The sequence below is a fragment of the Phalacrocorax carbo genome, chromosome 5, assembly GCF_963921805.1.
Source record: "Phalacrocorax carbo chromosome 5, bPhaCar2.1, whole genome shotgun sequence".
Lineage (NCBI taxonomy): Eukaryota > Metazoa > Chordata > Aves > Suliformes > Phalacrocoracidae > Phalacrocorax > Phalacrocorax carbo.
Window position 1 is genome coordinate 434,733 of NC_087517.1, and position 250,463 is coordinate 685,195.

General features: G+C 42.4%; 3 protein-coding genes and 2 long non-coding RNA genes across 17 annotated transcripts; 2 read left to right on the forward strand and 3 right to left on the reverse strand.

The window, feature by feature from the left end:
• Positions 1-11,572: 11,572 nt before the first annotated feature.
• Positions 11,573-21,461, reverse strand: DAPL1 (death associated protein like 1). Its single transcript, XM_064453295.1, has 4 exons — positions 21,343-21,461; positions 17,418-17,505; positions 13,440-13,503; positions 11,573-11,875 (listed from the first exon to the last, which is right to left on the reverse strand). Exons 1-4 carry the CDS (start codon positions 21,398-21,400, stop codon positions 11,756-11,758), a joined length of 330 nt encoding a protein of 109 aa, XP_064309365.1. The 5' UTR covers positions 21,401-21,461; the 3' UTR covers positions 11,573-11,755.
• A 342-nt stretch (positions 21,462-21,803) lies between these two features.
• On the forward strand, positions 21,804-46,581 carry LOC135313329 (uncharacterized). 2 transcript variants are annotated; one of them, XR_010372945.1, is made up of 5 exons: positions 21,804-21,853; positions 22,014-22,161; positions 27,012-27,091; positions 33,597-33,631; positions 46,466-46,581. It is a non-coding gene; the product is annotated as an uncharacterized LOC135313329 (long non-coding RNA). The 2 variants fall into 2 exon arrangements; XR_010372944.1 differs by lacking the exon at positions 33,597-33,631.
• Positions 37,999-134,639, reverse strand: PKP4 (plakophilin 4). Of its 7 annotated transcripts, none has more exons than XM_064450900.1 (22): positions 134,476-134,639; positions 106,565-106,698; positions 94,634-94,746; positions 81,027-81,061; positions 76,426-76,551; positions 76,078-76,268; positions 74,711-75,269; positions 70,511-70,702; positions 68,223-68,439; positions 66,133-66,265; positions 62,513-62,726; positions 51,730-51,913; positions 50,214-50,331; positions 49,534-49,725; positions 49,215-49,388; positions 48,190-48,340; positions 45,873-46,068; positions 43,797-43,881; positions 43,570-43,687; positions 40,297-40,428; positions 39,545-39,618; positions 37,999-38,967 (listed from the first exon to the last, which is right to left on the reverse strand). In XM_064450900.1, the coding sequence occupies exons 2-22, from the start codon at positions 106,691-106,693 to the stop codon at positions 38,719-38,721; spliced, it is 3,582 nt and encodes a 1,193-aa protein (XP_064306970.1). In that variant the 5' UTR covers positions 106,694-106,698; positions 134,476-134,639; the 3' UTR covers positions 37,999-38,718. The 7 variants fall into 7 exon arrangements, with proteins under 7 accessions (XP_064306970.1, XP_064306971.1, XP_064306972.1 ...); XM_064450901.1 differs by having other exon boundaries at positions 66,133-66,261; positions 68,219-68,439; XM_064450902.1 differs by having other exon boundaries at positions 74,711-75,056; positions 76,420-76,551.
• Positions 134,640-134,883: 244 nt separating this feature from the next.
• Positions 134,884-211,722, forward strand: CCDC148 (coiled-coil domain containing 148). 6 transcript variants are annotated; one of them, XM_064450905.1, is made up of 16 exons: positions 134,927-134,974; positions 138,737-138,835; positions 154,084-154,161; positions 159,114-159,235; positions 165,350-165,453; positions 166,072-166,154; positions 166,314-166,477; positions 166,740-166,835; positions 166,925-167,106; positions 173,577-173,715; positions 175,793-175,999; positions 192,310-192,450; positions 200,236-200,354; positions 206,706-206,823; positions 209,389-209,529; positions 211,468-211,722. In XM_064450905.1, exons 3-16 carry the CDS (start codon positions 154,107-154,109, stop codon positions 211,612-211,614), a joined length of 1,818 nt encoding a protein of 605 aa, XP_064306975.1. In that variant the 5' UTR covers positions 134,927-134,974; positions 138,737-138,835; positions 154,084-154,106; the 3' UTR covers positions 211,615-211,722. The 6 variants fall into 6 exon arrangements, with proteins under 6 accessions (XP_064306974.1, XP_064306977.1, XP_064306978.1 ...); XM_064450904.1 differs by lacking the exon at positions 138,737-138,835 and having other exon boundaries at positions 134,884-134,974; XM_064450906.1 differs by lacking the exon at positions 154,084-154,161 and having other exon boundaries at positions 134,928-134,974.
• A 26,947-nt stretch (positions 211,723-238,669) lies between these two features.
• Positions 238,670-240,623, reverse strand: LOC135313330 (uncharacterized). Its single transcript, XR_010372946.1, has 2 exons — positions 240,419-240,623; positions 238,670-239,438 (listed from the first exon to the last, which is right to left on the reverse strand). It is a non-coding gene; the product is annotated as an uncharacterized LOC135313330 (long non-coding RNA).
• Positions 240,624-250,463: the final 9,840 nt, after the last annotated feature.

Genomic DNA, 250,463 nt, shown 5'->3' on the forward strand with positions numbered 1-250,463 from the left:
CCTAGCAGTAAGAGTGTTAAAATATTTAGTTCCTCAAAAAGATGGCCAAAAGGGGACTTATGAGAAGGAAAATGAGGTACTGGTATCTTTACGTCAGTGTACCTCACTGAGGCCAGCGCTACCTGTGGCAACACCGATGAGCTGTACCAGAGTAACCACTACAGAGCGTTCTCCGTAGTTGGTTTGTTTGGGCTTTTTTAACATTTAGACAACATTCTCACATTAATGGCTTTCAAGTGTTGTTCGGGGTTGTTTTTTTTTAAGTATTAAGACATAGGTTTAGCAGTGATGGATTGAATGCCACATTATGAGCGCAACCATCGATAAAGTTAGCAGAAATACTCATCTGTGTGTTTTTCACACCCAGCCTCAAGCTGCTTGCCTTTTCCACCCCAAATGCCCAGTACTCCAGCTATTCCCCACATAGAGGCCAAAGCGCTTAGTTTCCCTACGTGTAATTTTTACAGTAGTTTCAGATAATTAGCGAATCCTCCTCACACCATAAAAGGAAAATGTGGGGACAATCCAGAATTTATAAATAATACTAAGATTTTGCTGGGAGAGCTATCATTTAGTTTCATATGTAATTCATCATGAAAAATCAAATTGAATTTAACTGCAAAATAATTATTACAGTGCCAGTGTTCTAGAACATTTTCTATGATATGCATGCATTTTGGAGAGCTTCCCTCAGTGTGTCTGTAAGGGGTACAAAAGCAAATCCATTATGTGTTCAGAAACAAGTTACAGGCTTACATACAAGAAGAGCATCCTCTTCAGAATATTTGATGTGATTGCCTTGTATGGTATTGGAGGAGCAGAGTAACATGGAGACAAAGTCCCTCAGGGTTCCAACAGCAGAGCAATTAGTTATCTTACACTTCTCTCATTGTGACTTCAGCAGTTTAGCAGCAGAGGACTTGTCCCAAAACAAGCGGAGGATGCTGTGTGCGACTCAGCCCGCAGCTTTTCCTTCTCCCGGTGGAAAATCCTCTTTATCACGTTCTCTTCCCTCCGTTTGGCCTATGTGATGAGGTGGAAGGCTGGTAAGAAAGGAATTTTCTCTCTCAGAGGAAATGTCTTAGTTCGGGCAGCCTTTTATGATTTTGTCTTTGTCTCTGAAACGTGAGACAAAAAACTGAGCTATGACTCCACCGTTCTGGCATCTATTCCTCATCAGGTCCAGTGTTCACTCTCTCTTCCTCTGTATATGAACCCAGACGTTTTGAAATAGTATTTACAGTCAATTGGATTTAGGTTGTGCTGCTCCACAGGAAAGCTCAAAATTAAAATATTTTTAACTAGGGCTTGATTTTAGTGCTTCCCTATTTGTCTCAGTAGAGCAGTGCTTTTGATACCACCAACATAAAGATTTCTGCGCTCATCAGAAGCTTCTTTTTGGGGAGAATTTAGCCCACAGCTGTTTTTCTACTTTAACTGTTCTGCCCTCTGCTCCTTCCACTCATTTGTTCAGATGATTTGCCAATTCCCAGCCACTGAAATTCTTCAGCTCTTTTTTTTTTTTTCTCTCACAAAGGTTATGGCTGTCCTGAGTTTCACACTTACCATGCAAGCTTCTAGTAGTTTTAAAGCCTTTTTTTTTTTTTTTCTTTTGAAAACAGGAACCTTAGACCAAGCTGAAATATAATGGCCGCAGTGTTCACTGCAGTGCTGGGCACTAGGGAAATAAGAAATCAGACTTCTTACTTTTTCTGCTCAGCTTCAGTGTTGTTTATGTTAGCTTGGGCTTCTCATCTTCATCTGCTGTTTCAATTCTTGGGTTTGGAGGGCTCCTTTAAAGAGGACTATTTTGTAAATTTTAGGAGCTTCCTTTCCATGTAGCTGCTTTTATCCTGTCAGTTTCCTTCTCATGCAAAATAATAATTTGGTAGAAAATTCTTAATTTACTGATTTTAGGAGAACAACTTGTTCTATAACTAGTAGAATCGACGCCCCCTTTTATTCAATAGCTTTGTTGGATTTGTAGATGTCTGAGAAGGTGTAAGTTCTGATTTATGTGTTTTGTCTGTAAAAGCAGCATTTGTAATGCCTGTCCAGCGTACAGTTATGTGACGCCTCGGTCTGCTTTTGTTTGTGATGGCACTGTTGCACAGTGGGAGAACAGTAGGAGGTAGTCTCACCTCGGCTACCTGTTTTCAACTAATACCAGTTGATTTTACTTGAAATGAACCAGCTGGTTCTAAAGCTAGCAGGGAAGAGGGGAAGTGGAACACGTAGGTATGCACACAGGGATTACATACAGGCCTGTTTTCCCCATGAAACCAGGCTGAGAGCTGGTCACGTGGCTTTACAGGGCAGAACAGGAGTCAAGCTTAATATCAAGTTACAAACACCACCTACGTCAAACTACTTTATGACCAGTGCATGTACCAGCTCAGGTCTTGCGGCTGCTGTCCACAGCAGATTCTGTACAGAGCCTCGGCAATTTCACTGGTAACACATCAGAACCGGCAGTATTTGTGATGTTTGATCTGTTATGAAACTTGTTTGTCAACAGCTCCCGTAAGTGTAGATGCTACTTTGTAAAAGCATTAATAGGAAAAATAGTAAAAAACCAAAAATAAAATCAGTGATATCAACTAAAATATTCCAAATGCCATTGCACTTACTGCAATTGCTTCCATTAATAATTTGGTCCTTGTGCTCTTTTCTGTCCACTGTTTTCCAGCTCAACTTCAGTTATGGTCCTTCCCTATGCTTTGCTTCCATTCTGTCTACCTATTCCCAGCTCCTTCTGTTAGGTATTGTTTTAAAAAAAAATAAAATTCTTGGAAACTGACCTCCATGTCAGGGCTGCACTTGCAGTCAGCAGCTTGGAGAGCTCTGCATTAGCACATGCTGTGTTCTTGTCTGTTCGTCAGGAGCACGCTTCTGAAAGACGTAGGGAGGGCAGGACACATAAGCCTTATCATTTATCATAGGAATTGCTGTTCGAAAGTCAAAGCGAAGGGGGCAGGGACTTATTCTGTGAATATATACTTACACCTGAATGATTTTCTGTTTCAGTGTTACCTTTTGGGCAGAATCCACATAGCTCCATTACACAAAAACTGATGCTGCTAGAAAAGAAAGGAAAAGATAAGAAGTACATCTCCTGCCTCACTACAGAAGCTGGACTGACAATGAAGACAGAAGGCTAAAGCAATTTTAAGTCAGAAGTAAATGTTGCAAGAGTAGATCTAAGTTACCCAACGAGTCTATTTCCTCTGCAGATAAGCATTTAATTCCTATTTAACTGGGTGATTTTTTGGAGGCTGTGTGGGAGATTGTGTCTTTTCTGTTGCTCCAGTGAATAACAGCAAGAGATGGGTAGTAAATTTTGTCTGGAATAAGAAATGTTGTTCTTCAGTCGTGCGGGTGTAATGATCCATGAACACGTCTATAAGCACTGCTCAGAAGACACCATCTGCATACATGCAGAATGAGGAACAAAACCTAGCATGTATCTCTTCAAACATATATTTATGCCAGTAGTCTACAGTCATATGCACTGAGAGGGAGTTGTAGGAGAAAGAGAATAGCTGAATAATGTATTGCAGGTCCCAGTAATGTCAGCAGGTAATTAATACACTACATGACACCAAAAGCAGGTCTTCTACTTTCAGGACAAAGAGAATTTAGATTCTAGCCTTGCTTCTACAGGTAATATGCAGCATGGCCACACCTCTGAACTCCTAAGGAGCCACTGATACTTGAAATATTGATAAGGGCTACTAATTAGAAAAATCGTTTTTCCTAAAACATTCTGTCTCACTTTGAGCAATAGAACACACACCAGGGAATCTTTTAAGGTAACGTAACAGACTGAGTACTTTAAAAATTACTCTTGGTTACAGGAAACAACAACAAAAAGCAATACAATTTTGTGAAAAATATAGGGCAGAAATTGTAGTGCACTGTATGTAGCCTTGTGCTTGAAATCCAGGAAACCACAGGACAAATCCCTACACATATGAGCACTCTTTTTCATTTGGAATGTCTCATGTAGGCCTCTTAACCTGGGCAGCTCTGAAGGCAGTTTTTAAATTATTTGGGTTTTTAATTGTAACTATTTAACATAGAGCATCAGTTAAGAAAGTGCACTTTAGAAAACAGAAAAAAGTTTTCAGATCATAAAGTTTATCAGAAGCTTACTGTGTATGAATTAGGTGCTCCAACCTATGGTAAAATCATAGAATAAGGGACACACATGCTTTGTATTTGAAGAACTAGTACTTGTCTGGAAATCAATCCCTATGTGGAAAACATGGCACACAGTGATAGTTTCAATGGAAAGTGATTTTGAATTGTAGGAAATAATGCCTTATAACACCTTATACTTTGGCAATCCCAGGATGTAACAAAATATTTTAAAAAATAACCAGTTAATGTCTTCAAAAGCTGGAAGCGCTAGAAACATCTATCTGATGAAAACAGTCATGAAAGTAAGGGGAGCTGTGCTTATGGCTAGTAATTTGTGCTGTTGCACTAGTGTATTTCTTTATACTTCTATGGCAATAGGTCTGACGTACAGTATCCGTTTATGTTTCTGAAGATTCTGTTGTCAAAAGAGACCTAATGGAGTTCTTTGGTGATTCCTGTCCAGCTCTGTAAGCACGCTGTTGGAAAGATGAGTGCTGCTGAGGTCCTTCTCAGGAGCAGGGGCTTTTCTGCCCCATCAAGCTGGAACCAAAGCATAGTGAGAACAGTGTTCTTTCACATTTTTGTTACAAATATTAGGGACTGTTCTTTAAAATGAGAATTTGTTCTTAATCAGTGAGCCATAAAAGCAACTCACTTTGTGCCTCACTGGCAGCGTTTGAAGGCGCAATGCGTACACCAGGCTACTGAAAGGTTGTACGTGAGCTGGGGAAAATAACAGAGGTGAGTAGTCTTTGCTGCTCCTTTCGAAAGGAAAAGTAGTGTTGATTTAAAAAAAACCCAAGTTCATTATCATTCTACCATCCCAGCTAGCATCAGACTTAAGGTTCTTCAATTTGTGAAGTGTGAGCTTATTAGTTTAGAACAGTATTTGCATTTAAACAGCAGATGCATGCAGTATATCCAATTCTGCCAGCCAAATTTCAATCTATCTTACAGCGGAGGCCTGCAGAGCTTTAGGATATTCTGCCACCCCCTCCTTCCTGCCCCCCCCCCCTCTTTTTCTTTTTATTCCTTACAATTCAAGGTAGCAAGGCCAACTTTAGGCTGCTACTAAAGGACCAGCAGCTAGAATTTTCAACATAATTGGAGGGATCTTAGTAACACAGTTTAAAGTACTGTCTTTAGAAACCTCAAAAGCCTTTTGTATAGAAGAGCTCACATGCATACACACTGCGGACAAGCAATTACATGCCTACCCAGCTTTGACTGGCATCTATGAACAGCTCCAGCAAAATCCTCTCATTCTAAATTTGGCTTTTTGACTTGTTTTACTTTTTAAGGCTGAGATCCACAGAATAAACCAAGTTAAAAGTTTTCTATTTCAGCTGGTTTTTTAATAGATAATCTTGCTTTTCATTGGTTTTGACGTTTCCTCATAGTAACATATAAAGAACAAATATTTCAGGCTTGTGTAGCTTAAAGATAGCTCAGAGTTTGCTCCAACTCTTTAACTTTGAAAAGACATACCAAATATGGAAAATTTAAACTAGAAGGAATTTAAGAAAGTTACTAACAGTGGAAGTAGAAGGATTTGAATTTTAAAGTCAATCTTCATTTTAGTGACTGTTCTGTTTCAGAGTACAGTAAGCACACATTGTGCAACTAAAATGATGCCTATTATGTAAAACATTTTTTTAATAATAGCTTCAGAAAAGTCTTAATCATTCCTTTATATAAAAGTAACTTCTGAATTAATCACCAGAAGTAAACATGAGAGAAGCGCTGTGTATAAATGAAGTCAGTTGCAGAAATTTCACCCCTTTATATGTAACTCTTGAATATGAAATGCTGTATCCAAATTCTCAATGTTGCCTGGTTCATGAAGCAATGAATTTGTCCTGAAGTGACTGCACTTAGAAATGTAATAGGAAAGCATCTACAAAACCAGCAAATCTTAATTAACTATGTAAATCTTCCTGATAGCAATACAGTATGCACTGTACCCTGTTCCTTGTTCTAGGTGTCATTTGTAATTGACTGCAACTGTGAACAGAGAACATGGGGAGGATAAGGAATCTAATACCACTTCTGGTTACCATCAAGTTACACCCTTTGCGTCTTTACAACTTCTAGGGAGTCACATCCTCTGTGAAATACCAAATGATTCTTCCATAACCTAATCTATCATTTTTTTCTTTGAAACTTTTTTAGCAGATTAAAATATACCTCCTTGTAAGAAAATTGCCGTATTTTCTGAGGCTAGCTCAGCTGGCAGAGCCTGAATAAGCTGTAGGCTTATAGCAGCCTCTTGTGGCAAAAGTAGTATACACATAATAATTAAGAACTATTGAAATTAAGAGCTATTGACTCTTGATGTGAGTCATAAACCTCTATAAAATCTTCAAGTGTTAGCAAACAACTGGAGAGTTTGGAGAGTCTCTCTTAGCTGGAGAGTCAGCAATACTGAGGCTTCAGAATTGTAAGTCTTTCTCTTCAATTGAAGAATGAACTAAATGGTGGTAGCCTGTTATAAATGAAGTGCCAGACTGATATTTCTGTTAATAAAATTATCTAGAAGTTTTTCGTTAAAATTCAGCAAGAATGGAATAATGACCAGGAGTAGAACCCGTAGCCAGGTTTCACAAGAAAAACAAACACACTGTTAGGTTTAATCATCGATCTCTGCGTGGTTTTGCTGAAAAAAGGGAAAACTATGACTGGTTTCACTAGGGAAGTCAAAGTGCCTTTGGAGTTTAACTGCTTTCGGTCTTGCTCAGCTACTGAAGAGTACATGCCTGGTTTGATAATGTATTCTGCAGAATGCTGGCACGGCAGCAGCCCTTCAGTTGCCAGTGGGGAGGACAAGAAACAGTCAATGCCATAGGCCCGAAGGCAAAACCAATTGAACCCTGGTATCTGCAGAGAATCCCATGACACCTACCCTCTTCAAAAAAGATTTAACTCACAAGTGGTCCAAATCAGTAAGTGCACATTCCTCCAGCTAAACTGATCAGCTGCAAATATCTGTCCTGCTCGCGCTAAGTAGGAGAGAATAGTCTAAAAGATGCAGGAAGGGAACGGGAGGGATGGCAGCATGTTGAAACAATGGTCCTTGAGGACAGCGAGGTTTTCAAAACCAAGAGGCAATTTACTGTGAACCTGTTATGCACAGCAGGAACAATCACAGTACAGGTGTTGCAGATGACACTGATTAGACCAAGGAATATTTTTTTTTTTTTAATATTCTAGAAATATACTCCTCTACCACTGAAACTAGAGATGAGCTCAGTAAATGCTTGGGCTTATGTGCGTACCAGTTTCCAGAACTTCTGTGTTTTGTACACCAGGGAGAGGTTACGGTGTCTGAAGTTATTTGCAAATCTGTGCAAGTGACTTGAGAAGAACTGGCTGAACAAGTACAGCTTGGAAGGGATAGAGGCTTTAAACAACAGTTAGTATGTATTTATTAAAATCAAGCCTTTTGTTATAGTTTTTTACTGTAACTTCCCAGGCTCACCATGTGTAATTTCTTCCCCATTTCATCTGCTGCAGTTTGATGCAAGAGTCAGAAAAATCACAATTCAGACCTCCGTCTGCACACTTAACAGCATATGCTGTGGTTCACTGCAGACCAGTTCAGAGTTGCACACCGATGGGTTCCCGAACAGCTCTGTTGAGCACCACTAGTCTGGGAGTGTCAGGTGCCTAAAGGTAGAGACTATTCCTTGCCCAAGAGGAAATTCACCCCTACAGGGAAGGCCAGCAAAATGTGTGTGTCTTACTCAGGCTGTCAAACAGGATATGTGACATTATCAAGTTCACCAACATGTTGAACCAATCGACACTGAAATCTGTTTTCACCGCTTTCATTGCCACTTGGCTTCAGTCATTCCCATCTCTGTAAGTTCTTTTGAGGTCTACAGATAAAAACCACCGCATATTAACCAATACTGTGTCCATCAAAATGATGAAATAAAGATCGACAGAAGAAATAATTTCCTGAAACCATGCCATTCTTGCTGAATGCCTGCATCACTTGTAATAACCCCCAAGAAGCCTGAAAACAGTCTTCCTGCAAGGTTTTTTCTAGCAAACCACCTGTGTTTCTTACGTTCTGAATTTAGCTATAGTTCTAATTTAAAAAAGGAAAGCAAAGTACTAAATTACAACTTGAACTAAATAAAGCAAACTCCCTGAAACAGAAGGCCCAACTGATTCATCATAGTATTACCAATGATCATACAAACACAAACTAAAATGACACAGAATGGAGGGCACAAACAGGATGAAAAACTAAGTTGTCTATTATTTAGAAGTTCAAAACGCAGTTTTAGCTGTCCTGTTTAGCAGAACACCTTAATAAATAGAAATAAATTAGAGAAAATAACTCACCTGACAGTGTGCCTGTCAAAATATAACAGATGAGTAGAAGACTGACTTGGTTGAAAAGGGAGTGCTCTTCATTATATAATGTTCTTAATTCTAATACATTTAAGCAGTGGAGTTTAGTTTGTTCTCTATACAAATCTCTCAGATTCCCTCCAAAGCCTAGTAAGTGCTATTGAACAAAAAGCAAGTGTGAAACACTACTTGTAACACCACCACGGGACAACATCCAACAGGGGTAGCAAATGAAGTAGAGCAGTTGCCGCATTTCTTGCTCCGCAAGGTATGTGTTATAGCAGAAGAGGAGCTTGCACCTGCTTTACCTTTAGTAAAACCATGAAATGAGTGTATCAAGATTAGGCCTCCGGACTTCTTGTTGGGTCCTCTTTGTACACCTCAACATTTCTGCACAGGTAGAACATGGCAGATACTTTACCTTAAAGGAGGCTTTCTGCTAGGCTGTTTGGAACTCCCCCACCACCACTCCAGGTATGTTCTGTATGTCTACGGATCCCAGGCACCACTGCAACACATGCAGGGATTCATTCTTCCAGGACTGATGCTTCCTAGCAGCCTCACAGAAACACATGCTGAGCCTATGCTGCATAACTCCTGCTTGCCAATACAAAAGACACTATAATTCCAGAACCTGAGCTACTGCATATACTTAATTCACCTGTACAGACTTGAGCTTGCTAAATGTGCACCCCTGAGAGCAGTACGCAGGACCTTTTAAACAGAACTATGACATCCATAAGCAATGGCCATATGACTACCTGATTTATGTCATGGAAGTAATTTCCTATAGCTCCCTCCTACATTGCAACCATCCCTACCCTGAACATACGACCTTCAACAGCTTAAATAACATTAATTTAAAAAAAAAAATCAAACCACACCCAAACTGAAAAATCAAATAAAGAACTAGCAGAAGGGCAGTCAGATCCCTTGGTTTATTCACAGCCACTTGGCAGCAATGTTAATGTTACATGACAACATGGGTGTTTACACAACTACAATGATGAAACACTGCAATAACAGGTCAAACTCCCCCCAGCCGATCTGCACATAACTAGGACAGTAGTATTTTCACCCACTCTAGGGATATACAATAGAAACAGGGATCCCAGGTATCTCAATTCCCACAGTGTTAGACTGACTCCTTGCAGCAGGGTGCAACTCACCACAGTTGCCCATTTCTGTACTGTGCCAGGATACATCCCATCCCCTTCCAGGCACCAGAAAAGGGTGTTCAAATGGTTTCTCCACTCAGGTGTATGTTAAGCTTCCAGGGGAAGGCTGGGTATAACCTGGGAAAAGACAATCCTTTTCCTGCAAGATCTCATTTTGCGTTACATCCTTGGCCAGAACAAATTCTCAGAAGCAGATTACTTCATAGAAAGTATGTTCATAAAGGTCCTCAGACTAAGACCCTTTGATTTTTCACTGGCTGTTGATTTTCTTTAGAAACAAAAAAGGATAAAGACTGTAACTCTACAGTTTTTACTAATGTTCTTTCTGTAGGGAGCATGTATTAGCCACTGACATGCTAAAGTGCATGGTGCTATTTTTGGCCTTGAGAGCATGAATAATCACTTCACACATGAAGGACAGCTTTAACTCAAATCATGGTTGATCATTTACATTCATATTGATATTCATTTATCTAGAGTCAACTGGGGGAATGGGAAGTGTGCTATATATGATACAAAAGCAGAATTAGCTCTTTTCCAAATCCTGTACCAACAACTTTAGTATCCATAAAGTATATTGCTACTGTTGTCCAGGGTAACAGTGACAATATTTTAGCTACCAGTCAATTAAAGAACATGGGAGAAAAAACCCAATCATCTTCATGAGAGCAGCACTATTAATTTTTCCTACTTATTCCAGGTGTAACTGAATTGTTTATTGCACATACAACTAATCACCTCCTGTGATCATAATTTTATCTTTGATCAACATATGAAGTCATTTACATTTTATGGATGGATAAATTAAGCAGACATTCATGTTATTTGGTAACACTAATTCTGAGTAACCCACCTGGGATCCCTCTATTTAAGAGGGAGCGTTTTATATGTTTATAATAGATTTCCACTGTAGTCATGTGGAAAGTACACTATAAAAAGAAGCCTCATTGACAATATAAACATTTCTGAGCATCACCTTTCATATTAAGTTTATCTGGACTCCTTGGCTACAATTTTAGCCGCACATTCATCTGCAATCACTACCTTAAAAAACAAACCAACAAACCCCCAACAGACCCAGCAGAATTCAATTTAGAGCAAGTCAGCTGAGCTACCCAAGCAACTAGCAGCAGGAGGAGAGCATTATCCTCTCAGCTGGGCAGGGCTAACTATTTCCATTGTCTTTTGCCAACAGCATAAGCAGACAAGGCTCAAAGATACTTCCTGTCCTTGTATTTACAATTGCTCCCCCCCTTTATTAAGCCTGACCCCTCAAGACCCTACAACTACCAGTCCATGCTCAGTCTCATCACTTTTCAGCCTCATGTCCCGTCCTACCAACCTCAGACTCCATATTCAAGTCACAGTATTCTCTGCACCGACTCCTCCCTTGTACCTGCCCTCTCATCCCAGAGGTCCAGCTCCAAGGCAGGTCCTTCCTTCACTCATCCCCCTCAAGCCCAAAGGGTTTCACACTAACAGACTATTATCACTTGGTTCTTTCTACTGCCTGGATCCCAGCAGAGGAATCTCTGCAGAGGAGCTGGATTTCCTTACAGAAAGAAATGCTGTAAGCTATTACTGCAGGAAAAGTATTTTTTTTCCACTGCATGGAAATCCTTCACAGGACTTTCTCAAGTTTGTCATGCAGTAAGCCTAAGGCACACGTTCAGCACAGAATGCTTCAGCCTAAATTAAAACAAAACACATGCCTTTCAGTTGTGACCTGCTTTCTTAGGATCATGTTCACTTCAGCTTTGCTATCATTAAGTTAAAAAAGAAAAAAAATACAGCTGACAGTTTTCCAGTATTTCAGTCAAAATTCACACAGTAAATGAAGCGTTAAGACTTCTGGCATTGAGTAATTACTGTACACTAGCAAAGCCAGGTTAGACGCCATGATATTTTAATAAATCCCAAGTACATTTAGTAACTCTTCTTATAATTTTATTGTCAATGACAGAAATACAGTAAATAAGGCATGCAGCTTTTGATCATTTTAGTACAGTGTGCTAAGTGCTATTTAGAATAGAAACTCACTTTTAAGTAAACATGAGTATTTTATGAGTATCTTAACATTTCCGTGGCTGTTGAATAGTGTAAATTCTTTTAGGCAGTATGAACTTCTCCAAGGCAGGCTGTGGCTTTTGGTGAGGCACTTGTAATGCTGCTGCATGAATTCTGTGGTTCATCTGTAACATTAAGGGGAGGGGAGAAAGTTGTGATAGGAAGAGCACAGCAAGAAAGCTGTATTCTAAATTCCATTATATGAAAGTAGTTAAAAAAGGTAGTAAAACTTAACTCCACAAAAAGTTCAAATGATCAATAAATAAAACTCATGGTGACTCTGTATATTTAATTGTAATTTCTGTTTTCAAAGTGATATTAGCCTGACTGCCTCCAGTGAACTATTTTTTTCCCCTCCCTTTTTAGTAGTTCATAGAAATGAGCTGTCAAGATAAAGAAAGCAGAGCAAATAACCAGTATGCCAGAGTTAATAGTAAGTTGCTTCAATTTCTTATTTTCCCAGGTTCAAATCATTATCATTACAGTATCTAACTATCACTTTCTAAACTACTGAGGAAGCTTCATGTATGAGATTCTGGAAACCAACAGGAAAAGGAAATGGTAGGTCAGAACAGAGGAGATGGGACAAGCAGAAGAGAAGCAGGATGAACTGCATCTGCTCTCCTTAAACAAGTCTAAGCAAAAATTAAAGATCTACATGCTAAAGCTATAATCACATTTGCTGATGAAAGGCTTATGCTGAAATGATGCAACTGTGGTTTTACCAAGCTCTAAGGATGAGGAACTCTTGTACGCTTCAGAATCTAAACACTGGTGTACGAAATATAGGTGGCAACTGTCAGATCTTCAGATTAGCATGCAAATTAAAAAGCTGCTTGTTAAATCAGCTCTTGCAAAGTGTAGGTTTAAGAGACTGCATCAACAGCCTAGCAAGAGACACTGGACAGTAGTTGCAAACATAAAGGTGAATAGAAGGGTCAACAGCTTTGCGACACAAATGTTTAAGTTATCTTGTAGTATTTCCAAGGGAGGAGCCAAGATGATGCTTGACTATCTAGTGTCAGGCCTTGGGTGAAATAGCTGCGTATGTGGGAACAGTGGAATACACTGTGCCTGTTGTTTTGGGGATCATTTACAGTCGTTGGACATTAGCTCACCATCTTGGGATCCACTGTGCCCTTGTCAGTGACACTACCCACCTCCCTCAAGAATCTATCCTTTTGCCTCTCTAAGTTGGACCCTTACAGAAGTTAAAGCTATTTCTACAGTGGGATAAAGAACTGAAGACTAGGTTTTGCTCTGGGTTGTAATCCCAGCTCTGCCACGAACGTACTATGTCACTGACAGTTCTTCCCCGCATTTCAATAAATCTATATCAACATACCTCTTCAGAAAAAGGACACACCTTAACATCTTGCTGTACTTTTCTGTAACAGGTATACAGAACTACCCTGGGGCTACTTAGTGTTAAATAGGAATGGAACCAACCATAGCAGCAAAAGGAGGGAAGGCTAGTTACTTTTCAGCCACCTAGCTAAAGAAACAGATCATCTCAAGAACAGCAGTAGATGACCAACCTACCAGTGTCAGATGACAGCACTTTTAAGGAAAATTCACATTTTGTGATAGTTTTTTGGGGGTTTTGTTTGTTTGTTTTTTGTTTTTTAATGTTCAGCTTTATGGAAAAGCCCTGACAAATGTGTATCTTGTTCTTCCAGATGTACTTACTTTGCCCAGAACTTCTGCTAGCAAGACACCCATGTTCCGAGTTTTTGAAAAAGTGGCAACAGCACTGTAAAGCAAAAGAAAACATTGTTTAGCATTTTCATCTCACAGAAACACTTGTCACTTTCATTTTCCAGACTTAATACAAAACATTTTGTAGTAACAAGTCAGGTTTTGGAGCTAAATCCTTTAATTGCATTAAAGACTATATGATATTAAAAAAAGGTATGCTGCCTCAGAATAAAACAACGCAAAATCCGTGTTGCAGGCTGTTTTATACAAAAATCTCTAAAACATCCTTAAGTACCTCAAAAGGGATTTGACAATGTAATTTTCTTTATTCCAATCTAGATCTATTAAGAAATTCACCCTCTGCTTTTGGGGAATGTTTTCTTTGACAACAGCAGTTTGTCGAGCAAGAACTTTTTGTGCAAGATTATCCCACTAACTTCTTTGTATTCCAGTGAAGAACAGCCACATTACCAATATTCCACAGATGGTTTATCTGTGGATATGAAATCCTTTAGTTCAGCAATAGGAAGAACTCTGGATTGCACATTCTTCTGATGATACCATTATTTGCAGCGACACCTCTGTTGCTTAAAATAGAGTCAAAAAAACCTTATTACCCTTACACATGGAGCCAGACACATTAAATGTGACTCTTGAAAAAGCCGATACTGCTTTAGTTAAGTTAATGATTCTGTGGATGAGGCAAGACATTTCCTACCGAAATTTCAATTCAGCAATCCATGCAGTTTACCACACTGACAAATATAAGTTATTCAAGATCTGCTTATGCCATCACATAACTATGACTATGAAAAAGACAGCAGCAAAACTACACCTGGACAAGTGGCAATCAAAGCAAATAAAAACCTTCTAACTCCAGAAAAACCGTAAACCAAAAAAAGCCCCCAAGTTATTAATAAACAACAAAAACCCAAGAACACACCAAACTTTGAATCATTTCTCTTAAATAGTGAGGTACAGCGAAATGTATTGTCAGAAAACTATCAGGCAGGCATCTAGTTATTAACACGATGCATTATGTTCTATGGCAACTTTAGAGCAAGCTTTTTTTTTTCCAACTAACTCCCAAAGCTCAGCTCCTGCCAAGACCAATCTCGGCTCTGAGTAGCCACTTTAAGCTATGACAGTGACTTTGAGCCTCTCAGATAATCTCAGCCAAATCAGAACTTAGAGGCAAGGGGTCTGTATATGTTGGCTACTGAACAACTTAACAGAGTTCTCTGTGACTTTGCAACCTGCCAATGAAATCCATCATCCCAACAAGGCATGTATACTATATTGAGTAACTATCGATGCTGGCACAGAGACCTAGAAAGAGGTAAGAAGTCAGTGTTAATGGCTCAGCTTTGTTCCAAAAATTGTATTTTAGGTTAGTGTCCTCCAAGCCAGTGAGGAGGACAAAAAAACCACACAGAAAAACCTACAGTGGCGATTTCTGTAGCTTGCCAAGAAATAGTGTCAATACGTCAGTGTTAAATATGGCTAAAACCAGTTAATTTAGAATTTATCAAGCTGATAACATTTTAGAGGAAAAAATAAAATCCTATCTTGGTCCAAAAGTTGTCAGTCATAAGCTTCCCTTTTAACTCCTGGCAAAATTATCTATTTCACAATGACATTACTAGATTACAGTACTTTGTAGTGACTGTCAGACACACTGATACTACGATTGCAATGTACACACAGAAATTCAACTAACAAGGAAGCCTTCTTGACAGCAGCTAAAGATATTCAGAAATGCCAGAGGTAACTCTGTTTATCAAAAGTAATAGAGGCAACTTAAATCTCAGTGTGGGGAAAGAAGTGGGAATCAAAACAAAGTCACCTGGACCACTTACCTAGCCTGTCTAATCCAAGCTTTTTCAATGGTCACGTGGGGACTACAGAAACTACATAGTATAGGTGGCTTCTTTCATATAGGTAAAAAGTAACCGATGTCCCTAAATCCCCAGCAGTGGAAGGAGTAATTCACAGCTTTCAGGATAGTTCCAAGATATGCTTTAATAAAGACATGATTCTAGACCTGCTCCTAGTTTGGACAGGCCTCTTCAGCAAGCCCAGAGCAAGCTATCATGAGGATAATACAAAGACAGCTTGTATGGAGTTCTGTTCTTCGGAAATACAGAATATTTAATCCTGTTTTGTTTCAGTTTACTTTTATGCATAAAACTAGTCCCAAACTGGGACTACAGGAGAGGCATCTACATCCAGACAGAAATCAGAGCCCACTTCTACAGGTAAAAATATTTGCTTACAAGTGCTTTTTCATAGCAAGATGAAAAGTCACTTTTAAAGCAACAACAGATGTGTTCCCTACCCATGCCTAATAAAGTAAATGCTCAATGATTTCCAAGGGAAGAATGAATTCCAGGCTGTCCCCTTTGTAAAGGGAATGAAACACTCATCTCCCGCTCTCAAGAGTCTACAAGATCAGACTGTGCTCTCCTCTTGGAGCTGGGCCACTGAGCAGCAAAAAATTTAGTGTTTGAGGGCTAGAAAAGAGTGTACACTAGATGCAGAAGCACTCATTAGAGCAGGATATCCAAGTTCCAGTCTCAACTGACACATTATTTTGAACACTGACAAAAGGGATATTCAACGCACACAAGTTAAAGCTGAGTGTAATTTTAGATCCACCTCCCCAAGCACAGTGCTTTAACCATTACATTTTATCTTATCCCCACAAATCTCAAGTGTTTTTCTACAAAGTCTTTTTCTGTGAGTCTCTTTTCTATGAAACTTCAACAGGAAACATCTAGCTTACTGGTGAAGGCAAGTGACATAGCAAGATATGTACCACTTTTAGCTGACAGCAAGCCAAAATTCAGGTCTTCCCCTTCCTCACAAATACCCAAGTTATCGTATGGAAGAAGATATGTACACCACTTCCTTGCACAGCAAGGTCATAGCTATCAGGACACAGCAGGTGTGTTCCAAGATCAAACCACTGGATCAGGCTCCTTTGAGCAAAACGTTAGCATCACACTGACTGGTTTCTGAACATCACAGCAATTAGCAGGTGTGCTAGGTACTCTGCAATAACTATGCAGTTCTAGATACACCCCAGAAGAACTGCAGGCTCTTAAAGAGAACTTTTTGTGCAAAAAACGAAGGTATACGGTGAGATAAGGAGCATCTAAACTGGGTGGCCACTGAGAAAGTTTAAAATTGCAATTGAAGCAAACACCTGAGTATCTAAATCCTATATGGGCACTGTGTTCCATTTAGAAGTCAGACTCTAATGCAATTTCAGAAACACCACAAGTCATTAAAATTTTACCCTCTTTATATTAGCCAACTTTTTTTTTTTTAAGTGGTATTTAAGAAAAGTGCATATATTTTAGAAGAACATTTTGTCTTCATTTGAAAAAGCTATAAAAAAATATTTGTTTTGATGACCATTTCAACCAGTCGCTGCCACCTTATTCAAAAGTAGAAGCATGCCTTTATTTTGGGCAAAATAGTTTGAGTAACCTTATGAAGTAGAAAACAGAAAAACCCCAATTAGATTTCAGATTAAAATAGGAGATATAGCCTGTACAGGAGATAAGAGACTCATTGTGGGGGGCGGGAGATGTGGGTTTAGTCTCCTTCAGAATGAGAACAGCCTAAAATTCACTCTTATTTCACTGGAAACTGTCTGACCATTACTTTATTAGGTACAGGTAGGCAACACATGGTTTTAATTTCTGTTCCATAACACATGACAACAGGGAAGAGATTCAGCCTTTGTCTTTTATTGCAAAGCATCGTCCTTTTTGGGGGGAATATTTTTTTTTTTTTAAGTCAATGATTACCTTAAAGTTGCCTTTTACCTATAATTCTTAAAATAACTTGTGCAATTTAAACTTTTCAGAAATTAAGAGCTGTCTTAGTTTTCAAACTTTAGCCCATCACCTATGAACTTTAGCTATGGGGCAGAGAAAAACAAGCCCTGTAGTGCAATACCTTGTCTTTTCTTTTCCTGGAGGTTTAGCATGTTTTTCAACAGGTCCATTGTCTTGCTTTTTAGACACTCTCATACCTCCAGCTTTGACTGCAAAAAGAAAATATGATTTATGTAAGAATATAGACAACTACATACTACACTGTTTACATTTAGAGAAGGAAAACACACTTATACACCGGATAATTGTTGACAAGAAATCACCTTTCAGTATTTAACTCTATGCTTCACTTTTAAACACACACATACAGAGAAGTAAGCCAAAGATCCAGCAAAGACTTTAAACTCCTGCATCATGGCATACTCAAACAAACATCTAACTACTATAATCAAGAAGTCGGAGGAGTTGTGGTCACCGCTGACGATATTAAATCTTAACACCTTATTATGTTAATATGCATTCTTCCCCCATAAGTCTCAGGTGTAACAGTTTCCAGTTTAAAAAAAGCAAAACAAATAGACAAACCTCTAAACACTTTTGGGTTTTCAAACAAAGTCACCAACAGCAATAAAGATTTTGTGATTTGCTCAAGGTGTTCTAGAATAAACCTAATAATGCAGGTAAGAACCAGATGCGTACTTATCTTGTACTTATGTTCTAACATGTTTAATTATATTTTGTTAAGATATCTGCCAATCACAAAACCAATTAGCACTAATTAAGTTACAGGCGACCTAACAATAACAATTTAAGTTCTGAGGCATGTCAGAAACTTCAATTCTGAACAAAGAACATGGAAAGTTATCTAAAACATCTTGTTGAAAGAAATACTTTCTCCCTGTTCATGAGGCTATTTTAAGTTTTAAAACTGTGAGAATAAGAACAAACTTAGTATATGTTTCTACTTATTTTGAAGCAGTTGCTTCACCTTACAGCAAGGTTCCTATTCTTATTATGAATAATCAAGACTAGAGTTTTCAAAAGCAAGTATTTGGGGGCAGGAGTGAACAGGGAAGAGAGAAAAGTTTCAAGAATTAATCAGCTGAATAGAATGAGAAATATATTTGGCCATTTTTGGGGGAGCAGCTGTGTCCATCTGTAACTAACACCCATTTTCTATTAAATCTGACTCCTCACCTTGTATTTCCTCATTGCAGGTTTAGTTTTAGAAACAAGAATTCTCCTTCAGTCATGTCCAAAGTAGCTTTACAGTGCTGGAGTTCTGCAATATCTAGGCTTGGATTTTCTTTTTAAAATTACATATATGCAGTTAATTATACTGCTGTATAAGCAGCAAATGAATCACCTAGCCATCTTACAGCTGCAAATATGCTAGAGATATAGCCTGAACCAAATTATTTTGGGAGTCTAACTGCAAAATGAAGAGTCTCCTCTGAAATAGGAATGTCAACCATTTCCAATTATCTACCCATAGAGAATCAAGATTCTAAATACCCTCAGCTCACAAAGCGTGAAACTTGTCTTTGTAAGCAGGAAATAACATGTGAGGCATCTTTAAACAAGAATTATGAGAATTAAAAAACAAAACTAAACACCACATATACACACAAAAGACCCTCGAATATTTCAAGGTCTTAAGACTTATTTTCCTGACAAAACGTTCCCTTTACAGTAAGTTTGTCCAGAACACCAATGCAAGTTATCCCAAGTATTCTTCCACAGCTTTGGGGTTTTTTTGGCTTTTTAGGAATGAGTCAAACCACAAATGGGAACCCAACTGAAGTTTAGGAAGTAGGTAAGAAACCATAACTGAACCTAGACCCATGACTTTTGGTTTGAGACCTTCACTAAGCACACATGTGCAGGACTGGCAATTTCTAGATAGAGCATTTTTTTAGTTTTAATTTAGCAGGGTGAAGAGATCCAGACACACCAGGAGGCAAAGACATCTTAACACTATGAAGCTTTACCAAAAGCACCAAGGGGGAGCTGGGGTGTTGGGAGGGTGAGCAGGAGGAAAGAGATACCCAAAATGACAAGATGATACTTAAATACTGAGTGGCCAGTCAGGAATTGTGTGTACTACCAACAAGCCCACAGAAGGAAGTTATTTATAAGTCCTGCGTTATTTCTAATAATTATTTTGATCTTTTCACTGACTTCAAAATAGCTGCTAGTAGCAGCTGTGAAACCTGCTCATACACATCCATGGCAATGGAAGAGTTAAATATGGATGCTTCTGGAATGCACCAGAAAGCTGCTTTGTAATTTTTTTTTTTCCAAAGCAATTAAGAGGGATGTCAAAGTTTTAATAGAGTTCAATTTTCTTATTTTTGTAAATGCCCTGTGAGCCATGTAATCCAACAGTCAAGAACTTAAGTGCCAAAATTTTTACTAATTTCCATATTTAAAACACCATATGTATTTAAAGACAGACAGAAAGGAAGGAGGAACATCCTCCTCCTCACCCACCCAAAAAAACCAACCCCAAAGCCAAAACCCCAAACTGAAAACAAAGGCACTGAGCTCTGTTGACTCCCAAGGTAACTTATGGATACCATGGTCAGAATAAAGGTGTCCACCTTCGACCTGCTTTGTCCACCAAGGGCATAGCTGAAAAAACTTATTCCTGCCACACCCCCCCCGCCAGAGACGGTCACTTCCACTGCGGTTCACTGTCACGCAGTTCACTGCCAGTACCCGCACTAGGTCCCTGACTGTAGTGGTCTGAGGGTCCTTTCAGGTGCAACTCAACTGTCCCCACCACACAGACACAAAAAAAAATATTCCAGGAGACAAGTGAAGCTGAAGAGAACCTACTTACATGACAAATCCATGTAAAAGCATGCTTTAAAAAATAAACTTTCCAGAAAACAAAGCAGACTTTACAGCCCTGATGAGCCACCCGTTACACCTTGTGCTCTGCAGGCAATGACTGCTCCCAACGGGCCAGCAGGAGCGGGGACCCTGCCCGGCTGCGGCTGCGCAGTTCTGAAGGCTGACCCTCAGGAGCCCCGCACGCGCACCCAGCACGCGCGGGCGCCCAGCGCTGCTGCTAACTGTGCCCCGCGACACCAGCTCCGCACCGCTAACCAACAGAGGAGCCGATTACCCCCGCACGCATTTACGAGTTCCCCAGCAAACCTCGGCGTGCATTCAAGTACCAGGTATTACATCTGACAAGTCACCCGTTCGGTGAGCACTGGTTAGAGGGCCGCGTCGAACGCCCGGCGGCCCGTACTCGAAGGCACCGTTCAGCCAGATAAACAAGTCCAAGGGGGAAGGGAGGAGGAAGTTTTTCACGTTAGAGGCGAGGAGTAAGACTGGAACACTGAAGAAAAACATTTCATTAGATCACCGATACCTGTTTCTCCCCCTATTACTCGATAACGCACTCCTGCTTGAGAGAGCAGCAGAAACTCATGCCGCCCTGCTCTATCGGACCCAGAGTCGAGCAGTTTAAGTTCAAGTTTAACGGAGCGGGTGCAGTATCTAGCACCGAGGCGCGGCACTCCCGGACGGAGGGGAAGGGGTGAGCACGCCAGCCACGCTTTCACGCCCGCGCCGGGGCTGGCAGGGCTGCGCGGAGGCTCCAGGAGCGCTCCCCCTGCGGGAGGTCCAGCCCCAGGCCCTGCGCGCCCGGCGGCGCCGGGAGACGGAGACAGGACGGGGCGGCCCCGGCCGCCGGCGCCCACCGGCCCCCCGCCCCCGCGGCCTCGCCGCCGCCCCACAGCCCCGCGGGCCTTGGGAGCGCGCGCCGACTGCGGCGGCCCGTCCCGGCGGCTCCGCCGATGGCCGGCACTGCCGGCAGCCGCGGTTGTCGAGGTCGGTCGATTTTGGCGGCGGCCGCGCCCCCTCAGAGACCCGCCACACTGCCCCCGGGGCCGGGGCGCGCGGCAGCCGGCTTTGCTCTGCTCGCGGAGGGGCCCGCAGCCCGGGGGACGCCGACCCGCGCTGCTCTGGGAGCCCGGCGGCCCCCGCAGCAGCGCCCCGCGCCGGGAGACCCGGGCGGCCCCAGCCCCTACCTGCGGGAGGGCGCCTGCCTGGCGGCGGAGGCGGCGAAGCGCGCTTTCTCCGCACCATGGCGGGGCGAGGGAGCCGCGGCACGCGCAGCGACCTTCTGCGGCCGGGGGCGGGGCGGGGGCGGGCGCGGGGGCGGGCGGCTGTTGCGGGGGTCGCGCCACGGTGAGGGACAGTGGGCGGGGAGGGACCGCGAGGGTGGGTGAGGGACTGTGAGGAGCGGTGAGCGGCGGTGAGGGGCGGTGAGCGACCGCGAGGGGTAGTGAGGGACATTGGGTGGTGAGGGACGGTGAGGGACCGTGAGGAGCGGTGAGCGGCGGTGAGGGACCGTGAGGAGCGGTGAGCGGCGGTGAGGGACGGTGAGCGACCGCGAGGGGTAGTGAGGGACATTGGGTGGTGAGGGACGGTGAGGGACCGTGAGGAGCGGTGAGCGGCGGTGAGGGACCGTGAGGAGCGGTGAGCGGCGGTGAGGGACCGTGAGGAGCGGTGAGGGACGGTGAGGGACCGTGAGGAGCGGTGAGCGGCGGTGAGGGACGAGGGCCGGTGAGGGGCGGCGGGTGCTCCCCGCCCGGCGGCGGGATCCGCGGGAGGAGCGGGAAGGAGCTCGCCGGAGCGCGGCGGAGCGGAGTTGCGGTGACGGGCGGAGGCGGCAGCGACGAATGGGGTGTTCCCACAGGTGAGCGCGGCGCGAACCCCCCGCAACTCCTGAGTGAGCGGGCAGCGCTGAAAAAATAGACACTGCGACGCTGCAGCGTGAGAGCATCATGTAAATCAGGCGAAAAGGGGGAAGGGAGCGACTGAAGGAAGAAAATTAACTATGAGGGGTTAGTATCAGATGGACTCATGTTCCATCTCACTCTGGTGGAAACCGCCATCGCCTTAGTCAGCCCTCATACAGGTCACCCTGCCTTTATTCCTTTTTCTTTGTTTTGTCATGGTTGTTCATCATAGACTTTTTAAATTAGTGCTATAGACTCAAAGCTCTTCGCTCTGAGGGTGACAAGGCGCTGGCACAGGCTGCCCAGAGCGGCTGTGGCTGCCCCATCCCTGGGGCGTTCAAGGCCAGGCTGGACGGGGCTTTGAGCGACCTGCTCTAGTGGAAGGTGTCCCTGCCCGTGGCAGGGGGTTGGGACTAGGTGATCTTTAAGCTCCTTCCAAACCAAACCAGTCTGTGATTCTATGAAAGTTTCATTCAGCCTATTTTACTTGCTGTGGTATTTTGCTTAGAATTGTTCTCACTTGTATGTGTCTCAAGTTTTTTATGGTTGTTTTTTTGAATTTTATAATTGCCTTTGTTGATTTGTTTTTTTGTTAAATTTTTAATCTGGATTTCCCGCAGGAACCAAAGTTCTGCATTCAGCTCATGTGTTTTGATGCGTTTCTGTGACTGAGAACTTTTGAACACCCCCGTCCCCACCCAGTGCTCTTGGCCATGTTTGACAGAGGGCTAGAGATTGCAGATATAATTCTGTGCTCTAGATTTAGTGAAAATCAATTTCTGGATAGAGAAGTACTTCATCTGCGTGTATCTCAGATGAGGGAAAGGCTCTGGTAGGAGGTCACACCTTGGCAGACAGCAGAGAATCTCAGAATCTCTCAAATACCATCACTCTGCATGTCCCCCTCTTTCCCCTCCTCCGCCAGCTCTATACCCTGAGCATGACGCCATATGGTGTGGGACATCCCTGGGGTTGCTTGGGGTCAGTTTTCCTAGCTGTGTCCCCCCCCAGCCCCTTGCTGGTGGGGTGGGGTGGGGGGCAGGAAAGGCCTTGGCTCTGTGCAAGCCCTGCTCAGCAGGAACAGAAACACCCCTGGGTTATCAACACTTCCCAGCACAAATCCAAAACACAGCCCCATACTGGCTACTGTGAAGAAAATCAACTCTACTCCAGCCAAAACCAGCACAGATAACAAAAGAATTTTGTTATCTTTTTTCAGTAGTAAGGGTTTTTCGTATTAATGTTACTCTGCCTGAGCAGAGAAGTATTGGTTTTTCAGTTTATTTATGTGAACTCAGGTGTAGTACTCTCCTCATACTGGAGCTGAATGATTTGGGAGCTTTTCCTTAAGATAATATAGCATTTGTTTTCTCTGCAGCTGCTAATAGCAATGCCAAATGAACCAAAGTCAGTACCTCTTTACACTGGTTAGGTATCAGAAGTTTATTTTTCTGTTTGCATGCTAGTCACTATTAGATATTGTCTGCAGGTTTCAGTCCTAGAAGTTGAAGCATTCAACAGCAAGGCTATTAAATCCTTATGTCATTCCTTCTCCCAGCAGCACCATAGTTCTCAGGCAGACGTTGTAAAAGAGCTATGAACTTGCGGATTTCATTATTGACATGTTTTGGAAAGTTCTGGTGGTGATTCCCACCCATAGTGCTTTCATTTCAAATTTAAGGCTCCAACAGAGCTTATTTACTCACATCAGACATAACCCTCGCCAGCAGATACTTTTTGTAAATGGCTGTTATTTTAATGTGCTACACAGCCTACTTTGCTTTTTTGGGAGTGGACCTAGAATTCACAGTGGAAAATGACATGTCTTGGAGATGCTGCTGAATCTGCTAGCAGAATAAGGAGGGAATAGATGTGAAGAAAAGTGAGAGTGGGAAAATTGAAATAAAGCACGGAGAGCAGAAGAATCTGGAAAACCCATGTGAGTCTGCTCACCTTGCTGCAGCTTGCATCTCCTGCTTGCAGGTTCAGTGTCAAACTCTCCTCCGTTACTCTGTTCCTCCCTACCCTCAATTCAAACTTGGCATCTGGAAATTGAACTGTTGGGACTCTTGATACCGTGACAACTATATATATTGGCTTCATGTTTCTGCTTAAAATACTAGCTGTGTTAATGAGGTAACCACCTTACCCATTGTCTACAAGCATATTTCAGTATCAAAACCTGATCCTTCCTGGCTTTAGTTAAAAACATTACTCCTACTAAGTCATAAAAGCCATAGCAGTTCTCATCCATGCTTATCTGCAATATTTTCCACAACCTCTATAAAACCAATTAAAAGAAGGCAATTCTGAACAGGTTTAGATTTTTATCTGTTGGTGTGAATGTTTAAGCTTGGATTTTCAGGCAGTTGGCTAAAATATAACTCCTTCAGTGCCTTTAAAATCCAGACTTTAGATCATCTAGTAAGAGTTTATGCTTTAAATGCTAAAACCATAGCAGCAAACCGAGCCACTCACCCATGGTAAATTAATCCTGTAGTATGGAAATATAAGTGCAAAAATGAAAATCACTTTGTGCAATCTGATAACGAATGTGAATCATGAATTACATGGAACATGAAAGAAACTGATTTTTACTGTACAGATTGGAGAGGTGATGGTTCATAACTTACCACAAGGCAGCTATGTAATACGGATTTGGGGTACTGCCTAAAGCATTACTAATAAAAAAGCTTAGTGCCATTTTACATCTGTTCCAGAAATTCTTGTGGCAATCAAAAAACAAGAAACAGTAAGTTGATGTTGTGGATTTCTTAGGATATTAAATATAATCCACCATTTCTTTTTTTTTGTTTTCTTCCACCCTCTTTCTCTTTACTTTGATGTCTCTGTCACTTGTTATATATTTAAACCAGATGCTGTTGTGAATGGAAATCATATCTGCGTAGTACTTATCAGAGTACCTTGTTCTTGATCGGTAACCCTTGGCACTATTAAAATACCACAACATCAGCATAGATTTGTAAATCTGATTTTATTTAATGCTTTAATTTATTTAGATTTTTTTCTGTTGGAAATGTTTAGACTGGTTTGTCTGGGTGGGAGGAATGAGTGAGAGAATCATTCTCCTATGACCTTGGGATAGTGCAGTTGAAATCTCTTCCTGCCATTCTCAGTCCTATTTCTGCTGAAGTCCTGGTCACATAACTATCAGACTTCAGAGGTGTTCATATGCTGGGGATAGATGTCTTTTAATGGTAGTAGTCTGTGAATGATTGACTTAGGAGTAGAATTTATAGTGTAATGGTTCTATGTATTTTTAGAATGTAGGGTTTTTTTCATAATGGAGGCAAATGACAGAAAGCCTGGGGGCAGGCAGAGAATTTTAACTGTGATAGAGACAATAGCCATAGGAAAAATTTTTGAGTGGTGCTCTCAGTGCTCTGGAACTCTTTCACAGAATCCCAGAATGGCAGGGGTTGGCAGGGCCCTCTGGAGACCATCCCATCCAACCCCCTGCTTGAGCAGGCACCCCCAGAGCAGGGGCACAGGGCCGCGTCCAGGCGGGGGGTGAATGTCTCCAGGGAAGGGACCCCACAGCCTCTCTGGGCAGCCTGTGCCACTGCTCTGGCACCCGCATAGGGAAGCAGGTTTTCCTCATATTCAGGTGGAACTTCCCGTGTTTCAACTTATGCCTGTTGCCCCTTGGACTGTCGTTGGGCACCACTGAAAAGAGTCTAGTCGCATCCTCTTGACACGTGCCCCTCAGATATTTCTAAGCATTGATGCGATATCCCCCCTCAGTCTTCTCTTCCCCAGGCTAAACAGACCCAGGTCCCTCAGCCTTTCCTCACAAGGGAGATGCTCCAGCCCCCTGACCACCTTTGTAGCTCTCCACTGGACTCTCTCCAGTAGTTCCTGGTCTGTCTTGAACTGGGGAGCCCAGAACTGGACCCAGCACTGCAGGTGTGGCCTCACTGGGGCAGAGCAGAGGGGGAGGATAACCTCCCTCGCCCTGCCGGCCACACGCCTTTCCATGCACCCCAGGGCACCGCTGGCCTTCTTGGCCACAAGGGCCCGGTGCTGGCTCAGGGTCACCTCGCTGCCCCCCAGCACCCCCAGGGCCTTCTCAGCAGAGCCGCTCTCCAGCAGGTCACCTCCAGCCTGTGCTGGTACGGGGGGTTCCTCCCCAGGGGCAGGACCTTTTGTGACAATTGCTCCTTTAGAATCTACATTCTACAGACAAGTTATTACCCAGTTGCAAAGTCTGAGAAGTCGCTTGGCAGAATCAAGAATCAACATGTTTCCAAGCAGACTGTCAGCTTACTTGATCTAATCTAGCTAATAGCTATTAGCATAATTATACACCAGGCATAGTCCGTCTCTAAAACAAGCACTGCAGCATACAGGCATATGGAATATCTTCCACATGTATCATGTTTTAATTCATATCTCTGTGTTGTTAAATCTGTTGCTCATGACTCTGCCGTATTTCCTATCCACCTTATCTCCGGTATTGCTAATTTTCAAATGTCAGAATTACTAATTTGTGGCCACTGATATAAACCGATACTGTTCTTATGTCTGGTAATTGAATGGTGACATACTATTGCTGTTTTCTTAAGCTCAGTTACAGATAGGCAATATTTTTTCAATTGAGTCAATATAGCTACTTTTAAATGCTGCAGGCACATGATGGAGACAACAAATATTCTGGTGCAGGTATATGACTTATTTTTTATTAAAACATGCTTTTTTTTCCTCTGTACTGGATTTTTTATTGTCTGTTTACAGTAGTTCAGCATAAAGTTAATAAATGTTGCAAGGAACATTATCATTAAGTATCTAAAGCATGAAGACCCATTAGTGAATGCAGCCATATGTTCAGTGATTTCTACATTGATATAATTGTTCACTAGTGCATATATTGTGCATCTGATAAAATCTGTAGGAAGTCTGACTTGACATCTGTAAAGCTTACCTGTTTCTTCTAGGAAACCTGAGAAGTTCAAGTCCTGGTTCTGATCTGGATGCCAGTTGTTTCACAGACTGCAAGAGCAAAAGAAGTGTCCAGGTACTGTATGATCGTGCTGGAAGGTAAAGGGTGATATTATTAAGGAGAAGATGTACCTTACTGGCCAATTTTTGATCACAGAACCAAACTTTTTTGACAGAATGATGAGAAAGATATACGTTTGTCATCACATGTTTTATCCACATAAGTGTCCTCGTTAAAAAAAAATACTACTGGGTAATGGAGTAAGTGAGTCAATTCTAAAGAATTAAATTGCAACGCACTCGGCTGTATGGAAGCTCCTACACAGGTTTCACTATTTCTGTCACATCGTAACAGCAACACTTCTTTCCTCAAACTTGAGAATTCACTGTATTTTGTTGCTGTTGATCATGGCTTTGGACCTTCACCCTCAGAAAACAGCTTAATGGTGGGAGGCAAAGGAAAGCAAAATATCTTTTGGTATCTTGTGGGTTTTACATGCCATGTGATACTGGGCTCCTTGGAGCAAGCCAACTGCAAATTACTTGCCGTCGTACCTATTTTGCTGCACAAGCATACCAAAGCAACTTTTTGTGTTAGAGTGACGAGCCACTAGAGGGCACGTGCTAGTCAGTAATCGAATGGCCATGCTTTACCATACAGAGCTACACGCTGGACCCAGTTGTAAACAAGAAATTTTACCTTTTTTCGCGGTGGGTAGAAACTGATTAAAATTCTCCAGTAACTGCCGTTGGAATAGCAGCTTTCTGAAACAGTAGTGATTATGCAATACTCCTTGGAAAGCAGAGGGGGAGAACTGAATTGCCCTGCTTTTGTTTGGCTGGTTATCATTTATAGCAGGGCTGGGATAACACTGTAGTAGTACTGAGCTAAAATATAGTGGCTGTTTTTACATAGATGAATACAAATGAAATTTAAACAAGAGGGAGATGTTATAGACATTGCAGAATTTAATAAAAATTACACAAAGATGCTAAAGTTGAATAACCAGAATTAGTTTTAGTATACCCATTTTTTTTTCTTCCATTTGTGTTGTTACAATAGCTATGGGGAGATTAATCTTGTGAGCTAGATTACAGTCCTTCCTTGTTTGAGTGTATGGGTCAAGGCTGAAGATAAGCAAACAGCCAGTCTCCTCTCTTGTTGCTACCCGATTAGCTTTTTCAAAGGTGGTGTCGTGCAGACAGAGCAGGTGAGTTCTGTCTTGTGAGGTGCCAGTCACTCAGAAGAAAATAAGGAGGAAACAGACATGAGATTACTCTCTCTCCCCCATCAGGCTACAGAATAGGATCAGCTTGTACAGGGCAGTAGTACATATTGTGCTATATAAATAACACATGCTGCAGGCTGTGGAAATAGAAATCTTGGGGGAGCATATCCTTGTGAACTTGTTTATGTGCTGCTTGGAAAGTGCAGGATGTGATTTGTCTGTACTGTGTTGACAGGGGAACAGAAGTATTTCATATTCTCATAAATGTAACTATAGATAAGCTGCCACTAGATGGTGGTCGTGAAGCAGAGTATTTTAGCATTTTTAGGACCCACAGAGCTGGCAAGCTGAAATGAGCTTTCCCAGGTCTTCGTATCTCTTAACACACAGGCTTTGTAAGTACATGACTTATACCCCTGTGCATCACTAGGACAGTTTTACGCTCTTTGAAGAGAAGTCTTCATCTTATGGTGTTTGTCCCCATAGCAGGATAGCAGCTATGGTGCTGTAGGGACAGTTTGTTTCTATAGCCCTATAATTTACAGAAGACAGTTTGCCCCCTAGAACTATGGCAGGGTAGTGCTACTTGTACAACACCTGTGCCATTGGACCAAACAGGCTTTATGGTTTTACTTGTTAACTGTCACCATATCTAGCACATTATTTTAAAACCACTTAGGTTAGGGAAGATGATCTCTGTGGCAAAGAAAACTGCATGACAGCTAGATCCGCAAAACATGCATGGAGACACCTAGTGAGCGTTTTCAGAGTGACTTGCTTTTTTGTGCGGTTTGTGAAGTCAGTAGGCCCTATTGAAGTCTATATTCTTAGGTTTCAAATATGGGTCATTCTCAACCTTATTCAAACAAATGGACATAGACGTTTACTTGTGCTACAGCTGAGAATGGTTTGGTTAGTCTTTTTTACGAGCTTCATCATCAGAATTTGTCACTGGTAAACAGTCAAACAGGATGGATATTGCAGTTACAGTCGTATGAAAGAAGTAGGGTTATAACAGAAGTTCCTTTGTAGCCCTTAGTATGTCAGGCACGAGCAGGGGTTAACATACCTATAACATTTAAAAGATTTTTTTTGTTTCTGATGTTTGAATGTTTAATAATATCAGCAAGCTAGACAAATACAAACTGAATGCCTTTTTGTCAGTTGATGAATGGCCTTAACCCTGTTTCATTGTATGGGTTTATAATTGTGTGCAATATTTGAAATTAGATAAATCCTCTTCTAAAACAACGTAGTAACACCTCTGGATGAATGACAGCTTTAAATAGGATCTGGATCAATAGGAGTGCTGGAGGATTTACAGCTGAACTGAAGGAATGCATATTTTGTTCCCTTATTAAGCACTCACATACAACGATTGATTTTTGGTCAGCGGGAAGATTGTCAACAGTAGTAATTCAGCATTTCATGTGAGATGATGATCTCAGTTTCCTGTAACTCTCTGGCCATCCTGGGGATGCACTGGCAGAGTCTGGATTTACTTAACTGTGCGCATAATTTTAGGACATAGTCAGTGCTACAATGCAGTGACTTGATTATAAGCCTTTTGTAATGAGCTGAAGGTCTTTTGTATTTAGTCCTAATGGAGATCAATCTCTTCTCATAGTGTGTGATTACTTTGTGCCAATGGACAGGTAGATAATTCATTTCACACTCTTCCTAGCCAAGAAAAATGAACCCACCTATGACTTTAAGAACTAGCTGGAAATTACCCCATTAAATATCCTGCTGCTTGTGTTAGTCTCTTGTACGTAATTAATATAAGGTAGAACAGACTAGAAGGTGATATTTCATGTAAAAAAATGGTATGTGTAAAGGTATTAACATTTAGGGTACCCTGGAGTAGTAGGGAGATACGGTGCCTGAGATTATTGGCCTGCTCTGGGACTCAGGCTGGTCATCTTCATGGCTAAGGTCAGTGAACCAGCTGACCCTGACAAGGTGATCTGCCCTGCAGATGTCTGTGGAAGTACTACTGCTGTAGTCTCCCAAAGGGAATGCCTGATTTGCTTTTTACAGCACTATCCATCTCTATTGGCATGACAAAAAAAAAAAGTTGAACTTTGTTTCTTCCCATGGCAGGATGGTGCTCTTTACACAGGCTGCCTGCAGGCAGTTGGGCCAGATGGCTGTTGTGACCTTGCTCATTATTAGCCACTGCCACACCCATTACATTCTTCTATAACCGCTTTTACTCCCCAGACTAACCACAGAAGCAAGAACTTTCTATTTTTGCAATTTAATAGCATACCTTCCCAGTGAACACCGCCTTACTGTGTACTTTTCCTGGCCCTGTGTTCAGAAGGGGTGTGACCAACACCTGAAATTTCAACTGTCCATGTTAACTAGTCTGCCCTCACCCTGTGGTAGCACTCCCCATAGCTTTAAATAATGTGTAGGAGTCAGATCAACTTTTCATGTGGTTTGAGCAGAAAGAAATGCTTTGAATGTACAAAGAGAACCAAAACCTTAATATTGTGTATGAATGCCCATGTTCAACAATGGAATGAGTGGTTACGTATGATGGCATCTCTGCAGAAGCTGTTGCGTTCTCTTTTTAAAATTCCATAAAGTATTCCTGTTCTGCTACTTTCTCTTGTCCTCACACCCTCCTCTAGAGCTTGCCAACAGATGTGATTAATTCCTCAATTTTATTTTTCAACTTCACTCTCCATCTTTTTTTTTTTTTTAAACGCACTAGGTTCCACAGACAAGGGAAACTTGTCTTAATTGCATGCAGGAGCCAACATGTCACTGAAGATTTAACATGCAGATTCATAGTATTCTAATTGGCAAAGTATTTTAGCACAGATCATCATCATTCTTTGAATTACTAAATCCTTTTGCTATGGGGAAAGAGCCTATTTTAAAATATTTACAGCAACAGACTGCACCATGGAAGAGCAAATGTTTAGTTTTCTGCTCTGTGTGTAGGTTTAACTCTCTCAAAAGATTTGTTTTTCCTTCTCTTGATGTTTTTAAGCTTTTTTGCTTTCTAGTCACTCTGCATTTCCACTTCAGCTCATTAACCTAGGCACTAATAAACTCAGTTTGTCCTCTTTATCATCTTCACTCCTGAAGGTTAATGACAGGATGCACAAAGCTTCTGAAGAGAGAAGCAGACTTGAGAGACATATTTTAATAGATTTAAAAAATCTAGTATAGTAGCACATGGGCAGATAAAACATTTAAGCTCTAACATTAAAGCAGTACTTCTCAGGACCTAGTGCAAGAGCCCAGGAAGAATACGTAATGGTTATGGTCATTTGCACTAAGCTACTTTGCACAAGCACAATTCAAGCAATTCAAAGACCAGCTGTGGTGCCTTTTTTTTTTTCCCCTCCCACTAGTGAGCCTTGGTAACACAGACGAGGTGCTGACACATAACTGTAATAGAAGAAACTGTTCAGGAGCTACACTAATGAGCTTGTTCATAGTCATAATTAATAAAGCCTAACTATGATAATGCTCACCATGCAAGCATACAGCGCAATTCAGACCATGTTCTCAACAGTGCCCTCTGCAGACAGTTACTTTAAGACCTTTCCATATCCTTGGTGGTCTTTTTTAGAACTCTGCTAAGTGGGGTTTTTTTGTTTGTTTGTTTGTTTGAATAGTTGAAGGGGTGAGTTGCATGGCTAGGTGTCTTATGTTTCCTTAGTATGGCAGTAAATGATTACACAACTACAGATGAAGGAAGGGTGTCTTGTGGATTGGTCTGAAGAATACGTAAAAAAATGCTCAGTCCCTGCTTGCTGCTCTCCTTTTGGCAGGAGCTTGAAGGAGCCTGGGGAAGAAATTTACCTTTTGTCTGGAGGAAGGTACTATGTGTCAGTGGTAGCAATAACCTCTGCAAACAAGGTGTTAAAAGTGCTTTATTCTGGCTCTGTATAAACGTATAAGTTGATTAACTATTACATCTACAGAGTCTAAATTGCTTGGTGTGGAAATAAATCTAGAATAGCCTTAGTTGAATCCATATGACAGTCAGATTTGGAGTTGGACTTTGTTGCACAAGGTGATTATCATAATTTAAAAATTACTTGATAACAAGCCCCAAAATCTAAAAATAATAGGAAAAAAGTTTATTCCAAATTACACGTCTATTCTATGACACTGGAGCAGGTTTGTATTTTTCCAGAATGTTTAAAAAGTTCTGTTGGCAATAGCCCGACGTGACTTGTATACACATGGATAAGCCCAGGTATTTTTGAGATCATGTTGGTTACAATTTAGTGTTATGAGCTCTGGCTATATAGGATTTTGTAAGAGGACATGAATTGGTGTTGCCTATGCTGCATGTTGAGCAAAACCCACGTAAATGCAGTCTAACAACCCAGACTTTTATAAGTCAAAAGTGCAGTTCAGCAGCTTATTCCCCCCAATAACTCATTAAAAATAATCTTTTATGTATTTTTGATATCCAGAAATGCTATTGTCCACCCTGAACTCAGCAACACCTTTACCCTATCAGGCAAGACCTGAGCACTTGGCTCTGCCAGTGACCTGTCAGACTCGGCTAGGGAATAGGATACGGCAGCTGTATCAAACTCTCACTACTTTCAGTGACTGTGTTAATAAAGACCAGAAGGCTTAACCTAGTAATTTTTCAGTGTACATTACATTTTAATATCCATATTATCATATTATCCTGGGGCAAAGGTTATATGTGTTAGATGTTTGGCCTATCTTTCTCCTTCTTTTTTCTTTCTTTTTTACCCTTTAGCACCTTCAGGTATCTCTCTGTCAAACTTGCTGCTTCTTCAGTATTTGAAAAAGTAATTAGGTTTTAAAATCCCTTCCCAAGTAAAGCATTTTTTTGGCAGAGTTTACTCTTTTTCTTTTCCTCATTTGTATGTAACTGCAGTCTTTTGAGGGACTGATGTTTACTTCTGTCCTATTCTGTTATCTTGCTGTTTAATCGTACTCTTTTTTTTAATAGCTTTTTGAAATGTCTCAATAGATAATATACGTTTGCTTTGAGCCTTTAATGTAGTGTCGTTAAGTACTCTTCCTTCGATTCACAAACAGCCCTTTCATACTGCTTTTTACATTTTTTTTTGGCAAACTTTCAGTTTTTATGTAATTGCCATTTTGAATTTTAACTTCATAATAGCAGCTATGCGGCTGTTCCTTAGACTTGTTAAAAAAAAATTAAAATGGGATAGTGAAATGGACAGTTTCTGAGCACTAGTTCTGATACACGGTAGGCTCTGCTTGTGCTATTTCAATGTCATCATTTTGGAGCAGGATCTGAGTGTTTAGGAGCAAGTGAAGAGTCATTTCCCTTCCAATGCAGAAGTTACAGAGAAATTTTTTTTTTTTCCCCAGGAGAGGTCTGTCCCGCCCAGGTGGCATTCTGTCTGGTACGTAAAAATTAGTCTGCGCATCGCACCATAATGTGGCATTTTCCCAGCCTACACGGAGGTAATAGAGATCTCCCATTATTACTGCATTTACTGAACTTACAGTCTTAAGGATCTGCCTCAGCCTGTTAGATTGCTCTTTGCCATTCCTGTTTGGCAGTCAGTGATACAGCTGCAACACTTATTTCCTGCTTAGGCCCAGAGATCTTGTTTAAGAGAGAAACAAGCATTCTAGTCCAGCCAAGCTTCTTAGAACTATGTAGGTCTTTACTCTTGTTTTCAATTTTTTGGTAACCCTTTAAACTGGGAATGGGTTTTTTTCCTCCTTCTTCTGACTGTTCCTCACCATTTGCTATCTGAGGTCTTGCCAACTTGTCATCTTCTCTTGAGGACACCAAACTTTTCTGCTTTGCTTCAAAGACTGCCTCATTCCAAGTTGTGTACTCTTCTGAGCCTGTGGTACGCCTGTAGACTTTGATTTATAAAAGAACAGTTTTAAAAGTAAATATGTCAAACTAGAGGCCAGTGCTGTTCTTAGAGGTCTTTAGCTCATCTTTGGAAACAAAGCTACAAGACCTAAAGAATCACCTAAAAGAATCACCTAAAATTTCTCATTTAGGTCTATGGACCTAATATGACTGCATCATAATAGGCTTACTCCAACCTGGCTGAGGTTTTGAGAAGAGAGACAAATATCAGATATAGCAGAAGAGGTGCAATACAAGGCTCAAAATTTAGTCACAGAAATTGGCGATTTAAAAATCAACTCATCATTTGTTTTTAGAGCTTATAAATGCCATTGTTGTTCTCTCACCATTATCATAAGTTACTACCTCAGTGATACTTTGTTGACTTTATATAAATATGAGCTGCCAGCAGATGTAAGTTCAGTGAAAAAACATCAGATAGTAGGAAATTAATAAAGGCCATGATTTCTTTCTGAAGAACGGTGAATTTCATACATAGCGAGGCGTGATGCTTGGGGCTATTGCATAAGATTCATGTATCAGCTGGAGACTTGGCTCTGAAAAAAGGCACAGAAAGAAATAACCCTCTTCTCATCAGCAGTTTGTGTGGATTACAAAAGGGGTAGTTCCTTCGCCTAGTTTACTGTGAGTCAGCTTAAAAATTACCTTTTATCTTTTTTTCCCCCAGGGATGATTCTGTAATAGAGATCACATTACAGGGCAAAAGTTTCTGAAAACTTATTCTGAGGATTTTTCTTCTGTGTAATGTTAGCACAGTTATTCTAACCAAATTTTAATTCCTAATCTGTTGAATTAAGTGTTTCAGGCTATGACACAGTGTGACAACTGCGTATTTTAAGTAGCTAAATAATTTTGTTGCTCTTTTCATTTTATAAGATGCATAGCAATTTCTCCCCTTACGGTGTTTTTAGACCTGTATACTTAGGCTTTTGGAAGCCTAATGCTGTTGTATTTATGCTGCTATTCAGCTTGATCATAGGCTGCAGAAAACCAAGGTTTGCTTGGCAGAGAGGAGTGCCACAGCATCTGTGGGCTAGTTATTCTGAAGTTCTGTTTTGTTGAAAAGGGGCTATTTTGTTTTTGATGGAGAGTAGTGGAGCTTTTCAAATCTACAAGACTGACCTCTCACTAGGTGCTGATCACTGTTACGATCAACACTATGAGGCAACATTATGCACAATAGCATTAGGCAGTCTTAAACTTCACTAATAATTGTCCAGTTCCAAGGACAGATGGAGTGAAGAAAGTGGTGCCACCAGAAGCGAGTTCTTGCCTCATAGCCAGAAATGAATCCTTGCACCTTTATGCCACAGCATGTGAAGATTCATCCAGTCTCTCCTCTCCAGCCTACCAGAAATGTCGTAGTTGGTCTCAAAATGACAGCTTTCCTTCCAAGCCCTTTATCTGCTGTGCCTGACAGCTGCAATAATTTACCCATGGCCACAAAGTCACCTTTTGCGTTTCTTTTTTTAAAAGCTGATTAATATTTACATTGTTACTTTTATGAGCATTTCTTACTTACAGTTACTTGAGTTACTGTCTGTCTTACAGTAACACAAACACAGAATGCACACATGACTAGTGGCCTTGGCCAAGATGTTTTCAGTTAAGCCAGTGTCCATTAGCTCCGATAGGCGAAAGATTTTGTCTTTTTCCAGTGTTCACAGTCCTCCTTCTTGTAGCCGAATCTTGTTTTTCTGCGTTAACTGGCCTCTGCTCCTGCCAGGCTCATCCACATCTCTCCGCTTTTGCTACCCTGTAAAGCTGGGTTTGGCCGCGAAGGTTTCATTTCACTTGGCAATTCACCCACATTTGTTAGGCCTGTTCTGACCATGCAGCTGTGTTGCCGTGCCACAGCTTAGTGTCCTCACTGGAGCTGTATTCCTCTGTGTATGTCTCTAGAGCTAGTATTTTAGGAAATGTCCTAGATCTTTGCTACTCTAAGGAGTCACTCCATTTCTCTCCCTTTGAGCACAAAGGAGAAATTTTATAAGGCAGTGCAAGACTGCAGCAGCTATATTTAACTTGAGTTACAGGGGACTCAGTATGAAGTAGCAATACCAAGCTTGGGCAGAGGCGATTTGCTGACTCACGTAAATCCCGCGCTGAACAAATGAAGTGCATGGTGGCTAAAAATGTGAGATACAGCATCTGAGGAATGGGGCAAGCTGACTACAGTTCAAGCATACTCTTCAAGACAACTAATAGAAGTCAAAGAATCATCTCATGAATGCTGTCCTGAAAAAAAATTTCTCCTCCGTCTTTTCATATAGACTTGTTGTATGGAATTACATAAATTCACCAAAATTTCAGGTCATGTCCAAGTCTGCTGTTGAGTCTCACTGTGCACCTGCTCCATCTGTTCTAATCCAAATCATATTTAACTCCCTGCTTTTGAATTTTAATTTCTCTTTTTCTTTCACCATATTTGCAATTATTAGAAAGGTGGAAACAAAGCAGTGAATTTCCCAGGGCACTATTTGAACTTCCAAGTTAGCATCAACTTCTCCTAAGGCCATCCATTTTTTCCAAAAGTTAACAGTTTTTATCTCAGTGGAGTATCAATCTGAATATGAAATTGTGAATACAACACATTTTAAAAGCATTCAGCTTGAATTCATGTTCCTGACATTTTGCAACAGGCCCAAAAGCCAGACTGCGCTATTCAGTCTGAAACTACACGTAAAGGGAAATTAACCAACAAATATACTGTACAGATTATTTAAATCAGTATAGCACCAGGACATAATGTGCAAAACCATATAAATAACTGAGACCAAGAAAATCAAAAGAAATTTGACATAAAGAACTATGTGCGTGTATATATATTCCACAGCATGGAAGATCCAAATTGGGAGTGCTGTCCCAAATCTTGCTGGTTTTGATCTTGATGAAACTGCTTCAGATGAGAAGCAAAAATCATCCCATCATACAGCTCTTTTGTTGAAATTACTACCTCCCTCTTTTTTGGAGAGTTATTAGCAAATTCAAAGCAGCAAATAGTAAGACCAAGACCCTTTCAGTCTATTATTTTGTTACCTGAAGCTAATTTAAATCTTCCTGGGACAATGAAATGCTAAATCAGTGTATTTGGCTCAGAGAGCTTACCACCTTCCGTAGGTTATAGGCATTCCAGGTAATCAACATCCAGCTGTGTTAGTCTGCATACCGAAGCTTGCACATGACTCTGAAGGTAGGTAGAACAATGATGAAAGATCCCCTCCACTTCGTTTCCCTGTTGCCGGCAGGGGGCTGAAGTAGCCCAACCAATGAAGGAAAAGTGAATGTGCCTTGCAAGCTAAACTTGGAGCAGGTCTGCTTACCGTTTATCGTTTCACTGATGCAGTCAGGATATGTGGAAACACTGAAAATCAGAGAAAAGTGCAATGATGAGTAACGACAATTATGATTGCAGACAGTATAAAGTTAACAGGCTCTATGGCACAAGGAAAGGATGTGATTTAGCTACTTAAAATAACCAAAGATTTTTATTGTAAATAAATCCAAGCAAAATGTAGTCAAAATGGAGACTGTAATGTCTATGCAAGTGAGATCATTTTAATTTTCTTGGGGAGAGCATGGGGAGGAGCAGAGGAGTGATGGGAAGAAAACAGGATAGAGTTCCAATATCTTGGATTGCCCATATCAAAAGTAAAAATACTAGCCTAAGGAATAATGGGAGGAAAGTCCATAATTTCACCCGTTGGTCTGCTGGCCTGACAAATTCAGAATATACGGCACTGAAGAAAGCTGGAAAATGGCTCAAATGTTTTGACATATCTAACCAGCTTAAAAACATGCAATTTGACTTACATTCATGGTATTTGTTTCCAAATATCACACACAGAAAATTAAAAAAAAAAATGAGCAGGGAACAGCTTTCCATGGATGAGACTTCCATATTTATTGTTATTCCATGTGCATAGAAAATGGCAGTGAAGTTTCTTATGAAATAGGCAGGGAATGGGAGAGGTGTGAATATACTGGACTGGACTTTGTGCTTCAAAATTACACTATTCATTTTTAATTTTTTCTTTTAAAATTTATAACATTTTCTTGGCTTTTTTTTGTGCATGATGTTTCAAATTCCTTTTAAAATGACACACCGCATTACAAATGGATGGCACTTCAAACCAATGTGGCATTTCCATATTTACACCAACGAAAGAAATTTACAAGACGTAATAGCATACAATCTTGACATTTAGTAATAGCAATAAAACAAGGGCATCCATTTTATTTTTTCTGTACAAACTATCAGAACAAGACTTTTATTCACATAAAAAATCAGCTTTAATTTGCTCTGACCTACACGCTTCCCAAATTCATTTTACTCAATTCTCAGACCTTTCATCACATCGCCCACACCCTCACCAGACTACAGGAGCTACAAATAATTATACCTAACATCTAAACAGAGCAGAAACCCATCCCCTCCAGTTTTTCTTCCTGACAATTTCTCACTCACAAAAAAAAAAAAATCTTCCTTGTTCCTTCTTTTATTTCACTTTCACACATCATAACCAAAGCAACAAATGAGGCCATTCCATTTCTTCTCAAGCAAGATGAGAAATATACTCTTGTTTTCTCTCTTTGATGCTACACCCAGGAGTCGGGTGAACCTGGGTACTGTTCTGCTCTATAAGAAGATCGTCTGGTGGAATAAAAGTCTACGTAATTTGTGGTTGATTTCAGTCCATATTGTGTTGTGTAATCTGAAGTAGCAGGAAAGTGAACTCGATCATCAAAATACGGGTCTTCGTAGCTATGTGGGGACTGCAAGTATAATCTGTATGCGTCATAGTTTTTTCTGTTGGTATCTTCTTGACTGTAGTACAATTGCTGATGCTGTTGACAAAATGATAGAAAAATAAGCTTTCGAAATATAATTAGCAGAGAAAATACTTGTTTCTCAAACTTACACACATTATACAGAACCTTCCCCTAAAAAGTTAAGTGCATCTGTACCAATGATGAGAGTAACACAGGTCCAAACCTCCATGAAATGTATTTTTAAATGAAACTAAATGGAGGGAAAACCTCTAAGCCTGCCTGTGAGTCTCCTCCTGCTTTCACTCGGAAGCCAGTAACTGTCCAAAAGTAGTACTTTTGGAGTATAAATAGAAAGTACAGAACCTGACCATACCTACCAAAAAAAAAAGTCAAATCAGAAAAGTGGTCTTGGATCCCACTGTAAGAACGTGCTAAAATATGTGACTATAAAAAGAACACACAAAGGTAATAGAAGTACATAAGCAATTGCCACTTCAAGTACACTAAAGTGACATTAACTACGCTCTAGACATGCTCCATAAAAAAAGCACTCTGATATCACAAAGTATACTCAAAACTCCCTTGAGTTCTATTAAACACTGTGTGCTGAGTCTTGTTATCAGTGTCATTTCAAACAGAATTTTGGAGTCACCTGGAGTCGTCTGTTTTGTTCTCTTGCTGGTGAGGAATAGGAACTGATGTAAATTGGTGAAGGCTTGCTGGAACCTGTGAGAAAAGTTTATGGCATAAACTTCAGTCTTTATTCTTTAGTCTCTAAGTCTACTTGCTTCTGTTTTACCTAGAAGAAATTATGTGGCACCCAAACAATTAAGTCTGCAGATTTTAGTACCTGCTAACAATATAATAACACAATACAGGTAAATTTTGTCCCTCAGCAGTAGTTAAATTGAAACCAAGAGATTTTTGTGTGTTGTTTTTAGTTTTACGGACTAATAACCTTTAAAACAAGGAATTTCCTTCTCTCTATTCACTGTCATCTCTATTGCTTTGTGTCTTGTGTCAAATAGTAGGAAGGAAAAGGGACATCAGGGAAAAGATTAAATCTTGGTATAATTTAATAACGTAATAATATTATTATATCATACAACACAATAATAATAATGTGCACAATAAAACAATTTTTCGTAATAGGATTTTAAATAAAAATTCCAAACACCTCTCACCTCCCAATACATAAACAGATCTTCTCTTATGCTGATAATGTGTGCAGTTTTAAAGAAAATAGCAGACATTAAAAACCTGCTCTTTTCCACATGCAGTGAATATAATGAATAAAAATGGAAAACAATGCTAAGTAGGAACAAGCCTGCTAACACAACTGTCCGTATTAGGATTTTACAAACTCCTCATTCCAGTTAAAAGTTCACCAAACCGGTATCTTACCGCTATATATGTCTTTATGTGCAATGACGTCGCCTTGGTTATTATAATACTGCATAGAAGGTTGCGTTCTGTCGTATTCAGAGCGGGGTTCTCTAATTCCTAATAAAGCCGGTGACGACGACGTGCTGCCAACTGATGAGGAAAGAAAGATTATCAGTATTTACAACAAAGGCTGCCCCGTAGCTAACCTTCTCTTTATTGGTTATTATAACCTCACCTCTCCCTTCCTCAAGGATTAACAAACGAGAGATGTGGGTGATGGACAAAACTATGACATGGTTTTTTTCCTGGATGAAGAACCCCAATGCCAAAAGCTATCAACAACGTACCATGAGATTAAAATTTTGTACTTTTATGGTGAGTCACTGCTCTATAATGCGTACAACTGAAATAAGAGACCTTACCCATTTCAGTTTGCATATGACATCATTTGTTTGCATTTAGAAGATAATACTCCTGCTAATGTTTTTGATTTTATGCAAATTATACAGAAACTTCAAGCACATCCTATCACTTGGGACAGGACAGAAGAATTTACAGCCTTGCCTGGCTGAAGCGATCCATGTGCACACTTAGATTACTGCTCTCTGACTAGTGTGCAACAGTGCGTTTTGGACATTCCATGCTCCAGCTGGCTGACAACCGTTGTAAGATCATACCAGAGGACTACTTACTTTATATTCTTACAGTGACCAGCTGAATCTCTACTGTAGTTGTTAAGAAGTTTGTTCTGCTACGTCTTCTCTGCTTTACAGATCACTCACGCTTTGTTGGCTTAGAAAGACTCCAGTAACACAGGAGAAAAATACTTAATTTCTAGAAGTTTCGCTTCAAAATATTAATCAATTATATCTTCTTCCATTAGCTGTGTCCATTACATCATCTCTCACAATTTTGTGTTATTATGGATAATTACTGATATTATTCTAGCACATTCATGGCTAAAGAAGTTATATTTGGGGGTGTCATTGAAATTCTGACATGGGTCAATATAATGTGTGTGTGTTGTGGTTTAACCCCAGCCGGCAACTAAGCACGACACAGCTGCTCGCTCACTCCCCCCCGAGCAGGATGGGGGAGAGAATTGGAAGGGTGAAAGTGAGAAAACTTGTGGGTTGAGATAAAAACAGTGTAATAATTGAAACAAAATTTAAAAAAAATAAATACACAGCAAGTGATGCACGATGCAGCTGCTCAGCACCTGCCAACTGATGCCCAGCCAGTCCCTGGGCAGCGGCCCCCCAGCCCGCCCCCCCCAGACTATATGCTGAGCATGGCACCCTATGGCATGGGGCATCCCTATGGTCAGTGGGGGTCAGCAGCCCCGGCCGTGCCCCCTCCCAGCTCCTTGTGCCCCCCAGCCTGCTCAGATGGCAGAGCACGAGAAGCTGAAAAGTCCTTGACTAGTGTAAGCACTGCTCAGCAACAACTAAAACTTGAGTGTGTTATCACATTATTGTCATACTAAATCCAAAACGCAGCACTGGACCAGCTGCTAGGAAGAAAATTAACTCTATCCCAGGCGGAACCAGGACAGTGTGTTCATAATTGAGTGACTGAAGCAAGAACAACTGTTACAGGCAAAGTGTAAATGTTCTACCATGCATCTGCTGCGTGTGCTGTGTCAGCGAGGCTGCTACCGCGGTACCCTCTGTGGACATGTTTTTGCCACAAACTTCCGCCTTACTAGTTTAAGCTTGTTCATGCTTTGGAACAGAAAAGCAGACACTTCCTATTAGGAGTTTTTACTAGGTGTTCTTTGGAGTACAACAGCCTCTGAATGTTATGTTAGAGCTGCCCATCCTACTTCCTACTCGTAGTTCAAAGGACTGGAGTGACACGGTCATTCTGCAAGTGTGTCTTGGGAGAGAAAGTGCCGAGATAAGAATTTGACAGTAGGTACTGGAATATGCTTTTATACTTTGGTGGGATCTGGTCAGTTCCCTAAACCTAAGCTGTGCTTGCTTCCTTGTCATTGTTAACTCTGAGAAGATATTTTTGGCTCTGGCAGTAGACACATAGCTTAAACAGTCTGTGAATTCAAGGTGGTGTTTTGATTCCAGCATGTGCAACTTGGCAGCTAGGTGTAAAAGTCAAAACTGCCTTCAGTATCATGTGGTTTGAGAGTGACAGAGGTACTTGGTCAGGACATTGATGTGGAATCCTGAAAGGCTGGGAAAAAAAATCGAACGTGGAACACAGTAAAATAGGAATAACAAAATCCTGTGGAACTGGTATCTGCAGTCTGCTGCTGTATGGTGCTAGACAAAGGAGTCGGCCCCGCACGTTGTACTGTGGTGGCTGAGAGAAACTCTGGGCATGAAAGATACGCTTTCTTTCCCTTCTTAAGACGCTATAGGTGTATGTCTCATAGGAAGATAAAACCCTGGTTGAGTCCTTGCTTTTCATGTCAACCATGTAATGAAGGAATGTGAGAGGGCTGTTACTTCTATGTGAAGAAGTAATTAAACAAGAGTATTGTAGGAACTGGTTGCTTATTTTAGCAGTCATGGTAGATAGATATTTCTTGGTATTAACAGAGATCTATTAATGTAAAAATAGAAGAGAAAATTGGATACAATGGAATGCCAAATGGAGACAATATACAAGGCTTCAAGTAGGTTTTGTATCAGTCCCCTCATGAAGATCTACATCCTAGCACTGAAGATGTTAAAGGAACAAAGGCAAGAAGTAAATGAGAAGGAGTTAGAAAAGTACGATTCCTGTGCTATCAGGTACCCATATTCTGTGAGGCCGCACCTACAATGCCAAGTCATACAGCCCAGAGGGAATGGCTTTGCAGAGGGACACAGGTGGTAAGGAAGTCCAGTTGTGCACTCTGAGGATTTTACTTAGCACCAGTCTAACCTGGTCCCATGACCTGAATGCCCGTTAGCAGCTGGAGCATATTCGTAATCTGGAAGCACACCATTTGGTTTAGTTTCATCCAAAAGGAATACAGTTCACACACTCTGAGACTGCAGTTTGATTTGCCTTAAGCAGTAAGTGCAGAGGTTTGCTTCAAAGCGCTCCTTATCCAGACTAAAACACTAATGCAGAGACATCCACAAATCCTGTGGAATTTGAAGCCTGCTAAAAGAAACAGCTACAGTAACATTCAGGGTATGTGAAGCACTTACGTTTAAATACAGAGGAAAGACAGCATGACCTCTGCGTTTTAGATATAATTAGTAGTAAACTGAGAGGCTATTTGAGTTTAAAAAAAATAATCAGATACCCCTTCAGTAAACCTCTTTACATTTCGTGACTGACCTGACTGTATGACAGGTGACATCTGTTGATTTGTTGTTGATAAAGAAGGATGTGATTTGAATCTCTCTCGCTCCAGTGTTGATACTGGTGTAATAAAATGACTTTGATTCCATCCATCCTGTGGAGTGGCAAAAAAAAAATAAAATAAAATAAAAAAAATTCACTTTTCATTAAATTAGGAGGTTTTGTAGAACTATTTTCCAATGTGGGCTAATTTTGTAATTTACCTTTTTATAAATGCTACGGAGATCTCGATATTGCCATAATGTATTCAGTACCTGGGCAGCTGCCTTGACAACTTTCAGTGACGATCTAAGGAAATACAGAACATTGCATTATTAGAAGACCACTTAATTCCACTTAAAAAGAACAATGTTCCTGAGCTACACCATGGCCTAGACCTTGATGCTGCGAAGCAAGTCAGGTCACCTCAGCAGGCCTCAGTAATGCATGCCTGCATTACCACAGTGTGAACGAGGCTGAGCCAGCAGCCTCACCAAAAGGCTGGTGCAGAACCTGATTACGCATGACAATCATCTCCTTCTCCAGCCTAGAAATTTTCTCTTCGGGTCACCCACATGAGCAATACAGATAGAAGAGTTGAAATAGCTACTGCCATTGCCTGCAAGAATTAAAAATCATGAAAAGAAATACCCTATTTTGTGCGTTTTATAAAAACAGAGACTACATACTTTAAATCATTGTACAAAATTCCTAACTGTAGAAAAAGAATAAACAAATAAAAGAGAGCTGGTATGAAAAGTCTTGACACATCCTCATAGTGAGCCTTTGTACTCAGTTCTGTCTGGCACTGCTGAAAACTTTTATTGGTTGGGAAAACACTTTTCCACTCTCAAGAGCAAGGGTAGGAAAATTGTAAATAATAAAATAAACCATAATCACATCATCATTTAATCATAAAATCGTGCATCTTTAAAAAGAGAAATGGTAGTAAACTGGCAGTGGTACTGAAGTAGTGATTTGACATTAAATGCTGCAGCATGACATCTGTGTTAACCATATGCCTTTTTCTGTCACTGCGAAGATTCATCCAAATGCAGTTTTTGAAAGAAAAGACTGAAAAAAATTGCAGTTGATAGTGTTAATCAATGAGTACACACTCTTAAGATGTTCACAAGACTTCAAATTTGTTTAGTGTACTCTGTTGCCTCATAAGTGTAAGTGCAGATGCAGCTTTACATGTTGTCTCCACCAACCAACCAAGTCACTGCATTCACTCCTGCAGCTGAAATGAGTCTGTGCCCCTTGGACATACAAAGTGTTGTAAATTGTGGATACTCAAAATTAGCCACTTCCTTCTGAGACAAAGACTTTGTTAAAAACGTGGCATGTTTAATTCACACTGACCAGCTCCTCTGAGAAGAGATCCTTTTCTCCACTTTACCATCTGATCAAACACTGGGAACAGTACACAGGGCTGACAGACAATCAGCTTTCTGTTACCCACAGAAAGGAGCTCTGCGATATTCTGGTTTACACAAGAGTCCTGCTAATATGGTTTGCATCAGTCATATTGCTAAGGGGCACAGAGCAGCGATGCTGGTCAAAGCCAGATGGGGTCCACAAGGCTGACTTAGTGCTGACCCTGCACGGCCCAGGAGCCATTACGTGTTCCTGTTCCTTAGTGCTCAGTTTTCCAGTTCTGAGAGGTTTTATTACTACTGAATAAACACAATGCCCGATCAAGCCCAGCGCTGAGCTTAGCTAACAGAACCCCTAACAGAGGGGTTGGCACAGCCGTACGCGAGTAATTCTGCAGAGAGCCGGGTCCTCTCAACTGACACTTGCTTTGCAGTCCTATTGAAGAAAATCCCACTGGCTAGGTAACTGCTCAGCAGGCCAAGTTTTCCTTACAACCTACCTAATGGCCACGCTAGATATCATTAACAGCTCTTGTGACACGTCCTGACAAAGGTGCTAACATGTTCTGACTCTGAAAAGCTCTCAATATTCTATTAATCTTGTAGATATTTAAGAGGGAACAATTTTTTTTCATTAGTACCATTTAACCTGGGCAGCCCCCACTGATGTGGGTACTGCGTGCGGCTGTAAAAGCCTCCAGAAGCTTTGGACAGCGAATACACTGCAAGAAAATGGCGGTTCCAGCTGCCTCCGCCTTCCCAGTGTGATTCAGAACTTGGTTAGCTGCTCTGATCAGGACTGCAAAAGCAGATACCTTTTTTATTTTTTTACTTAAAAAAAAACACAACACTTCCCACATTCTTAAGCACTTCAAATGGAATAGAGAAACAGTTTAGGTATGAACTTTGTTGCCTACTTGCCTGTCACCTCTTCCTTTTGTTATGTTCACCAGCTTTTCTATTCCTCCAGTATCAGCAAGGGCTTTGGCATTTTCCATGTTCTTACTAGTGACCTCATGCAAAGCACAGCAGATTGCTGCTACAGTCTCATCAGACAATATGCTTGGACCATTGCCTCCTGGAAGTCGATTAACCAGATCTCGCATAGCATATTTACCTATAAAAACCCATGAACAGAAGCAAGTTAAAAAAAATACATTTTGGTACTTAAGATTTGAAATTCTAGACTCATGACAAAACTGCATCTGAAAGCAATAAAAATAAACACAGGATCAAAACCATGGAAACCTTCCAAGAATTCACATTTTACACAGAGTCAAGAAAGACTAGAGATCTTTTCTTTTTCGTTTTAGCTTAAAAATGTGACAAGTTGCATGTTTGCATTAAAACAGGAACATTTGTAAAACAGGAACTATTCAGAGAAAGCAGAATCATTCAAGGAAAAACATTACACTATTATGATTAAAGGATTGGTGCACATTCCTAGGCTTCATTTATGGGAGAGTTAAAAAAAGTCCTTATAGTAACTTGTAATTTTTTTTTCTTTCTTTCAGACATTCTGTTCACGATATTTGTTATCCGTAAGAGATCAGATGTCAGCTCTTTCCGATTTCGTTTGCTGACTGACGCACAGGAATAATCACACTCCAGTCAAAGGAAATTAACTAAAGCTAAGGTAATTTTTTTCCTGTTTTTGCTGTGCTGTTAATGGAATGATTAATTGATTTTATTGAAGACATGCATTTGTACATAACAGTGAATAATGAATAAGCTTTACACAAAGCCATTAGCTATCTATTTGGATAACATGCCTGAGGGAAACAAATATCCAAAAAGGAATTCTGCACACAAAAGGAACAACTTATCAAACACACTGGAAAACTATCACCGACAAATGCTGTAGACAGTGGTACCCTGTCAGTGCCAATCTTTTACCGAGATCAACACACGCTTGCATATACCAGTTAATATTGTTAGTTGTTGGAGACCCCAGTCTATTACTTTCTTCAGAGTTTAGACTGTGTAAACCCATCATTATTCCTGCTCCTACCAACAGCAGTAAAGTTGCATAAAACAGATGACTGGCACGGGGTAATTTATGACTCACTTTACATCTCAAAATACCCTGTACAAAGATTAGTTTCAGAGTGTATCTGGAAAGCCAATAGTTCTTTCACAGTTAAGGCTTTGGCAGGGAGAGGGAACAGGTAGAGGTGCATTCCTGAACTGAAAAGTTCTGCCAGAAAGGGAAAAAAGAATCCTGAAAAGAGAATATCACCTGCGTATGGCATATATATGACTGGTGTTATAGAACAGAATTTTCTTTTCACTAATTTCTTACATCTGTAATACCTACATTGCAAGAAAACACATTCTGAACATCCAAGATGGAGAAGCTTCAAAAATATATAATAAAATTCTGTTCACCTGCATTTATCTTTAGAGAATAATAATACTCTTAACGGTATGAAGAGGTGTTATGTACTTATCCCACTAGGCTACAAAACAAAAAATGCTTCTGTAACAAAAATGAAACTTTGAGATCATGATGTACGTTAGCAGGGTTCATTTAGGGCACACTGATCTGAAGCTGAGTGTGAGGCATGTTCAACACTTGCCATAATAGACTGAGATTCCTGATTAAGGCAGGAAAAATGTTGTCTGAGGTTTTTTTAAAATGCTAGATGAGAAGGGCACAGGGAATGCTTAAAGTATTAAATATTAAAATTGACAAAAGCGAAACATTAAGTTTTTCTAGGAAGCACCCTTGTTGATTACTTCAGCAAAGACATACACACTGCTCTGTATCTGGGCTTTTGTGGAAATATTTTGCTAGGAGAGGATTTCTTCCCTCTCTCCCTATCCAATACTATTAAACATTTACTGATGTACAAGCAGCAGAGCTGTCCTGTCCTCTTAGAATACACAGGGGACCTTGAAACCCTCTGAGAAGGTTACCGTTTAGCTCCAAGGAAGCAGAGTTGTGTTTTCCGTCATATTCTTGTACTGACAGTTTCCTGCCTGGTTTAGTTTAGCTGAAGTGACTTCCATCCGTTGTAAAGAGATTGCCATGCAAGATCGCTAAAGGCAAACTAAAATGTCAATATTACTCTGAAAAGCTACCGCTGTCACAAAGATTAATTTCTGTGACACAACTGACACGATATAGTGAAATCAAGTATGCTATTTCTATTGGTGGGATCTCATCCTAGTGTGTTTTCAGTACTAGGTCTAACATGTTGGTAGCGTGCTTTCTTCAGTCCGGTTCTGTACTTACCAATAAGCTCCTTATTACGAACATCTAGTGCCATATTCCTCAAGGCAGTTGCCACAGATGAAACAACTCTATCGTTATCCATTCTCAGCAGCTCCACAAGGATTGGTAGTCCTTTTTCTTTTCTTACGGCAGCTCGAATGTATGCTGCGAACTATAGTAAAACTCCAGTTACTCACAAATCTACTACCACATTCGGATTGAAATAATCTTACTAGATTGCAATTCTTAAGTACGTTAGGGGACAGTTTCCAGAGAAAAGATGACATGTTAAACACGTATCTTTCTGTTATTATGAAGGGTTGGCTCTTTGTTGCTTTTGACTCATTCCTCTTACAAAGCGATGTTTAAAAAAAGGTGGTCTAAAAGACAAAATATCATAATAGGTGACAAATTATTGAAAAGGGAACAGGCTTGGGTTGCTTTTTTTTTTTTTAAAAGGCTGATTTTATAATGGTCATAAAATGAAAAAGTCTCAGCTGTTTTTCTACAAGCAAAAGAAGCAATTAACGTTTCTTTTTAATCTCTCTGTAACAAATAGATAACATTAATCAAGTGTTCTCATGTGGTGCTTTTGTAACATATAGTATGCAAGGGCCACAAGCAAGGACATAAGGAAATCAATAACACAAATAATAAAGCAAACACAAATAATTTATTTATGCTGGTCTTATTTTGAAAGTACCTTCCCACCAGAACTCACAGCTAGAAGATGCCAGAAGGTTATTTTGACCTAATATGCACTGGAAGAAAGAATCTTCTGTTTATTTAAAGGAAATGGTACCAATTTCAAGGCCAGTTTCTGTATCGCTCTTCCTGTCTACCATCTTTGTCATTGCTTTTCACTGTGGAAATAACATTACTGCAGCACATAAGGACTAATGATACACACTAGCGCGAAGGGCTCAGATGCGTACAAGAAAAAGCGTTCTTTCCAAACACATTCCAATATCTTGTTAAAAAAAAACAACAACCAAAACCAAACAGCTAAAATACAACAATAGGAGGAAGAGCAGCAGTTCACATACCTTCCAGTTGCCTGCAGAAAGATTCTGGAGAGATCCTGCAGAACCTTCTAGAGTAGCTGGGTTGGAGCTTTCTGCTAGAAGCGTTAGGTATGGCTTTACCACGGATGGGTGCCACAGCATTTCCACCCCTTTAGGAGACTTGGAAAATCCTGGTATAGGGCCAACTCCATCCCACTAAGACATGAACATGTGTTTGTAACGACATGAAACCGCTATATTTTCATTCAACATATGGCAGTTTTTCTTCAAGCTACATACTCCCCCCCATCATTAGCTAAACTGCAGTTGATAGATTTGTAATACAAGGAAAACAGCAAACCTGATCCTCCTGTGAAGTTTTTTTTTTCTTCTTCTTTTTTTTCCCCCAGCAACTTGGCTCTGAATCTTTGCTAGGCGATTCTTTTCCTAACAAGTCATCCAGTTCATTGATTCCTAGCAGACGTGCCTGAGGTACCTCCAGTTCCAAACGGTAAGAAAGGTTTCTCAAGGTACACACGCAGTTTTCCACTGTCTGAAGCCCAACCAGAGACATGTCATGTAATTAGTTACTTTCTTACAGAGCAATAAAGGAAACCAAACAAATTAAGTGGCATTTGGAGCACAAGCACTAAATTCTAATTCTGGTACTTGGGCGTTGCTTTATCTGCTTCTCTGGGAAAACTGCAGTCTCTCTCCTGATATCCTCAACTACGAAAATATTTGTAATGGTAATCTCTACTATAGCGGCTTATTTTTTAGTATTCTGAAAATGAGCACAAGAGCTTATTACTATTTTATTAAAGAATGACTACTTTAACACTGATGAAAATGAAAAGCACAGAACAGGTTATACTGTATTATGCAACAGGATTTGATTGTGCATCGGTAAACTGGGGTTGCGAGGGAAGACCAGCTGAGCTAAGCACATCACAGTGCTAAATTATACTGTATGAACCCCAAAAGATCCTATCAGACATACAGTTCAGCACTACAAATCACTTAGATGAAACGTGCACAGACCTTGCTGTCATAATCTGATGTGTTCACACACGTGTGGATCACGTATAGCAGTGAATCAACCAGCCCTTCACAAGACCTCATCTGCTTCCGGGCTTCTTCACCTGCGGAGCTGAGATTCCTAAAGGGTTGGAGTGATAAAGGAGCATGGTGTATTCACAGACAGGCGTACTACAGTCATTTTATTACATTGTTTGCAGAAGGTTTTTATACAGGTGATTGATAACTGAGAAGTTAAAAGCAAACGCACCATTTTGTGCAGCAACCCACCCCCAATTCTTACAAAATGTAAATATGATTCAAAACTACAATTTCTAGATAGCATTGACTCATTCACAAAAGCGGCCGTAATTACAGCCCCCTTGTCACAGACCTTTCTGTTCCAAGCCCACTCTGTTGCACAAGCCCAAGGCTATGGTCTGTATGGGCTCTAGAATAGATTGCTAAGCTCATCTGTGTTAGAAATACCCTTTGTTGCTTCTTTTTGAAACTGGATCCATCCCGTGATCTGCTCTGTGGTGCAGCCAAGTTTGTAACGGTGCTGCACAGACAGAAGTATAAGTGTATAAGTTAGGGTGTAGGGAAAGGAAAAGGCTGCACTGTGCTTTAGAGTAAGCAGCAAAGGATGCGGGCAAAGCTTACACTGGCACTGGATGCGCATTGAAAATGGTACTGCTGCTACAAAGATGCCACCGTGCCTGTCCAGAGGTGCTTTTTCTCTAGACATCATGTTTGCACTACTGTGCTAGCCAACCCCATGTTCAAAAGCAGTGTAAAACTCATCATCTGGAAAAACAACCCAATCAACAACAACAACAAAGTTGTTTATGAAAATGTTCTGCAGTTTAGAAGGGCTACCAGCAAATAAAAAGCAATTCCAGTCCTGTTTAGACATCAGGGTAAGGCCACTGTGTTTAATGAAACACAATTTGAAATCTAATAGATTAAAAGTATGAAGAAGCCTACAAACGGAACAGAAATAGCTCATATATTACCCCTGGCCCTTGAACTCTCCTTTGTTTTTGCTTATTATTTTGAATACTTTTTTTTCTTCTCACTGTTGTTTGAGAAATCCACAAAGGCAATACTCAAACAGTTCTTTACTGATATGTATGCATATGCAAACATAATTATTTAAATGTATACAACACAAAAAAAAAATCACCAAATGCACAATTTTTTTTCCTAAATAATATTCATCAGGCCTACACACAATACATAAATTGCAGTAATTAATAGGGGAACAGTGTGATGATGGTAAATTATAAAACAAGCAAACAAAAACCAACCAGAATTTAACCACTAGCTGTAATAGTTAGCATCTCCTAGTGACTAACTTTATGCTTTCAATATTTTTCTAATACGGAAAGAAACCCTAAATGCAAAAGCCGCCTACATGATAGAACTATACGTTATTTATAGAACAACAAATCTTTGTTGTAAAAATTACATTATAAAACAGACCTGTTGGATAACATGATTACTCTGTAAAAGGGAGTCTTCTAGAACAGAAGATTACCTTAGGCATCCTGTAGTATTGCGTAGAACTAGGGAAGTCTGAAATTTAATTTTATGATCATCATCAAAGGAAGAACTGTTCCATCCAGAGTGTGGCACTATCACAGTGTTTGTTAGTGTTGACAGAGCATCTCTAATGATTGTCATCTTTACTGCGTCGCATGAAGACAAGTTCCAGAGAACCCCTTAAGAAAAGATTTCCATTGCAGTAAAGTCGGAAAAGACTCGGCAAACAAATATAAAGCAACATTAACAACTTAAAAGACGTCACTTTGAACAGGAGAAAGACAATTTACCTATGCAAAACCGAAAGAAGTATAATTAGTCTGCAATGTAACTTTAATATGATTCCAACATCATTGGTCAATAGTGGTCAAAGCGGCCATTAAAAGATGCACTTTACAGACCGAAGGAAATATTTCTAAATTCAGGTTACAGTGGTTCAGCAGCCTGCACTCTAGCTGTCTGGCTGCGGCGTAAGCTCTTGGATGAAAGAGTGGGAGTGCGAGATGATGATCAGAATAACCCTAACAGATCGGCAGATAGGTCTCCCACAATACTGACAAGGAAAATATGCGTGTCAGTGAGTAAATACTCTTCTCTTTTCCAAAGGAAAAATCCTCAGCAGAAACACATGCAGACTGACATGAGATGTTGCCTCGTTCCTTTCTTTCCTGAGGTACAGCTCCTTCTGCTACCTGAGAGGAGGGGGGAAGTCCCCACTGCACCACAGGAGCCTAGAGGAATACTCCCTACAAGCACACAAACTCCCTTCATTTGCAAAACACCTTTCCATCTTCCTGAAACGTGTGCCTCGGAGCTCACTTATCTCCCTCGTGCTACTATCTTTCTTAGGTATCTAAAGATCGATCCTATTCTGACTACCTGTACTAGGAAGAAAAATCTGTCTTTTTTCATAGTATGCCAGGCAACAGGCCAAACCAGTGCAAGCTGGTATAAACACACCACAGCAGACACTTCTGTTCCCACAGAGGTTACTAACGGATTTGCCAGATTAATCCAGCACAAAACTTCATAGAAAACAAAAAATGGAAGTCGTAGTCATTTACTGTTAACCAGAGTTTCACTGATGTCTGTCATCTATATGCACATTGGTAGGCGTGCAGGCGCAGCCACTGCAGCTGGAATGGAGCGGGGAACCAGTGACGCTGCTTCCCGAGCGTGCCTGGCAGGAATGGCACCCAACACTACTAGCTGGTTCCTCTCCGAGAGAATTCCCATGTAGAAGGAAAGGTGCAAATATTTACATGAAAAGAAAAAATCTCTCTGAAGAAAGCAGCTGCTGGTAGCCTCCTTATAATACCTGTTCATACAGGCTATGCTTTGTACTTTGGACAACAGTACAGCCTGCAGTGGAAGGGCAGCTAAAACCAGGCAGCTATGTCTCAGAAACAAAAATGCTCCTTAGAGATCCCATTGATGCTGCATGCCCTCTGTGAGTGTGCAGCCTGATCCCTAGCGGTATTTTCATTTGTTGCCTCGTTAGTTCTAGCCAGGCAGCAGTCTGAGACAGGAAGGCATATTTATCAGAAGAGATAAGTCATTTTTCTGAACTCTTCATCCTAGTCAAATAAAGGCACGAACATCTGACCTCTAAAGGGTGAGTCTTCAACAGCCCTGTAAGAAAGGGGTTTGGGAGAGGGAAGAAACAGATCATTATCCTGATTTAGATGAAACTTGGAGATTAAAGTTATAAACTACTTCTTGAAAAGGAACATGGAAGAGATTTGTCAATATTCTTAAGAGAGAGGTTGTTTACATTGGAAAACTCTACAACTTTGCAGGCAGAAGTTAACAGCTAAAGAAAGGTCACAGGAGTACAAGAGCAAAAATGAAGGAGAACCCAAAGCTATGGACATCATGGCTGAAGGATCATCAGCACTTCGCAAACATGAGGTCTCGGGGAAAAAAATTCTGGAAAAAATGACAAAGAAGGTAGATTGGCAGATGGGTGGGAGCCATTAAAAGAGTTTTCAGTAAAGGTCCCAAGTGTGTGACATGATATGATTCTAGATCAGGCAGAACCTGGAAAGCCAGTACCCTGAAAGAAGGAATGCAAGATGAACAATGCGGGGGTGGGGATACAGTTTTGGGTGGGTTTTTTTATCCCCAATGATAAACATGGGAAGAATGGCCTGCACCGATATTACTGCCTTCTTGTTTTGGGTGCCTGGGATATTAGATACTGAAGTGCAGAGCTGAACATACAAAAGCTAACGCAAAAACACTACAAAAACGTTCTTCCTGGAAACTATAGCAAGAAGGCTAGAGTATTTTTACATTCACCTATTAGCCTAATGAAACGGCTAGCCCTCTTTTATCCTCCGGCAGAACTCTAAGAGTTCCCTACCCTGCAGAGTCTTCTTATGTGACATGCAGATACAGAAGTATGAGATGTGACAAATTATCAGCAGAGCTGTATATGGAAGTAAAATGCTAAACATGGCATTTAATAATCTTTTTCATCATGAAACACAGCTTAAAGTTCATCTAAATTCTCAGCAGGTACTCATCTTACTCTAAATATTTTCCTCACCATACAGTATTTTACTAATTGTAAAGTATAGCTGTGTACACTCAGCAAAAAATATTAAACAGCATTCATACGATAGCCCAGTAAAATTGCTACTATAAACCACACAATTTTCAGTTTGACTAGATCTGGAACGTTTAGTTGCCTCAGAAATAAATTATGGGGGGACAAGACAGTAAATGTTAAAAGAGTTAACAAAACCAAAAATTTGTGACAGCAGAAGTTTTTACTATAGCCACGCAAAAATAGGAAAGAAAAACCTTTGCATGAAACATTCTCTTTTTCTCTTCAGTAAAACAATTAAGAGGGGCTCCGCATGGGGATATATATGTGAGGAGATTTATGACTGTCTTGATTTCTAGTTATGACACAGGCAGCCAAAGTACTTAACGTGTCATACAGTGGTTCCTGGAGATTCTTAGCTCTGTGGCTTAGCTCACACACGAAGGTTGCTTGAGTATTTGGATGCAGATTATGGTTGCTAACTTGGCTGTGCTTGAATAACACCACTTTCTTCAGCAGCTCTCCTACCTCGGAGACATCGACTTCTTGGCCATTAGGCAAAGATTGTACAATGAACTCTCCTAAGAGCCAAAGCACCCTCACAAACCTTGCTAGTCATGTAAGAGTTTTCTGAATACAATTAAACTACATACAAAACATCTCCTAGCTATCCTACAGTGGTCAATAGCAACGGATCATGCACACACTGGAGGGATCGTACAGGACCATGCAGCAGTTGGATATAAGAATTCAGTAGAACAGCAGCCTGGGGAGTCTCAGCTGATGCAGCTAAAGACACCATTGCAAGGACTCTTGCAATAGAGCCTCCTGTCACCATCTGCAAGTGACAAACCATTGCGTTCAAGTAATCTGCTCTCCGGGTGTTACTGTATGCCAAGACCCACAAAAGCTAGGGTTTGGGGTTTTTGTTTTAAAAACACACTGTCTGTGAGTATCCATGCAGTAAGCAAATGGTGTACCACACCTGTGCCGTTTGCTTCTTGTTCCTCTTAGCTGTCCCACTGACACTGCATGAACAGCAGCCTGCTGTGACTCTCACTCCTTCCTCTGTCTGCTACATCTTGCCATCAACCACCTCTTCACACCTGATCCAGGGTTCTGAAAACGGACTGGATATGCAACCAAGGACAAGTAAACCAAACCCACTGTCTGTTTCAACAGAAACTTTTGAAGATTTCAAAGAATACATGCCCAGATACTTCCTTTTTAATTATTCCTCACACCACCTGTTTATTATACACATCTTGGTGTTCAGGTATCCTCTTCCCAGAGTTTCCGATCCTCACCAAATGATGACAGAAATCTGATTTTTCCCCTTCCCAACTCCAGGCTCTTAAATCTAATTTTTCCAGCCTTGCACAAGATGGTAAACCTCCAACTCATACTTGCTAGATTTGTTTCTCCTGCTCTCCTCTCCTTCTGTGCTCTCAATATCTAATGCACAGGAGCAATCCCGTATTCTCCAACGCAAGAAGCACTTGCTTTTACCAGTAAGAGTTTACCTCCTTACAGAAATGAATGGGTTTCTGGCACCTCTGAAGGAACTGCCCCATCGAGAGTCACGAGTCAGCAGGCAGGAATAGGTGCGTACGCACAGAACACCGCTGCAGCGGAACACAGCCCTTCTGGCCACACAACAGTTCTTCCAGAACCGTTACCTCACCTGTTCAATGTCCCCGGTATTTTTAGACTTCCTGTGTGACAGAACACCTGCTTAATTTTTTTGCTTACATCTGGACTTCTTACTTGTACCCACGGTCTGGTTACTTGTTAAATCACCTGCAATTTCACAGACATCTTCCCTCTGTGAAAATTTTACATTTCCTTCCAGTAGTTTGCTTTTTGCTGTTTACAAATGAATTTATTATTTTGTTCTATCTCATTCACAATCTGATAATCCTGAGGAACTAAAGAGGGAAAATCTACAGCAATGGATATTTCACATGTTAAAGTGTTCAGAGATTCCTGATACTTTTAGTACCCTCACAGACCCATTTTAGAGCCATTATTTATGACTTTTAACTCCAGCTGCTGTACAGCAAGACATCCAGTAACAAAAGTGAATTGCTTACAAACTGGGAAATAATAATTTTTTTAAAAAAAACCAAAAGTACACTTCAAAGTTGTTGTGTAAGATTTTTTTCTAAAAATTTTGAGTGATTCTCAAAATTGTTTATGGCTTCACCAAACTTTGTCTTGCATTACATTTACACACTCAAAATGAGCTGAAGTTTACTTATTCTTCAGTTTTACCAGTTTGATCATAGAAACATTAATGTTGGAGAAGAACTCCAAGATCAAGGTCGACTGTCAATCACATAAAGCAAGCTATTTCACATACATATCGATTTCATACCATAAATCTGTGACTGTATGCCCTCGCTAAAAATACTTCAGGTGTAATTAACAGTGAGAAATCAAAATGCTTCACTGGCCTATAGCTTTAAGTTTTTGAAACCATATTTTATGCCATTTGACATACCACGTGCCCAGGCATTGCTGGACAATGCAAGTTAGCGCCAGCAGCATTCGCTAGACCCAAAAGGGACCCTGCCTTGCCTTCAGAGGAACACTAACTCAGATCCTTGCTAAGAAACTGTAAGAGAACAGCCAGCAGCATCTCTTTTTCATTGTGGGCACAACAGCACAGACTGAAAAGACTAGCTAGAGGACCTCCCTAAGCTCGATCCCTCCAAGAAACCTGTTAGACTTTCACAAATACTAACTTGCCCAGGAGGATCAGCCTGGGAGTGTTTGAAGAGCAAACTGCTAGAGTTCCACTCAGCAAGTATGTCAGAACTTGCCCAGAAGCTGGACTCTCACGGAGGTAGCTTGATGAAATGATGAATGATTTATTACTCCTGCGTTCATTATGTGAAGGCAAAAGCTCTCACCACCACACTCCACTTCTGAACTGGGAGAAGTCTTCAGCTCTTTATTTCACAAAGTAGAACTGTGTATTACACAGCCTTTAGTCTTCATGTTAAAAAATTGAGAATAGCATCTGATTATTTGTAGAGTGCTTATTTCAAGATAATTACAACCAAATTTAGTGCTTAATAGAAAGAAACGCTGATGCCAAAGGTAGTAATAATTTGGGAAGTTGCCATTCAAAGATAAGGAAAACGGTGGTAGGAGCTGATACAATGCTGTACTAAAGTAAGGTCTAAGAGACTTCGGGGACTGAAGTATAATTTTCTGTGTCATTTAAATAACAGCTCCTGTTTATTCCTCGTTGTGGAGGTACACTTGAAAATAAGTATTTAACTGTTACAGAATCATCTGCCAAGGTCCAAAGAGACAGTTTGAAACCATAGGCAGAGGATGAATTTTCAAAACTTATTTTTCAACAGCTTTTAGCTGCAGCTTCCATCATTCTGGGAGACTGGTGAACACTACGTTCACAAACAACTCTGCCTAGCAAGGGGAGTGCTAAGTCCAGGTACCTACCTAAGCAGATCTCTGTGGTCCCTAGTATCTCTGGGTTTGGGAGGAGAGGAACTTCTGCTTGCTACTCAGGGTACGCTTGAGTTCGTGTGTAATTCAACTGATTGCTTCAGCTGGCCTTGGGTTTCTTGCCTAGTCTGTGAGTGTACTATAAAATACAGCAGAAAAATCACAAACCACTCTTAGTGCCTGACATTGCCTAGAGGTGAGGAAAACCTGACAAGACAAGGCTAAAGTTCAAAAGATACCAGCATTACCAAGTGTGGACAATTCGTAATGGAGGAAGGAAATCAGCAGGGACAGCACCAGGGCGGAGGGGGGCGGGAATTATCAGCAAGCTTTGCAGCAGAGTTTAAAACGTCATATAAAAATCTTCTGTAGTTCTAATAAAAATAGGGACATCTTTTTGGATCAGGGATTGCCTGCCCTATTTTTGGCTGAAATTCTGACCCTTACAGCTCTCAGAGACAACCATGCTAAAACAACATTTCTGTGAGTGTTGTCCAAAATAATTCTACTCAGGAAATTAAAGTAAGTAGCATGATAAAGCTGAGAGCCTTACCTACATGAAAATTTGCAGTTGCTATCACTGACAAAACTGCTTTGGTATTAGCAATGGTTGGACATTTCTGTCATAAAATCTGTTTTAGACAGGACAGAGAATTTACCTTGATGTTTGCATCTGAAGTGACAAGGAACACACATCTTCAACAAACACAAATCCCCATCTCCAAAGTTTTAGCCAGTCACTTAAATTGATTAAATCATAAGAATAAAAATTAGGACAACACTTAAGGAATGTGTCTGCCTCCTCAAAAACAAAGAAACTTACCACGTCATGTTTAATATTACCTAGTATAGCAAAATACCTAGATTTCTGGCTCTTGAATGAAATATTCTAGCATAAATATTAAAAAATTATAAAAACGTATCCCTGATTTAACTGTAGATAAAATGCTTTTAAATAGCTGACGTGTACGTAGAATATACAATACAAGCACTCATATCAAGCTGTGCAAGCCACTTCGATGAGCCAGAATATGTTTTCCTCTAAAGAAGCTGAATGGGAGAGAAAAAAAATAGTTCAAGATCCTGTGGGAAGATGAAAGCAGAATGAAGATGCTCAACACGTTGTTCAGAGATACAATTTAAGTTTAAAGATGTAGATCTACATCTTCTATAAGACGGGGTCCCAGCAAAGTCACTGTAAGAATCCTAATAGCTTTAATAAAAGCGTCTTGATGGAAAGTGTATAGGTGCATGCGCTAGTCTTAAAACTGGCAAACTTTAGGGACTATACATTGGAGTACTGACAGAGCCAGGCAAGCCCTTTACGTTCGCTAACAGAAGTTACTCACCAAGGGTACTTCAGAGCTCACTCTTGTGTTTCTCCTACCCTGAAACAATTTTTTAGAACTGATGCAGCATCACAAATCAGGGTGTCAGGCAAACATTTGTCACGCAGGCTGACATTTTTGGGGGTTGTTTTGGTGTGGTGTGCCCATCCGTGTCGCCCCCCCTCCAAGGATTCAAAAAGTATTTAGAGAACAATGGAGAAAAGGATTCTTCTCAAGGAAATTACTATTAAAAGGAAAAAGGACAAGACTCTGGAGTAACACAGTCCTCTTTTCAGTCTTTACTTGGAACATATCCAGAGGTTCAAAGATCTGTGATGAGGAAACGTCTGCCAGTTAGGTCCAGAGATCAAACTCCACATGCCAGCTATGCCACTCCCTGCAATACCGGCAGGCACTAACTGCTGATCTGGCTGTATACCAAGAAGACAACTTGGGTGAACTTCTGTGAGGATGACGACATAAGCTTGAACTAACTCTGACAATGTACCAAAAAATTATGTAGAAACAAAAAGAGATCTCCAGACCTAGGCAGCAAGAGAGCCCAGGCTGTGCTGACTGCAGCGCAGAAACATCACCAGACAGCATAAACCAGTGCGTGCCCCTCGTGCCCCCTGCCAGGGAACAGGGCTCTTGTACACAGTCAGGAAGGCCCCAGGGATATTTCTGCTGCCCGCTGCCGAAGCCATTCTGGAACGTGAAACACAGGAGCCTCCGGAAAGCACCGGTGCTGAAACCAGTGAAATGTGTTACAGCCCTTCTAAGGGGTCTTCGACTGCAGAGCATGGGACAGCAAGGCTGCCATGGGTCAGCAGTGATGGGAGCTGCATGAGCCGAGCAAGCTCAGTGAAATTATCCTCTTCCAATGCATTCCATTTTAAAGACTTTTTTTTTAAAAAAGTATTACTTCATTTTCATAAAATTATTACAAAAAGTGATTTAGCACAGTTTACTTTCCAAATAATCTACAGCCATTCAAAAGATGATTTGCTTCCCTCTTAAAACGCTCTTGTGGTTTCGCCATGACACTTTCTGTATTTAATGTCACTTTCTATTCAGTATCCATGTCTTTGTATCTCTGCATTTGAATCTTGGCATTTGAGTCACTGTTAATTAGTTATAGACCCCAGTACTCCTACTGTTTTCTAACTCCTCTGAAGCACGTTTGTGCAGTTAAACCCTCCCCCAGTGTGCTAGTGTTTCAGATTTAGCATAGTTAATCTTCAGGGCATGTTCCCAAACAATTTCTGAGGCTAAAAGATTGCTTTTGACTAAATAATTCCTCAGAAATTTTTATCTAAACAAATTAATGTGAAAAATATCTATATAGATTGCAAGAAGCTTGTTATTCTAATTTCACTTATGTGGGATAATAAAGTTTTCCCCTATCTAACTGCATATTAAAGTGAACTGGATGAGTTTCCCTTGCCATGACACCAGATATACCCGTTATCTTTCACAGGCAATTGATACTGCTAGTAATGAAAGTATAATTCATGTAGTAAGGAAGAAAGACCATCCTCAGGAAAAAGAAAAGTATTGTACTTCATTAAGAAATGTTACACTGGAAAATCCATTTTATGAGAAAAATCATGAATAAACTTCAGCAGTAATGAAAAGTGCCAATTTTAAACTAGAAATCAGACACACAAGTGTTTCTAGTGGTGTAGATTGATTCCAATTTCTCTGTACTTACATTATCTTAATCCGGAACATAGTAAACTGGGTGGGGTTTGTTAGTTTAGTTCTCACATAGGTGGAGGAGTTTTTTAATTATTAAACAAATAATCACTGGATCTTTTCCACTTGTTTTCTTTATATTGCTGTTTATAGAAAGCATTAGAAAATCCCTAAGCTCTGGAAATCCGCTGTGGATTCTTCTCAAGCATTCCGCGTTGGTCTAACTCTAAAAGAACTCAGTGCCTCTGACTTAACCAGAAGACAATTAAGTCACAACTTCCCGTTTTGTTGTAGCTGACTAAAAAAATGGAAAGTATGTGTGTTAAAAAGTAAGAGTCACTTTTTCTGAAGCAGTAATCTTTAATTATAATTCAAATTCAATTTGAAAAACCTTTTTACCTAGAGATGATGTGTTATATATATTTTTGAAAGGTAACAGTGTATGTTTTGGGGTTTTGTTTCGGGGTTTTTTTTGTTTTGGTTTTGTGTTGTTGTTTTTTTTTAAATAGTGACTAAATGCCTTCTATAATTAAGATTTTGACTTTGGCTTTGTCTGTGGAACCATCTCTACCATGTTAAAAGCACAAGCAATTTAGATGCATAAAACATGAATTTTGTAGAGCAGAAAAGGCAAGCTAATGTGTAATTCTAGTTTTAAGTATTCCATTCACATAACTTCTTGAGGGAAAAATTGTATCCTTCTACAGAGAACATGAAAGCTGCAGGTTATCTTAATGCTTGCTTATGTGGAAAATACTTAAGGAAAATCGCCTGCATATGATACATTCTGTAGAGAGTCCTTTCTCTACTTAATAGCTTTTCTAAGCAAGGAAATAACTTGGAGATGCTCCCAGTATGACACTTCTGATACTTCTAACTTGTGCATTGCTGTGCAGCTTTGCTTAGCAGGTAAGTAGTTAAGCTTTGTGGCTTAACAAAATCAGAAGAGGGAGCTAGTAAAACCTGAAAGAGGAACTGCTTTAAGAAAGTGAAAACTGCTTTTTACTACCCTCTCACATTTTTCAATTCCATAAAACCTTCACAGACAGATCACTCCCATATTAAGAAAAAGAGATAGCAGATGTGTGCAGTAGCCAACAAATCCACCTTGTTTTGGTAGAAATGGAGTTCCTTTGTGCTTTAGAACTGCAAATCATTTACTATTTCTGCACCAAGTGCCAAGTAGGTTCATGGGTTATAAGCTAAATCTGCTGCCGCAAGCTCAAGAGACTAGGAGTGCGTACACAGCCAGTTGCCACGACTGCCAGCAGGCTGGGCACTGAGATGCTTCTGTAGTTTGCATACCTGCAGTTTTCTGTCTGTACTTTAACACACATTTACATAGTTTGGGTCCATCTTACAAATTCTGCAAGATCTTACTTACAACTGTTGTCAGCACATGATAAAAATGCAAGTAATGCAACAAATGCTAGGAGTCAATAAAGGAATACCTACCCAAGCTGTGCATGTGGGAGAATCATAACAGGGAAAATTTACCCTAAGAGGAGCTTTAGTGCAGCTACCTCAAGATTCACATCTCCCCGTGAATTGCACTTCTGTGCTAATAGTTTAACCGTCAGTAATCAAAATCAGTGATTTTGTATTCACAAAAAATACCAACGCACAAACAAAAATCCAGTCAATATACGCAATTCTGGTCTTGTCCACTTCAGAAAAATAATATACATATCATGGTTCTCTGCTTGTTTCTATTCAAAACTTACCTGTTACAAGCTCTTTTACTTCAGCATCAACAGATTTTCTCAACAATCGTAAAAGGGCAGGTATCCCACCAACATTCTTCATGGCTATTTTGTTTTCGTCAGTAGACTTTCCGTAAACAAGGTTTCTCAGTGCGCCACAAGCGTTCTTCTGAACTTCCAGGACTCTGTGATCCAAAAGATCAACCAGGTGCTTGATTCCTCCAAGCCTACATACCTAGAAAAAGGAATGTTGGGAACATCAGCACCCATTGATTTCACCCATTTCACTCTACAGGTTTTGTTTTTACAAAAACAGTACATTCCATTCTACTTCAGGAAGAAATATTCTTGGTAAATCTTAATAACTTGGTTGTTACACCATACTGAGAATTCATGTGAACCACTCACATCCTTGCTGAAAGGCCAATGGACATTTTCAGTCATTTTCTGTGCTCAGAGAAGAATTGGTACTGCTAAAGTTTTGTTTCACAGTAATGCAGTTTTTAAAGTCATTTCCTATACGTCAGGATATTTTTAAGGGATTATTAGAAATAAGAAGTTGCACAGATTTAAATGCCAACTTTTACACTTAGCTACACACACCCAAATCAGTTCAAATTCATATATAACTACTGGCACATCTGAAGTTCTTTTTAAAAGGAAGGTCTACTCTGCAGAAGTTTCATAAAACAAAAAGGAAATTTATATTTGCTTTAAGCAGGTTAGTTGTATTTATTCTTTGTCATACATTTTTTTAAAATTAACGTTGCTTTGAGATTTCATTTCCATGTAGTACTTTTCTTTGTTCAAAATAACTTACAGAAATGATAAAATGTTAACTTTAAATTAAAAATCACCACCTTACAACAGCCAAATCGAAGAGGCTTGAGGAAAACCAACTGAAATGCAGGGTCTGTGACCAACACCAAATGTGATTTTTGCCTGTCAAATCACCCCTTAAGTAGAATAAGAGAAATAAAATGAAAGATGTTGGCTTGGAAATTTTTTTTAGATGTCCGTTTAAAATGTGTATTTTTCAAAAAGAAACCTCTATTTACACACCTAGATATGTAAATTATAAATCCAGGGGATGGAAAGTTTGGCGTTGATCAATTACACAAGTCACTGCTGTGCCAAAAGCCACCAGGAATCTGTATCTAAAGGCATTCAATGGACTTTAAGCTTAAAGCTATTCACCTGGCAAGATTTCTGTAGCTAGGAAATGAACATTACCTCACAGATTACTTATTTGATACAGTCTACATTTGAAAGCATATTCTGCAGGATGCTATTTCAAAAAAATAAAATTTAGAGAGTTGCTCTTTTTCAAGACAAGTAATTCTTATTTCTGCTCTAATTTATGTTTCTGTTCTGTTTCTAAATAATGAATCAACTATTCATAATTTTCAGTTAAATCTCCCTGTCGTGTGCCAACACAGCACATCAAACACTACTTCTACACTACACATCCACAGTACAGGTACAAGTTATGACTGACAAAATAGCTTTATCATTTTTTCAATCTGCTCTCAAAACTTGATGAGATACAGTTTTTGTGTATATAATTCAAAACAAAAATGGACTAGAAATCCATCCTTAAGATATGTATTTTGTTGAGTCATTAAGTATTTTAAAACTTAGCAGCTGTTGTCAGTTTGAACAGGCATTTAAATTTCTAAATTAAAAAAATCAGAATTCTTGTAAAATGATACATTAATGAAGTAATATATCAGCATTGTATGTATTCACAGATATTCATTACATGGAAGTGTAATTTATTCATTCTGTGTAGTTTCATAGCTCACTGAAATGGTAAAGGCTCCCCCCCAACAATAAGCAGTTTCTTACGCTTACCTTCAGGTTTTAGCGATGCAAGCATTCTAATTCATTTTGCTAGGTTTTTAATATCCTTAGTAGTCTAGTAAATTAATCTGGTCTTTACCACAGCAATAAAACAATAAATTTAAATAATGAATGAAAATACAAAAGCAGACCTCAAATAAGGCTTTACTGAATTTGGCACTAAAGTAATTACAATCCTTTCTGATTCCCAACAGGTTCTTGTGCTGGCCTCTGCTTTGAAGGGAACATGAACTGCAACTTTCCCATTGCCACAGGTACCATCATGCTTTCGGAACACGCTGATCCCAACCCACCATCCCGACTCGAGGGATAGCTTCTTTTTAAGTGACTGAAACCCTCACCGGGAACCACTGACGTAAGGCTCGCTTTCCCCAGAGCACGGGAATATTCTCTTCTCCTAGAAGCCAGATAATCACATTTGTTCTGTCGTAGTATTCTAAGAATTTCTAACAGCTGATTATTTCCATTCAAAAGAAATAACTGTCAGTACATGTATCCTCTCTGTTTGAAAAGGAGAAATTTTCTGTTCCAAAATTCCCCACGCTAAGAGGAAGGCAGGCTGCATTTATAGATGTGTCTCTGCCTACTGTAACTCATCTTCTAAATCAAAAAGATGACCTTTTTCTTTGGATAAGGTTTTATGAGCTTGATTATATGGTATAATATGTCTATAATACTTTATACCTGAACTGATTTAAAAACACATCGAATATTTCTAATGGTAAGTAGGGTAAGCAATCGAGACACCACTTCATACATGACATACAAGTTAACACCGCATTCAAATTCTGCTTAAACTTTGGTGTATTTCTTTTAGGTTTGTGTACTTTTGAAAAAATTAAAGTAGACATTCCACAATTTATAAAACAAATTCTGTAATAATGAAAATGGAGACAGTGAAGAAACACAAGATCTCCTACAGATGGAACATGTGCAGACAAATAATACCCCAAGAATGCCTAAATAAGCCATCATATCCCTTATAAAATAGCAAGACTGCCTTATAAATCTGTCTACATCTGATTATCACTGCGATCCTTACCGGAACATCAAAACCACCACCATCTTTTCATCTGCCTTCCAGCAACAGTGAATTATGTTGGGCTATATTCTTATAAATGTTGCACCAATGTTTTATTAACATAAATAAGATTTATGCTGAAAATAACAGGTAACACACACATATGATATGAAAGAAAAAGCAAAATCCTTCAGATCAATAGCTCGGAGCTGCTCTGCAAAAAGGGCAGGTCTCCAAATGCAAACAGTTTCTAGAAATTTCAATAACAACCTGAATTTTCACTCAGATGTATCCTTCCTCCACATCATATTGGCATAAATACTATCCCCTATATATTTCTAGGGTTGGATTTCTTTCCTTTGATTGACAGCTCACTCATTCCCTACGAGGCCTTAAAGCATCTTGATAAAAGCCAGCAGAAAGCCTTCCAGAATTCTTGTTTTCCTTAGTCTCCAACCATCAACAGGTTACACAAAACCAGGCTCTGGTAAACATACTTTATAGTTCCGTTAGATTACACAACTTGAACGTAAAATATTTTCATATAATTTCCAAGCAGCCTCTTATGACAGGAAAAAGCCTCTGTGTGTGTAATTACACACAGCGAGGTACCTCAGTATCGTCACACATCTGGTACAAACAGAAACACGAAAGGGTCCGAAATATTGCGTTGCGATGAGAAAACCACAAAAAGAGGCGAGAGATCTAGTTTTGTTTTATAGTTTCCCCAGGAACAGAAACGCATGCAGTACAGTACCTCTGTTTTCACTTTGTTATCCCCGAAGCACAGGTGCTGAAGGTAGGCAGCTGCATTCGCCTGAACTGATGGGAACTGGTGTTGGAGCATGTGAATGACTTCAGGCAGTTCTGGATCTCGCCAAGCAAACTCCCTTCATTAGATCAACACATTCAGGAGAAGGCATTAGTTATAAACGTATGGTTATTTACCAAGTAGAACTACTAGAGCATCTTAAGTGTTTTTCAACAATGCTGATTTTGTTCTGGAGTACAGCACTAGGAGGAAAAACGGGTGTATTACAAAAACTAGGAGTCACACCGCCTTTTAGCCTTCCCATTGGAAAAGGACGCTTTGTATCCTGTGTTCTTCAGTTAGCTTGGTTGCTGATCACAAATAAATATGTACATGAAAATTATACCTACTCAAACACTGCAACCTACATGAAATTTCCCAAAACTTAAATATAGAATGCAACAGACGCCTACTTAATGATGCTGCTCACGGGTGTCTCTTCCACAATTTTCTTCTCAGCGCTCAACATTCTGCCTAGTCTGAAGTCAATTATACTTCAACAAAAGCTGTGCAGCCTGAAGTTTCATCGTCACGATCAGATGCAAGAAGCTTGCATAATTGGAGTTATTCAGGGATTGTAAACTTAACATCATCAAAATTAAATTGCCTTCATTAAACGAATGACTTTGCACAGACAAATCCTGGAACAGTCATTAAACATATCCATGCCCAATTCACAGATTTAGAAATATGCTCATTAGTATTTGCTGGGCCACCTTCCTTCTGTAAAGGAAGATTGAGAAGAAAGGAAAAAAAAGTAGTATCTAAGTTTTCCCATGCTCAGAAATCTAAGTAAATTAAAAAAATATAGGATGTTCCAAGAGCAGTATTTGGGGAGCTAGCCAAAGGCTAACGCTAGCCTGGCCAGTTGGGCCTCCCCAGCATTCCCAGCCACCACAATGGGAAAGCTGAGTTATGTGCCCACTTGAACTGCTCAAAAACTTGAGGTTTATTTCTCCATGCTAATGATAAAATGACCTTAGGGAAAACTGTCTTTCTAATAAAGCCAGTAGTTTTCTGAATGCTCCCTCGCTCATTCTAGAGTCACGCTTTCAAACAGCCCAGTCTGAGGCTATTGCAACACACTGCCCTAAGCTCTACCGTAGCTGCCAGCCATCTTTTTTCAAGGTTTGCTTGGCGCCCTGATGTTTCCATATGAAAGGCTCCTGAGGCACCACTGGGGTGCACGTCCTCCAGTATGAGGTGCTCTGCTTTCAGTTCTTTCTAAGCCAGCAGAGCATGTGAAGTCCTTTCACGACCACAGCGTGTCTAGAAGCTGCGTCAATGAACTGGCAACCTGAGGACAGACTGGAATTTCCAGCGGTTATACATGCCCACACTGAAGACAAATAGTACCATAAGTTCCTCCAAGCTTTGCATGGACTGGGTTTTGATACTCCCATTTTAAAATACAAGGTTTTAATAAATAGTGTCTCTAATAAACTATAATGATAGTGTTACACTTGTCACATGCCCACACTGCGAACATATATTTGCAACATCAAACTAGTAACTATTTTAAAAATACGAATGTGTATTTGCTTTCAAAATGGTGCATCTACATATAATTATTAAACTTATGTTGTTTTGAAATTTAAACAGGCTGATCATGAAAAATTAATTCAAGTAAATTAGGTATGTACTTTCTAATTTTCAAACCCTGATCCCCATAAAGAGAAAATTTACTACAATATTACAGGTTGCTCTGTAGAGTTACTGAAAAATATCTGGAATAATACAGTCAATTCTCATCAGCTCTATAAGTATTTCCTGTAATAACTTCCACATGAAAATAAGCATGGAAGAAAAATGTAATCGCAACCAAATGCGTGAAAGTTGCTCTTTCTTACTGTAACGAGCAGACTGCATTTACTACCTTGGCTATAAAGGTATAGATCTTAATATCTAAATTAGTCATGATTGTTTAAACAATGTAAGACTGTAATATGCACAAAGTGCCATATATATTCAAAGACTGTATTAAAAATCTTATTACGGCAAATATGTATAGCTCACGAAAGCACAAATGGACTTGCCTGGGGTCCTTCTGAATGCTGTCTATGGATGGAGACCGTGTGGTCCCATCATCAGCGGGCGTTGCATGCTGCAGCCTGTTATAGCTGGACTCCGACAGTCGATACTGCATTGACCTGTAGGGTTCCGCATAGGTAGCCGTGGTGTTCAGAGCATAATTATTTCTTTGGTATGTGAGCGTGCTACGCTGACTGGATGATCTTTGCAGGTTTCCGACTCCTGGTATAAAATCAGTATTAAAACAAACAAGGTAACAAATGTCTATCGAAAAGAAGAGGCAACACATGGTTAAAAGCGTCAGCAAAAAAACCCCAACAAACCAACCAGACGCAGGAACGCGCAGCATGCTCCGTGTTGACAGCTATCACCAGATTTAAGGGAGCAATTACTCAATGTCCCAGGGAAGACAGAGAGGTTAGTTACAGAACTAAAGGTTTGGTGGAATCGGGCTTATGCCTCAGCTTGCCTCAACAAGTACTTACTGTAAGAAATGCATCTTGTGCCATCAAGCAGGAATCAGGACACAAAATGTTTTCAAGGTTTATAATGAAATTCAATTATTAACAGTAACATCAATTTGCCAACTGTACTAAAAAGTAAGTAAACAAAACCAAAAATTGATCTAGTTTATATGACATTTTCCTTTTCCCGACTACACGTACATTTTCCCTGACAAAAAGCTAACAAGAGGATGATTTCAAAGACTAAGCTGATCCTTTCAGAAAAAGGAACGTGTGTCTTCCTGACTTAACAGAGCTGTTGTGGTCGCTTTTTGTCTTCCGAGGTAAGTGATATTAGGTAGACAAGTACACAGAGAATTCCAATTTCTAGTTCTATTTCCTCATTGGCACATCTGACAAACTCAATATATGTTTACTCTAGGTTGTAGAATACAGAAGAATTGCAAAACCTGCTGCCTCCATGTGCTGGTTTTGGCTGAGAAGGGGTTAATTCTCCTCACTGTGGGGGTCAGCTACCTTTCCAGCTTCCCGCGCTCTGCCGCGTGGCGGGGGGGACTGGGAGGGGCGGGGCCATGGTGGGGACGGCTGACCCCGACTGGCCAATGGCAGGTTCATTCCATACCATGTGACACCATGACCAATATATTGAGGTGGGGGCAGTTGCAGCGCCAGCGCGGAGGCGGCGCGGCGTCGGGTCGGCGGGAGGTGAGCGGCTGCGGCGCGGGCAGTTTGTTCCGGCGGTTCGTTCCCCCTCTCCCCTCCCTTCCCCCCCCCGCCCCAGGGCTTTGCACCTCTCGTTGTTCTCCTTTACATTGCATTTCTACTGTTGTTTTCTTTTAATTTTAATTATTAAACTGTTCTTATCCCAACCCACGAGCGTTACCCTCCTGATTCTCTCCCCCATCTACCGGTGGGGAGTGAGCGAGCGACTGTGTGGGGCTGAGCTGCCGGCTAAACCACGACACTCCGTCAACATTCCATACTCTTAGTATTTCAGTTATATTAAAAAACAAAACAAAAAAAACCCCAACACCATTAAAAGGCAGTTTTCAAACGTGTGAAAACATGACGTATGAATCGGACACTTCTCTATAAATATTTCTAGAGAGTTAGTTAAAGGACTTTAATATTTTGAGCTTTCTGAAATTACTCCACTATATAAACTTAAAGACAAACTGCACTGCAACACGTATTACATTTCTCTTTTCAGAAAATCAGTTCTCATACTAATCTAATGCCTATGCGCTATCAATATACGAGTAGCAATTCTATAAAATACTACAGAAATATTTCAGTTTCAATAGACAATCTTCAGATATAGTATTTTAAGTTTATCCTTTGCTAATAAATTGGGTAAAACCAGTATTTTTACTGTGAAAGATGCGGTAGGTAATTTAAGTGTGCAAGCTATCATTTTACTGTACTAATGAATAAAAAAATATGAACAAACTGAATTTGTAAGGGAGTGATGCACAGAGAACACAAGAGGAAGCAATACATTTTTTGAAGTATACTTTGCTTGGATGTACCCGAGCATGTGGTATCAGACAGAAAATATTCTGACCCTAAGCTGACACTGATACAAAGGCCCAAGTATTTCTTGTGAACGTCACAAAAACTTTGTAATTCCTGCCGGTCGTTTTAAGTCCTTCAAATCTAGCTTCTATCTCCATTAATTTATAACACCTAGATTTTCCTCTTAAATTGGCATTACATATCTCTCATATGTTCTCCTATACGCCAAAGGTTCCAGAAAAACCCCAGTAAGTAAATTAGGCGTGACTTTGGGACACAAGGCAGTGGAGGAGCTTTGGAAGCCCTTTACCCACCTGACCCTGTTCGATACAGTGCTGACTGGGATCCCTGGTGGAGCTCGATCGTCCCATGGTTCGGACTACGGTACACAGGGCTGTAGTAAGTTCTGCCTTCGTAGATAGGAGTGATGTGCAAGTCAGGAGATACAGCTGATCGTAATTCTTGTCCTAATTGACTGTGTTGACTGGCATATGAACTCCTCAGGCCTAAAACCAAGAAGAGGGAAATATGTACATGGCCCATACCAATTAAAAATAATAAAGCTGTCATGCCTGAATCTTTATTCCTTCAGCCAAGAAAAGGTGTTAGTTATATTCAGTTATAGAGATCTATTCATTAAACTTCTTTCCATTATGAAATGATCCGTACAGAAAGATTAGTTGAAAAAACAGCATTTCTTTTTTTGGTAGCATTTATAGTTGCAAGTCTAAAACATACAGAGTAAAAGCTAAGCCGTTCACAGATTCCACAATGACAAGGTAAGTTGTGAACCTGACAGAAATCTAGTTGTGAAACAGGGCACAGCCTAGAGGGGGTCATGGTCCTGAAAATGAAACAATACACAGCAGTAAGGGCAAGTCTTGGCAGTGGCAGCAGAGATTTAAGCGTGTGGAGAAAAGTCTTTATAAAGGTTTAAATAGCCCATTATGTGTATATACGTATTTTTTGTTGTATGAGAATCTCTTCTTCCGCCTTGCCTTTCAGCTGGGTTCCTTTTAACTGAAATCTCTCTCACTTAACTTGAATTCCTCAGCAGTGGAGCTCCTGCCACCACTTTTGCAGTGCTAGGTCCAAGTACGTTGTTGGCGGAGGTATAGAACAGCTTTTCAATAACAGCATTTTGAACAGCTCTGCACAAGTTCAGACTTGCTTCTCCTTGTGAGGGTTCCCCCTCTATCTGCTCCATGAAAACATCATTCACACCGCCTAGAATTTCCTTCCGTGCATTCCAGTGCGTTGCTGCATTTCTGTAACCAGCACTGATATACCTTTCCCCGACTATTTTGCTAACTGAATTAGCAACCAGTCTCCTATTAAGGTCACTGCTGCCACGTGATTAGGATGTTAGTGGTACCGTCTTAATCCTGTACTCCTCCTTTTTCAGCCCTGGAACACTTTTTGACCTATAGCACCACCCCTCCCACTGACTACCAATACCCCTGGTATTGGTGGGGTACTAACTAGCTACCCTCCACCAACCTTCTCATCTATGTTTAATGCTTTCGTTTAAACAATCCTAGTTCCCCTATTTTATAAGTTATACTTCCAGAGTCTACAGAGAAGCACTTATAGACTAAACTAGGTGGGGAAAAATAGTTAGAATTTAATTAATTCTGAGAGTTCTTCACCATTTCCCACTTGAGCTTTGTCAGCTTCTAACAAGATGCATCAGCCAAAGGAAAAGCTCCTCTACACTCGTCAGTTTCTCCCCTACCCCTACTTTTAAAAAAAATTATTGGGGAAGCACTTCAGAATTGCTGGATTTCAATACTGCTCTCTCATGTTTCACTGCCTTACACACTCCTGACAGTCTCCTTGGCCGAACCTTTAGCAAGTGCTAAACAGACCTCAGATGCTCACATTTAATAAGATATAAGCCAAACCCATATTTACTTTCAAACTCAGTTTACTTATATATTATATTATTGCTACATAACACCTCGGCCACCAACACCAACTTGCTTTTTGAATATTAGACTACAAGGAAAATTCCCTTTAATCTTGAAAAACTTTTATTTATAACATCTGTATTCCAGTCTCTTGAATTTTTAATTCCTTTGAAACAATTACACAGTGCTGCTTTTGTCTCTGAGAGTTACCTTGCCATGGGGTCCTCTTCCACTCTCCGACTCTTTATTGCATCTTGCAATGGCCTAATCTCCCCTTCACCCCTTTCAAACTCACTCCAGACCCTTCTCTTGGCATTCTTTGTTTGTTCTGTGATTTCATCAGTTCTGTTCTTTTAATTAAATTCTTCAGAGTAAAGATGACCAAATGTACATCCCACTGTGCTACAGTAAACAAGCGTGGCAATCACATACATCCCACTTGGTCTCAGACCAGCATTCTTCATGTTCCCTTTCTGGACTGCTAACTTCATTTTTTCAATCTTAAAACAGAAATATTGTCATCTTTCTTGCCTAAAATTACATGCAGAGTTTATCTACAACATTTACTCACTACATCAAATCGTAAATTGTTAGCAGAGTTAGAAAAGTTAACAAATAAGTATGTGACATAGGGGTGATGGAGCCAAGACAAACACATTTTTAAATGTTTAGTTATTCAGAAATTCAAGCAGGGCACAAACACAGTATAATTTTTGCTTTTAAAAGATATTTTTAAAACTATTTTATAAAATTAATTCTGTTTTATCCACCTTGGCATTACCATTGTAGGCACTAAAGCTGTAGCAGCTGTAAAAGCAACAGAATATGCTAAGTGAACTACGCAAAGGTAATGAAACAATGGAGATTACAGAACAACTTCAAAATACAGTTAAACAGTGATGTGTAACCAAATGTATCCTATATTTTAATATCCTTCCCCCCAAAATCATAGACCTGCTCTATCACAGTGTCTGCAAGAAAACCTCTGAGGGTCTGACAGGTCATCACTAAGGAAAGACATCTATGTATGGTTGGTGAAAACAAGACCTTCGCCAAGGCAAAGCAGGCAGCTGGACCTGTACCTCGCAGGTGACGATGCCGTCTCCTGGGAAGACACTCACTGCACCACACGGATACCCTTCTTAGAGACTGTAAGCACAGAAGGAAGAGAGGACCCGATCATATATCCACGCTCCCCTTCAGCTTGCAGAGCAGGGAGGGATTCTGGGTTGTACTCAAGACCGGTACAGTACTAACCTTCCCCCACATCCAAACTTCCTCTCACAGAACTGGTCACATAAAAATTTGAGTGTAAGATTTCAAGTGTTATATTGAACTGATCCTGCTAAGGAGACACGAAAACTAATTTATACTACAGAATATAAGAGGGTGGGTTTTTTTTCTAATAGTATTGAGGGATTTTACTCACAGTTTGCAACACAGAGCACAGGAAAGCCATACCATTTCAGGTTTCCTGGAATGATTACAATGGAGATGGCTATAAATAAGATGCTCTCTAGGCTTGACTACCACAGTTGCTAATTATTTCCTTAATACTGAGAGCATTAAATCTAAAGCATCTGCTTCTGAATTACTGATTCACCATCCCAATAACCCCTTTCTTCTAAAGATTTATCAGTTCACCTGTTTAGACAAGGTGATGTTCTCAAGCAGTGGTATCTATAAAGCATCTTAGTAATATTTTAAGAGTACAAGATTGCTCTTAGATCACAAGTTATGCAGCCCACTGGACTGCTCTCATTTGAACGACTGAATAGCCTTTCATGTCAAACTGATTTTTTCCCCACCCTTTATCACACTGGTAGATTACTGCATCCTGCAAACAGAGGTGAGCAAGAGGACGCCTTATGCCTTTTGCTGAGGAATGAGAATATTTTGGGATTTCCTGCAGTATGAACAGTTTAAAAGGAAGAACAGACATTGCAGTGTGTTCAAAAGAACATATGGTCTAACTGCAAAATCACCGTGACTGTGGTCGTCCACATGAAGGTCAGAACAGAACCACTAACACACACAGAAATTAAAATGCAAAGTATCTGTATCTTAAGAACTGCCTCTCAGATTAATAGATTCTTCCTTTCAGGGCTTTATTTTAAGCTAATATTACAATGGTTACCCTATATTTAAGTTGAAGTATTTTGAGATAGCCTAGAAATAGTAGGGAAAAAAAGACTAAACTTCAGTGATATTCAGCTGCGTATTTTAAGAAAGAACTAGACCTAAAACTAGCTGCAGCCTGGTGTCTTTTACTTTGTGTATAACCTGCACATGTATTTAAATGTAGCTTTGAAAATACTGAAATACCTCTGTTTGGAAGACTCAGGATTTCACTTATCTGCTTAAAACATAGGATTTAATTTAATGCATGGCTAGCAATCTAGTAATTATAGAGAAAGACAGCGTTCACAGGGAACTTGATACGTAAGTGTTTGACATCAGTATTTACAAGCGATTTGATACATCCACCACAATTATGTTCTAGCGCTACAACGCTTCATCCATAAAACGAGTATTGCGTTAGGGGTTTTCTACAGCTGCAGGTTTGTACCAAGTTTTAAGCCGTGTCTTTACCTTTTTACTAACCTGTAAGGCTATCTGGACGCGGAGGGACCATTCTCTCATATATATCGTAGTGCTGTCCATACTGTTCGATATCATGCATCGTTCTTTGCAGTGTTGTTCCCAAATGCTGTGGAACTGCAGTCATGCCAGAACGCTTCGGGGAAGAAGATCCCAGCTGAGTTTGGGATGGAGAAGCTACTCTGGTTTGCACGTCAGCAGGGGCAAGAGGAGAGCCAACTCTGACCGATGTTTGGTACTGGGAAGCCCCGCCGTTGGGGTTTGCCGTCTGTCTGGATGTAACCGAGCCGATCCGCCGCACAGCCGTTGGGGAGGCAGGTCTCTGTGCAGCATATGGGGATGCTGCCCGCTGTACTGGCAGAGTAGTGGATGAGTACGCGTGAGAAGTAAGGGATCTTTGCTCAGTAACTGATGGAGAACCATACCCGCTACCCAGAGACGTTCGCAGCGAGCCCCTTGAAGGGGAAACACCTGTGCTGACCATGTAAGAGGGAGACTGTGCTCTGGATGGGACTGAACTGACACGTCTCATGACTCGGTTGGTAGCAACATTTACTGACGGCTGTTTAAAAATGAAAACATTTATTAGTTTTATCATTTAGGCCACATAGTGGATACTTTTTTCCCATAAGACAGAGAAGCCAACACGAAATGCACACAATTTAACAATATATAAAAGCAGCTGAAGAGTACCTTTTACCCTAAATGTAATTCCTTCAAGTTTTCCTATAAAATAACTTTCTTTCTAACCAGTATTTCTTAAGACAGAAAATGGCATTTTGACATTAAAAAACCATCCATTCCTCATCCTTATTTGGTTTTCTATGTTAATACGCACCTATGCTTTCTTCCCTCACTACTCCTCCACTTTGGAAATTCACGAACAGTAATAACAAGAGTTCTAGTATAAGTTAGTAAAGTTTTGTCAATTATTGTCTTACTATCATTCCGACTAATGAAAGAGGAGGAAAAAGCCAGAAAGAGTAGAAGGAACATCTTCCTTTAAGCTCTATGTCTACATATAGGCTAAATTCTAGGAGGTCTTCCCCAATACCACAACTGAATTTTAAGCAAGAGATACTTTTTTGATATTATATTAACACTCTGCAGTCAGGAGTCCTCAGAAGTTTTACTTAATTTCAGCTGCAGTGAATGAAGCAGAACACCTGCATGCTGATTTCAGCAAACAAGTCTACATCTGCTGCAAGCCACTTCTGCGTTTTAACCCGTGAAGGCGTTAAATGAAAGTGTAATTTAATAACATTAATTCCAGCCTATAAAAGGTAGGTCAGGTCCAGCTACACAATTATTGTCTTTACAACTATGTTACGGACAGCGTACAGAGACAAAGCAATCTATTCTGAGCGTACCTGGACTGATGTCTGCCCTTCAGCTCGCGAGCTTCTCGCCAAATTGTTATTGGCGGCTCCAACAAGGGAATGCTGCTGTCTGTTTTCTGACTTGCTCAAGTTTTGGCTGTTATGGAAACTGCTTACTTCCTGGTAACCGCTGTCAGAATAAGAATTCATTTGTGTTGAACTTCTTGAGTTACCTACAGACCCTGTAGATACGAAGCCAGGATAAGAATAGAAGCATTGAACATTGACAATAATAAAATATAACTTGTTATTTGTTACATTCATAATTTGATTTTCATTTTTATACAGTCTATACAGAAATATATTTTAATATTTAAAATGCACACAACAGACCCTCACTTTCATGGAGAGATGTCTGTTCCGGTGAGTAGAGGTTCCCTTGGTCTGGTTCTGTCCTAATGTCATAGGCATTGGTATGAATACTCTCTGGCACTTGGGGTTTGTTTACACCAGTGGTTGGAGGATCTGAAAGAAAAAATTATTCAGATAAATCCAGTGTTCATGTGTACGTTTCCTGCAAACTCAGTCATGATAATTTTCTCACATACTAATGAAGAACTTATTTCCGACATAAATAGAGTCTACTGGTAGACAGGTATCATCTACCAAACTAGATGAACAAAACATTATTACTAATGTCTGAGAATCTTGTTTCCTGTAGTTTTGATGTAGGACTTTAAGGCCAGTGATAGCTATCCTCTGTGCACTGCAATACGCTTGCACAATGTTTCTACGCTGCAAAGTGTATAGTCCTACAATCTCAAGAGCTTCCTAAGTAAAAGGCTGGGTCGAATTTCATCCCTGTTGTGTACCATCAACAGAAGTTGCTGAAAATTTTAGGTGTTTCGTACTTCATATGCTACTATCCAAATGTTTACATTTTAACAACCCTTAAGCTAACTTCAGTTCTAAGAATATTAGCTGAACTTTAAAGGCAGCAAAGTGTAATTATACATAAAGAGAAAGCAAAGGAGACGTCACAACACTATTATGAAGAAGGGAAACAGTTACAACAGTCTGGGGAAAAAAGGACAAAGATGAGGACGTGAAACAACAAGAAAAACCAAAGCAAAACTATTTTGACAGAAACAGTAAGCATTTAATAGCCATCATGTTACACTTATTGATGAAGAACAGGCATCAGAGATGCAGTATAGAATCACATGATCACAGAATTGTTTAGTTAGAAAGATCTTTAAGGTCATCGAGTCCAACCGTTAACCCAGCACTGCCAAGCCCACCACTAAACCGTGCCCCCAAGTACTACATCTACAAGGCTTTTAAATATCCCCAGGGATGGTGGCTCCCCCACTTCCCTGGGCAGCCTGTCCCAGTGCTTGACAACCCTTTTGGTGAAGAAATTGTTCCTAATATCCAACCTAAACCTCCCCTGAGAAAGGGGAGTAGGAAACATGGGTGACTTTAAAGGTAACATCAGATACGTAAATTCTTGCTGAAGAAATACATGGACGAGCCTGGAGTGGAAACCAAGAGAAACATGCTAAGACACAACAGCCTAGTAAAAACTGCGACTGCTTCATGTTGAAAGTGCAGAGCTGTGGACAGTGAAGCCTGCTAAGTGCTCTTCGAAAATGAATACAACAGTATGTTACGGAAAGAGGCAAAACTGTTAGGAGTTTGCAGAAATCTGATGCTAGGAGGAAGACAGGAGGAAGACAGGAGAACGGGCTGAAAAAATTCTATGCAATAGCTAACAAAAACTCTCTTGAACTGGCAAAGACTATCCCAATATGAAATCTAGTGACACTCATAGAAAAAAAATCCCACACAAAACCAACAAAACACAAGACAAAACCCCCTGACAGAAGAACTATTGGAAATTCTTCATAACAGTCGCCATTACAGTATACTTCAGAGGAGAAATAAAAAATGCAAGAGCATTTGTACCTTTCAATCTGTAGAGAAATACTCTGATTTTTGCCAATAGCTGTACGCAAAATGCTGGCGTCTCATGATTTGCACAATTAGCCACAAGGGAACACTCATTCTAAAAATGTTTACACACTATTCAAATACCAGATTAAAAAAAAAAAAAAAAGGAAAAAACCCAATACATCTTAGAAATCACAGGCACTCGGCACTGTTATTTATCAGTACTTCGTTCTTAGGTCAAAACCATCTAGAAAATTTGTTGCTCATTAATTTACTGTAATAGGAGTATTATGACCAAATTTAATTAAGATTTAGTAAAAAGTGTTGCTACACTCCCATTAATGTAATCATCAGTTTGCCTAGAAATGATACAGAAACCCAACACTGAAACAATTCACTTCCACAGCTCCTGTTACACTGACTCGATAACAGATCATAACACATCAGTGGGTATTGCATATCCTTTAGAATAAAATACTTGCAGGGACTGGAGATTTAAATTTTAATTATATTCAACTTCAATCTTTTTAAACAAAAAGGATTGAAAATTAATAGTACAAGGCCCTGTTATTTTACTTACTTGGTGTTACATGATACTAAATCAATGTCAAACTGACAAATAATCAATTTTGGGAGAAACACATGGGAAGAATAAAGTTCAATTGTGCAGTGCCGTACAAATGTTCCTAAGACAGGGGTCTGAACCAAAATCTCGCTTCCATCACACATTTGCCACCAAGCAAATGCTTTCAGAAAGCTAAAAAAGATTGTTTAGGCTTTCTAACAAAGGCAAGAATTCACAATAAAATGAATTGTTGTCTTTCTCTCTCTGCTACGATAAATCATGATGAGAGTGCCCCGAATCAGATAATAGCCTTTTTATAAATGGCTGCTGATCTAATATTCTAATAATAACCATCTGCAAAACAACGTTTTATATTTCTTTTTAAAATTCTGTATAATTCTACTAATACACAAAGTTACAGCTACAGTCACACCTTATCGCGTTATTTGCTGATGTTTTTTGATATAAACTACTATCTGCAGTCAGGAAAAAAGGGTGATTTAAGGGAGAGTTTTCATTCATTTTCAGTATTTTTCAGACTGCAGTTGGTAAAGCATCATCTGGTGACACTTCAAAACAAAGCTCAGGAGTGAATCTGCAAGTAAAACGTACAATCATGCTACAGTCACAACATAAATGTCTACTTTAAATGAAATGTGTATCAGAAAGTTCTAAGCAAAAAATATTTTGTCAAACATGCCCACTTCTGAGCAATTACTCCAGAAAAGCTTTACTTCAGATACACAGATGTGAGAAAAAGACATCTACGGTTTATAATAGCGCATACAGTATTTAACCAGAAATATGATTTTTGGCCTCTTAGCAGGGATGTGCACAGGAGATTTCTACAGAGAAGAAACACAAAAATGGGAGAATTGAAGGATAACAAAAATACGAGCTGGATAAATGAAAGAGAGGAACTAATAGAAAAACAAACAACAGAAAAAGAACAAGTTACAGGAAAAAATGAGGAGGAAATACAGAAGTAGAATGCAATTGGATGAAATAATTCAGTAAAACAATGACCGAGATCTGTAGGAAGGTATCTTTACCAGTTGTGAACTGTCACTGGAGCATCACAGACCCAGGGGAAATAATGTGATGAAAAAAAACCTGAAATAATTTTCACTCTGAAAGAATAAGTAAAACTCATTTCTCAATTACTTGAAAAAACAAATTTGACTCTGTTTAAAAACATTGCTAAGAGGATACCTGAAAAGCACCACCATGACTAGCAAAATATAAATGCCAGGACAAGAAGGCTTTGAGAATATTAAATCTAAAAGAAAGGAAAAAAGCTGATGTGTGCCTCACCTCAGCTGAGGTGGCACCATGATGGCTGCTGGAACCATGTAAATACAGACATACAGCCTAAGAGCTTAGTCGCTAAATAAAACAAGGAACAGGAAGGGGAAGGGAAAGTAGATAGTTTGAGATTTATTTACCTAAAATAGTCACAATTATCATAATTATGAATATGCTTGAATGAACAAGCAGATAACTACAATGCTTATTCTTTGTACAGCACAAACTGGATAGCTCTTATAACTGCATGCACCCTTACGTGAAGATATGATATTAACACTGTGCAGAACATGGCTTATAAAACTTTTAACAAGCTACCTAAAATGGCAATTGCATTTTGATTCCATCAGACCAGTTCTGCTTAATATGACGTTCTGTCAAGAGTGCATGATCGAATAAGAGAAACACGACCCAGCGCAAAAGCGATTCACAGGGAGCCAAGGCCGTTTCTGGTCCTGCTGTGCGGTTTTGACAGGCTGGCTTCTGCACATACACTTCATCCCCCTGAAGAGATGACCACTGTTCAGAAGCTTGACTCCTCAATATTAAATACTCTAACTGATGCAAAAAACCTAACTAGTCAAATGCCCTGATCTGTGACGGACGGATTGGATTATTTCAACGGAGACTTCAATGTCTCTTTTAAGGTACAGTCCCACCCATTCCACCTAACACACTCAGGAGCAGATGCAGAAATACTACAAGACAAAAGTTTCTTGTTTTGGAAAGGAAGTTCAAGCTACCCTGAGATACAAAAATAGGAAAGTGCTCTCAGCAAAACCTTCGCTTATTGGAGACTTTCTCAGTTAGGTAAGAGTATCTGAAAAAGCGAATCAATTTTCAAGGGGAAAACTCAAAAGTATTTTTGAATTAACTGCAAGGAGACCCAATACACACGGCTCTTGTTACCATCACATCTCGCACAAAAATGCAAAGGCACAGAAAGGTGCAAGAAAAGTACCTGCGACTACCTCTACACCAAAACAGCCTTTCACAGTAACACTCACGTCTCTTCACGCGTGAGAAAGAGGATGTTAATATTATACTCTAGAAAAGATACTCGAAAAACATTCATAGCATCGCTGCTAATGTTCAGTTCACTTCAAAATAAGCAATGAATGCCAAGAAAATAAAGGGTTTGGGGCTTAAAGCAAAAGGTACACATAAAAAATAATACCTGATGATCTCCAAGGAAATGACTTCTCAGTAGAGCTGCAGAAGGAAAAAATAACAATTATCAACGAATTGAACCATGTGGCTATTTTGGATTTTTTTTTTTTTTTTTTTTTTTAATCAAAGCATACAGAATTGTACAAAACCCCCAGCAGACAGAGTTTCAATAGCCCATGTAAATAACACTGACAGACAGCTAAACCATTGGTTATCGATTTTAATTTTGTATTATTCAGTGGGAATGCTCTGTAGCTCACTGTATGGCAAATTACCAAGCAGCATAACCTATCCGCAGGAGGACAGGTAAGAACATGATTTATGACATGCACTTGCTGTTTAAGCTGTAACAACATAAATAAAACAGTATAGAGCGAGCATTCAGTCATATGTGTACCATTAGCAGTAAACACTTCAAAGACAGGAGCATCCGCAGCTCATGGTAGGGCCGAGAAAAGGAGGTTGGGAATCTCCGTCTAGAGCATTTTCCTTCTACATGTAAAGCAGTTTGAAAAAAATTAACAGGAACAAACCTACAGTTTTTACAGTTATTTCATTTTCCAGTTTTCCAGAGAGAATTCCTGTCCTTTGCATATGATGAGAAGTCAAACCATTGGACATACCAAAACATGTACGCCTCCAAGTGTAAACGGGGAACAGATTTTACACTGTCAAGGTTAAAGAGAGGCCTTAAGAAGGTGTTTAATACCAGTGTAAAGCCCTACTTCTCTTGCATTTTTCCAGTAACTATTTTATATCAAACTATCTCAACCATTTTGTTTTTCTGCAAAGCGATGTTCTATCATGTGCATTGATGCACAACTACCTTTGCAGACAAATGCAAAATTCACCCATGTATTATTAAAATTAGATATATTTTTCCCATAAAAATATGTAGAGTATTTCCTCTCTACATTCTACTATGAATTTTAAATCATTTTTGCAATTATTATAAGCTGCTGTTTTCCAAACAAAAAGATATTTAAAGGACAAATAGGCAAGTCCATCAGATTTTACGATGTCTAAATATCAGCATGAAACTGTGAATTTGGGCAAGATTGATCTATTTCTAAATTAGTATTATTTGTTTAACTTCTTTCTACCACAGCTACCAATCACAAAAAGCTTCAGCACAGCAACATGAACAATACTAGATACTTATTTTCTAAATGAAAAACAATCATTTAGGAGCCTTTTTGGGAAATAAAGTATTTGTGTATAAGAGAGCGCTAAACTTGCATGCAGGCATAAACTAAACTACAATTACAATGCAATTTAAAGAAAAAGGAGAAGTCGAGTACAGGCTCCAGGTGTCTGAAAGCCAACTTCATGTCTAGGCAGCAACACAAATTTTACTACGTATTGGCTATTCTTTCCCTCAGTCTACAATTTCAGTGTCTTTTGGGGTGCTACACTAATTTTTTACTTAGAACGTGCATAAAATGGACCAGTTAAATAGATTGAAACTTGGTGTATGGAATTACAGGTGAAGAGCTGAACTTCAGACTGAGACTTTCCAGGCTCATCTGCCTTGAGAAGTTTCTTTGTGTTCTACTGTATTTCTGAGACGCCTGTGGAAAGAAGAGCGCTGAAACACAGACTCCACCAAATTCAGATGCATGCCTGAACTTTCACAGATATTTTCTCTTTCCTGAAGGACCATCCTGTCCAAGCCCAGAAGCAGAAATATCCTAAGTTTAGACAACAGTGAAATCACTAGCATACTGGAACACACATGTCCCATATCAGAAACACTACGTACGTACACAAAACCAAACTACATGCCAAAACAGGATAAGCAAGTAGTTCAGTTGAATTCCTGTGGGTTTAACTAGGATAAGTTTAAGAACTTACCCTACAACAACCAGCAGATACCTTCCCCAAAACTTGGCTACTGTGACCGTGTGAATTCCGTCATTCCACCTGAGTGCAAAGTCAGGTGCATGAGTTTAAACTACCTTTAGTGGTATAGTTTAAATTGGGATTTAAACAAACCCAGATTTTGCATGACAGAACCTGCTGAGGCATTTCAGGAAAGAAGGTGATAGCCTCCAGCTAACAGGAGGTAATAAACAGCTACATATGGTTAATTCTTAAGCTATTACACCTCTCTCCACAGAAGAACAGACTAATTGAACATGGTACATAAGCTAGACAGCTCTGTGAAAAACCAAAAGCATCTAGAGACACCTGGAACTCTGCAGCAAAGGAACTGTGGCTATTCCAGAGCAGTAAGCTGTGCCAAGACCACCAAACCTCAATTTTTGCACAGCCTTGGGCTAAATTCATTCAATTTAAATAAAAATTTAAAAACATTTCTCATTTCTATTACACTACTGTTGAATCTAACTAATGCATTAACTCCAGACTGTTTCTTTGGCATATTTTGTGGACTGTAACTACACGCCAAGGTAAATTTTGTGCAATTTTCCCATTTTTTTTTTACTGAACCTTGTAACTACTTTGATGAAACCTTTAAAAATATTTCCATTGTTAAAAATTCATGAGGAAATTTGTACTACAACTGGTATTGAATTCAAAAGAATTTGATAAAACTGAATGAATTTTAATCATTGAAAGCTGAGTTCTGAACGTTAATTAATCTACATGACTTCTTTACCAAGTATATTCTCTCCTCTTCACTGAGCACACCTGGATATAATGGGTTATTACTGTTAGACTGCTCATTAATACTTTGCTCCACTGAAACAAAGAAATTTGAAGACTATTTGACAGATACTGTGCATGCTGCCACCAGAATTCTCCTGCTACCTGACCATGAAGTTTTACACTCTTCACCTTTTACTTTATTCCTCACAACTTCTGGAAACTCAGTTCCTTATGATGAGATGACACCCTTCTGTGGTGCTAGCAAGGGTAAAAAGGGCTAAGCATACAGAAATACTTCACTCTTAAATACACAAGATTATGAAGAACCCCACACGTACCTCTCACCAGCACATCTGGCTAACTGACCTTTCTCTACACGTACAAGACTTATGAACCATACAGATTGTTCTGACTATGGGTCGTAACTAGAAAGCTACCACATGAACTATTAAACTGGTTGAGAATTTAACTTGTTTCTTATTATTTTTGCAAAAATCCAGTATCTACCACCTACTGACTTCATAATCTAATTTTGTCACTTTACAGATGAAATGTTTTGAAGTTACCAAATGTTTCAGCTTTGATAAGTAAGTCTAATCATTTACCAGCTGTCCTGGTGAACAGGGGAGGTCCCAGCCGACTGGAGGCTTGCCGATGTGACGCCCATCTACCAGAAGGGCCAGAAGGAGCATCCAGGGCACTCCAGGCCTGTCAGCCTGACTTCGGTACCGGGGAAGGTCATGGAGCGGCTCATCTTGAGTGTGCTCACCAGGCATGTGCAGGACAGCCAGGGGATCGGGATCTGGCCCAGCCAGCATGGCTTCATGAAAGGCAGGTCCTGCCTGACCAGCCTGATGGTCTATGATCCTTCTATGGTCTATGATCCTCCTATGACAGGGTGACCCAACCTCGTGGGTGAGGGAAAGGCTCTGGGTGTGTCTGCCCGGGCTTTAGCAAAGCCTTTGGCACTGTCTCCCACAGCACCCTCCTAGAGAAGCTGGCAGCAAATGGCTTGGATGGGTGGATTCTTCACTGGGCAAAAATCTGGCTGGCTGGCCGAGCCCAGAGAGTTGTGGTGACTGGAGCTAAATCCACTTGGCAGCCGGTCACGAGCGGGGTTCTGCAGGGCTCAGTGTTGGGGCCAGCCTTGCTTAATATCTTTATCAACGATCTGGATGAGGGGATCAAGGGCACCCTCAGTGAGTTTGCAGATGACACCAAGTTGGGCAGGAGTGTCGATCTGCTCGAGGGCAGGAGGGCTCTGCAGAGGGACCTGGACAGGCTGGATGGATGGGCCGAGGCCAGCTGTACGAGGTTTAACCAAGGCCGAGTGCTGGGTCCTGCCCTTGGGTCACACCAGCCCCAGGCAACGCTCCAGGCCTGGGGCAGAGGGGCTGGGAAGTGCCCGGCGGAGAAGGCCCTGGGGGTGCTGGCTGACAGCCGGCTGGGCATGAGCCAGCAGTGCCCAGGTGGCCAAGGAGGCCACCAGCCCCCGGGCTTGTGTCAGCACTGGGGTGGCCAGCAGGGGCCGGGCAGGGATGGGGCCCCTGTGCTCGGCCCTGGGGAGGCCCCACCTCGAGTGCTGGGCTCAGGTTTGGGCCCCTCGGGACAAGAAGGACCTTGAAGTGCCACCAGTGATAGAACGAGAGGGAACAGCCTCAAGCTGCGTCAGGGGAGGTTTAGGTTGGATATTAGGGAGAATTCCTTCACTGCAATAGTGGTCAGGCACTGGCACAGGCTGCCCAGAGAGGTGGGGGGGTCACCATCCCTGGGGGTGTTCAAAAACCATGTAGACGTGGCACTTCAGGACATGGTATAGGAGGCCTGGGGGTGTTGGGTTGGGGGTTGGGCTTGATGATCCTAGAGGTCTTTTCTAACCTTAATGATTCTATGGTTCTATAATGCATTTTATTTCACTGTTCAAAAACCAGTGTGGTTAAATACTGCACCAGCAATGAGAAGCTGCTGCCATTCTCCAGACATTACACTGTCTCTTCCTGATATTAACATGCAATACATCTAAAGATATCCCATATGTGGTGCACCACACTTCTAAAAATACTTACATTTTACCCCACTATTATCCTTGAAAAAGAATCAGGTTAGTAGGGCAGACGTGCAGAAATGACATTTTTCTGTCAGAATAGTTCAGTATGATGTATATGGTTTTCAGTTACAGAAGTTAGAGATAAATATTATTACAGTATAGCAGCTATTTTTAAGTGTTATAGAAGCAAAGCATAGATAAAATATCAGACATACGGTCATGTACATGAAAAGAATTTTCTCTTCCCTTCTCAATCTGCTTTGCAAGAGTACAAAGAATAAGTGACATAAAATATTACACTAAGGGCATACAAAATACATACACTGAAACACTAATTTTTCAGCCAGTAACACAAATATTTGCTAACTGAAGATGGACCACGCATACCAACTCTGCTGAAATCGATTTTGTAACTTTTGGGTTTTTTTATCCTTTCCATTTTTCCTCGCTTGTAATTCGTAAGTATCTGGATTTTTTGGATTGGGTTGGGTTCCCTTTGCCCTTCTTAATGTCATACCTTTTCTTTGCCATCTTACAGCTTTAGTTCAAAGCTGATGTCTTAAGACACAAACTTGAACCAGCTGCCAATCTGGAAAAATAATAATCAGAGAAATGAAAAAGGTTTCATATTAAGTCCTTTAGAAAAAATAATGTACTAAGTATCACTAGTACCATTTCACATTCTTCAAGGGACAGATCTCAGGTAAAGCCTTTCCAGCTTTGGACTTCCAAGTTAGAAAAGGAGGTCAGCATTCGTCCCAGTTAAATGGCTACAACAGCTCAAGGACTCAGCCACCTCTCAGAGGTAGACCTGGCCAGTCGAGGCCACAGCCAGGTCTCTGGCAGTAGCTGCGTGTGGGATAAGAAAGGCTACAGGAACACATCTAAAATTTAAGGAAACTGTAGATTTCTAATTTTTGTTAAGATGTCTTAAGCAGTATGCCATTTTTAAAAAGTTATGTAAACACAACTATGATCTTCAGTTCCTAGACTGGACAGTTAATTTAAATTCTCGGTGCTACATAGATCTTTTGCAGGTATTATACAACAAGAAACTGTTTAAGCCTATTATACTGGCAAGTATTCCACAAGATGAAATGTCAATCAGTACTGCTTGAGAGAAAAGTAATGACATCCATTGCTTAACTGCTTAAATATACCACTGTTGTCATAAAAAAAAAGCAACAGCTGAAAAAATAAAGTATTATTTAGTAAATATTTCTAAAATGGTGAAAATATGTAAAAAGCTAAACATAGAATTCTGTTACCAAGCGTACGTACTTCACACACATTCCTCTGGTATCTTAGTTTGCTGCTTGGCTAAGCTTTCACCATTGGAATACATCTGTTCTGTCAGGCACCCAGTAGCAAATGGTTTACTCCCAGGGATTCGTGCTTGCTGCTTAGGTGGGGCTGCCAGCCAAAACTTAAGTGCCTGCTAAGACTGAATGTATTGTTTTACTTGTCCTTTATCTTCCATTTTAAATATCTACAGCAAGAACGTGTTTGCAATTACCTGCAGTACAAACGCTTAAAGCTTTGTATAACTGTAAATTCTTGGTATAGGGCAATTTTTCTAATAAAATGGCATATATGAAACTCCATAAACTTATAATACACATTACAAGCAACTGGCAACCATCAAAATCAGTATAACAAGATTTCCTGGTTTTGCTTTTCTTGTTGACACAGGTTAGCAGAAGTTTTCACAAATATTTTAACTAAAAGAGGTAATTTTCTAATAGCTATCTTCTTGATGTCACTAACATGCCTAATTCCTGCACCCACTCTGCTAGACACTGTACAAAGTACCACAGCCATCTTACGTCCCCCGCACAAAAACTGAACAGCTCTGCCACCAAGAGCAAGCGGTCCTGCGACTCACCAGGAATCTTCAGCTGACTCAGGCAAGCACTAACACTCTGGGTACGAACCTAGCAAGCTGTAGTTGGAATACTACACCTGAGTGTGGTCACCCATACCGAAGGATGCTAGCGCAGGTTGCAACCCAACGCTGAGAAGCGACTGAGGCTGCCAAGCCCTGCAGCAGGCAGCCCCGCAGAACAGCTGGGCACAGGAACAGCAGCCCTACGGACCTCCGAACACTGCTGCCACCCTCCCGTCCTACACCGCCTGACACCCCGCACAGGCAGCACCGTGACAGCAGTAACGGCACACCACCCGTCTCCAACGTCTTCCTACCGGTACCCCACAGCAGTAATTCAAGCTGCAGGTCTCTGGCATGTTTGACTACCTTCAGAAAGAATTAACAGTCCTTCAAGTATTATTTTAGCTACACGATGCGCTACAGTAACTACTGTAACACTCCCTGCCCTTTCAGAACTTCAGGCATTTTCAGAGCGTGAGAGGTTAACACGTACCACCTGATCGGTCACAGCTGTCTGCTGCAGACTTCAGGTCATCTTGCACGAGCAGTTACCAGAATTCAGCTACACACAGTCACTTACTGCACCTCAGTGCGTAGAGTGCGGCAGATGAACATCCACAGTGAAAACAACAATCCTGTTTCGTAGCCCAGTTTACTATTGGGTGAGACAGTAAGTATTTCTATATGCAGCTGAAGTCAATATTAAATCATCGCTCTCCAGTTTATCATGAGAGCAACTCATCAGTAAGCTACAAATTTTTTTAAAATATTTGAACATCAGCAAATTGCATAAAACCCCAAAATTCCTTAATGCTAGTGACATTCAAAAGCTTTGATGGAATTTCAGAAAGGCTTACAGTCTAGGTAAATGGAAAACTAAAAAAACAAATAGTGGAGCTACAACAAGAAACTTAGCAAGTTTCACTCATTTTTTTATATAGACATGCGAAAAATAAGCATTTCTAAATTTCTGTGGGCTCAAGACAAATGACAACACACCCTGAAGTTTTAAATGACCAGCTGATGCTGCCTGAGTGCCGCAGGAAATACATAGCATTCAGCATCAGAGGCTTGGAATGATGTCTTATGAATCTTAAGATCAGTGCTTTTGATCCCCCACTAAGCTGAACATCTTAATTAGCCTTATGAAATGATAGATTGATTGGAAATATTGTGACTCTTTAGGGGTTAGAGTAGGGGCCCCTGTAATGATTCCTGAAGTCATTTGGTAAAGCTGCAACCTAGAAAACACGCAACACACGTTGTGTACACATCAAAGGTAGCATGTCCACCTTAACCACTAATGGAACTACTTATAAGCATGATTCTGACTGTATTTACATTCCCAGGACTGCCTGAAGACCTGAAGTAAACAAGTAAGAAACTGTCCAAACCAGAAGGGAACACGTTAATGGAAACGTCTGTCTAACATGTAGGTACAGTGAAAAACGCAAATGCGAAACCGGCTGTGAAGAAAACATGAAAAAATCCTGAAAGTTTGCTGATGTTACAGACCAATGGTTCCGCTCTTGTTTTTCCTTCTTTTTTTCCCTTCCTTCCCCCTCCCCCGCCACCCCAGGGCATTAGCAGAAATGGAAGCTAAGAAAAAATAAGTTCATTTCCTAAGAGAATTCTAAAGTAAGGGCATTTCAAAGTTCAATCAAACTGTAAAGACAGAGGAGGAGACACCCAGTGACACTGTTTTAGAAACGGGAAAACAAACCTAAACGATCCATTCTCAAGTTCTGGCATTAAGGTCACAAGATATCATTACAGCCTAAAACATAGTAAAATAAAACCCAAATCTTTATATGCAATTATTTGTAATACAGAGAATAGAAACTCTACAGCTAAATTAAAGATTTATAATCCTGTAAGTAGTAACTGTAACGCCTAAACCAACCAGAGCATGGACCAATTTCTAACTAAAGGAGATGCCTTCATTCTGCAAGAGGGATGGGTACACCTCCTCCAAACGTCCAGCATCGGCAGCTGTCAGGTGGCCTGCTGACTCCAAATTTTATCTAACACGGCGAGTAGTTCTTAGCTAGCTACTAATGACAGAATTAATCATCATTTCTTCTAAACTGTTAGGATAAATGGACAAAGTACCCAAAAAATATTCTTCCAACAGTTCTATGATGATCAGCTAGGAGATCTTGATTTAAAATTTTTCATTATTTAGCTAAATTCTGTTGAACACATTTTAGCCCTGCTTTTATTTTACACTGAAGCTCTACAAAGGAAATTAGGTATATCTTGTCTTTCTTACTTTTAAATTTAATGTAGCCCTTCAGTTGATTTGTTTTCAAATTTCAATAAGTGTAGTATTAGTGTAAACAAACAAACAAACAGATCAATAATTTAAATTACTGACATTCCCTTCTCTCTTCCTGCCTTGAAAGCACATACCAATTCTAAAGGTAACTTTTACAGAGCTTATAATTTGCCATGAAAGTTTGGTGATATCACATATTGCAATGTATACAAGCGATTTCAAATACACCTTTCTATTCAAATATTTGATACGTCATACGAACAAAATGAAGCTAGTTTCTGTAAGGATAATTATCGCCAGATCAGCTCACTGTGAACAGCCTTGTCAGGATAAGCTTGCCGCTGCACGCCATGGAATGCCCCGAGCGTGGGGGCGGGACACAGGTTGGAAGCGCCTTGCATGTTACTGCTCCTCAAGTGCAACGAAAGTTACACGGCTTAACACAACGGTGTGATGGCTTTCAAGCAAAACTACGTGCTCTGTTTACACTCTTTATAAGCATTCTTCCATTTTATGAGAAAAAAAATGCGTGACCATGAAACGCAATACACGGCCACCTCATAGAAAGCTTACAGCCTTCAGTCAGAGTGCAGTATTTTACTGAATCACTTGGGATTATTTCCTACTGCTACAGAAAGTGCACGCTGAATTTCAGTTGGCATTGGGAAGATTATCTGCTATGTAAAGCAGAGAAAATAAACCATCCTAGCAGCTATGAAATACATTTAATTTTAAAAAACTCAGAAGACATCAGGTAGGCACATTATTACCCAAACTGACCGTTCAGTACATGAAGCGTTAGCATTTTCTGCATTATTTACCGTACCACCAAAGGGGCTCGCGTTCTGAAGAAGTCTAGTGTGCTGCTTATCTGCTTTTCTTTTGTTAAAGCGCTTGTGACAAGCTGCTACTATGCGTGCAGTATTTTACAATTAAATTAGTATGAGACTTTTGGTTCGCGAGTTACAAACAATGGATAATTCACGAAGGTAATCAGTTGACTGGGAGAGTCATACAGCCAGCTCCCACCCGAGAGGTTAGGCAATGCGTTTTATAAAGTGAGCCTGACTACTGACCCTTGATACATATCGATATCTACCTGCATGGGCACCTACTCCAACACACCTGGCAGCCCAGAACTGAATCCAACTGAATCAGAAACACTACAGATGGAAAGTTGCTGCAGTGCTGTATCTGCTTGTATGGGAGGCTGAACAGCCCAGTGCCTTCTTCATAGAAACCTGTGTGTGTTATAGCACGAAACGAAAGTAAGAAGATGCAACTGAAACCTCGCATGGCTTCTCCCATCTTGTAGCGTGTAACATGGGTAAAAATATTTAATACTTATACGCAACACTAATCATCTATCACTTCAGGCTCTTAAGAGGTTTGAAAGTGTATGGGATGCCATGAAAAATCTCAGAAGTGCTGAGCACAATGCCCATTTATAAAAGTAATTATGAGGAGAAATAATTTTAACAGGCAAGTAACCTACAGGTACACAAAAATAAGCCATATTGGAATCCAGGGCTGCAGCTGATCTAGCGCTTCCTTCTCCACCCATTACACTACAACTGCCTAGGATCTGCAGATCTGCCCCTGTTCTCATCTTTCACACTCCTCGTAAGAGAACAAAACAGCCAACCACTCCTGCGTGTTGCCTGCACTTACAGTACAGTTGTAGTGCAGGTGGGCAACAGGCTAACAAACCTAAACCACAAGTACCTTCTGTGTCTTCCTTTGTTCATGTGTACAAAGCAATACAGGTATTAAGAACTAGCACCAACAGAATGAACCACACTTCTGAAGTGAGAGTCCTTCTCAGGCACACTCAAGCAGGTGACGGTCTGATCACTGGTGCCTACCTCCAGATGGATTGATCCAGGTACATCCGCACGGCCTGCCCTCCGTACTGTGCTAGCACTTGGGCTCCCAGCTACGAAGCCCAGCTGAGAAGCTACATGTTCTAGCTGCAGAGAGGTTTAAGCTGGTTGATGGTACTGACATGGCATTTCCCCCTCCCCGCGCCAGCTGTTACCACAGCCTCCCGTGGTCTGGCAGGTGTGCAACTGGGTGATGAGCTGGCTCAGAGGGATGACCTGACCGACACCCAGAACAGCCTGAAGCCCAAGCTGCAACTCCCAAGACAGGCGTATGCTGCCGCAAAAGTACCTGTGGCTGCATTCAGCATCTCTTCTGCAAAGCAGCACCACCTCCAGGCCAATGCTGGCTTGCAGGAATCCACTTCAGAAGTGGGTAAAATCAGAGGCATTGCTACAACCACCCAGGCCACCAAAGCCTTCAGCTGGACCTCCAAGATAAAATGCTCCCAAACGTTTTAACCACATTAAAGGAGATTAAAGAGCTATCTCTGAAACAAAGCACTGTTGATTTCCTCAGGGACAGAAAACTTGAACAAAGGATAAAAATAAGAAGGCATATGCATCTTATGGTTTAGTTTTGCTTGCTTTTTTATTTTTTGTCATAGTTTTGGTTTGGGATTTTTTATATTTAAGACGATCAGACAATTCTTACACCTGGCTAGGAGAAACATCATCTTGCTCTCTAAATGCTTAACGCCTCTGTGTTTCTGGGAGCAGGGTGTTAGCTGTCTGTGACCAATCTCTCAACCCAGCATTTAGTTTCCAAGCTTTTTCTCAGTGCCCTCTTTGTGTTTACTTAATTTCTTGTCAGCCTTAGCAAAACATTCACATCACCTAGTCTGGGGAGACACACGTACCATTTATGTCTATAAATCTTGCTGCTGTATTTGTGTCTGCTGTGATACTGCTTTAAGAAATTGTTTTACCTTGATTCTTTGAACAACTCTTCAAACTACACTGGAAGCAACTGGTTGCGAAGCAATGAAAGCATCTAATTCAAATACAGATTCCGCCCCCCCAACCCAGCTTCTCACTCATCTCTTAAAGGGAACAGTCACATTAAAGAATAAGTCAAAAAATTAACCAAGGGCACACACATCTAAGAACATATTCTCCAAACCAAGTTTTAATATCCCGTGTCCCTCAAAAACAGGTGATACAGCATAATAGCATTCTTATCTATACCGGACCAGACTCTGCTGGAGTAAGAAAATTTAGAAAAACAAAAACAGTGGTCACAATACAGAGGTGTCTGTAAGAACTAAGAATATAATTAGGCTTTAATTTTAAATGTGCAAAATATTTTATTAATAACCACAGAAAATTTATGGCCCAGAATACATGAGCTTGAAGAGTTTATGTAGACTAACAAGTATACTTGTACCAAAGCATACTACAAACCAACTTATGTGCCGGTATTTTCTTCCCCAAAACTTTCATCACCTTTCTTTACACATATAAACATCATTTAGCCACAAGGAAACACCCAAAAGAAGAAATGACTCCATGATGCTATAAATTATGTTTTCCACCTTGGTAAATGATAGTATTTGATACAAGTATGGGATCTATCTTATTGTGTAGATACTGGTAAGTGTACATTATTTAAAAAACTACACAATATTATTTGTGGGATAAGCTAACTCTGGTGTTCCTTGATGTGAAATGCTTTGGACCCGGGATGTAGAAAAACCTTCTCCTTAGTATCACTCAGTCAAACTCACTCAAAATGAACATTCAAGACTGAATGACAGGTGGCTGGAGGCATAAAATAACTTAGGCTTTCTACTTATTCTTCCATAGAAATCTAACTTTTTAAGCTTTCAAACCAAAAATCTGAGCAACAGCTGGAGAAATATGCAGATCTAGAGGGAAGACAGGCAAGCATGAAGGGTATAAAACAGTCATCTTGTCCAAGGAATATTTCTGAATATTTCAAAGTTTCTTAAACGAAAGTTCTCATGCGAGGAATAATGCTGCCACATGACAACTCAGGTCAGGTAGTGCGATGTACTGACACCAGCTGTGTTAGCTGCTACGCCGGATTTTTTAAATTTATTTGTAAATAACTGCCTCTTGTTTCTTAAGTTTTTGTAGGAAAACCTTTCCATTTAACTTGCCGAAATATTTATTATGGCCACAGGAAGAAACATTTCAGAATTATACCCGAGTATACGGCTGAAAGAATACAGAAACAAACAGTATTTAAGGCAAGAAATTATTCTGTAACTGGAAATGCAGGTATAAATGAACACACTGTTATCAAGGCTTTCAGAATCAAAAGCTACCAAACATTTAATGTGGTTGAGATGAATGAGTGCCCGAACACATTTAGAGTTAAAGAGTTTGCTAAGGAATAAAAATCAGAACACTAGTTAAAACGGAAATATTAACAAAATGCTTTGCTATAGTTATTGTCACTGTACGTAAAGTATATTAGGTATGTTTCACACTATTTAAATATGCTAATAATACACTTGTAGCAAGATGTTCCCTGAAAACAAATGTAACAACAGAAAGTATTCCAGTAAAGCTGGATGAAACCAGAGAGTTAATTCAGGAAAAAAAATATAATTGGATTACTGTATTTAACTAGAACTGTTACTCTGATACAAATATGTACAAGTCTACTGCATTTCTCTTCGGCTGAACCTTAAAAACAAACTTCAACATATTTAAAGAGAAATTAAAGCTCTATACAGTCTATTGAAAATGTAATTGATGAGTAGAGAGGCCTCTTTAAACTGCCCCACAAGTCTTTACAGCAAATCTGCATTTTTTTTATACTTCAGATATTAATGGAAGGTGAACAGCTATCAGTGAAAATATATGTATGTAGGACATGAGCACCACTAAAAAGCGCTTTAATTTATGGGACATATGAAAGTAAAGTCATCAGGACTTGTACCTTGTGCTGGCGATACTTGGTGATTCTGCTCCAAGCCTACATCTTTCTAGCTGATTAGCCACAATTTGCCTTTCCACTTCCAGTTCTCTGGTAAGTCTTTGAAATTGGAGCTCCTGAAATTTCAAAATAAAAAGAAAAGCATTCTTGATGTTAAAAAATGGGTGTGGATTTATTCTGAAACAACCACTGTTTCATCACAATCATGTTTCTTGTTTTGACTCTTCCTTAATGGAATAAACTATTAAAAGATTAAAGTGGGAATTTAATGGTTCTTTAAACCAGTGACTCATGCAAATATTGATTTATCACCTGTTACAAAAAGAAAAACGTACTTAAGCATTTGTGGATTTTATTCCTCCTGCAGTTAAAATTTTTCTATCTCGTTCTGTTGCTACAACCTAACAAAACTGGTACCTATAAAGTCAGTCTTCGATTTCATCTATAACAGAGTTATACTGGAAAATACCGTATCCTAACCTTTCCAACTGCAGAACTGCAAATCCTAAGCTACGCTATGTCCTGACTTTGGTACTCAAAACCTTCTAATTTATTATTTCAAATTGGCTGAGGGTAGAGATGTGCTACTTCACCTTTCCTGATTTAAGCTTTTTTAATATTTCTTGGTCAAAGGTACTGAACCTCAACCTTTGTAACAGGCTTTTGGAACATAACGCTCAGAGAAAGACATGGGAAATGCAAGCACTGCACAGACTGTTTGTGTGTTATTAAAATCTGGAAACATTTTCTATAAACATGATACTCTGAAATGCATATTATGTCATCAAGGGATATTAGCAATGTTTTCGTCCACAGTTAGCTTTTAGAAAGATTCTCTCAGAGCAGTTGTATTATTTTTCAAACTGATATTCTACATCCCCCGAAGTTTACTTGAACTGTTAAATACTATTTAAAAATAGATCAACACCAATATTTAAAAACCCGATGAAGCAAGTTTTTTATACAAGTCAAATACAGCACAGAAGCATTCTTTTAATTTTAAAGTGCAAATTGCTAATAAGGGGGTTTTTTTTCCTGAATGTAAATCACATAACTATATCACATAGTAGTTGCATGCCTTGCCATATTACAAAAGTCACCTTCACTCATAGACTGTATTTAATGCAAACTGTTCTTTCACACCTTACATTACATGGAATGAGGCTTAAATACTTTGCTTTTATTAATGGTCCCTGAAAAGAGCTCTCTACTTCTTGCAGCTTGTGTACACCTTTTCAGTAAGGCAGAGCGTCATTCAGCAATGCACCCTATGGCTTCAGCAACCTGCAAGTACCTCTCTGCCTCTCAGCTCCAGTCCTGGAGGGCTTCGCAGCCGAGCAAAAGAGAGGTCAGAGTAACAGTGCACTAAAAGGTACTCTAAAACCAAGATCTACCTTGCAGAAGTAGGGAATAAAGGTTTTTCTACCAGCACCACAATGAAATTACCTTCAAGATCCTCCAAACAGAAGGCTAATTAGCACTGATTTCATTAGGAAGCCAGCTGAGGGCTAAGTCAAACAGCAGTTGCCACACTGCTGAAACTACTCTATATAGTAGATGACAAAAAAACCCCCCACCCAAAACGTACAAACAAAAATCCCAACCAACAAAAAAAAAACCAAACCCCAAAACCTACTTCTGAAAGCCTGATTTGAGCTCCATAGAACACACTGGCCTGTTAAAGATATGCCCCACAAGCTACTGCCCTTCCCAGACAATATAAGGAATTGCAGACACTTCCAATCATTTCTCAGAGCTCACTAACCAAACTGAGTAAACACACCCTAATATTCCAAATACTGGCCAACCAAACTGTTTGACTCAAGGACGTGGAACTCGCCCACTGCTGCCATGGGACCACAGCATCCACAGAGCAAGACTGCATTTTTCTACTATTCTCTACAAAGAACAGTTCAACAGAACAGAATACCCTGAAGTTCTGTTAAAAATAAACATGCAACCCATGGGAGCAGCGGGAGGGAGATGTGGTCCTCAACTTCCTCCTGGCCACCCCCTCCGTTAGGTTGGCATTCACTGTCACGCTTCAACATTAGAAAAGCTTAGCACAGTCAGTGCTCAGACATGAAAGAGCATTTTAGGGCATCTGTCCTAAACTTGGATTTTATCAAAATCTGCTTCTAGACAGAATTCTAAAGCTAAATCCTTTTAATCCTGAGACCTGGTATGAAAAGCCTCATGAACATGATAACCTGCAGACCACAGCAAATCTTATGGGCCTGTACATGGACAAGAAAGTATGGATAATATCAGAAGGTTTGTACGACATGTAACTGCATCCAGTAGCAGAGACCCAGTCATCAGAGCCTGGCAGCACGTCTTAGCATGATTCAACTTCATGTTATACCGAAGAGGTGCACCAGGTACTGCACCCAGTCAGTCCGTTTAGACAGTTTGTGTTTTGGAGAGAAAATACTAAAAAGTGTATTAAGCAAAAAAAGGCAAAGACGTTTTTAAATGAGAATTTATCTTCCAGTTCTGAGTATAGATAATACACCCATCTAAAAGCTGATTCACCAGCCAGTCGTTATATGCTAATGGAGAATGCCATGATTTCCAAAAGACACTCAGATGCCGAAGATCTAAGTTTTGAAGCAAATGTCAGCAAGACAAGCTTTTCCCCAAGTTAAACACGACATATTATACAGCATGAAACAAATATCTTTAAAGTAAACAGTATTGCACTGCTTGTTTGCAGAATATAAAACATTTACCATATGTTTAAAGCTACTTCCTCTTCCTTACTTTTAAATAAAAATTAAAATTGCAACGTCTTTGACACAAACTATGAATTTGAACACAAGACAAGCTGCCTATTGTTATATTGTGATCTTCTAATGAGATGAATAAAATGAAACATACTCCAGGCATTACTTACTTCCATTCAACCAGTCTTTATTAATTTGCCTTTTCATGACAGGCAGAGGCAGTAATGAAAATAACATTATTCCAGAAAAGATACTCTTAATACATGCTACAAACGCACATTCATCTGCGCACTCTCCTCCCTTTGTTATCTCCTCCTGCACTCCAGCACAGGCCTTTACACCCGCTCAAGTGTATTTCTGCAAGAAGGCACTTTATAAGGCAAATGTCACTAGGCACCTTTCGCCATTTTGCGTTCCAGAATGAAAAAATTACAGAAAAAATTACCAAATCCTACAAAAAGGTTGACACTGCCTAGAAAGCCTTTTTAAAGTGAATCAATTAAAAAGGAGCACGTAAGAAAAGAAACAGGAGAAAGCTCCGGTTCCAGCACTTACACTGGCAGAAATCAGATACACAAGAGGGAAAAGAAAATCTGGGCTTGTCAACCAAGTTTACGTCTACACGATCACAGGTTTTTAAACTAATTTGTCACATGCTTCTGTCCTAAAGGTGCTTAAGAGATGAACCAGATAATTGAGAACATCAGAAAAATCAATAATGATTTACATCTTACAAGTGTAAAACAATTACAGGTTTAAAAGACAAAAAGCCCCACTGAAACTAGAAGAATGGCCAACACAAGAGAAGCCTTCTCTGAAACACTGATGTGTATCAGTCTTTTTGAACTTCAGGACTTGGCCCACTCCTCAAGCCTATCAAGGTTCCTCTGGATGGCATCCCTTCCCTTGAACAAATCAGCTGCACCAGTCAACTTGGTGATACCTGCAAACTTGCTGAGGGTGTACTCGATGCCACTGCCTATGTCACTAACAAAGACAGTAAATAGTATTGGTCCCCGTACAGGCACCACTTTTTACTGGTTTCCACTGAGGCATTGAGCCATACTGTAACTCTGGACATGGCCATCCAGCCAATTACTTATCCATCGAACAGTTAATCCAACAAACCTGTCTTTCTACAATTTAGTGGCAAGAATGTTGTGTGGGACCCTACCAAAGGCCTTACAGCAGTCCAGGTAGATGGCATCAGCAGCTCTTCTCTTGCCTACTGATGCAGTCACTCCATTTTAGGTGGCCACCAGATTAGTCAGGCATGATTTCCCCTTGGTGAAGCCATGTTGGCTTCTTCATAACTTTACATTTCGGTGCTGACCAAAAAAAGAGAAGGTCACAGTGCACTGAACTGCAGAGGTGTTAAAGGCACACAACTACTTTGCCATTTTAAAATCTTTCTGATGCTTAGGAAGATCCAATGTATTTTTGCAAGTGCAAGGAAAGCAACAAAATCAATTCACCTCTTTTTTCTAGCCTGAGTAATCACAGAATCACATGCGTGCAGCCCCTGGTTTCAATGAAGTAGCAAAGTTTACATACTTTTTGAAACAATGAGTGCTGACTTTTGTATGTCTCTCTTTAAATCTAGTATCTGTAGCTGTATTTGATATGTCTTAAATACCTGCATAAATACATAAGAGGGATAATTTTAGGGGTATCGTCTTCTTTACAGCTGGAATACCTCATGTTTTAAGCCTTTTTTTCTTTTAGCTTAAATCATCATATTATTATAGAAGACTAAGTACTAATCAGTTCTAAATAAGTGCATTGATCACCTTCATAGCTTTTATACCACTCTGGATGGATTCCTACCACCACGTTTATCTGCCAGAGAGCATACTATTTATTGCAGGAATCTTTTTGAATTTGTTTCTCTAGCCAGCTTCTCTGAAAGCAGTGGGAGAGCATGCTCCTCGAACAGGATGCTCCCATATAATGCTGGCTGCTAGCAACACAGAGAAGCTGCTGCCCTAGGCAAAAATCACAATTAACAGATTTTTATAGTACTGGCTTATGACCAAATGACATGACAGCAGTTAAATAAAACAACTAATAAGCTGTTTTGGTTTGCAGGACATCTATGTGGCAAGAACATACTAAAATTATAGACGTAGGTTACAGAATGCACTGCCATACTGCATCAAAAGGACCAACCAAATCTTTTGAAACACAAACCACAAGGCCTTGGCCAGTGCTACATTTTTTCCAAATTATCCAATACATAGAGGAGAAAAAAAAAGCTCTATAATTCTATTCACTGGTTTAGCAGTAACTAATCACCTTACAAAACTTCAGGTTTTTTATTCATAACCTGAATTCCACTGCAAAACCACAGACTGTTTTTCTTATCACAAAGCTACAAAAAATGTCAGCTTTATATACAATTACATATAAGGCAGAGGAAGCATATGCATGGTTCAAGAAAGAGAAGAAAGCACCTTGCTTTGGAAAGGCATAGTTGAGACTGCAGGCAGACAAGCTTCCATGAGTGAAAAACAACACTCATCAAATTTTAGAGCTGTGTAATTTTTCCTTCTGGAGGCTGAAGTTTCTGGAGGAGGGGCAAACCTTGCATGGGGTGTCAATGTTGTAGTGTACACGCCAGGTGACCAACACCAGCTCTTACGTGGCAAGCTCTGCATGCCAAGTGGTAATATGTCCACAACGATGTCGAGGTCTCACTCAGGAAGACATTTCAAGGCCTTCATCGCCACAGGATACAGGTGAGACAAGTTACCCGAATCCTGAAAACAACATCCTCTTTTCACTTGAAAGCTCAGTACCTCTGACAGGCTTGTGGCTCCCTGGCAAGTGAAAGTAACTGCCAATACACCATGCCAGGCCATTAACAGCAAATATTTGAAAACAGGTAAGTAATAGGAATGTAATTTGGATGACTGACCATGAAGACTGTCATCCTCCTGCTTCAGGCTTTGGATAATAAAAGGTTTAGAGACAATTTCGTGCTTTCTGTCTACATCCCATTATGATACCATGTCACACAGATCCAACATTTTCATTTTTGTTAACAAGGAACTTTTCTCCCTCAGTAACAGGGATGAGAGTGAGGAGTCCGCATTCACAACGTTGAAAAATAAGTCACTTCCTTCCTGCCCTGTTGTGATTTGAAAACCTCTGACAAAACACAGATAACTTTAAACAAACGATGATTCAGTTGGCTAACTGAAGGTTTTCTGGTGACAACCACGGAAGAATCAGCAGCAATGGCACAAGTGGTGAAGACAACTCATGAACTGTTTTTGAATGGTACCTGCCTGGCTAGTCAGACCAGGATCGGGCAAGTTGGGACAGCTGAGAGAGGTGATGCCACTGACAGAAAGATGCACCTCCTGCAATGTCTTGGCTTCTACCGGTCCTCAGTGGTTGCTGAGGTAGAGGCAGGGCTAGGATGCAATGTTATTTCAAGGTCTAGTAACACTGGGACATGCTAAGTTGCTTCAGTTGCCAAATGTCACTGTCTGTGAAATACTAAGAAGGTAATTGCAAGATGAACCATGAAATATTTTCCTAATCATAAAAATGTTGCCTGTTGAACAATTCAGTTGAGCATCTTCCAGTAGCTGATGATCTAAGAAAGCACAGCCTACATTTGAAAGGAATGCTTTTACCTTGAATTTACCATTTCTCATTCAACTGCATCGTACAGCGCAGACACACGCAGCTCCCACTGCCTATGAAAGTTCAAATGGTGTTAAAGAAAAGGCAATTATATTTTGGACATTTTTACAATACAGAAGTGCAACAAAGAAGAGGACAAACAAAATTAAGTTCATTTATACCTTCTTCACATTAACCTCCTGCACTGATCTATGCAGAGTGCTACATGTTTCCACTTGCTGTAATTTGGAGCTAGATCAGGCAACTTAAAACCACGCTGAATTCTGTATTTTTTCAACATGAACATTATACTGTAGTGATATAATATTTAAACTTCCTACCAGAATTTATTGAGGAAAAAAAAAAGTGTACTTTTACTTAACCATATTAGATCAACCTTAATGTTTTCTGTAAAAATAAAGTTTACTCACGCACACAACTGCATTTGCATGCTTTCAGTACATCACTATCCTCCAAAACAGAAGACAAAAGATAAAAAAACTGGACGGGGTGAAGAGAATCGCAGATTACAGGATGTGAAATGACACAGCTACAATTATTGGCTGATCACACGTACTCTGTATTCAACAGCAGCAGACCATTAAAGCCCTTAATACGTTTATGCCTGCATTGTTCACTAGTCTGGTAAAACAGTTTAGTGCTGCTCTAGCTGATGAGGGATCAAAATGTAAGCAATTAATAGAAAGCCTACTTAGTCAATGGTAGAAAGGAAGAATGGCACCTGAGGTATTCACTGACTACATCTGAGCAGCGTCCTCTTTGGAAACGGTTTGTTACTACACAAGGTTGTTTTAAATTGGTGCTGAAGCGAAGTACAATGTTCTGCCAGCTGGTGATTAGAGTTCAGTTGCTGCTGAGGAGATAGGCTGGTAATCTGAACATAAAAGTGTTATAAAAGGTTTAAATACTCCAGTATATTTCAGGGGTACCCACAGTTCTAGGGAGGCTCTTCTTCAAGGCGGGTTTCAGCTCAGAAGCCTAACAGTACAACGCTAGAAAGAAAATACAATTTCTAGACCTTCGTATGAATAAAGGACCACACAGAATTTTTATAAAGGAAATGAGTTACTTGTTTCATCTGAAATAGAAGTGGCATATGTTTTGTCCTACAATAAGAGCCTTGGGAAGTGGACTTCTCAGACTTGATTCACCAAAACTGGAAATGCTTGTAAACAGCAGAGACAGTAAATGTCAAAGTTCTGGGGTTAAACAGGGAAGAATGACCTATGCAATTCACACAATATTAAGAGAGCTGGGAAAAACCCAGTTCTTCCAGTCATTCAGAAAATGTTATCAAAGATTTTTGCTTCACTCACACAGAGCTTGGAGGTCCATTTAATAAAAAGTACCACCTTCATTTCAGAACTGATACACGTTTATCCACCTAACCCATCACTAGCTGCATGCAAATCAGAATTTCAAAGTGAGACTTCAATGTTTGTGCCTAATTACTGAAAGTGCCTTTAGAGTTTCAGGTATCTTGTTGAAACGACATGCCTACAGTCAGAATACAGCATACTTGATGTAAAGCACTACGTATGTGAATTGGTGAAGAAATCTCCCAAACTTAATATCAAAATACTGTCATTCTAGTCAAGATGCAATAATAAATTCTTTGCTATATGGAGAATGCATTCTTTCCTCCAATTCCATCTGAAAAACTTAAGGTTTTTGCCTTCCCCCCCTTCCTCCTGCAAACCTGACAAAAAACATCTCAAGTATTACGTAAAGAATTCTGTACTTCAACAATAAAGAAAGGAGAAAAGTAAAGCGCACACTTTCTAAGGAAATCATATGGTTCAATACAGTAACGCAAAAGGAAAAGGTTTTGCTGAAGTGTTGAACAAAAGTGAACACTTCTAGGAAAACACTTAGGAAAACCCCAGAGATTTATGATTTTTCATCCAAAAGCACATCCAACCATACTTAACTGTCACCTATTTACAAAAGAAAAGCTGAAAAGCTGCCTATCTTTAGTTGTCAAAGCCAACAAGACCAAAGAACAAACAAACTAAAAAAAAACCTGCCACTGCTGCGAGGGCCTCTCTCTTAGCAAAGAGATTAAAACCAGCATATTCACATTACTTTTCAAAACTGGATCGATGGGCAGTTTTTCCTGTGAGACCTTTTCTCTCAGCCCAGTCACTGAAAAGGAAAACTAACATGCTAAGCAGGAAATTCAATTCCGAATGATCCCATTTAATCTCGCCAGTTCAGCAGCAACTCATTCCAAACTCTGCAGCATACGGCTTGCACATGTAAAGTAGCGATGGTTCCACAAATCCATCTGGAGATGTTGGCAACTAGCTGCCCATACATCCCCCACCCCCTAAAAAAAGTTACTGCTATGATGCTGCCCCTCCGATTCGTAACAACTTGTTATTTTAGTATCAAAATAGTCAACTTACTTTTATTACGGATAAGAGACTCCCTACAGAACTCAACTACACTTCTATCCAAGTACGCCCCAGCATTCAGAAATATAGACATATGCATTTTAAGGCTTTAGGTTTAAGTAAAACTTGTTTCAACATTTCCGAAGATACTTCTGTCCATTATAGCATGGAAACTTTGTAACATTTTAGATGTGAAATACAAGTTTAAAAACAAACAAACAAAAAACCCCACCAACAAACCCCCAGAAAATCCACCTCCAAAACAAACCCACAGGAAACAACCCCCTCCCCAAATTAAAAACCCATAACCCGTCATCAAATCTACTAAAAGAAAAAAGGCCAAAATATGTTTCAGCTTCATTAGAGTTAGCCTTAAGATTTCCCTGCACTCAAAAAGGAACTCCTCTAATAGAGGAGTTGCAACTTACACCATCAGCAAGAGTCAGTCCTTCCCTTGATTTTCACCCAGAAGTATATCCACCAGTGTGTCCGCAAACTGAATAACTTCACCTGGTAAAAGAACTATCCCCCCTACCCCAGCCAAAGCCCGTGGCGGTTGTGGTGGTAGTGTCATAATTTATACTAATTAGGGATGTGATTTCACACTAAAACAAACTTGAGCTCTGTCAGAAAAGCACAAAGCTGTAGTAATCTAAATTTCTTCACAGATTGCACTTGTCCTGCACACGTTATTTTATAACACTAAAGCGAACTGAAATGTCTCTTTCCTAAATATAATCAAGGGAGATTTACACAGCTGCCTGACAATTTTGTCTCAATGAGCACGTCCCCTCAACAGTCTCTCTAGTCCCGTAAAAAAAGTTGCTTTAAACTGATTTGGGGTCACAGGAAAAAGAAACAAATGGAGAGTCTATTTAAAGTGGCTTGTATGGTTCATAGGCTAATCAGTGCAACTTTTTATATAATCACATCTATGCCACTATAGTAGAAAGCTTAACAAAGTCATTCAATAAATTTATCTTCAGATTTCAGAACTATTGTAGTAATTTTAGAAGTTTTTATTAAGTTAAAATCTTGCACAATTTGACAAGTAATAATAAAGGCTTTGCTGAATTGTGTTGCCACTGTAGTAAGTCTTTCTGAAGTAATGAAGGTAAGGTGTGGCAACTCTATTTTACAAATAAAGACCTACTGCAAATAAAGAGAGATTCCTGTATAAAAGGAAGTTAGGCCATAGCAAACAGCATAGTAGTTTCTGTTCAGGCTTAATAAAGTAAATAACCGCACTGGAAAATATTCTGTTCTGGGCTTTCTGCCATACAGGAAGGGTGTTGAATATGTCAGTGTCCATAATTATTATCAACAAGAGAAAAATACCAGAAAGCAACAGTTCAGCTCTTAATTGTTTCACATTATCATTTTCAAGAGTGAAGTACAATTTACATCTTCCTCCTCCTTGTATTCGTTCTAACGTGCCTCTACATTTTAAAGTTAGGCTACTGTTCTGAAGTTTGTGTTTCACTAACTATTAAACACAACTTTAAATTTATTTTTTTCCTTCCATCAGAATTGAGTTACTTAACAGTTCACATACTTAATAGTCTTTTTATGAATGGAAAGGGGAAGAGGTTTTAAGCTCCTTTTTAAAATGAAGAAATATTCCATTATAATTTTTTTTCTAAGAACAGGATAAAAACGTTTCTCAGGTAAAGGGGATGTTAACAAATGCCTTTTTACTGTGCACTTATCACGTATGAACCCAATACAGACAACGCTGTCGTAATTGTGCGTCCACTTTAAGCAATGACGACGGCATCAAAACCACACAGAAGCAATCCTGGACAGTCACCACAGCAATAAGACTATTGGCTGGTGATCACTAGCAATTACAATACTGCCATTTATTGCAGCGCTGCTCATCAACCCAGCTAGCATTACGAGCATGTTCCTTGTGAACTGCAAAATAAAATGTACAACCTTAAACTGACCAGAAATGTACTTTATGCAAATGAGTTCTAATTGGCATTTGTGATAAGCTAAGATGGCACAAGGCAAGCCATGATGAGGGGAGACTCACTGTAACTCAGATGACTGCAATTATTCATATATCAACAGCCTCCAGCAGTAACGTCCTCCACAGTGGAAGATTCAATATTAGTTTTATTATCACTAGGAAATAGTTAGGGTTGCTACTGTCATCTGAAATACTTGTGGAACTATTATCCTGCAGAAAATTTTCATTTTCTTCAAGACTGAAGGTTTTACGGATACGAAATCTGTTGATGTCAACACCATATAATCTAATCCTCACCTTTTCTTTTTAATATTAGCATGGGATAACATGGAAGAGCTAATATATCAAGTGTTTGCATTCAGAGTTAATATCCTACATTGAGTACTGATTTATCTTAAAAGAATTTCTGAAACAGAGACAGCAAAGCAGATTTATTCTGAAATTCAGATGTTACAATTTATGCATTAAGCCAAGAAAGATCATTATTTCTGATTCCAACAATGAAAGCCAAATTCTTACTTCTCTGTGGTTTTTTTATTTAAGAAACCAAACCCAAAAACTTTAGTTAGAATGTTCCTTTGTAAAACCGCAATTTTTTTTCTCCTTGAATGATCTTCACAAAATAATGCTGAACTTGATTTCAAACACAATTTTATCTACCCCATGAAGACTATCACTAAGATACGTGTCTATAAATGTGTTGCAGATTTAAAATATATTACTACCTTGGTATTGATAACTACCACCGAACTCAAAGTTTAAAACCTATTCTGTAACAAAATACAATTAATCATACTGAAACCTTCATGTGCAGATTTCTGTAACACTGTACACAGCCTTGCAGAATCTACAAAAAGGACTGGTTCTCAATGTTGCACCAATTCTACACTAGATTTTCTTTTTTTTTTTTTTAAAGAATAAACCTGCGTTTCAAGTCTGATTTACAACAACAGTGCATACATTCCAAGGGATACAGAATGCCATAATGATGCTTCTGTTCAATGCAATTAAATGAACGCTTTCTATTCAGATTACAACATTCTGACCTACAAAATATACTATGCCAATGCTAGGCCACACATCTTAGTACCAATGCTGTTTTTTCCCAGCAGTGCAATAAAAGACAATGGTTAATGCCACAATGCACACCGAATTTCTCAATTGCCGAAAACAAAGCATATACCTGTTCCTTTACAGAAGCTAAAATGGTAGTGGCAGTAGTCTCTGGTTCCATGCCTGGGCCTGTGGAAGCTTCCTGTGTTGTCTGCGGCAGCCCCTCCTCCACCATCGGGGTCTGCTCAGGGGCTGGCATTTTGCCTGCAATAACAATATTTGAAAATAGTTTACATTTTGAGCCAGTGACGTTTAAGAAAATTCAAGTTTTCAGGATTAGAAATTAGCTTTTTTTCTAAATTCTTTCCAAACTCAACCAAATCAGCAGAGAACTTTGTATTATTAATATCAACGTATGTTGCTGTTACCGTGCTTCACCTTCACAAATTGAAATCAGGATTACATACAGAACGTGAGGGTTGGGCAGAAGCAACCAGGTAGCACGACATTTCAAGATTATTTTTAAATTATTATTTTGCGGTAGTTACTGAAAGTAGCAAAATCCAAGATGCGTGAAAAATACTAGTGTTGAATGTTAAGAGCACCAAGGATTGGTAAAAGTTTACCACACGTGCAGTTTTTAGCATAGAAGAATGACACGTCACAGCAGAGTGCTCTGCTGTCGGGAACAAACCGTGGAAGAGACTAATTATGGTAATAAAAAGTTAATGGGAATAATGCTTCTAGTGTTCTTTTTGCAAAAGAGGAAGCTAAAACACTGAAGTTAAACCAATTGCCCCAGGCTACAGGTAGTGGAAAGGACAGGCAGGATTAACGTTAAAGAATCCCAAGCCTCATTATCGCAGAGGCAGCACACTAACAATTCCAGTACGTGTAAAAAAGTAAATTCATTTGCTAAACTACAGAAGTCACCATTAACTAATATTATAGAGATAGTTATGAAGTGCAGTTAATACTTTGAGAATAGCAAGGAGGTGGTATTGACATGGCTTCTGCACGTATAACACGTTTTAATTTCCTTCAGAAAAAATAAAATAAAGCTTATGAGATCCAATGTTAAAAGTAGTCAATACTTCATTTTAGATTTTCAGAACAAATTCAATACTCCTGGAGGAGACATATGAATGGCAGCTTACTTCCCTTCATTTCACAAGGAGCAGCTTACACTGCGAACAAGCTCCAAGGCCAGGAATGGACCCATAAGATATCTCAGCCCTGACCTGTTTTAACCATGACCATCCCTCTCCACCACCTGCCTTCTAAGTGCTGAATCAGCATAAAGCTGGGCACACACTATCCTAGAACGACACAGGACAGTGTACAAGACCAGTGGCCGTGCTATAAAGCTTGCACGTTTCTGGTTTGGTTGGAAGAGTAGTTGACACTCATGGAGTCACCCTACGGCATGGCTCGCCCACTAAGGACTACTTCTGCGTTGGCGCCCATACAAAGAGGCTGAGTACAGGCAAAGCACTGTGCTGTCAGAGGACTTCTATGCTACTACAGGCAGCCTTGGGCAGAAGAGATGAGTGGAAACCAGAAGAGAGATGATGTGAGAAGTAGTACGTTCAGCAGCACATGTACCATGACAGGGACAACTTCTGTTCAGGCTTACGAGCCACTTCAAGTGCGTCAGCAGGGGGTCTTTACTAACCACGTTATTGTAGCCTGCTGAAAGAGCTGCTAACCAGGTTAATGTGCGGGTTCACATCAGCCATGGAGGCAGTCAAACAACAGCTTCAGAGAAACTAAAGCAAGATGAACGATGAGAGGCAATGGAGTAGTCATGGGGGCAACGCAGTGCAGAAGCCTGGTAACCCATCAGCTCCTACAGCTACAAACGGAGAAAGAAAAGCTGCTTCCAAAAGCATGTCAGAGCAAGAGCCACACTCAGGCTCAGTTACTTCCTGGAGAGCCTCTCCCCGCCACAGTGACCGACCGCACAGGGCATACAGGGAGACGTCCATTAACCTGAGAGGAGCCTCTGTAAACAGCCCGTTCTCACCTTACATCCATATTGTATTTATCTTCTAGAATGAAGAAAAAGAAATTGCACAAATACCACGCTGCCAGGTTTCTGGCATCAAGACCGCAGAGTCAAACCTGAGCACACTCGTTCAGAGACAGAGAGCAATTCCTTCTCCTCCTTCCCTCACCTCACCACCCAACAGGGCAGAGCCACCACCACGGCAACATAAAGGCCATAAAGGCTGTGCCGGGCTCTCTCCTTCTCCCAGTTTAAAAAAAAAAATCTGAGTCCAGAGTACGCGTCTCCTTCTCTCCACCGCAGTGGCAGCCCCGCAGCGCCCCAGCAGAGCCTTTCCCCCAGGCCAGTCTCGCCTCGCCGCGCCCCGCTCCCGGAGGAAGAGGAGGCCCGGCCACCGCCGCGCCCGCCGGCTCCGGCCTGGCACCGCTCCGCGCCGCCGGCCGCGGGAGGCAGCGGCCCCACCTGGCCCACGGCCTCCGGCCCGCCTCGCCTCCCACCCGCCCCTTCCTCCGGGTAAACGCACTCTTCGCTTCGGTGCCGGAGGCGCGGCGAGAGAAACGGGGGAAAGGGAAGAGAGGGCGACAAAGGAAGGCACCGGGCGGGTGGCGGGCGGAGCCGCTCCTGGCGGGACCGGGGCGGGGGCCGCTTCTGACAGGACCTGGGGGCGGGGGGGTGGTGGGGTCGGGAGCGGGGAAGCGGGGCGGGGGGCGAGGGGACGTCGGGAGCGGGGGCCGCTCCTGCCGGGCCCGGGTGAGCGGGGCGGGGGGCGGTTGGGAGCGGGGGCCGCAGGCTGCCCGCCCACCCGTCCGGGCAGCGCGGGGGCGGGGAGCCCGCTGCTTCGTGACTGGGGAGGGAGCGAAAGGCAGCACGGCCGCCGCCTCCAGCCACCGGAGCCCTGCCTCTGCCGGAGAAGCTAAAACACAGCCAGTCCATTTTTTAACAACAAAAAAAAAAAGGGGGGGGGAAGAAGAAGAAATAAAAAGGCTAACGGCCCTTTCTTCCACTGTCACTTTAGCAGACGCAGCTGATCTGAGGCTCTGCCTGGGGGTATGTCTCAAGGAGACCGAGGTGGGTCTTTCTCACCTGGAGCAGAACATATCTGTTCTCCCAGAGTTAAGAAGTGATGTTACTCACTGCTCGGCTTGCGATGTACCACCAAGTGAATAACCAGCCACATCTGGCTCTTTTTGAAACAACATTTTTATTCATTTCAAGCTTGCGAATACAAAGGCTGTCACACTGAGATTTTTATAAGCCAGCCGTAAGCCTGGCATATGCCCCACGCTTCAAGGACCCTTGTTCCTGTAAGAATGAGTTAAACAGCATTCAAGAAAGCAGAATAAAAAAGGTGCTGTAATCGTTATGTAACAGGACTTGGAAAAATCAAAGCGAAGTTCTAACTTTAAGGTTTTAAAAAATAAAAATTATTTTAAGGTTTTACTTGTAAAAAAAATCAATTCTTTCATCAAGCTGTAATAACCTACAGAATCATAGAACACATGGGTACACTTCCCTGGGTCATACCTGAATTTTTTAAATCGCTTTCCAGGGTTCTTTGACGACTAGAAACTGTTCCAGGTGTCTAAATGGACTGTTAAATTTGCAAGAATATAATGAAGTAATAAAACTACCCAGTCAAGCTTTTCCTTCATTTAGGAATATTTGCTAAATAACCAAAAGGCCAAATCTCAAACTCACAAGTTACACATGAGTTTCTTTCAGAAATGGGCTGCTTTCTTGCCCGCACATCCCGACATGCCTTCACCTGCATGGTGGTAACCCAGGGGAGTGTCCACTGTGTTTTGGGACTTCAGGTGAGAAACACAAAATGCAGCACAATAATAAATAAAGCCAATCTTTTAAATAAGTAACAAAGTTTTTTAAAAAGCAGTACTGAATGCTCAATTACGCAGAGTTATGCAAGTCTTGCTTTAAATCAATTGACTGTTCAGATGTGTCGTGGTTTAACCCCGGTGGGCAGCCAGCCCCACGTAGCCGCTCACTCACTCTGCCCCGGTGGGATGGGGAGAGAACTGAAGGGTAAAAGTGCAAAAACTTGTAGGTCAAGATAAAAACAGTTTAATAGGGAAAGCAAAAGCTGCACGTGCAAGCAAAGCAAGACAAGGAATTCATTCGCTGCTTCCCACGGGCAGGCGGGTGTTCAGCCATCTCCAGGAAAGCAGGGCTCCATCACGCCCTAACAGCAGCTTGAGAAGACAAATGCCTTAACTCTAAACGTCCTCCCTTCCTCCTTCTCCCCAACTTTAAGCACGAAGCCATACAGTGTGGGACATCCCTGGGGTCAGCTGGGGTCACTGCCCCAGCCGTGTCCCCCCCCAGCCCCTTGTGCCCCCCAGCCCCTCGCTGGTGGGGTGGGGTGAGGGGCAGGAAAGGCCTTGGCTCTGTGCAAGCGCTGCTCAGCAGGAACAGAAACACCCCTGGGTTATCAATGCTGGTTTTGGTCACTGTCCAAAACATAGCCCCAAAGTCAGTACAACACACCATCATGGTCATACTTCTAAATTTCCAGTTCTTCCCAAAGGTTTAGCTACAATTTGCGACAGATAAGTTATGAGATACCTTAAAACACTGAAATAAATGCAGTATTTATTCCATCAAACAAAAGAGACTTCTTACAACATATGGGGGAAAAAAGCACAGCTTTTTTTCTTTTACTTTACCTAAAAAAGTTGACTTTTTGAAGCTTCTATGATGCGTCACAAAAGTACTATTAAATATGTAGTAGTGATTCCTTGTAAGTGATCACTTTCAAAGTATATCGTTTAAAAGACTGCTTAAAACTGGCCCAACTAAAAAACTCTACAAAAATATGACATAATGAGCACAGATGTGAGATGATCTTAATTTGTCTTTTCCATAATTTTATCTGTCGCTCTCTTCTCACCCCAACACTGTGAAGTAACTCTTCAACCCGTCTGTAGTAAACATCTGTAACCAGGCAGGAAAACCAACATCCGAACCAGTTGAGAAGTAATGTAATTTCTCTGAACAGAAAATATACCCAATATTGAGTCTCTAATAACAACACTCAGATGAAAACCAATCAAATCAATTATTAACGAGGATGCCAGTGTTAAATGTACATCTGTCTCAGTGGGGGGGTAATTAGAGTGCTGTACCCCTCCACACAGGCAGTTGTTTTAACTGCTGTCCTTTCCATTAACACATTTCTTGGCAAAGTCGCCGATTTTCTAATCTCGATTTCAAGATTAGACAACTGTTGGCTTTGATCCTACAAACACTTGCATGCATACTTAAGCTATCGCAGACGAGTATGCTCACTCACTCCGACCTCCTGCATGGCCGGCAGCTGCCAGGCACATGGTGCAGGAGAGGAAGGAATGGGGAGATGCTCTCTGAAGCCCAGCCCCACAGAAGACCCCGTCCCTGCCACCGTGCCTCCATCTAGACACTCTGTTTGAGGAAAGGCACTCGCAAAGTCAGTTTTGATTCTCATATATTCACCTTAAGGGAACAGGAAATACCAAATGCAGGATTCCTGCAAGCCTCAAAATCAGGTAAAACTTGGGAGGAGTTAACAAGAAAATCTCTTTTAAGGAAGAAAGACTGGGATTTACCGGCTGAACGTACTTCCCAAGTTGTGTTACCCGCTCCTTTGGGTATGGATAACTGGTTCATTATTGGAAAACAAGCAACCAGACTTTATCCCTCAAAATATTAGGTTCATAGTAATATTGCCTGCCTCTCCTGTCATGGCTCAGCAGTTAGATCTCACCCAGAATGGGAGACTTTGCTCCTACATCCTTCCCTGTCTGCCCAAATCCCTGTCCCCTACAACCCTTCGCTGCAGTATCACCACTACTGAGCTGCAGCCAGGATGGATGCGGGGCTGCTTTCCACAAGCCTTGCAGGTGGATGAACTGGACAACGTACACAGGTACCAGTTACAAATGCACCTTAAAGTTTCCCTGTATTCCAGCTCTTTTAATTCTCAGATTGCTTCTGCACATTAAGGACAGATCTATTTAGCCATAACGGAAACTCAGAAAACGTATTTTACTGTTCTAGTACTTTGTGCAATGCATTTCAGCATATCTTACTCATAACTTCTTAAAATTCCTGAATATGAGAGAAAAAGTTTACAGATGTATGTTCTCTTTACAAATGCATAAGAATTGAAAGACTTCACTGTTTCAAGGTGATCTTTTGGTAGATGTTGCAGAACTACAGATTTGTGAGTGGTGTAAATGGTTCTAGAATAACTCAAGTGTAATGCGAGATCCTTTGAAACTTTTGGGGAAGATTAACCATAGACTTGAGGAGAACAGTAAGATTTTGCTACTATTTTCTGTAGATTTCAGTCTTCGATCAAAATAAGGTATTTCCAGTCATTTAAATAAGTGTTCAGAAAAACGGTTACATGCTTCATCTTGTAGCATACACCTGAGACAATTTTTAACCCCTTTTCTGAAATTCTCTAGAAGTGAAAGACAGAAGAACAGAAGCAGTGACAAACTAGCTCTAGGCTGGCCTGCCATTACATTTTCAAACTAGATACAAGCGTGCAAGGAAAATAAAGCTGTTCAGTCTGAAGCCTCTCGTCTGAAATACCCTACAGTAATTTTGAAAACGGTGGCGTTTCCATCCCCGCTACCACGGAGGCTCACTGAAATGGTTTCAGGAGATCACGCAGTAAGCGGGATCAGAGCAGACCAAGCCATCAAAAATAGTTCGCTTTCAATCCAACAAGACCATGTCTTTAGGCAACTGCAGGGATTTGCTTGAGCAAACCACACTTAAACAGCCACTTTTACTGTCTTCTCTTTAGAGGGTACCTATTGCCTCCACCAAGCACAATTAGCTTGTTTACATCTAGCACACAAAAGCATCAACTCCTAAAAATCTCCCAGATGTTCTGCTTTTGTACAAACACAGCAGACTTCTTGGCACCCCAGCACTGATGATGGGGCAGATTCACCAGTTTTCTTTAGCAGCTTGCCAATCCTAGCTTTCACGCTGGTCCTCCAAGCACGCAGCGAGGCTGTAGGTTGCCAAAATGGGTAATGCTTTCTTTTGTGTCTGATCAAATGGTCAAACAGCTGCAAAGCAAATAGGTGCAGTGAGTTCATCTGACACAAACCTATGCTTTTTTTTTTTTTCGGGGGGTGGGGGGGTGGGGTGGGGGTGTGCTGGGGGTGCGTGTGTATGTTTCTGAACCAGCTGATCTTGCAGCCGAACAATCACTGATGCAAGGAACGAACAAGAACACACAGTCATAGAAGAGAGAAGAAATATGAGAAATCACTAAACTGAGTGTAGGAAACCATGCTTTAATTTTAAGTCAGTAACAGAAGTCACCAGAGTAATTTGCACTGAAGAGGTAACGTAATTCTTATGAGCCCTGTCAACTAGGATAGGATAGACTGTATCTATGTATGTCATGAGAGAAGCATGAGAAAAACAGCAAGCAATATCTCATCACTAAAAATCCTCACACTATGTAGCTACAAGATTAACTCAAGCAATAGAGTAAATCACCAAGGACATCAAGGAGGTGCTCGTTAGTACAGAAGAAAAAAGTTCCAATACGCTAAAATCAACTTGCTGGGACACTGACATATTATTTATTATACAACTACGTTATTCTTACAGATCTACACTTAAGCAACAAGGCACATCTCAGCTCTCAGTCAAGAATTCTTGTTTTTTCATCCTTTACGGTATATGTGAAAGTCAAAACCAAAACAAGACTTACTACATTTCTACAGTTTTTAGATGAAGACATGATTAAAATTTATCTGATTTTTTGAGTTATTTCACAGACATGTCAGTACAATTCTAAGTGTGAGAGGTTCCTATTGGCTCCTTCCTGCTACAAGGACGGAGCGTTCTTTGCCTACTAACTAGGCGGTGATTTACATTCTCAAGCTTGGTGCAACCAAGTGACTGAACTAAGACAAACTCAGTATTATGTCTATTATGACTATATAGTTATGTGTTTGGATGAAAAGACAGCAGATGACAACTTATCCACTTGCAGCGATGATGCACACAAATAAAAAAGGATTATGTGAAAAAAATGGCTTCAGTGTTTACATGAAAAATAGGTTTTAAAATTTCCAGATGCACTAAGTCAGGATACTTCAAATATCACACAATAGGCTAAACAATCTGTTAAGGCACCACTCTTCCCTATGGATGTCAGTAGTGCAGAAGTTTTGTGCACAGGGCCTTAAGGATGAAACCAGGGAAGTAAATATATCATCTGATGAAAACACAGAGGAAATTTACTTCTGTAATGACAGGATTAAAAAAAAATACACCTGCACAACGAAACCAACATGCAACTGAGAAGCTGCCCAAGAAATGTGGGAGATGCGTTCAACTATCTTACCACTAAAATCACCATCTTCCTCAGCCCTTTTTCTGTTCAGGATACAGTCTGTCCTCTCTTTTTTTATTTTTTGTAATACATGCAGGTTCAAAAGATACCTGGTGCTATGCCTTTTTAAAATGTTAAAAATGATTACCCTAGCTTTTGGATAAACATACTTTGTTACAGCTCTTAGTAAAAGACAGCCCACCTTTTTCTTATTTTTTTCTGGCCGATGGGTACATACTTTAACTCCACTCTAGTGAGCACGCAAGACTCCACATCTGCAAATATCCAGTTGTAACATGCTCACAAGATTAATATCTTTATAGCTTTCAAACTAACCATTCAACAGAAGAGATCAGACACGTATAGAAGGCGATCATTTTGAATAATGGCATATTTACGATCATACCCTTCAAGGCCTGAGGCACCACTTGTAGCTCACCTTAAAAAAACAAGAATGTCACCCGAAGGATGTCTGGAGAGCATTCACACTTCACAAATATATGAAGTACCACAAGCTAATTGGCAATAAACAGAGTTTTCAGTAGTTTAAGTCAACAAGGCTTCATGCCTTTAAAAGAAAAAAACAACCACCAAACAAAAAACCTAACACAAACAACAGGCCCCAAGTCTGAACCTTTCCTTTGGGCTGTCCGGAATCTGTTCTGCTCTGTTCTGCCGATGCATCTGACCCCGCTGCCACTTAGGATCACCTCACCAGAGCGCAGTGCTCAACACCAGCTCTGCAGACTAGCTATCTTGAAGGACAAAGTTCAGTCTATCCTCGTGAGACTGAGCGGGAGGAGGGACTCACAGTATCGTGGAAGGATTTTAGATTTTTCACACAGACTTGTCAGGTGACAAAGGCATTCATCAATTATTCATTCAGCCATTCATAGAAGGGTAAAGTCTTAGTTTGGTGTTGGAATAGTCTCAATTAATTTAGAGTATGAAGTGATTCAGAATGAATGTCGCAGAACAACATAACTTAAAACCCGTAAGGGCTGAGGAACTGCAGTGCACGGATGCTGTGCAGCGCTGCTACCAAATGCTCCAACTGTGGGAGCTCCAAACTGACTCTCTTCAATCTCCCACCCAAAAACTCCTATAAACAAACAAACCTCAGTTAAACTGAGAATAATTGTGAGATGTAAGCACTACCAAGCAGAACAGTAGCTGCAGGTATTATTCAATTTCCACTTATATTTTCTCCTAGCCCTATAAAATTATTACTGAGGTATAACTCTACAAATTATTGCTAGATATAATGCACATAAACTGGAGGCAGATATATTTCAACTGGAAGCATTATAAAACTAAATTTATCTTGTACGCATTCATAAAAGTATGCGTCTCAATTTTGTTATACAGTATATTGGGGAAAATTATTCTATAAACAATTTTCCCAGTGCTAAAAATTAACACTTACAACCTCCATTTTAAAAGACAGCTGAAGAGTTAGAGACTTCCACAGCTCCCCGTTTCGCCAACGCAAGCTGAAGGGTGTGGAGGTGTATCACTGAGATGGTCTGGAATTAAACACTACCAACCCCCTGGTGCATCCTGCCTTTCAAAACCAACCGGACTAGATCAGTGGTGTGATTTCACTTGTAACACAGGCTCACGTGTTTTTACTGACACTGCCATCTCCATCCCTGCTTTGAGAACCGTGGTTCAGGAATGAGTGACCAACAAGCAGCGGCTTAAATTGGCTTTAGCAGGGAGAAAATGCAACTACACCCTTGCAAAATTTAGAAACCAATGATGTTAAAATTTCACCTTTTACTCAGGATTTGTTTATAAGGTCTTTAATGCAACCTATGGTTGTTCCTGCTCAAATGGCTACTACAGAAACGTCAAATTCTTGCCTACCATAAAGCTAGAGTGGGGAATACCGCTGTTCTCTAATAACCATGGCTACGGATTAGCAAAAGGTTTTACTACAATGACCTTCTGTCAGTTGCTAAACTGTAGTTCACTCTTGATTTCGCTCTGAAACAGGACTGCACAGCGAAACTCAGTTTGCTAAGAATGCTCTGTGTGCAAACTTCTATATTTATGCAAACGGAGCTTTCTCCTCTTCTGTTCTCCAAGCTAGGAGCTAAAAAAAGTTGCATGTAGTAGCAAACGCTACATGAATTAGACAACAAGCGTCTGGCTTTTAAGGCCAAAATAACCAATACTTCAATCAGTTCTGCAATCCCCCAAAGTAGTAGTATAATCAGTATTATTTTTTCTGAGGTATATTTAACTTTGTTTACCCTTAAAAACTTTAATTACTTGTAGTAGGATTACACCTAGCACTAGAGAGAATTTAGTATTTCTACTAATACCTTATAAAAAAAGATGAGGAGCTGTGAAACACCAAAATATACAGGTGACATTATGATTAGGGGAGATCAAAGGCAACCGAGTAATGAGGAAAACCATAAAGCAAGGTGAATGAGCTAATGTTGATAAATACAAAATTATGTGAACTATTCCTATCAAAGTGAACCACACGCCTTCCCATAGTAGGGGGTGGATGACGGAAGCATTTTGTAGCTGATGGCTGGGGCCAGGAGAGGGGAACGCGCATACCCTTGAGTGGTAGGGCCATCATTCAGAGACCACAAACTATAGGAGAATCTATCTAAAAACAAATGCCAAGCTCAAAAGCAGCTGATCCCAACTCAAACTGAACAATGAAGCTTGTCTATCCATCCCAGCAACACCTGCTGATCTCACATTACCTCCACATGCATAATCCTGCCCTGCCTGTACTCAAATTTGCCCAGGATACAAAGTCCTGCGCTGAAGCAGGAACAAATGCAGTACAGAAGGCAACCAGCAAGACAGCAGCTCTGTGGAAAACATGAGGCTGGGATGCCTGTAATCAAAGCACAGTTTCCTGTGACAAAGAAAAAGGAGGGGGAAAAGGAAGAAAGAAAGAAAAAAAACAATACCTGATTTTTCCCTCCTGCTTATTTTCCATTTCCCACTGCACTGAAATGTACCATCTTCCCGGTCTGCTTCGCTAAATAAGTGTATCCAGGTTTGTGCACCCAATTTCAGGTTAGATCAATTAAAAAGTCAGAAGAGAGCAACCACAGCTATGCAAATTTTATGTAGGAGTTGCCTGTGTTTGGATACAAGCCAGGGACTATGGGGAGAAGTGATAACAGCTGAAATATTGAAGTCATTGCAGGAAAGACAAAACAATAATCAAGGATAATATTTAAAAGCTACTGCTATCTTCTTGCCAGGTATCAGACAATATCACTGACATGAATTATTTAAGTGTAATTGTCTGTTCTAAACGGGATAGTGGGTGCTCTTCCCCCCCTTCCAAATTCAAACAAACTTTATTTTTTAGACCTTTTCATAACTACAGATAATAGAAGAAATTAAATGCTTACGGTTATGATTTAGATATGCCTGACAATTAATACTGATATATTTAAATAAGCAACTCTACAACAGAAAAATTACAAACTTAATCAGTTATTTTCACTGTGCTTTAACTTAAAGCTCAAAATGAGGGGTTTAAAACACAGCTATGAAAAGCAAATCCTCTCAATAACATAAAGTAGTTGAAAAATTAAACAATATCAAGTCTTAAAAAACCACAACAATTAATTACTGTTCTAGGGGATTTCCACTTTCAAAATAGAGAAAGCTTGCCCTTGCTTGCACTGTGCAAGCGCAGGAAAACATCAATATAATAACTCAGGAAATACACTCATGGATGACAACAGCAGAAAAGAATGCACTTCCAGAACTTGCAAGATTGCTATTTCATAGAACGCTTAATGGTAAGTGTAGTTAGAGGCATATCTTTCCATTTTTAGAATGTCTTACTTAAGCTTCATAAAAATATATACAATTTCAGATTGCTGATATTGAACTGAACTTTCTGAGCACTGTAAAGTAAGGAGGAAGACGCAGCTGAGCACCAGGCAGGAGAGCAGCCCAAGCCAAACAAAGCCCCGACACCCTTCAGCAAAATAAAGGACTAAATCCAGTCCTGTTTGAAAGGGGGGGAATCAGCAAGAAGCACCCCTATTACCATACCACAGGAATTGAGAGTATTCGTTACACATATCATTTATGCTATCTAAAAATGAAACGTTGCAGCAAGGTGCTTTAAGTCAGTTGCTAGTTATCTTTTCAGTATCACAGACAGGATAAATTACAGGTGTTAACCGGACATGTATTTACCTAACTGCATTTTTTCCCGTTCTATTTGTGAGACACACCACTTCAAATTGAAAAATTTTAAAATGGGAGCTTTTCAGCAAAGGCACAGAAGAAGTTCTACAGAGGTTTTAACCTCTTTTTGCTTTTTCTTTTAAAGCCCACCTAGTACATCCTCTGTTAGTTCAGTACTCATATGGCCAGACAGGTAAAGCTGCAAATGCCAGAGCAAATGTTAACAAGCCCAGCAAAGGACGGGCAAAAATAAGCTCAAAAATCTACCCTACACTTCCCTTGTTCAAGGGAAGGGTATAACACTCCACTTCTTTTGTCAAAAAGCACAATAGAAGCCTAATGAAAAATGTCTGCATTATATAGTCTGCATATAATTATTTCCTCATATAACATTTTTAAAGGAGTTGCTTCCTTACAATGGCAAATACAGTTTGTAACTTGTTTCTCTACAGCAACGCTGCTGGTTAACTCCAAGTAACTCTCCACACACCTTCTGACGAACATTGTTAAAATCTTTTTTTATATGTTTTAAAAATAGACTTCAGCGAGGCCATTAACGCAGACTTCAGACCAACATGTCCAAATACGGCAAGGTAAACACACACACACTCACACACTACCTTGTCCTGTTTTTATCCGGTTTTAATACAGATGCTGCTGCTGCTTGTCAACAACCTCCTGTTGAGCCACATACGCCCAACAACTGTCACCTACACAGGATAAGACAGAAGCCCCTTCACTTGTCATTTATGGCCACCTTAAAAGGTAGCGTTTACTTGCAACTGGACCGATGGAGCAGCACGCCCACGGTGCCTGGAGAGTTTCTGCCCTCGGACTAGCGAAGCGGCCCACGGGGACCCGAGCAGCGCTGGCATTCGACACGGGCCAGCCGCCGCTGAACACAGCGCGCGTCTGCTGCGGTGAAATGCAGGCACAGAACCACCACGCGACGCCGATAACCCGGCCCAGGACAGCCTAGGCTTCCTGCCAGGAGGATTACCCTGCCCGCAGGCTGCTGCCGCCGCAGGCTCCCAGCGCCGGGACGGCGGGAGGGCCTCTGCGCAGAGCTGCACCACGCCGCTGGGCATGCCCGTGCCCCAGGCGTCGGCCGGTCTCCAGAGCTGAGGCCGTGCGAGGGAGCCAGCACTCAGCTCGGAGAAGGCAGTTTGAAATGCTTTTGAAACCAAGGTCATCACCATCACTACCCCTATCCTCAACAGGAATTAGAAATACAAAGCATGTAAGCAAAGGAAACTAGCAGAACTGGCACAGGACAAAGCTCCAACGCGAGGTTAGTTACTTGTTCCATACTTGTCACCAACTAACACGTCACAGGGGTGGGCTGAGTCTTTAGACCTCATTATGCCTAAGTGACCCTTCATGAAAGTGAAACACTGTTTACTGGAATGGCAATATGAACTTCAGGTTTCACACTGACTTCTCAGGAACCGATGATCTAACCTCACTGATGACCTGTTTGCGAAAGATGGAAAGACTTGTGTCCGTGCCAAGTATAGCACGCTCAGAGCTACAAACTTTCAACAACAAAAAAAAAATCTTCCTTAATAAAGTATTGATTCAGTGTCTTCACAACAGACTGTTTTGTGATATTTCCAACTTATTAGTTATAAACCTAATCCACCAGTGAACTGTAAGACTCACCAGGCAAAGCCAAATTCAAAAAATAGGAATAGTCAGGTTACTACCTTTCAACTTCAGAGAGAGTCACCTCTCTGGAGACTGTGCATTTCTGTAATTGGTCTTCCTTCATTTGAAAAAGGACAGGTTACAGCATAACCACTAATGCTTTTTAGCCAATCTCCATCAGCAGAGAAGAGAAAGCTGCTAGTAGTGGCCACTCAAACTTTGGGTGGAAGCTCTATTAGAAACAAACACCACTAGAAACCTGGTCCTATAAGACCTAGCTTTTCTAGCAAGTGATTGGTGCATGAATAATTATCGTAATGGTGGGGCACAGGTATTCATTTAGCAAATATGGTGACAAAAGAGCAATTAAACCAACATAAAAGATTACTTACTCAACAAACTCAAGCCTAAAAGAACAGAAAAAAATCAGATGCCAAAATAGCCACAGACATTATTGTTACGGACTGATTTAAATTTAAAATGGAACGATAATTTAAGTATTAACAGAGGTAATCGATTTGAGAAGAACAGATCTTATGAAACAGAAAACAATGTGGTGAAATCAACTGGCTGAGCTCGGTAGAGCTGTCTGACACTAGTGCTACCGAGCAGATCTGTATCTGTCCAGAGCAGCAGAAGGGATGGCACACAGAAGCATCCAATGTACATCTCAACCAGCAAAGAATTACTGATCTGGGAAGCATTCCTACTTTAAGAGAGATACAAGTGAAAAAGCAGAGCACCCTAAGGGGAGAGAAGAAATCTACACATCCATGAATTTTGAGAACTGTTGTTTTCCAAGTCAAATAATAATGGAATTATGTGAAAGTTACAGACAACCAAGCCAAACAAGACTCGCTAAAGCAGCAAAGACATTCCAAGAGAAACAAAAACATTTGTCTATACAGAAAACATGGTCAGGTAATACCCTACCAGGTACCCAAGACAAAATAAGCTACACATGGTCTCTGTTTTCAAATGATCATGATTATGTATTGATCCTGTTTATGGGAACGAAGACAAAAAAGTAGCGTTAATTAGAAGTTCCATCTGGAAAGAAGTTTCTCTACCAGGAATTCCCTTGTGATTGTTCACATTTAACATTGTCAGAACAACTGGCCTTCACATGTCTTACACATCCGCGGGGGCTTTGGTAGGCAAGAAGGGCTTGGGGCATTAAGCAAGCATGTTGTTATGGAAGACCTCGAGGAATTCATCTTGCTGCTGTTCTTTAGCCGCACCACAGACAGCGACCAGTGACAGTTTCTGTCACAGACAGCAAGGTCATTGCAAAGAAGCGACTGGTGAGAAGAATATCTACTCGCCAGCTGTTCCTGTGAGATGGCCACAGTAATGGCACATGCCATTCTAGAATACATCAAAAACAGACTTCCAGCAGAGATTCTGAAGTGCTGCTTCCATTATAATGAAATAAAAGTTAACCTAGCGCCTCACACAGGTCTTGTTTCTCACATTTGCAGCTGGTTTTGCTGGTCTGACTGAATTTAAAGGCTGTCATCATAATAAAGGGACCAAATCCTCCTTTTCAAAAGGCAGAAAGCTTATAAGACAAAGACTGAGGAAATACTGTTTTCTGTGAACACCTGGGGGTAAAAGTGAGGATAAGGAGACATTTGAGAGAAGACCAAATAGGTCTCAATGTCAATAAAGAAATTTATCTCTATATATATAAATCAGAATATTTCTCAGTGTAACATATTCAGTATATTTTTTCACTTTTCCAAGATATTACTTGAGAACAGAATTATTGGTGGCTACTTTCTTCACTGTTCTAATTGCACTGTTAGGAGCCTCAGAGTGGATTCCTACCATATTGGTATACCCAATTTATTTTTTCTGATGGCAAAAGGGCACATTGGGATACAAACAAAATCATATCTACCATAAGGAAAGTCAAACTACTTCAATCACACAGTTGAAACAGCAGAAGTAGCCAGCTCCTCTGGGATTGTTAACAGTATTGGCTTGATTCATATCCTGCTGGCTTCTTTGCAACTGGAAAACGTTGCGGTCATATCAAGGTGATTTGCTTGCTTGCCTCCTGTGGTAGGGCCATTTCAATTAGGGCTCTTGAATGAAATATACACAAGTATCTTCATACAGTAGCTGGACTTATTAATAATCAAAGCTATCACTACTTTTAGCATCCACCCATAGCATTCCAACAATGCCAAGTACATCCGGACATCCTCAGGATTTTTAGAATCACGCATCCAGGTTCCACCATGTTTAAGGGTACAAACTGGCATTTTAAAACAATTAGCTCAAGCCACTGCTGCAGCTCCACCTGCCAGTTTTATGGTAGGCCTTCGCATTTTGGTTTAAGTTCACCTGGGATTAAATGGGGGTCTGCTCCTGTTGATTCAAGTTTAGAGCTAGTCAAGGTGGTCAAGGCCGTAGGTACTCTAACCAATCCAAAATGAGTAGCACAGGAAAAAAGTCTACACACTTGTAGTTGTGTCATTATAAATGAAACTTACTTGGGGGAGGTGCTGAATGTCCCCTGCCCAAGTAAACCAGCACACACAAATCACCATTCTATTTGAAGAGAACACACAAACCTAGACATAAATCCTATCCTGCGGAAAGTTTGGCAGCCACATATTCTTTCACCTAGATGAAGACAGGATCTTGACGTTGGCCAGGTAAGAGGCACCATCACTGCCTCTCCTAATACACACTTGGAAATAAAGAAAGCAAAATGGAAATAAAGTCAGTCATTAGCACCACGTCACCCAGTGTTACTAGGTCCACTTCCAGTATACTGGACAAGATTAATTACATTGAACGGTAGCTCTGCCTTCATGGAAATGCTGCATGGAAAGCTAATGTGCACTTAAAACCGAAAAGGCACGGTTTGTGTTTGTACACCTATGAAATTGTCAGTTTCTCAATTTGAACACATTACATCATGAGGCAACATCACAACAAACTGTTTCACATTCATATTTAAAAAATACACTGGTAAGAACTCTAAACTTTGGACCATAACAAGGCTGTCCATCAGTGAGATCCTTTGAAAGGCAAACTAAGTCACCGATACTACTGTCAAGATAGCTGCTCACTCCATGCACTACAGAAAAGATTATTAAACGCATTAAAAATAAGAAAGCATTATATTTCAAAAAATAGCATATCCTCAGTTATATCCAAGCTGAAGACAATGGCTTGTCCTGTTTCAGGGACTGAAAAAGTCCAAATATCAAATGCAAATATCAATCCAGCTACCTGTAAGAACTTCAGAATAGCTACGTTGCATCAGACTGGAGTTTCATCTAGTGTGATAATCCTGCGGATGATGGCCTACAGCAGATGCTTGAGAAAGAAGGACCAGAGAATTATGCAGTTCTATACTCCCTGGGTTTCCACCACAAGGAAAGACATCGGTAGTAAAACAAAATAGCTTCTAGTCTTGAATTACTAGATTCAGCTGAATTGTGAGAATACAATGGTAAAGCAGATAAAGACTCCCACCTTACAGTATATTTTAAAAAGCTGTGTTAAAACGAAGGAGAAATATTTTGAAGGAACACAGAATATCAGCTATTTCCCAGAGGGTTTTTTTCCCCCATATTCTGTAAAGAATCTTCTTCTAAAACCTTTAAATACAAGTGCCAGATTCTTGCAACAAAAGATGCTGACGAACAGTAGTTATTCATCTGTTGTCTGGAACCACAGCTTGGTTCTGAAGTACAGGCCAAGCAAGCCTGAGAGTTTTGAACTTCAGGAGACTATACTCTTCCACAAGGATTTTCACCTGATGCCTTAGTTTAAGAAACTATGGAACACACTGACAGCGTAGATATAGAAGACAGCAGTACGATAGGAGGGTTGATAAAAGTTGTAAAAATTAAGAAAGTTGAGAAGATTGTATAGTTATCACAACTATCTCTTTGCTCTCCTTCTGTTCGAGGCTGTCATAAATTGCCAGAACAGAGGCTTTATAGCTGGTTGTTAATTAGTTAATGAACGTTAGTAGAATGACGTTGCAGAGGTTTCACACTTCGCAATTATTGATACTGACGGGAAAGGACATGCCACACTTGAATTTCTAGAATGAGAAGCCATTTTTGCACCCAAGATAAACACTTTCTAGCCTGGCTATAATTCTGTGCAACATGCAAATCGTTTCAGTCAGCTACAGGCTATTTTTAAGTTAGGAGACCAAAGCTAAGGCAGCCTCCATGAGATCCTGGGCAAGGCGGGAAAGAGCAGAAACAGAGCTCAGGCAGTAGTATATCCTGTTTCCCCTTCCTCCAACATGTTTGAGTTTGCCCATCTGAAGCCTTGGAAGTGAGACAGACACATCAAATATGTTGAAAGAAAAGCCGAAGCAGGCAGGTGGCCCTTCGCCACACAGACAACACTAACATGCTGTTACCAATTGCCGGCTTGTTTCGGTGAACCTGCCGGGGGAAGTTTGCCTAGGATCACACGGAACCAATTATTAGCTCCAAGAGAAGCATGAAGTATCGAAGAAGTTACCTGCTGAGTGGTTGCAGCTCTTGATTCTGTCAGGACGAAACTCTATAGAAGTACAAGAATGTGTTCGACTGTCGGGCTGCAAGATGAACTGCTTCCGAACTGCTGGTCTGATGACAAATCGCGACTGAAAGAGGTGCTGTTGTAAGTTCTCATACAGTGACATTCTTCTAAAATGTGATCAATCTCAGCCTCCATTCACAAAGAAAAGATAGCATTTATGCCTCAAAATGCTGAAGAGGTCTGCCTGGCAAGGTACTTTGTTGTCGCGGTACTCCATTGTAACAGGCAAGCTTGAGAACAATCAGTTCAGAAAGACATTACGCAGTAAATACCAGGGGAAAAAGCCCCAACACACAGGAAGAAGTTGAGGACTCACAGGTGCTCCTTAAAGCAACCAAAACAGCAACTTAAAAACACCCTGCTGCAGAAGTGTTTTTGCTGGTGACAATAAAATATTTTTATTATCTGTATCAATGCTGACAGTAAAGTTGCGTGTAAATTGACTAGTCTACCAACCCGGTATTTTTCCAACCGTTTTAATCTGTGACAATGTGCACACAGAACTAAGTAACTACCACACGAGCTTTTAACCAGATGGTCTTACTGAAACTGTTAAAATTTGAACAAGTGAAAATCACATCACACAGCTTGCAATGCTATACATAAAGCATTCTTTTCAACTTTCTATAACTAATACTATCTGGAATATTACCATAGTAAAATATTTTTGTTCTGTTGTCATCTGATGCCTGTGATGCTTTGAGATGAAGGGAAAACAAAGGAAAACTCTGGAAAAAATATAACATGATTTATCTTTGCCATCTAAAAAAAAATTGTATCTTCCTTTTCTATTTTAAATTTCAGTTCTTCTGAAATGTATTAATAAATATTTATATTATAGAATAAATCCATATACTAGTAATGCAGGAAAATTTAATATTATATAAAATAATAAAATTAACTATATCACTAAAAAAGCATCTGCTCAAATTCAGATAAGGCAAGGCTTTCTAAACCTGATGAACTACATGCTTCCTGAAAGCACACAAGTTGTGATTTCAGGCATCTTTTACATCTATTACAGAAAAACAGATACAAAAAATCTAGTTGTTATGAATACCAATAAAAATATGAAGTTTAACAAAAGTGCTGTCTTCCTACACTGTGCGAGTAAGTTGTCAGACTTCTAGTAGCGCAGGAGCCACTGACCAAAGGAGTGCGGTCTTCCTGCTCCTTTCCAAGCACGCACCATGGGCCAAAATAAAATTCAGTAGCTCAGACAAATCTAATTCCTGTATTCAGTCTGCCTTGCTGATTCAACATAAACTACTGAATATCTTTGGGGGTGGGTTTTTCCTGTTGTTCAGTTTGGGTTTTCTGGTTATTGGTTTTGGTTTTGTTTTATTTTTTATTTCAGTGTCAGTGTGTGACTTGGTGAATTTTTCGTATTGCTTAAAAATAACCTCTAGGTTCCACAACAATATTAAAAAACTCTGTGTTGTAAGACTGATTACCTCAGCCCGAACAAAGAAACACCCCACAGTAGGCAGCATTCTCTACCACAACTTCAAAACTTGCTAAAAAAATTTCAAGTCTCTGAACCTCAGCACGTTTTTGTGTCAGCCTCTGTTCTGTAAAGAATTCTAAACAATTATTTTTAAAAGTGTCTTCTGGAAAAGAATGTATTTGATTACAGCAAAAGCTGACAAATCTTGATGTATGCTGTTGCTGTGATTTATGCCTTGAAACAATGGCAAAACTATGAAAACTTAGGAATTTTCTTTCTTATTGAATAGCCCAAATAGCATGGGGAAAACGGACACATCTCACAGATCTGTGAGCCAGTCTGAAATTTTTGGGTTCAATGCTTTTTCATCTCATTTGAAATATAAACGTACTCCCAGAAACAAGTGATGTGCTGTATCAGTCACCTCACATGCCAGTGTTTTCTATTTCAGCTAAAATATGGTTCTGGTTATCTTCATTGCATTAGTTATGAGGAAAAAGTTGATATGTAGGATGTAGAGAAGCAACAGATGGCACATTCCGCTAGCATTTCTTCAATTAAGGCTGTATCAAATAATACAGAGCAACACCTCAGCATTATTCCTGGATCACAAGCACCCTGCGTGAAGCTATGCGCTATAAAAAGCCAGGTTCTTAATCTCTTCTCCGCCACTTGTTTCATTTACCTGTTTAAATTTTGCCTTTTGTCCGTAAGTTCCATGGGGCATGGATTCCCTCTGCTGCATGAAAAGGCACACCAGTTCAGAGTTTCGTCACTATGACAGTACAAATGAAATCTCCTTTCACGATAGGCTATATTTTGATACTGTAGTCTTAATAACAAAATCTGGCAATTTTTTTTAAAATAAAAACAAGACAAAAATACTAACTTTTAAGATCTGTCTCCCTATTTGTCCTTAGATACTACCAAGGCTTGAGTAGGAGTCTGCAAAAGACAATCAGTGAACAGTGTCAAACACATCCGCACACAGAACTTCTCCACTTATCACTCCAGCGCTTCACTTCTCCAAAGCCCTTGAAATCAACTGCATCACATACCACATCTTAGTTTTATTTTCGTGAAAGATATGAAACACTTCATTTTTAAGCATGTCACTCTGACGTGGAAGTCACGGAGTTATCGTTTGTCCAAAATTGTTTCAAAGATCAGTGAAAATTTTTTTTTTCAAACTGGAATTACTACAAAACCTGCCACTACAAAGTAAAAGAGGTAATTCAAGTGGAGATACTGTATCAAATTTTAGCATATTAGGTAACTAATATCAGTACCAGCATTGTATGCACAAACTGATCCAGGAAGAAACATCTGGGAATTTGTATCCTGTGCTTATACTGTATCAGCAACCAGAAGTTTCCAAAGGATACCCAGAGAAAGCGGGGAGTCTTGCGCTGAGCCAGCTGCGTACACAGCCTGCCCTGGCCCACGAGTGAGCTGTCGTGAACCGTACTCCACAGGAACGGGCTAATGGGAACGATGCCAGGCCTACTAGTTTTCACCAACCAGATTTACCTTCACAACAACAAATGCACAAATACTCGAGCCACGTGTTACACAATAACAGAAAATTCTGCCAATACAAGATGAAGAGCATGCTTTTGGAACTGAAAAGATTTCCTTTAGGAGCGCTAAGGATGCACTGCCTGTCGCCACCTTCCTGGGCAGGAAAAGGACAGAAATCCACAACAAACTGGAAAATCTCCTGTTTTATTATATTCCTGGTAGAGGTGGTGTAAGTAAAATCATTTAAAGCAAATTAAGGTACAGATTAGATGCTTTTTATTTGAGCACGTGTAATGCAAATGCTTTTGAGTACATTTACAAAAAATGTTAGAAGTATAGCACAGGTGCTAGCCTAAGGCTTTCTACACCAGTCGCGTGCCACAATGAGGTTTTGTTAAGAAGAGAGGAAAAGTTTTTTGAGCCCATGCAAACCAAGAGAAATCCGGGTTTTTTTCTAATGCCTCTTCCTTACAGCTGAACCTCACTTGAGAAAAAGCAATGTCTGGCACCAGGCAGTCCAGCTCCTCCATTCCTTACTTGCTCCCCAGATCTCTGCTACTTCTTACCCTGCCTGCCTGGCACGAGAAAAACTGCTCCTACCTTCTTGCCTTCAGCCCCTTCATCTCCTTCCAGGACATTCCCCCCTTGCTCCTACTGCCTCCAGAGGTGGCTCCAGCTAAGCAAAGGACATACGCTGGATTGAACTGACGCTGTGCAGAGCCACTCTTGCTGCATTTTGTCCCGCTGCCAGCTAGCACAAGTGAATCCCACCAAAGCTTTCGCACTTAATGCCCTGAGATATGCCCATTCATAAGGGAATGGGGACCCGGAGCTCCAAAGTCCTATTTAAGAATTCAATGAACAATAAAGGCTAGTTAATTATACAGCCTACACAGTATTGATGAACCATCTGCTTTGCAGATCCCAGAGCTAAAGGGTAATTTTATTCACTGCCCACAATTACTGCCCCACGGTTGCATAAACAGTAAATACATTAAACCCCCCCCCATTGAGCTGTGATGCAGAAAGCAAGTTTCAGCTCGTACACCTTCAAAGGGTTTACAATAGATTCCTTTTTTCCTCTTTAATAATGAATTAATCACAATACCGATCAGAATATTAGATTAGCTCTAATGTTGATTTAAGGTTCACAAAAGCCCCTTACATTTCAGCTTGAAGACTTAGATCCCAAGCCTTTTATAAGCAAAAGGCCCCGTTCCATTGCGGCGGGTGGGGGGTGGGGGGAAGTCTAAATTTTAATTATTCCTTGAAGAATGAATCAATCACCCTCAAATAAAGTAATAGCTCACGGTTTTATTTTCTCCACTAAAATAAAGGCATAGTTAAAATGATTTTTAAAAGCCCTTAAACAGGAAGTTGACTGGTCTTCAGTTTCTGGTGCTAGGTAAGGACTTTGTACAACGCTATGCAAACTGAAAAAGGGGGGCAGGGGGAAGGTCTGTAAGAGATGGCACGGAGACATTTTGGAGAAGAACAATAATTTCTTTTGTAACCACTACATCTTAAAATTGCAATAATAGGGGGAAAACACATGTATATTAAAAGCATGGCTAACTTTTTTAAAAATTTCTGTTAAAAATGCATCTCATTTAAAAATACTGAAACACTAAGAATGGATTTTCCCTAACTTTTGCCAAAGTGATGCTGTCTTCATTTGCCTGTAAGAGAGGGATGCAATGAAAAGGACTAGGAAGTTAAAGATAGCCACAGAAATTCTCCACAGATCACTTCGAGCAGAGCTTCTGCATTCACCCTTCACTACCGACTCAAGGGGAGGAGAGGCAAGGCAGGCAGCAAACTGGCCAAACTGGTTGCCAGAGTTGTGCTCTCCCAGCCGCAGTGCTCTTCAGGAAGCGGAGGGCTGACTCAGGAAGCCGATCCCGAGAGGGGGACAAGCCTGTGCGAGAGTCACCTCCCTGACCCTGTGACACACGCCTGCTCCACCACAGAGCACGGCCAGACTGGAAAGGCACGTCCTCCCACCTTTTAGTGGCTGAAGAGCAATTAAACCTCTGCAAGGTACCGTGCAAAGCTTTCTCCTTAAGCCTTTCCTTTTAATGATGGTGTTGGGGATTTCATTATTAAAAATTAAATAAATTAATCTGCTGTGAAACTGAAGGAGTCCTCCCTCCTTCCCGGAATGCACGTGTCTCCTCTGCCATGGAAAAGTGAGCGAGGTGCTACAGGCAGAGAGGGAAAGAGGCAGCAAGTGGGGAAGGAGCAAAGGTCCAAATGCTGGTACCCGCTGCAGAGATTTAAGTGACAAGGAGCTGCAATTACTTCTCGTGCAAGCAAAAGCTTTGGGAAGGTCACCAAGGCAGTTTTTGGCTGTCCTTATCCATCTCCTCCCTCCCTCTGCAAACCTCCCCAGAGCAGAATAAATGACCATTCCGTTTGGGCAAAAAGAACATGAAAAGTTATCCAATGAAGAAGGATGTATCTCAAGCCTTTGGAAGAGCAGCTGAGCACCAAAAAAGCTACCAGGCACTCTCAGAGAACCACTTAGCGCTGGAAGTCCCTGCAGCTCCCTGTGCAAGTTCGGTAGGCGCGGGTCAGCTGCAGGAACCAAGCGCAGCTGTATTACAGCGAGAAGGGCTGCTTCCACAGGCTTTGGTTCTGTGTTCAGCTGTGATTACCTATTTACTCTGCACCCTCACTAGTATTTGAGCTGCCTTATTGCCAGCAGTACTTGCAATCGAGATAGGAACAGTAGCAAGCAGTATTTACAAGCCATACCCAAATCTCCAGTTGCAGGTCCAGCTTTCCATTCACTTGCACCTAAAGCTATGCTAGCTTGACTTTTCTTCCCCGCCCTGGTTAGTAAAGTTTGAGCCAGTTCAGTTTACTTTTGGAATACATGCCATATTCATAATTATTTGCTCTCTTATTTTCACTAGAGAAAAAAAAAAAACCATGCAAACATAAACAAAACCTCTGAAAATTCCAGAATTCTGAACCGCACCAGCACAAGTTACTCAGGAGACGTACACACGCTTTTTACACAAGATGACAAAACACGCTTTTTCCACAGCAGCTCTTAGGCATTGCTTCCCACCAAACCCTGACAAACAAAGTTACTGTCCCAAACTCATTCATTCAGCAGCCTTTCGGCCCACGTTTCTGCAGCCCGCAGCACGTGAACGCGAGGCTGAGCCCCAGGGGAGGGCAGGCACAGAGGGGCTGCCTAGCAGAACCGGGTCCCAGGCCACGATCAGGGTCTCCCTGCCACGACAGCCAACTAAAACCTTGTGCGTGGTTTATAAAAGCCCCTCTGCTTATGGGGACTGCTCTGATAAACCAAGTTGTAAATAGCTTAAAAGGAGTGTGGCTTCTCATCCAGAGGAATCCCATTTTAACCTAGACTCACTGATTTGATTAGAAGTAATAAGAAAGGAAATAAGCGCAATCCAAAATATGTCTGATAACAGACTCACCGGTATTTTTTTTCCAGACAAGTATCATGAGCTCTGCTTGCTTTTTAAAGGTCTTTTCTGTACCATATTACAATAACCACATTCTGGTAATAAACTGAATTATTCTTGATTACACTTAAAACAATTTTGTTAGCTCACCAAGATCCCTGAGCTAGTCAGTGGTTTTTTGCACCAAATAATCAGACAAATGTTTGCAGAACTTGCTCATTTTCAGCATCACAATTAAGAAAAAAAAAACAACAACAAAGTTAAGACACTATTACAGAGTCCCATCTTTTCAAATTGGTTTAGCCTTTCATCTGTTATAAACGTATTTATATACCACTCAAAGTGAGACAGAAGTACATGAAGTTCTTATTTATGTTTCCTGTTTTGTTAACACGCAGAGTGCTTCTTCCACTGAGGCTTCTCTCACAATGCTTGCAGATTTCCTACACTGAACACCTAACACAGGTTACTATTATTTTTACATAGCACATGCTATCATGCAATATAAAAAGTATCCCAAAATGCATTATTGATCCTATTTTGCTCATACATGAAGCTGCTATAAGAAAGTAACCTAATCTGTGACTGAATTCATCTGTTCATTACAAAAGGATCCTGCATTACGATTAAAAAAAGGAAACACCAAAAGGTGTTACATTGTCAACATTTTACAAAAAATTCAAAAATTTTTTCAAAAAATTACAACAACTTCTCCCCTCTTAGAGAAGACTACTCTTTCATGAAACTTGCTCCAACTGTGTTTTATAGCAGAACTTCTATTATTATTACTCCTATTTATCCTTAACACGTAACAAGACGAAAAGAAAAAAGTACATGATTTTTACTGGAAAAGCCCCATCAGCTGCTCTACCTTAATTAAAAATATTAATAGCAACTTATTTCAGCAGCAGGGTAGCACTTTACAAGCAATGTAAACAAAAGGAGAAAGTTGTTGCAATCTGTCTCTTCACAGACAGGTTACATTCATTTGCATGCAATATTGTAATATTTAACCGAGACACTACAGCATGTCAGTGCTAACCATAAGGTTTTGCCCCCAAAACACAATCCTCCCATTTTAAATGTGATGGGCAAGACCAAATTAGCCTATCTCCATAAACCTAACAAGTACATTTAGTGGGTTCCCATATTTTTATCTCAGTGAACATATATGTAGCATTTACCTCAAAAAAGAGTTATTAAAGAAGAAAACGTTATCATCCTTCTCTCCAAATCTCTAAACTCCAAGTTACCAAAAAGTGACAATGCTGAAAAAACTGAAAAGCTAGTTAATGAAACATTACTGCTGCAAGTCCAACCACACCTCTTCCTTCAAACAATCAAATCTTGGAGCAATGACTAATATAAAATTAACAGGGAGCAGAAGGTTATAAAAAAAGAAGTACAAAGATCTATGGGCTAAACAGATGCACTTGAGAAACACACAGTTGTTCTTGGGTGAGACACTGATACATTCTGAAGCGATAGCTGGGAGGGGACAAGGACCAGAGAGGGCTCAATGCCTAAACTATGCTCTTTTCTGTGGCATTTCTACCTTCCACACAAATTACCATCACATAAACATAATGTGTTGCTGACACAGCCTAGGTTCAGCGTCACTATTAATTTTATTCGTCCGAGACTTTGTTTCCCAGCTCTCCCAGCCTTAGACACTCAGTTGCATCCAGCGAGCTGGATCAACAGATACGCTTACAGTTTTTGCTGGACCGCTGCAGCGCGCCGTAGCTACGGGCAAGCCCGCTCCACCTCCACGGGCAGGATCCCTCGGCTGGCAGGCGTCCACGCGTGCCACACCGCTCACCCAGCTGTGCATGTGCTACTCCCCTCCTGCTTCTTGTCGTTGTTTTAATCGGAGAAGGGCGGAAAAAGCTGCAAGAAGTTACGAGCCCCAGCAGGCACCGCCTGGACCGCGGCCCCTCCGGCAGTCGGCTAATGGGGCGCACCGCGGGGTTCAGCGGTCACGCAAAGGGAAGAAAAAATTCACGCACCTAAATCGCGTTCAGGGAACGCGGCGACGGCGGGGATCCGGGGGGTGCAAGGCCGCTCGGTGCGGGAGCGCGGCGCGGTGGGGAGGCACAGCGCGTCCCGCCGCGGCGACACCGGGACGCGCAGCCCGGCCTCCGCCGCCTCCCGCCAGCGCGGCGCGGCACGGCGACCCTGCCCGGGGCGTGGGGGGTGTACGGGCTCGCCCGCCGGCACCCGCGGCTCCCCAAAGTTTCCGCCGCGCCTCGCCCGGCCCCGCGCACCCCGGCTGAATGGCGCTGCGGGCGCGGTGCGGTGCGCGCCCCGGCGGGGCGGCCCTGCCCGCTGCGGCTCGGCGCGGGTCCCGGTTCCCGCCCGCCGCGGCCGCGGGGCTGCGCATCCGCCGCGGGCTCGCCCCGCGGCCACGGAAAGCCAGCGGGCCCGGGAGCGGGGCGGCCACGCCGGGCTGGAGTCGGCGGGCCTGGGATCCTCGCCCCCGACCACCTCTGCGGGCTCCCCGACCCGACCCGCACCCACCTGCCCCCTCCAGCGCCCACCCGCGCCCGCCACCTCGCCTGGCCGCCCGGCGCGGAGCCCGGGGCAGGGGCCGGGCGGCGGCACCTCCGCCCGCAGGGCCCGCGCGGCGCGGCCGGGCACGGGGCGGCAGCGCGGAAGGGAGAGCGAGCGGCGAGGGCGCGCAGCGGCGCCACGAACCAGGCGCGGGTCCGCCTGAGGCAGCGGCTCCTCGGCCGCGCTGCCCCGGGCCCCCGCCGCGCTCCGCCGCCTCGCCTCGCCTCACCTCACCCGCCGCCTCACCCTCGCGGCGCCCGGCCCGCGACCTCCCCAGCCCGCGGCTCGGCCCCGATCCACTCACCGCGCGGAGGAAGGGAGGGAGGGAGGGAGGGAGGCGGCGGCGGCGGGGCCGAGCCCGCTCAGCGCCGCGGCGGGCCCTAGCCCGGGGTCTCCATGGTGGCGGTGGTGGCGCCGGCACCGCCGAGCCCCGCCGCCCGCTCCGCCTGGCCCCGCTCCACCCCTCTCGCGACGTCAGCGCAGCGCCCTGCCCTGCGCCCGCGCCCATTGGCCAGTCGCGGCACAGAACGGCGCTCCATTGGTCGCTGCCTCGCGTTAAACTCGCCAATGGCGGCACGACTTGAAGTTACTATGGTTACCGATGCTGTGAGGCGGCGGGGTGGAAGGTGCTGCTGTTCCTTCAGCGCGGTGCGCGGCGGGGCCCGGCCGCGACGGCCCCGCACCACGCCCGGGGCGGCTGCCGGCGGCAGCGCCTGCTGGGCGTGGCTGCCTGCCCGGGCAAGGGCCGCTGGGGCGGGGGAGGCTCCTCCGTCGCCACCGCGTAGCCTGTCGGTCTCCTCGCGGTGAGTGTCGGCGCGGGGCGCGGGAGCGAGTGGAGCGCAGGTGATCGAGCAACCGGTTGCAAAATGGCGGCCGCGGCGGTGCCCGGGCGGGGGTGTGCTCCCCTCGGCGGTCGCACCTGCGGGGTGACCCTGCTCTGACGGAGGCGGCCTTGGAAGCCGACGACGACGGCGTTGCCGCCGCAGGAGCGGCAGCGGGAGCTGCCTTCGGTTCGGGCGCCGTCGGGCTGTGAGGAGGCAGCGACGGGCCGATCCCCGGTATTGCAATGCAGGTTTCCCGGCGGGACGCGCAGCCCTGAACGCCGCTCGGACCCTCACTGATGAAGTTCAGGCCTTTGTGCAGGATGGGAAATGTATTTCCTATAATGCTTTAAAATCTTACCGGTTTGAAGCTTTTAGTACTGGTCTAAGTCTGTTTATAGTGTAGAGAATTAAAGATGGGCAGAAGAAAAGGCAGTTGTCTGAAGATATTGTAAAACACTTTAAAAATAGGTTTTGCGTGAGAGAACATGTGTGTTAAATGCTTGGTCTTCTTTCTGAGTTGTGGAACTTCCCAAACACAGGACCCCCTAATGTTTCTCGGGGTTTTCTGACTGATGCTATTTGCTCTCCTCCCAGTCTACTGCTATTATAGTTGCAATAGGACACTTGCTACTTTGTTAACTAATACGATGATGACGCTGTAAATGACTAAAAGAAGTCAAGAATCTTCAGTTTCTTGAATGCCACTTGAATCTTCCCAGAAGTGCATGTATTCTCGTTGTACTCTATTATGCTGTTGCCTTTTACCTTTTCCTGATACTCGTCTAGCACTAAGAATGCTCCACATATTCTTCCATAGGCAAACTTGTGTTTGGGGTCTAATTCAGTGAGCAACTCTTACTGTCTTAAGAGGTTGTTTTATTCAATCCCTTCCCCTGTTGTGTTGATGCAGATTGTGTAGGAATCCTGCTGGAAAATAACTGTGAAAAAGGTACTTGCATTTTTACTGGTGTGCCTTTTATTTCAATGCAGATTAGTTCTCTAGTTTAGCATGCAATGGGATGCACCCTGTTTTTATCTTGCATAAGGGCATGTGACAACTCTGATGTGGTTTAATCAATGCTGACACTACAAGTAGAACTGTGTCCTTACCCTCTGTTCAGAAAGGAACTGCACGTAAAAAGTAGGGGGTAGCTGAATGTGGAGCATCACCTATAAACTCAGAATTCCTATAGTTCCTTCTCTAAATTTCCACTTGGAACGTAATCTGCTATGCTGCGAACTATGTAGGCTATTGGTATAATTTTTAATCTCTGTAATATATGTTGGCATTTGTATGGACTAATCTAGTAGGAACTCCTACAGTATGATCATATGCAAATGGAAAACACTTGGCAGACATAACCAGGGGTCTTGATTCCTTGCTGCCCTGAAAATGCCATGATTCATTCTATGTTAAGTGGATATAAAATGTTACCAAACCAGAATGGTGGCCTCCTTCTAGGAAATAGGAAAGAGGAGTCCAGAGGAATAATAGCAGAAACTTCTTAAAACAAAGAGTAACAAGGGTGATATAAAATAAGCAGGGGAAGGTCAAAGGAGAGTGGAAAGCACGAGAACAGAAAAAATAAAATGAGAAATCAGAATAAGTAGATCTAGAATAAAGGGAGGAGGAAGCATAGAACCTGTGAGAGCAATGATTTCATTAATTGCAAGGTTGCTTCTACCAAAGGTGTACTGGATTAATCCAAACAACTTCAAATCGATCTCAGCTGGTTTTAATCTGTAATTTGGCTGTTGTTGCACTGGCTTAGCTTCCACAGATAACAGCTATTAGAAAATGAAGAAGCTTCCTTGCTTGCATACCCTGGTAAATTGAACCATTTCAAATTTCAGTTTTCAAATTCTCAAATTTCAACCTGAAAAGGCTTTAGCAAAGCCTTTGGCACTGTCTCCCACAGCACCCTCCTAGAGAAGCTGGCAGCAAATGGCTTGGATGGGTGGATTCTTCACTGGGCAAAAATCTGGCTGGCTGGCCGAGCCCAGAGAGTTGTGGTGACTGGAGCTAAATCCACTTGGCAGCCGGTCACGAGCGGGGTTCTGCAGGGCTCAGTGTTGGGGCCAGCCTTGCTTAATATCTTTATCAATGATCTGGATGAGGGGACTGAGTGCACCCTCAGTAAGGTTGCAGATGACACCAAGTTGGGCAGGAGTGTCGATCTGCTGGAGGGCAGGGAGGCTCTGCAGAGGGACCGGGACAGGCTGGATCGATGGGCCGAGGCCAGCTGTACGAGGTTTAACCAAGGCCTAGTGCTGGGTCCTGCCCTTGGGTCACACCAACCCCAGGCAATGCTCCAGGCCTGGGGCAGAGGGGCTGGGAAGTGCCCGGCGGAGAAGGCCCTGGGGGTGCTGGCTGACAGCCGGCTGGGCATGAGCCAGCAGTGCCCAGGTGGCCAAGGAGGCCAGCAGCCCCCGGGCTTGTGTCAGCACTGGGGTGGCCAGCAGGAGCCGGGCAGGGATGGGGCCCCTGTGCTCGGCACTGGGGAGGCCCCACCTCGAGTGCTGGGCTCAGGTTTGGGCCCCTCGGGACAAGAAGGCTCTTGAGGGGCCGGAGCGTGTCCAGAGAAGGGCAGCGGAGCTGGGGCAGGGTCTGGAGCACAAGTGTGCTGGGGGGCGGCTGAGGGGGCTGGGGGGGTTTAGCCTGGAGAAGAGGAGGCTGAGGGGAGCCCTTCTCGCTCTCTGCAGCTGCCTGAGAGGGGCTGGAGTGAGGGGGGGGGGGGGGGGGTGTTGGTCTCTTCTCCCAAGTAACAAGCAGTAGGATGAGAGAAAATGGCTTCAAGTTGCATCAGGGGAGGTTTAGGTTGGATATTAGGGAGAATTCCTTCACTGCCAAAGTGGTCAGGCACTGGCACAGGCTTCCCAGAGAGGTGAGGGAGTCATCCTCCCTGGGGGTGTTCAAAAAACATGTGTAGGCATGGCACTTCAGGGCATGGTTTAGGAGGCCTGGGGGTGTTGGTTTGGTGGTTGGACTTGATCTTAAAGGTCATTTCTGACATTAATGATTCTATGATTTCTGACCGTTATTGCTGTGACGGTGGAAGGCACAGCCTACTGGCAGGACAGGAAAGGTGGTATAATGCCATCTCCAGGCTTTCCAGATTCTTTGTAGTTCCAGGTGGGCGGCTGTAACCCTCAACGTTATTAGAAACAGGCTGTTCCAAGTGACTTGTGTTCCTGCAGAGCTATGCATTGCAAGGTCTCTCTGTATTTTAGAGTTTGCCACTGGGGCAGGATGGGGAAGGGTAAGAAATAATGGCAAGGAGGAGAAGGTGATCTTTAGCAGGATTGTTTTGGCACAACAGAAGTATGAAGAGTTAAAATTTATATTTTGAAGTCCTGTCAGATTTGCAAATATATTGAATGACTATCAGTGAAGAGCAGCTATTTCATTCTATCTGGTATTAGTCATACAGTCATAGCTTTTTTTTTTAAAATTTGTTTTGGCACCCACAGCAGCCAACACATTATCTAATTTGACTGCTGCATATCACAGGCCATCAATTCCCACCCATTTATCACTCTACTGAGCCCAAGAGGGACTAAATATATTATGGAAAGGCACCGCATTTTAACTTTCCAATACGAACATCTGCATGGTATAGAATTCTTTTGATTTCTTACTCCATTACCTGATAGTAGCCTTTGTCAAATACATGTTTAAACTCATATCAATTTTAGGATCAGCAACAAACAAGTACTGTTTCTTTTTATTCCCCTTTTCAGGACGTGACTTGAAACTAAGATGATCTTTCTTTTTCATTCTCAGTGTCATTTGGAAAGCACTGATTCCATTATGTTTGCGAATCTTACAGCAATCTAATGGTATGTTTTCCTTCTGAACCTTCCTTGTTTCTTATAAGCCTTAAATCTGACCTCTTAAATGATTGTGCTTGGTTTTCAGCTTTTTAGATGAGCAAATTTGCTGGTTGTTTTGTTGCCATCGTGCTCCTTCAGCATTTCAAGTCATTAATATGTTTTTCTGCTTCATTTAATCTATTCTGAAATTAATCCAAATTGGAGTATTTTTTAATATATTCCACAGATGTTCACAGTCCTTGCAGAACACTGGCATGCCTATCTTTAATTTTAGTGATTACTTCTCTATTTGCAAGATTACCTAGGCTTTCTCATTTGTTGTAAGCACAGAGGCACTGTTGCTAGACAGTGGGAATTGTCGGCACAGAATGCTTGGTCCTTGGAAATACAAGATTATGAAGAAAAATATTAGTCACAAAACCAAGGTTGCCTTTGCTTCTGGTTTTTTGTTTTTTGTTTTTTTTTTTTTGGAAATGATTTAGTGCTACCTATTTTATCTGTAATCTCTTACAGCTACTGAAATTACAAAGGTTTGGAAAAAATAACTGGAGGAGAGTGATGTTCATGGCAGGCTAACTGAACAAATGAGCAGCTGATTAGCGTTCACAGGGAAAGTATTTAGATGTGTGATTTCTCCCCCTCCCCCCCCCCCCATTAAGATGTACAATTTGATTTCAAAAGTTACTGCAAGCCATTGTGTTGATGTCACAGCAACTCAGTCAAGCATGATACAATTGACTTTGGGTAATTTGGAAACTGTAATTTCGTTTGGTTTAAAAAGCATTAAATGTTCTTTTTTGTTGTTGAGCTGGGAGGTGTGGCATCTAATAGAAGGTATTTCTGAAGCAGTGGTGGACTGGCATTTTGCTGTTTAGCGAGGGTTTTTACAGACTTTTTAAGTTTCAGACAGTGGCATTCAAAATTACTGCTCTATATTGGGTATAGACTTCTCTCTCCCTGTGGAAAAACAAAATGTTGAGGAAAACTATTTGGATACTGCCAAGCTGTTTGCATTTTCATCACTTTTTTTTTTCTTCCATGGCTTTGAAGCATCAGGTATGAATATTTGATTTTATATCCTGCAAAGTGCTCAGCATGATCACCAAGCTTCTGATGACACAGCCACTTTAATCTGGCTCAAGCCCAGCTGCAGTGGAAAGGGACAGTGCTACCCTGTCATGATATCTCTCCAGCTTTCCTTGTGCCAGCAAACGTGACCGTGTAACTGTGCAGCAAGCTAGGTTAGAAAATTGATCCAGACTCCCCAGAAACCTCCCCACAACATATGCTCTTATTTTTTCAGTTGGATCAATTTCCTGATCAAGCTCGCTGTTCCTGTCTCTAATGCCTGCAGTAAGACATTTGCAGGTAGCCACGTACAGAGGGAACAGGGGACCTCCTCTCTTGGCAGCCATGTGAAACGTTTTGCCCTGGTTACCTGTTTCAGCAAAATGGAGGTTTGAGGAACAACAGCTTGCTAGACCACAGTATCAGCTGAGTTGCTGAGCTGATTCAGGTTTAAGAAAAGTAACCTTTTCTTGGGTAAGCAAAGGAATTCCATTACCAATGTATTGATTCAGCTTATAGTGTGGCACCATGGGTGGTTTTGCTGGTATTTTGTTTGGGGGTAGTGTACTACAGGAAGGAAGCGCCAGGTGAAGGGAAGTCCTTAAGTAGTCTTTGCTGCTGAAGCCAGCTACTTGTGAAACCAGGCTTCACCACATGTGTGCACCTGTAAGTCAGGGTTGCTCTTAGGTATTACTGCATTTGGGCAGCTCGGCAGCAGCCAAATGGGTAACTTGGTGAGAGGATGTGAGGAAAAGCTGAGTGGGATGTCCAATAAAGAAAAAGTGATTCACAGTCGTTCTGTTCTGTAGGTTTTCAGGTCCTAAGCTTGTAGGTAATTTTTGTAGAAACTAACAACCTTTAAAAAAACCCCAAAGCACAAAACAACCCCTCCTCAAGCTCCACAAACAGGAAAAAAAAGCCCCATCTCTGGAGAACGCGGGTACTTACATCTGTTTAAGGACAGGTGAAAGCTTGCTAAAATCCTTTTCAGTTCCTACTGACTGCTACAATTCTCAAGCTGAATGAAATATTACTCATCTTACTAGGCTGTATTTGAGGCCTGGAAAACATGTTGAGAAATTTACCAAATTGTAATCTCTCTTATCAGGCTAGGGATATAGAATTTCATGCTGAAATCTAGAGATCTGTATGAATAAAGAGGCAACAAAGAAAATATATGTGCAAGTATTTGTTCTTATTTATGGAATGTATATTTCCAAGGGTTGTAAATGAGACACTTCAGACAGGTGTGCTTTGTTTTTTGTAGTAGGATACCATAAATTTAAAGTGAAGGTGTGCCAAATGCTTCCATGCATATAACTCTGCAAATTTGCCCTAACAGAACTGGCAAAAGTTGTACAAAATGATACTGATGCGATTGGCAAAATAACCTGCAGTGGCTTCTAAATCATATGAGTTATCTATCCCTCTTGCTTGCTGTCTCATAGGCTGCAGACAAATGTTCGTCTGTGACTCTAGCTATGCTACTGTCAGACAAAAATCAGACAGGCAAGCTTAAGGTACAGTGATACAGGGTCTTTGGTGTCAGCACTTACTCACAAAGCCTTGCTTCCTCAAGTTCCTCTTTTCCCCCTAATGGCTATTAACCCTGGATGTGTGTCTTCACCTTAAGCTCTATTTGTGAAGCAATCTGTTGAACTCTGAGAGGACTGATGCAGAATTGCTTTTAAGCATAACCATAAATGTACAAAGCACTGCAACTGAGAAAGCCATAGCTTCTCACAGGGTGTAGTAGGAGAAATTGGACTTGCTCAGAGTAGTACGTTCTTGAAGCACTGATAAAGAAAAACTGTACCCCCATACAGTATAAACTGAGCCAGCTGACTTGTGCCTGAAGTTCATTAAGAAATGCTTATACAAATTGGTCTGTAAGCAGAGCTGTGGGGAGGAGGCCTCCAGCAGTGGGTCAGTGAACCTTTCCATACAGGCTTGTCTTTTTAAAGAAAAAACATCAGTAACAAAGCTGGCATGAAAATGGGGTAGGTAGAAGTTTAAAATACTACACAGAAGGCAAGAGCAAAGGCAGGAGCATGTGCGAAAGGTGAGGACAACTTACAATCACCTGTTTCATTGTATAAAACAAAGAATTGGACTTCTGTTTCCCTTCCTGCTTCGAGAAAATTTGGGCTTTAGCTAGTTAAAGGAAACAAAACTATCGTGACTGAAAACTGTATATTTCCAATTGTTCGTTTTGCAGCACTGCAAACAGTCACATCAGTTGGTTTATCTGAAGAGCAATGGGGCTGCGATTTAACAACAGTAATCCAGATATTTTGTACAGAATTTTTAAGACCAGTCTTCAGTAGTTTGGGCTTTTTTTTTTGTGACTTTGACTTCTGCATACTCTGACCATCTTTAGCTGTCTTCCACTGAATGTCTGCTACTACTTAGTATTGATTTGTTTAGTATCTGATGGTTTAGCAGATGTGATGCCTCTTATAGGACACACTGTTCTGCTACAGCTCCTTTAAGGTCGATCTCCTTAACCATCCCTGCCTGTAAAATTGCATCCTTATTCCATTGGCCCTGCATTATTATACATGGAATCTGTCTTTGAAATTTCTGTGGTACAGTGCGTATCCTACCTTTTGATGAGAAGTCATTGTGGATGAATCCTTGCATATTGCATAGGCATAAGTTTGTACCAGAAAAAAAGAGGCTAATGCTTATTTTGTGTAAGACCAGATTGCCCGTGGCATTACAACTTCACTGATGCCTGTTGCAACTAGGAGCCTCTGTATGAGAAGACCGGTGGCTGTTTGGTTTAGCAAGATTACGAGCAATCAAGCACTGTGCATCAAAGGGTAAAGACATGTTTGTATCTCCCCTGCAAAGACGCCTCTCTGCGGAAACATATGGTCAGTCCTTCCCACATCGGGGCAGTCATCTGGTGGCAGGAGGCCATCATTAATCGAGAGCACTTCAGTATCACCTTCCAAAGTGAGCCGCCTTGGAGCCAGCCCTTCTGCTTGCATCGGTTTAGCGTACTGACTGGTCTGTCCCCAGGCTGTGAGCTCTGTAACCTCCTTAGTTTCTCTTGTCCTTTAGTTCCTTTTAGTCTCCTGAATATCTGTTCCGAAGTATTTTCTACTCTCACCCCAGTCCTTTCTTCCTTGCTGTTCTTACAGCTCTAGCAACACGTTTTCTTCACTGATTAAGCCCTCCTTTTCTTCTATGAAAACTGTAATGAAAGGATGCTTCTTGTATAAAACCTTACAGCTTTCAGGATGTCATCAGAAACTTATATGTTAGCTGATGGTATCAGTCCTATGAAACCTTCCTTTCTGGTTACTTACACAGTTTTGGTGATTTTTTTTTTTTTTAAATGTACGCTAGTTCTTAGAAACACAACCATTTACTTCCTCTTGTATATTTGTACAGTATCAAGAATACTTAATACTGACCCAGAGTTTACAAAACACACCAAACTATTTAAGCACCTATGCAGCTATGGGCTGTGTTAGATCCAGACTAGAATGGCCATAATCTTGCAAAACAGTGTCCTCCGGAGGAAGTCCATAAGTGCACAGGAAGAAAAATGGCACCACATTTTTATATGGAAATGAAAAGGCAGATATTTTTTCTTACACAATTTGGAATGATCTGTATGGATAATATGACTTTGTTCTGAAGAATATTTTAAATGATGAAAATACTGTGATTTTTAAATATCATACAGACTCAATATGAAGTGCTGTGCCTTGCACAGCTGAGTCCCACTTGCTAGAGAAATAATGCATTTTTTCAGTTACCAAAGTGTTAGGGGGTTTTGCGTTTGTGTTTCAGCTGGGTTTTTTTTATTTGGGTTTTTTACAATGAAGTTAAATATTGTAGTTATATATGAGCAAGAACAAGTTTTTTATTCATTTTAGCGGTTAGAAGGCAGGTCAAATTTTGGACCAGGAGCTTCATTTCATTGGTGCTATTAAGCAAAGAGAACCTAAAAAAGAAAGTTACTTCTCTTAATGCTTTTCTGCACTGTTAAGTCTAGTCTCCTTGTTAATGTGAATCAGATCTCTTTTTGGTTTAAAAAAGAAAAATACTATTTTGGTTTTGTATGGGTGGCTGAAATGTCTGGTTCCAAAACTGGTGGGCCTTAAGAGGTAATGAAATTGCAATATTTTGTTCCACTAATATCAATCACTTCATAGACTCTCAAACTACTGCTTTGCTTTTGTTTTTTGTTAATAGGAAAAAGGGTGGGGGGAAGTCAAGGCAAAACCCAGATACTTTGTCGTGATGCAGGGAACTTTGATTCTATGGCAGTTTCCTGTTACAGCATCTTTACTTCTGTCGTGCTAAATGAGTAATGTAGATTTAAGCATTTTATTTGACGGATGCCAGAGCAGCAGTGACAAGTTGCTCACTGCACCATTACACGCACCCTGCTTGCCACACAGGCTAGCGAATAAGCAGATATGCTTTATGAACCATACAGTTAAAGGTTGATTTAACTGTACGTTTGTTATTTCTTAAGAAATTGAGAAAATTGTAGGGTGCTATAATGGATAACTCGGACTCACGTTTTCCCATAAATCTTTAAATGAATATATTGAAGCATATTGTTTAATTTGTAACCTTTTGTTATATATGGAGGTAATAAATAGGAAGCTAGATGGAACTTTAATTAAAAAGTATGTAATAAAACTCTGCAGATTTATTGTGTTCAAATCAAAAAGTCTGTAAATGATGCCTCAGGATTTTTGCCTGCAAAAATTTTGGCTCAGCAAAGCAGGATTTTGCCCAGGATTTCCCAGCCACATGCCAGGAATTGCCCAGAGTGGCTGTGGATGCCCCATCCCTGGGGCGTTCAAGGCCAGGCTGGACGGGGCTTTGAGCGACCTGCTCTAGTGGAAGGTGTCCCTGCCCGTGGCAGGGGGTTGGGACTAGGTGGTCTTTAATGTCCCTTCCAAACCAAACCAGTCTGTGATAATTAACTACTGAAAGCATCAGAGCATTTTCTCATTTCATCTTCTCTTTCACTTAAACTTCAAAATGGCCAGGTGTGCTGCCTGCAGCTGGCTAACTTTGAAGTGAGTGCATTTGGTCAGTGAGCATGGATTGTGCATGTTTCCTTCAAAACAAAGCAATGTAACAAAATGCAAGCTGACTCACTTGATTCAGGGTTGAACAGTGGATGTTGGTGACTTCATTTCCTACCCTTTTTATGTCAACTTCTCAACTTTTAAGGAAATAATTTCTTTTATTTTATTTGCTTGTTGCATTTTTTTTTCCTATATGGAGTGGGTTTTTAAAGTTTATTTTATCTTGGATTTTCTATTTAGAATATTCAAAGAACAGAGGGGCAGAATAGTTGTTCTCTTGTAACGTACTGATACTTAGAAAGCAGACGAGCTATTTCCATCCCTTCCTTGCAGTGTGACAGTCTTCCATGAAGCTGATTGTTTTAAGTGTTACTCAAATTGATCTTCCTACTTTGGATTAAGTTTTACTTAACGAGGAAGTAATGAGATTATCACAGACAAAAAGGGCTACATCTGTTTTGGAAACGTACAGTTTCTGATACTTAATTTCAAACAGATCCATAATCCTTTCTTTAGGGAATGCAAATTTAAATGATAAACTATGAGACTTGTCTAGCAACTGTTTTGACACTGGATGATAAAAGTATTATATTGTGTATTTTCTTCCTGGGGAAAGGATTGACTACTGCAAGATTAAAATGTTCTGGATGGGTGCCATTTTCAGATAGTTCAACTAGGAGAGAATGGGTCTGATTAAAGGATAAAGCTGGTTATTTGTTTGTTGTTTTTACACCATGCCCTACAATGGGAGTGATTCTCTGTCTTTTTCCCTGACAATAATTAGGATCAGAGGGTTCCAACACTGCGTGTTAATATTCCTCTTCTTCGAATGGAAACATGCAGTAGCTAAGCAATTAACATTTCCTTTAAACTTTAAAATCTAGAAAAAAACCCTTCCACAAAATATTTAAGAACTCTCCAGTTATTCAAAAGACAGCACTGAAAATAAGGGACTTCTATGTTTGGGTTTTTTTTGTTTCCCCCTGTTTGGATGTTGTAGGAAATATCTGTCCTAATCTGTGATCAAAGTTCCCACTGATGTTGTACTTGGTTTTCAGTGAAGTCAGTGGTTCATTTTGGGTTTTTAATTGTGTATGTCCACTAGTAATTTACCTGAACCACCAAACAGGATTGTAACACCTGCTGTTGCGAAATTAAGCAGCCCTCCTTCATGCAAAATACGGGCAGCTATTAAACTGTTGTTGATTATGCTGTTAAATTGTATTTTGTGTAGAGTTGATATAGCTTCATGTTATTGATTTTTACATTTAGTAATTTGTACAATTTAAAGCATGCACAAGAAGTTTTGCTTTAAATAGCATGTCCAGATCATTAAACACTCTGCCTCCCTGCCCAGTAATTTTGCCCTTCTGTTGACTCGCAGCAGTTTAGCTGAGAGGAAAAAATGACACTCGTGACCTGAATCTGCAAGGATTTGTGTGTGCAAATGACTTGTTGAATTGAGGCAGTGAAACCCAGGGTTTTTTTAAGTTAATGGTTAAACTCAGTGGGAGTACTCATGCTTGTGGAATTGGGACCTTAACTGGGCATGAATTATCACCAGCAGCAACATGTGACAGGGTGTGATTGGCAGACAGCAGGCTTTGCTTGCTCCAGAAATGCTGACTAACACTTGTAGGGTTTAATTTCTATTTAAATGAAAGGGAGTAGGATCTAGCCTTAATATTTAGTATTTCCATATTTAAGAATATACTTAAGTCATATACCTCAGGCACAATCAAGCGTTTACATTAAGAATGCACTGAAGTGTTTAGTTGAATTGGAGGCATGACCTTTTAAGAGGTCATACTTGTTACAGTCTAAAACAGTTCTGAACTATAGTGAAATACAAAATTATCAACAGGAGGAGATAGAGAGGATTGGTAAACCTTGTGCTTTTTACTGTTACTAAAAGTTTTAGACATGGCTGTTTGCAGACATAGCTGATTTAGCATTCTTGGGGAACAGTCTTCTATGTACTAAAAGCTTCTGTTCGATGCCTGTTTTGTCTTTTGTACTTTTATGTTTCTAAGATGCATCAAGACTTCCCATCTAGAGGCTGTATTGAAGTTCGAGCAAAGCCTTGAAGCAGGGTGTCTGAATCCAGGCTTAGATGAACTTCTGGAGTATTGAAGAGGATTTTAGATATATCAGCATTAAAGCAGAAATAAATTTATCTTGCAGTACTTTTATCATTTTGATTGGTACATTTTCTAGTTACTGAAGATAAAATACAGGTTTATACAGATCTTGCCCTTTCCAAAACCATCTTAACATTCCATTTCAGTGTTTCAGTGAAGTCATAATGTTGAATTTGTGATTGGAAAAAAAATAATGTCCATTAAAAGGCTGAGGTCAAATACAAATGTATGATGTCATTGCAGAAAGAGAAATGGGTAGGCTGGAAGGGAATAAGCACTTATTTAATCAAATGTAGTAACCCTAAAATTACAGAAAATAGCCAGTAAATTGTTTTTTGCACCACTTCTGTTCCCGCAGATGTACTCTCCAGCTTTCTTCTCAAAGGAGTGGAAGCTAAGGTGAATACATGAAGTTTTGTTGAAATGCTGACATTATATCAGAAACATGTCAGTACAGACAGATATTAACAATTTGCCAAAGGGATAAATAAATAAACTGGAGGGATAGCTATGGTGCTGCTAGTCTTACTAGTATCCATAGTTATTTCTCAAAAACGTCAGTGTTTCTTGTGTTGGAAGAAGCTTGTCATTTAAAGCTGGCCAGATGGACCCAAATTAGGATGGTGGCTCCCAAAATGTGTAATACAGGAGAATTATGCTAATGCAGCAGCTGGGCAGGGAACAGTAGTAAAAGGCTTTTATAGAGAGAAGTGGGTATGATGGATCCAGTTGTCTTAAAGCTTTCAAGGACTCCAAATTTTTCATCAATAAGTTATTTTTCCCTTCATATAGGGTCATACAAGTGTCACCGAGTAGTACTCCCTTCCCCAGTTTATCAGTATAAGTAGTGCTAGGATTGTCAGAAACCCAAAAAAGCAGGCAGGAGGAAAGCTGACTGTCTATAGCAGAGGAACAGGATTTCTTTTAAGCTTGCAAGAGACTTGATTGTTAGCTCCTTGTGCAGTTATTTTTCCAAAGACAGATGTTTGTCTGGCCTTTACATTACTCATAATTTTGAAATGTGTCTTCAGCCGGACTTGTTTTATTTAACCTAATAAAATCTTAACCCTACTAAAGACTCAATGCAGTATTGAAACTGCCAGGTGGTATCCCCTTTCTCTTTATTTCCAGCTGAAGTTCCTGACCCTGATCTGTTTTTCTTTTAATTTATTTTTAAATTGCATGCTGTTGGGTTTTGACAACAGAGCTGGAAGAGCTGATGGGGGAGGCAGGACAACAGCCAGGAGCCAGCTTGGAAATTACACTGGGGGTGAAAAATGAGTTTGTCTGTGCAAGACAGTGCTCAGTCTGTCAAACTCAGATACAGGTTGCTGATACTTAAAGATAGTTTGCATCCTCCTATGCAATTGTACAGCACATAATACCAATTGGCAGAGCTCCCTAATGCATCTCTTTTTTTCTTCTTTTAGACCTTTCCTCCAGATCTGCTGAGTTGTCTAGTTCTTAGTTCTCCAGCTAAAATGCTCCTTCGCCCTTTCCCTGCTGCTTAGGTCTCTGGGCTTGGAGTCCATGGTGGTAGTATCTTTAGGAAAAATGCCATCCTGCTAATCATAGTACGGGTAGAGTTAAATCTGATTTTACTGTTAGTTACAACTCCTGACCTGTCCTTGCACTCACACGGTGACAGGAGGTAGCTCCATGTCTAGTCAGTGCTTGCCAGTACTTGAACTGCTCCCTTTCAGCCTGTTCTTGCTTGCTCTTGAGAACAAATCTGAGCTTAAACTTGATTGCATCTAAGGTATTTGAAACAAACTTGCGCTCACCCATAGCCTTTGGAACACTGTGCAGATTACAGAGTGAATAGGAGGAAGGCCTTAGCTTGGGCTGCCGGTTAGCTTGGGCTGCCGGTTAGCTTGGGCTGCCGGTTAGCTTGGGCTGCCGGTTAGCTTGGGCTGCCGGTTAGCTTGGGCTGCCGGTTAGCTTGGGCTGCCGGTTAGCTTGGGCTGCCGGTTAGCTTGGGCTGCCGGTTAGCTTGGGCTGCCGGTTAGCTTGGGCTGCCGGTTAGCTTGGGCTGCCGGTTAGCTTGGGCTGCCGGTTAGCTTGGGCTTGCACCCACCTGTGATGTGGGAGCCCCATCATCCCGGCCTGGCTAGCTCCACATATGCCGGCAGTGTTAGGGCAGACAGTCATCCGGGTGTTTTCCTGGAAGGATGCAATATTATATGACACAAAGTGTTAACAGCTTTGTAAGTACCACTTAGGATCATCAAACAAAGCGTGGCATGCCCTCGCTGCTTTGGATCAAAGCCTTGTGGAGCACTATGGACAAAGTCAGTACCTCCAAAAGCTGTTGTCCATATTCTCCATGTGTCTCCATATTCTGTTGTAATCTGTGAAGCTGAAAAGATTTCGAAGGCAGTGAACTCTTACTGAAACTGGTATTTCCACTCTAAGTATTTTAGCTTCAGAAACACATAGGTATATGGAAAAAATCATTAGCTGTAATTCATTAGCTCTGTTCAAGCAGCTGCAAACCTTTACAAATTAATAATTTTCATCATGGAATGTAAATTCTGGGTTGTAAGCTGTCATGTTCATTCAGAGCAAAATTTCATCTGAAGCTGACAGGGTCTTGCAGGGTAGAGGTTGAACAAGCACCCCCAGAATTAACCCACTGCTAACAATCAAATTTGTCATCTTTAAACCTACAAATAACTTGATCTTTGTAAAAGTGTCATTATGATGTAAATATACCAAGTCTTGCCCTAAATTGTTTTCCTTCCTCCTTTTAGTACGGACTCCACAACTAGGAGAAATACTAACAGATTTAATGAGAGCATTGTCACAGTGGAAATCTCTCTTTTAAGGTCATAAAATGCAAAAATCCCAATGGTCTCTTCAAGAGCCAAAAGGATGAAGGTGCTTAAAGGCATTGACAGATGTAGAGATGCAAAATCCAGTGGCTCTTGTTAAAAACTAAAGTACCCCTGAAATATTTGCATTACTTTCCCTGAGTGGAAATGCGAGAGGAGCTAGAAAAAAAATCTGCTACATATGATTTTTCCATGGGTTGTGCTTGTAAGAAGGAAGAATGGAAGTAGATTTTATGCTCTTTGAAAATGCTGAATCAGAGTTCTTCCACTCAGTCTGGGGAGAATGAGATCAGTAGGGATTTCCTCAGACTAGTGGTGCAAACCCTATACTCTTAAGAATACTGCCTGATAGCAGTTGGCCCATATCAAAAGAAAGTATCTACTGTAATACTGGCATGAATGAGCACAGACTGTAGAACTGATGATGGAGGCTTAAATGCCCTTTCGACGGACTAACCTTGTGAAAAGAGCAGAGTCAGAGAATCTTTTAAGTACATTGTTTATTTTGTACCACTGTACTCAGATATACCACGGAATACCCCTTGAACTTAAGCATGGGGAAGCTGGGTGCCAAGAATTGCAAGTGCTAGCAGGCAAAGCAGAGCCAGTTTTCATTGTTGCAAATCTCTCATTTTGAGTTTGCAAGGAACTTGGATGTCTTGCTTTGTAGTTAGGACTATCCCATGTTGTGTTTTCCTTTGTAGGTATTTTTTCCTGCTTTTGATTTGAGGAATTCTGGCAACTTGGTCAAAGCTGCTGCCGTTATTGGACTGCTACAAATCTAAAAAGTCTAAATGGTTACACAAAGCATGTGCAGGCAATCCGCTTCAAGTCTAATACAGAAATATTTATTTCTTGTTTGCAGAATCTCAGAATGTGGTGATTTCTCTGCTGAGGAGAAGCAACGCTGCTGTGCAAACATTAACCGTAGTGCACAAAAACCCTCAGGAGGACTTGCTGTTGTTTAAAAATCACGCTGCTGACCCGTAGAGCTCAAGTGGCTCCACTGGACAGTGGTCATACTCATTCAGAATCGTTGTGCTGGTTCTTCCCCCTTCTTTTCTTGGCCCTATGTAAATACATGTTATATCTGATGGTATAAGAGGAGGCTTGGTGCAGTTATTCTTCATCTTTACATTATTAAGAACAACAGTACAACTATAGAGATATCAAGCCATGGTTGAATATTCCTAGCCTCATCAGGAAGATGTGAATAGTGATGACCTATGATCTTTCGAAGACAGACATGTATAAAAGTCTGTTTTAGACTGGTCAATCAAAAAAGCTTTAAAACAAAGAATTTCAATATATTGTGATGCTTTCCCTTTTCTCTAAATTCAGGTATGTGGTTGATACTCTTCAAGGGAAGGGTAAAGTTCAGCTAAGAAGAAAAATGCCTGGTTTTGTTTCTGTGATTCACACTGAAAGCCTTAAGAAGAAATAACTGAAAAGTAGTACTAAATAAATATTTTTCATTTTCTTTTTTTCTACTTTTGGGGATTTTATAATCAGTTTTTTAAGTTTTCCAGTTCAACCTTAATGACTATAAATTCAGTGGAAGATTGTGTCACATAATTATGCTGGAGTTTCTGGAAAGTGCTGAATATTATAGAATTCCATGGGAAATTATGCCAGTTTTCAGGGTTTCACTCTTTGTTTTAAAATTCCCCCTGTAGCCTCTTTTTTAATTACAGATTTTCATGGTGTGTCTACTTTCCCTTCCTCCTGGGAAGAAGATTTTGGAGGCTGGACATCTAAAGGAATTATGGCATTAGGGATACTAAACTAAACCTAATTTATAGACTTGTAAATAACCTGAATAAAAAGGATTTTCTTTAAATGCCTATAGCTTAAAGATTTGGTTGTTCATGATTGAGCATTTCTTGTTCTAGGTACATTTATTTCCAGTGATTCCTCCAAGAAATAGAGAAAGCCAAGCCCATGCATAGTTGGCCTTTCTAAGAAGAAGCAGAAAAATAGATTTTGTCTTTAGGGGAAAAAACCCCAATATTTAAACTGTCTTTGTGCATTTTGAAGAAATAAGTAAGGTGAATCCTTACCTTATGGATTGACATAAAATTAATTTGTTTTTTTTAAAAATCTATTCCAATGGAAGTATATATGCAGTTAGAAAATTATATGTAGATAAACTGATGTATAGATAAAACATTACCATGACACAGGACAAAGTTGCTTCTGATACAGAGTATTACCTCATTTGTCTGGATGAATTTGGCAGTGTTATATGATTACAAATTGAAAACAAATAATTGCTTTAAGTGGAGAAAAATTGAATCAACGCTATCAATGTGCTAACTCTTTTCTTCCTTTCTTTTTCCCTTGACTTTTGAGGAATGTGCAGACTTTGGGATAGAACTGTAAATTTATGTACAGGTGACTATTAGATTGTAAAATACACATTAGTCTTTAAAAAATGGAATGGACCTCCTCATATGTTGTCATATTTTCTTTCTCTGGTGTATCTTTAATTTCAGTCTTTGTGAACATCAGATAGTGACGTTCAGTGCAGCTTCTGACCAACTGATATTGTCAATTACTTTCAGAACAAATTTGAAAAGGTCCCTTTATTGGTAATGAATGGCCAATCTTGAGTGAAGACAGATGACATTTAGACTTTGATATTTTTGGTTTAGTGCAAGGCACAGTTTCACAGCATTGTTAAGTAACACTGAAGAACATGAATGAAGCAGCACTCAGAAATGTCACACTTTATCAATAAGCGTTCACAATTTTCTACTTGGTTTGGTCATGGACTATTCACTGTATAAAACCTGGTGGTCATGAATTTTATTTGCCTTGTAACTTGCATAGTTAACACAGAATTGATATCAAAGTGGCTTTAGCCACAGGAACAGTAGCGATGCTGTATGTATGTATTGTTGTGGCTGTAATTTCAACTGCACTTACCATTTGTCTGCAGTAATAATGGAAGCTCGTTCGTTGAACTCTTGTCCGTCTATGTCAGATTTTCACACTTTAGCTGTTCTTGATGATTCTGCAGTGCAGAATGTTGTCATGAAGAAACATAGCTTACAAGAAAATACAGTGCTAAGTATCTTTGGTTGCAGTTTCATATTTTTATTTGACTGAAATTAATAGTTCTCTGTCAGAGTAGTTCCCCTTCCATTTCTTCTGCTGCTCTTCCTTCCCTCCTTGTTGCATTGTGCCATCCTTGGAATTTGTATGGATAAACTGGTTCAAGTCACTAGAACGGCAGAAAAACCACTGCACAATAAACAATTTAACAGGTTTTGCTGGTTTACTGTTTACTGTGTTGCAATTTGCTGTGGGACCAGACAAACGTCAAAGGTGTGACAAAGTGGATGGAATTTTGTGTCTAGGAAATTTTGGTAAGACAGAGTGGGCTTGAGGGAGAGGGTTTGTGGGGAGGCTGGCTGAATATGACCTTCCCCTTCTGGCATTATTCAGCTATTGATTCAGTTCAACTGACACACCTTGCTTTGATCTCTCGCTTTTCTTTGTATGCAAGTCCTGTGATGGTGCCCATGAATACTTAATTGAGGTGAAAGTGAGGTTTTTAAGACATCAAAGTTTTTTATTGTGTTGTATATCTTATTGCATCTTAAATGTCAAGTTTATCTTAAGATGATGTGAATACTTGATACATGTTGCCTGTCATAGTTGCTCATCAGGAGCTGAGCCATTGTTGCTGAAACAGCTGAGCTGGGTTGACAAGTGTTAATACAGAGACTCTTAAAGGGGCTATATAGGGATCTATATGTAAATCACAGTCTTTAGTATCAGAAGAGAGTGATCTTTTCAGGTTTAATTTTTCAAAAAGGAAAGAACACCTCAAAAACTTATATTTTGGTCAATAGCATTTGTATATTCTGAAAAGCACAAAGCAAAAAATAGGTGATCTATGTGATAGCATTACAGATTCATGAAGGAAATAATATTTTGTTTTCTTTTTTCTTAGCTGCTAAATGATATGAGGCACATGAAATATTTCTTAAAATGAAAGATGAACTTGTGGAACTTCTCTCTAATTACATTTTTAGTGAGACATGTCCTCCTTCCTCAGAAAACAATACTTTTAAATGTGTTTTTAGCTTGTATCCACAATGTTAGTATTCTCAAAATATTTGTTTGTTTCTCAACAGATATAAATAGATAAAAAGTAAAAATGAATGAACCAGACTGTGGAACGTTTTTCACAACTCATAGGATTAGTGATGTAGGTATGTATGCTATCATGTTCAAATATAATTGTTTTATCACAATCTAGAATAAAACTACTTATTAAATACTCTGCAATTAATAGCTGCATATGGAAGCTGCTCTAGCATTCTGATCGTAGAATCATAGACCGGTTTGGGTTGGAAGGGACATTAAAGACCACCTAGTCCCAACCCCCTGCCACGGGCAGGGACACCTTCCACTAGAGCAGGTCGCTCAAAGCCCTGTCCAGCCTGGCCTTGAACGCCCCAGGGATGGGGCGTCCACAGCTGCTCTGGGCAGCCTGTGCCAGTGCCTCACTGCCCTCGTAAAAAATCTTCTTCCTTATATCCCGTCTAAATCTGCCATCTTTCAGTTTAAAACTGTTGCCCCGTGTCCCGTCACTACAGGCCCTGCTAAAAAGTCTTGTACCATCTTCCTTATGAGCCCCCTTTATGTACTGGAAGGACGCAATACAGTCTCCCTGGAGCCTTCACTTCTCCAGGCTGAACAACCCCAACTGCCTCAGCCTTTCCGCACAGCAGAGGCATTCCAGCCCTCTGACCATCGTTGTGCCCTCATCTGGAGCCACTCCAACAGGTCCACGTCTGTCTTGTACTGGGGACCCCCGAGCTGGATGCAGGGGGGTCTCACCAGAGCTCAGCAGAGGGGTACAATCGCCTCCCTCGACCTGCCTGCAACGCTTCCTTTGATGCAGGCCAGGATATGACTGGGTTTCTGGGCTGCAAGCACACATTGCTGTCTCATCTCCAATTTTTTGTCCAGCAGGACCCCCAAGCCCTTCTTCGCAGGGCTGCCCTCAATCCATTCATACCCCATTCTGTACTGATACTGGGCATTGTCCTGGTGGTTGGCTTGAAAAAAAATCTTTCCACAATGAAGCATCATCTGGGGTCATGTTGTCAAACTTCCTGTACGTGTGGCGAATGAAAATCCTCAGGGGAGACTTGATGGAGGATCATGAGATAGCTTTGCAGGTTTTACCTTAACATTTTATGTGGAAGCCCTCTTGAGAACTGTATGTCAGACACATTGGTTCCAGCCACTATGTTTTTAATAGTGAATGGAAAAAAAAAATCTTTCTGCTAATACCTAATGGTAGGTTTCACTACTAAAGGAACCCAAAAAAGGAGGTTGGAAAGAAAAGGCCCATTCCTTATTCCTATAAGCTTCCTAGCTTATGTGAAGTTACTGAGGATCTTTGCGCTAAAGCTTTACAGTACTGGGGCAAAAGTTCAAGTATTTTCGTTTATCAATATAATTGTACCTCAGGCTTCAGCAAACATTTGTTACAGAAAATTGTGAAAAGACGTTTTAAAAGCTAGAAGTTTAATATTTTATATTTTTATTCATGTGTATATCTGTCTATATTCTTGTGGGTCTTTGGAAAACATAAGACACATCCAATACATTACCTATTAAATGCAAAGTTTGCATCATATGTGCCAAGGTGCTGATTTTGGAGTTAATCTCACATGGATAGACCCTATTGACTTCAGAAAATTCATCATAGTAAAGTCCTCAGTAGAAGAAGAAACAGATAAAGATTAGTAGCAGAGATTCATAAGGTTCAGATATAGAGGCTAAAGGAAAAAGCATATCGGAAGCAAAGATAAATTATTGGGGGCTAGAGGTTTGGAAACTGAACCTGTCTTTCTCTCATTCTTCTCTTGGATGTGAGGGACATTATTAAGTTGGTGAAGATGCGTTACCTGAGGAAGTACCTCAGGCACCTGCTTTCTCTTACATTAGCTCTATATGTAGCTATGTATATTTATATGTTTATATAAAACTTTTTAAAGAGTGTGGAAAATATCAGATCATGTTGCTAAATTAAAGTTGGGACTTTCAGAGACAGCTCTAAGGCTTCCAGACATTGCTGCAAGCTTTGTTTAGAAACCCAACATAGTAACAGCTTTTTTGAAATCTAGGTACTACCAATTTTAACCTTTTTTTAAGTGGATTCTCTCTGCTTATTTGCTGTTCACTGATACGTTTTTTCCTGTGGTTAGAACAGATCAAGACAACCCAGCCAAAGAAAAACAGTGCTCTCCCTGTTTTATAGCATTCCTTGTTCTCTCCATCTAATCATTCAGTGGGATGATTCATTCTCCCTTCCTAATCGTTTTCTGCCCTGTATTTGTTACTACTGCCTGTATATCAGTTGACGCTTTTACATTTTTAATCCTGTCTTTCCATGCTTTTTGTTGTCAACCCTAGCTCTCATATAGTGAGATCAAAAGGGTGCAAAAAAGATTACATGGATTTGTTTTATGATGACATCCCTTTTCCTTACTATGCTGTATTGAGGAATAAAGCTGGCATGGAAAAAGCAGGGTTTCAAAAGCCAGTGGTGAGAGCTGTCAAACAGGGACAGCAAACTGTAATGTCACTGAGTAGTTTAAGGAGATGACAGTGCTGACATAGACCACAGAAAACTGGTCAGGATATGGCAATTTTGAGTGCCATACCCAGATGGGGTTCCTACCCTGGATGTCTATACCAGAATTCGGAACAAGTGGTGTGAGAAATCCGTGCAAGCGACGTGATTCAGGAATAACTTCCGATTCCTGAAGTGAAGGAGGAGTGGCAAGGCTAAAAGCTGACTGTAGCATGAGGACTTTGTCAACGCATGCATTGACATGCATGTAGGGTGCTTGTAGAACATTTCCAAAAGCATTGACACTGGGTACTTGCAGAGGTCTCTGCAGCTGCTGCTATAGGTACTGCAGGGAGGGATTTGGATCTTTATCTCCTTGGGAAGATGACAGTGCCCCACCTTTGTTCTGATACTTACCTGCATCGTAGTGTGCCATCCTGGAATTAATTGAGGATCTCGGATGCTGGAACATCACGCTATCATTCTTTTCAAAGATAATAAGATTTACAAGCACCATACCAAGGGGTTGTCCTTAATGACTTCTAGCAGTAGTTAATGTCATTTAGTAGTACACTAGTACTACAGTCACTGAGTCTTTTCTAATGAATATGACAGGACTTGTCTGCCAACTTATCTCCCAGGTGCTCTCAGACATTTGCATACAGGGAGCCTGAATTACAAAGGTTATGGAATTGCTCTGGACCTCCTGCCATGCCCTGCTGCTCGTGTGTGGACACTGATGTTGTGGCCCAAAACAACTCCTAGCAGACTAGAAGTGAGCTGTAAGCCTTTGGGAGCAGTAATGAAGGAGTAGTAGGTGTAGGAGGAAGAACTGAATGAGTGGCTTTTCAGAGGGTTGGCGACTGAACTTTTGTGTCTCTGAGCATGGAATGATGTTCCAGAACCTCTGCTGGACAATGCTGTAAGCCATCTCAGAAAGAAGGAAGAAAAATCTTCACACCAAATCTTGCTAATTTAAGGATGAGGACTTTAAATTGGATTGATGATAGAAGCCCACAGATGAACAAAGCTACCTAAAAACTAGGAGAAAGGAGTTAATTCATACTAAGCTCATAGGAGGGATAAAATGGAAGAACTTAGCAGATCAAACTACTGAGCATTTTTTGTGTAAGGTGTATAGAGAATAAAAACAGTAGTCATAATACAAGATCAAAGCTATAACCTGGTTAGCATAACACTGCGTTGGTGGAATAATTCACGTGTTGAGACGATTAGTGGAGGGGAAAGCAGGACTGACAAGCAGGAAGAAAGGAGGAAGCCTTCCTCTATGTAGGTGGTGTACCCTCTCAAGTTCAGAGAGTGGAAACCGCAAAGGGATTGCCTGTGGAAACCGTAGATGATGATTAGAAGGGAAGGGGCAGTTCTGTGTTGACGGAGCCTGGTGCAGGCCAATAAGCCAAGAAAATCGGTCCATTCATATTAGGCAGGTATGTATCTGAGGTTACCTTGAGCGTGCTTCTCTCTTTCTGGTGACAAATCTTGTTCAGACAGGATTTGCAGCCTTGGTTTTCTGGACTCATTCTAGTAAGGCTGCTGGTCTTCTCAGTCCTTGCCTCACCCAGTTTTAAGCGTATACATAATGTGCTTTGGATTAAAGTGACCGTGAAACGGTGGAAGTTATCATTATTAGGAAGTTGGTGAGGGGGAAGAGAAACGAAGGTAGTGGATTTTGGGAATGTGGACATAAGTTCAAAATAGAACTCCGCGGTAAACCTGAGTTAACTGTTGTTCAGGGAATATGGCAATCCCTCAGTGAGACGTCTTAAAGGGATCATTGTAAGCTGTCTTCACTGCGTGGTGAAAGACCAGCTTGGTTAAATCTTTATTGACTTCAAATGCTTTTTCAGCAAAACTACTTCCTCTGGGTTTTTTTGGACGACAGTTTTCCAATTCTGTCATGGTCTTTCAAGCACTGATGATAGGACTGCAGAAAGTGGACATTATAATCCGTGCTGCATGCAGCAGAAACAAAGTATGATGTTTTCCTTGCAATTTAGTGCCTTTCTACTTTTTTTTTAAGGCAGCACATTGTTTTCCCAGGGGCCTACAGAAGTTTAGTAGCAAAATTATGCTGTTCTTATGGCTGGGGATTCAAGGGGAAAATGTTACTGCAACTCATTCTGGTTACATATATTTAGTATCATATATACCTTTTAGAGAAAAATTACCTCTGTTGCTCAATCCACAGATTACAATAAATATTGAGGTAGTTTTCCAATTTGTGAAATAAGAATGCATATATTGACACGTATTTCTGGCGTAGAACTTACTAAACGCAGTTGAAAGTGAGTTATTGTTTAAGTTAATATTTAAAAAGCTTTTAAAATAAAGTCTTTGTAAACAAAAACGGTTAACATTTCTTATGTAATTTCTACTAGCTTATGTTTGTTTCAAATTCTTATTCACCAACTAACAATCTCTTTGTTATGGAAACTTTCAATATTTAAACATATTCTTTCTGATTTCTGCCTATAATGCTTTTGTTTAATGACTCACACTTAAAATATATGTCCAGAATTTGAAATGACTGTATGTGTTTTATGTGATAACTAGAAAATCTGGTTGTTCCTATGCGAAATGGTCTTTGCAGCCAGAAGTATAAACCCGTTGACTACAAACATCTATATGAACTTGCTGCAGTAGCAAAAATGGCATCTGCAAAAATTCAATTAAAGGTATGATTTTTATATTATTTTTAATGCGAATGATTTTAAAATTCAGTGATCATATTTCTTTTTACTGCCCCAAGGATTCTGAGTATGAGTAGGAATAACAAATTTCTGTAACAGTGTTCAGCAAAAGGACGCAAAAGGTGAGAGTTCATCACAGTTAGTGTTACTGTGATTTGGACATGCTAATGTCAAAGTGTGGAATTTCTTTGAATTAGAGATGCAAAATGTGAGGATTCTGCTTCCCCAAAAGACAGGAATAGTTTGTCTTTGAGTGCTTGGAGGAAATTAATCCAGACTCATTGCATAAACTGCTCAAAATACTGGGAGTAATGAAGAACTTAGAGGAATAAAAGGGAAGGGGAGGTTGGTCCAGAAATAAAGAAAACAAAACTAAACAAGAAGATAGGAAGTGAGGATTTCCAAAAGTCAAGCTGAGGTAGATCTTGAAAAGAAAATTAAAAGGGGCTTATAGCCATAAAATGTAAATGCAGAGTTAGACAGTTAGAAAGGTATGAACAGCGGCAGTATGGCCCAAATGGTAAATAAGAAGGTAGCATGTCTAATATTAGTGAAGTTTAATGAAAACTTTACCTCTACTTTTATTAAGAATGATGATTTATAATGTGTGGACAAAGCAGGGTCACTAGCAGAACTGAGGAAGCAGCAAAAGTTGGGGCTGTTCAAACTGGAAAGATGACTAAGTATCAGATTTTCTCCATCTACTAATATAATTTCACATACTCATGTTTTCTCTAAGTCTGATCATAGAGACATTTAACAAATCCATGCAACAATGGGGGTACCGTATGAGTTGACAATAGCAAAGCAATTTAGTATATTAAGGAAGGAGACTCAATTTTGGAAGGATTTTTGGCAATGATACACCCAGGTCTTCGGTGATGTGCAAGTTAATAAGAGTGCAAGATGAAGAGAAGAATTTGTAAACCCAGGAAGGAAAATGGAAAGTGGGGACCAGTCTCTAAATATGGAGGAGGACAGGGTGGGCACTGGTAGCTCTCCACAAAGCCTCCTTTCATCCTTTGCATTAGGCGTATGCCAAATGTTATGACAGAGTTTTACCTTTGTAGAAGGACCAAATATGAGAGAAAACGTAGAGAGAGAACTGGAAAGATTAATATATAGCTCAGACATAGCTAACTCTAGAGTACTGCATGTGACCTCCATTATTATAGTACACCCACACACCCCCCCAAATAATAAAGGAAAAAACCCTCATAAGAAAGCCTAAAGCAGTTAAACATTTTCAAGTGTTTTGCGTAACAGTACTGATTATACTTACTGATGTTGTAACATAGACTTGTATTAGGTAAATGAAATTCGATAACTTGATGCTAGAACTAACTGCAGATAAACCACTCCTGTATGAGTATGTTCCAATTTGCTTAGCTTTAAACTACCTTTAGGCAAGAAAATGCGAGGATGCAGATTGGCTTTTTTCTTTTCTTCTGCCAAAAACCTAAGCAGGACTTTGGAGCATCATTGTATTCTCTTTTTATTCCTGTCCTGCAACAATTTCCCAATCTTTATTTTAATATATGACAAAAATCAATAATGTATATCACTGCTTTGAAACGAGACTTTGTAAAAATGACGTTCTATACTTACAAAGCTTTATGGGTTTTACACTTGCAGGAATGAAAATGTACTTTTTCCATAATATTAAGGAAGGTTTTACTTTAAAAGCACAAGATGCTAGCCTGCTGATCAAGGTCTATCTTCTTTAGGTCACATGCCAAAGCAGAACTGTTTTGAGACCTACTTCATGTCATGCCAATTCTCGGGTACCTTGTTTATCTGGAACACAGCTTACATTTGCCTTTGGTGTAGCCAGCATTTTTTTATTTAGCCTGGTTTGTTAGCTTAGGTTCAGTGCTGCACAGACACAGCCCTTCTGCCTCCATAGGTACGTCTGTTTGAGAAACAGTTTAGCTGTCATGTGACATGACGACTAAACTCTTAGGTCCTCTCCAGACCTCAGAGTGGAGCTGTTCAGGTACCCTTGTGGCACTTTTGGAACTGAGATATTTTGGCACTTGTGTTCCTGGGCTGGCTGCTTATATTTGGTTGCACTGCGGGTTCCGGTGAGACTGACCAGCTGCTGTGTGACACCATGCCATTAGCAACCAGACTAGGTCGTGTGAGTTCTGAGACCTGTAGTACTGGGGAAACTGTAGAGTGGCTTTGATAGCAGCCAGACCTCTTTGGGTAGAACCAGTGCGGTTAAATTGAGGTCGCTTTTAAAAGATTATGTGCTTGAGCGTCTCTGTATCTTGCTTCCCAGCGTGTCCATCGACCAGCTTGTCAGTCTTGGTTACATACAGCTTTGGAGAGCTGATGACTTTTTGTGTGTGTGTGTTGTGTCATTCTGAGGGGTTGGTTCTGTTTGCTTCCCATATTACCTGCAAACCAACAGGGAAAACATGGAATATTTTTGTGAACAAGCTCCTTAAATGGCAAGCTCAAATGTATGAGAAGGCTGCGGCTCATCTAAGCTCTCATCTAGCTGTACACTAAATAGTTTGTTCCTGATTTTGCAGTGGGCAGAAAATAACATATTTTAATCTCCACACCTCTGTCTTGAGAAAAGAAATCCTTTGAAACCTCTTTATAAGTTTAGGTCTTTTCCATACAGCTTATATCAGACTGCAGCTGTTAAGCCACAACAGAATTTGCAGTGTTGCACTTCTTGTTTTTAATGGGACAGCCAAGGCATGGATGTTTTTACGCTGGACTGTGCATAAGTACTTGTGTATTGAAACTTGTATATCGTATTGGGGCAGGGTTGGAGGGTGAAGGTGGTGAGGAATAAACAGGTTTTGGTTTTAGCTGTGGATGTCCAGAGACATTCTTTAGATTTGTATTTTTAAGAGCTTCCCTTTAAAAAATTGTGCTTTCTTTGAAGGAAAGAGAATGTCAAACTGCCAGAAATGCAGATGTCGAAGTCTCCGGCCTCTCTGGAGCATGTGTTGCTGGCTTTGTATGTTTTCCTTTTCAAATTGTGTGGAAATAGTGTAAAACATTCATCCAGAAACACTGTAGAATGATAACTCCTTCTGAGAGTGGAACTGCTTTCAGTGTATAACCGTTTCACTGATGAGTGATTAAAAAAAAATTTCCAGAAAGAAGTCATTTTGGAAGAAATTGACACTGATACACATTCAGCTGAAATAGATGGTTTAGGCTGAGAAACAAAATAGAAGATTAAAAAAATATGCATTTGAAACAGACCCCTCCAGCAGTAATGTTCTTGAATTCTTTTTCAGAGAACTGCAAATCCAGCGTAAGGATAGCACAGTTCTGTATGCTTAACCTGTGCTGACATGGCAATTTATTGTCTCTCCAGTCCTTGGCCGTTCCTCTGAACAGTTGCAGTTTTCTGGATGGCCTTTGGCATGAAAGGCTATGCCAAAGAGTATAGAAACTATCCAAAATACAGTGACTAAAGTTTTACTGTGTAGATGATTAAGGGTCCTGATAATCTAATGTTTTTGGCATGTATAAAATATAGTTCAGAGTCTTCATTCAGATGAGATTGCAGAGTTCAAAGGGAAATTCGCTGTATAAATACAGATGAAGATAAAGTTCTGAAAAAAATCCTTTTTATTGATGTCTAAAACATTTTTAGAAGTTCTTTGAACAGAGGTTATTAAATAAAGTATATTGGTTAGCAACATAACCATATACTTTTTTGTTCTGATGCTGTTTCTTAAATCTTAGTAAATGGAATATATACAGTCCCAGCAAGCATAATTTAGTAGTTCCCGCTACTATCCTGAAGGTCTTGGAACAAAAAAAGGGGTTGCTCCTGTGGCTCCCCTCTTTGTATTTAAAATACAAAAGGGTGACAGTGAATGGGAGAAATATGTACTTTCTTTATAGCATTGCTTCCTTTAATGAATGTAAGTGTGATACATCAAAAGCTCCGGCAGAGATTTCTTCATGGGTTGGTAGTACAAAATGCTACTGAATTAATTCAAGCTTTAAAATTTTCATCATCTCTCTTTTGGTATTTCACCTTTTTGAGTGTTTTCCAACTGAGTAGGTAGTAAAATATATATGCTGAAAGCTCCAGAGAGAATAGAATGTGTTCCCACCTGCTGCCGCTACTTCTCTGTTGCTGATTCAGGCTACCCGAATCTTGAAGTGCTGGCTTATTCCTCCAATGAGGTGGAACCAAAGCAGCTAACGGTAAATCAGTTGTTGACCATTTAAGAAAGAAAAATACAGCACATACAGGAAAAAAAAGCTAATTTTGCAGCAGTTACACATGTCATTGCTGTTGCTATAAAAAAATTTCAAAGGCATATTAAACTTTTACAGATCTGCTTCAACTTTTGTTTCACTTCAGTTTTAGAATCGATTTGAAGATGTGTGTATTTTCAAATTACTTTAATACAGTGTTCTATTTGAGCACCTAATGGTAGAGGAAGCTAAAAGTAGCTTTTTAAACGTAAAAATAAGGAGACATTGTCTTTGATTCAAAAGCACTGTAACATACTGTTGGAAGCATAAAACAGGTGTTTTCAAACTCTCTTATAGTACAGTCACATATTCAGCTGCTTATAAACACAGTCAGATAATCTCTCCACAGCACCTATTGCAATTTCCTACCCAAGCAATACCACTAAAGCAGGTTGGCTGCAAAAGCACAAGGGAATAACCACACTCTAGTTGTGGTTCTTCCTTATGTGACTATCTAGAAACCAGGTATATTCAACCAGGTATATTAAACTCAGATTCATTTGAGAGATGTAAATGTTTCTAGTATCAAAATATAGGTGGTTTTTTTTCGGAAGTAAAATTTTAGCTTTGGTGGGTGAATGAGAGGCTGTGATTCAAGAAGCGATGGGATTCTTGCTTACCTGTGCTTGAGGGCTGCAAAAAGAAGTTCTGCAGCTTGCCTCTTTGGGAAGCCAGCTGGTATCCCCTGCCCGGCAGTGGAGGGAACAGGGAATGTGCCTGTAGGGGGTTTTGCTCTCTGTGTTCTTATGCATGTGAATGCAGAGTGGGTAATGTGTGATTTTGTCCAGCTTTCACCTGGCAGAAAAGTTGACTAAGCATTTTAAACACAGTAGATTATTTCTGCCTGAGCCAAGTGGAGAACCAGCATTTTTGACCCAAAATGTCATTTCTTTCCTGAACCAGATGTGGAGTAAGATCTTTATTCATCCAGGACAGGAGTTTCAAATTTTTTTTGTCTTGCTACCATTTTGCAGTGGAATAATGTAACTGCATGAAGGAAGGTCTGGGGAAGGAAAAAAAAGGGGGGATATGTGTGAATTGTGGGAGCCTCTGGAATCAGAAGGGGGTTTGCAGCTAGAAGTTCACTGTGGCAGGGCTGAAGTCAGGCACTAATGGAGGAAGGTAGTGACAAGGCAGCAAAAAGAGAAGGAGCAGCAAAAAAGCCTATTCTGAACTGAAATGCTGCTTCGTCCCAAGTATCCACTGAGAGGCCAGAAGACAGTCGCGATGGTGGGAGGATGAGAGAAAACTGGCTGTCTCGGGGGCTTCTGGTAGCCATAGATGACTTCTAATCCTTTTTCCTTCACTGTTGGTTGGCCAGAGTCATCTGGCTACCACTTCATCAGCCTTTACGGCTTTTCCTCTAGTTTAAGCAGTAACTCTATCTCAAAAAAATGTATCTCTATTTTATTTGAAGTTGGAAGCAATGTTTTTGTGAAGCCCTCAGTTTCAGACTCTCTTTAATTGAATAGATTTTGAAAAAGTACTCCTTTTTTAGTAATGAATTTTTGAAATTCTTTTTCTTGAAAGATACGCTTTCACTCTTTCATCTTCCCACCTGTAGGAAAGTGTGGGGTTTTTTGATTTTCATCTTCCCTCCTTCTCCTCCTGGAAAGTAGGGATGGGAAAGCAAGGGAGAAAAAGGGAAAGAAGAAAATGGATTGCTTTTTTTTACTTACTCCTCTCATTTAATTATTCCATTCTTATTATTCAGGAAAACATGTTACCTAGAAAAACAGAGTTTTGAAAAAAGCTTTTAGATTCACCGTTTTGCAGTTAAGTTTCTGTATGAAGGCATTTGATAAAGCTATTGAACAGATCCAAAATACTTACAAGCTTTCATTTTTCCTGCAGATTAAAAAAACAGAGCAAGTTGCAAAAAGTAACAAAGAGCAAATGCTGCTGAAACAGCATCGGCAAGTGTGGTGGCAAGAGCATAAAAGACTGAGTGAGAGCAGGTAAGAGCTGAGGAATCTTAATTAGCCGTTATTAAAGAAATACTTCAGCAGAAAGAGATTCCAGTGCGGCATAGTTGATTCAAGGGATGTTAAGAGGAAAAGATTAAAATACCTGAACTGAAGATAATTTTTAGTGCAGGGCATGAGAGTTCGTGATCTACACTGGAAAGGGTCTGTATGTAAAGAGAACAATAATGGGAGGGGGGAATAGAGCAGATGTTGTACACGTACCTCTCCATGATGAACTCATAGCTGTTTAGTTGAGCTACCTGCATCTGAAGAGCAGGTATCTGTGGGAGTATCAGAAGCTTTTAGATACTTTTTAATTCTTTCAGAGTCCGTCTCTAGGTATGCATATTAAGCTCATGCTTATAATGGGGAAAATTAGTATTGTTCTTGTCTGTTAGCTTGCATATTGTATGTATGGTGTATCAATGACAGCATTTTTTGCTCAGAGGAGGGTGGCTTCCATACCATCTTCATGTCCAAGTTCTGTACTTCCCAGGCAAAGAATGCCCCTTTTTACTTAATTATTACAGTATTTGAGGCTTATCATTCCTGAAAACTTAATGAATAAGAAATTAAAGTTCCTGAAAAACTCATATTCATACCTTCCAGGCAAAAGGCAGAAGCAGAAATCAAGACTTTCCTTGATGAAGTAAGCCATAAGAACAACTTTTTTTTGGATATGAGACACTTGGGTAAGAATTTTTTATTAATTTCTTGATTATTTATTATAGTAAAAATTATCTTGATTATTTGTTTTTAAATCCCTGTCTTGACAGGTTTAGATTTAGAAAGCACAATGCTGTATAATATTTTCTGTGTTTGAGAAAGCTTTGTGTTTCATTTGGATATAGAGCATAAATTATCAAAGGAGCGGGATACATACCAAACAAATACTGTAGTTCCTATCTGGCAACTAAAAGAGAATTTGAAATTCAGGCTGTCTGAAATGCAGTGTTACATCTCAGAAGAATCTTGTCTGAAATTTAAGTTCAATCCAGTTGAGATGTTACAGCAGGTTGGTATTTTAACTTTATTTTTACAATTTATTATCATCATATTTTTAGCATTTTCATTTATTTTCATTTAATACTTTAAGAGTATAACTCACAGTCAGAGTATCCAGTAATGTCAGTACTTGCCTTAGTGTAAATCTGCTTCACTAAAATCTGTAAAAGCATAGCAGTACAGAACTGGAAATCAGGCTTTTTTGTTTCTAATTGAGAGCTTTCCTATTATAACAAGATAAAGAAGTAACAGTAACATATTTAATGAAATAGATCAAATTTGTGAAGAAGCAACAGAAGGCAATTTTGGAATTCCTTATCCTTGAAAGTCTGGCTTTGGAAAGAGAGCTTGAAGACTATAAAACAAATGTAAGTTTTCCCTTATAAGTTTAATTAGCAATTTTTTGAGAGAAAATATAATGCAGAGTAGTCGTCTGAGTGGCATTTTTTCATCGCAGGCATTAGCACATTCTTTTGAAGCGAAAAATGGACTTTTCCTTGAAATTCCTTCAGCATTACTGTCTTTGGAATGTCCCTACCCTGATTTGAAGACCTTAATTATCAACGAATACCAGAAGCTTGCAAGTGGGTACTGGTCTAAGCTTCAAGAGATGGATCAACAGTTAAAAGTTTTACATAGGTAATGATGTCTCTTTCTGGATTTCTTTTGTTGGCTATACAATAAATAACTATAATGTATTTTGTAATCTATAGATCCTGCAGTTGCCTTTACTGTTAGAGTTGCTTCTGCTATAACCTGAGCAGAGAATAGTTGATGCACTCCCTGGCTCTCTGGGGTTAAGTAGTTGGTAACTGTTTGCACAGCTGAGAGAACTGAGGGAGTCCTTTCAAAAGCTGTCATCTGAAATAATAAGTGAACTGTTTTGTGCGTTAAAGAACCAACAATCTGGTGTGCATCAAATGTCCTCTTCACATGGTTTTGTAAGAAGAGAAATTTTTCTTTCTGTATAGTAATTACACTATCAAGTTTATGCCAGAAAAGTACAGTCTTTGTGAGGGAGATCTAGAATGTGTTGGTCTATAAAGCAGATAAATAGGTCCAATCTTTTCACAAATTTTGGATCACTGCAGTAATTGTCATCACAAAGAAATGTAAAAAACATATGTAGCTCTGATTCAGAATAACTGAAAGGAGGAGAGAATTTTCTGTAAATGAGAATGTTTATAGAAAGAACACAAATCTGCATAATAACCTAGAAATGTAGCATACCTATATATAAATAGTACAAAGCTTAGCTTTCCTGCTGAGGCTAACTGGAGTCCAGGAGATACTGAGTTGCAGATATTGGACCAGCCTTGACTTCTTTTTGCTATCTAGTGATATTCCCCTGGCTTAGAATGGCATCAGGTTTTAAGAAAACTGAGAACAGGAAGGTCAGCAGAATTGTTTGAAGCCTGGGCAGAAGAAACCGGGGACAGCGGGGAAGTCCCTAGGTTTCTTTGGTAAAACAATCACACGCTGCTTCTAAATCTCCTTCTCTTTCTACATACACCTACAGTGCAGCACTCAAATCTGCCGCTGCTGAATTAGTTCAGGGGTGCTGAAACAGGTTTAAGAGGTTGGATCCCATAGAAAGTGATGTTATAACCTACCTACTTTTTTGTAGAAATTGTCTAGATATTCTGTAGGTTCTTCTGTTACCTGAAACCTGTATGTTACTACTGTAATGTCCTAGTAGTTATAACATACTTATTAAAAATTGTTCTGATCTTCCCATATTTATAGCATTTATTAAGCAGCAAGTGGCAAATTTACAGCTGTTCCTTTGTTTCTCTCTGATATTTTGTTACAGTTTCTTTTATGGAAGAAGTTGTAACAATCTCTGAGAAAATCTTTGACAAATAACAAATCATTAAATATGTACGAAGTCTTTCTAGTGGTTTTAATTAAAATTGTGTTAGAGTTTGATTAACATAATTTTGGTGAAAATTCATCAGTTTAAATCCCTTGATACGCATAGAGTGCGTGCTACTGAATAATAGGCAAACATCAATAGAGACAACCCAATCTATGAAAATGGTTGAAAAAAATCTACCATGGTGTTTTCATTGGTCGTATGCTGGGTTTGAATTTAGGTCTTGAGCTAGCTAAATTTGCACTGATCATTAACATCAAGACTTAAAGTTAAAAATACTATATTTGTAAGGGAAAGAAATTTGGTTGTAGGCATTTAAACATATGCAGTGGTGCTCTGAGGAAATTAAGTTATGATATCTAGATGGGGGGAAAACAGAAACATATGTAGCTGGAAGAAATACTGGTGGCAGTGGCAGCAATCTGCTGGTGGGATGTAAGGGTAGGACAATTTACCCAATTTGGATCAGCATGTGCCAGGATTGTTACCTAGGAAGGTATGAAATCGTGAATGAACCATCAGCAATGGTAGATCTTGGTCTTTTTTGTGTTTGCCTTCAGGTCTCCAAATCTTTAATGCCTTGCTTATTTATGTTACTGTGATTTTATCCACAACAATGTTAAAAATGTGTTTTTGATTTAAAAAAAGCAACACTTTGGTCCTGTAGAATTGCTTACTTCCAAGATCTGCTTTTGATACAAGACCCAACACTCTTTGTCACCTTTTACATTTATATTGTCTAATTTGCATGACAATATTTTGAGTTTGTAAAGATACAGCCTTGTGATTAAAGTATTCTATAATTCATCAAGCTAACTTTGATCCAGCTGACACAGATAATACTGTCAAAACTTGAGTGACCGATTTCTGACCTTGGTACATATCCCCTGTACTCTACTGATTGGTACAGCCTAATGAGGCCTTTGCAGTTATTGTCGTTGCTCTACACCTAAAGGTACCAAACACTCTCCTGCTATATGTTTTGTTGGGTTTTTTTTCTCATTTTTGTAATCTGACAAGTTGCTCAGGAGAACAATATTATTATGTGATAACTTAGTCACTTCATCTGAGGATTACTTCCCTGTTCTTCCTCTCTTATATGCTTGAATGTACAGCAAAGAAACCTTAAGTTAATACTAGTCTTCTGGTGTTATGCATCTCGTTGTTTAACTGTTCAGACTGTCTGGAACAGAAAATATAGAAAATAGGCACAGAATTTCCAAAGAAGAAAAGTCGGAATAAGATAGAATACTATCTGCTATATTTTTTGTGTGCTTTTCAGTCCTACTAGAATGCGCATCAGTGTTTATTGGTTTTAGAAACTGAAGAAGAATTTGAGTTTTTTTCAAGCATAATATAGAATTATAGTGTTTTATAATCTAAATTCACTTACTGCTGCTAAAACACAAATTTTTGTTTTTGGGAAATACTGAAATCCTGAGTTATCCCACAAATTGTGGACTGATGTGTGTGTTATAGCTGGTGATTCTCTAAGCACTATTATATTTTTGCCACAATTTCCAAGGATGTCTGGATTATTTAAATAGCTGAGGGATGAATGGAGTATTGCATATTCAGCACTGTATCCTCTGCAGCATTCTTTCAAATGAACGGGATATTAGGACTAAATTAAGTATATTTAGTTCCTCTTTTCAGGCCTATTGCGGGGCTGTTTCTGGTACAGCGATTGGCAATGACATAATTAAGAGACAGGGAGGTTAACATCTCTCTTGATGCTATTGTTGCAGTCTGTGTTTCTGCAGATTTCACAAGGCAGCAGTGCATTAAGTGTACGTTGCTGTTGCAAAGGATACGTGGGGATTATAGGGTGGAGAGGGTAGGTCCCCTTCTGAGTTGTTTGTATTCGTTAGAATGTGTAAAGCCAGGGATTAATGCTGGGTAAATCTGTTTCAAAGGAAGCAGCTGCCTCAGGGTTGTTGAATATAAGACAATTGCTGTGTTTCAGTTCTGAAACAACATAAAGATCTACTGTTTTCTAGTAGAATGGTACATACAAGGAAAGCAAGCACTACATTTAAAATTTGGGTCATGCATTCAGCCTTGTTAGTTTGTCAATATCGTGACACTGAAGATGCCTGCTATTAGCTTAAATATTAATGTAAAATGTGTTGGCACTTTTCAAACTTGTTTTAGATGAGATATTCCTTTCTGGAATTTTACAAAAGTTTAAGTGAGGTGACATCTTGATTTCAATCAGGCAGGATATTTTGAAATTTTCCATGCATTTAATGGTTACGAATGGTTACTGGGCTGGATCATGCTGCAGGTTTTTTTTTTTTTGGCTATTTGTCTATGAACAGCTGACAAAATCTCAGCACAGCTGACAAATTTTGGCACAGCTGACAAACCAAGGCATTGGCAGTCAGTTTGTCCCTACTTACAATGAACTACTTGTAGATCTAGCTATAGCTGATTGCTCCCCAGCGTGTTTTTCACAAACAGTAATTTCTCCATCTTGTTCCTGAGCAGTGCAGAGATTCATTGTTAGCTGGGCATTGGAGAAATATACAAGTCAGGAGGTAACCTTGAGAGATAGAGGGGGCAGAACTGATGCAGCAACTGGTGCATCTGCCCTTGTGTGCTGGATGCAGAGGACACCACCATACTGGCCTTCGGACCACAGAATCTGTGCTTTTGCCTGTTCTCAAGTCCATGGTGTAATGTTTCTTGACCAAGATGTATCTTACTCTGCCTTACTCTTCTTGCAGACAGAAGACTTGTATTTGTTCACAAACCTGTAGCGTCAGAAGTATCTAAGGTAGATTGTTACAAAAGAGAATCTCAACTCTTAGAACTGGCTTATCACTGTCACTAAAATAACATGTTCCAAACAGCACCATACCAAGGTGTATCCGGACGCACAGAAGATTGTTACTGATTTCTTTCAGAAATTACAAAAGGTAGTTCAAAATCCATCCCATAAGCTAGCAAACACTCACTTAGGATGGCTGGTACTCCCCCTGAGTAAAGGCTAGCAGGGTTTTGTGGTGGTTCTTCCGATAAATAAATAAAATATTGTGGCTGGAAAGACAAGAATGCTAGGTGTTATCTTAAGAAAAATATTGTGTACTCACTTAGTTCAGCAGTTGCAGTGAAAGAGATTTAAATCATAGCAAAAAATAACTAATTTGTGCATTAAAGTTATTTGTCAGAAAGCCTATACCTCAGAATATCAAATTACGACACAGGAATTCTGGAATTAATAAATGAACGGATTTCATAGAAAAGCTCCCTCAGGAGAAAAGGAAGGAATTTAAAACATCAATTTCTGAGGATCAGTTGCAAGATGTTTTTCTTAGAGGTAGTAAATGGTGCAGAAATAGCACAGCTTTCCAATGCCACCCCTGTGTCAAGGCGCTGGGACTCTTGTCTTTGGAGAACTGCATCTGCATTTCAGGACCTGCAGCTTGAAGGTTATAAGACATTACTGCAACTGTTTCCTCTCTGAAGGATTCCTTAGCCCCATTTCACTTTCTAGGGTGCTATTTCTTCTTTAGACTTAGTGTATGGGGAGGAAAAAAAACCCCTCAGCTCAGACGTCTATATTCGTTGGCTGTCTTGGGAAATTTAAGTATCACCTACTGCTATTCTGCTTTTGCTAATGTGATTTCATTTCTTATGTTGTCTCCAACATTCACTTGTCAGTCGCTGCAAATAAACTTTTTGCAGGAGCTAGATTTTTTTCTCCCGTTTTGAAGCCACCTCCATTTCTTCTCATGATGGCTGGATTTAATAGCAAACAGCTGGGTCCCGGAAATAGTTTGTAAGATATTTCACACAGTTTATAAGAAGAGAAAGAAAAATAGGTGGAAAGTATGAATAATATGTATCTTCTCTAAGCTTGTAGATGGAAAGCTGTTTCCTTCCACACCTTAATTAGTTTTAGCCTACCAATGAGTCTCCAAGTCAGAATTACTACTATAGTATTCCTAGTCCTAAATCTGTATCTGCTCAAGTGGTGGGAAGCTTTTCTGCATGAGCCTGTGCTGCTGTACTGCAGTACATCCCTACACAGGGGGTGTCTGAAGTGTTGTGTAAGTGGGGAAGTCAGTGGGCCGCAAGACGTGGTATGACTTCGTGACACACTGTATAACCTGCTTGCTGCCTCTGGGAGTGCTGCCTGCGAGTGGGCTCGTTGGCCTTCTTTTTATGGGAAGTTGGATTGCTGTTGAATTCACTGTTCTCTCTTTAGAGATAACGCTAGATCGTTTCATAAAATCTAGTTTAATGTTAATTACATATGATCATCTCACAAAAATCCTCTTTTTAAATAGCTGATATTTCTGCCTGTGTAAGGATAAAGCTGTTCTAACATCTTACTGAATGCAGTGCTATTAAATACCAAGACACCGCTGCTGGCTCAGGAAGTCCAAGAGCTGCCAACAGTTGGAGGCTGCAGGAATTTGGGGGGGGGGTGCGGGGGGTGTAGAGTCATATGATTGCAGCCTTTTCATTTTCCCTAGGCTTTTAGTCACTTTTGAAAACAGGTCACTGGGATAAAGAGAGCTTTTGGTCTGACTCAGTGTTGCTGCTCGTACATTAATGCTGACAATAAAAGGCTGAAGTTAATCCCTTCAAGGCCAAGAGTTTAGGCTGAGGGTAAAATCTAATCTACTAAATCCAAACCTGTGGTACTCTGCTTCAGTTCTATGTTACTTCTCGCTGCCCTGACTTTCTGAAATACATGAATGCATGCTGATTACTACACCTTCTATTTTAAAAAATTCTGTATCTTATGCCTTGCTGATGCGTTTATGGCTGTCAGAAGATTTTTTTTTAAACTAATTCCTCATTTAGCCACATACAGGTATTATCACTTCATCAATTTCATTTTGATCATTTATTTTGGGCTCAGTGGTAGAGACTGATCATCATTTTCCTTTTTCACGTTGTATTTTCTGCGTAGTCTGACTGTTCATTAATGTAATGTATTTGAGGAACACAGTATCATTCCCCAATAAAAAGCCAGCTTAGGAAAGGAACAACTCAATTGAATGATGGCACAATAAATGGTCACATTAGAAAAGCAATATAGGTTTGCTTTGTTTCACTAAAGTAAATCTAAATTTCTCAGCTCTGATCTGACATCCAGTTTACAGGTTCAGGATTGTGACCCTGCTGAAAGGTTAGGCCTTTAAAAATAGACTAGAACCAACCACCTCCTTTTCAAATGTTAAGTTATACTGGGGCTGATTGTTTTGCATTTTTGTAGGAACACTGAATGGAAGGAAGATGATCAGTGGGTTTTTCAGACTGTTATCAATCAGTATCCAAGTGATCTTCAGAGGAGGAGGACTTTGTACCTCGACATGCTGCAGAGACACCTTCCTCACAAATCTAGGCATGATCTGGTCAGTGGTGTTTTAAATATTAGATTAATTATATGAATTCTTATCTAAATTATGTAGCAAACATTTGTATTAAAGAATGATCATCAAAGTTTGTTTTAAAATTTCTTAATTATCAATTTTATTCTACACAGTGAAGGAGGGATGTCCCTGTCTTCAAAATGCATGAACCTGAAAAACCGATCACTTCTTCACCATGGAGATTTTGTAGTTCCACATACTCTTACAGCCAAATTCACAAAATTAGTTTGTTAGCATTGCTTTTGCTGTACCATTTTATAGTTATGTCGCTATTCTGCTTCTCTTGGTATTTTTATTTTTTTATGAGGATGTAGAGCATTGTTGCACTGTCTAGGAATAGTTATTTTAATTGGTCTGTGGCACATATATAACAGGAAGAGTGGAAAGTTATCTCCTGCTCTCAGGGAGAGGCTATTTTTATATGCATAATGCCTTTCAAATTGATTGCTGATTCCTTTTATACTCCACAGTGAATAAGCACATAGCAGCTAATAGAGAAACCCATTTCAAGGCCAGAACACTTCAGGATGTCATAAGTAAAGCAGGAGTCTTTTTTTATCTCTGCATGTATTTTTAGACCATCTACTTCCTTGTGTTTGAGGAGCACCTAGTGCAAAGGAGCAGTGGTGAAGTGATACTGACAATTAGCATAGTTTCACCAAAAATAAAGTTCTTGTGGATTTCAGAACTTTTGCCTGTGAGAACTGGGCTAAAAAATTATGTGCGTTGTACAATGTAAGTATATTTTAAGCATAACCATTATTAATGGATCTCCCTAACTCTTTGAAGGTTCATTTAAAATTTAAAAATTCAAAATTTAAAAATCATAATTCTGCTTTGAATTGATATCTCTTAGTATGTATATTAGCATGACAAATACAGAAATGTTAAAACAATACTAAGAATCTATTCCTAAAATACTTGTGTTACATCAGAGTGCTAAATTTTGAGCCTTCCATGCCTTCTTCCCTCTGAAGAGCAATGGTTCAGTGGGTAAGCACCGAGTGCTCAATCCAGTAGCAGCTCATCAGAGAGGTCTATTTTTAGAGGTGCAAACTCTCCACCTTGCTTATGAGTGTCTTAGCTGTAGGTGCTTGCTAGCAGGGCTCACCTGAGTTTGTGGCAGCAGCAGTGGCAACGCGCACCAGAGAGGAGCTCCAGAGGTAGTGGTACCACTCTGTCTTCATCCAGCGATGAGCTGATAGGAATATCTGTGAGCTAGGCACCAGATGAGTCAGCATCCCCCTCCCAAAAGCCTGGAAATTCACATCAGGAATGGTCTCCTTGACACCTGTGAGCAGCCAGCCATCTCTGCTATCTCCTTTATCCCTAGAACTTGTACTTTTGGGGATATAACACTGGTCCAAGACTCTACGGCCTCAGTCTATGCAGTCTTACCTGTTACTACTTCTGTCAGAGTCTAGAAGCTTGAATGTCCTCAGGAACCTCACTGAGTAAGGCAGAAGAAGGTGTATTTAAGATTAAACAGTTTTTGTTTGGTGGTGACATTGGTGGTGGCAGTATGCTGCTTGGCAAGCTAAAAATCTGTTTCCAAATTTCCTGTTAAGAATGAAAAAGTGAAGCTAATTCGCATCTGTACTGCATTTGTGCAAGTCCTTTAATTGGTTTTCTGTTTCACTTTAGACCATAATTTGCTATGAAGAGCCTCCTCTTGCTAAAAGTGCTCAATATCTCTGAAGACTTATTGAAAGGATCTACTTGTGTTTTATGTATTTTAGGGCAGGAAGGAACTGTTGCATTTAATTTATTCATATTGCAACAGCATTGTTCGGAAAAGAACAGTGGGACATCAGGGTACCATGTGGTACAGGCAAACCGGGAAGGGCTGGAGTGATATGACTGCTTACCGACACTGGGAGCCTGCAGTGTACCTGGCACCTGACAGAATACTTCTGGGCCCTAAATTGTGAATTCCATAGGAATATTGGTGATACAATAATGAAATCAATAATATTCAAGGTTTGCAAAGATGTCTAGAATTATTTTATTTTATTAATACATAGTTTTAAAAACTTTCTGAAATGCTTTACTTTTTTAGATTGTTCATGAGAAAGCTTGGGATGGTTACCATTTCCTTCGGAATCAGCGCAGAGTCTTGATATTAAATTGGGCTCAAGCTAGGAAAGCCTTTTTACTTAAGGCTATGACAACTGTTGCTGAAGCCTCTGCTGTTCATGAGACAGAAGCAGTGTTCGCTAATACCAGACAAAAGCAACAGGAGATTTGTGCTGATCTGAAAGCAAAGGTAGGTTCAGTTATAAATCTAACACATGCAAATCTGTTTTTTTTACTGGTAAATTCAAAATGAAGTTAGAGTGTTTAAATGAAGAAAAACTTACTGAAGCTAGTTGTCATAATCCTGTGTTTACTGGCCTGATTGAATTGTTTGGGGAGGTTGGGGAGGGGGGGGAAGCAAAATATGATCTGTTGGCAGAGATAAGTATGACTTGAGAATGCTTTCGAAGGTGCTCTGTTTCATTACCAATAGGGATCATTTTTCAAGTGTTGTTGATCCAAGTGTTTCAACCAGCTCTTGAACTTCAGTCTTTTTTTTTATTAAGAACTTGATTACCTAGCACACTTTAGGCCTTACTATGAGTTTCAGACTGTGGGTATAACCTCTGCATTCTCTGCGATCACGTTTATCTTCATGGATTTTGAGCACCATCGAAGAGTTTGAACTGTATTTCAGTATTGAAGAACAAGATCTGTTCTGCAGTTTACAATATGAGAGACTGTAAACAAGCCATAGGAGTAAAGATCTGGCATCATATTCTTTAGGTTCCTTTGTAACATTGGCAGATAACTAAATATTTTTGTTTCTGTTTCTTCCTCCATGAAGTGGCATTGATATGTCTAAAGCTTAGTTCGTAATTGCTTTTAACACTAGACTCCTCAGAAGTGGAAGCAAAATGTTGCATTCATCATCACTACCACCAGTTTTTAGATTAATGCTAGTCTGTTTGCAGAGAAATAATTAATATCTGTCTTTCCTTCTGTTTATTTTAAGAATGCTTTCTAAAACCTGAAAAATGGATCCCATGACTTGTTTGCCCTTGTTATGAAGGTTTTGTAATATTTTGAAAGGTGATTTACTGTGTTAAAAAGTGAAAAAAGATAAAAATACCTGTGTTGATTTTTGGTAAGAGAATAGAGTAAAATGGGGGGAGCCTGGACACAAAAGGAAAGTGTTATGATGTTGATGCCTAAGGCATTTGTAAGGGGAATTGCATTTCTGGGCATGAAAGACATGTTCAGATTTGTTTAAACTACTCTCTGATTTTTCCACTTGCACAGAAATTAATATCTGAAAGGATACTCAGTGTGTTATTCTCACTTTACCAACATTATCCCTGTTGAACCCTTACTTTTCAGTGAAATAATAAACACTTGATTTTGGCTTTCTACAAGGAAAAAAACTGCATTAAAGCCTGTACTGTGGTTAAGATTTTTGATGTTAGTGCTAGTTTTTTGCTATAGTAATAATGCAAAAAACCTTGTCTCTCCTGTTCCTGGAGCCATCTGTCATAGGGAGGTTTGAATATGAACGCTTTAGGGTTAGGAACTGGGCTTGACTAAGGAGGGAGAACCCCACTTTAACTCCTGCACCAGGCTTCACTGGAGCCAAGCGGAGTAAGGAGGGAGCAGTTCTCCAGATTTGGGTGGGGGGTTTGGGGTTGGTTGGTGAGGTTTTTTGGGGTGTGGCTTTTCTTTTTTTTTAAACCTAGGCTTCCCTTTGTGAATTGCTGTGTGTCTCTTACCTGCACAATTAGAGCTGGAAGGGCCATTTATTCCAGAACTCTGAATTTATGGTTAGTGTTTTTTCTTCTTTTCTTTTTCTTTTTTTTCTTCCCCACAAAAAGTAACAAGCAAATGTTGGGGTACGTATGTTGTCTCCATGTAGCTTAAGATTCTCACTGATGCACTGAATGTTGTCTGAAAGTTTTTTGGATTGTGACCTCCTGTTTCCAGTAACCTTGGAGTTGTTTGAAACTTAAACCTTTCAGGCCTACACTTTTCAAGGGCTGCTTTCAAAGGTGGCTTTGTTAAAATGTTGAAGATTGGAACAAAAACAGGTCACCTGTTTCCCAGAAAAGATGAATGAAAAAGGTACATTTTTTCATGAAAGGAGGATATCATTGTAACCTTGTTTTGATCAGCTTTAGCGCTTTCAGCTGTAGAGGACGGAAGCTGAAATTGGGCAAGGAGCTAGCTCTCTTCCAAAGAAATTACTCTGAATGTATCCGTGGTTTTTGTTTGGATTCGATGGGTATATGCATTTGAAAACTCATACTTCATGCAGTTATCGTTCATTTTACAGACTTATCTTTCTGCACTCCTAAAGTGTGCAACTACAGAATGTCACCCTGTGGAAAGTGGCTGTTGGCAGCTATTGGGTGAAAAATAACTGTCAGTCTAGTGAGTTAATTTACACCAATAAAACCCCATCCTGAAGAGAATCTGTAGGGTGGGGTAAAAAGTGAATCTGTCTCTACAGGAATGAGTGTAGGACTGGAAATTAGGGATTAGGACTGTTCTCCCACTTTTTCTTTTTGGCTGTTAATTATCTCAATTTTTCGCATTTCAGTAAGTTTAGCGTAAGGAAATCTTACTTGTATCACTTCGCTAGAGGGAAAATGTAGTTGCGCTAATGATTTAGCTGTATAGTAGACTCCAGGTGTGCTTGTGAAGAGTGTGTATTCTGAATGTGAGAGATATAGTTCTCCTTTACACCAGCAGGATTCAGAGGAAGTCGTAGCATTTATATACCTATTAACATCAGCTGTAAAATGAAGTTATGACACACGCTGTAAGATACATAAGCAGCTCTAGAAATGCAGAGGATCGTTAGATCCATTTTGCAGACAGAATATGCAGAAATACATTGAAATCAAAATGGATTGTTTAAGCAGCTGTTAATGAGAGAGTGGGAGAGGAGTAGACTCTGAATATGACACCTGTCTTAACTTCCAGTCAGTAAACCATTTAGCTTGTTTTACTTACTTGGTTTAAAGGGATATTTTTCTGTAAATTTCTACGCTGCTTTAAGTTTGTGGGGTTTTTCAAAAGAGTTTTTCTTTCTCTGTGTGAAAATTAGTTTGTTCCTAATTGTGGTACAGATTGAGCAATGCAAAAGAGAAAGAAAATAGTCATATATGCCAGGCTGTGCACTTTTTTATGCTGCAATAACCACACGATATCACCTAACTCATATAGTTCTTGTCAACAACAAACCAAAGATGTAGCAAACAGACTAAATAATACATTATTTAAACGTCTTTTAAATGCCCTGGAAGCAACTATGCCATCAGTGAGACTCTAGGCCTTGTGACTGGCAAGAGGTGATAACAGTTAAAAAGTAAAGCAGCAGAGAAGTTCAATTAATGTTTATCACAGAATGCCAGGTTGGCAGGGACCTCAGGGATCTCCTAGTCCAACCTCTCTAGGAAGAGCACAGTCTAGACAAGATGGCCCAGCACCCCTTCCAGCCGACTCTTGAAGGTGTCCAACGTCGCCGAGTCAACCCCTTCCCTGGGGAGATTATTCCAATGGTGACTGTCCTCACCGTGAAAAATTTCCCTCTGGTGTCCAATCGGAATCTCCCCAAGAGCAACTTGTGTCCGTTCCCCCTTGTCCTCTCCATGGGACCCCTTGTAAAAAGGAAGTCTCCACCTTCCTTGTAGCTACCCCTTAAGTACTGGTACACGGTGAAGAAGTTGACAAGGGGCAGTTTGTTAAACTGCGGTAACTCCATTTTGCGTGGGCTTTTTTTTAAGTCTTCTGAGGACGCTATCACGACTGCATGCTTAATCTTAACTACTGGGCGTAAATTGCAAGGTTTTGGTTACGGGGGCTGCAGGAGTACCCTGCATGGGAGGAGACATGGGCTGACTTCTCAGCTCTGAGATCCATTTAAACAACCCATTGCACCCCAAAACTTCAACCAAGCAAAGGAGCACATAGTGCCTCAGCCTGAGACGTATCTTGTTCTTTTACCTGTCTGCTAGGTTTATCAAAGCTTGTAGGATCTTAAGTATGTTTGAGACATACACTTAACTGTCAAATTTAGTTGAAATTGTCCAGTGATCCCCAGAACTAGTTGAGGATGGATAGTCGGACAAGCAGAAAGCTCACCCTAACCTTATATTCTTAGGAGAATTATCTTCCTTTTTTCTGGAAAGTGGCACCTCAGGCAAGCAAAACAATTTGCATTAAGATTTTGCAGAAGTAGTAAAGGATCAAAGGGAGCTCTTCATATGACTGCAGAAGGAACTCGAAGAGATAGTACTACGTATAAAAGGACAGCAAATTTAGCCAAGTAGTTGTAAATAGAAATGCAGCTTACTTAAGGTTACGCATGTGTGAATATTTAAGCCTACATAATATTTGAACATGTTAATAAAATGTTGACGCTCCCGTTGTCAAGAACAGAAAGATGTTCTGAATAATGTTGACTGAGAAGAGAGAGGAAATACAAGGACAAGCTGTGAGAAGCAAAGTGTTCACACAATGTCTTGAGCAAAGGTGGTGTGACATGCTTTCAGCTCCAGGGAACCAAAGCCGATCCTATATTAGATCACAAGTTTTATAGGTACCAATCCTACCTGTCGTGATTAAGTTTCTGAACTGAAAGTAATGTATCTTACTCTTCAGGTTGTGACTGAGGATTATGCTTAAATGCTTTCCTCATATCGCCCTTTCAGATTTAAACACTTTTGTAGCTGAAGAAAATGTCCACATTTCTGTTAATAATCAAAACAGTTACATTTAACAACTTCCTGATTTTCAGATTACAATTTTTCTATAGGTGGACGTGGAATTTTTTTAATGTAACAAAATTAATCCTAGTGCCAGTAGCCTTGCTTTTCTCCATTATTTCTTGCAGACATTGTAGAGGTAGCCTGTGGAGCACAAGCTGCTCAAGAGTACCAGACAAAAATCTACTAGGGATGTGAACTTCCAGTGTTTTTCTAATCACAGCCAGAGCGAGGTTATCTTCCAAGATTAACAAACTTACTTGCAAGTGCATTATTTCTTAATTACCCCATTGCCAAATGCTCTAATACTGGACTTCTTGTGGGTCCTGTGTAAGTCAGTTAGACGGAGAATACTGTCCGCTTGTGCCATTTGCTCTTTTGTCATTCAAGACCCAGTGGAGTCTGGTCTTGAAGATTCCCCAGTCTAGAGAAGGAACAGGTTTTTAGAGTTGAAAGGTATTGGAGACTTCAGACCACCATCTGTTAATATCACAATGGTTTATGCTGTTGGTGTACATGTTGATGTCATAAGTAACTTCATGTATTAACTGTGTGGTCTCAGGAGGTGCTGCACTCTCAGTAAAAGTAATACAGACAAGTTCTTTGCCATGACAGTAGTGCTAAGTCTTGTCCCAAGGAAAGCGAGCATCAGTCTTGCTGCTGGACTGCTGAGTGACCTGCTGTTTCGGAGTGTTTGCTGCCCTATAACCTCTGTCGCAGAGGGGATGTTGGGTTTGGGTGTTTAAGATTAGGTGTTAGCATGGATTTTGAATGCTTAGAGTTCGTCATGAAGCTAACAGCCAGCAGAACTTTAAGCATTGTATCTCAGAGCACAGACAGCAGGGTCTCTGATTGGCGTGTTGCTTAACCTGCTGGCAGGAGATAGCAACTCATTGCTGCAGCTCTCTGGACTGCTACCACCAGCACAGGAACCAAAACATGTAAACAGCAATGATTCTTGCTAGGAATACTTCTGCTTGATCGTGATATTAAATATGAAGCCTCCCTTGTAAATCTGAACTTCCTTCCACAGTAAACTAGTAATCAACACATTTGCTATTTTAAAAATTCATGTTGGTTCATAATGTAAGTGACACACAAGAAAAAGAAAACAATATATATGACACATAAAAGGACTTTCTAAATTTAAAAAATGATGGCTTTTTCACATTGTCTTGACAAGCTCCCCCCTGCCCTGTAATATTTTAGACTCCAGGGAACTGTTCTTAATATAAATTTTAATTTTTTCCCTTTTATAAGCTCTAGTATTCACACCCTGAGGCCACCTGTCTCATCTTTCCTTTAAGGAATATACGCATAAGCTTTCTGTTCTGATTTTATTTCCAAGAATAACACTGTTGTTATTTTGTAATTCAATGTGTGGTGGGTTTGATTAGTGCAAGGTTTGTGTTTTTTTTTATTTTCACTTCATACAATTATACACGAGTAGCAGGTCTACTATACATGTCCGTTTCCTTGGAGATGTCAGCTTTGTTGGGCAAAATTTGCCTGTAACTTCCAAAGTCTTGGCAAACAAGTCATTAACTGGAAATAAGGAAATCCACAAGACGCCCACAGCACAAGTGTAAATCTACTCTCCGGTAGCTGTGCTGTGAGTTCTGCATGTCTGAGAGCTGTTGAAACTACTGTGCATTGGCATATGTTACCAGTAGATCCAGTGTTCCTAAATTTCATGCTTTTCATCTATGCCCAAAGCACCTATAAAGAGTTTATCCAGCCATTGCTTCCTGCCAGTATTGGGGTTGCTCTGCAAATACTGTGGAGGCTCACGTGTTTGGGAAAAGCTGTAGCAATTCTGTCCTGGAGATGCAAACATTTACAACATGTGTTCATTTCCTTCTTCCTAGTCCCTAGCGGAAAGCCTTAAAAGTTTGAGTAGTTGAAGGAGGGTCTGTAATGAGAAGTGGTAGGTGAATGCAAGTATGTTTGAAAACACTTTTTTTAAGTAGTTATTGAATAGATATTTCTGTATAAGTGGCTTCAAAAAAAATTGGTTTAGTTTTGTAACACAGACTTCTATTGTCCTGTTCCATTTATAAAATATTCCAGTCTGAGGGATTTATTACCCCATTAACCCAAGTGGAATTTATGTGCTTAACTTCTGTTAACCTTAATAGAAATTATCTGGGTGAATCCTTGTTCTTATATGGGAGACTAGGTCTTTAATTTTTTTATTTTCCTTTACATTTCCTTCCCCCTTTTCTTAAAAGTCTTTCCTTTTTTATCACCTTAGAATAGAAGGGGGTTGCTCAGGCAAGAGACATAGATCAGCACGCACTACTTCTGTCTGAAGTATTAATGACTAAGCTATATTGCAAGTGAAGAGGCTATACTGCTGGTAACGAAAGTCACCTTTAAGTGAGTTTTCCATGGTAATCTTCCAGTAATCTCAGTTTGACTGTCCTCTTTGTCCAGTTCTATAACAGATAAAAATTTATTAAACCATCATCATTGATTGGATGAAGTGTCCGTTAGGAACCGAACTGAGAAGAATATCCTTACTGAAGACCGGATGTTGCAACCCTGTCATTCCTCTAGCCCATAACTTTTTATCAATCACCTTTTACATCTGTGTTGCTTAATTCTGTTTTTCAGGACAACTAGAAATGCATAGCTCTAAACCAGCCTTTTCTCTGTAAACAGAATTCTTAGGTCACCAATTTGTTCTGAGGCTGTGGTCTTTCTCTTAAAAACGTGAAGGAAAAATGTTATGGTTGACGTGGTTTGAATCTAGACTTGCGATTAAGAGGCACTTTTTTTCCCCCCTCTCTGCCTTGTGGCTTCCACCTGAAAAAATGAAGAGGTATCTCTGACTTACCATAAATGGGATAACTTCCAATTCCATATTCAGCAAGAAACAGGGCAGAAAAGCTGGGTAGAGAAGATGATGACACAATGAGGTTGGGAAGGAGGGTAAGAAAGGAGAGGAGCTAGTCCTGGCAATAGTAGTAGATCAGTCTGATTATCTGAACGGTGGACATTTCTTGCTGTGCTTTTGGACTCTGTTGATTCCAAGCTTCCTCTTTCTTGTGAACTTCAAATGAGCGCAGTGTAAGTAGCTGTAGGAAAGCCTTAGGTGACCTAGAGAACTCTAGCCTGAATAATCCTATGGATGGGGAGTGAGTGCAGGTTCCCATGCAATTTGATGCTTATCCTTTCCAGAGCTTATTTTGTAGCTCTGAATGACCACTTAGGCTCCATCTGGACAAGTGGAAAAGCTGCTGAACTTGTTCTGGTTTTGTGGGTCCCTTCAGTAGCTGAACATGGAGCTTTGCCGCACAATAGGAATTTTATTGCTACTTATACCAATTTTTGGCACAGATGACATGCACAATACAACACTGAGCTCAGGAGTCTGTGCTGTCCCAACTGTGGCACGTGAAACAACACTCATGACTATGACTTGTTGGGGTTTCACATGCACTTTGCAGAGTAACCAGTGAGAACTGTGTGGCAAATGTGGGTAGATGCATTCTGTGATTCCTTTTTTTATGCTTAGGATTTTCTTTTAATACTGAATTCCTTTAAATAGTACTTGATCTCTAGTCACCTTGTAATCACATCTCAACATTTCTGACCATGCAACCCTGACTGCTGCAGCTGCTGTTGCTTTCGGTTGCGTGGTGATGCCACCGTGAAAATACTGGTTCTTTTGCCAGTGCTGGAACAGCATTCTGTTGCATGCTTCCTCAAGTTACTCATTCAAAGTTTGTGGTACTACTTTTGCTGTGTAACATCTTCATTTATGAAAATATTTTTCTTTAAGAGATGCCCTAAAATTTTTTCCCCAGGCATTCTTAGAATCAGTTGTGAACAGTCTGAAGAAGAAGAAAAACCTGCAAGCTGTAACAAAAATAAGGAAAGGTGTGCAGAAATGTTTGAGATTAATAAAACTTGGGGAGATTCTGAAAGCATATTGGGCTTGGGTCATTTTATAAGGTTGAAAGAATGAGCTAGAGAGAATCAAGGTGGGGATATAAGAGGATTTTCTTTTTGTGCCTTTAGTTAAGACAAACAATACTGACTGCATCACATGATTATTGGGAGTTCTTGTTTAGAATTTGAATTCTAGCAGCTTATTGTATCTGCACAGTGTAGCCTGCAAGAATACCAGTGCCATTTTGTGGCACCGTTCCTCTCAGTCATTTCATGTTCTTTTGGTTTGTACTGTATTTTTGCCTTAGTTTTCAAAGGCTAATTCTACTCCTTGCGTGACCCTCTCTATACCAGACAGTGTCCTGTGTTCCTATTTATCTAGCTACGCAGTTTAGCTGCTAGAAGGAGCCTGAAGCTAACTCTCATATCACCCTAGGCAGCTTCAAGATCTGTTTATAATGTAAGTCAGTGTTGCTTAAAGGGAAAACCTTACATAGTGCTGTGTTACCATGTGCTAATTTAATGGGAATTCCCAAGGAAAGTCTCTCAAAAATTGTTTTGTCATTAAAAGAGATGTATCTGTAGCATTAAGTATGTGGTAGATACATTATTGCTATTCAGATGTTAGAGTGAAAGAACTAATTTATTACTTTAATTAGTTTGTAGTGTACTTTACGTTATTGTAATATGCAGTATTGAAATAATGGACTGAAAATAGGTAGGTATGCATACTGTTCAGCACAGCAATTTAATAATTCACTTGGCAAAAGCTCCTCTAATAATACACGAGCTGTGAAATGTACTTGAAATGCTGGTTGTAATTAAAAACTTTCAGAACTTAACGTTGGCAGTGCTTGTACTGCTAAAACGTAAGCTGCTTGTGAAACAGGGAATAGGGATCCAGTTTTCAGTGTAGTTTCAATATTGGTTTAACTACTAGAATTTTTTAAATATTTAAACAGAACATTTGCTGTTGACACAGTAAACTCTGCTCTTCTGATTTTTGCACTCGTAGGAATGAAAGAATGCAATCAGGAACACATTAATTTTTTTGTGCATTCTGTGGTCCCAAATTACTGCCTCAGTGAATCAGAATTATTGTTCGGGATTTTTTTCTTTTGTTCTTCAGGTCTGCATACTGCCTCTGGAGGAGCACCTGATGAATACAGTGGGTTTTCTTGAAAAGCTTAAGTGGTAGAAATGATGGAAATCCAGCGTCAGGCAGTCACTTTTAAACCGCAAAATATTAAAAGTATGGAAATGCATGCCACAGAGGTTCCTCAACTATTATGCTCCATTTCACTGCCTGCCCGTTATTGTTTTGTTCTGCAGCATTGCCCAGAGGGTCTCGGATAGGCTTGGGTTCTGACAGTGCCGTGTGTTGTACAAACTCACAGTAAAGTGTAGCTTGCAAGGTAATTACAGATGCAGGCTGGGTTTCTGTAAGGCAGTCCACTATGTCCTTTGTTATCATGAGTTAAGATGGTCTAACTCCTGATTTTTGAACTTGTGACAATATGGACAGGGGATTGGTTTGGGAATCTTTTCATTCTGGCCCCTGCCGTCCCCTGGGCACAGTACTCCCTTGAGAAGTTCCACTTCGTAGGCAGGTTGGCCCACAAAGTAAGTTCAGGCCATGGGACTAGAACCGCTGTCTAGCAGAGAGATGTTTTAATGCTTGAATGTGGTTTAAAGAGCGAAATATATTGGCATTTGAATCAGCTGTTTAATGCTGATTTTTTGGTATTTCTTGCATAATAAAACACTTAATTTAGCTCAGCTCTGTTAAGAACGTTTTATCGTATATGGCTTTAACTCTTCATCTGGGGAAGACATGGCATAATGCCAACCTACTGAATCACAATATTTTACAATATTTTGCAAACAGTGCTTTTCTGTGTTTTACCAGTTGTTCCTTTTTTGTTGCAATTATGAATCATTTTTTAAAGGAAGCGACTCTTCTTTTGCCTGAATGAAAAGGCATGAGTTTGATAAACATGGGAGGGGCAGGCATAATGTAAACTAACTTCATATGCTGCCTACAGAAAAGACTAAATGGGTATTGTGCGAAAGTATAATACAGTGAAACTTTCCTTCTGTCATTTTCTTACCCATTTTCTTGATTGGCAATGGGCTCGTGTATTCAAAAAAACTAGCTAGATAAAAATGGAAAGCAGATTCTACCCACTGAGTAAATAGGTGTGTTTAGCAGTGATTTAGGGCAGCGTAGGTGCCACTGTAGAAGGTAGTGGAGATATGCACTGAATTATTGGCATATCAGTTTGGTCTGGGGAACCTCTTTGCCTGATTAATGTTTTGTCAGCTGAGTGAAGTTATATATTTGATGCTTGGTTATGCTCACTTGTTTGTGCAAAACCTCTTGAAAATCTAGATTGTGCCCCAATATTGATTTCTGACTTGAATCAAAAGGCTTTAACAGAAGAGCTCTGTGAAAATAACTAGGGAAGGTGATTATGGCCTGTCATGAGATTGGTGTGTAACGTATGCCGTGCAAACAACAGCTAATCAAAATGGATGAATAAGGAGGCTTGAGATGATTTTAGACTGGATTAGTATCTGTGTCTGCCTACTGCTTTATTGTTGTGTGCTTTCCTTCAGTCAGTTGTCATCCTGACAGACTCTCTGCTGGGCCAATTCTGTTCTTGACATCCATTTCCAGTCAGTAGTTCCCCTGAAGTATCAGTTAACTGCAGCTTTTTTTGAGACCAATTTAATGGACTCACTATGCTATATAATGGTTGCGATCAAACAACTAGAAACGATCCCTGGTTAATAGGTAAATTAATATCTAGTGAAGACCAGTAAAGGATCAAGAGGGTTCTCAGACTTGGAGGAAACTGAAGCTGCATCGTGTCATGAGCCCGCTTACATTGGCGTATATTTCATGATTGGAGAGTCTGGAAGGAGCGTGAAGCCAGATGTAGGAAAGCACAAGCTTAAAAAAAGGCAATCTTTCTGTTACATGGTTTGATTAGTACTTCATTTCTGTTCAGAAAAATCTCAGTGATGTTATTACAGAAGTTCAAAGTGTCTTTGAATGCTTCTGCAGTTCACTCAGATTGGAGCTAGAATGGACTTTTAGTAGATTTCATTTCTTATTTGTTGTTAGATTTTAAAGCCTGGTGTATATATGTTTGCTTCAGTCTGTTTCAGAAACAGTGCAAGAGAGGTAGAAGACTGCATGTTCTTCCACGTTTGTTTTCAAAACATTCCTTTTTTTTAGTGTAGCAAGTGAAGAGTGACTGAAACAATTTAGCATTTTAGATTCTTTTACGGCTGAAATGCATGAGCAGACTGTCGAAATTGCTAAATCAAAAATTTCTATTTAGACAAAGACCCTGTACTACAAGTTTTGCAGCGTGTGGAGGGTTTCATTCAGGTATTACAGCTATGCTCCAGAAAACAAGGTCTTATGAAAATTGATGCCTTCCCTTGAAGTCTCTTAGCTGATAGTCTGGTCATCTCATGTAATCCTCATTCTATTTTTAGTATTGTTTCATGTTTCTGTTTAGATGGATGGCAGGAAACTGCAATTGGATGTTTTCATTAAGTGTGATACACATTCTTCTGCTGACACTTCCCTTGCAACTTGATTGCTTCAGGACGCAGAGCTGCTATGGATTTCTTTGCCCACTGGTGGTATTCTTATTCCTATATGGCTTAGAACCAACCAGTTTGTCATCCCCTCTTCATGAGACAGGCCCAGACCTGCTGGCTTCCTCTGTAGGATCCATCTAATAAACCTCTGCTACATGGCAATTTTTTGCTTAAGTTCTCATTTATCCATTCATTCTTGCCAAGCTAAGCAAACTGTTTAGACCCCGTCTAGTGCTGAACTTGTCAGTGTCAGAACTCTAGAAAACCCTGAAATAGAGGTCTGAATACATCTTGCTCCTCATACTAGACTGTTCCCCACCTTCAGTGGCTCTCTTCAGAACTTGGGAGAGTTAAGACAACTCTCCCAAGAAAGTGTGTTAGATCCTCTTACCTGCTTCTTTCCTGCCTTTTTGGTAGTGCCCCTATGCTGAACTACATTGTGAATCCTTGCTTTACATATTCCTCAAGAAAATGCATTTCTGTTATGCCTAAAAACATAGCTAAATGCCTGATTCTTTTTCTTGGAACTTGCTTAAATCTTCCATCATCTGAAAGACAGTGGACAGCAGAGAAGACATTCCCAAGTGAATGTCTGGACACTGGAAGAGAGATGCCGCTGCTCTTGGTGATTTTTCAAGTGGAATGGCTACAATGTCAGGGAATGGGAAGACCCTGGTTCAAGTTAGTCTAGAAATGAGGATGTTATTTTTAATTCTGAGGACAGCCAGATACAGGTCCCTGCCTCAAACTGTTTCATTATTTCTTTCTTACTGGAGCGAGTCCAGTGAAAGAAGGGTCTGGAGCACCTCTCCTATGAGCAAAGGTGGAGAGAGCTGGGACTGTTCAGCCTGGAGAAGGGGAGGCTGAGGGGGATCTCACCAATGCAGATAAATACCTGTAGGGAGGGGGCCAAGAGGGTGGAGCCAGGCTCTTGTCAGAGGCGCCCAGAGACAGGGTGAAAAGCAATGGGCACAAACTGAAACACCTGAAATTCCATTTTATCCGTCACTTCTCTACTGAGAGGGTGGATGAACGCTAGAACATGTTCCCCAGAGAAATTGTGGAGCCTCCACCCTTTGAGGATATTTAACCTTGATTTGACATGGTCCTGGGTAACCAGCTGTAGCTGACCCTGCTTGAGCAGGGTGGGCAGCCTAGGTGGTCTTGAGAAGACCTGTCCAACTGCAGCTGCTGTAATCCTGTTTTCTGCAGCCTGAAATAATTTTAACCATAAACACAGCTTCATATTCCTGTTTACAGAATAAAGAATTAAATGTGGATCTCCCACAGCCTGGGTAACAGGGCTCAAGGTATTTATGCTGAGATGTGGCAGTCTTGATTAATCAAGTCATTAAGTAAAAATTTGGAAGCTATTTGGAACATACTGCTTGAATTCATTAGTGTATTTGGGATGACAAAAAGTATGATATTCATGGAGGGGAAACCTAGTACTGGGCAAAAATTTTTGCCCAGTACTACTTTTAATAACCTGCTTTGAGGGAATTAAGGTAAGCGATTCGTATGCAGGATATATTCAAGTGGGACCAGTCGTATTTAGTTCTCTTTTCTGAAAAAATGAAATTATTTAATGCAGATGCTTAGAGCTAGTTATATTACAGTACTTATGTCTAAGGATTATTTATTTTAATATGTCATTTTTAACTGATGGAAAATTGAGGGGCGGTGGGAGAAGGTGCTCTGTGTGTCCCACAAGTGCTCAGTGTGCTCCCCAGTTCTTACAGAGACTGGCAGGTTAAAGGATCTGAGGGGGTGGCGGGGCGGTGCTCTTTTCTTTTTAGGTATTAAAGGATAGTTTTACCACTGCCAAAGCAGCACTACCACATATTATTTATTATTAATAATACTATTTTTTTTGAGATCCTGTTAGGGGAACACTTTCAAAATTTTGAGGAGAAAGATCATATATAAAGAGTAACATCTGTGCTAAGGAACACTGCAGTAACATTTTAAATTTTTCTTTCCATACTGTACAAGTTTCAATTCCAGTCTGAAATAATTTTGTAAGAATTGCTAAAAGAAAAATAGCTGTTTCTGTGCTGTCTGCCATTACATTACTGCACACTCAAATACATATGGAGATGTGCAGTTTGCATATATGTACCCTAATTGATCCTCTTGCATGTTGCAAGCATCCATGCCCAACTGCAGTTTCTATGTGCATGTGTTTACATTCCCTCCTTGCAAACCATCCCACTACTTTTTTTGACGTTCATTCACACACAAAAAGACACACTGGGTGTCTTGTAGCACAGACAAACTTATCCCCGTTTCTAGCCACCTGTCCCATAAAATAATTAGCAGTATTGTCCAAGTAAGGTGGAGAGGGAGAGAAGTAGGGAGGTTTGGGTTTTCAGAATCTTGTGCCTTTTTTCTCACTGCCCATCCCAGTCACGAGGATAATTTCTGACTTGGCCCTTTGCTCTCTTCCTGTAAAACATTTAGTTGGTGAAGATGGCTGCTTCATAGCTTTTTTTTTTTTCCCCTAGAAAGCAGAGAAAGGAGATTTCACAAGGTAAAATACAGTTATGAACAGGCATCCACTGAGAATTAGTTACAGGAATGGAAGAAAAGAGGTTAAAAAGAGTTTAATGCTCAGCTAAATAATAATTATTAACTTTGGGAATGGAGTTGAAGCTGGGAAAAGTTGTATGTACTCCAAGAGAATAACAGTGTAAATGAAAGCTGCTTGAAGAACCCCAGAACTCAGTAGTTTTATTAAAAACATGGAAAAAACACCAGTTAATGCTTGGGTATGGTAGCAAACTGCACTGGACTTTTAAAGATAAACTCAGGTTGCAGGAGGCAGAAGTAACTGTTGGTTAGTCTGTGTGCATATAGCCTTTGTTACAGGCAGACTCTCTCTTTAACAAGCTATCTTTGAATCTGTTAATAAAGAGAGAGTTTAATTTTACAAGCACTGTAAAATTTGATGTTATTTTCATGTTGTTACTTTGCCTGCACTACATGAAAAGTCATAGCAGTCTTTAGTCTTTTGGGACTCTTGCAAAGAACAAAATATAATTGTTATTTAAGCAAAGAAGCAGGGCAAACACGGCATCCCTCGGAGATACAACTTGCTGAGAACCCTGGATCACAGGGAGCGCTGGATTTGTGAACCAAAACGTTTCACAAGCACAGGACAGAAGAATTAACAGAGTCTGTGCACACAGCTAGTGAAATGTAGTAAAGGTGGAAAAAATACAAGTAAAGTATTTTAATATCTTAGTATTAAAGTACTTATTGTAGTATAGAAAACCAGATGAAAAATGGCTTAAATGCTTGTTCCTTTGAGGAATACAGAGTTCTGTTAGCACTTGACAAATCCATTGCAAAAAGGAGACATTGTTAATCCTATTGAAACCAGCGTGAAACAGATGAGCATGCAACTGCTCTTGACAGCACCAAGGTAAATCAGGGATCCCCGCTGACTGAGAACAGTGTGCTCAAGAACACTGACCATAAGTCTCAATACATTACCAGTTACTGAGGGCATGTTGTCCTGTTTAACCAATGCAGTGTGTCGGGAACATGCCAAGAGTGATTTTTGGCACGTTGAGCTAAGTGATCCATCCCGCCCCTGACACGCTTTGTTAAGAAGTACAGCAGACCCTGTACCGAGAGGGGCTGGGGAGCCGGTTCCTGCTGTGCCCGGGAGGCTGCCGGGCAGTGGAGCTGCAGCTGGTTCCTCTCTTCCCACAGAAGAGCAGGATGTCGTGTGTGCAAGACCATTCTAGGCACTGGTCATGACCCTTGAACCAGGTGGCTGGGATCCTAGACTAATCTTGCATGGTTGGAAAGCTGACAAAAGGTGAAGTCTCTGTCACTGCAGTCCATTGATTTCCGCAGAGTCCTAGTTGGAAGCTAAGTGCTGTTACAGAAATGCCTGAGTTGAGGGATGCGAGCAGGCTCTGGTCTGTTAGCGTTGGTCTCATTCACTCATGGGTTTGTTAAGAAATTTACGTGTTATTTAAAGTCTAAGGGCTGAAGGGGAATTCAATTTCTGAAGTTACCAAGATGCTTTTGGTAATTTTGCCTAAAATCTTTTCATAGGTGGTTTTATTGCATATTACGCCAGTCAGATGTGAATTGCACATTAACATGAGGAAAGGTGGTGCTTACTAAATGATTACGTATTGCTGATAAGGTTATAAATCTTAGTTTGTAAATGGATTACATGAGTTTCCTTCCCAGTCTCAGCTTGGCAGGATCACAGTATTGCACAAGTCTGCTGCAGGACCATCTTTTCAACCGTTTCTTCCAGGTTCTACAGTGGAAAGCACAGCAGGAAGAGGCTGCTAAACTAGAAGCTGCTGTAGCTGCCAGAAGAAAAGAAAAGGAAGATGAGAAAGACAGGCTACAGAAAGAACAAGAAATGATTCGCAGAGCTCAGGAGAAAGAAAAAGTATGAGAAACTCTTATATGTTTTTGCATATGTTAGTGTGTACAATTGCCTTTAAAATCTTTAACTGATCTCACTATCTTGTGTTCTTGTAAAGTATTTAGTATGGAGATGAGCAAATGGTTAGCTGAGTCTTGCTACTGTCCATTTTAGCTTCAAAGCTGCCTGCTCTTACACACCAGTTATGTTACTTCATTACGTTTCTAGAAAAAAAATTATGTACACACATAAGTGCCGGACTATCTCCATGTCACAAAAATCAACACAGAGGCACTACTGCATTTCTAACTCTTACAGATTTGTGATTTTTAGCAATGTGGCAATGACTACAAAAGCTTCCAATGCTGCAGTTAAGTGTGCTGCAATGCAGCAAAGGAGCCTTACAGTATATTGTCTGCAAGATAGCGCACTGCACTTTGCAGCACAAGGACCTTAAAAGTGGGCCTGAAGCACAGTGGTGACGTTAACTATTTCAGGGTATCAGAAGTCTGTGTTACATTTTTTGAAGTACTTATGTGGTGACCAACTACTTGGGAAATAGCTTTGATGCATAAGTCTAAACTTCAGCTTAATAGAAAATCAGAAATCCACTCTAGTGAATGCAATGCTTTGAGAAAATCAAGGTGTGTCACATGTGTATTTGTGTTGACCTTTTCATTTGGATGATATTGCAAAAATCCAGGGGGTTGTTTTAATAGAACTTTACCTCCTTTTCTGATTATTTTTTGTACTAAAATCTGGCGTGCTTAGAGTCCAACTCACCTGTGGTGTATTTAAGACTGCATGATTATTTCTGGAAAAAAGTAAGTCGGAGAATGTAATAAATTCTTATTGCTTTGTCTTTCAAATGCTGGTAAGTAGATAGTCTCTTTAATGGGACTACTCATGCTAACATGTTTTCAAGAAGGGTCACTAAAATCTGGGCTCTTACAACATGCCGGTTAGAAGCAGAGTTAAGAAAACAGAGCTAAACTGATCCAAATAGAGCATTTTCATGATGTAGATGAATGCTTTAGTGACATCAGTGTGTCACACAACAGAAAGCTTGTGCAAAAGACAAAAGAAAACAAAATTTTTATGTATGTTATGTTTCTCTCTAGATTTTGCCTTTGTGTCTTTATTTCTGTGTAACATGCCTTATTGGGACCAAATGTCTGCTGATGGGACTACAACGTGTCCAGTTAGACACCCTATAATTTGATGGATTCTCATGTTGGTAGAGGTGTCTATTGTACTGATATTCCTTGCAGGGAAAAAAACCCAAACACAAAACTATCCATACTTAGAGCAATTTGATCGAGTTGTTACTAAAACAGTTTACAACACTTACTAAAAGCAGAAAAGAAATTTATAATGGAGCAAAATAAATTACTCACAGGCAGATGAAACTAACTGCCTTTGCAGAAGAATGAAAACAGTCCTATGTTACTTGGATTTTCCCTATCTATGCCTCTAGCACTCAGATATCTTTTCCTTGCTTTGTCCAAAGAAATAAGTCTTTCTGCCATGTCAGACAGGTCAAGAGCAGAGGCTTCTTGCAGCTTATTGTGTTCATGGTGGTAGTTTGCATAACCTTTGAATTTGGTTATATCAACAATTCTGCAAAGCAGCACTTGACTGGAAGTGCTACCTGGAAAAAAGAAGCTGAAGCTGCTGAAGCCTTCTTGTCTCCAGATAGAGACTGTTATCTCCTCGTTACTTCTCTTCACTGCAAGTCCCCAGAGCCAACATTTGAAAAGCTGTGTAGCTGTATGCTTCTACGGGAGAACTTATCTTGGGCCGCATATCTCCGGGACACAGGGCTCTACCCACCCTGGGGACAGTGATGCACAGACACCAATATGATGGATGCAAAATGTCCGTCTATTTGGCTGCGTCACACGCTTATATAGCTCTTGCGCTTCCTGTTCCTGCCACTCCTATGGGGAGGAGTCTATCTTTCCGTCACATCCCATGATCTTCCGGTCGCCGATCCCTGTCTATTCCCCTACAAAGCTGCCTAATTTCAAATTGATTTTTGTTTTATTTGTGAGGTCATTCTTCTTCGTCATGGCTACATTTGCATATTGCATATAGCCATTTTCTTCTCTAGCTGAAGAAGTGTCTACTTATATTGGTCATCTGATTTCATTCTTTTTCTGCAGTTTATCCTAAAGATTAAATACACATTCTTGGCAGAGCACAATCTTTCTGTTAAACTATTCTATATCATGTAGTTAGCAAAATTGCAACTAATTGTCTGAAAGTCACTTTAAAGAGATGCTTCTCTTTCTGTTCTGTGTATTTTGAAGAAATCATAGATGTCCTGAGTTGGAACGGACCTGCAAGTTTTTTCGAGTCCAACTCCTGTCCCTGCATAGGACAACACCAAAATTCACTGGTGTTTGTTCTTGGTTGATATGTTGTTACTGTTCTTACTTGCTGGATTTAAAGTTATAAAATGGAATGGATGGAATCCACCCGTCTAGAAGGGGCATGGGGAGGTATCGGAGGTACGGGGAGAGGGGCAGCCTGTATTTAATGATCAGTTGCTGCTTAGGTTATGAGAAACTTCATTGTTGCTTTTCATTTTGTTACAGCTTGTTCTGCTTGTCTTTACTCACACTGTGTTTACAGTGGCAGGTGGCTCTGAAACCACCAGGAAGGGACAAGGCTTGGTGAAGCTGTGTTGACCTAACCACCAGCAATGTTCATTTTATGTGTGAACACTTCAGTTGTGCAAACTTCCTACTTTTCTCTGGCCTACATGTAACGTCTATATAGATCAGCCCTCTGTCTATGCACAGATGGAATAGCAGCTGTTTGAGGTCAGCAGTCATATGTTTCATTTGAGTGTATTACATCTTAGATCCTTAAAAAGGGCTTCTAACCTTATACTGTGGCTGCTTTTCTGGTGAATGTTCTGTGGCAGCTAGAAGAATATTTAAAATATCTGTGATTAGTATAAAAGAAATGCTCACACTCTACCTAGTTTGTAACCTAGGCAGGGTATGGCAAGTGCTTCCAAACCTGAGAATGGGTGAAATGACGTGAAATCTTAAATACCTATGCTATGTTTCCTCTGTTGGACTGCAGATCAGATTTTTTTTCCTATATATTTAAATATGGAATACAGAAAGGGAATAATTGCAAAAGAGGGAGTTTTACTTCATATATAATATATAAGTATTCCAAACAATATTAAATGAAATCATTCTAAGAAATATGGTTATAGCTGTCCTTGTTTTCATGCCCTTCATGTATAAAAAATAGCCTATATAAAGAAATTGTTGGCTTATAGGTTGGGAATTCTGAAATACAAGCACTGTTGGGAAGACCTGTTTTATTCTGAATCATGATAGTTAAAGGTTTTTCTGCACAAAGTCAATCATACAAAAAGGATGGTATTTTGACTGCAATTTCAACTGAAATCTCCAAAAGAGGCTTAAATTCTATATAGTTCAGTGGATGATACAGAAGTTATTTTTATTGCTATTTTTTGGAGCTTTTCCTTCGCAAGATGATTCCATAAGTAAATTTCATTGTAAGAAATTACCTATATTTTGAGAGATAGGATAAGGTGTCGGACCTTCACAGGAACTTCATGCATTTAATTGCAAAATCAACCCATTATTGAGGTATAATTTAATTGTTTTTATAATTAATTTTATAACTAACATTTTGTTAGATTATTAAAATTTTTAGTGAATTTAGTTTTTAGTGAATTTTGTAGCTTTTCTCTTTCTATTTGTTGTAGCGATTGCCAAGTAGTCTGTTAAGTCTAAAGAATTAAGGGGTTTCTCAGTCTGCCCTGAGGTGGTAGGAAGCACCATGGCGTTATCTCGCTATTCTTTTGGTTTCTGATTTGGAAGTACATCAGGGTATGTCATTATTTCTGTGTCCCAGCTTGTCTTTCTCTGCTGGTACCTGCATGTGGAATGGCGGGCGGGAAGTGGAAATGAAAGTGTGAGAAGTACAACAGAGAGGAATTGCAAGAGTGCTGACCCTTGTAGATCTACCACATCATCCTAAGTCGTCTTGTTGGGACAGCAGAGTACTTAGTGTAATGCAAAAAAGAAAATATACGATACCTGTTGGAGATTACATGGGATAGGGGTTGTATCATTATGTGTTGTGTTTATTGTGTGTTAATAACCGGAGCAGGCAGGAAAGGTGAGCTTAGCTTCAGTTAGGGCAAGAGGCTGCAAGATCAGGAAATACAGGAGGTTTTATACTGAGGTGTGCTGGCATTTTCCATAGGCAAGAGGATACAAGAAACAGCTGGAGCATCGTGTTGCCAATAAGCATAATGATACCTTTCACAGACTGAGTGGAGGAATTGAGATGATATCCAATCGCCTTACATAGGTTGAACTGTTTCATATTATTAACATAATGAGGAGTGTAGTGGCCTGAATACACCCCGTCTTTGAACTGATGTTCACACACAGGATCCTATCTACAGATGTCTAAACCCTTTCCTGAAAATTAGTTCCTGAAATTAGGTAAACTAAAGGGCTTTTTGTCCTAATATATAATTTGTCTATTAGTGCTTATTTTAAAATCTTGTGATTTTATGTGTCTTCTCCTTCTCTTTGTTTTTTCTATTCTATATTAACGGTGGTCATTTGCATACATTCGGTATCGCTGTAAATCCTCCAAAGAATGCATGGTTTTCACTAAGCCGCGGGGTGAGGTTAGCCCTAGCCCCTAGCACGAGTTTTGCAGTGAGCAGCTGAGGTCCCATGGGTGGTGGGGAGAAGGGCTGCGCTGGCACCAGCCAGGAGCCTGCCCAGCCCTGTATTTTGTCTCCAGCAGTGGCTGTAACAATAGAAGAAACACATACAATAATTTCCTTCTCTCCCAGGTACTTTCTCTGTCTCCATCTGTTCCCTGACGCTGATGTGGTTTGTTAATTTAGTAACCCTTCCCCAGGGGTGTTCTCTTTGGGTAGTTGCCCAGTTTTCCTGAAGCACGTGTGAACTTGCCGCATCCATCAGTGAGGAGCTCCACCAGCCTTCCACCCCCTGCATGGAGAGCCCTCTCACCTCTTTGTTCCAAATCTGGCTCTTGCTAGTGTGAGCTGAAGCCTCCTAGCTCTCATGTTGGAGAGACAGAATCGGTCTCCATCTAGCCTCTTCGTGACACTTGTGAATTTGTAGGATTCTTTTCAGAACCCCCATAAACTGTTACTTCTCCATCTGAATAGCCCCATCCTGTTCCTACAGGGCCTGTATGAACACTCATATGAACAAAATGGACCTTTGATCACCACTGTTTCTCTTCTATATGAAAATGTTCCTTTCAGAGATGGAGGGATCAGAACTGCATGGGGGAACTACAAACATATTTTCTGGGTTTTCCTATTCCTTTTGTACCATGTCCTGACACTAGACACATTTGATTTGCCTTTTGACTGCTGCTGTGCACTGAGCTGATGTGTTGCAGGAGGGGTGGAGGCACCCTCTTGGTCGGTGGCGCTCGAATTTGGGGTGAGGCGCTTGTTTGGCTACACCATTCATGGTGCTCTCTGCTTGCCGTTCCCCAGGGAACGGTTTCTTGTCCTTTGTGAAAATTGCTGTGTGCTATCATCAGCATTAATACAGCCTGTGGTCACTGGTTCCTGAAAGCCTTGCTTGATGTCAGCCCTGGGCCCTCGTTTGCATGTAGCATCAACAGGAGATGTTGCTGTGCTGCTGTTGGATTGCAGAGCAAGATTTACAGGAGGACGTTCCCTGCATTTTGCTCTGCAAGTAGAATGACTTTTTTTTTTCCCTATTACAGGAGAGGCATTTGAAGTTCTGTGCCCCTACCAGGTGTCTGGAGTGAGAGAGGCTTATCTCTGTGAAAGTGATAGGTAACAGCTTATTGTAAATGTAGCTGAAAAATAAAAGGGCTAGAGAGTTGTCTGTACTGCAATTGCTGCTGACCTTGTACCATATTACAAATATTACGCTTTATACCTAACTGATCGCTTGTTAGGAGCAGTACTGCTGGCATTCATTCTTTGGTGAAAATTAACAGTAATAGCTATCTCAGAAGCAAAGTAAATGCATTTGTATTTCAGGGGTGTCTTACCTAGGCGGGAATGATTTAATTGATGCTGATACTACTGTGTGGGTTGGATGACCTCCTGAGATCCCTGCAAACCCTGTGTTGTAGTGACTCCAGCATTTGTGACCAGTACCTGCACAGGCTCACCGAACATTAGCTTAGGAATGCAGCATTGGCATCATGCTCCTGAATTTCAGTGTAATTCAAATGTTCTTGAAAATTGTGTTTAAAAAAAAAAAAAATCTGAAGTCAGCCAGATGAGAAGGTGTTTCTTCTTGTTGTGTCTAATAAAACCTGCTCTATCAGCTTTCCAAGCTGGTTGGTGGCTTGTGAGGTTCAGTTGAGTTGCCATTCGAAAATCTGGGAGGTGTACCACTGCAGCAGTTTCCTCCTTAAGGTACTGTTAAGGTGCTGGCTGACAGCCGGCTGAGCATGAGCCAGCAGTGCCCAGGTGGCCAAGGAGGCCACCAGCCCCCGGGCTTGTGTCAGCACTGGTGTGGCCAGCAGGAGCCGGGCAGGGATGGGGCCCCTGTGCTCGGCCCTGGGGAGGCCCCACCTCGAGTGCTGGGCTCAGGTTTGGGCCCCTCGGGACAAGAAGGGCCTGGAGGGGCTGGAGCGTGTCCAGAGAAGGGCAGCGGGGCTGGGGCAGGGTCTGGAGCACAAGTGTGCTGGGGGGCGGCTGGGGGGGCTGGGGGGGTTTAGCCTGGAGCAGAGGGGGCTGAGGGGAGCCCTTCTCGCTCTCTGCAGCTGCCTGAGAGGGGCTGGAGTGAGGGGGGGGCTGGTCTCTGCTCCCAAGTCACCAGTGACAGGACGAGAGGAAACAGCCCCAAGGTGCATCAGGGCAGGTTTAGGTTGGATATTAGGAACGATTTCTTCCCTGCAAGAGTGGTCAGGCACTGGCACAGGCTGCCCAGAGAGATGAGGGAGTCACCATCCTGGAGGTATTTAAAAGCTGTGTAGACGTGGTGCTTTGGAACATGATTTAGTGTTAGGTTAATGGTTGAACTCAGTGATCTTAAGGGTCTTTTCCAACCTAAACTATTTTATGATTCTGTGACTTGTGTGTTATGGTAAGGATGGGAATTACATTACAAACTGGTTGCGAATTTCACCAGTGGCTTTGAAGAACTGCCCTGGTTTTAAAAGTGGAATCCTGTAGAATTTATTCAAATGAATAATTCAGAGTCTCACTTCAGCAATATTTACATTAAAATCCAGTTCCTCATTTTGCATGCAAAAAACCTCATCTTTCCAGATAAGCTTCCCTGCTCTGGTTTCACCATCTTGTTTGAGGTCTGTCTTTCTTCCCTGAGTACCACTCATAGGCTTCTTCCTGTTCCTCAGCGGGCTCTCCACCTCAGCGGAATGGACTGGCTGGCGTGGGTCCAGCCGTTTGAGCTAACCTAGGACATCTTAACTCAAGGAACGTTCGCTCACTTGAGCAGCATAGTCGAAGGTTTTGATGGCAGAGTAGGAAAGCACTAGGAAAATGAGAGTGGTAGTCTTCAGTTTGCAGTTGAAAATTATATTCAAATTAGTGTCCACAGTCTGATTTTACTAGTTCTGTTGTGGGGGCTCCACACTCTCTTGTTCTCCTAGTAAATCTTTTGTCAGCCCGTACTGTTCTAAAATATAAATTTTATTCTAAAAAGATCAAAATTGGATTTTCAACCTAATGCTTTTCTTTTTTTTCTTCTCACTACCTTGGCTTGTGAACAATTGTTATTTTGTTTACTGAATTTGTTCAAACTCTAGGTGAAAAAGTACTGGGCTGAGAAACAGCTCAAGTGGCAAGAGCAGGAAGAGAAAGATCTACAACATTTGGAGGAATTAAGAAAATTAATGGCTGAACAAGCAGTTAAGGACAGAGAAAGGTAAAAAATTAAATGTGAATATATGTAATATCAATAGGAATTTCTTATAATCTAATTTGCTTTGATCTCCCAACTTTCTCAATTAGAGTAAATGGACATAAGTCTTTTTTTTTTTTTCCCTTCCTGTTTGGCAGTTAGCCCAGTATATACACCAAGGTTGCATCATGATTGTATCTTGGATGCAATTTATTTGTTAATTTGAATTAATTAATATCCATCGAAGTTTTAGACCTCTATATGTGTGAAACTTGTAATCAGGATAGGGTACACGTATTAAAAACAGTCCCTTCGTGATTTTTTAAATTGTAGCTGGGCAATAGACCTTCTACATTCCCACTTTGCAAAATTATTTATAATCAGGTTTGTTTTGTTTCAGAGGCAAGTGAGAGGAGCACATTAAGCACTTAACAGCCTCAAAGATATTTATTATTCTTTTAGAGGGTCTTGAACTATGCATCTAGCTGTAGATGCTCTTCACCTGTAATTTAGGACTTTAGCCTGTTAACACTTGAATCCTTGCCCAGTCTTTGTTGCAGAATATGCCCCTTGATGACCTGTTGACAGAATACTTGATTTCAGAGGAATTCCTCTGTTACAGAGGAGTGTAAAAAAAACCCTGTATGTAGTCTGGCTATAACTGCTCTCAAATTGCAGGCTTACTTTTTTTATATAGAAGGAGCCACCGAATTGCATGAACCAGAAATGTAATTAAAATAGGGTTGAAGTACCATTGGCATTAGAATATTAAACTTTGTCTCAAGCATTCTGTGGGAAACACTACTTCGATCTTACTTCGTTGCAGTGCCTTGCTGACAGCTAAATGTAAATGCCTGTATCCTTATGCTGCAAATATATCTATACCTTTCCTTAAACATACCTGCAATTATTTTTAGCTCATAGCAAAAGAAACATACATGCTTGAATTACTGAGTTTTCAGCAGAACTGATCAGGAAAAAAATGACTTCTCTTTAAACCTGTGTACTGCGCTGTGCCATGCACCTGGGGAATGTTCTTTTCTTATGCTAATAAACGTTGCAGAATAAAATATAAGGAAATGGCACAGTTCACTGAGGTATGCAGGAGGGAAATAATCACACCTTCGGGCTATTATGAATCAAAAGTCGGCAAATGCTTAGCATTATGTTTCCCAGAATTGGTGTACTGTACAAAATAAAACAGTTCAAAGAAAAATGCTTACTGTTTATGGAGATTAATAATTCTTTGAAATTACTTAATGCTTTTCGTCTTCAAAGCCTTCAGAAACATTAATCAAAGAAGGGCAGAGAGATGCTACTGTTATTAGGCAGCGTAGTGCTACAAGCATGGTGTAAGGCATTTTAAAATACGTACTGTACTGAATTAAGGTAGACACACTGGCATAATGATTTCACAGTGCAGAACTGCGGTCCTGTAGGAACTAATAGTATTGTTATGTTTCACCTGTTGCAGCACATAAATTGGGTTTGAGTCTTTGCAGAACTGATCATGAAAGATGGCACAGGCCAGTACCACAGTTCTGATCTGACATGTTGTCAGGCTTGTTGGGGAAAGGAAAGATTTTTGGATTGTGAGCTGACTGACTATTCCAAGTACAATATATGGCCTGGATAGTGCACTGAGTTTCTAATAGGTACAATAAGACATTAAAAAAATGGTCTGCTGTTATCCTAAATGGCTTTGAAAATTAATTTTAAAATTACGTAATCAGGTTTATAACAAAGAAAATTATTATCACAGAGTCACTGTGGTGCTCTATTCAGGTCTCCCTTTGTAATTGAGATCGTGGATAGCGGAAGCTATGACCAGGTCAAAGAAAAGGATTAAAGGCACCTGAAACTGGATGTAGAATTTCAAGTGACTAAGTCCAAATTTGCTTTCTACAGCTCCTGTGCTTAGTGACTCCCTGACAGTGGAGACATTTAACTGATTGGACATTTCATTTTTTGTCCTGGAAGTTCCCAGGTAGCTGCAGTTTTGTTGTGTGCGTGTCTTGGAACGGTTGTCTTCAGAGTAGCTGGCTGGCTACCCAGCACTTGCCTGAACCGCAGTGGGTTTAAGTTTATGTAAGTTCCCACAGATGCTGATCAAGTAAAAGATGGTGAGAGTAGTGCGTTCAACACAAAATCCTAATAAGCAATGCTATCTGCATTCAGAAACATGGGGGAGGGGAAAGGGGTTGTGCTGTGATTTCTGTTCCACACACAATATCTATTCTCTATTATTTTTTCATTCAACAGTCATTTCATACCAAATCTGTAAAACAGTGTTTAAAAAAAATCACAAGGGCTGGGGTAAGAGCCTGGGTCTGCCCAGATCCTGTCAAATGCCCCAACAAGCAGGCAAAAATCATACTCCTTTTTTGCTTTCTTCTACTCCCATTCATTTTGTATTGTTTCCTGACAGTGGTCCAGCTATTAAAACAGGGGTGGAGGTGCCCTTACCTAGACTATGGTATATTCTTGTTGGTTGTGATGCCTGCTGATAATGCAGAAAGCACAGATTTGAACTCCTTCAGGCTAAGAACCTGAGACTAAAACTGTCTGGACAAGAACTAATTACTGGCGTGTATCATAAAATGTCTGGGCTGGCCACATTTGGAGAGGAAAGCAGAGAGTTCTGATCCCTTTTTTTGATAAATATTAAAGGTTTAGTAGATGACAGCTCCAGAGAGAAATGCTTCAGAAACACAGCAGGTACTAGATGAATGTTGTGCGTACTCCTTACTGGCATTCAGCAGGACTTAACCCCATTAAGCTGGGGTAGCTGGTGGGACTACTTCAGGGGTAAGAAGTTAGTGTTGGCAAAATAATTTTGCATGTGGCCCATCAAAAGTAGAGATTTCAGCATTGGATGTACATCTACTGGAGTTGGTCCTTTCTACATACATGGGATCACGCATTCAGCTATTCTAAATGTCTTGTTAGGTCTATGTGCCTGTGTCTCTAGGACACTGAATTACAAGCTCTCTTTTAATATGGTATCAAGAACTACAAACTGCATTATTTAAGTCTTATTGTGCTTCAAGAATTGGCATCCAAAAGGGCAGATGTTTGTCTGTTGCGAACAGTCCACTCCTCCCTTTTTTAATCTATGCAGTGAATTTCAGTCAGGTCCTCCATTGGGTCCCTTAGGTATGGAATGGATTAAACATACAAAAAATATTCTAAAAGAACATATTCCCCCTCCCCCCCCCCCAAAAAAAAAAAACCCAAAACCCAACTTTTCATTAATGTTGCAGGGTGAGAATTAAATTCACATGAAATTGTACAAATATTTTCACTCACTACCTGGCACAGTCCTGTTCTCCAGTGCGGCAGTGAGTGGGAAACATTTGCAAGCATTTTAACCCAGCACCTGTACTGCTGCCAGTCCTGGCCCTGGATTCAAAGGGCAGGGAGGGAGAGTCAGAAGGAAAGGATTGCTCTTGGCAAGAATCTTATCTGACTGTCAGACACAGCGCAGTGGCAGCTGCTTGCCACACAGCTCTGTTCATCACACACCGGGGTGAAGGTGCTTCCGAATCGTGTCTTCCCCTTCCCTTGTGCTCTCTGCAGCGGCACCTTGCTGGCAATGCATGCAGACAGCCTTTCCCCTCTCCCCTCTTGCCCCACCTCAAGGCTTTCCCCTTCCTGAAGCACAGCTCTCGCCAACTCCCGGAGACCCTCCCGCTTGCCCCAGTTGCTGCTGCATGTTGAAGGGACGCAGGACAGAAAGAGCAAGAAAAAACTGTGGACAAATAGTGGGTGTTGAAGCCATTCATAACGCTGGGCAGGCAAGAGGGCTGTTGGTGGGGTTGATGCTCGCAGCAGCTTTGCTTCGAGCTTGTGCTTATGTTTAAGAATGCCTTCAGAGCTGAGGGCTGGGTCAGGCCGTGCACCTCCGCACAGCCACAGCGCGCTCTGACTGCAGTTGCGGCGTAAATTAGCAGAGGATCTGGCCCACCAATTCTGTCCTGGGAGCCGGTGGCTACTTCTGAAGCGTTCAAATTAGCGTGTAAAACGCTTTCTATCCCAGCTGCACGGTGCATCGAGTCAGCCTACCACAGGTGGGAACACAAGTGGACCTTCTTAGCCACTAAGATAATGCGGTCTACTATTTAGATGAGATTTATTCAGCTGACAGCAGTGAACAGGTTAAGTTGTGATAGAAGGCAAAAACCATCTATGTTATTAACCCAATTTTTAAAATTTTTGCTGAAGCTTTCGTAATAAACACAGTAGTTCACTATTTCCTATTGAATATTGATGAGACAGTGTCTGAAAGCAGAGTTTTAATGAAACTGGTCATCAAAAATTACGTGTGTACCCACAGTACTTCAAAAAGGCAGCTTTACTGAAACTAATCAGCTAAGCTCATTTTTCAGCTGGTGATTTATTAAAATTGTTACTTACTGTGGTACTTAAAGTCAAAATTGAGTATTAAGATATTTTAATTTTAAGCTTTTCTAGAAAAGTTTACTTTGAAGAAATAGTAGCTAAAATATTACTAAGTATAATAGAGTGAAAGAGAATTAAGAACTTTATTTGGATAAGGACACTGTGAAATCAAAGCTTAAGTAAACATTTAAAGCCAAATATAAAAAGTATTAGAAGAATGTTCCAAATTAGGAACACAATGTACAGTTGAACCTGTATTTACAAGGTTCTCTGCCTTCCCCGAGTGTACATCTCCTAGCCCTGCCGCTACCCTCTGACAATGACACTTAATCTTTGTTAGTGCTGGCCTTGGTCTCTCCGGCACGAGCAAGATGATGATCTCCTTAGGATAAGATAGTCATGAAAACATGAACCACCTTCTCAGGAGCAACAAATGCTGCATCAAGGTGCTCATCCTTGCTCTGCCCTGGGCTGCCTGCTGGTTACTTTGCCAATCAATTGCCATCACTCACACCTGTTCAAACTGGGTATGGAGGTGCCGTAAAATGCTTCCACTTATGATGATCTGCGTCCCTATGGGCATGCAAACTTCTGCAGTATAGGCAGTGTGTTTGAAATTAGACCTGGATGAGCTCCCCTTGGTTTTCCTTGGTAATTTACAGAGGTTTCCAGGGTACTGGATTTCATATTTGATAACACTGGAGTGTTTTAGAACATGTGTCGTAGTAGTCAGCTCCAGCACAGTGAAAGGTTTTCAATGTAATATAATTTTTATAATTTTTCAGAAAAATATGAATGTCTGCTTTTCATTAAATTTTATTCATAGAAGATGATTAGGCTTTCTCCCTGGAACACAATTACTTCTGAGGATTACTACTGTAAGCATTCATCTGCCTAAACTACAATGGCTACAGTAAGAAACGGAAAGCCTCTCCAGGGCATCCTCAGGCAGCTTTGTACCATCCTCTTGGGACAAATTTGTTTGTCCTGATAATTGCTTTTGGATTATTGATGCAGTGGTCTTTTCTAGCTGCCAGCATAACTGTATGTTGAGTTCTGATTTTTCCAGTTTATAGCCCAAGTTATATGCTCCTTTGAGCTTACTAAAATTTCAAGAGTAAGAAGATTAAAATATATGTTTTATTGTAGTCGAAGCAGCTTTTTCTTCTCCGTTTCTCTAAAGGCAAGTTAAAGTTTCAAGAGCAAAAGAAGGATAATTCTCCAAATGCAAAGCATGGCAATGGCACCTCCTATATAAGGACTAAAAGTGACATACCAAAGAATACCCTACAGCTTTGTAAGAAACAGAGTTTGGTGGTGGACTGAGGGGTATTAGGAAATATGGTTGTGGTATGGTCGTCGGGGCTATAGAAACCTATTGCGAAATGTTGACTAGCAAAAATAATGCTGTAGGTAAAGTTTCAGGATTATTTGTGCTAACCTCTGGTTTTTTCCTTCTGAAGAAGGATGTCATTCTCAAGTTTTCTTGCCTTTTCCAGTGACAAGATCGGGAGTGATGTGATTCTTTTAATGGAAAGGGTTATAGGAAAGAGCTGTTCTGCCATGCACAGATGTCAGGGAACATTTCTTCTTGGCAAAGAAAATGGAGGAAAAAAAAGAGTAACAGGGCTATATAAAGCATGCTAGAGAAAATCTGCGTTCTAGAAATGAAATCTGAAAGGTTAGCCAAGTTATTTATAAGAAACAAACCAAAATAAGAACCCCCGAAACAAAAATTACAACTCCCCAAACCTCCCAAAACCCCAAATCAAAAACCTCCAACAAAAATAACACGTTCAAATGAAAAAGCACTTTTTGCATTTTTTCAGGTGTTCTGATGAACCTCCACATTATTATTATTAGATGTGGATATAGAAAACATCGGACTAGTTTTCAAACTGAAATATCACAACAGAAATTTAAAATTACGCTTGACCAATGTTTTTTTCCATTTGTACGTGTGCTGTTTTGCAGGGTGAAGTTTAGACAAGCATTACTAGAAAAGCGGTTGCTGGAGAAGAAGGAACTGGCCCTTCAGGAAGCACGTGAAGAGGAGGAAAAAGAGAAACGCCTTGAAGCACTCCGACAACAGGTGGTTTTATTTCCTGTATATAGTGTTTTCATATATATATAATGATACAAACACATACTGTCATATTGTGTGAAAGATAAAAAGAACATTTTATCAAAAACAAATAAATGAAGAAGTTAAAATGCACTTTTGGCCTGACTTTAACAGTCATTCTGTCATGTTATAAATCCTGTGTGCTTTGTAACTCTGACAACAGGAACGTCATGATGCTAAATTGCACTGCAGAAGCTGTTGATGTCTGAAAACAGATACTGTTTTTTCTGGGTTGGATGTGATTTCACTTTTTCTTTTATTTTTTTGTTTGTTTTTAAATAATCTTAAGTGTGCCTTGAGTCTCAGGCAAGATTTATGAGTAATTTAAATTATTTTTAAACTCTGAAAACTTACAGACCTTGGACAACTTTTCGCCAGAGATATATGTAACTCTGTGAAACACTTGCATGCTATTTTAAAAAGGACATCCCAGAAAATGCTTGCTGATGTTTGTCGTAGTAAATGTGGGGGTTTTTTCTACTGCTGACTTTGGAAGGAGTAATTTTACCTTCATTTATATTTTTGTACCTAATCTCCTTGTTTTTTCCTCCAAAGATTAAAAGGAGAAAGTTGGAGTGCAGCCAAAGGAAAATTAGGGAGGGAGAAAAGGTGCTCCTCAAACCCTTCTGATTTTGGATAATTTAAACAGCAGTAATGCAGCAGCTTTCTTCCTGGGACTAGCTGTGGTTGAAAGTACGGTATTTGATGCAGCCTTGACCTCACCTTCAGCATGTCCTTTGGCTTCGGGGTGAGCCACCCCGGTACAGTGTGCATGCCAGTGAAATTCTTCCTTAGTCCCTTGTGGACTGTTTGTGGCCTTATAAGTGCTTTCATTTCAGCATTTCGGTGGACAAAGTCAAGAAGAAAGAAAAATATAACAGAGGTCAAATACTCTGAGCCACCTTCTGTAGGAGAGCTGAGCATAACAGGAATAAACAAACCCCTAAGGGATTATTGGTCTGTTATTTCAGTCATTTTTTAAAACTGTTGCACTCAGGCTCATTTCCAGTCAATAATGCTTTATGGTCAGTAATCTGATGTAATTAAATATTTTTTAGTATGTTGTAGTAGGTTTTTAATGCGTTTTTACTAACAACTCTGTTATGTCTTTTCTAACTTATGGGCTGTAGTTAAGGTTGAATTTCATTGTCTTTTGTGTTGGATTTTACAAGAGCCTGGTTGAAAGTCACGATCTGTTCATCTCATCTGACTGACCCAGTTCTCCTACCGAAGTAGGAAATGCTTCTAGAATGGCCTTTGACCAGGATGATAAGAGTTCCCACTTCATTAAATTTTTCCAAGTAATATTTCTTCTCTGTGTTTCACACTAATGAAATTCTGCTTCATAAAATCTGCCCCTTGGTTGTATGTGGGGGAAAAAAAAATAAATCTTATCCAGTCTGTGTATTCTGACAACCTGTAAATACAGATTACATTTTATTAGAGAGTTGGAAAAAAAATGATCATACACAATTTTAAATATTTTTTCTGATTTTAGCCGTTCAGATGGTGTCCTGACTTTGATTGTTTTGCTCATGCATCTTTCTGTATTTTTCCGAAGTAGTATTAGCCTGTATCTGAATATTTTAACACAAAGGAAATAAGCAATGAAAAAAGGCTGGCTCTTGCACAGTGTAGTGTCTGGGAGGATCTTTGATACTCATCTAGCTACAGGAAATTAAACAGTTAAAACAGACGCACTTAACCCTTTGGGTTTTTTTCTTATTTGTGGCACCTCAATGTTGTTGCCCATGACTCTGTAAAAGCTGTGAACTACCGATCTGAACACTTTTGTTTCCATCCAAAGGAAAAGAAGGTTTGGACTTCCAGGAACTGGGTATTGCTAAATTATGAGTCTGCTGGTTCCTTTTGGTTACTGGTTTTGAACATCAGAGCTCATGCCAGTCTCTGCTAGAGAGCCAGGATGCTATTGCTTCGCTCTTACAGCATCCTTGCTGAGCCGAGGCTGCCTCCGCAGCCAGGCCCACGCGCCACTGTTACGGTGGGAAGATTGGTCGTGCACTTACTTGGGAAGTGCTCTTTTCTGGTAGCCTGAAGCTTAGCATAAGCTTACTTCTGATCAGGGGGATGGTGAGGTAGGAACATAAGCTCTCTCTCCATGGAAATGCCATCCAGCCTTCAGGTTTATGTTTTCAAGGACTGACAATTGGCATTCGCAACATGCAGGTTATTCTGTGTTAAGCCTGCCGACGTAGCAGGCGAGTCTCCGCTTTACAGCAGTTCTGGGCATGGACAGTGCCATATTACGTACAGCCCATTAAATGGTCTCCATTGTGAAACAGGAAAAAAAATCCCTGATCATTATTCTCTGTCAAAGTGGTTTTACTCAGGATTCAAGTTTTAAGCTCTACAAATTTTATATATGGATACAAGGTGGTTTAAGACAACTTTTGGAATTTTTAAACCAGGAAAATGATTGTGTTCTCTAAGGATGTGTTATTGATAATAACATTTTCTCACCTTAGGCCTACGCAGACAGGGTAATTGTTATTGTCATGTTGTGTATTTTAGGTTGCCGTTGTTGCAAAATTTGATCCAGCTAGAGTAGTGGCTGATACGGTGGCGTCCAAAGCTCGGATGGGCGTGGGAACCAAAGAAGAGTTTGATCTTCAGAAGCCACTGTTTAAGTTGCATACGTACAGTGAACAGCAGGTAATTGTTGGTAATCATACTATATAGTTTGTTGTATGCACATATATCTTAATAGCGATTTATGATAGCAATATTAATAATATATCCCAAATAGCAATATTAACGTGGAATATAGAATATAATAAGTGTAAAAATAAAAGCTTTAGGAGTAATAGGTGGGGTAATCTCTCTGACCCAATGCAGATGCTGGAGGAGCACAGCAAGAGTGGACCGGAAAGGTCCGTTCAGATCCAGCACAGGACTCCTGCGCTCCCCCCGAACGGCGTCTCCCGTCGTCCCCACTGGAGAGAGGATATGGGGCTAAACAGGCCATTGGGCAGTTCCTGTGTTTGCTAGGCGTTTTGACTGATCTGTGTGCTATTTTTTCATCACAAAACTCACCCCTTTTACACTGTTATGCATTTATTTAAGAGCGCACCTCGTTTTTACCTGCTCCAGTTAGTGTTGAACTATTTGAAGTGAACTGACTCAGCATAAGTTCTCCTGACTGTATACAAAAGAGCTGGGCCACAGGTAACTTAATTATGGGGTATTCTTTTTTCTTGGAAGATTACGCACAACATAAATCTTTTCATAAGCTGAAAGTTAGTATCTTGACTATCTTTACACTGTTGCTGGATTGAAGATCAGCCGGGCTGGGATATGCAAGGGCTACAGGAGAAGAAACCAGTGAGGTGTAAATGCAGCAGGAAACTGAAGTAACTATACTCCTGTTTTCACGTCACTCGGATTGCTGAGGACAGTGCTACCTCAATCTCAAATGGAATTAAGCAACAGAGGGGAGGATTTTTTTATTCCCTTACTGTTCCCCATCTGCTCAGTCTGTGCATTTGAAATTATTCCCACTCTGGGATTTGAAAATTATGTTTACAGAAAGAGAAGTGCTATGATATAATTCTATGGCATAAAAGCTTTCTTTTAGCACTGAATAAGATGAAATTTAACAATGTCTATAACCAAGCTTTCCCAGCGCTTCCATTTTAGGACATTTTAAAGCTTCTCACTTTGGTAAAGGAGAGATGTGGTACAAGAGATGTAGTTTTTGTTAGACTACTAAAATTTACCCAAATCCGACCAATGTACGAGGTTCTGAAAAGGCTTAGCTCTGAACGTGTGTATTTGGGATTGATACCTGAAGTCTCAGAATATTCTTCCTGTTTCAATGCCAAACAAGTTTTGGTACTGCTTGGACTGCAATTCATGTCTCCTGCCACGCGTATTAGCGTGCTCCGTCCCAGAGCACAGCGGCTGTGGGTAGCGTTCCCAGCGTTGGCCTTCCCAGCAGCTCTGGGCACTGTGGCAGGTGGTGCTAGGGCTGAAGGCAATGGGGCGCTCTTGTACTGTCACTGCTCCCCCGCTGTGGCCCATGGAAGGAGGACTTGAAAGAGGCTTATGGATTTTGCCACGTAACCTTTTGACAAATTTAGATGTAATTTCCCTGGGTATTAATTACTGTTATGTAAAATGGAAGTGGTACTGCCGTGTAGTCACAAGGCAACACTGGGAGAAGAATCATAGACCTGTTGGAAGCACTCGGATTCCATAGAAACAAACAAGAAGGGATTACAAGTCTTGTGCTGAAAGCAGGACTGTATTGATGGAGCGCATTAGAGAAGTCAGCAGCTCTGCAGTGAGTAGGCTGAACTAGAAGTCACTCAGTTTCTCATCTACCCTTTGAGTTTTGCTAAGGAATGATAACCAGGGCTCTGTTTAAAATAGTTTGTGATCATTAACATTAAAAAGGATAATATCAAGATATTGCAGTGAGATAAGGCTTGTTCACTGTAGAGTTTCTCTGCTTTTGAAGGCTTTATGACCATAATTTTGTCTTCTAAAACTTTTTAAATATATATATCCACAGATAACCTGTAAGATATACTGTACATATGAGGATAGTATTGTTTTTCTATTTATCCTTTCTGTGGTTTATTTTAACAGATCATTTCTGACCCTAGACTCCGTGTTGAGCTAGCTCTTCGAGAAGCTGGACTTCATAAAACACCTTATGTAAAAGAGATTTTACCAAAGATTCCTCCACTGAAGCTTCCAAGAAGAGATATGGAATCTACAGCTTTTAAAATGTAGAGCTCCTCTCATATCAGGAGTAGAGAAGCTTCAGGGGTGCTGTCCGGCCTATAATGTGAAAACTTTAAATAAACTTCCCTTAGGCTGTGTCACAGGACGACTTAGCTCTCTGTGTGCAATCATTCAAAAAATCTAACGTGCCTTTCCCAGGCAGTGCTACACCACTTTACGCCTGCCTTGGTGAAGGTTTTGTCGAGGTTTGGTGGGTGTAGGCTGCTCTTGTATAACTCCCCATAGCCCCTTCTGCTGGGAGATAGGACACCTGTACATGAGAGACTCCTACAGACGTTACAGGCCCATCTGATGTATAGTGTCTTGAGTGGGAGCTCTGGTTTTTAATTAGCAGCATAAATCCAAAGTAGCTTTGCAGAACAGTCACTTTAGATTAAATTATGATACCCGAATACATCCCACAACTTTCATTCATTCAAGGTTTCTTGAGATTTTTATTCTTTTAATGACGAAATCTTCATCATGAATGTTTCTGTTATTCCTTGTTTATTACAAGAAACTTAACCTTTAGCTATATTTAGAAACCAATTTGCTGCATCATACTGACCGCAAACTAGTCACGCAATTTCCTATTACAGGTTAGCCGTTCAGTATAAATTAGAAGTTAGAAATAATGTTTCAGACCTGGGATCTTTATTTTGGAGATGAAACTACTGAATATGATTCTATCACATAAAAGGGAAATTGATGTAATTTCATTTTGTAACTGATTATATTTTCAAGCCTTACATGAGTGTAAAATATATGTGAACAGGTCACGATTAGCAGTTTAACCCAAAATTTCTAAGGACGATGGGTATGAGAAAGATCTGAACATCCATAGTTGTGTCTCTAGATAATTATAGGAGCTTCACTCAGGTAATATTGTAAAGCCCTACAGGTGTTAATGGATCACATCCCTCCAATGCCTTTGAAGCAGACAGTAATTCCTCACTGTTGAAATGAGAAGTTGAGGATTAGGGTAGACAAGAGCCCTGTCTGTGTTCCACCAGCGGAGCCCACGGTGCAGGTCCAGGTCCAGCAAACACCAAAAGAGCAGTTTTACTGCCAGCTACTGTGTGCCACCTCCTTACCTGCCACAGAGGGCAGGGCCCCTTCCCCTGACACATTCAGTGACTCCGCACCAAATGTTTTGCAATCAGAGACAAGCAACGTTAAGCTTTCACACCTCAAACTGATGGTAACGTTGGCAAAACCTTGTCGCGTAAGCCTAATCTCGGCAGGTGTCTCTGAGCACCTCGGGGAGGGAGGCTTGCTCTGGCCTGGGTGTTCGAGGGTGCAAAGTCAGAAGCAGACGGAGGCTCTGGGAAGGCTGCCAGGAAGGCAGGGGAAGAGCTGCTGCGGCAGGCTCCCAGCAGCAAGCAGGGTTTAAGACCAGGAGCAACGTAATCTGAGCACTGAAGCTAAGTTAGTTTAATGTGGGGAGAAATGCTACAGGGACTGCTCAAAAGCCGTGGGAGCTGTACGTCTTCTGGATTCAGCTTTTGCATGTTTGTGCTAAAATTATAATTCTGTGAATGTTTGTGCATGTTATTTTGGTATCTCATTATTTTTAAAACACACTTGGCCAGCTTCACAACTTGTTGGATATTCCTGCAGGGGAGACCAGCATTGCTTTTCTTCTCTTTTGGAGGCCAGATTGGCTGCTAGACTGCTTCCCAGAAACAGATCCCAAACTTAAGGCAGTTGGGGGTTTTTTTGTGCTTTTAAAGGCAGTTCTACAAGATAATTTCAGTGGCGCAAATCTTTTCAGATTACAGTTGTCATCTTTTATAAATTCAAAGACATTTATGGAAAAAGGAAGTTTAAATGTAGCAGACATTTGGTTTTGAAATGAAGGGCACTGATTTTTAGGCAGTGTCTTTGTGATTGTCGTCACGCCCGTCGTTTCTCAGGGAACAGACTGAGGAGAAGTCTACATCGATGAGTTTGTGCTGGCTCACTGCAACCATGATTTGGGACTTGTTATTGATACGGTGAGGCCAGGATGAGGATTTTGAGAGGGATTTTTCTGTAAAAACATGCAGGTCAGTGAAACGCTTTCAGGTATTTTGCTCAGCACAAGCGGAGGCTGCGCTTGCCCGGAGAGCTCCGGCCAAGCACCTCAGCCATTCTCCCTGGCCTGGCCAAGCGCCTCTCTTCCGCGTGCCTGCGGGAAGGGGGTGGATGCTTCGCCGTACTTCATCGTCCTCACCTTAGCACCGTTCACGAGGGATGATCAAAGCCCTTCGGGAAATGGAGATGCTTACAAGGACATTTGTTTTCATGGTATATGCTTTCCACCCTTTTTTAAAAAAAAAAAGAAATTTTGCAAGTTATTTTTGTACACAGATGTATGAAATTACTTACACATAAAAGTAGTACTTTAGAAAATGTTAATGGGAAATAGACTTCCCAACCGGCATCTCCTGCAGCCCTACTTTATTGTTTTTGACTTGGTGAGGGTAACAGTTCGGAATTCAGCTGTCCTTTATGCCAGTGGATGAAGTGTGTGCAGTTTGACTAACAATCTGATTTTTTTAAAGCCTAAGAAAAACTTTTTTGAGAAAATTAAGTTATTTGGTTGCAAGATATATGACTTATCTGTGAATTTTGGTAGCCAGAAAAGTTGCTTAAATGTTAAATAGTGCCTGAAAGTCAAGTACCCAAGTGGAGCCGGATCAGTTGATTTAGTATCCAGCTGATGCAAAACACTTCAAGTTTGTGCCAGCTTATGCGCCCCTGAGCTTAGATGCACATTTACGTGTGTGTTCATAGAAAAAGAACGTAAGTGATTGTGATGCCAGTTCTGATCCCCCTGAGAACAGAGAGGGCTTTGCAGTAATGGTCAGTGCTTTGCGAAGGAGCTCCCCAAGGACACGCATTCCCAGCTCCGTAAACTATTCACTCATCTGAAACCCGTAAAGAGCGCCAAACTTAGAACGTGCAGCAGAAAAACCGTTTAACAACATAATCATTAAGATAAAAGCAAAGTAAGAAAAACAAGAGCCTATTCACTGGAAAATAGGGAGTTCACTGTCTCCTGCAAAGTTAATGACCAGGACTGTGTTTCTGTAAGATACAGCAGAGCAAGCCTCACCTATAAAATTAGGCAAAATGTTAAAGAATCGTATTTCTTTTCCTGGAGTGGTTTTAAGTTATGTTCACAAAGGACTTAAGGTACATTCCTATGAGCGTACAAGTTTCTTTAAGTGGATTTTGGACTTAGCTGAGCTGAGTTTGAATGGTAGGTTAGATTGCACGGTGACTGGAGTGATTTTGTTTGCATTCTGGGAGGACACTGGCTCCTTCCTGGGATTCCTCCCCCCTCAGATTAATATCTGAGCCTAAAAATTGCAATCTCGGAATGGAAACGAGGAACAATCTCTCTTGTAGAAAGTGGCGTTTGCTTTTTTCATGGCAGCAAGCTGAATGTGTCATGGGTCGAAGTGCGGGAAAGTTGTTGGAGTAGCTCAGGGTGACCACGGCAGTGAGATCCCAGTATCCTTAGACTTACGCTTTTTGTGCTCTTAATATTGTTAATATCTTAAGATCCTCTCCCGTGTTTTTTGATAGTTAAAATTTTGTTTACCAGAACTCTTAAATCCTGTAAGTTATTGTTCCGAAGGTGTCAAAAATCATTTGGAAGCAAGCTTGTTTGTGAATCTTGTTTGTGAATCTTAACAACTGGCAGTGAATTTGCTAGGAAATTCTTCAGGCTGTAGGTGACCCTCTGCAAAACCCCCCGCCCTCCACTCCACCCAGGCGCAGTTTAGTCTCTTGCAGCTTGTGGAGACGCTGGAAGATGATTTTCTGGACGGTTGATGGGTGTTGATTATCAGATGAACGTGGAAGGTGCAGTCCCTGGCAGTTACCTGAAATCAGTCAAGGTTATATCAGTAAGGTGTGCTCCCCATCCCTTTCCCTCTCGGGGGTCCCCGTGTGCCCCACGCCCAAACCTGCCAGCCACACGACGGCGGCAGAGCTGCTCCTGCAGCCGGGGCAGGGTGGGCAAGGCGGGCCTCCTGCACGCTGACCTCTCGTGTTCAAACGCTCTAGTACGCGACAGGTTTTGACAGACCTTTAAATATTGTCTGAAGGGCCTTTGTAACAGCAACGAGTTAAAATAATGGTCGCAAATGTGGATTAATCTTGTGAGTTGTTTACTTAGGCTTTACACCAAACGCAAAGGGATCTCCTTCCTGGAGGCTCGCTGTGAACAGGAGTGACCCTAATGGGACGGTCCTTCGCGACCGCTGAGGGCAGGAGTGGGGCGCGTGCGCTTCGCTAACACAGTTCTAATTTCCTTGCAGATTTCGGCTGGCGCTCGCCTTGGGCGGGCAAGTGTTTTCGTGCAATTCAGGCCGTATCGGAGGTCTGCGGTTATTGCACAGCAGCGTTTGCTGGCTCTGGCTGCCCTGCTCGGCCATGGAGGGCACCTGCCTGTGGGAGTGGATCGTGTCTGTGTGTCTCTTCCATCGCCTACAAAAAGGGTCCGTGGTGCGCGGGGGGCACAAACACGCACTGTGCCGGCTGGGACCCGGTGCCCCGTTGCTCGTGCTGCGTTGCCTATCAGTTGCTGGAAAAAATGGTGCTTCCCACGCCAGGCACGGCCCCTGGTGCTTTCGGATGAAGGCCACGGTCAGGCGCTGGGGCCCTGGTCCCAGTCCCCTCCCGTGACAACAGGCACCCGCCACCTCATCACGCTGCCCTGTGGGGAAGGAGAGGAGGCCCCGCGCACGCGCCCCGAAGCAGGAGCATCCCCGGGGTGCCACCGGCCGCGGCACCGCGCTGCAGGTGCCCTCTGCTCACCCTCTTCCTCTGCCACCAAAGCCGGGAGGCAGCTACAGCGGGACGGTGATGACTTCTTTTAAGGCTGGGAGAGGGATGAGGGGACATTAAGTTTTGCGTTGTCCACCACGTGCTTAGGCCTTTTAAAACAAACTTGTGTTTTATTGAGCCACAAAACTTGTTTTAGTATACTTTTCCAGTGAAAATTGTTAAGAATGCATTTTTGGCCTTCAGGTTGTCTGAATGTTGCACCAAGCTGAACCCTCAGTCGGGTGAAGCTGGGGAGCACAGCGGGGCGGGGCGGGGGCGGCTGCAGGACTCGCCTCCCAGGCCACGCCGCCCGCACAGGGCAGCGGACGCCAAGGACTCCATTTCAGCGTTCCTTGTGCCGGCATCATAGCCTCTTTTCAAGTACTCTGATTTTTGTTTTTTCTTCCACTGGAAATAGAGCACAATGTTCCATCTAATCCCCCCCCGACCCTGGAAGGAAGCAGAGAAGTGTCACTGCTGGCCCTGTGCGGGTTTACAGTCACGGTGAGCGGGGTGTAGTTTCAAACGGGAAGTCCGGCAGTGCCTATGTTTTGTCTGAAGCCAACTAAGATTTACTTTGAATAGTTACTTAACTCACATTAACTTCCGTGTTTAAAGCCAGGCTGCTATGTCTCTGTATAGAGGAGAAAATTATACAGGTTTTAACATTTGTAAAAATGATGAGTAGGCTCACAGGTGTTAAGCGCAGGGGGTATATTGCACTCTGCAGGTTAAGTCTCTGCAGCTGCTCTGAGGTCCATCAGCTGTGAAGGTCTACCAGGTTAAATCCAAAAAATGCCGAATTGCTGTGGAGGAGCAGCATAGCAAGCTGTGCAGAATTGGAAAAGTGGGGAAGAGGAAAACCCACCTTAATCTAGATTTAATTTTTTTAAGGGGCTGCCATGGACAGCAGGCAGCTGGAGCCACTGGCGAGCGGCGGTGCCTGCTCGGGTGGCATTGGTGCTGGCCGGGGAGCTGCGTCCCGGGGCGCTGCTGCTGCTCCCTCCCACTCCGGCCGCAGCGCCGCAGGCAGGGCCCGACGCCGCGCGCAGTGTGTCCCGGCACGGGCACCCATCCTGGCCCTCTCTCTAGCTCCACTGGTGCCTTTGGCTGTCCTGCAGCGCACCTGCGTCCACAGAGCGGACTGTGCCTGCTGCAGCTACTCCTCTCACGCGGTAGGTCAGGTCCTTTGTGCGAGCAAACTATATGTGTGGCTGTGCTAACTTGGGGGAGCGCTTCATTTTATTGCTGTTCCTACTGCTAATCCTCTCAAATGGCTTTTTGTTTAAATAAAACATGATCTCGAGCAATACACAGATGGTCACATTTGCAAGCAGATCCAAAGGTTTATAAATAGTCCTCAGATTATTAATTCTTCATTTATTACATTTCATCTACTCCATAATCAGCATTTAATTTTGCAAAGGAAACGGTTCCAGAGTAACCAAAGTTTGTTTATGTAAATGTCACACGCTTCCTGACATTTTTCTAGTGTTTGGTAGTTCTGAAGTTACAATCTCGTCGTAGGAAACGAGTCAGTGTAACCCATCTGCTAGGCTCACTACAGGATCGTGGACCAGGGGCTTTGCCAGGACAAGGCTGTCGGCCTCCTGCTTTTGGAAGGTCTGTGACTGCACGTGGCTCCCGTGTAACCTCTGGCCTGGGGGGCAGCAGAAGCCCCCCCGGGCACCTGCGTTGTCCCAGGGAGCAGCTACTGCTGGGTGGATTTTCCCTCTTGATCCACCACCAGCTCCAGCAGTGCTGGTCTTGCAGGTGACGTTACAAAATGTAACTGTCAGATGCACGAGAGACCAATAGGCGGAGTAGGTCTCACCTGGCAAAGTGCTGAAATTGGTACTGTGTGTTCTGAAGGTGTACCCTGCTCTGGCCAAGCTGAACAAGCTCCAAGTGTCAGGTGGGTCAACTCCTGCAGCCCTTCTTAGGCTTTGGTAGTGTGGATGATTTTGCCTGCGTAAGAACATAAAGACCGGGCATTATGTTTGGGGGGAGGAAGGCCAGCCAAAGATCATTTTACCTTCGTAGAAGTCATAGGTGCACGAGGTATGGCTGATGAGCGTGGGAAGGTCAGAAACCTCCTTGCTGCAGGTTCCTCCACGAGGTCCTTGTCCCGCTCAGTGCTCTGCACCACCACGTCGGCCTCGATCCCTGTGAAAAAGAAGGCTCAGGCCAAGGCAGAGCTCATAACATTTGTGACCTGCTGCAAAACTTCAGCATGCCAGAAAAATCTCTATAGATGTACGTGTGACTGTGGGGTGGTTCTTTTTAGTGAGTAAACCAGATGTGAGAGAGTAATTGAAATTCATGCAGTAGCACAGATGTAGGAGTAAAATGTACAGAATCAGCACACGATGAGTGATTTTGGGAACGTGCTGAGCGACAGCGTTTTAACTGCTTCTGGCTTGCAGAGATCGTGTGCCGCCACCAGCTTGCCCAGGCACGAGCAGCACCTCTGCCCCAGGTGGGGGTCCTGCCAGCACAGAGGGCTACAGGCACCAAGACAGCTTGGAGGATCATAAAGCATGAGCGTGACTTCCAGTCAAGTGGTTTCTGTTTGAAGTGTGATACCCATTTGTTGTGAATTCAAGGCCTTTGTTCATTATGAAAACGTGCACCCTGCTAAGCCAGTTGGTAGAAGTTTGCTGGGTTTTAACCCAAAACAAAATATCATGTTGTTTGATGTTTGGGGACCTGACAAAACCCTAAAGCTCATAATTACATGACCTATTGCTGAGAATGTGTGGGTTTTTTTTTTTTAATACCCTCTTTCCCCAGAAGAAAGACCGTGGATACCTTACCTAAGCCTCCAGAAGTACCAATGCGTACAATAGTAATGTCGCAGCGTTTTGCATGGTGCAGCAGTTTGATTAGCTCATGAGGCATGATAGAAATGGAAGGGGTGCCCATCCCATGCTGTTGGGAGCAGAGGAAAGAAAAATGCCATTCCCTGTGATGCTGCAGCAGATAACGGGTACGTGACTGCAACGAGCCCAGGGTTATGATGTGGCCTCTTTCCACCGATGAGGCCAACAGCGACTTTTTGAGGGGGGAGAGACATCTCAGGGTCTATGTAGCCTGTCAGGTAAAGCATCTAATCCTCTTCTTCTCCTCTTGATGGTTTTAAGGCTGCTCTTATTAATAGAGCTGACGTTCATCCCTGGGGACCAGTACATCGGGGCACAGATGGCGTCTCTCCTGCAAGGAAGGCCTCTCCATGAACACGCCCCGATGGCTGAATGCTCCAAGACCTTCCCCTTGTGTTGCCCATCCTTATGCTACGTGCTGACTTCCGTTCTTTGTTGTGTCCTGCTCATACTCTTGGAGCAGTGAATTTCAGTGAGGACAACCTGGGCCTCTGCTTCTCCGGGCGCCTCCCAGCCCCATCCTTGCCCCACGCCAGAGCACCTCCGCCTGTTTCGCTGTGGATGGGGATGGCAGATGGGTTTGTGTCCATCAGCGAGGACCGTTTTCAGGGTCGGGCATTTGCTGCGTGAAGCCTCGCGCCTTGCAGGCCACCTGTCCTGCTTCCTGGCTCCCATTGCTCACCCTGGTGTCCCTCTGTCCCCAGCGCCCACCTGGCTGCCCACTGGCTCTCCCCTCCACTGGCACCAACCTGTTCCCCATCCTCTGCCACAGCTCGTGGCGTCCTGCTGCCCCGTCTCTGCTGCTGCTCCTCTGGGCTGGCAGATGGTTTGCACGTCTCGAGCTGTCGAGGCTGCCTCTGTTTTCTGCCCAGCGCTCCCTCACGTGATCGTCTTAGTTTTCTGCTCCATAGCTCAACCGCCATCCTTTTCTTGGCTTTACCTTTAAAAACAAAAGGTGCTTGTAAGTGTGGGGTTTGGTATTTTCCCCATGAAAAATGCCTTGCATTTTTTTGGTTTAGTTATCATGTTCAGAAACCTGAAGGAAGCGTATGTAAAGAAGCACAGCTAATATAACATATGCAGTTTTCATATTGCTTTGTCTCTCTTCATTTGGCTGTGAGACTGATGGTCTATTAGGCTTGTATCATGTTTTAAATATGAAAACATTTTGCATGTTGTTATTCTGGAACATCAGCCTGACTTATTTGCCAATGCCTAAAAAATTTATTCTCATTGTAAATATTCAAAGCAGGAAACTCTGTTCCTGCCTCCGGTATGTTTGAGTTAATTTGTGTTTCTAAGCAACTTGCAAAAATGTGATGTTGGCAGCTGCTCTGCACGAAGCGTTTCGGGGGAGGCTCACTGCGTGCTCTGCCCCGTGTCGCCTCACAGGGACGAGCCCAAGGGTTGATGGCTTCTGCATTGGCAGAAAACTGGTGCATGGCCAAGAGCTCAGCGTCAGCTCTTCTTCTAGCTGTGTCACCACTGCTGCCAGACTGGGGAACAGCAAAACCTGTGGGTTTTTTCCCCCTTGGATCCTGTCAGACTGCTTCCCTCAGGCTCTTCTGTCCGTCAGGTTTGGTTTGGTTTTGTCAGAGGGACGAAACGTGAGCTCTGCTGCATGAGTGACACCATCTCCTGTGAATAAGATTTAAGACTAATCTTGCGCCTGAAGAAATGGTGGCAGGACTGAGCCTTGGGGTGTGAGCACCCACCAGCACAGCCTGTATTTGCTTTTTCCATTGTGCAGTGCTAGAAATTCTACTGCTCTTAAAGAATAATTAATAACAAAGCCAGATTTTTACTTTAGAGTTGTCAATGTAATACTTCCAGCAATATTTCATAGTTCGTGTGTGGTGGGAAGTAGTCTTCACCTCTTGAACTGCCAGACTGCTGAGCTGAGCAAAATAAGCGTGCGTTCATTTTTAATACGATGACTGTTAAACTGAATGTGTAGGGTGCTGAGAAACATCGTTCAAACAGAAGAAGCTTTACCATGGCTGAAAGGTTGTACTGGTGGTAATGGCTGAAAACTGAGAAGAGGGGAAAAATCTGCTGGCAGGTGTTGCGGGCAGCAGAGCCACAGGAGGGAGAGGTTGCGCCGGCTACCCTCGCTGCTGCTGGGGGCGATGGGGCCCCTGTGCCAGCCCACTGCAGGTCCACGCCGGCAGCAGCAGACACCGGGGCAGGGGCTGCGGCGAGTGCCTGGGATGGGAAAAGTGTGCGGTGCGGTGCAGCACCGCGTGGTATTTACACTGGCGGAGAGCACCAGCCCAGCCCAGCACATGGCGAGCTGGTCCGTTCCCACACAGGTGTCTGCGGGTCCTCCTCATCACATCAGTCCCAGCTCCTTGTGCATGAACTGTGCAAGTGCCCTCATCCTGTCTGGGCTGCTGCCAGCACAGACAAGCTGGGTATAAAATATGAATGTCTTGGTACATTTTAGGTAACATAGGTGCCGAGATTCAGTTGTGGTGTGGCAGTGGCGGGTTGCACTGCACGCGTCTCCCCGGAGGGCGCAGCGGGATGCCGCCTTCTTGCAGGCAATCAGGGCATGTCAGACCAACTGAGGGTCTCAAAAACAGGAATTAACATTAAAACCAAACTGTTGCTCCTTCAGGGTTGTGACTATGCCAGGTCCAGACAGCTGTACAGCTGCACATACTTGGGTATCAGTCCCAGGCCAAGAAAACGTAAAATAATTCAGCAAATTTAAGCTGTTAGTATTCTTACTGCCAGCAAAGCAAAACCAGATGTTAGAGTAGCTCATCGTTTAATTTATTCTATCAACAGTGTTGACTGCAATTAGCGAGCACTGCTGATGACACAGAGGCCGTAAAGTCAGGGAGAAAAAGGACAAGTTTTACTTATTAGAAGAAAAAATGCTCCCTGAACGTAGGAGGCAGACCAGTATGCGGCTGCAAGGGCAGCGCCGCTGCTCTGGCTGCCAGCAGTGCAGGGGAGTGGGAGCCTGTGCGTGGCAGCGGCTGTGCCAGGCTGCTCGAGCCCAGGGGCACCATGGCTCTTCCCCCACGCAGCTGGGGAAATGCTCTGATTTAAAATGGAAGAGGAAAGCGGTTGTGACAGGCTGGTTTTGACAGCAGGTCTCAGCCAAAAATAAGACATCCTTTTTTCCTTGTCTCCAGTAGATGATGATCAGATGCTTTGGACAAATGCTTCCTCCGTCTGTCCTCCAACATGGGGGCCAATATAAAATCAGATTTTATGGAACTTCAGGTTTTTAAAAGAATATTTTTCTATTGGTATTTCTGCCCAAAACACGGAGGCACAGACAACCTCCCTTCCCCGGGCCGCCCCGGGTGCCTTTACTGAGCAGCCGGGCCCCGTCCCCGGCGGGAGCATCGCAGCAGCGGGGCCCTGGCAAGAGGCAGCAGGGCTGCAGGGTGAGGGGCTGGAGAGCCCTGCGGGGCTGGGAGCTGCTGCCTCCCTTTTGCACCTGCTATTTACCTCTGTGTCCCCAGACATTGCTGGCAGGTTGTGCGTCTTCGTTCCCAAGGCCAAGTGATACGGAACGTCCTCCTCCACAGAGTCCAAGTGCGAGTTTTTAGCGTGGACAAGCCCATCACTGCGGGGAGACGGGGTGAAGATGCGTGATGGGCACAGGCAGAGCCTGCAGGAGCGGGGACAGGGCAGGAGGAGGTGCAGGGTAGCCTGGAGCCCCCAAGGGGCACACACGGCCCTGGGGACGGGATGGGGACGACCCAGCTCTGCGTGCGACCAGGATGGCTGCCTTTCTGTCAGAGCCCAGCTGTCACACAAGCTGTCCTTCTTACATCCATCGCTATTGGTAACCTCTTTGACATCTCCCTTATTATGTCCGTGTATTTGGCAAAAAATGTTTCTCAGTATTTATCATCCACTTTGTCAATGGCAACCTTAGCTCTTTCCTTCATATAATTCTGACAGAAATATCTAGCGGGTAATGTACTGTGCAATTTTGTATGTGACAGCTTATTAAGCTCTTAGTAAATCGGGATTTTATATTTATATTGTCCCAAATAACTGCCTAGCAGTACAAGTGCAAATTAAATTCAGACTCTGCAGACAGCGGGGGGCCCGTTTGCCTTCCCTTTCCACCCGCTTTAATAGATGGAAAGCAACTAAGTAACAATACAGGTCAATTTTATAAATAAGGCTTAAACAAAACCCAGCGAATATTTTTCTGGTGTTATTAAAACAAATTCAAACCCTCCCCTGTCACTCACCCCGAGTAACCTGTTGTTTTGGTCATAGCGGCTCTACCAGAGTCAGCTGAAAGCAATACTCTGCAGAAAAGGCAAGGAAAACACCCCTCTGTTTCTTCAGCTGTTGGGTTTTGGAGCTCAGAGGGGGTTCTAAGGGGCTCTGCAGGAGGGGGTTAAATACCCGCCCTCTGCTTTGTGCAGCTCCCAAGATCGCTGGTGGCCGCCCCCCGCCGCCCGCTCCCCTTGGCCCCTGGAGTGTGAGGGGCTCCTCTCCAGGGCCGGCGCCGCGGGCCGTCCCACGCCGGCTGTTGCAGGTGCGTCACCCTTAACTCGAGGCGCTGCCACGGCCGCGCTCAGGCGCGAGGGCCGGGCCGGCGCCGGCGGGTGGGCGCCGGGGCGTGTGGCGGGCACACGTGGCGCTGGGGCGCAGGCCTGCCCGCCTCCGGCGACGGCTTCGTGCCGAGGGTTTGCCCGAGTTGGCTGCCGCGGCGCTCCGCGGGGATGGAAACGGCGCTCCCGCCCTGGACGTCAGCTCCAGACTGTGACTTTCTCTGGCCCCGTTCGGTGCAAATCTGAAACCACCCTGCGTTTTTCTCAGGCGCATAACGAAAGAGTTAACGCCGTAGTGAACGTCCGTGGGCTCGGCGAAGGGGTGGTGGGGCATTAGGAGCGGCTGTGCTGCAGCTGCAGCGGCCCGGGCTGGCTCGTGGGTCCCCGTGCGGGTGCGGATCAACCCCGCCAGGGAGCAGCTGCCCCGCACCCGGTGCTCGCTGGGGCCTGCAGATCCCAGGTCTCCGTCTGTGTGGCACCAGCCTGCCAGGGCATGGGGGGGATGCGCTCCCCGGGGGGGACGGGGCTCAGCAGGGGGACTGGCGTGAGCTTGGCTCCCCAGCCCTGGCCAGCCTCTCTGAGCACGGGTTGTCAGAGGCCAGGATGCCTTTTATCTCTTGAACTGTCATGGTCCCCTGGGCAGCCCAGAAAACTGTCTGAGAAGGAAGACGCTCACAGGGTAAGCGTCAAAAGATGGATGTGCCCGTTCCCGCTAATCCCCGTCTTCACTCTTACGGCTCTTAACACAAAAAAGTGACTTGCAGTAGATTTGTTTTTCTCACTGGCTGAGGTCCCCAGAGGCAGCACTGCCGATTACCCCAGCTGTGCCCAGGTACGGCAATGGATGGAGGTAGGCTACTGCCGCTCAGAAATGGATCCTGGAGCGACCAGTCCTGGCCTGGAGAGGCTGATTTTATTCTTGGCAATGTCCAGACAATTATTGTTGTTCTCGCTGTCTACACCTGGCTCTGTCTCAGCCCAGGAGCCCCTCGGGACTGTTGCGGTCAGGGCTGTCGGCTGCAGGCTTGCCCCAGTCCCGCGAGGCCGGCCAGTGCTCAGGGGCTGCGGCTCCCCCGGGGCCCCTCTCCCGCACAGCCCTTCCCTCGGCTCCCTCAGTTCGGGAGCCGCCTTTGGAGCCGCTGTGCCCCACACGGGGTCACTCTCAGACCCCCCCTAAGGACACGAGGAACTTTGCTCATTGCCCCTACGGGCCCGATGGCGGCTGCGGGTGTCACAGCAGCGCTTGGTGACCGCCTCACGCGCGACGGGCCTGGGCTATAGCTGTGCTCCGCGGGGAACACGCCACTGCCTGCTGTCCCCAGGGCCACGGTGCAGGCGCTGGGACGTGGGGCATGCCTTGGGGTGCCGGACAGGGCGGGGGAGCAGGCAGCAGTGCCGGGGCAGCTGCCACAGCCCCTGCCTGTGGCTCAGACCAAAGGGCAGCGTGGAGGCAGCGCTGCAGCGCCAGGCCAGGTCCCCCCTGCTCGCAGCGTGAACGGCAGGACGCTGAGCAAGGCTGTGGGTGCTCGGTTTCTGCCTCGGTGCTTCTTGAGTTCATCTCATCAGCAATGAGCTGCCTTTTGAGACAGATGCGCACAAGCGTCCTGCGCTTCAGGAGCGGGAGAAGACTGGAGATACTGGTCCTGCTGCTTGTCCTGACACGATGTGAGATGTTGCCAGGAAGACAGTTTAGGCAGCGGCTGGAGGGGCAGAATCTGGTATTCACCATTGGCCTCTGGGAATGGTAGATGAAAGCTCTGGTTAATAAGATAAGTGCTAGGGAATTAATCACCATGGTGAACTGAACCAATAAAAACATCGGATTTCAGTGCAGATTTTGTCAGCCAATGCTTTTGATCTGCTGCAATCTCGGATCACTTCTCTGTGATTGATGTGATCGCCATCGCAGGTCCTTCAGCTGTTATGGCAAATTCTTGTCCTAGCAGTGAACTGCGGAGAAGCACGAAGAGCCTGCAGAAGCAGCCAACACGCTCGTTACAGCCTCTGGGCAACCTTCAGTGGCTACGGGGGTTTTTATGATTTTCTTTTTTTAGCTTTGACAGCTTTTGTAGTTGGAGCCGCGTAAATGTGGCAGCGCCTGGCCAGCCATGGGCTTTGCAGCCTGAACTAACCAGATCTGGGTTGGGGGGCCAGGTGTCCTCGAGTGCTGGTGGGCTCCTGTGCCCAGGATGCTGGCCTGACCACCCCACCGTGCCCAGCCGAGGATGGCTGAGCAGCCTGGGTTCCCTCCCCGAGAGGAGCTGATGCCCCCCATGCTCCTGGTTCAGTAGCTGGTCCCCCAGCATCCTGCCTTCATCTGGTCGCTGGCCTTGCCTGCGGGGTCCTGGGCTGAGTGCTGGGCTCATGACACGGGGCCATGGGCAGTCCGGACTTAGCCAAAATCAGCACAAAATCCTAACGCTGGCTGGGCGCTCGGCTATGGCAGGCACATCTTCTGTGTCCCAGGCTACGAGGTATCGCATGTGGCCGGGTGATGGGGCTGCCAGGCTCATCACCCTGCTCCTGCCCACCTTCCCTCCTGCCATCACGGTGTCCCCCCATCTTTTGGACTGGCATTTAATGGCAGCGTTGTCTTCTTTCAAAGTGATTTGCAAGGGCCCCTCCATCCAGATGTCTTTACCTTTCGTGCATGGTGGTTCATTTAGATGGTTAATAAGCACTAAAAATAAATGAAAGCATGAAAATCAAAGCATGATTGCTATCCATTCAAAGGTGCAGCCCTAGTTAAAAACATATTGTGCATGGCCGTCTTGCAGCGCAGCATCTAGGCAGCAATGAGGCCCTGTTTCGCTAATAGGGTGGGGAAGGTATTTGCTGTAACTGAGGCAGCCTTTTGCTGGGCAAATACAGGTCCAAACCCTTAAAATTGCAAAAGAGTGTATAAAAGCAAGTAAGCATCACAAACCAGTGGTACAGAAAGGTGTAAATTGGATACCTTGCCCAAGGCAGGGTCAGGATGGATCCGAGGAAGGATGGGAGCAGAGCCCTTTGGGATCTTTCAGACTTGCTGGAGTTGTACCAAACTCAGGCTGGAATGATTTCTCTGCTCTGATGAAGTCCTCCCCTCCCTGGATGCTGTTAACATATGCCTGCCAAAGATGAGTTATTACTGACGCTCCACAGCACTCCCGAAGAATAAGAATCTGGAGTGTCTCTCTCCTTTTAGAGTGCACCATGAGGTGCACAGAAAAAACTTTCCTTAGGGATACACACACATCTTCCTCCTGCACCCTTGAACTGCCTAAGTGACTCAATTAAGTTGCTCTATTTTTCAGCATAAAACTCAATGTTTCAGGCACGTTGCAGTTAATGCAGTGATTGCCGTGCAGATCTTTACAGTTTTGTGCACTAAGCGTTACTTGATGTGAGGAATACAATGGGAAGGTTGGCTACTCGCAGACGGCAGCTGTAAACACTCTGGGGGAGGTAAGATCACGGTTTAGGCTTCCCACGGGTTCGCCTGCTTCCCTGGGCGCGCGCGTTTGGTGGGGGGAGACGAGGTTCCTCTGCCCCGCGCCTGCCTGTAGCACCCCTCGCTCCTCAGTGGAAACTCCAGAGCCCCTGGCCGGAGGGAGCGCTGAGCCCTGCCCCCCACGCGTGCCCCGAGCCCACCACCCGCCTGAGTGCGGAGGGGCTGAAGCAGGGCAGTTACCCAGCCATCGCTGAGAGGCTGATTTGGCACGCGGGGCCCGTATTGTTGTTGGTGATGCAGAAAGGAGGAGGAACAGCTTGTGTATCAAGCCCAGATGAGTCCGTGGGATGAGTGGGCACAAAAATCACCTGCCTGTGAAGGGAGTGCAGCTGACAGGGAAGGAACAGCACGAGTCCCTCACCCTGCTCCATCGTTTTCCAATGGCTCCAACACTGACTTGCAATCCGCAGCCCCGAGGGAATTCAGAGGAGGAGGGACCTTGGTCTTCCTCCAGCATGGAGGCATCTCGGCCCCTGTGAAACGCCAGCTCTGCAGGGGGCTGAGCCCCTCCGCGGTGCTCTGTGACCCACAGGGCACAGCTGGGCAGGGGCTTCATTGGGGAGCGAGTATTCAGTGGTGCTGGAGGGAAAGGCAGGATTTGGCAGACTGACGGACAGGCAGATAGACAGATGTCATCACGGGAGTGTCCCTGCTGCAAGGCAGGAGCGTCTATAGCCCTGAGCCAGCGCACTGCGTGGGCAGAAGTTGCTGCCTTGGTCTGATGCGTGCAGTGCTTCTGTGTCTCCCCCTTCTCCATGTTTCATGGGGGACTATTTTTGGATGTGCCTGGCAAGGGCTGTACCTGCACGATTATAAAATAACTTCCCAGAGCACGTGGACAGCTTCCTAAGTCAAATATTTACTTATGAACTAAAAATAATATTCCCATGCACCCAGTTGCCATTTGTGACATCCTTGCCTGGTGGCCAGTGAACCCCCAGCCCTGACCCACCACAGCCCTCTGCCCCTGGTGTGTCGGCCCCGGGCACGGAGCCCCCTGCATCCTGCATGTGGCAAAGGGGCAACGTTTTGGAGGGTGGCCCTGCTGAGCAAGCAGAGGCAGAAATCTCCTGCAGCCACAGCTCTGCCTGGAAAGGTAGGCTGAGAAATCATGAGTAAGCAATGTTCCTGGTGGTGTTTGTCCCTGCTGTGTTCAAGGTAAAGGACCAAACGTGTTCTTTTTAAGTAAACGTGATGGTACCAAGGGAAACAGTTGACTTGTGCTTTTGGCTTCCCAGAACCGATGTTGAAGGGATGGGACAGCGGCTGCACAGGTTTCGGTGCCTGCCTCCGTGCAGGCTGCTCACTGCCTGCCCTGTGCAAAGCGTCCCTCACGTTTGGTTTCTTCCTTTGTGATTATTTTTCCTGCAGTTGTTCTCCTTTATGATGTCTTTAAATATACCCTGAAGTGCGGCTGTTCTTCTCTCACTGACTGCAGGGCAACTCATGTGCTGCAGGCATGTTTTGCCCTCCTGCTTGCCACGGCAGAGGCGGCAGGACTAGAATGGAAGGGAATGGAGTAGAAAATAAAATATTTTCAGTTGAAAGGGACCTGCAATGATCACCTATTCCAACTGCCTGACTGCTTTCTCCTTTTGCAAGGCAGGGTCTGGAAGTGAGGAAGGTGAGAAGCAGAGATCGTGGCCCCAAGCGAGTGTTTGTTTGTGACTGACTCAGAGCTAAATTCAGACTTTCTGAGTGCCAGGCAGTAGAGCTGTAAGCATATGTGCTAAAGGATGACAAATAAAGCACGATGAAGTATACGGCAGAATAACATATGGCAATCTAGACAGGCTCTCAGCAAGAGAAGAGCTCAGGAGAGCCAGCGCTCCTGCACCCATCCAACACCTCTAGTCATGTTAAATGCTATTTTAAAATAGACAGCCGCATGTCAGCCTTTGCATGGCAGAAAGACGTTCCACCCGCTGTGTCCTGCCCGAGCTGCTGTAATGTCTGCTCTGAACAAGCCTGAGCAGTTTCTTCTCAAGTCAGCTCATTTCTGCCTTCGCTCCTCTGGTACCTCTGTTGCAACGCTGTGCTCCCTGAAGCTGCTGATAAACAAGATGCTCCGAGTTTGGAGAGCGGCCCTGGTCGACGAGCGAAGGCAGGCAGCCCTGGCTGCCCCTTGCGGCCGCGGGTCTCGGGGCCGGGCAGGAGGGAACAGATTGTTCTCGTGGCAGGAGCGGGCTCTTCCACCGCCGTCACAGTGGCGCGCGAGCTCGTGCTCGCACAAGTGCATTAGTGTCAGCTTTTAGATTAGCAGTTCTGGTTCGTCAGCAGAGAGCTTATGAAAATTCACAATCTAAAGGATGTCTGGTGTATTCCTCTAGCAATGGTTTCTGGCAATCAGCATGATGGAGCAGAAAAAGCACCGGGGAGCGTTTTTACCTGACAGAAACATGGCTACGTGCCAACAGTACAGAGCTTTCCCTCTCCCCTTCCCTGGCCCCTGCCCCTTCCCTTCCCTGTGTTGCAGATCCAGAATAGCAAACAAGGTGGGCAAAATGTAGATTTTTATCAACTGTTTGCTCTGGTTCTTTGTTTTGCCTTGTTTATTATTGGTATAAATCTGTTCCTAGCTTTGGGAGAAGTCAGTAAAATGCCCTCTGAAGAAACCAGGCACCGCAGATCCTCGAGGCACGCGAGTTAACTACAGCTTGTCAGGACATGTTTTCCCCTGAGGTGAAACATTGTCATAAGCCCATTTATTTCAGGGAGAAATCAGCTGCCAGACGTGTGCAGCTATTCAAGGAGCCGCTGATCCGCCAGTCCCTGTGTTTGCTGCACCAGAGGGGCTGAGCACTGCTGCTTCATTGCAGGAATGTTTCTTGGAGTTGTGGACAAGGCTGAGCTGCTTTTCATCCATACCCACGCCATAGCCTTGAACACTGCATGCTGGCCCGTTCCTGGGGACGGGCAGCGGGTCCGCCGGCTCTGCAGACACCTTTCTGCCCAAATCCTGCCTGGGCGGGCAGGAGGTGCCGTGCCCACGCGGCGGGGCTCCCTGCCCCGCTGGGCTGCCCAAGGGGTGCAGGCGCAAGGGCGGCAGCCACGCACGCCTGCCCGCCCACGCTTGGGGAGCGCCAGGCTGGCCCCTCGCATGCCCTGGGAAAAGCTGCTCCGGGCTGGGTTTAAACCTGCCAGTTCCTGGCTGGGGTTGGCACTGGCTTTGCTGGAAGATGACAGGGTGCTGCCCCAGCCCTGCCTGGCTCCACCGGCTCCGGCGGCCTCAGCACGAGCAGCCACGTGCCGTTTCCCTCCCGGTGCCCGTCGGGGTCTGCTCCACTGCTGTCTTCTCAGTCGGCAGCGTGAGGGTTTATTGCAGTTACTGCTGTATCACTGCTGCCCATCGGTGCCCTTCCTGGACAACTTCCTTCGCTGGCCCAGCACAGAGGATCAGCTTCAACAACAAACATTGTTTTTGGCGTTTCGCTTCTCCAAATGCAGAGCTCCTTTTGTGCCTTTATGCAGGATGGAAATGAAAGCGAGAGGAAAGATCAGCAGTGGGATGGTTTGATGACAGGGACCCCACGCCAGGCTGGGTTAGGTTTTACCTTGCCTTCCTTTAAGCTGCTTTTTGTTCCTGCTTGTTGCAGCCACAAAATGTGCTTTGAAAGCATGAGGGCAGCACAGCAGGTCCCTGGGACTGTGCAGTAAAGCCACAGTGAGCCCGTATCTGGGGGACGGCTGCTGCAGTCACGCTGGACCCTCTGTGCAGGGCTGCTTATGGAGATGGGCTGGAGGGAGCTGCACCACCTCCCCTCTGGGCACAGAGCCCCCCGCAGGGGCACGGCTGTGCTGGAGACTAGCATGGGGTGATGCTGCTGCACTACTGCCGGCCCTCTGGGATCAGATCTTCAAAGACTGAACGAATGCCAGTGAAGCCTGTGGCAAGCAGAAGCCTCGTCCGTTGGCTCTGCCAGTCCCCACGCCGTGTCACCAGCAGAGCTCTGGGCGAGGAGCTGCCCTCCTGTCCTGGCACTAGCGTGGTCCCCTTCTCCTCCGGTGTACGGGGCTGTCCCCTCCTGTCTCAGATGACATTTACAGGCTCAGGGCAAACCACGCCACTGAGGGCTGCTCTGAGCAACGAAGCGATGCACGGTGAGGTTGTTCCTGCTCTTTCCTGCGTCATGGTCGCGCTGTCGGCTGGCCTTCTGCCTGCCTGCTTCTGCCACCAGCAGCTCTCTCCCCCCACCCCAGAATAACCCCTGGCTGCTGCCAGACCTCTGCCACAACCCTGTGGGTCGTCTTATCCTCACCTCGCCTCGGCTGGTAGCACAGAGAATAAGCGTGCTTTATCCCATGAGGAATTATTGGTCCTAAAAGGCAATTTCCTTAAGAGCTTTCTAAACACGGTGGTGGTGATGTGATGCTTTACTGCTGTTGTTGGAGCCATCACTGCTACTGGTCTCCGTCCCGTTGCTGGGATCCTGCGCCGATGGGCACAGGGTGCCCGGATCTGGTCATCCCGTTGTCCCCACCTGCCTCGTGCCCCTCTCTGCAAATGCTCCTTGTGCGCCGGCTGGCCCTGGTACTGCTCTGGTGGCGGCTGCAGACTGCATGGCCTTTGCGAGGGGAGCGTCAGGGTGCGAGGAAGACAGAGCTGCGGCGTTGGAGCAGCCCCCGCTCCGGCTGCGTGTCCCCTCGCTCCCTGCTGCAGGCTTTGTGGAGACGCAGCATGGCTGAGGGAAATGCAAGGAGGAGGTCAACCTTGGAGCCGACTGCTTTGCCACTAGCAATCACAAATTGGCTCAGCAGCATGCCAGGGCCGGGACACGAAAGCGAGCACAAAGTGGAGGCGGCAGCAGTTTCTTCTTCACAGCAGAGCAGAGTCTCAGACTTTCCTTTCTTCAGCCTTCGCAAGCGGAAAGCCTGCTGCGGGGTCAGGCGAGCGACCTCTTTTCCTTCCAAAAGCACAGATGCTTGTAGATGATAAAATGATGGTTTGTACGCGGAAGCAGGGGCTGGAGAAGCAGCCTCGGGACACAGTTTTGTTAATTGGTAAAGATACCAGCTCTGTTAGGGTTCTGTCCCTTCTTAGAAATTGGCTTGTAAGAGCTAACCCCAGCTGGGGCTGTTCTGGGGGTTAGCGTGCCTGCAGAGGCTGCCCGGCCCCGGGGCATGCCCCCCGCCGCGGGCAGGCAGGGCTGCCCCGGGCTGCGCGTCTGCACGGCTGCGCTGGGAGCTGCGCCCGAGCACTGGGGCCGTGCGTGACAGTGGGCTCACCAGAAACTGCGGCCGCAGGCAGCGCCGGCGGCGGAAAGCCAGGGATCAGCAGAGGAGCCAAGGCTCAGCCGGAGCAGGGAAGGGGCTCTCTCTCACCTGAGAGACCGGCTGCGGGTTAGGGCCCGGCGGTGCTCCCCAACTCTCTGCATCAGCAAACGTGCCCTCTGCGCTTGCTCCCTGCCTGCCCGGTGCTTTCCTGCTCTCCCGTCTCTGAATCCAGATGGTGCATGGGGTTTTTTCTTTTTATATATATATATTTATTTTTTTTTCACTTGGCTATTTTTATCCTTCGTCTTCCCTCTCTGGGCTTGTGGGTGCATGTTCCAGACACCGCTGCCTGTGGGTGCAGGCACACAGAGGGAGTGCTGGGAGGAGATTTTGACCACAATAAGGCAAACGATGCAGGGCCTGAGCAGAGTTCATAAAGCCTCTGTGCTTGTCGAGCCAAATCACAGCTCAAAAACAGGACAAGAAACAATTTTTCTTGAGGCAATGCATGGGGGTTTGGCTGACTGTGGCCCAGCCCTGTGCCCTCCACAGCTGCTTGCTCCTGCCCGCACGCCCGTGCTGGTGGGGTACCTGCAGCTGGCAGAGGGGACGAGCTGGTCCCTGGCCTCGGGCAGCACAGCTGGGCTTGGTGGTAGCTGCTGCATCACTTTGCCGGCTGGATTTGTTAGGGTCCGAGTTTTCTCTTTGTGTGGCTGCTCGGGCAGTTTCCTATACCCCATGGAGGATTTGGGGCTTCCAGGTAACGACAAACCTACGCTGGCTCCTTTATTTTAAAATTAGGTGTCCAGACCTTGGAACTTATCCAACTTTATTGAGACAGAAACACATAAATGGAATAAATACTGCTTTCAGAGGAGGCGTCCTGGTCCTGCCAGTGCTGGCTCTGCATTTCAGTGCCTTGTGGATGCACATGCAGGAGTACTGGAAAACCATCCCTGCTCTTCCTCCCTCTTCCCCACACCCTGTTCAACCAAGCAGCCTTGAAATGTGTATTTTTTTCTTTTTCAGACAGTTCCTTTCCCTTTCCCTGGAGAAGGAGGGTTTGTCCTGCACCCCCCCAACCCACCGTCCCACTCCATGGGTGTGGGAGCCCAAGCCCCCAGCCACTGTGGCAGCACCGTGCAGGCACAGGCCACAGAGCTGGAGACATGTGAGGGAAGCATGAGAGGAGTTAAAAAAATATATGAAAGTCAAACTGGTTTCTTGCATCATTAAGGACCTACCTTTGCAAGTCTGAGGACTGAGGACCTTAATTCAAGTAAGCGATCTTGCATCTTCATAGGTTCACTAAGATTTTTAAGGTTTAAAAACACCAAACATTGCAAGGCTGCTGCTGAAGTCTGAGAGTCTGTGAAAGCAGGGATTTAGAAAGCCACAGGCTAAGCCTGGAGGCTGGGAGGTGGAAGATTGAATAGTGATGGGGCCTTAAGGGTCCCCCCAGCTGTGTGAGCTGAGTTTGGAAAAGGCACATGAAAGGGGTGCTGTGGTGGTGCTGTGTGCCACAGCACGCCCTTGGAGGAGGGCTGGGTGGAAACTGGGCTGTTGGCAATGCTGCTAGAGGAGATGCTCAGGAAGGGCATCCCTGCGCCCATGCCGGGACCCAGCTGCGGGGATGGCGGGTCACGACGGTGCCCAGCGGGCTCTGTGTGGGCAGGCTGGGGTGGTGCCAAGGTGGCAAGGTGCTGGAGGACAGCCCTGTTCCCTCCTTACTCTGCCAACAAGGCTCAGAAAGGCTTTTCATTAGTGTGACTCTTCTACATAAGCCCAAATTACCTATAGATGGAAGTAAACAGGCCAGATGACCCATAAGGTCCTTTCCTTATCCAAACGTAGCATCTCTGACAGCTGCAGATCGGAGGCACTGTTCATGCCTCATTTGCACACTAAGACAAGGGATTTCTGGACTTATGGTGTCTCTGGTACTGTGGGAGTTGTGGGACTGAAGGGCAAGTGTCTTTAGTCATTCAAGAAGTGCAATAACCCTTGAAAGTACACTTTTGGTACGTCCCATTTAATTTTTCAAGTGTTTGTGCCAAGCACTTACTGGATGCCGATGAGAAGTGCATAATAAAGTATACAATTATTCCAGAAGAATCATGATTTATCTTAAAACTATTCCAGATTTGCGAAGTGTGTATTAGGGAGCAGCCACGTTACGGTCCCTGTTGCGTGATGTTCATCTGATGTTCAGTTCAGGTAGGAGTAAGGTGATGAGTTCATCACCCTGACAGTCATCCACAGAACTGACCTTCCAATTTTTTTTCTTTTCTAGCTTACGATATGAAAACCTCTATGTTCCTCTTTTCATGTACCAAAGAGGGTGGAAGTGCTTAGAAAAATCTATTTTTATAAAACATTTTAAACAGCTGAGGTAGTTAGTAATGCAAACTAGAAATTCATTAGAAAACTGAATGAATGGCATGTGAAGCCAGAGCAGAGAGAAGCGGGTTAATCACCTGCCCTGTATAAATCAGGAAAATATAAGGTCATATATTTTCATAGTCAGAGAGCTGAGAGGTCTGTGACTTTGACTCTTTCCCAGCCTGCATGTGACACGCAATTATGGGTAAAAGAGAGGCTTTAGAAATAACCAGAAAAAAGCCAGAGAAAGTCTTGTGAGTCAGCACATGGCTGGGTTTGGGTCTCGGCTCCCGTTGTGGGCGCCGGTCCTGCTCCCCAAGCCAAGCACAGGAGCGTGGCATTAAACAGACTGGGCGAGCAGCCTGTGTCGCTCCAGTCGTGGCTGGCTGGTGTGTGGAGCGGCTGTGGCGCAGCATCCGGAGTCACTGGGATGCAGGATTAAATGCAGCTATAGCGACGGTTGGCAACGATGGGAATTAAAGGCCCCTGCACAGTGCTGCTGGGGTGACTGAGCAGCACCGACGGGGAACATCCTCAGCCAAGGGCTGCTTCCTGCAAGCCCACCTGGCTCGTGGCTGTAGGAGAGAAGAGGTTGGCATTGCCATCTCCAAACCTCGCGGTGAGTTCTTTGCAGTTTCATCGGCATGGCCTTGGCAGAGTGCTGTAGCTCAGTGCCAGGGGTGAGTTTATCGTCAGAGGACCCGAGTGTTAGAGCATCTGTCTAGCTGGCTTTGGCAGATGTTGGCCCCACGGCAGTTTCTGGAGAACACGGCCATGGGATGGCCAGGCTGGAAGGGACTGAGGAGGTCGCCTGGGCCGGCACTGTCCGAATCAGGGCTGTCGCGTGAGGTCGGACCTCACCTGCAGTCTCGGACAAACTAAACCATGTGTGTAGATTCATATAGTCAAATATTGCAGCAATTCAATGTCATGCCATCAGTCCAGCTGTTCTGCAAAATATGCATGTCAGTTAAATATGCATAAGTCACCACAGAAACTCAGTACCTCCATAGGCTGCCGTGTGCCAGGAAAAAAGGTAGTTTTAGCTGCAGAAAGAGCACTCTTTTGTTAATTTCTTCATGCTATATTCAAATCCATTTGCAGCACAAGAATTCTGTTTCCTGCAACTCAGACACGTGAAAATTCACTTTATGGCAGCAGCAGCATTTGTTAGGTATTGGTTCTGATTTTTTGCATTATTTTGAAATAGGACACTTAATGGTAACTACATTTCATGAGGCAGGAATTTAGATAAATTACTTCCCAGACCCAGAACCACCCCTCACTTACACGGGTTTAAATCTGAACCAATTTAGCTGAAGTAAGTGCAATTCCCATGCAGTAACACCCTGCCACTGTTCATGAGATCTGAAATTAACCTTTCACAGCTTTGTGTGCTGAAATGATGAATCAAAAGTAATTCCAACGCTAAAAAGTCAGGCGTGTGAGCAAGAGAGAGCACAGAGTGCTCGTGGTGACGCCTGCTCTCTGCCCCAGCCTGAGCTCAGGCTCCCATCGGCAATCCCTGAAAGTACAGGAGCCGACCCCAGGCCCACAGATAAGTTACGAAACAACCAAACTGAGCAGCGCCGGTGCACGGGGCAGAGCACGCCCATCTGGCAGCACAACAAAAACCAGGTTTTTCTGTTCGCAGTACACCACAGCAGCATGCGGCAGGCATCGCCGGCAGAGTTAATGGTTAACTTCTAAAACAATTGGCGCTGATACATCTTCAGTGCCAAGGTGTTTCGGGTTGACCCCGGGAACCCAGGAGCCGGGGAAATGGCATGGGGTGAGGTGCAGCGAGCATGCGCAGGCTGCAGCCAACAGCGGTCGCGTTTCGACGGGAGAAAGGGGCTTAACAGCACCCTGTTGGCTGGGGCTGTTGGCAATTTTCACACAGACCATTTTCCAATTGTAAAAGGCCAATTCGTCAGAAGCAAACACATTTCAGAGAAGACGGTCCTTTTAGATTAATTTCCACGTCAGCAAAACACCTAAACAAAAAATGATTCATTAATGGCATCCCAAGCTGACATTTTCAGAACATGATGTCTAGATTGCCATGTAGGAACTTCATTACTTTGAAATATATTTCCTTTTATATTAGAAAAGGCCATTTTTAAAAAGTTGAAATTGGAGCCCAGTGCTTTGATAGACTAAAAACTCTACCCCTACCCCAATCCAGCTCTGATTTAAGGAGAAACACTGAAACTTTAACGTCCACTCAGTATCGGGATAAACATTAACTGGTGCTGCTGGCAAGAACGGCATTTGGCACCCTGCGACGGGAGCAACGAGCCTGGCAGCAGTCCTGCGTTGCAGCTCACCCAAGGCTCTGCGCAGCAAGCTTGCACGGGCAGAGGGGCTGTGCGGGCCCCGGGTCTGGGGTCCTGGGGCAGTGCCCTGCCCCGCGGCGCCCGGCCCAGAGCGCAGCGTGCCGTCCCCCCTGCTGCCCAGGGCAGCTCTGTCGGTGGGGGCTCCGAGCTGGTGCCGAGGTTAGCTCCGGGCATGCACGCCCAGCGGCCAGTCCCAGCCTGCAGTGATGTATTTGTTGCATTTCGAGAGGAGTCTGAAGAATGGGAAGCATCTGCCTAGAAACAGAGCCTCCTTGCCAAAGCCACGTAATCCAGGATCCTTGGTTTCTTACAGAAAACACATGAGGCATCTTCGTAATTCCTTCCTATCTGCTGTTCTCTGAAACCGGCTAACCTAGACAGGTCCTGCCAAAAATTAACTCCCGGAGTTTAGCAGCCATGGGACCCGTCCAGGACAGCCCTGGGACGGACCCAGGGACGAGCGTGGGCATGCTGGGCTGCCAGACTCAGGGCGTCCCGCCGGTGTAGGGGGTGAACACGGCGCCCAGTGCAGCCCGGGCATCTCAGCGGGTGTTACCGGTGTGTTACCGTCCCACTACTTGACGCAAGAGGCTATTTCTAGCTACACTGTGTTTCTAACATGTAATAATATTTTGCACTTTTCTTTGTGTGGAAAGGTCAGGATCAAAAGAAAAGCCTGCAGTGGAAGGCAGGCCTCTTCAGCGTCCTGCATTTGAATGCAAAAGCATGTCATACGCCAGCAGAGCTATAACTGGTCTGCACTGTGTATGAAAAAATATGCTAAAATACCTTAGCTGTGATTTAAAATTATAGGCACAAAACATTAAGCTCTATCAGGTAAAGCGCAGGGCAGATCTGCCGCGAGTGCACAGACCTCCTCGCCCACCTGCAGCAGGACGGGCAGTGCCTGGGGGCTGGGGGGGGTCCCCGGGCCAGCTCGGGCAGCCAGGGGTGGCTGGGCAGGGCTCCCCTTTGGCTCCCAGGGCCGCCCTGCCTTGGGAGGCTCCCGGTGCAAGTCTGCCTGTCCCAAGGCTGGGGACTCGGGAGCTGACTCGGCTTTTGATGGCCTCATCGTCCTGCCCGCCCCTCACTGCTAAATACCAGTGCTGATCGTGGCAAAATTTACTTCTGTTCCTGACTGTTTGTGCCTAGGAAAATAAAAAAGATTGCTAACGAGTGAATTAATGAAGAATCAGGCATCCCATTTGCTAAGAGTTAATTTTCAGAGACTATGTTCAGATGCCTTTTAGCTTCTCCCTAGCGAGGGTAGAAGGGAAGGAGACAGGTGCCACCTTGTGTGGAAGCGTTTCTTCATGCAGAAGGCACTGGGAGAGAATTTCTTTTCTTTCCTGTTTTTTTCCTGTTAGCCAAGTCTTTGATAAACTCTTATCACTGAAATGCAGCCAGCTCTTTATTAGACCATGCCAACTATTTAAAAATGCACAGTAGCACAGAACTGCTTTCACAGAGACAATGATGACAGATGCAGTTTGCATTTTTAAGTATTTTGCCTCCTTTCTCCCTTTGTTGGTGTACCCCTTCCCTCACCTAATACACTTCCCTGCCCGTGTTCCCCAGCTCAGGACAGGGTGAGCCCTCGGGTGGGGGGCGTTGAGCTGCCTGGGGCGCCCAGGCCACGATGGCCCCGTGGGGGAGCCCCCTGCGCCCCGGCAGCCCCCGGGGCACGCGCGGTTGCTTGAGGCTCAGCCAGCGGCTGGGAGCAGCGGCCCGCGTGTCCGTGGGCAGAGGCGGGGGTCTGGGCCTGGCACACACCCACGCAGTGTGTCAGGTACAGCCACTGCTCAGCCGCTCCCCTGGTCCGAGCCTGAAGCGAGGACAGTCTCCGTGGGGCCATCGGGACGGGTGCCTTCGCCACAGGGACCGGGTGGCCGCAGTGGATGGAGGGAAAAACCGTCCCTGGGGAGAAGCAGAGTGCCTGCGCCAGGTGCCAGACCCTCTCTGTGGAGCAGGGGGCTGCACCCACGGAGCCCCCGCTACCCCCGCGGGCACCCGATCCCCCTGCGGTGCTCTGCAGAGGCCGTGCTGTCTGCTAGGCTGGGCACACCAGCTGCCGTGGGCTCCCGTCCTGCAGCTGCCTCCGCTGGCTGTCGCTGACCCGCCAGCCCCTTCGCTCCTGCTCGAGGCTCGCATACTCCATTAAAGCAAGCTGAAAAACCGAATGGCAGGAGACATGTGAGACGAGGACATCTGCAGGGTTAACTGAAGCTGTCACATTTTCCATCAGACATTTCTGCCTGAAGTAAAATCAGTCCCACGATGGCTTTCTGCGCTGAATAGCTGCAGGTGTCAGAATAGAATCTTCTATGAAGATTGGTGCGCTCAGATCTGTGGAGATGAGCCCAAATCTGCCCCGTGGCAGGTAATCCCCATGCTGTGCGCAGCTCTGTGGAAACGGAGACTGCTCAGTTGGTATTGTGTGCTCCTGCCAGGTCAGCTGGCTGTCTGCGGCACGCGTGGGGGACACGCATGCTTTCACGTGTCTGGGGTCTCCGGGCGCACGGGGAGGCTCAGTGCCATCCCTCGGAGGTGCTGCAGGGTGCCGCCTTGCTCCGCAGCCAGCAAAGGCTTGGCCGGGCTGTGCAGCAGGCACGTTGCTTGCTGCTGTCAGAGACAGCAGCCTTTGAGTGAAGGCAGGAAAATAAACAGCAAAAGCAAATCAATGAACGTGCTGAAGAGTGTCAGCAGAACAAATGCGCTCTAGCTAATCCATTAAGGAGCCATGACGTAAAAGTGAGGAAAACGGAGCCATTTGGTTCTTTCTTGAGCAAGAGCAGGCACAGGCTGTCCTTCCTGGCACCGGGCAGCTGAACATGAAGCGAACCGACCAAAATGGGACAAATCGTAAGGGATAAAAGTGGAGAGGGTCAGCGCTTCTGCCTTCCACAGCGCTGCCAGGGGGCAGATGGGCCCCTCTCCCCAGCCCGCGCGTCCGGCTGGGCGACTCGGGGCTTTGGCAGAGCTGAGCCCAGAGCACTGCGCTCAGCCTTCTCTCCCTGCTGTTCATGCGCTTTGGTTATTAATTACTTGCCTCACCGCCGCCATGGGGCTTACTCGAACAACCTGGGGGCCTCTCTGCGCTGCGGTGCCTTTGCACTGTAACAGGCGCGGCTGTTCTGAAAGCCTTACCTTGTTTGTGCTGCAGACGCTGTACAAAATCCTTCTGTAATACCAAATCCAGCTCCCGGTGTAATTATTTATGAGCTAGCCAGCAGACCTGGCAGGCCGGGCAGGAGTGCTGATGAAATGTCAGTCCTCACCCGAGCTGGCAGTGCATCTCCATATCTGCACACAGACCCGCTAATAAATATTTACATTCCTGCGCTCACCTCCAGCTCAGGCAGTGATTATTTTATCAAGGTCATAAAAATAGCAGCCTTTAAGACAGCACTAGCAGTTGACACTGGGCTGTGTATCCCAAGCCTTTATGAAAAATTAATTTAAAAACTCAATGCCCTGAGAGCGAAGGTGTCGGTCCCCCCGGCCACGTAGGCAGCACTGCTGGCCCCAACACCACGAGCGAGACCCAGCTTTGCAGCGCTGGCAGAAGGAGATGCCGGCACTGCCAGTAACTCGGGCGGGCTGCTGGAGGAGGGGGCACGGCTCCTGGCAGCCCGAGCTCGGCTGAAACACGCAGAGGGTGGTGGGTGCTGGCCCCTCACTGGTGATATGCCGGGAAACCTACCCGTGCTGAAAGAACCTGCTTCTTTTTCCAAGCAATCGGGGGTTCGAGCAGGGTGCCTGGAAAGAAGAGGCGCTGTAACTGGAGCTGGCAAGGGCAGGGGCATGCAGGACCCTCCTGGCTGCTCAGCCCTCAGGCCAAAGCGGGCAGCTGGAGTGCCCTGACCCTGGTGCCACATCGGGGAGTGCCAGCGGGGCTGTGGGGCATGCGATGCTCCCAAGGGGCTGCCCCTGCTCACCAGGGCTTGTGCCCCCAAGGGCAGGATGCAAGCGGCTCAGCTGCTCATGACAGAGTCGGAGCTGTGCTGCCTTGCTATGAAGTTAATGCTTTTTTTTTGCCCACAGAAGAGCCTTCTGTGGCTCTCACCCACAGGAGCACAGCATTGAGCAGGGGATCCGTGGGGCAGTGAAGCACACTGAGGCGTGCTGGAGCTCCAGCAGAAGAGAGGCTCAGTTCAGGAGGGACCTGCTCCTGCGCAGGCAACGTCCAGTGCCAGGGAGACGCGGGGTTGCTGGGGTGGGGACGCTGCTGCGCAGGGTCAGACCCCGAGCAGCATTTCCAGGCACCACACTGGCTTTCCCCTGCAGCTCAGCAAGTCCCTGAGCCGCGCAGGGAGAGCTCGTCCCGCATCCTGACCCCTGCCACCAACCTGATCAGACTGCCCAGCCTTAGCTGCATCCCTGGTGCAGAGCACTCGCTTTGCAGACTGCGGGGATTTGGGCTAGGCCCCAAGCAAGCGCATGGGGACAGCACGGGCAGCTCAAGCGCGGGCTGCAGCCTGGACTCGGAGGGTGTCTCTGAACCTGGGGTTGCAGTTGTATTTGCCTGCAAAACACCTATCAGCTCAGGGTGTTGGCCACTACGAGGGAGAGTTTTTCAATTTTGCCTTTCATACATAAGGTGCAGCACAGCAAAAGCTCTTAAACATAAATGTTTCAGAACTAATTTCAGTACCTTTATGGTTTTTTTTTTAGAAAATGTGCTCATTTTCTTCTGCCTTTATTAGAAAAGATACTTAATTAAATGCTATAAAGTTAAAGCTAAATGAGCAGCCCCCAACCAGGAGAACACTCCCCTTTTATTCTCTTTGTCCCCATTTTGGGTTACTAGTCCCAGCCCTCCCCAGGCAGGGACAGTTGCTTTGGCGTCTTTTTCATGGAGGAGACGAGTCAAAGCAGGCAAAACTATGTAAGATTGGTGAAAGAGGCTCATTCTGCCCATTTGTTCGCCCTAGCAAAGGGGATACATGCTGGCCATGCCCCCGGGTTTAAGGCACTCCCTGCCACTGCCCTATGGCTGGTGCAACTCTGCTGGCTCACTTCTCATCTCAGGTAACGAGGGAAAGGTAATTTCATTAAGGATGGGTGGACAGCCTCCCAGTCAATCCATAGAGGAGCCTGATTTCAGCACGCACAACTTCACAACAACTTCACAACAATTCATATATGAGCTGTTAACTCCTCTAATTCCCAAAAATCCAACTACCCAGGGTTATAACATGGCAAGAGAGTCAGGCGTGCATGTAGTATATTTTCTATGTAGTGGTCCTTAGTTTTCATATACCTCTCACTTTGCTAAATGCTGAAAGCACTTCTTTTATTTCGCCAGCAGTTGCGATTCTGTCATTTAGATGAGTCTCAGATTATCACCAAATCTATAAAGTTTCCTTATTGCTTTGCAAAAAGAAGCCTAAAACAAATAAATCATGTTAAAGCCAGTAGAGCGAAGCATCCTTTTTACAGCGACGACCTGGCTTTATTTCTTATTTCACGCCGGCACTCCTATGTGCTGAAAGCAGCTGCTCTGAGGAGGAGATGTACAACTGTTGATAGCTGCTCCCCGTCCCCCCCACCCAGCTCACCCAAGCACGATTTGGAGCTGAGCTATGGCAGCAGCACTTGCTCCGGACCACAGTATATCTCAGCCATGTTTTACCACACATGTGACAACCGCGCTCCCCGGAAAGGCCCTGCAGATTAGCACCCAGCCAGATCGCTCTGGGCTTGTCCAAGAGAGAAGGACATAAGCCAGGCTGTAGCTTCATCCTTGCCAGTCACAGAATCACAGAATCACAGAATGGTAGGGGTTGGAAGGGACCTCTGGAGAACACCTTGTCACAGTCACAGAAGATCTGAAGACATCTGGGACCTTCTGAAGTGCTTTATTTAAAATATAATGGTATCTCACAGCACAGGCTGCTCTTAACTGTGTTAAGCTGTCTGCCCTCTGATATATTGCCGGGTTATTTCTGTCACATCCAAAATTAACAGACATTCTCCCTCTTTCCCTTTCCAGCTGTTCAGAAGCATCACGGCGAGCAGACTTTGGTTCCTTGTCCTGAGTCAGACGATGAATTACACATCTTCCCTTCACCAGCTACTTAATCAGCTGTTGCAGAGGAAAATAAAAATGGTGCGTGGCTTTATGAGAATTGATTTATGGGAACTATCTTTGTGCTGAGGCTGCCACCGCTTTTAGCCTTTACTTCAGAGGAGCTGCTAAGGACCTACCCTTTGCTGCTCTGATCTCATGCCCTGTGCTTTGGAGGTATTTGAGCTGCGGTCTCTGCTTGGCAGACGTCGTAAAAGGGTGGGCCAAGACCTCACACCCAATACCTCCTCTCACTCCTGGATATAAATTTGGCGACTGCAGTTTGCCTCTCTTTCCTGTGTCTACTGTTCAAACGGAAGAGCACGTGTCAAGAGCTGCTCCGAAATACTTGGCGTGGTTTTCCAGCACAGAGACTGGCCACAACCTCTGGGCAGAAGCCTGAAGAAATCTGTCACGGAGTGGGTCTGTTAGGAGCGGTGCAGGTGACGAGACCTTCGAGGGACTCCTCGGCCCACGGGGAGGTGGGAAGTCCTGAAAAAGACGAGTGGGAGACGAGGACGCTGGTGGCCAAGACAGCTGCTCTCCACCTCCTGCGGAGCGAGGGCTCCCTTGATTCGACCCCAGAGCTTTGGACCGCAAGGAGACAGATCTGGAGATTGGCTCAAAAATCTGGAGGCTTAAGAATTGTTTTTTTTTGGCTGTATTGTCTGACTGAGCCTTTGGGGTTTACATCTCAAGCTCCCTGCTGTGACCATAAGGATCAGAAGCCTCTCATTCTTCACAACCCCTGAGGTCCCCAGGGTGTCCAGGACCTGTGGCTTTGGGAAGACCCCAAACCACTGCTGGGATGTGCGGCGAGAGATGGCCGGGAGCCACCACCGTCCCTCGCCTGCTGCAGAGCAGCAGTGCTGAGCAGCACCCGTGCACAAGGGAGAAACACCCGCACACGCAGTGCCCCGGCGCAGGCTGCGCACAGCCAGCTTTCAAAGCTCAGAGGTTATCGTTAACAAAGCATAAAAGAGGAGCAGGAAGGAGAGACGCTCTGGTAATATCTGATGTCAGTTTAGGCTTCTTCAAAAGCCAAGAACATCTGTGTTAGAGAACTGTGGGACTGAGGCATTGCTTTCTGCGCGCCTCGGTGCTTCCGCCCAGCTCCCCTACGGCGCTGCACCCGTGCGGGGAAGGCAGAAGCATCCCGCCGGGCAGCCTGGCAAGCGCCATGGAGGGGCGAGGGGGGTGAGGGACAGGAGGCCACGTGCCCGCTCCACGCATGCAGACCATGCTGTGCTTGCTCTCCGCTGCGCCTTTCCAGGTGGTTTTTGCAGACTGACTGCCCGGGCTGCAGTGAGAGCGGTGGGACCATTTAAATACCCACCCTGGCACATGCATTGCTAAATCAGGCACATTAACCCACTTTCTCTCTTTAATAACTGCCTTTGATTGAAGTTGTGGCAGGCTGATGCCCGTAGCTTGTCCTTCTCACGCCTCCTCCTCAGCCCCATTGCACAGACACATTGGACAAACCCTGCCTCACCTTTCACGTGCCGGCACTTTCCGGGTGCAGCCACCGGTGCCGGCCCCGGCGGTGAGCCAAGGCTGCGCTGAGACAGAGGCGACGCGGCTGCCACTGCGCCGAGCTCGCCGCCACCTCCCGCCCAGCCGGCACACGGCAGTGCCTGCGAGCCCGACGCCCACCGGCAGCGGGTGGGCGAAGCCCTGCAAGGGTACGCCGCGAGCCAGCCCCTGCCGCCACGCTGCTGCGGTGGGGCCTGGCAGTCCCTCGAGGGCAGGTGTTACCCTGGCGTCGTGCAGGTGGTCTTTTCCTCTCCCTCCTGGTGCCGCGAGTGCTTCGGGGTGTGCTGGTGGTGTTGGTGCTCACGGGCCACCCCTGGCAGCTCCCGCTCACCCGCAGCCACGCAGCCAGGGGCGATGTCTGTTCTCTGGCACGGACCCGGAGCGAGCGCAGAGAAAGGTTTGGGGAGCCTTCAGCTGGGCTTGGCCACGGGACATTAATAACATGTGTTACAAGCCCTGGAACTTAAATATTTTGCTGCTATAAATGTTAGCAATGAGAGATCTCCTTGCATTTAAATGCCAGATGACAGAAACAGTGGCCAAAAAAAGCACCCTCCAGAGCCAAGCGGGGAGAGAAGGGGGTGACTGCGCCAGCGGGGCCGTCGGGGCACGGGGCTGCCCACAGCCGGCAGGAGCAGGCAGGGGGGAGAGCCTGGCCACGTGCCGCAGGTGCCGGAGAGGAAGGGGACGGTGCATCGCTCAGCAAAACCCCGCCAAGCTGTGCCGAGCAGGCGGCCGAGCGCCCACGGAGACGCGCTGGCGGCCGCAGGGGAGAGCTCGCCCGTGTTACGTCTTGGCGTTTGAAATGGTAAAGAGCTTGCTGGCTTCTCCACCCCAGCCTCCTGCACCCAGCCGTGTGCCCCGTGAGTCCGTTGCGAGAGTTCTCATGGGCTGAAACTTGGCACGTGAGGTCTCCCACCCAGCTGGGGAGCAATTTTAAATGTTTATTTTTCGACATAATTGCAATAAATTCCAGTTGGCTGTTCCTAAATAACACCCAGAGCAGAAAGAAGCTGCACAGCCGTTGAAGTGAATCTTTGCAATTAGAGAACTTGAACACTTTTTGGTGGGTGTTTTGGTAAAAACAAAATGTTGCATGTGATCGGTTTGGAAAGCAAAGAGGACTAATTGCAAGCGCTATTTAAAAAAAAATGGAATAAAGATGAATTATGCTGCTAATGCTCAGATGCAAGAACATGGTTTGCTTAATTTAATAATACCGTGCAAATTGTGTAAAACTGAGTTAGTAGCAATTATATGTTGTTGTTAATTACTCGGAGTTGGGTTCTTCTCTTTGTGCTCATACTGAATCGCACCTGGCTTCTGGATGCCACCGAAGTCCGAGGGATTTACAACGTAAAGGCGCATGTGCGATATAAGGGCTTGAACAGGGAGAAACAAAGAAGGTGCACGGGGTGAGGCCCTTTCCAGAGCAGCTGGGACAGCACACATGTCCTCCGTCCTGTCCTCACACTAATTAAATCTCCTCAGAGGAATTAATGGGAGTTCTGCACGCATGCACTGGAGCTGTTAGGACAGGCCTTGCCGGCTGTCTTCAGCAGCCCGAGCGCGGCTGCTTTGGTGACTCACGCGCCTGACTCACAGACACCTGATGAAATACATGGACTCTCAGTCAAATTTATCACAGCTAAATATTAAAACAAGCTCTTTCATTTCAAACCCCAGTACTTCCCGGGGTTTTCTCAGCAGCTGTACTCAGAACAATGCTGTGCTGTACGCTTGGGAAGGGGCAGTGATGTAACCGTCGCTAAATTACAACTGAAAGATTTGCTTATTTCCATGTATATATATATATTTTTAGAAATTTCCCCAAGGTAAAAGAAAATAATTCATGACAAGCAGCAGCTTGGAAGGTCATCTGGATTATTAGTTCTGTACCGCAGCTCACCTCCAACACAAAAGCAAAGCCTTTATGTACTGATTTTAATAATGCTAAAAGAGTTCAAAGCCTTAGCAATACTCCCAAGTAATTATTAGGTAAGCTTTTTCATGCACGGCATCATTTCATGTACTTTAACAAAAATATCTTTTACTGTGTATTTTAGAAGGAATAATAGCGTTGGTTTGTGAGGTTTTTTTGCTGAACAGGCCTGGTTGTTCGGCTCCGTACCGACCCTGGGCCATCCCACCGTGCTTCCGTGGGCAGCGGTGCCCGCCCGGGCAGCGCAGACCTGGGCAGGCTCCCCCGGCCCTGCCCGCTCCTCTCTGCAGCGGGAGGGGAAGGGTGCTCGCCGCTCTGCAGCATCGCCGTCACGCTGCGCCGCACCCGCGGGGCCGCGCGGAGCTGCGTCGGCACAGGACAATTCCCACCAGCTTTCTTGAAGCCGCTACGCTTCGAGAGTGCCGAGAAACCTGGCTAATTGCCACGTGTGCCGAGCCGGGGCCGCGCTCGTGAGGATGGCCCATCTCCCATTCAGCCGCAAAGACACAGGAGTCTGGAGGGAGATCGTTTCACTAAATGAGGTGACTGGTCCGGGGTCCAACAACTCCTTAGTCTTCCAAAAATTTCCTCTATGTCATCTTTAAACTGTCTGAGCTGTTTCTACACTCATGAACCATTGTGAAGTGGTCTTGAAATTTCAGCTGCTCCAAAAAGAGGCAGAATTTATGAAGTACAAGGGGGTTTTGGGTTGCCATGGTAATAATTTCAAACCAGAGAAGCCAGATTTTGCTATCCTTGCCGTCTTGTCGGGAGAGTTTTCTACGTGTAAGGATGACAGGGTGAACCTGCTCTACAGCAAAAGGTGTGCTCTGCTTGCAATTGTTTTCTGGGGCCCACATACATCTAAAGAGCATGGTATTTGCATCGACATTAATGGGTTTACTCTAATCTCTGTGCGTGGCAATTTATGCGCATAATACTCCTTTCACATGGACGTGCCATTATTACACCTTGATTAATACAAACATTATTCAGGAAAAAGTTACAAACTGTGCACTAGCATGGAAGGGGTAGCTGCAAGCGTGCTCTGCCATGAACTGGAAGACCCCGAATTTAATCATGGTCCACTCCTAGCAGAGCTGCGCCAAGTCAGCTACGTCTGAATGCGCTCATTAAATCCACAACGCCTTTCCTTGGGGGACTGTAAAATACTTGAAAAGCTAGGTGGTTTACTGCCCTCACAGTGTGTCACGGCAACAGAGGCACAGCAAGACAGCCCTGTGATCCTCCCCAAACCCGTGGTCCGCAGCAGAACCCATGGTCCTGACTGTGAGACGCCGCTGCCAGCATTAAACAAAACACCTCGTCATGATATTCATCTTAGACTTCAGCTCTGTTTTTCTCACCAAATGACGTTATTACAGATAGAATTCTGCTACAGCTGAAATTTCCTATCAACGCTTACGATACTGATAGAAAGGATAATTGAAGAAAATCTGCATCTTTTGGAAAGCAGATTTATTTGTGGGGATGCTCATGATGGTGAGTAAGTGGTATTCAAAAGGACAGAAAAAGCCATGCTCACAGATTATGCTGAGACTCCTTCACTAACCTAATTCCTCCCTCATCTTCACTATTAATTAAAAATCAGCTGCATGTAAACTGTACATGATCTGGTTACACGGGGCTGTGGGCAGGAGCTGCCGAGTCCTAATTCCAGTTTCTAGCACCGATTCCTTCGGTGGCTTTGGACGAGCACTTGGCAAGAGCTGTCCCTTGGCAAGCCATGTGTGGGGTACTTAGAAGAGGACAGTTTCCAAGACTCACGTTGTTCTACCAATAGCAAAGTAGAAACTTTTTCAGGCAAAGTCTTTCTAACCCGTGCAGTTTCTTATGCTGCCTGGAAATCCTGCAACCCATCATTAGTTAGAGATGGTTTTTAATTCAACAATGTCACCCTTTGTCATGAGGTCTATTAACCACGTGGGCTACTATTTTCAAAAGTGCTTTAGGCTGCAAATAAGCAGCTAGCTTTTCAGAAGTGTTGGCTGTCAGCACCACCTGTGGAGCCTCGAGGGAAGCTTGGCATTTCTAGAAATTTAGCGGTTTACTTAGAGTCTGTAAAGTCGTATTTAGATACCCAAGCTTTAGTCTTCTCTTTTGGAAAATGGTCCTTGTTAGAGCTGTATTTTCTCCTGAGGAACACCTACACATGAGCTACTTGAATGTCACATTCAGTTATTTGGCAGTACGCTGTGGAAAATTACTGGCCTTGTACTGTTGAGCCAAATGCAGACCTGTTGGTATTTTTAAGGGAACTGGTATTCTTTTCTCTGTTTAAAACATTCCTATTACTCATAATGAGTCAAATCCTGGCCCCATTTGGAGAGCGGTGCACAAACGGGTGCAAAGAAGCTTCTGTGGGAGCACTTCCCAAGCCCACTGTGCACCTGCCTCTTCCCAAGGGAACCAGCGTCCACTCCCAGCCCCGGCACCACCGCTGCAATTACTACCCATGTCGCCCCGGCCTGACCCATGTGCATCTCCATGTCTTCTGTTTTCACTCCTCTCAGTCCCTCACCTCCTGTCTCACAGATGCTCATGTCACTGCTCGGGAAGTGCTGTACGTGGTGAGAAAAAGAACAAAACACCTCCTCTGTCATAGAGGAGAAATGATGCAGGGCGCAGCGTGCCTCTCCTCTGGCATGAAATCTTTCCCAGCCACCTCCACTGCTGCAGGCGGCGGTTCAGCCAGCCTCAGGGTCTCGCTACCGTCACAAGAACGGTTTGCTGTTGTCCCTGCACAGGCCTTCGGTGTCTGCCTCCCCTGGGTCAGGAAGGAAACCTCTGCGGTTTGCCCACTGGTGCGTGAAAGCCGGCTGGGCTCCACGGCCACCAGCAGCGGGGCTGCGCACGGCGGCGCTGCCTGGGAAAGCATGGCCAAGCTCAGCCATCGCGCAGAACGACGCTCCTGGGCGGGTGAGGGTGTGCCACGGGGCGACGACGGCAGCGCCGCGTTGATCGCAGAGGGACGGGCAATAGCTGATGAAGTCTGAACGCTCTGGGAACAAAGTTCATGTTTCAGACGGGGTTTGACAAACGAGGCCCGGCAGCATGGCTTCACGCAGCCTGAGCTGCTGGTGTCGCGGGACTCGCCTTCCTCGCTGCCTACCGAGCCGTCGTATCCCTGTCTTGAGGGGACACTGAGGTCACAGGGGAGCCCCGGCTCGCGGGACTGAAGTCAGGAAGGTGTGCGGAAGATCAGGTCACTACTATTTGCGGATTTCTGGTGCAGTCTGTCTGCTCGGAATTGTTGAGGCTTGTTTAAACTGTAGGATTTCATGTCCTTAATTCATCACGTGATAATTTAAGTGCTCTGTTCATAGTAATTAGGTGTGACTATTCTAGAAATCTCTTCATCATCCTCCCCAGGACACAGCCTGCGCCTCTCCAGGAGCCTCCGGTGCTGTTCACGAGGTGCAGCGGGCACAGCGGCCGCCGTCCGGCCCACACCAACCAGCGCAGGGCTCGGGGTGTCACGGCAGCCCCAGCGAACCCTCGAGCGGCGCAAGCGCTGCCCACAGCACAGCCCGGTTCCTGCTCTCCCCGCGGGCTTCGTGTCCTGCGGGGCCTCCGCAGCGGCGGAGCCCAGGCGCTCGGAGGCGGCCCGGAGCCACTCCGTC

Bases quoted from the DNA above. Each gene is read 5' to 3' on its own strand.
- DAPL1 (XM_064453295.1), bottom strand. From the start codon at position 21,400: ATGGTGCGGAGAAAGCGCGCTTCGCCGCCTCCGCCGCCAGGCAGGCGC. The intron at 17,506-21,342 runs GTAGGGGCTGGG...TTCTTTTTGCAG, and splicing joins AGGCAGGCGCCCTCCCGCAG to TCAAAGCTGGAGGTATGAGA. The intron at 13,504-17,417 runs GTATTGCACTAC...TTTGCTTTACAG, and splicing joins CCAGGAAAAGAAAAGACAAG to TGCTGTTGCCACTTTTTCAA.
- PKP4 (XM_064450897.1), bottom strand. From the start codon at position 106,693: ATGCCAGCCCCTGAGCAGACCCCGATGGTGGAGGAGGGGCTGCCGCAG. The intron at 66,266-68,222 runs GCAAGTCCATTT...GATCTAATGAAG, and splicing joins AGCATTCAGAAGGACCCCAG to GGAGTTTGCTTGGCGAGATC. The intron at 38,968-39,544 runs GTGACTCCAAAA...TTTTGTCAACAG, and splicing joins AACAAAACAGACGACTCCAG to CATCAGCAATTGTACTACAG.
- CCDC148 (XM_064450904.1), top strand. From the start codon at position 154,107: ATGAATGAACCAGACTGTGGAACGTTTTTCACAACTCATAGGATTAGT. The intron at 154,162-159,113 runs GTATGTATGCTA...TGTGATAACTAG, and splicing joins TCATAGGATTAGTGATGTAG to AAAATCTGGTTGTTCCTATG. The intron at 206,824-209,388 runs GTGGTTTTATTT...TGTGTATTTTAG, and splicing joins TTGAAGCACTCCGACAACAG to GTTGCCGTTGTTGCAAAATT.